The sequence below is a fragment of the Saimiri boliviensis genome, chromosome 12, assembly GCF_048565385.1.
Source record: "Saimiri boliviensis isolate mSaiBol1 chromosome 12, mSaiBol1.pri, whole genome shotgun sequence".
In the NCBI taxonomy this organism is placed as follows: Eukaryota; Metazoa; Chordata; class Mammalia; order Primates; family Cebidae; genus Saimiri; species Saimiri boliviensis.
Window position 1 is genome coordinate 86801417 of NC_133460.1, and position 284065 is coordinate 87085481.

Sequence of the window (284065 nt, forward strand, 5' to 3'; positions counted from 1 at the left end):
TGAGCTCTTGGGCCCAGGACCCATCATCTGGGGCTGTTTCAGCCCAGGCTTTCATGCCAAGCTCTGGAATAGATGTGACCAATAGCATACAGGCTTCCTTTTTTTTTTTTTTTTTTTTTTTTTTAAGGCAAAACTCAGTAAATGTTACCTATTATTATTACTAGATTTAAAAAATATCAATATGTTCATATAATAAATATGACCCACCTCATCAAATTTGAATCTAAAAGAATGGTCACATTTCTCCTTTCTCTTTAAAAAAAACTTTTCTCTTTGCTGAGCGCAGTGGCTCATGCCTGTAATCCCAGCACTTTGGGAGACTGAGGCGGACGGATCACGAGGTCCAGAGCTCGAGACCAGCCTGGCCAATACGGTGAAACCCCATCTCTATTTAAAAAATAAAAATAGACGGGCGCGGTGGCTCAAGCCTGTAATCCCAGCACTTTGGGAGGCCGAGGCGGGTGGATCACGAGGTCAAGAGATCGAGACCATCCTGGTCAACATTGTGAAACCCCGTCTCTACGAAAAATACAAAAAATTAGCTGGGCATGGTGGCGTGTGCCTGTAATCTCAGCTACTCCGGAGGCTGAGACAGGAGAATTGCCTGAACCCAGGAGGCGGAGGTTGCGGTGAGCCGAGATCGCGCCATTGCACTCCAGCCTGGGTAACGAGAGTGAAACTCTGTCTCAAAAAAAAAATAAAAAATTAAAAAAAATAATAAATAAATAAATAAAAATAAAAAATTTTTTTGTTGTTTTTGTTTTTGTACACACACACAAAAAAAACAACAAAAAAGAAAAAACAAAGTAAAAAATTTGAAGTTTAGTCTATTTTTAAACCTGTTTTATTTTATTTTAGTCATTTGTTCCTTAAATAAGTAATATGCGCACCCAGAGCAGTTCTAAAAAAGTCAAAAGGCCTGCTGCTTTTCCCAACCCCCAAGTTTCCCTCTCCACAGACACCTCTCCTACCAATTTCTTCCATGGACTTCAGGAGAGTCTATGCAATTACAGACACTGATATGTTTTTCCTTGTACAAATACAAGTTATATATTTTGGAGAGTATTCAAGTCAGTTTTTATTGAGTTGCCTAATTCTTCCCTTAAATTACTCCCAAATCTATTGAGGTGTGTATTTTCCTTTTCCTTTCCTTCCTTTGCTTGCTTTTCTTTCTTTCTTTCTTTCTTTCTCTTCCTTCCTTCCTTCCTTCCTTCCTTCCTTTCTTTTCTTTTCTTTTCTTTCTTCTCTCTCTCTCTCTTTCTTTCTTTCTCCCTTTTCTGTTTTTTTTTTTTTTTTTTTTTTTTTTTTTTGAGAAAGAGTGTCGCTCTTGTTACCCAGGCTGGAGTGCAATGGCGCAATCTCAGCTCACCACAACCTCCGCCTCCTGGGTTCAAGCAATTCTCCTGCCTCAGCCTCCTGAGTAGCTGGGACTACAGGCACGCGCCACCATGCCCAGCTAATTTTTTGTATTTTTAGTAGAGACGGGGTTTCACCACATTGACCAGGATGGTCTCGATCTCTCGACCTCGTGATCCACCCGCCTCGGCCTCCCAAAGTGCTGGGATTACAGGCTTGAGCCACCGCGCCCGGCTCTTTCTCCCTTTTCTCGCTCCCTCTCTTTCTTTCTTTTTTTTGAGACAGGGTCTCACTGTGTCGCCCAGGCTGGAGTACAGTGGCATGATCTTGGCTCACTGCAGCCTCAACCTCCTGGGCTCAAGCAATCCACCTGTGTTGGCCTCCCAAAGTGCAGAGATTACAGGCATTAGCCACCACACCTGGTGAGGTATAGTTTTCATAGAATAAAATTCATCATTTTAATGGTACAGTTTGGTCGATTTTGGCAATTGTATACTGTCATGCAACCATCATCACAATTAAGATATAAAATATTTCCATCACTCTAAAAAGTTCCCTCTTGCCCTATTACAATTCAATCCCCTCACCTAACTAGGCAACCACTGACCTGCTTTCTGACACAGTGGTTTTGCTTTTCCTAGAATTTCTTATAAATGGAATCTTATAAATTTCCTAGAATTTATTATAAATTTTTTTTTTAGAAGAACGTAGTTTGATATTTATTTAGTATAAAATGTGCACAGTGTTAACAAATACAACTTTTACAAATCTGTTTTGAAAATGTGGTAACTATTTATTTGGGTTTCATACTTTTAACTGCTTCATCCATCAATTTTTTTAAACTTCTTTGTGTCTTGTAACTGCTCAGCTCATATAGTCGTGAAGTTTAGCTCCAGTTAGCCCACTTCCACGTGGTTTGAGACAGCAGAGCCTGCCTTCCTAATGATTACTATTGTTAAGGTTCCTGTTGTCAGCTGTTCCTCCTCTCTAGTAGGGTCAACTATAAGCAGTGTCATCAAACACAGCAGATGAAGTTGCAACTGGATGAGTTCTAATATTCAAATAACATTTCTTCTTCTTTTTTTTTTTTTCTCTTTTTTTTTAATTGCATTTTAGGTTTTGGGGTACATGTGATGAACATGCAAGATTGTTGCATAGGTACACACAAGGCAGTGTGCTTTGCTGCCTTCCGTCCCCTCACCTGTATCTGTCATTTCTCCCCATGCTATCTCTTCCCACCTCCCCACGCCCCCACCCCTCCCCCATTTCCCCCCAACGGACCCCAGTGTGTAGTGCTCCCCTCCCTGTGTCCATGTGTTCTCATTGTTCAACACCCGCCTATGAGCGAGAATATACGGTGTTTGATTTTCTGCTCTTGTGTCAGTTTGCTGAGAATGATGGTTTCCAGGTTCATCCATGTCCCTACAAAGGACGTGAACTCATCGTTTTTGATGGCTGCATAATATTCCATGGTGTATATGTACCACATTTTCCCTATCCAGTCTATCATCGTTGGGCATTTGGGTTGGTTCCAGGTCTTTGCTATTGTAAACAGTGCTGCAATGAACATTCGTGTGCATGTGTCCTTATAGTAGAATGATTTATAATCCTTTGGATATATACCCAGTAATGGGATTGCTGGGTCAAATGGGATTTCTATTTTTAGGTCCTTGAGGATATAAATTTTTTTGATGTGGAGCCTCCCTCTGTCTCCCAGGCTGGAGTGCAGTGGCGCCATCTCAGCTCACTGCAACCTCCGCCTCCCAGGTTCAAGAAATTCTCCTGTCTCAGTCTCCCAAGTAGCTGGGATTACAGCTGCAGGCCACCATGCCTGGCTATTTTTGTATTTTTAGTAGAGATGGGGTTTCACTATGTTGGCCAGGCTTGTCTCAAACTCCTAACCTCAAGTGATCCACCTGCCTCAGCCTTCCAAACTACTGGGATTACAGCCGTGAGGCACTGTGACAAACGCCTTGTATTTAAACTGGTAATTACATGTATCACCCTTTAAACTGGTAATTACCTGTAAAGGCTTGAAAGATTTGATCTTTATTAAGGCAATACTACTATATAGATGATGTTGCATACTTCTATTAGAAGGAACATAATTCCTTTTTCTTTCTTTTCTTTTTTCTTTTTTGAGGTAAGGTCTCACTGTCACCCAGGCTTGGGTACAGTGGTGTGACCATGGCTTACTGTAGCCTCAACCTCCTAGGCTCAATCAATCCTCCCATCTCAGGTTCCCAAGCAGCTGGGACCACGGGCATGCACCATCACATCAAACTAATTTTTTTTTTTGAGATGGAGTTTTGCTCTTGTTACCCAGGCTGGAGTGCAATGGCACGATCTCGGCTCACCACAACCTCCGCCTCCTGGATTCAGGCAATTCTCCTGCCTCAGCCTCCCGAGTAGCTGGGACTACAGGCGTGCGCCACCATGCCCAGCTAATTTTTGTATTTTTAGTAGAGACGGGGTTTCACCATGTTGACCAGGATGGTCTCGATCTCTTGACCTCGTGATCCACCCGCCTCGGCCTCCCAAAGTGCTGGGATTACAGGAATGAGCCACAGCACCCGGCCTTGTCTCTTTCAGTAATTTTCTAGATTTATTGATATTTTCCTAGGCCCATTAATTTTTTAGGGATCATCAGCTGGTGATTGATTGATTGTTTTTTTTAGAGACAGGCTCTCCCTCTGTTGCCCAGGCTGGAATGCAATGGTGAAATCATAGCTGTAACCTTAAACACTTGGGCTGATGCAACCCTCCTGCCTCAGCCTACCCAAGTATGTGATTATAGGCACAAGCTGCTGTGTCCAGCAGAAATGATAGATTAAAACAATAATGTGGGTGTTAAGGGTGTTCATTGCTACTGGATTTGTCATGGATTCCAGGTCTTTTCAGCTGACAGAGCTAGAAAAATATATATATATAAAATATATATTTTATATATTATATATAGTATGCATATGTATTATATATTTTTATATATATTATATAGACTGAGTAACAGAGCGAGACTCTGTCTCTCTATATATACATATTGTATATATATAAATGAAATATATAGGCTGGGCATGGTGGCTCACCCCTGTAATCTCAGCACTTCGGGAGGCCGAGGCAGGAGGATCACGAGGTCAAGAGATTGAGACTATCCTGGACAACATGGTGAAATCCTGTCTCCACTATGCGGGAGGCTGAGGCAGGAGAATTGCTTGAACCCAGGAGGCGGAGGTTGCAGTGAGCCAAGATCGTGCTACTATATTCCAACCTGGCAACAGAGCAAGACTCCATCTCAAAAAAAAATTTTATATATATATATATATATCAATTATATATTTTTTATTTTTACTTTTTTTTTTTTTTAAAGATGGGGTTTCACCATGTTGGTCAGGCTGGTCTTGAACTCCCGACCTCAGGTGATCCACCCGCCTTGGCCTCCAAAGTGCTTGGATTACAGGCGTGGGCCACCATGCCCAGCCTATTTTTAATTTTTATTTGTTATTATTTTTTTAGAGATGGGGTCTCACTATGTTTCCCAGGCTGGTCTTAAATTCTTGGACTCAAGCAATTCTCCCACCTCAGCTTCCCAATGTGCTGGGATTGCAGACGTGAGCCACTGCAGTGGGGTATAATTTTTTTTAAGATAAAATATATAGTGAGTTCATAATGACATTTCCAATTTAAAATCAAGCTACAGGATTTGTACTTGAAGTCATCATTTTACACTGGTATCTCTTTTCAACCACATCAATGTTCTCAGTTCTCACTAACAGCAACATAATTATTACTTAATTTATTTCACAGTGCACAGTCTCAGAATAATAATGCCAGGCCGGGCATGGTGGCTCACGCCTGTAATGCCAGCACTTTGGGAAGCTGAGGTGGGCAGATCACTTGAGATCAGTAGTTCGAGACCAGCCTGGCCAACATGGCGAAACCCTGTCTCTATTAAAAATACAAAAATTAGCTGGGTGTAGTGGTTTATACCTGTAGTCCCAGCTACTCAGGAGTCTGAGGCAGGAGAATCACCTGAACCCAGGAGGAAAAGGTTGCAGTGAGCCAAGATGGTGCTACGGAAATCCAGCCTGGGTGACAGAGCGAGACTCTGTTCTCAAAAGCAAAAACAAAACCAAAATCAAAACCCCAATAATTACCACCAACAATATGATGACTAAAAACAATTTATGATAGTTTTGCAGTTTCTTTTTGTCCTTAGGGTATATTCAACTATGGATGTACAGTCAAATTAATGTATTTCAAAGGCATCAGAGATCATTCTTTGTGTAGTTATACCACCAATTCTATTCATAGTTATACTTGTTTGATTCAATTTTACTTTCTGTTTTGGAAGACTGCTTTTATATTTTCATGTTTTGTCAGACTTGCTGAGATATTTGCATATAATAAAATCCACCGGTTTTAAGCATATCATGCAATGAGTTTGGGCAGACATATGCAGATGCATAACCATCACCACGATCATAATTTAGTACATTTCTTCACCCCAAAATTTCCCTCGTGCCTCTTTGTGGTCAATCACCTCACCAAATCCTTGATCTCTATGTACAATTCAATAGGTTTTGGTATATTAGATTATTAATTCTTTTTTTTGAGACAGAGTCTTACTCCGTCACCCAAGCTGGAGTCCAGTGGTGTGATCACGGGTCACTGCAGCTTCGACCTCCCTGGGCTCTGGTAATCCTCCCACCTCAGTCTCCCAGGTAGCTGGGACCACGGGCATTTGCCACCAGGCCCAGCTAATTTTTGTATTTTTTGTAGAGATGGGGTTTCTACATCTGCCCAGGGCTAATCTCGAACTCCTGAGCTCAAGAGAACCACTGGCCTTGGCCTCCCAAACTGCTGGGATTATAGACGTGAGCCACCGAATCTGGCCTACTTATTAATTTAAAAAATTGTGGCAAAATATATAGAAAACATAAAATTTATCAGGCTGGGCACAGTGGCTCATGCCTGTAATCCCAGCACTTTGGGAGGCTGAGGCGGGTGGATCACGAGGTCAGAAGTTCGAGACAAGCTTGGCCAATATGGTGAAACCCTGTCTCTACTAAAAATACAAAATACAAAAAATTAGCCAGGCATGGTGATGCGTGCCTATAGTCTCAGCTACTCAGGAGGCTGAGGCAGGAGAATCGCTTGAACCCAGGAGGCAGAGGTTAGGTTGCAGTGAGCTGAGATTGCGCCACTGCACTCCAGCCTGGGCTATAGAGTGAGACTCTGTCTCAAAATAAATAAATAAATAAATAAAATTTATCATTTTAAGTGTACAATTCAGTGCATCAATTACATTCACAATGTTGTACAATCACCACTATCTAGTTTCTTTCTTTCTTTCTTTCTTTTTTGAGACAGAGTCTTGCTCTGTCACCAGGCACCAGGCTGGAGTGTAGTGGCACGATCTCAGCTCACTGCAACCTTCGCCCCCGGGGGTTCAAGCAATTCTCCTGCCTCAGCCTCCCGAGTAGCTGGGACTACAGGGGTGCACCACTACTCCCAGCTAATTTTTGTATTTTCAGTAGAGATGGGGTTTCACCATGTTGACCAGGACGATCTCGAGCTCTTGACCTCATGATATACCTGCCTGCCTCCCAAAGTGTTGGGATTACAGGCGTGAGCCACTACGCCCAGCCTCTAGTTTCTTTTTCTTTTTCGTTTTTTTGAGATGAATTCTGGCACTGTTGCCCAGGCTGGAGTACAATGGTGCAGTCTGGGCTCATTACAACCTCCGCCTCCCAGGTTCAAGCGATTCTCTTGCTTCAGCCTCCCAAGTAGCTGGAATTACAGGCACACACTACACTGGCTAATTTTTGTATTTTTAGTAGAGATGGGGTTTCACCATGTTGTTCAGGCTGGTCTTGAACTTCTAACCTCATGATCTGCTTGCTTCAGCCTATCAAAGTGCTGGGATTACAGGCATGACCCACCATGCCCAGCCTACCACTATCTAGTTTCAAAACTTTTTTTTTTTTTTTTTTTTTTTTGAGACGGAGTTTCGCTCTTGTTCCCCAGGCTGGAGTGCAATGGCGCGATCTCGGCTCACCGCAACCTCCGCCTCCTGGGTTCAGGCAATTCTCCTGCCTCAGCCTCCTGAGTAGCTGGGATTACAGGCACGTGCCACCATGCCCAGCTAATTTTTTTTTTTTGAGACGGAGTTTCGCTCTTGTTACCCAGGCTGGAGTGCAATGGCGCGATCTCGGCTCATCGCAACCTCCACCTCCTGGGCTCAGGCAATTCTCCTGCCTCAGCCTCCGGAGTAGCTGGGATTACAGGCACACGCCACCGTGCCCAGCTAATTTTTTGTATTTTAAGTAGAGACGGGGTTTCACCATGTTGACCAGGATGTCTCGATCTCTTGACCTCGTGATCCACCCGCCTTGGTCTCCCAAAGTGCTGGGATTACAGGCTTGAGCCACCACGCCCGGCCCTTAGTTTCAAAACTTTTAATTACCCCAAACAGAAACTCCATACTCATTAGGCAGTAACTCGCCATTCACCCCTCACACTAACCACTTGTAAGCTGTAGTCTACTTTCGATATCTGTGAATTTGCCTATTCTAAATAATTCATATAACTGGAATCACATAATATTTGCCCTTTTGTGTTTGACTTCTTTCACTTGGCATAATGTTTTCAAGGTTTATCCATGCTGTAGCATATATCAGAACTTTATTCATCCCTTTGTATGGCTGAGTAATATTCCATTGTGAGTATAAACCACATTTGGTTTATCCAGTCATCTGGTGATGGAGACTTGTTCTGTTTCCACTTTTTGGCTATTGTGAGCAAAAATGCTATGAATATTCACACACGAGTATCTGATTGAATCTTTGTTTTTAATTCTTTTGGTTATATACATAGGAGTGGAATTGCCAGGTCATAAGATAATTCTTTTTTTTTTTTAATTGCATTTTATGTTTGGGGGTACATGTGAAGAACATGCAAGATTGTTGCATAGGTACACACATGGCAGTGTGGTTTGCTGCCTTCCTTCCCCTCACCTGTATCTGTCATTTCTTCCCATGCTATCTCTTCCCACCTCCTCACCTCCCCGTCCCTCCCCCATTTTCCCCCAACGGACCCCAGCGTGTAGTGCTCCCCTCCCTGTGTCCATGTGTTCTCATTGTTCAACACCCACCTATGAGTGAGAACATGCGGTGTTTGATTTTCTGCTCTTGTGTCAGTTTGCTGAGAATGATGGTTTCCAGGTTCATCCATGTCCCTACAAAGGACGCAAACTCATCGTTTTTGATGGCTGCGTAATATTCCATGGTGTATATGTACCACATTTTCCCTATCCAGTCTATTGTCAATGGGCATTTGGGTTGGTTCCAGGTCTTTGCTATTGTAAACAGTGCTGCAATGAACATTCATGTGCATGTGTCCTTATAGTAGAATGATTTATAATCCTTTGGATATATACCCAGTAATGGGATTGCTGGGTCAAATGGGATTTCTATTTTTAGGTCATTGAGGAATCGCCACACTGTCTTCCACAATGGTTGAATTAATTTACACTCCCACCAACAGTGCAAAAGTGTTCCTATTTGTCCACATCCTCTCCAGCATCTGTTGTCTCCGGATTTTTTCATGATCGCCATTCTAACTGGTGTGAGATGGTATCTCAATGTGGTTTTGATCTAGGCAAAACCATTCAGTACATAGGCGTAGGCAAGGACTTCATGACCAAAATATCAAAAGCAATGGCAACAAAAGCCAAAATAGACAAATGGAACCTAATCAAACTCCACAGCTTCTGCACAGCAAAAGAAACAGTCAGTAGAGTGAATCGACAACCAACAGAATGGGAAAAAATTTTTGCAGTCTACCCATCTGACAAGGGGCTGATATCCAGAATTTACAAAGAACTAAAACAGATCTACAAGAAAAAAACAAACAAGCCCATTAAAAAATGGGCGAAGGATATGAACAGACACTTTACAAAAGAAGACATACAGGAGGCCAACAAACATGAAAAAATGCTCATCATCACTGGTCATTAGAGAAATGCAAGTTATAAGATAATTCTATATTGAGCTCTTTGGGGAACCATCAGACTGTTTTTGATAGCAGTGGCACTATTTACATTTCCACCAACAACACAAAAGGGCTCCAGTTTCTCCACATCCTTGCTAACATTTGTCATTTTCCTTTAAGAAAAAAAAAAAAAAAAAGTGGAGATGGATCCAAGATGGCCAATTAGGAGCAGCTCAGGATTGCAGTGCCCAGTGAAAGTGTGGAGGGTGAGTGGATGCTGCATTTCCAGACAGATTTTTATTGCCCACAGACAAGGAGATTCCCAGGCGGAGGAGCCCCACGGGTCGCCAGCATGGGTGGCCAGCCGGTGCAACGGGTCTCTGCACAAAAATACATGGGTCCAGGCGCCATTTTAGCTGGCGATTGGAGCTCCTGGGAGACAGAGTCACCCATTCAACTGATTAAAAAGGGACTGAAACAGGGAGCCAGGCCAGGAGATTCCTGGGCAAAAAAGTGCCACAAATCTCAGTGTGGCTGTTTCAGCCAGTGCAGTGGGTCGCCGTAGGAGAAATCACACAGATCCCAGCGCCTTCTCAACAGGCAACTGGAAAACCTGGGACACAGAGTCACCTGTTCAACTGAAAAAAATAAAAAAGTGGGGGTCTGAGGCAGGCAGCCAGGTGATCAGGCTCGGCTGGTCCAACCTCCACAAAAGAACAGCAATCTGAAACGCTCTGGATTGAAAGTTTCACAGCAAGCACTGCTGAACCTGGGGTGGTCCAGCTCTGTGGGGGAGGGGCATCTGCCATTACTGAGACAGTCCACCACTACGAGGTCATCTGCCATTGCTGAGGCAGCCTGCCATTACAGAGAGAGTCCTCTATTACAGAGGTGGGCTGCCATTGCTGAGGCAATTCTAACTATACCTGTATAAACAGGACTGCAGGGAAGTTCACATGGCAGCTGTGTGGAGCCCACAGTAGCTCAGCTAAACCTCTGTAGGCAGACTGTGACTAGGCTGCCTCCTTGCTGGGCCGGGCAGCTCTGAAAAAAGGCGGCAGTGTGACGGAAACTTATAAATAAAGCCCTAACTCCCTGGGACAGAGCACTCATAAAAAAAAAAAAAAAAAAAAAAAAAAGGCGTTTATGAGTTCTGCTACAGCAGCCTTAAACGTACCTGCCCAGCAGCTCTGAATGCACAATGGAGCTCACAGCTCAGCACTTGAGCTCCTATAAAGGACAGACTGTCTCCTCAAGCAGCTCCCTGACCCCTGTATATCCAAAGAGTCACCGCATAAAGGAGAGCTCAGACTGACATCTGGTGGATATACTTCTGGGACAAAGATAGCAGCAGAAGAAACTGGCAGCAACCCTTACTGTTCTGCAGCTGCTGCAGGTGATCCCCAGGCAAGCGGGCCCTGGAGTGGACCTTAGCAGTCCTACAGCAGAGGGGCCTGACTGTTAGAAGGAAAACTAAGAAACAGAAAGAAATAACTTCATCATCAACAAACTGGACGTCTACTCAGAGACCCAATATGAAAGTCAACAACTACAAAGATGACAAGTGGATAAATCCACAAAGATGGGAAGAAACTAGCACAAAAAGGTTGAAAACACTCGAAACCAGAACGCCTCTCCTCCTCTAAGGGATCACAGCTCCACACTAGGAAGGGAACAAAGCTGGATGGAGAATGAGTGTGATGAATTGACAGAAACAGGCTTCAGAAGGTGAGTAATAAGAAACTTCCCTGAGCTAAAAGAACATGTCCTAACCCAATGCAAAGAAACTAAGAACCTTGAAAAAAGATTTGACAAAATGCTAACAAGAATAAACAACTTAGAGAGGAATGCAAGTGAGTTAATGGAGCTGAAAAACACAACACGAGAACTTCACTAAGCATACACAAGTTTCAACAGCCGAATTGACCAAGCAGAAGGAAGGATATCAGAGGTCAAAGATCAACTCAATGAAATAAAGCTAGAAGGCAAGATTAGAGAAAAAAGTGTAAAAAGGAATGAACAAAGTGTCCAAGAAATATGGGACAATGTGAAAAGACCTAATCTACGTTTGATAGGTATACCTGAATGTGACGGAGAGAATGAATCCAAGCTGGAAAATACTCTTCAGGATATTATCCAGGAAAAGTTCCCCAACCTAGCAAGGCAGGACAACATTCAAGTCCAGGAAATACAGAGAACACCACAAAGATATTCCTCAAGAAGAGCAACCCCAAGGCACATAATCGTCAGATTCACCAGGGTTGAAATAAAGGAGAAAATGCTAAGGGCAGCCAGAAAGAAAGGTCGGGTTACCCACAAAGGGAAGCCGATCAGACCCACAGTGCATCTCTCAGCAGAAACCCTACAAGCCAGAATAGAGTGGGGGCCAATATTCAACATCCTTAAAGAAAAGGACTTTCAACCCAGAATTTCATATCCAGCCAAACTAAGCTTCATAAGTGAAGGAGAAATGAAATCCTTTATAAACAAGCAATTACTCACCACCAGGCCTACTTTACAAGAACCTTTACAAACAAGATTTCATCACCACCAGGCCTGCTTTACAAGAACTCCTGAAAGAAGTTCTAAACATAGAAAGCAACAACCAATACCAGCCACTCCAAAAACATGCCAAATGGTAAAGAGCATCGACACAATGAAGAAACTGCATCAACTAACGGGCAAAACAGCCAGCTAGCATCAAAATGGCAGGATCAAATTCACACATAACAGTATTAACCCTAAATATAAATGGGCTAAATGCACCAATCAAAAGACACAGACTGGCAAATTGTATAAAAAGCCAAAACCCATTGGTATGCTGTATCCGGGAAACCCATCTCACATGCAAGGATACACAAAGGCTCAAAATAAAGGGATGGAGGAAGATTTACCAAGCAAATGGAGAGCAAAAAAAAGCAGGAGTTGCAATTCTCATCTCTGATAAAATTGACTTTAAACCAACAAAGATCAGAAGAGACAAAGAAGGACATTACATAATGGGAAAAGGATCAATGCAACAAGAAGAGCTAACAATCCTAAATATATACACACCCAATACATGAACACTCAGATACATAATGCAAGTTCTTAATGACTTACAAAGAGACTTAGACTCCCATACAATAATAGTGGGAGACTTTAACACCCCATAGTCAATATTAGATCAATGAGACAGAAAATTAACAAGTATATCCAGGACTTGAACTCAGACCTGGATCAAGCAAACCTAATAGACATTTAAAGAACTCTCCACCCCAAATCCACAGAATATACATTCTTCTCAGCACCGCATCACACCTACTCTAAAATTGACAATATAATTGGAAGTAAATCACTCCTCAGCAAATGCAAAAGGATGGAAATCATGGGCTGGGCACGGTGGCCTACGCCTATAATCCCAGCACTTTGGGAGGCCGAGGTGGGTGGATCACAATGTCAACAGATCGAGACCATCCTGGTCAACACGGTGAAACCCCATCTCTACCAAAAATACAAAAAATTAGCTGGGCATGGTGGTGCATGCCTGTAATCTCAGCTACTCAGGAGGCTGAGGCAGGAGAATTGCCTGAACCCAGTAGGCGGAGGTTGCGGTGAGCCGAGATCGCGCCATTGCACTCCAGCCTGGGTAACAAGAGTGAAACTCCGTCTCAAAAAAAAAAAAAAAAAAAAAAAAAGAATGGAAATCATAACAAACAGTCTCTCAGACCACAGTGCAATCAAGTTAGAACTCAGAATTCAGAAACTAACTCAGAACTGCACAACTTCATGGAAACTGAACAACTAACTCTTGAATGTTGACTGGATAAACAATGAAATGAAGGCAGAAATAAAGATGTTCTTTGAAACCAATGAGAACAAAGACACAACATACCAGAATCTCTGGGACACATTTAAAGCAGTGTCTAGAGGAAAATATATAGCAATAAAGGCCCACATGAGAAGCAAGGAAAGATCTAAAATTGACACCCTATCGTCAAAATTGAAAGAGCTAGAGGAGCAAGATCAAAAAAACTCAAAACCTAGCAGAAGACAAGAAATAACTAAGATCAGAGTAGAACTAAAGGATACAGAGACACAAAAAACCCTTCAAAAAAATCAATAAATCCAGGAGCTGATTTTTCAAAAAGATCAACAAAATAGAGAGACCACTAGCCAGATTAATAAAAAAGAAAAGAGAAAATAATCAAATAGATGCAATAAAAAATGGTAAAGGGGATATCACCACAGATTCCACAAAAATACAAACCATCATCAGAGATTATTACAAATAACTCTGTGCACATAAACTAGTAAACCTGGAAGAAATGGATAAATTCCTGGACACTTGCATCCTCCCAAGCCTAAACCAGGAAGAAGTTGAAACCCTGAATAGACCAATAACAAGGGCAGAAGTTGAGGCAGCAATTAAGAGCCTACCACCCAAAAAAAGCCCAGATCCAGAAGGGTTCACAGCAGAATTCTACCAGACATACAAAGAGGAGCTGGTACCATTCCTTCTGAAACTATTCCAAGCAATCTAAAAAGAAGGAATCCTTCCCAAACTATTTTATGAGACCAGCATCATCCTGATACCAAAACCCAGCAGAGACTTAGCAAGAAAAGAAAACTTCAGGCCAATATTCATGATGAACATAGATGCAAAAATCTTCAATAAAATACTGGCAAACTGATTGCAACTGTACATCAAAAAGCTTATCCACCATGATCAAGTAGGCTTCATCCCGGGAATGCAAGGCTGGTTCAACATATGCAAGTCTATAAACGTAACTCACCACATAAACAGAACCAAAGACAAAAACCACATGATTATCTCAATTGATGCAGAGAAGGCCCTTGGCAAAATTCAACAACCCTTTATGCTAAAACCCCTCAATAAACTAGGTATTGATGGAACGTATCTCAAAATAATAAAAGCTATTTATGACAGACCAACAGCCAATATCATACTGAATGGGCAAAAACTGGAAGCATTCCCTTTGATATCTGGCACTAGACAAGGATACTCTCTCTCACCACTCCTATTCAATATAGTATTGGAAGTTCTAGCCAGAGTAATCAGGTAAGAAAAAGAAATAAAGGATATTCAAATAGGAAAGGAGGAAGTCAAATTGTCTCTACTTGCAGACGACATGATTGTATATTTAGAAGACCCCATCCTCTCAGCCCAAAATCTCCTGAAACTGATAAGCAACTTCAGCAAAGTCTCAGGATACAAGATCAATGTGCAAAAATCACAAGCATTCCTATACACGAATAACAGACTTAAAGAGAGCCAAATCAAGAATGAACTGCCATTCACAATTGCTACAAAGAGAATAAAATACCTAGGAATACAACTAACAGGGAACATAAAGGACCTCTTCAAGGAGAACTACAAACCACTGCTCAACGAAGTAAGAGGGCACAAACAGATGAAGAAACATTCCATGCTCATGGTTAGGAAGAATCAATATCATGAAAATGGCCATACCGCACAAAGTAATTTACAGATTCAATGCTATCCCCATCAAGCTACCTATGACCTTCTTCACAGAACTGGAAAAAAACACCTGAAACTTCATATGGAACCAAAAGAGAGCCTGCATAGCCAAGTCAATTCTAAGCAAAAAGAACAAAGCTGGAGGCATCACACTACTGGACTTCAAACTATACTACAAGGCTCCAGTAATCAAAACAGCATGGTACTGGTACCAAAACAGAGATATAGACCAATGGAACAGAACAGAGGCCTCGGAGGCAACACCACACATCTACAACCATCTGATCTTTGACAAACCTGACAAAAACAATCAATGGGGAAAGGATTCCCTGTTTAATAAATGGTGTTGGGAAAACTGGCTAGCCATGTGCAGAAAGCAGAAACAGGACCCCTTCCTGACACCTTACACTAAAATTAACTCCAGATGGATTAAAGACTTAAATATAAGACCTAACACCAGAAAAATCCTAGAAGAAAATCTAGGCAAAACCATTCAGGACATAGGCATAGGCAAGGACTTCATGACCAAAACACCAAAAGCATTGGCAACAAAAGCCAAAATAGACAAATGGGACCTACTCAAACTCCACAGCTTCTGCATAGCAAAAGAAACAGTCATTAGAGTGAATCAGCAACCAACAGAATGGGAAAAAAATTTTTGTAGTCTACCCATCTGACAAAGGGCTGATATCAAGAATCTACAAAGAATGAAAACACATTTACAAGAAAAAAACAAGCCCATTCAAAAGTGGGTGAAGGATATGAACAGATACTTTACAAAAGAAGACATACATGAGGCCAACAAACATATAAAAAAATGCTCATCATCACTGGTGATTAGAGAAATGCAAATCAAAACTACATTGAGATACCATCTCACACCAGTTAGAATGGCGATCATTAAAAAATTTGGAGACAACAGATGCTGGAGAGGATGTGGAGAAATAGGAGCACTTTTACACTGTTGGTGGGAGTGTAAATTAGTTCAACCATTGTGGAAGACAGTGTGGCGATTCCTCAAGGACCTAGAAATAGAGATTCCAGCCGGGCGCGGTGGCTCAAGCCTGTAATCCCAGCACTTTGGGAGGCCGAGGTGGGTGGATCACGAGGTCAAGAGATCGAGACCATCCTGGTCAACATGGTGAAACCCCGTCTCTACTAAAAATACAAAAATTAGCTGGGCATGGTGGCGTGTGCCTGTAGTCCCAGCTTTTTGGGAGGCTGAGGCAGGAGAATTGCCTGAGCCCAGGAGGCGGAGGTTGCGGTGAGCCGAGATCACGCCATTGCACTCCAGCCTGGGTAACAAGAGCGACTCCATCTCAAAAAAAAAAAAAAAAAGAAATAGAAATTCCATTTGACCCAGCAATCCCATTACGGGGTATATATACAAAGGATTATAAATCGTTCTACTATAAGGACACATGCACACGAATGTTCATTGCAGCACTGTTTACAATAGCAAAGACTTGGAACCAACCCAAATGCCCATCAATGATAGACTGGACAGGGAAAATGTGGCACATATACACCATGGAATATTATGCAGCCATCAAAAACGATGAGATTGTGTCCTTTGTAGGGACATGTATGAACCTGGAAACCATCATTCTCAGCAAACTGACACAAGAACAGAAAATCAAACACTGCATGTTCTCACTCATAGGTGTGTGTTGAACAATAACACATGGACACAGGGAGGGGAGTATCACACACTGGGGTCTGTTAGGGGGAATAGGGGAGGGACAGCAGGGGGTGGGGAGTTGGGGAGAGATAGCATGGGGAGAAATGCCAGATATAGGTGATGGGGAGGAAGGCAGCAAATCACACTGCCATGTGTGTGCCTATGCAACAATCTGGCATGTTCTTCACATGTACCCCAAAACCTAAAATGCAATTTAAAAAAATAGCTATCCTAGTAGGCATAAAGTGACCTCTCAATGTGGTTTTGATTTGCATTTCCCTAGACTAGGATATTAAGCGCATTGTACTTATTTGCTGGTTGTATATCTTCTTTGAAAAAATGTTTATTCAAGTCATTGGCCCATTTTAAAATTGGGTTGTTTGACCGTCCCTTTAATTTATCTGGTTTTTTGTTTGATTGGTTTTGTTTTTCTGAGACAGAGTCTCACTATGTCACCCAGGCTGGAGTGCAGTGGTGTGGTCTTGGCTCACTGCAACCTCTGCCTCTTGGGTTCAAGTGATTCTCATGTCTCAGCCTCCTGAGTAGCCGGGATTACAGGCGTGTGCTACCACACCTGGCTAATTTTTTGTATTTTTAGTAGAGACAGGTTTCACCATGTTGTCAAGGCTGGTCTCAAACTCCTGAGCTCAGGCAATCCTCCCACCTCAGCCTCCCAAAGTGCTAGGATTACAGGTTTAGGCAATTGCGCTTGGTCAAAGTCCATAGTTTGCATTAAAGTTCATTCTTTTTTTTTTTTTTTTTTTTTTCAGCAATGAGGTCTCACTGTGTTGCCCAGGATGGAGTGTAATGGCTATTCAGTGATCACAGCACACTGCAGTCTTGAACTCCTGAGCTCCAGCGATCTTCCTGCCTGGGTCTCTTCAGTGACTGGGAATAAAGGTATGCACCACCACCCTTGGCTTTTGGGTTCATTCTTGGTGTACATGTTATGGGTTTGGACAAGTGTATAATGACATGTATCTACCATTATAGTATGATACAGAATATTTTCACTGCCCTAAAAGTGCTCTGGGTTCCACTTATTTATCTCTTCCTTTCCCCAAACCCCTGACAACCACTGATCTTTTTACTTTTTCCATAGTTTTGCCCTCCCAGAATGTCATGTAGTTGGAATCACAGAACTATTTTCAGATTGCCTTTTTTTACTTAATAATATGCATTTAAGATTTCTTCATATTTCTTCATTGTTTAATAGTTCATATCTTTTTATTGTTGATCAATATTGCATTGTATGGATGTACTAGAGTTTATTCATCTATTGAAGGACGTCTGTGTGCAGGTTTTTGTGTGGACACAGTTTTTGGCTCATTGGGTAAATACCAAGGAGTGTGATTGCTGGATCTTATGGTAAGACTATGTTGCCTGCTGGGCGCAGTGGCTAACCCCTGTGACCCCAGCACTTTGGGAGGCCGATGGGGTGGATCATGAGGTCAAGAGATCAAGACCATCCTGGCCAACATGATGAAACCCCGTCTCTACTGAAAATACAAAAATTAGCTGGGTGTGTTGACATGCACCTGTAGTCCCAGCTACTTGGGAAGCTGAGGCAGGAGAATCACTTGAACCCGGGAGGCAGAGGTTGCAGTGAGCCAAGATCATGCCACTGCAAGCCAGCCTGGCGACAGAGTGGGACTCCGTCTGAAAAAAAGGACTATGTCTAGCTTTGTAAGAAACTGCCAAAGTGTCTTCCAAAGTAGCTGTGCCATTTTGTATTCCCACCAGCAATGAATCTTAGTTTCTACGGCTCCAATCCTCACCAGCATCTTGTGTTGTTGGTGTTTCAGATTTAACCATTCTAATAGGTGTGTAGTGGTATCCTATTGTTGTTTTAATTTGCATTTCCCTGATGACATATGATGGAGTGTATCTTTTCATATGCTTCTTTGCTATCTGTCTTCTTTGTTGAGGGTGTCTGTTAAGGTCTCTGATCTCTTTATTTTTTGAGACCAGATTTTACTATGTCGCCCAGGCTGGAGTGCAGTGGCACGACACACTGTGATACAGGAGAGAAAAAGGGTAATGCTGGGAAGGGAAGGGCATGGTTCCTTTAAATGATATGAAAGTGGGGAAGGGAAGGGCGTGGTCCCTGGTTAGCGCTCCACAATTCGGTCCTGTGCCCAGGTACCTAAGTGAGGACAGGCATTTTTGTTTTCTTGTCCAAATCTTGCATTTCCCAAGACCTCCCCTGGCCTGCCATGCCCCCAACCTGTGCCCTTAAACACCCCTCCCCCCGAGACCCTAGCAGGCAGACACACAGCTGCTGGACATACAGAGGAGCAGATTTGGTGGTAGAAGACACAGCTGGAATGAGGTGGACTTTGACCGGGGCAGTCGGAGAGTCCAGACCGCTCAGCAGCTGACCCCAGGGGACAACCTTCCCACTCCATCCCCCTTCTGGTTCCCCCATTTGCTGAGAGCTGCCTCTGCTCAGTAAAACCTTGCACTCATTCTCCGAGCCCAGGTATGATCTGATTCTTTGGGTACACCAGGGCAAGAACCCGGGATATGGAAAGCCCTCTGTCCTTGTGACAAAGTAGAGGGTCTAACTGAGCTGGTTAACACAAACTTCCTATAGACACAAAACAGAAAGAGCACACTGTAGCACATGCCCACTGGGGCTTCAGGAGCTGTCAAAATTCACCCCTAGACACTGCCATGGGTTGGAGCCCCACAGCCTGCCTATCCGTTTTCCCCAGGGGTTTGAGCAGCAGGTCACTGAAGAAGTGAGCCACAACCCCATCACACACCCTGCGAGGGAGACAGGGGAACCTTTCCTGTTTCAACTGCAGCCTCAACCTTCTGGGCTCAAGTGATCCTCCCTACTCAGCCTCCAGAGTAGCTGGGACTACAGGCCCACACCACCATGTCTAGCTGATTTTGTGTAGAGTTGAGGTCTTTTTTCCCCCCCAAGATGGCGCCTTGCTCTATTGCCCAGGCTGGAGTGCAATGGCGTGATCTTGGCTCACTGCAACCTCCAACTCCCTGGCTCAAGCAATTCTCCAGCCTCAGCCTCCCAAGTAGCTGGGATTACAGGTGTGTGCCACCACGTCTGGCTATTTATTTATTTATTTATTTATTTTGAGACATAGGTTTCATTCTTGTTCCCCAAGATTAAGTGCAATGGCACAATGATGGCTCACCGCAACCTCTGCCTCCCTGTTGATTCTCCGGCCTTAGCCTCCCGAGTAGCTGGAATTACAGGCACGCACCATCACGCCTGGCTAATTTTGCATTTTTAGTAGAGATGGAGTTTCTCCATGTTGGTCAGGCTGGTCTCGAACACCCGACCTCCGGTGATCCACCTGCCTCACCTTCCCAAAGTGCTGGGATTACAGGTGTGAGCCACCATGTCCAGCCCAAGAGACGAGGTCTTATTTCATTCCTCAGGCTGGTCTCGAACTCCAGGGTTCAAGCGATCCTCTCGCCTCAGCCTCTTAAAGTGCTGGGATTACAGACATGAGCCACTATGCCTGGTCCCTCTTTAAGAAAAACTATTTAATGATTGATGAATACAACACTATGAAAGAATTTGACTAAGTCTTTCCCATTTCATGACGTGTGAGTTTCCTAGGGCTGTTGTAACAAGGAACCACAAACCTGTGGCATAAGACGATGGCAATTTGCTCTCTCTCTGTTCTGGAGGCTGGTAGTCTGAACTCAAAGTGTCAAGTGGGCCATGCTGTCCTTAAAGCCTCTAGGAGAAGACCTTTCCTTGACTTTCTCCAGCTTTTGGTTCCAGGTATTCCTGGGTTTGTGGCAGCATAAGTCCAATCTCTGTCTCCATCTTCATTTTGAATTCTAGCGTCTCAATGACTTCACATATCTGACCCATTTTCTAATTGAGTTGTTTTGTTTGTGTTCTTATTGTTGAGTTTAAGAGTTTTTTGTTTTGTTTTGTTTTGAGACGGAGTCTCATTCTGTCACCCAGGCTGGAGCACAGTGGTGTAATCTCTGCCCACTGCAACCTCCGCCTCCCAGGTTCAAGCAATACTCCTGACTCAGCCTCCTGAGTAGCTGGGGTCACAGGCATGCGCCACCATGCCTGGCTAATTTTTTTGTATTTTTAGTAGAGATGGGGTTTCACCATGTTGGCCAGCCTGGTCTTGAACTCCTGACCTCAGTGGATTTACCCCCCTCAGCCCTGCAAAGTGCTAGGATTGCAGGCTTGAGCCACTGTGCCCAGCTTGCTTTGTTTTTTGAGATGGAGTTTCGCTCTTGTTGCCCAGGCTGGAGTGCAATGGCACAATCCCACCTCACTGCAGTCTCTACCTTCTGGGTTCAAGCGAGTCTCCTACCTCAGCCTCCCGCCTCGGCCTCCCTAGTAGCTGGGATTAGAGCCAGGCACCATCATGCCCAGCTAATTTTGTAATTTTAGTAGAGACAGGGTTTTGCCATGTTGGTCAGGCTGGTCTTAAACTCCTGATCTCAGGTGATCGACCCACCTTGGCCTCCCAAGTGGGTGGGAGCCATCATGCTTGGCCAAGAGTTCTTTGTAGGCCGTGCTCACACCTGTAATCACACTGTGCTCACAGTACTGTGGGAGGCCGAGGTGGGTGGATTGCTTGAGCTCAGGAGAGGCAGACCAGCCCCCGTCTCTACTAAAAATACAAAAGATTACTGGCTGTGGTGAAGTGTGCCTGTGGTCCCAGCTACCAAGAGGCTGAGGTGGGTGGATCACTTGAGCGTGGGAGGTCGAGGCTGCAGTGAGCCAAGATTGTGCCACTGCACTCTAGCCTGGGTGACAGAGTGAGACCCTGTCTCAATAAATAAATAAATAAAATAAAAATAAAAAATAGTTACTTAAATAACAAACCTTTGTCACATATATGTCTTTTGCAAATATTTTTCCTAGTCTGTGTGGCTTGTCAGGGAAGTGGGGAGTGGGGTGCAGGGAAGGGGATGGTGGTGAGCAGAGGGGAGGGGAAGCACCTTTTCTTTTTTTTTTTTTGGAGACGGAGTTTCGCTCATTATCCAGGCTGGAGTGCAATGGCGCGATCTCGGCTCACCGCAACCTCCGCCTCCTGGGTTCAAGCAATTCTCCTGCCTCAGCCTCCTGAGTAGCTGGGATTACAGGCACGTGCCACCATGCCCAGCTAATTTTTTTGTATTTTTAGTAGAGACGGGGTTTCACCATGTTGACCAGGATGGTCTCGATCTCTCGACCTCGTGATCCACCCGCCTCAGCCTCCCAAAGTGCTGGGATTACAGGCTTGAGCCACCGCGCCCGGCCGGAAGCACCTTTTCATTCTCTTGACAGGGAAGGAGGGAAGGAGGGAAGGAGGGAAGGAGGGAAGGAAAAGAGGGAGGGAGGGAGGGAGGGTCAGGGCAGAACCAGCCTCCTCAGCAATATAAATTTTTTATTTTAATCAAGTCCAGCTTATAAATTCTTTCATGGATTGTTGCCTTTGGTGTCATATTTAAAAGTCATCACTAGCCTGGGCATGGTGGCTCATGCTTATAGTCCCAGCACTTTGGGAGGCCAAGGCGGGTAGGGTAGATCACTTGAGGTCAGGAGTTTGAGACCAACCTGGCCAACATGATGAAACCCTATCTCTTCTAAAAGTACAAAAATTAGCTGATGTGGTGGTGGGTATCAGTAATCCCAGCTACTTGGAGGCTGAGGCAGGAGAATTGCTTGAACCCAGGAAGCAGAGGTTGCAGTGATCTGAGATCACGCCACCGCACTCCAACCTGGGTGACAAGAGCGAGACTCCATCTCAAAAAAATAAAAATAAAAATAAAATGGAAAGTCGTCACCAAACCCAAGGTCATCTAGATTTTCTCTGGCTATCTTCTAGTTTTATAGCTTTGCATTTTACATTTGTGTCTGTGATCCATTTTCATTTTGAGTTAATACTTGTGAAGGTATAAGATGTTTGTCTATGTTTTTTTTTTTTGAAGCAAGCAGAAAACATCTTTATTCTTTTCTATTGCTATCTCTTTGAACCCCTTCTGCTAAATTGTTCTTCGTTTTCCTTGGAAGAAATTTCAGGCAGATTCCCTCCATAGCTTTTCATGTCATGTCATGTTCAGTCTTACGTCTAGGTAATAAAACAGTTTAATTCAGTTCAATATACAAGCTTTAATCTCTCAGTCCATTCATCCCATCTCAGTTCTGGTTAAAACTCTGCAATGGGAAGGAGGGTGGTGGTCTCCTTGACTCTTTTACCCTCCTTCCTCATTGCTTTTGGATTCTCTGGATTCTCTGAGACTGGGGATAAGAAGGATGAATGGGAAAAATACAGACACGGAAGAGGTTTTTCCTAGCTCTCTTGGCTCCTCACGCTGCCAAGGCAGACATTCCATACTGGTTCATGCTGAGTCCTTACGAGTGATTAGAAAAGCCCCACAGATATGGCTTTTCCACCTGCAGGTCCCTGACACAGGTGACACCTCCTGCAGGTGGTCATTTACAGTTTCCTTCGTGACCTCTGACTTCTAATGGCTCATGTTTCTCAGATTATGTGGGTGTTGCTTCCTCCCTCCAGGTGGGCTTCTTATTCCACATTTTGAGGCTCCCACAGAGAGAGCCTTAGGAGTGTGGATGGTATAGAATTCTTGTTGTTGTGGAGCGAGGGGAGCAGGTTATCTTCTCTTCCACCTTTGTGGTCCTATTTTCTACATTCACTATTTTGCATGTATATGTCCAGTTGTTCATCATTTGTTGAAAAGACCATCTTTACTCCATTTTGTTGACTTCGCTCTTTTGCTAAAGATCAGTTGACCACATTATGTGGGTCTATTTCTGGGCTCTCTTTTCTGTTCTACCGATGTATTTGTCTATTCTTCCACCAATACCACACTGTCTTGATTATTATAGCTTTATAGCAAGTTTTGAAGTCAGGTAGTATCAGGCCTACAACTTTGTTCTTTTCCTTCAATATCGTGTCAACTACTCTGAGTCTTTTGCCTCTCTATGTAAACTTTAGATCTCTTTATTGAAGTTCACAAAACAACTTGCTAGAATTTTGATTGGGATTTCATTGAATCACTAGATCAAGCTGTCAAGAATTAACAGCTTTACAATATTGTGTCTTCTTATCCATGATCATGGAATATCTTTCGACTTATTCAGCTCCTTGATTTTTTTCAACAGTTTTATATTTTTCCTTGTGCATATTTTGTACATAGTTTGTTAGATTTATACCAAGTCTTTCATTTTTGGGGTGTTAATATAAATGGTATTGTGTTTTTAATTTCAAATTCCACTGGTTCATTACTGGTATGTAAAAATACAATTCACTTTATTATTAATATTATTATTATTATTTTGCATCACCACTAACCATTTTGAATTTTTAAAAAAGCCTACACTACCTCGTATTCCCAGGCAACCTCCCATCTAACTATTAACCAGGCCAGACCCTGTTTAGCTTCCAAGATCAGACAGCATTGAGCATGTTCAGGGTAGAATGGTTGTAAATGCAATTGACTTTGTATATTAGCCATGTATCCTGAAGCCTTGTTATAACTGCTTCCAGGAGGTTTTTAAATTTTGTTTTTGTTTGTCAGTGCTTTCAAATTTTCTACATAGAAAAGCATGTCATTTGCTAACAAAGACGGTTTTATTTCTTCCTTCTCAATCAGTATATTTTTTATTTTATTGTCTTGTCTTACTGTATTAGCTAGGCCTTTTGGGTATGATGTTAAGGAGTGGTGAAGGTTGGGCTTGGTGGCTCATACCTGTAATCATAGCACTTTGGGAGACTGATGCAGGAGAATTGCTTGAGCCCAGGAGTTCATGACCAGCCTGGGCAACATAGTGAGATCCCATCTCTACAAAAATACAAATAAAGAGTAAAAGGAGCTGGGTGCAGTGGCTCATGCCTGTAATCCCAGCACGTTGGGAGGCTGAGACAGGTACATCACCTGAGGTTCAAGATCAGCCTGGCCAACATGGTGAAACCCCATCTCTACTAAAAATATAAAAATTACCCAGATGTGGGGGCATATGCCTGTAATCCCACCTACTCAGAAGGCAGGAGAATCAGTTGAACCTGGGAGGTAGATTTTGCAGTGAGCCAACATCACGCCACTGCACTCCAGCCTGGGAGATAGAGCTAGACTCTGTCTCAATCAATCAATCAATCAGTCAAAGGACTAGTGAGAGTGAACATTCTTGTTTTGTTCCCAATCTTAGTGAGAAAGCTTCTAGATGTGGTCTATCTTGGTGAACAGACTGTATGGGCTTGAAGAGAATATATATACTGATGTTGTCGGATGAAGTAGTCTATAGATGTCAGTTGTATACAGTTGATTGATGGTGTTGCTGAGTTCAACTATATCACCAGTGATTTTTCTGCCCGCTAAATCTGTCCATTTCTGATAGAAGGATGTTGAACTCTCCAACTGTAGCAGTGAGTTTATCTATTTCTCCTTACAGTTATATCAGTTTTTGCCTCATAGAGTTTGATGCTGTTTTTAGGCACATACACATTAAGGATTGTTATGTCTTCTTAGAGAATTGACCCTCAACCTTGATGAGCCAGTAGTGAGAAAAATAAAAGAAGGGAGACAGAATTGACCCTTTTTCCTTTATATGATACCCCCCACTTGTTTTTTTGTTTTTTGTTTTTTGTTTTTTTTTCTGAGATGGAGTCTTGCTCTGTTCCCTAGGCCAGAGTGCAGTGGTGTGATCTCGGCTCACTGCAATCTCACTTCCCAGGTTCAAGGAATTCTCCTGTCTCAGCCTCCTGAGTAGCTGGGATTACAGGTGTGCACCACTATGCCTGGCTAATTTTTGTATTTTTAGTAGAGATGGGGTTTCACTATGTTGGTGAGGCTGGTCTCAAACTCCTGACCTCAAGGGATCCACCTGCCTTTACCTTCCAAAGTGCTGGGATTACAGGCATGAGCCACTGCGCCCAGCTGAGATGCCCCTCTGTATCCCTGATAACTTTGCTTGCCTCAAAATATGCTCTGTCTGAAAATTCATGTAGCTACTCCTGCTTTCTTTTGATTAGTGTTAACACAGTATATCTTTTTTATTCATTGACTTTTAATCTCTCTCTATATATCTTTATATTTAACATGGGCTTCCGGCCTGGGCAATATAGTGAGACCTCATCTTTATAAAAAAGTTAAAAATTAGATGAGCATGGTAGTACACACCTTTAATCCCAGCTACTTGGGAGGATGAGGTGGGAACATGATTTGAGCCTGGGAGGCAGACACTACAGTGAGCTGAGATCATGCCACTGTACTCCAGCCTGGGCAACAGAACAAGACTCTGATTCAAAATTTTAAATTTTAAGTGGGTTTCTTATAAATAGCATATAGTTATGTCTTGTTTTTTTTTTTTTTTTTTTTTTTGAGACGGAGTTTCGCTCTTGTTACCCAGGCTGGAGTGCAATGGCGCGATCTCGGCTCACCGCAACCTCTGCCTCCTGGGTTCAGGCAATTCTCCTGCCTCAGCCTCCTGAGTAGCTGGGATTACAGGCACACACCACCATGCCCAGTTGATTTTTTTGTATTTTGTTGTTGTTGTTGTTTGTTTGAGAGGAGTTTCGCTCTTGTTGCCCAGGCTGGAGTGCAATGGCACGATCTTGGCTCACTGCAACCTCCGCCTCCTGGATTCAGGCAATTCTCCTGCCTAAGCCTCCTGAGTAGCTGGGATTACAGGCACACGCCACCATGCCCAGCTAATTTTTAGTATTTTTAGTAGAGACGGGGTTTCACCATGTTGACCAGGATGGTCTCGATCTCTCGACCTTGTGATCCACCCGCCTCGGCCTCCCAAAGTGCTGGGATTACAGGCTTGAGCCACTGCGCCCGGCGATTTTTTTTATATTTTTAGTAGAGACGGGGTTTCACCATGTTGACCAGGATGGTCTCAATCTCTTGACCTTGTGATCCACCCGCCTCGGCCTCCCAAAGTGCTGGGATTACAGGCTTGAACCACCGTGCCCGGCCATTATGTCTTGTTTTTAAATTCACTCTGAGAATCTCTTTTAATTGATACATTTAGACCACTGATGTTCAAAGTGATTATCGATATAGTTAGATTAATAGCTGCCTTTTTTTTTAAACTGTTTGTGTTGTCCTTGTTCTTTGTGTCTATTTTTTTCTTCCACTTTTTTTTTTTTTGCCTTTTGTGGTTTTAAGTGAGCATTTTATATTATTCCATTTTGTCTCCTTTCTTAGCATATCAGTTATATTTTTCTTCTCTTCTCTTCCTCTTCTTCTTCTCCTTCTCCTTCTTCCTCTTCTTCTGCTGCTTCTTCTTCCACTATTTTTAGTGGTTGTCCTAGAGTTTGTAATATGCATTTACGATGAATCCAAACTCGATTTCAGATAACATACTGCTTCATTGGTAATGTGAATAACTTAATTTATAATAACAAAACAATCCGAATTCCTCCTTCCCATCACTTGTATAAATTTTGTCATTCATTTTAAATATGTATAAGCATACATAAGAATATATATGTTTATATATGTATATATCCTTATATATCGATAAGATGTATACATAAGCATACATAATCAAATATATTGTTGCTATTATTATTTTAACAAACTGTTATCGCTTACGTTAATTAAGAATAAGAAAAAGGTTGCAGTGAGCCAAGACTGCACCACTGCACTCCAGCCTGGTGACAGAGTGAGACTCTAACTCAAAAAAAAAAAAAAAAAAGAATAAGGTCATTATATCAAGTGAAAATGAGCCAGGCACAGAAAGACGAACACCACATGTTCTCACTTATTTGTGGTATAAGTGAGAACAAAACAATTGAACTCACAGACATAGAGAGTAGAAGAATGCTTACCAGAGGCTGGGAAGGGTAGTAAGGGGCTTGCTGGGGGAGGTAAGGATGGTTAATCAGTACAAAAAAATAGAATGCATGAGACCTATTATTTGATAGCACAACAGGTTGACTATAGTCAGTAATAACTTAGTTGTATTTTTTAAAATAATGTAAAAAGAGTAATTAGATTGTTAGTAACTCAAAGGATAAATGCTTGAGGGGATGGATACCCATGTTCCATGATGTGCTTATTTCACATTGCATGCTTATATCGAAACATCTCATTTCGATATAATATATAACTTACTATGTACCCATAAAAATTAAAAATTAAATTTTAAAAAGTCTTTTTTCAAGACAATGTCTCACTCTATTGGTCAAGCTGGAGTGTAATGGAGTGATCTTGACTCACTGCCACCCCTACATCCTGGGCTCAAATGATCCTCCTGCCTCAGCCTCCAACTAGCTGGGACGACAAGCAAGTGCTACCATGCCTGGCTAATTTTTGTAGAGACAGGAGTTTTGCCATGTTGGCCAGGCTGGTCTGGAACTCCTGGATTCAAGTGATCTGTCTGCCTTGGCCTCCCAAAATGTTGGAATTACAGGCGTGTGCCACCATGCCTGGCCCCCAAAAAATTTTAATTAAAAACATTATGGAAACATGCTACCCCTAAAGAAGATTTATTCAAACATGCCATTTTATGCATAGATGATATTTGAAAGGGTACAAAACTGAGGACAGCAGTGGGAGATAGTTAATTTTATCAGTTTATCTTTTATTCTTTAATTTTTTTTTTTTTTTTTTGAGACAGAGTTTTACTCGTTGCCCAGGCTGGAGTGCAATGGCATAGTCTTAGCTCACTGCAACTTCCACTTCCCGGGTTCAGGCGATTCTCCTACCTCAGCCTCCCAAGTAGCTGGGATTACAGGCACCCTCCACCATGCCTGGCTACTTTTTGCGTTTTTAGTAGAGACAGGGTTTCACCATGTTGGCCTGACTGGTATTAAACTCCTGACCTCAGATGATCTGCCTGAATAACGGCACCCAGTTTATTCTTTTTAAAAAAAAATTTTTTTTTTTTTTTGAGACAGAGTTTCGCTCTTGTTACCCAGGCTGGAGTGCAATGGCACGATCTCGGCTCACCGCAACTTCTGCCTCCTGGGTTCAGGCAATTCTCCTGCCTCAGCCTCCTGAGTAGCTGGGATTACAGGCACGTGCCACCATGCCCAGCTGATTTTTTTTGTATTTTCAGTGGAGACGTGGTTTCACCAAGTTGACCAGGATGGTCTTGATCTCTTGACCTTGTGATCCACCTGCCTTGGCCTCCCAAAGTGCTGGGATTACAGGCGTGAGCCACCATGCCTGACCTCTTTTTAAATTTTTTACATTCACTTCAATTTCATGTGTATGCGTATGTGTGTGCACATATATGTTAGTAATGGGGAAAATGCCATTTTTCCTCTCTTCCAATTAATTTCAGAAGACTTTTTGGACAAGGAAAAGATAATTTTTTTTTTTTCTTGAGATGGAGTCTTGCACTGTTGCCCGGGCTGGAGTGCAGTGGCATAATCTTGGCACACTGCAACCTCTGCCTCCCAGGTTCAAGCTATTCTCCTGCCTCAGACTCTGGAGTAGCTGGGATTACAGGTGCCTGCCACATCTGACTAATTTTTTAAATTTTTAGTGGAGACGAGTTTCACTATGTTGGCCAGGCTGGTCTCGAACGCCTGACCTGGTGGTCCACCTGCCTCAGCCTCCCAAAGTGTTGGGATTACAGGTGTGAGCCACCAAGCCCGGCAGGATAATTCTAAAGTATTCAGAAGAGACAGGTTTTTCCCAGCCATGGGAGAGGTGAGAGGCTTAGGACAGGGCTTCAGAATAAATTTTGAAGGTCATCAAAAATGGTGGAACAGACAGCTTCAAAACCCCATCTAGAGCAATGATTAAGCTGCAGAAATTGTCAGAATCAACTTTTTTTGAGCTCTGAAATCTAACAATAAGAAACCTGACAACAACCAGAGGAATTCTTTTTTTTTGAGACGGAGTTTCACTCTTGTTACCCAGGCTGGAGTGCAATGGCGCGATCTCGGCTCACCGCAACCTCCACCTCCTGGGCTCAGGCAATTCTCCTGCCTCAGCCTCCTGAGTAGCTGGGATTACAGGCACACGCCACCATGCCCAGCTAATTTTTTGTATTTTCTTAGTAGAGACGGGGTTTCACCATATTGACTAGGATGGTCTCGATCTCTCGACCTCGTGATCCACCCGCCTCGACCTCCCAAAGTGCTGGGATTACAGGCTTGAGCCACTGTGCCCGGCAAGGAATTCTTAATGACAAAAGCAGCTGCTAGATTTTGGTAAAAGAGCACTGTGAGGCTGGGCGTGATGGCTCATGCCTGTAATCTCAGCACTTTGGGAGGCCAAGGCAGGTGGATCACCTGAGGTCAGGGGTTCAAGACCAGCCTGGCCAACATGGTGAAACCCTGTCTCCACTAAAAATAAAAATAAAAGAAATTATCTGGGAGTGGTGGCAGATGCCTGTAATCCTACATACTTGGGAGGCTGAGGCAGGTGAATCACTTGAATCTGGGAGGTGGAGGTTGCAGTGAGCTGAGATTGCACCACCGTACTGCAGCCTGGGGAATAAGGTGACACTCTGTCTCACAAAAAAAAAAAAAAAAAAAAAAGAAAGAAAGAAAAGAAAAAAAAGCATTGTGGGCCAGGCTCAGTGGCTTATACCTGGAGTTCCAGCATTTTGGGAGGCTTAGATGGCAGGGTCACTTCAGGCCAGGAGTTCAAGACCAGTCTGGGAAACATAGAAAGATCCTGTCTCTACAAAAAAAAAAAAAAAAAAAAAAAAAAAAAAAAAAAAATTATCTGGGTGTAGTGGCTCATGCCTGTAGTTCCAGCTATTCAGGATGCTGAGGCAGGAGGATCACTGGAGCCGAGGTGATGGAGAGACTGCAGTGAGCCATGATCAAGCCATTGCAGCTTGGGCAACAAAGTAAGAAGATTTCTCAAAAACAAACAAAGAAAAAGAGTATTGTGGCATTTTAAGTTTACCTGCCTACCATCCTTCACTGCCCATCTTGTTGTCAGTGGGAATTGTGGCCCATGTTCCTGCGTGACTTGCTGGTGCCAGAGGAACCTTATTCTCAAAGAATTGTTCTATGTTTCTACCTGTCCAGTGGTTTTCTGTAGGATTGGCTTTGGGGCTTCTCTTTGTTTTGGAACTTTCTCAGGTCTGCAGTGGCCTCCCAGGCGATGTTTGTTGGAAATGTTTAGAAGAAAATGTACTAGCCACAATGGCCTTGGAAAAAGAGAAAAGAAAAGGCAACCAGCAGGCAGAACAAAAATGCTGGGAAAGGAAATATATAGATGAATAAGAGCTTTAACAAGCTCCTGCATATACTGGGGACTCTAGAATGCCTTATGCATGCCCAGACTTGGACACATGCTAGAAAAACCCAGAGAAGACCCTGAGTTTTCACCTCTGGCTGACCTTTAGATTTCACTCAAGCAGGAAGTTAAGGCTAAGACAGAATTGTAAATGGTCTGGCAAAGTGTTGACACTTACACAAAGCTGATCTGAAAAGATCAGGAGAGTATTTTCTTTCTTTCTTTCTTCTTCTTTCTTTTTTTTTTTTTTTTTGAGACAGAGTTGTGCACTTGTTGCCCAGGTTGGAGTGCAATGGTGCAATCTTGGCTCACCACAACCTCTGCTTCCTGGTTTCAAGCAATTCTCCTGCCTCAACCTCCTGAGTAGATGGGATTACAGGTGTACATCACCATGCCTGGCTAATTTTTTATATTTTTAGTAGAAACAGGGCTTCACCATGCTGGCCAAGCTGGTCTCAAACTCCTGACTTCAGGTGATCCACCCATCATGGCCTCCCAAAGTGCTGGTATTAGAGGCGTGAGCCATCGTGCCTGGCCTCAGGAGAGTAGTTTTCTTATTCTCTTTTTCTTTTCTCCTTCCTCCAGTTCCACCCACTTTTTGGCTTTAGATAATGAGACTAACAGCTGATTTCTCAATAGAAGCCATGGAGGCCATAACATTGTGAGATGACATATTTAAAGTGCAAAAAGAAAAAAAAAAAAACCTGTCAACCAAGAATTCTATATTCAGCAAAACTATCCTTGAAGGAGGATAACCAAAAAAAAAAAAAAAAAAAAGAAAGAAAGAAAAAAGAAGAAAAAAGGAGGAATTAAGGTGTTCCCATATAAACAAAAGCCAGAGGATTTAATTTCTAGTAAATGCTAAAAGGAATCCTTCAGGTTGAAATGAAAGGACATTAGGTAGAAACTAGAAGCCATACCAAAAACAAAACAAAAACAAAGAACACAAGTAAAGGTAGTTACAAAGGTAAATATAAAAGCCAGTATTATTGTATTTTTGGGTTGGCACTTCTGTTTTTTTCCTGTACTATTAAAAGACAGATACATAATACCATAATTATAAATCTAGGTTAATGAGGACACAATGCATAAAGATGTAATTTGCTACAAACAATAACAACATAGAGCTGCATAGGAGTAGGGTTTTGTATACCATGAAAGCTAAACTGGTATCAGTTCAAACTAGATTATTATAAATTAAAGGACTGGGCACTGTGGCTCACACCTGTAATCCCAGCACTTTGGGAGGCTGAGGCAGGCGAATCACCTGAGATCAAGAGTTTAAGACCAGCCGGGCGCGGTGGCTCAAGCCTGTAATCCCAGCACTTTGGGAGGCCGAGGCGGGTGGATCACGAGGTCAAGAGATCGAGACCATCCTGGTCAACATGGTGAAACCCCGTCTCTACTAAAAATACAAAAAATTAGCTGGGCATGGTGGCGTGTGCCTGTAATCCCAGCTACTCAGGAGGCTGAGGCAGGAGAATTGCCTGAACCCAGGAGGCGGAGGTTGCGGTGAGCCGAGATCGCGCCATTGCACTCCAGTCTGGGCAACAAGAGTGAAACTCCGTCTCAAAAAAAAAAAAAAAAAAAAAAAAAAAAAAGAGTTTAAGACCAGCCTGACCAACATGGAGAAACCCCGTCTCTACTAAAAATACAAAAATTAGCCAGGCGTGATGGCGCATACCTGTAATCCCAGCTATTTGGGAGCCTGAGGCAGGAGAATCGCTTGAACCTGGGAGGTGGAGGTTGCAGTGAGCCAAGATCGCACCATTGTACTCCAGTCTGGGCAACAAGAGCGAAACTCCCTCTCAAAAACTAACTAAATAAATAAATTTAAGATATTATTTGTAATGCCCAGGGTTACCACTAAGAAAATAACTCTAAAAAATACAGAAAAGGGGCCAGGCACAGTGGCTCACGCCTGTAATCTGCTGAGGTGGGTGGATCACCTGAGGTCAGGAGTTTGAGACCAGACTGACCAAAATGATGAAACCTCATCTCTACTAAAAATACAAAAAATTAGCTCGGTGTGGTGGCAGGTGCCTGTAATCCCAGCTATTCAGGAGGCTGAGGCAGGAGGATATATGAAGCAAAAATGAACAGAATTGAAGAGCAGAAAAGACAGTTTTACAATTATAGTTGAAGGCTTCAATACCTTACTTTCAAAAATTGAGTGAACAACAAATCAGAAGATCAATAAGGAAATATAGGACTTAAAGAATTCCCTAAACCAACCAGACTCACTAACAGACACAGAATGCTCCACCCAACAATAATAGAATACATAGTCTCAAGTGCACATGGAACATTCTCCACGACAGACCATATGTTGGGCGAGAAAGCAGGTCTTAATAAATCTAAAAAGATTTAAAGAGAAAAATTGTCTTCTCTGGTCATGGTAGTCATAGTGGAATGAAAGTAGAAATCAGTAACAGAAGGAAAACTTGGAAATGCATAAACATGTAGAAATTAAACAACATATTCTTTTTTTTTTTTTTTTTTTTTTTTGAGACCGAGTATTGCTCTGTCACCCAGGCTGGAGTGGCACAATCTTGGCTCACTGCAACCTCCATTTCTCTGGTTCAAGCAATTCCCCGGCCTCAGCCTCCCGAGTAGCTGGGATTACAAGTGCACGCCACCACACCCGGCTAATTTTTTTGTATTTTTAGTAGCGACAGGGTTTCACCATGTTGGCCAGACTGGTCTCGAACTCCTGATCTCAGGCAGTCTGCCTGCCTTGGCCTCCCAGAGTGCTGGGATTACAGACGTTGGCCACTGTGCCTGGCCTAAACAACATACTCTTAACTAATGGACTGAAAAAAAAAAATCACAGGGTTCGTGACCGGCTTGGCCAACACAGTGAAACCTCGTCTCTACTGAAAACACAAAAATTAAGCCGTGCACGATGGCTCATGCCTATAATCCCAACACTTTGGGAGGCCAAGGCGGGCAGATCACCTGAAGTCAGGAGTTCAAGACCAACCTGGACAACGTGGTGAAACCCTGTCTCTACTAAAAACACAAAAATTAGCTGGGCGTGGTGGGGGATGCCTGTAATCCCAGCTACTCAGGAGGCTGATGCAGAAGAATCACTTGAACCCAGGAGGCAGAGGTTGCAGTGAGCTGAGATTGTGCCACTGCACTCTAGCAGCAGAGCTAGACTCTCTCTCTCTCAAAAAAAAAAAAAAAAAAAAAAAAAAAAAAAAAAAAAAAATTAGCACCTGTAGTCCCAGCTACTCAGAGGTTGAGGCAGGAGAATCACTTGAACCGGGAAGGCAGAAGTCGCAGTGAGCTGAGATCACACCACTACACTCTAACCTGGATGAAAGAGCAAGACTCTCACACACACACAAAAAGAAAGAAATCACAGGAAAATTAGAAAATACTTTGAGACTTTGAAACAAATGAAACTGAAAACACCACCTACTCAAATGTAGAGGAGGCAGAATAAGTTCTGAGATGAGAGGAGATGGGAGGCAGAGGATGGGGCTAGAGAGAACTGACACTGCAGACTCACTTGTGAATACTCAAGGCAGGCTGGCAAGACAAAAAGGAGACAGCGATGTGAGGACTTTCTGTGGTTTCCGTCTAGGCTTGTCATTGTCCTCCAGCCAAACACGACAAACTGTAGTTGAACAAATTGAGTTTATTACTTACTGATTGCAGTGAGAAACAGCATGGGTTGTCTCAGTAAGAGGGTGTTAGAAAGAACCTAGTGTAAGATTTGTGCTTTGTTTGGTGATTTGGAGGTGGTAAGGAAATGGAGGTTCACTGTAGATTGGATGCTGTGAGACAATAAGGATAATTCTATGATCGGGTGCCTCAATTGATAGGGAAGACAGACTAGAGTGAGAACAAAGCTGTAATTGATAAAGAAGCAGCTGTCATATAAGCTGGAAGAGGAGATGTTTGGTATTTTGTGGGTTGCATGGTGACCTTGTCTTTGTGCTCAGACAGAATTATGAGTGATTTTGTTTTACTTTACTCTATCATGGCCTTTACGTGACTTGGTCTGATGTTTATATTCTGGGAGATTATCTATGTCTAATAGAATAATGTGGCCTAGCTTTGAGCACCAGACTAGCTTCCAACAACACCAAGGCCTAGCTGTAAGTGTCATACCAGTTCCTGCATATCGTGGGCTACTTTTTTCTTTCTTTCTTTTTTTTTTTTTTTTTTCCCAAGACGGAATTTCGCTCTTGTTACTCAGGCTGGAATGCAATGGCGCGATCTCGGCTCACCGCAACCTCCACCTCCTGGGTTCTGGTAATTCTCCTGCCTCAACCTCCTGAGTAGCTGGGATTACAGGCATGCGCCACCACGCCCAGCTAATGTTTTGTATTTTTAGTAGAGACGGGGTTTCACCATGTTGACCAGGATGGTCTCGATCTCTTAACCTTGTGATCTACCTGCCTCAGCCTCCCAAAGTGCTGGGATTACAGGCTTGAGCCACCGCGCTCGGCCTACTTTTTTTCTTTCTCAGCCACAGCTCAATTTCTTGGGCTCCTAATCAAAAAAGGTGATGATATTGGCAGTAACTGGATGGGAGTCAGGCCAGGAACAGGCAGGCCTTTGAGAGGCAGGTAAGACAGAGACAAGCCAAGCAGAACTGATTACCAACCGCCAAAGGCAAAGACAGGGCATTGTCTCTCCAGGTACTTCCAATGTCCCTTTTAGTGCCTGCATCTAGCAGTCCTGCCTGTCTGCCAGGTTCTTCTTGTGGCCTGGCTGGTGGCATGGGCAGAGGGGGTCCCCGTGGACTGATGGCAGAGCAATGGCTTTCATGCATTCATTCATCCAGACACAGTACTTACATGTGAAGTACTGAGTGGACTTTGAAGATGACTCAGATGCAGGCTTGCTCTCAAAAGCTTTGAAATGTGGTAGTTTAGACTCTGAACAACCTGATGGAGAGTTTAAATATTTTTTTTTCCTCTCTTAGGACCACATGCTCTCACTCCAACAACTCCTTAAAACAGTGTTTTCAGTCTGGGCGTGGTGGCTCATGCCTGTAATCCCAGCACTTTGGGAGGCCAAGGTGGGCAGATCACCTGAGGTCAGGAGTTCAACACCAGCCTGGCCAACATGGAGAAATCCTGTCTCTACTAAAAATACAAAATTAGCCTGGCGTGGTGGCGCATGCGTGTAATCCCAGCTACTCAGGATGTCTCAAAAAAAGAGAAAAGAGTCAAAGGTCAAAGATGACCCCAGGTTTAAACCTAGAAGTAGGACCCATGTCGTGGAAGTGTAGTCTGTGCAGTCACACAGGGCTCTGCAGTTAGCGCCCTGCACTTGGTTTGATGCTCTGCTCTTGCTATCTTGAAATTATTAATAATTTTTTAAGAGACAGGATCTCGCTCTGTGGCCTAGCTTAGAGTGCAGTGGTGAGATCATAACTCCCTGCAGCCTCTATCTCCGAGGCTCAAGTGATCTTCTCCCCTTGTCCTCCCAAGTAGCTGGGAGTACAAGCACATGCTGCTGTGGCCCAGCTTATTTTTTATTTTTATTTTTTGTAAAGACAGCTGTCTCGGCCGGGCGCGGTGGCTCAAGCCTGTAATCCCAGCACTTTGGGAGGCCAAGGCGGGTGGATCACAAGGTCGAGAGATCGAGACCAACCTGGTCAACATGGTGAAACCCCATCTCTACTAAAAATACAAAAAATAAGCTGGGCATGGTGGCGCGTGCCTGTAATCCCAGCTACTCAGGAGGCTGAGGCAGGAGAATTGCCTGAACCCAGGAGGCAGAGGTTGCGGTGAGCCGAGATCGCGCCATTGCACTCCAGCCTGGGTAACAAGAGCGAAACTCTGTCTCAAAAAAAAAAAAAAAAAAAAAAAGATAGCTGTCTCACTATGTTGCCCAGGCTGGTCCCAAGCTCCTGGTCTTAAATGATCCTCCCATCTCAGCATCCTGTAATGCTGGGATTACAGGTAGGAGCCACCATATCCAGACAAATTCTTCATAATTTTTGAGTAAGAGGCCTTATATTTTAATTTAGCACTAAATACCACAATTTTTTTAGCCAGCCCTTCCTAGGAATCTGATGGTCACCTTAATATAAACATGAAAGTCAGTAAAAGAACAGATCTGGGAAGAAGACGAGCTGGATTTCTCCACACTGAGCTGTCTGTAATTCAGGTTAGCCAGGCAGAAAAGCCCAGTGGGCAACTGGAAATATGAGCAAGCAGACAGAAGAGAGGTCAAGGTAGAAGATAGGCTGGGTGCAGTGGCTCATGCCTGCAATCCCAGTCCTTTGGGAGGCTGAGGCAGGAGGATTGCTTGAGCCCAGGAGTTTGAGACCAGCCTGGGCAACAAATTAAGACCCCCTCTCTTCAAAGAATAAAAAATTACCGGCTGGGCTTGGTGGCTCAAACCTGTAATCCCAGCACTTTGGGAGGCCGAGGCGGGTGGATCACGAGGTCAAGAGATCGAGACCATCCTGGTCAACATGATGAAACCCCGTCTCTACTAAAACTACAAAAAAATTAGCTGGGCATGGTGGTGCGTGCCTGTAATCCCAGCTACTCAGGAGGCTGAGGCAGGAGAATTGCCTGAACCCAGGAGGTGGAGGTTGCGGTGAGCCGAGACTCACTCCAGCCTGGGTGACAAAGCGAGACTCCATCTCAAAGAAAGAAAACAAAAAACAAACAAACAAAATAGCATTAAAGAGGTAGAAAGAAGGGGAAGAAAACTCTGCAAAGGCACAGCCAGAAATATGAAGAAAAAAAAACAAGACAGCAGAATACCAGGGAAATGATTAGTTTGGGAGGGAATGCAGGATCCCAGGGGAGGAAACTGGAAGCAGAGAAGTCAATTAGTGACAGAACACATGTGAAAAAAAAGACTTAAATCCAAGAAATTTCAATACGTTTATTATTACTTCTGAACATTTACTCACTATAAGGATAACTTTAAAATTCTGCCATTCAGAGACAAACTCCATTAGCATCTTGATATATTTCCTTTCAATCTTCTTTCTCTACGTGGTTTTCTTGCATATTTTTTCCCTACAAAAATTTTACAAACATTCTTTTCATGTGAATTGCCTCCACATTTTTAGTCAACAAATTTGAGACCATACTATACATACTGTCTCATATCCTGTATTTTGAAACTTAACATGATATTCAGAGGATTTCTTATGCCATTCAAACGCATTATTTCTTATAGGCAAAGCATTCCAAAATGTATGATCTCGGTTTTAAAACATCATGAAAGAAAACTTGAAAATACTTCTAAGTTTATGCCTATAATCTCACCCTCACCATCAACTGATTTCACATTTTAGTGTTTCTTTTCAACCTCAGTCTTCAGGGACATCATTGCTTTTAGATAATTGAGGTAATAGGATAGGCATGGCTTTGAATATTGTTTTTCTTTCACATTATTTTATAAACATAGTTTCATGTTTCTCTATGTTCTGATAGATGCAAACTGTTCTGTGATGTTACTTCAGTGTTTGTTGTGATGTTAGATTTGCCTGTGCTGTTAAATTCAATAATTTAATTATCCATCGGTGGGTCGTTTCCAGCTGTCTTTTTTGTTTTGTTTCGTTTTGTTTTTTTTGAGATGGAGTCTCACTATGTCACCCAGGCTGGAGTGCAGTGGCATGATCTTGGCTCACTGCAATCTCTGCCTCTCAGGTTCAAGTGATTCTCCTACCTCAGCCTCCCAAGCAGCTGGGACTACAGGCGCACACCACCACACCAGGCTGATTTTTGTATTTTTAGTAGAGACGGTGCCTCAACATGTTGGCCACGCTGATCTCAAACTCCTGGTCTCAAATGATCCACCTGTCTTGGCCTCCCAAAGTGCTGGAATTACAGATGTGAGCCACTGCACCCAGCCTTCCAGCTGTCTATTAAGTCCCACTGACTTAATATGTGACTTAAAATATGACTTTCAAATATATATATGTATATATATACACACACATATATGTATTTTTTTTTCTTTTTGAGATGGAGTGTCACCCTGTCCCCGAGGCTGGAGTGCAATGATGCTATCTTGGCTTACTGCAACATCTGCCTCCTGGGTTCAAGCGATTCTCTTGCCTCAGCCTCCCTAGTAGCTGGGACCAAAGGAGTGGGCCACCACATTCAGCTGATTTTTGTATTTTTAGTAGAGATGGGGTTTCACCAGGTTAGCCAGGCTGGTCTCAAACTCCTGACCTCAAACGATCCACCCACCTCGGCCTCCCAAAGTGTTGGGATTACAGGCGTGAGCTACCTTACTTGGCCTACAGTATACATTTTAATAATGGTGAACTAATTTGGTAGCCAAAGAAGCTGCTTTGAATATTCCAGGTTATTGGGCCATTGATGGGGAATTAAAGTAGGTTGAAATGTAATCAGTTGGTATTACTTTGTAAAGCTGATTTTCTTTTTTCCTTTTTGAAACGATTTCATTAATAGTCAAAGTATTTATTTTGCAACAGGCTACTTAGAATAAGGGAATCATTGGGCCGGGCGCGGTGGCTCAAGCCTGTAATCCCAGTACTTTGGGAGGCCGAGGCGGGTGGATCACGAGGTCAAGAGATCGAGACCATCCTGGTCAACATGGTGAAACCCCGTCTCTACTAAAAATACAAAAATTAGCTGGGCATGGTGGTGTGTGCCTGTAATCCCAGCTACTCAGGAGGCTGAGGCAGGAGAATTGCCTGAACCCAGGAGGCGGAGGTTGCGGTGAGCCAAGATCGCGCCATTGCACTCCAGCCTAGGTAACAAGAGCGAAACTCCTCCTCAAAAAAAAAAAAAAAAAAAAAAAAAAAAAAAAAAAAAAGAATAAGGGAATCATCTATTTATGTATTGCTTGTGATTGACCCTTTACTGCAAATCACAAATGCCACTAAATACAAGCATTTACAAAAGATTTACAATCCAGTCTACAATCACTGGAAAACTGCTCTACAAATCACTTCTTTTTAAAAAAGTATTTAATCATTTTTTAAATTGACAAGTAAGTTGTAGCTATTCATGGGGCAAATAGTGATGTTTTGATACATACAATGTATACTGATCTGATTGGGGCAATTAGCATCCATCTTCTGGAACATTTATGATTTCTTTGCATTGGGAACATTCAAATTTTTTTAAAAAGCTGGTTTTCAAGAGGAAGAAAACCATACATATCAATATTTTCTGTGTCTAATCAAGTACTCTTTATATATAATTAACAGTCTCAGCTGAGTGCAGTGGCTCATGCCTATAATCCTAGCACTTTGGGAGGCCAAGGTGGGAGGATTATTTGAACCAGGAGTTCAAGACTGGCCTTGACAACATAGTGAAAACCCATCTTGACCAAAAAAAAAAAAAAAAAGCCGATGTGGTGGCACGTGACTGTTATCCTAATTACTAATTACTCCAGTGAGTGGATGGCTTGATCCCAGGAGGGGGAGGTTGCAGTGAGTGGTGATTGCACCACTGCATTCCAGCCTGGGCAACAGAGCAAGACCTTGTCTCTAAGAAAAAAAAAAACTTTTTTTTTTTTTGAGATGGAGTCTGCTCTGTCATGATCTTGGTTCACTACAGCCTCCACCTCCCGGGTTCAAGTGATTTTCCTGCCTCAGCCTCCTGAGTAGCTGGGATTACAAGGCACATGCCACCATGCCCAGCTAATTTTTGTATTTTTAGTAGAGGGGTTTTCACCATGTTGGCCGGGCTGTTCTTGAACTCCTGACCTCAAGTGATCTTCCCACCTCGGCCTCCCAAAGTGCTGGCATTACAAGCGTGAGCCACCTCGCCCAAACTTCATGTTATGTTCTTGCAAAGGTTTTGGCCTTTTGAACTTAAACCACAGTCTAAGAGTCTTTGACAATAACTAATGTAATTTGTTATAGTTAGCGGAAAAACCTTTGCCCCCAAAAAATATATTTAAAACAGTTCTGTTATCTCATTTGTAAATTTTGTCTTGTAATTTAATGAACTTTACTGTCCTTATGAAATGGTAGCTTTGTGAAATAAATTTACCCAAAATCAACATGAATTTATTTATTTATTTTAGACACAGGTTCTTGCTCTGTTGCCTAGGCAGCTTGCATGGGTACAATTATGGCTCACTGCATCCTCTCCACCATCTGGGCTCAAATGATTCTCCCGCCTCAGCCCCCCAAGTAGCTGGGACTACAAGCATCCACCACTATGCCCAGTTAATTTTTAAATTTTTCGTAGAGACACGTTCTCACTATGTTACCCAGGCTGATCTCAAACTCCTGGGCTCAAGTGATCCTCCTGCCTCAGCCTCCCAAAGTGCTGGGATTACAGGTTTGAGCCACCACACTTAGCCCCCCAAAAATCAACAGTGGTGCAATCTCAGTTCACTGCAACCTCTGCCTTCCAGGTTCAAGTGATTCTCCTGCCTCAACCTCCCGAGTGGCTGGGATTACAGGCATATGCCGCTATGTCTGGCTACTTTTGTATTTTTAGTAGAGATGGGGTTTTACCATGCTGCCCAGACGGGTCTTGAACTCCCGACCTCAGGTGATCCACCCGCCTTGGCCTCCCAAAGTGCTAGGATTACAGGCATAAGCCACCTTGCCTGGCCTTTTTTTTTTTTTTTCATCTTCTCAGTCACTGATAATAGGCATCTTTCAAGCTGATCCCCACTCCAGTTTATAGGCGGTTTGATAACTGCCTGTCCTCAAAGTTGCATCTGTTATGATGGTTTAATTGTTGAGTCAGGGTCAGCGAACATTTATATTTCCTACCAACTACCTTGAAGTAAATATCTTGGGAGTTGCTGACCTGGAATGGTTGTGAGAAGGTTCCTGGCTTCTTTTTTTGTGTCACTTAACATTTATTTTAAGGTCAAAGCGGTATCTATGCACTACTTTTTCTTTGGTCTCCCAGATACCGTGAGCCCCTCTGTCCAGTCCTCCACACATCCTCTAGGTAGTTTTGCCCTAGATCAGATTTTGTCTCTTACCTCTCAGACCAAAACAGGAACACTGCGTGATTGTTTTCTGCAGTCCAGCCATCGTGGGTGCCAGCCTTGTCTCCACATAGGAGTTGAAGCTCCTTTTGTATTATATTTCCTGAAATCACCAGTAAGAGAATACGGTCTTGTCTCATCTAGGCGGGGGATGTTGAAAATGCTCAGCCTTCTGTAGAAATTCTTAAGTTCTCAACACATTTCACAAAAGTAAATGAGTGTTATTTGACATGGTTCAGATGGTGTTTTAATGGTCAACATTTGAATAAATACTTGCATTGTGATTTGTCCCTTTTAAACAGTTATAGCTGGGCCCTGCACGCCCTGCGCTTACCATGGCGGCCCCGGGCGGCGACATGAGCGGCTCCACGGACCCGGATCCGGGCCCCGGATCCAGGCCCAGGCGGCCCAAGCGACTGTGGCTGCTGCTGCTGCTGCTGCTGCGGCTTCGAACCTGTGCTGCTGCCGCCGCACCCCCGCCAGCCCCTCTGTCCCAGCTGCCAGATCCTCAGCACCCAAAGATTCACCTGTAAGGCAGAGCAGGTCCTGAGTTGTTAGCCAGTGGCCCTGAGCAATGGCACGAGGCCTGTGGTCTATCAGGTGCAGTTTAAATACACCAACAGTGACCGGCTCTTGGCCGACATCATGCTCATAGGAGTGAGATGTACTCAGGCTTCCCTATGGATTTCAGAGTCACTCTATGCCTTCGAGCTGAGCTGGGAGCACTCCATTCCTCCTGGGTGACAATGCCTTGGTTTCAACACTATCAGAATGTGACTGTTGGGCCTCCAGAAAACATTGAGGTGACCCCAGGAGAAGGATCCCTCGGTGTCAGGTTCTCCTCTCCCTTTGACATCGCTGATATCTCCACGGCCACGGCCTGTTTTTATGTGTTTGTTTGAGACAGTTATGCTCTGGTTGCCCGGGCTGGAGGGCAGTGGCGTAATCTGGGCTCACCGCAACCTCCGCCTCCCGGGTTCAAGCGATTCTCCTGCCTCAGCCTCCTGAGTAGCTGGGATTATAGGCGCATGCCACCACGCCTGGCTAATTTTTTGTACTTTTAGTAGAGACAGGGTTTCTCCATATTGGTCAGGCTCATCCCGAACTCCCGACCTCAGGTGATCCGCCGGCCTCAGCCTCCCAAAATGCTTGGATTACAGGCCTGAGCCACCGCGACTGGCCCTCCACGGTCTTTTTTGGTATTACGTCCGTTACTGGGAAAAAGCAGGAATTCAGCAGGTCAAAGGCCCTTTCAAAAGCAACTCCATTTCACTGGCTAACTTAAAACCCTTCAGTGTACTGTTTACAAGTCGAGGCACAACTGCTTTGGAACAAAAGTAATATCTTTAGACCCAGGCACTTAAGCAACACATCTTGCTAGGAAACAATGGCAGATGCCTCAGTAGGTCACCCTGATCTCCGTGGGAACAGTTTCATTCAAGCAACACATATTTTGAGTGCCCACCATGTGCCAGGTAATGTGTGCTACCTTCAAGGATGAGTGACCTAGTGAAAATGCTGGCAGGGGCCTGTCTCCTCCTGGTCCTGAAATACAGAGACCTGATTAAATACTGGTTTCATATTCCACCAAGCATCCCGTCACAGATAAAAGAGTATTTAAAGGACCCAGCTCAGCCCATCCTAGATGCCCTGGACAAGGACAGCTTACCAAAGGATGACGTGGGGGACTCTGCATCCATCATTTCGTTTCCAGAAAAGGAGCAAGAAGATATTCTCTGAACACTTGGAACCAAAGCATGAGTCTAGCCCACTGGTTTCCTGAAGAGGTTGTTGAGCCAGCGGGGCTGCTGGAGTTCTGCCTGGACTTTACAGAAAATAGTATTCTTTTTTCTGCCTCTAAAAGGCCTGTCCTTTGCCTTGTGAGAAACAGTGGGTCTCATGGGGGTGACATGTTTTTCTTTCTTAAAGAATTTTCAAAATCATACAGGTTTCCAGAATGATTGTCTGGAGATATCCCAGGAAAATTAAGGCTTTTTTTTTTTTTTTTTTTTTTTTTCCAGATGGAGTCTCACTCTGTCACCCAGGCTGGAGTGCAATGGCGCGATCTCGGCTCACTGCAACCTCTGCCTCCCGGGTTGAAGCGATTCTCCTGCCTCAGCCTCCTGAGTAGCTGGGATTACAGGCGTGTGCCACCATGCCTGGCTAATTTTGTATTTTTAGTAGAGACAGGGTTTTACCATGTTGGTCAGGCTAGTTTCAAATGGCTGACCTTGTGATCTGCCTGCCTTGGCCTCCCAAAGTGCTGGGATTACAGGCATGAGCCACCGTGCCCAGCCAAGGCTTCTCTTAAACGCTAAAAAGGCATGTAATTGCTTGTTAGCAAAGTGAATATGACACATCTCTGATACTTTTTTCATTGTTGGTTTGGCTGAGCAGTCAGAAGACCTGATTTTCTTTTTCTCAACTTTGGGAAATGAGCCAGAGCCCCTCAGGCAGGTCACACAACCTGTCCCAGCCTGTCCCAGTGAGGGACAGTGAGTGGCCCTTCACGTCCACGGTGTGGTGGCTTAAAATGTCATTAATCCTGTAAATATATTCCTAGTAATTTAAGATGTTGTTTTTAAGCTAGAAATAAAAGAATGTATAGTGCATATTTTTTTAAAAAGCTATAGCTGAATGTAACATTAAATGTTCAGTGGAATGTACAAATATATATTTTTTAATACATACAGATTTTTTTCTTTTGGATTATTTCACTGGGTTAAATTCCTAGGTGAGATACTGGGTCAAGGCATACCAGCTGGCTCTTGCTAAGTGTTACTTAAGTGTGTTTCTAAGAGGATTATATCACTTTACCTGGCCATTAGCCAGGTATGAGTTTCCCAAAGCTTTGGCTGGCATTAGGTATTTAATTTCTGCTTGGCTATTAATTGGGACCATACTATACATACAGTCTTTAATTTGCATCTCTTTAATTACTAAGAAAATTGAGTCTTAAAAATATATGTTTATTGTTTGTATTTCCTCTTAGGTGCCTACTCAATTCAAAGCAACAGACATATTTTGAGTGCCCACCATGTACCAGGTAGTGTGTGCTACCTTCAAGGGTGAGTGACCTAGTGAAAATGACCATTTGGGATAGAGTGGGGCAATCAGAATAGTATAGAAAATGTATGACTGACTGTACTCCATAGGTAGAAGCACAATACTGACAGGCAGTTTGGGCAAAGTTCTTAGATTGAAAGACAAAGAAGGAAGGGCTTGACTCTGAAATATATTAGGCTTTTGCATGGCAAGTGACTTTAGAGGTAGAGCTAGAGTTCAGGTTTGTCCAGGTGAGAAAATACTGTATGGGAAAGGGAAAGATGCATAGAGAGGTAGAGGGTTAGTGTGTAGAGTTGAGACTTGTCCATTATGGCTACAATGTGGAATCTGGGACTGAGGGATGGTGACTTTGGCTAGAAATGAATGGTCAGGACTAAACTCAGGAATTTGATCTTTGTCCTGAGGATTATTATTTTTTTATTTTTTATTTTTTATTTTTGTATTTTAGTAGAGATGGGTTTTCACTATGTTGGCCATTGGCCAGGCTAGCCTCGAAAACCTGACCTTGTGATTCACCCACCTCGGCTTCCAAAGTGCTGAGATTATAGGCATGAGCCACCTCACCCGGCCTATTTTTGTTCTTAATGAGGAGTGACATGAACCGAAGTGTTTTAGAAAGACCTTTCCGGCAGCAAATGAGGGGCAGATTTGGAGACACTGGAGTCTACACAATGAGCTTGTTTGTATCCTTAGCCATTTACGAAGGGTCGAAGATAAGACAATGAATAAGCTTTTTATGTAGTATGCATATTACCCCTTTATATGACCTACTTAAAACCACACCCGAGGTCAGAATTTCGAGACCAGCCTGGCAAAATGGTGAAACCCCATCTCTACTAAAAATACAAAAATTAACTGGGCATGGTGGCACACACCTGTAATCCCAGCTACTCGGGAGGCTGAGGCAGGAGAATCACTTGAACCCGGGAAGCGGAGATTGCAGTGAGCTGAGATTGCACCACTGCACTGCAACCTGGGCAACAGAGTGAGACTCCATCTAAAAAAAGAAAACCAACCAACCAACCAAATAAACAAACAAAAACCAAGACAAAACGTCGGCAAAATTCACGTAATATAAAATTGACCGCCTTAACTATTTTTAAGTGTACATTTCAGTAGTGCTAAGTACAGTCACATTGTTCTGCAACCAATCTCCAGATCATAACTTTTAAATTAATGTAGTTGCATTTCATTAAAAGAAGGTGAAATTTGGCCAGGTGCAGTGGCTCACAACTGTAATCCTAGCACTTTGGGAGGCTGAGGCAGGTGGATCACCTGAGGTCAGGAGATCAGGAGGCTGGGCAACATGGCAAAACCCCATCTCTATTAAAAACACAAAAATTAGCTGGGCGTGGTGGCACACACCTATATCCCAGCTACTTGGGAGGCTAAGGAAGGAGAATCACTTGAACACAGGAGGTAGAGGTTGCAGTGAGCTGAGATTGCATCACTGCACTCTAGCTTGAGTGACAGGAGGGAGACTCCATCTCAAAAAAAAAAGAAGGTGAAATTTGCACAAAGTTACTTTTTTTGTAAATAATTACTGATGCTTACTCAACTCTTTACATTGTATACTGCTTTTTATTTATTGACTTATTTATTGAGAGAGAGTCTCGCTCTGTTGGCCAGACTGGTCTTGAACTCCTGGCCTCAAGTGATCATCCTGTCTTGGCCTCCCAAAATGCTAGGATTACAGGCATGAGCCACCATGCCCAGCCAATGCTCTTTAACATATATATTTCATTTGATCCTCATACACATCCTTCTCAGGTAGTTATCTCCATTTTACAGACAAGAAAGCTAAGGCCATGAGATATTTGATAACGTCTTAGCCAAGGTTACTAGCTAGTAAGTGGCAGAGATAAAATCTGAATAGAGGCATTCTGATGACCATGCCACCTCCAGAAGAAATGACAGGACTTTGTGTCCTACAGAAGACTATAGCATGACCTCACAATTTCTAGCCTGAGAAATTAGGTAAATGGTGGCTGGGAAAAACAGCCTATTTTGGAGGTAGATAACAAATTCTGTTTGGGGTGTGTTTTGCTAAGGATACTAGAAGAACATACTGATAGAGATGTCCAACAGACAGTTGGAAATAGGGAGAGAAGTTTACATGCTAAGGATTTCATCCATTCAATCACTCATGCAACAACCCTGGGTTATGCTCAGGGTTAGGAGAATGATGAACAAAACACACATATTCTGGCTGGATGCTGTAGTCACGCCTGTAATCCCAGCACTTTGGGAAGCCGAGGTGGGCAGATAACTTTAGGCCAGGAGTTCAAGACCAGCCTGGCCAACAGGGTAAAACCCTGTCTTTACTAAAAACAAAAATCAGTCGGGCATGGTAGCACACACCTGTAGTCTCAGCTACTCAGGAGGCTGAGTTATGAGAATCACTTGAACCCAAGAGGCAGAGATTGTGGTGAGCCAAGATCAGGCCACTGCACTCCACCCTGGGCAACAGAGCAACACTCTGCCTCTAAATAAAAAAAAAAAAAAAATTTAACTAGACATAGCCCCTGCATTCATGGAGCTCAAGGACTAGTGGGAAAAACAGACATTGATCAAGAAATCACAAAAATAACTAATTGTAAACTCTCATTGATGAAAAGAAATACCATGCTATTAGAAGAGTTTACATAAAATAAGGGCACCAGGCCAAGTCCAAGGGTCAAGGAGCATTTCCTCTAGAATATAATTTTTGAAGATTTTTCTTCTTTTTTCTTTTTTTGAGATGGAGTGTCACTTTGTTGCCCAGCCTGGAGTGCAGTGACACAATCTCGGCTCACTAGCTCTGCCTGCTGGATTCAAGCAATTCTCCCTGCCTCAGCCTCCTGAGTAGCTGGACTTATAGGTAGCTGCCGTCACTCCTGGCTAATTTTTGTATTTTCAGTAGAGACAGGGTTTTGCCATGTGGAGCTGGCTGGTCTCGAACTCCTGACCTCAGGTGATCCGCCCACCTCAGCCTCCCAAAGTGCTGGGATTACAGGTGTGAGCCACCACTGCTGGCCTTTTTTTTTTTTTTTTTTTTTTTTTTTCAGTTGCACTCTGTCACCCAGGCTGGAATGCAGTGGTGTAATCACAGCTCAGTGGCACAATCACAGCTTATGGCAGCCTTGACCTCCCTGGCTCAGGCAACTCTCCCACCTCAGCCCCTGAGTAGCTGGGACCACAGGTGGGTGCCACCATGCCCAGCTAATTTTTGTACTTTTCATAGAGATGAATTTTTACCATGTTGCCCAAGCTGGTCTTAAACTGCTGGGCTCAAGCAATCCGCCCACCTCAGCCTCCCACAGTACTGGGATTATGGTGTGAGCTACGGTGCCCGGCCCCAATTTTTCTTCTTTCCCTTTTCCACATACACCTCCTCCAAGCCTCACCATTAAACCTCACAGGGAAAGACAATGTAAAATATCTTCATAGAGAAATCCAGGACTGAGTATATATTCTGCATATGCATTTGTAAACCTCCCATAATGATTCGCCGTACTATCTCCATGTGTCTAGTCCACAGTATCATTTCATTTACATTATCTGACTTGTATACTCATCACAACCTTATGAGGAAAGCAGGCAAGTATGACTATATGCATTTATTTTCTGAAGGAGAATGTGAGTCTCACAGAGGTTAAGTAACTTGCTAAAATCACATGGCTCATTGATGGGGGCACTGGGACTTGAACTTGGGTCTTGTAACACCTAGATGGCATTATTCTTGTAATATTCATTCTTTTATTCATTTGTTCATCCATCAGACATGTGTTGATCACCTTCTGATTAGATGTCAGGCTATATATGGAGTCATCAGGAACCAGTGAAGGTTTTTAAGCAGGAAAGCAGAACCGTTTTCCAGATGAGCAAACACAAAGTGGTGGTTTTCAAAGTACAGTCTGGGACCACTTACTCGACCAGAATCTCTGCAGTTGAGGCTCAGGAATCTGGTAATCAGGCAGGAATAGGAATTCTTTTCTGATTGCAATGTAGTGAAGAGGAGAAGCACCATATTAGAGAAGGAGGTGGTGCAACCAGGTAACGTGACCAGGTGAGAGGTGATGAGGTACAGAGAAAAACAGATGCACTTTTGATTCATTTAGATGGCACCAATAGGACTTCCACGACACCCTCCCAGACAGTGGCTGAGGTTCAGGAAGTAGAGCTGGGGTTCTTACCTGGATCCTCTGGCTCTAGAACTTTACTGCACATGGCCGTTTATACCCACATCTTGATTTTAATTATTTTATGTCTATGTTTCTTAGCACATTTTGCAAATCTCCACCTTATCTCGAACTGCTTGGATTTCTCCTTCACTTTCATAAAACCTAGGAAAGAAATAAGGGACAGCCAAGTAAAACTTTAGAAGTTGTAGAACATTTATTTCTTTAGGGCTGGTTACACAGGTGAGAAAGAAGTAGTTTTGATTCAGGAGATAAAACAGCAGGCCTTGGGGTGATGCGCTGGCTCTCCCCATCCTTAAACCCTAGGAGGCCTCCAGGAAACCTGAAGGCAGTAATTCCAGAATCCCAGGTGGTGACTCCATTTCCTCTCTCCACGGTTATTACTGAATGTCAGTCTGTAGCAGTTCCGGAATTCAGGAAACTGTAAAGAAACCGTAACAGCCTCAACAACCCAAACATCAACAACAACCTCAACAATAAAATTCATTAAAATTAATCTCCCGCCGGGCACGGTGGCTCAAGCCTGTAATCCCAGCACTTTGGGAGGCCGAGGCGGGTGGATCACAAGGTCGAGAGATCGAGACCATCCTGGTCAACATGGTGAAACCCCGTCTCTACTAAAGATACAAAACATTAGCTGGGCATGGTGGCGCATGCCTGTAATCCCAGCTACTCAGGAGGCTGAGACAGGAGAATTGCCTGAACCCAGGAGGCGGAGGTTGCGGTGAGCCGAGATCGCGCCATTGCACTCCAGCCTGGGTAACAAGAGCGAAACTCCGTCTCAAAAAAAAAAAAATAATAATAAAATAAAATAAAATAAAATAAAATTAGTCTCCTTCCACCCACCCACAACCGCAGACTCGAAGCTAGGAGGTTGAAGGGACTACAGGAGAAGCTCTGCGTTGCCCACGTTCATATTTCCTCATCGCGGGCCTGGGTTTCCAAGGATCTCAGGGAGCCTAGAAACTGACTCCTCCATTTCTGGATGGGAGCACCAAAGGCTAAGGACACCTCTCTCCTCACTGCTAAGCAGTTCAAGATTAAAGCCAACTGAGGCGACGGCCACGGTTGACAGTGCCAAGGGAAGACTGGCTAGTCCAGGGACCCGCGAGGCAGCAGGATGGGATGGACTTGTTGGGAAAGTGGGCGGGCGACCGCCTACGACCGGACTTGGGGTGGGGCGTGTAAAGCGCCCGGGAAGGAGGCGGGGGGGGGGGGGGGCTTGAGAATGACCAATCAGAATGCGGACTGCGGCCCAGGGGCGGGACAGAGGCGTATCCTGGTCAAGATTGGATAGTGGCGGGGCGCAGGGAGGGGTCCGCGCGCGGTCCAGGTCCGCAGCTCTGCAAGTCGGCGTTATATATCTCAGTGGCTGCGCTGGGGAGAGCTGGTTGCTCCGCCTCGCACGTGCCTGGGTCCGATGCCCTCTTCGCCTTGCCCAGGGGTTCCGTCTGTCTCGGCTCTGTTCCATCTCGCCCCGAGGTTCACTCCATCCTTGGCGCCCCAAGCCTTTCACCTAGCGCCTCCAAGCTTTGGACCTCGACGTCTGCAAAACTAGATGGTCACAGCCATGAATGTCTCACACGAAGTAAATCAGCTTCTCCAGCCCTATAACTTCGAGCTGCTCGAGGGCCTGCGGCCCTTTCTGGAGGCGTACTGGTGAGACTTGGGGAGAGGGAAAGGCCATGCCAGGGCCCTGGGGCGGGGACGCGAGGGGGTGGCATTGAATGCTTGGAATGATTTTCTTACAGAGCAAAGTTATCGGACTCCCTCATACTGGCTCCACACTACCGTTGTCCCAGGTGCAGGTAGTGTGGCACCTCAAAGAGATTAGAGCTGAAAGAAATAACGCAGTAATAAGAGGATGGGGGAGAAGAACGTGGAAAGATACAGAAGCCAAAGACCGTGTAGTGAGAACTGGTCGTGGAGGCATGAGGTTGATCTGAAGCCTTGCTAGCTGACTTCCCTGTCCTTTGTTGCTGTGTGTGCACGCGTGTGTGCACAGTGTGGGGCCTGGGGACAGCCTGCCCTTCACAGTTACCCTGTCATTCCCCAGTTGCTCCACCGTTTCTGCTGTGGAGAAGGAGACAAAGACAGGGAGCTCTTCCAAGCTTTCCCCAGGAAGAAGCTTCCTGGCCTAGCCCGAAAGTTCCCCAGAGGTTCCGTGGGCTGACTTTATGCTTCAGCCAATTTGCCATGACCCAACTAGGGAGAAGCCATTGCCACATTCTTCTTACACCACAGTCCTGGGCTGCTTCTAGGTGTGGGCCAGACACCTGTCACCCACCTCCAACCTCACTGAGAGAGCAATAATCACAGAAACCTTGGACGTAGCCCCTACCCTGTGCTAGGTACTTTGTATACATCAATACTGCCAGGAGAGATGTATTATTCCCCCTTTACAAACGAGGAAGCCAGGGCTCAGAGAGTTAAGTTGGTTTTTCCAATGTCACACAGCTAGTAAGTGGCAGAACTGGGGCTCCAACCCAGAGCACTCAGCTGGAGAGATGAGTGGGCATTTCTCTAGTCAGCACCACCCATGAGCCCATCCCCTTTGCCTTCTGCTTGCCAGGGCAACCTCATTCCCCATAGCCCTGATCTACCTGGTGCTCATCGCTGTGGGGCAGAACTACATGAAGGAACGCAAGGGCTTCAACCTGCAGGGGCCTCTCTTCCTCTGGTCCTTCTGCCTTGCAATCTTCAGGTAAGACCCTTCCCACTCCCTGCCTTTTTCTCTAGATCTTAGACTTCCATTCTATCCCTTAAAGCTTTCCAGATTGCATCAACCTCCATCCTGTCCCTAAGTCGCCCTGTAACACTCTTCCCATCTCATTCTTTCAGCTTTAGTTCCCCTCCCAGCCTCGACCCTCTTCTATTATATTATCCTGTTTTCCTTCTTTTTCAGACCCTGACGTGGTGGTCTCTGCTTTGTCCCTCTTGCGTTCATAAAGTCTGTACTCGCAACAGATTTCTCCAGCCTCTAATGTTCTCAGCTCCTAATACCCTCTCTCAAGACCCTCCAATAACTTCCCCATATTTTCTTCCCCAAACTCCTTCAGTCTTCCCCTATCCCTCTCTGCATCTCCTCCCAGGCTCCGACCCCCTCCCAAGAACCCCATTCCTTAACTTTCAATCCCATCCCCTTGCATTCCCTGATGTTTCTGTTCTAGACTACTGGTTGGCCTCATCTTCTCTAGACTACTGGTTGGCCCAGGATCTCAGGAGCGTTGACCCATCTCCCATGGACAGGTTGGGAGGCAGGAGAGCTTGGAACACAATGACTTGTCCACCCTTCCAGGGGAAAGGTGGATCGGTGCCTGGGGATGATGCTGACACCATCTTCCTTTGTCCCATTTCAGTATCATGGGGGCAGTGCGGACATGGGCCCTGATGGGGGCTGTGCTGCTTACTGGGGGCCTAAAACCAACCGTGTGCTACTCCACCTTCCTTGAACATTCCGTAGTCAAATTCTGGTCCGGGGTCTTTCTCCTCAGCAAGATCATAGAACTCGGTGAGTGGCAAGGCTTTGTCTCTCTGGTGCCTTGTGAACTGCATCCCTCCTCAGGGCCCTCCCCTCACCATCCCATGGAGAGTCCCTTTCCTACCCCTGGGTCCTAATAACATCTCTCACCCAAGTCCCTCTACAGATTCTCTGCCACAAAGACCCCCCTCTCCTCCCCTCGGAATTTCTCCCATGTCCCCGCACCCAGTGCAGGTTGTGGTCCCAGCACTGGGCAGTATGCCAGCTATGATTCTCCATCTCGCAGGAGACACAGCCTTCATCATCCTGCGTAAGCGGCCTCTCATCTTTATCCACTGGTACCACCACAGCACAGTGCTGGTGTACACAAGCTTTGGATACAAGAACAAAGTGCCTGCAGGAGGCTGGTTCATGACTGTAAACTTTGGTGTGCATGCCATCATGTACACCTATTACACTCTGAAGGCTGCCAATGTGAAGCCCCCCAAGATGCTGCCCATGCTCATCACCAGCCTGCAGATCCTGCAGATGTTTGTAGGAGCCATTGTTGGCATCCTGTCATACATCTGGAGGCAGGAGCCAGGATGCAACACCACGATGGAACACTTATTCTGGTCCTCCATCTTGTACATGACCTATTTCATTCTCTTTGCCCACTTCTTCAGACAGGCCTACATCAGGCCCAAGGTCAAAGCCAAGACAAAGAGCCAGTGAAGGGTTGGAGAGAAAAATGAAGCTCCAGGCTCTCTCTTCTCCAGGGCACTAAGAGGCTGGGCTTAGTTTTGGGAGAATGATTAGGTTGCCTTACCTGCATGGTTTCCCCAGAGGATGTGTGCCCCAAGGTGGCTGGAATTTTTGACAGACAAGAAAGGTGACCCTGGGATGGGGGTGTGGTCTGTTACTTTGATGCTTCTGTTTTTAATGTGAAGGCCAAGCAGGCCCTGGGATGGGGGGTGGGACGGAGGATATATTTCTATCCAGAAATCTTTCTTCTTCTTGCTCTATTTTTTTAAAAATCTTTCTTCTTCTTGCTCTATTTTTTTAATTGAAGATTTCAACTAAATTTTGAGAGTTTTGGGATTTGGGGGGGAAAGAGGGCCGCTGTGATGGCAGGAGGCTGCTGCCAGTGGGATGATCGGCAGGGGGGAAGCCTGAGGGTGCATGGAAGGGTGAGAGGCACACACACAGACACTGAAAGAATCCTAGGCCTGGTAGGCACTTAATAAATGTCTGTTACAGACCAGAATTTTATTGCTGTTAGAGGCCCAAGCCCCTCATAGGAACAGTGAGAAACAGGTGGAGAAAGGCGGAGTAACTTTAAAGTCATAGGCTCTCTGAAATGCAGAGCTGACACCTACAACGAAGCGTTGCAGACCAGAACTACCAGCTAGCCTCCCTGAGACCACGAGGTGGCGCCGCAGCACCGGCTGTGGCCGACGCCAGCCAGGTAGCTGGTTTCCCACGCCCCGCGCACGCACACACCTCTTTGCTCCAGGCAATCCCCGGCTGCCCGGTTCTGGACTAGAGGGGTGAGTGGGACTGAATCCCTAGAAGCCTGGACCCTCACCTCGTTCCTGTACATCCAGCTCGCCTGTAGACAGTGGGGGAGGATGAAGGGAAGAGGACTCAACCGCAACTCTGAATCATCAGGCCTTCGACAGTCCGCGCACGTTTATTTCATTTATCTTTGAAAACCAGGGAGGGGAAGCCTGGAGAAGGCGGGATGGGCCAAGGGTGAGTTGGCCCCCGGGGTGCTGGTCCCTGTTCCTGGCCTTAGTCCCAGGGGCGCGGTCTCTGTATAGGGCCCAGTCCACCCCTCAGGGCTGGGAGGGGGAAGGCCCTCTCCTGAGCCGGCCACCACCCCCACGCCAGCTGCCCAAACACCCATTTCAGACCCTGGAGCGGGGCAAGCCAGTCAAGACGACCCCAGTCCGCTAAGGCTGCGAATCGTCGCCCCCACCCTCGGGGTTGATCCACGGGCGGGGCCGCTCATACCGGCCGCTCCACGGCGTACTGGCACGGACTGAGGTTGGCGGCCGGGGGCGGCCCGTGCACCGCGGGGTAGCTGAAGGAGGCGTGCTGTTTGGCTTTGAGCCGCAGGCTGGCTAGGCTCGAGTTACAAGGGTCCCGATAGACGTAGGGGGAGGAGGCGGCGGCCGCGGCAGCGGCGGCGGCCGAGGCGTAAGGGCAGGACACAGCCCCTGAGGACACGGCAGCCGGAGCCAGCCCGGGGGGCGCCCCGCCCAGGCCCTGCAGGGCCCCGGGCCCTGGCACGGTGCCTGGGGCAGCAGCGGCGGAGGGCACCATGGAGGCGGCGATGGAGCTGGGTGGCGAGAAGACGGGCTGCGAAGCCAGAGGCCCCACGTTGACCGAGTTGAAGGCGAACGGGAAGGTCTTGGCGGCGAGCGGCGGGGCGAGCGCCTTGGGCGGCCAGTTGCCATACGAGTAGCCGGGGTACACCTCCTCGTAGGGCGGCACTAGCCCCCCAAGCGGCGCTGCGAAGCCACCCTTGCACAGCTCGGCCTGCTGGCTGCGCTCGCGCTTCCTCCACTTGGCGCGCCGGTTCTTGAACCATACCTGCGAGCGCGGGAGAAAGGCGGTCAGGGCTCGGGGCCAGGTCCCAGCGACAGGAGGGCGGGCCACCCCACCCCACCCCACCCCACCCCACCCCACCCCAACGGGGCTTCCAGCCGGGCAGTGTGGTGAATAAGAGATGAGGTGGCTGGAGACGGGGTGGGAGGGGAGCAGCGCACTGAGTCGGGGTCGGGGTCGGAGAATAGAAGGCGCGCGCGGCAGGACTGAGTCATCGGCGCCAGGGTCTGGGGGGACAGTAGGATGGGGTCGAGGAGAGGTGGAGAAGGTAAGGAGAGACGGTGTCAGGGCCGAAGAAGTGCGCGGTCTGAGTGGTAGGGAGCACTGCAAGCAGAGGCTGGAGGTTGGCAGCCAGGAGGCCGCGTGGGGCTGTGGCCGGGAGCCGGGGGCCAGCGGCCAGGGCCCCGGGCCGGGGGCAGGTGGGACGGAACTGCCGGCCTCAGGGTCTCAGGCTGCCCGTGGAGGGCCCGCGCGGGTGCGAGTCACGGATCAGTAGGGCATACCCGCACGCGGGCCTCGGTGAGGTTGGTCCACACAGCGATCTCCTCGCGCGTGCTCATGTCAGGGTAGCGGTTCCTCTGGAAGGTCGCCTCCAGCTCCTGCAGCTGCTGGCTGGTGAAGTGCGTGCGCTGCCGCCGCTGCTTCTTCTTCAACGAGCCGTCCTCGGGGGAGCCTCCAGGCAGCGAAGCTGAGGCCTTCTCCGAGTCTGGGAGCCAGGGTGGGGGCAGGTCACAGGGCGCCCAAGCCTGCACGGATTCTCCGGCTCGGCGACCTCCTGAACCACCCGCTGGCTCCCACCCGGGCTGCCCAGCCGGGGTCCCACCCGCACTGGAGATGAAGCTGTTATCTCCTCCACCCTCGGAAGGGGGCGCGCTCACCGCTGTGCTCCTGGCCCTTGCAGCCGTGCTCTGGGAGCTGGGGGTGAGGAGTACCCGCGTCTGACAGCGACAGGGCAGGGCTCCGGGCCTCCGCCTCGCTGAGCAGGCCGAACTCCATGGAGGGAGGGCTGTGGAGGCGAGAGAAGACAGACCAGGGTAGTGGGGGTAGAATCTCCAGCTTAGCTGGGTCCCAGCAGCGTTTCCCTGCCGCCTTTCTCAGCCATAAAGCTACCCCTGTGTGTGGCTCCCTAAGATAGAATCGGGAAATAGCAGCCTAAGGGGGAAGAGGTACATGCTGAGACGTTCTCTGCTTAGATATATAAACTAGGCTTTGTTTTGTTTACTGCTGGGAACTAGAACAGTGCCAGGTATACAGTTGGGGTTCAATATTTATTGAATGAAAGTGTACACTATAAGAGGGGTGCGGTGGCTCACCCCTGTAATCCCAGCACTTTGGGAGGCCGAGGCGGGTCGATCACTTGAGGTCAGGCGTTCGATACCAACCTGGCCAATGCGGCAAAACCCTGTCTCCACTAAAAATATAAAAATTAGCTGGGCAGGGTGGTGCATACTTGTAATCCCAACTACACGGGAGGGTGAGGCAGGAGAATGGCTTGGACACGGGAGGGAGAGGTTGCAGTGAGCCAAGATCAGGCCACTGCACTCCAGCCTGGGTGACAGAGCTAGACACTGTCTCAAAAAAAAAAAAAAAAAAAAAAAAATCTACACTATAGCACACCACATACCCCATACTACATCCGTAAAAACTTCCAATCCTTCTCACCTGAATGTACAAGATTACCCTATACTCATACCTGGCCCTCAGCTAGTCATACCTGAGACACAGACCAGATGTCTGTTACTCACTGTCCTTAGGATAGATTGTACTTTGAACCAGACCTGACATTTCTCCCTTAATAATAATGGTTGCTATCATTTATGTGTACTTACTGTGGGTCTTTACCTCATCTTTCTCCCCTCACAAGGATACGTCAAGTATGATCATCCTTTTTCCAGTGAGGAAACTGAGATGTGAAGGAACGTGATGAGGATCACAGAGCTTGTAAGCAGTGGGATTGAGAGCTGCACCAGGTCTGTGAGACTCCTAATGCTTTTTCCTTGTTTGCTTTTTATTTTTATTTTATTATTTTTATTTTTCTGATCCAGTCAACTCAGAATGCTTGCTTTCTCACATTGTGCTCTTTGGGGCCTTCCCTCAAGATCCCCTCAGGGACTCAGCTACAGTTCTAGCCTGGCCTTACTTGGGTCTGCTTCAGCTAGGGCAGGCACTGCTTTGGTCTGTTTTGTTTATGATTTCTTTTTTTTTTTTTTTTTTTTGAGATGGAGTCTCGCTTTGTTACCCAGGCTGGAGTTCGGTGGCATGATCTTGGCTCATTGCAGCCTCCACCTCCAGAGTTCAAGCGATTCTCCTGCCTCCACTTCCCATGTGTCACCATGCCCAGCTAATTTTTGTATTTTTAGTAGAGAAGGGGTTTCACCGTGTTGGTCAGACTGGTCTCAAACTCCTGATCTCAGGTGATCCACCCGCCTTGGCCTCCCAAAGTGCTAGGATTACAGGCATGAGCCACCACGCCCAGCCTGATTGTTCATGATTTCCGAAGAGATTTCATTTGAAAGAAGGGTAACAAGATCAAACACAAGTATGAAAGCCACTGGGTGCTTGGGCTGGACCTGCTCTCATGCCTGCACCGGCATACACTGCATCCTACCAGTGACGGCTCCGCTCATGCACAGCCTCTACCAAGCCCGCTCCAGGGTGTAGCAGGAACTTCATAAGACCACCTTCCTACTCATACTTCCTATCCCAAACCTAGCCTCACGTTGCCCAGGAGCCTCCCTGGGTCCCTGTCCAAGTTTCTCCTGCAGGGTCCCCTTTTCTGCCTGCTCTCCCAGGACCCGACTGTGAGGAGGAAGGGAAATGGGCAATATTAGGGCTCAAGACTCCGGGTGCCTCTTAGAGGAGAACAGAAGGAGGCTAGGGACAGAGAGAAGGGGTAGAGGGCTGAGTGGGAGGGGTCTCTCTGCTCCTGACACCCCCTCCCCATTAACAGGGGCTTAATGCAGGCTGCGCAGGATGGCATTAATGTGGTGGATTAGCCTAGATTGAGATGTGTGCCACTTGGCTGCTCTGGATTTATTAGGAGCCTTTCTCAGGGAGGTGCAGATGGGCAGCGGCCTGTATTTGCACATGGTAATGCCCCCTTCAACCAGCTCAGAGATAACAGCTGTGCCCCCACTCCCCACCCACCTCTCAAGCCAGGTTGGGGGTAGAACCGAGGTCAAGGCAGGAGGTTGAGAAACCGTCCCTGCTCTTTCCACAGGCAGAGGGGTCTAGCTCTTGGACCTTTTACTGGATGTGGAGAGACAGGGCTGGCGGGACCCCGGGAAGGAAGAAGAAGTCAGGCCAGGACTGGAGGTGTGCTTAGCTTACTGACTGACCCCTTCCAGGTCAGGTCAGGAGGCTTGGGGCTGGAAATCTTTGGCCAACAATGCTCTGATGGAAGACAGATGTCCCTGGGAGGGAACTATGGCAGCCTTGGCTAGTGGTTCTTCCCAAATAGCTGGGAAGATGAGGGAGGAAGGTTAGAAGTGAGAGCTGGAAAAAGGGGTGCTCTGAAGTCTCCCCTTACTTCATACCCAAGATGCCCTTGAAATGCAAATCATGCCCCTGACTTTTCTAGAGGTCATGGGAACAACAGGGAGCTGGGAAAAAAACCCAGAGAGAGGCTTACCTGTGGGAAAAGCAGCCCCACACTTGCCACCTAGCCTTCCAGTTTGCTTTGGCTCCAGACTTGCAGTTTTCCAAATTCCTCTGCTCCGCACCCCCCCAGCCCCTGCCTCCCACAAGCATTCTATACCTGCATCTTGCTTTCATTCCGTTTCAGCAGAGGGAGGCAGGGTGAGAAGGGATATGGGCCAGAGGAAAAGCCGAGGCCAGAAAGCCGAGTTCAGGCTACGTGTTCCCAGAGACAGACAGACACACGTGCAGACACACACAGGCTCCCCCAATCAGACATAATAAGCACTTGGACGTGGAGCTAGAGGCACACAAACACACACTCTCCCACACATGCGCTGCCACATCCAGGCAGACAGACATGCACCGTCACACAGTCTCCTCTCTGTGACAGGGACAGCTGCCGGGGCTGTTTTGGAGCTAGCCATTATTACCCTTCCCCCCACCCCTCCCTGGCCCCTCTGAACCTCAGCTCTCAGTCCCAGGAGCTAAGGACTCTGTGTGGGGGAGGAGGAGGCCAAGGGGGCCAGGGGAGTGTCCTGCACTGGATGGCTGCTGAGTGAGGAGAAAGCATGAGAATTCTGGAGCTGGAGGATGGGGTGGGGAGGGGGGCAGGAGGTGCCCAGGCCCCTCTCAGGAAAGTCATCTGGTATAGCCTAAAGAGATTAGGTTTGGAGTCAACAGATCTAGGTTCATATCCTGGCTCTACAACTTACTAGCTATGTGTCCTCGGCAACTTACTTTACCTCTCCAGGCATATTTCTTCATCTCTAAAAGGAAGTTTATGATCGCTTCCCTACATGCCTTCAGTATTGTTATAAGGTTTAGATAAAAACATAACATGTAAAAATGAGTAGGGATAAAACTCTACCTGAGTAATTTTTTTTTCTCACTCATCGAACAGATGTTTATTTAGCACATTCTATGAGCTGTGCATTGAGTTGGCATTGGGTGTGGAGTGGTGGCTAAGATCTTATCCCTGTGTCTGACCTTCCTTGAGTGGGTCATCATCTCCGCAGACTCCGTATCCTCTAGTGTAGTGTTTCCCTAGCGAATGAAGGTGAGTACACTGCATTGCTGAGAGATAGGTCACACATGCTGTGAACACTCTGTCCTGAGCATGGAGGACCCAGTCAGCAAGGTAACAGCAACATGGGCAGCGTACCCTAAGCTGGGAGCCACTTTAGGGATCAGAGACTGGTAAAGGAAAGAAGGAAGCCTTTAGGCTCCTGCATGGGCTAGTAACAGCAGAGAGAGGAGCCATGGCTGAGAAGGGCCCTGACAGTGAAATTGAAGAGAGAGGGAAAGAACAGTAAAGCCAGGCAGGCAATAGAGGGATGGAAGGGTGGGGGCATAGATCTCTAGCCAACTCACGTCCGGGTGGGTTGGTCAGGCAAAGGCTGGGGGCGCCAAGCTGTTGTCTGAACTGGAGACAGGCTGGCTGAAGATTAAGCTCCCCCAAACTGCTGGAGGTCAGGAAGCTAGGGAGTTGGGACTGAGGCCAGGGACTTTGCTTCACTCAGTGGATAGGGAGGAACAAGCAGTAGGTCTGGAAGCTGCAGGATTGGTTGATGCTAGTAAGAAATACCCAGGCAGGGACAGACAGAGTCAAGAGATAACAGTGATGGTGAGTTCAGCTCTAGGAGGGGGCTGCCAGCTCCACCCCAGCCTTTCTGCCACAGCCTGCTAGGGATGTGTGGCCCAGTCCCACTGGGGTCAGGGTGGCAATCCCAGGCCCAGGGAGTACAGAGGGGCTATAGGTATGCTCTGATTCTGCAGTACAGGCTGGAATAACAGGAAACCTGGTCATGCATGCAGCAAGAATGAAATATCCAGGACATAAGAAGGTAGAGAGCAGATCTTAGGCTAGGGAGGCCACAGTAGAGAGGCCATGGTTTCCAAGGGACACAACGCCATGGCAATAAGTCAGCTGTCATGTGGACCCACGTAAGTCCTGAAGCCAGAGGGGAAGACCAGGGATAGTGAGAGCCCATGATCGGTTGCAATAATGATGCCTGAGGCTGGAGGCATAATCTGGACCTCAAATGGGAGAAAGGCTTTCTCTTTCAGGGGCTAACTGGAGAAGATATAAGAGGAGCTGGAGTTGTGATGTTTTCATCTTATAAACATGAAACTGAAGTGAGGCCCTTAAGTGGACATGGTCGCATGTTCATTAGGGACGCTGAGCAGTCGGACTCTGTGGTCTGCCGAACTGCAATGTGCAAATGGGAGCAAATTGAGACACATTTGCTTACAGCCCCAAGACTCAGGTGGAGGCAGCAAAGATTTGAAGTACTCAAGTTATCAAGGGATGAATCAGGAATCAGAGAAATGACTCCACAGTCTTCCTGCTCTTCCTTGCTTCCTTCCTTCAGCAAGTGTTAGGTGTTAAGAGAGATCCCCAAGAACAGTGGTGCACAGACCCTAACTTTTAGGAGTCTGCAGTGTAGGGAGGCAAACAGGGCAGAGGAGGAAAAGATGGACTGCATGGGTCTGATTCTCAGACTGTGAAAGATCAGAGAGAGGGAAGCCCATGGAAGGTGGTACCAAGTGTTGGGGACTCAGAGAATGTAGGCACGTGACTGAATTGGGAGTTCAAGAGGCAGAGAGGGGGTATGGCCTTCTAAATAATCAGCAGTGTTGGGAATAAGCTGGCAGGTTGGGAGGGCAGTGGTGAGCCTAGGTTAGTCAGAGTCTCAGTGTAGGCCACGGGAGATCAGCAGAGAGAAATGAGTCAAACCGAGGGGGGCTTCAATGGGGGACAAGGGGTGGTGGTTCAGATTTGACAAAGTCTAGGCTAGAGTATGTCCAGCCTTTTCATCAAAAACCCTTAAGATTCACCCTGAGGCACAGCCCTGAATAAATAAAAAAAACAAAAACAAAAACAAAAAACCAGCGGGCGCTGTAACTCATGCCTGTAATCCCAGTTCTTAGGAAGACAGAGGCAGGAGGATAGCTTGAGCCCAGGAGTTCGAGACCTGCCTGGGCAATATAGCGAGACCCTGTTCTCCACACACACACAAAAAGGAAAACAAACAAACCAACCCTAAGACCAGTTAAAACCAACATCTAATAGAAAACTAGAAGCATGACCTAAAACAGCTGCCGCGAGTATGAAATTGTTTTGAAGTCGCCAGCTTTATGTTAAAAATGCAAGCAAATTTTTTCATTCTATTTCATACTATAGTCATGGAATATAAAATATTTTAATATAAAATGTTTTATTTTCATATAAAAAGAAAACTTCTTTTAATATAAAAATAAAGCACATCCCCATCCCCCAATCTTCAAGTGATATCCCCACACCAGGAAGAGGGGCCCCATTTAGCCTGTGTGTCATGCCTCTCCCACACGCTTACTGCCCTCCTCCACCCCACCCCACTATGAGAAGCAATGCACCAAGCAGTGGGTCTCACCAGAGGCTTGTAGCTAGAGGTGTGACAAAAACAGCATCTTTGTGACCTTTATTTGACAATGGTAAGCAGAATGGGTTGGGCAGGGAAGAAATAGGAAAGGAGAAACCATAAACTGAAAGGTGTGAAAAAGGCCCCAGGGCAGGACAATGGGAAAGGAGAGATAGGGTGAGTTTGGAAAGTTATTCCTCTCTGCCTTCTCCTAACTCTTACCCCACTGATGATCTTTTCCTTTTCCTCCCCATCATTCTTTTTTTTCTCTCTCTCTTTTACTGTGGGTTTTTTTAGACCTCCCCATCATTATTTTCATGAGTCCCTGGCAGTGGCCATGAACACCCTAGAAACCCCAAAGCTCAGGACCTAATGGATCCTCAGGTTAGTCTGGGAGGCATCATTTAGTGTGAACGGAGAAGAAACGATTCCGCTGGCTCCATCTTCTGTCACCACAAGTCAGCTCTAGCCTGCTGTGCCTGCCCTCCCTTCCGGAAACTAAGTCCTGGGCCCATGTTCCCAACCCTGAGCAGGAGGCAGGCAGAGATATTTGGACTGATAGACTGGCTAAGCATCTGGGGAGCTCCCCAGAGTTTTTGGACAGGGGCAGGGGTAGTGGCTAGCATCTGAAGCCCACGGTAGGGTGGTCCATCTGTCATAAAGAACCCTCCTATGACTGCATCAGGGATGTGATTAGGCTGCTCTAAGTCTCAGTCCCATTCTTCCAAACAAAGATTCTGGAGTTTGGGCATAATAGCAGTGCTTCATGTTTCTGTGGTGCTTCTCCATTTGCAAAGCACTTTCCCAGACATGATTTCATTTAACTCTCACAACTGCCCTCCATGGCAGGAGTCCCTATCCCTGTTAGACGTCTAAGAAGGCAGGATCTAAGGCTACACAGATTGAAGAGATTCAAACCACCTAATTCTGCTCTTTCCATGCCTCACTCCCCCACCCTGCAGCCATTCTTGACTCTGACATGTGCTGATCCTCCCAAGCCCTGAAGGATTCCATTTCTACTTCCTGCCTGTACCATCTCTCTGGAAATGAGCTCTGGAAGTACGTGCCCACTGTGGGCCAAAGAACGTTTTCCTATTCATCCCGAGCTTGCATCACTCCAGTTCTAAGAGGCTTCCTCATCTCCAGTTTCAAGATTTGGGGAGCAAGCAATTCTTCTGCATATGTAGGCCTTTTATTATTGCGGTAGATTTCCATCCTGTTTCACCTTCCAGAGGACTAAACTTTGAAATTTGTTCTCGCCAGCAGCCCCTGGCTCCCCATTCTGCCAACCATTCTCTGACCTGCTCTAGGCCCATGACATTCTTCCTGAGAGCCAGTGATCAGGCATGCATTCAGCTACATGGCTTTATGCAAGGGTGGGAAAAGGTTCTTTCTTTTGTTTACAATCATCTTCATTATGATAGCACCTCTTTGGCCTTTTTGGCAAAAGCACAACTTTGGGCTAAAGTCTTCAGGGACCCATCTGCAATGCTTTCCCTATTCCTTTCCTGACACAGAGCCCTTCATTTCACCTATAATTTCAGTGATTTTATGGGAGCACAGCAATGGGAGCACATACCCCTGAAAAGTGTATCAGAATGTGAAGGGTGTAACTGTGGTATGTCTTTATATTTATCAAAAGAAGGCAAAGAAAAAAAAAAGGTTGAGAATCCTAGCCAATGATAAGCAAACTCTAGAACTGAGGAATGAAATGGGAGTGTGGGGAATACGTATTGTATGTCACCCATAGGTGAAGGGTGAGAAAGGTTGAAACCACCGTTTAGATTACTCATTGTTAAATACAATGCCTTGGACTTGTCCTTGTGAAAATTCAGTCCCCAGCTGGGCTATCTTGCCCACTTATATGGACTTGTTCTCCCTACTCTGCTCTATTCAGGAAAACTGAGATCTGGTTAGAATCGGGATCAGGGCGGATGGTTACTGTATGGGCCCAGCAAAGTCAAGGCTGTATCCCAGCTGCAGGGAAAGTAAACCTGTCTGGTTGGTAGGGCTGAGACATGCTTCCCAACCAGACTTAAAGGGCCAAATAGCCCCCTGTTGGACGCCAGAGTCTGGATTCCATGAGCCTCCTTCCTACCTCCGCTCAGCCACCAGGGTGGTACTGGGACTGGTAAGGCTGAGGAAGCAAAAGGGAAACAGGTACAGGGTTTTCTTTGCTAATGGGACTGTAGTTTCTCTTCTGGCCTGGGCTCCTGCCCACTGTAGGGAAGGAGCTTCGGTCGGCTGACACTCCAGCAAGGAGTCTGAGAGGTGTCTGGTCAATTGTATTGGAATTTGAGGGCAAATGAGGCTGCCAGGGGCTTATGCCCACCTCTTTCCTGTTTTCCCATTGCCTTTTGTCACCTGTTCCTTCCTTTCCTTGTCTTGATTCCCACTAGCAGTCTCCTCATTAGCCTTCTCACCTCAAATTTGGATTCTGGAAGTACAGAATGATGCTCTGATCTATTCTGAATTGAAGGGGGCATGTGTCCCAGCGCACCTCACCCCAAGGGCGGGCTGCAGCCTTTACCCTCACTCCCTGCTTGCAGCTTCGCAGCCCAAAGGAGCTGAAACAAGTTTGCAAAGTGTGAGCTGGGATTTGAGGTGACCCACAGCAGCCGACCCCATCGCACACGCAGCAGCTGGGCAGGCGCTGCCGGGTAGATGGACGTGCCACCCAGCCAGGGACATTCTGTCCGCCACTGCCCGACGCAACGCCCGCTCCGGAGAGACCCACTTCGCTATCCCGGACATTCTGTCCGCTCCAAGCCCCGTGCACCGCGGACATTCTGTCCGATTCTGAGGCGACCCCAAGTCAGGACCCCTCTGGGCCCAGACACTCCAAGCCAGATCCACCAGATTTGCTGCCTGGTCACTCTGACCCGCATAGCGGCCATCTGACCCAGTCGCTGCCAGGCTCTCACAACACGGCTCCTATTCCAACTGTGGAGCAGCTGGGAAGAGAAGCGTGTGAGACCAGGAGCACCCCGGCTCACAGCCCCTGGAGTCTGTCTGAGCCTGGGCCGAGGGGCGTCGGGCACCGCAACTGCCCCCAAACTGGGGGCCACCGCCGGCTTCCCCGCTGGCCAGGGCCTCTGCAACTCCTTTCGCTCCCTGGCCGCCTGCCCCGTGCCCTGGGATTCCAGGGCGCTTTCTGGTAATGGTTTCCAGACTCCCTACTCCTTGCCTCGTGAAGCCCCTATATTGGCTTCGAGTCTCCGGCTTCTTTCTGGATCCTCCGAGTCTCCTCCTTCTTTATTCCCTGGTTCTTACCCTGAGTTCCCCTTTTCCCAGGTCCTGGCCGCAGGTCTGCAGTCCGCCGTCCCAGCCTCAACCCGTTCCCTCGACACCGGAGTTCAGCTGCCCCAGGTCCCGTTTTAGGGATTCCGAGGTCCAGCAATAGTTCCTTGGCCCCATGAGCCCCTCTCCGGAAAATGGTCAAACACTCACAGTGCGTCCCGCAACAGGCAGACTCCCGGCAGCGGCTGCGGCGGCGATCTAGAGGGCAGGCAGGGGCCAGGGGCCGGGCACCCGGCCGGAGTGGGGGCAGCCCCCCTGCTCCCGGGCCGCCGCTCCGCTCTGGCGCTCCCGGACTCGCGGAGGGAGTGAGCCTCACTGCGTACTGCCACCCCCAGCAGGCGCCCATTCACTTTATGGCAGACCAGGGCGCCCCCAGCCCGCCGCGGCGAGCTGCGCGCGTCAGGCCCCGCCTCTTTCCAGCTGCGCTGCCGGGGTTCCGCCCTTTCCAGCTGTGGATTTCCAGGTCCCGCCTTTGAGGGAGGGGTCTGACCGGCGAGACGCCAAGAACACCGCCCTCCGGCCAATCAGAAGCATTCCTCAGTAACTGGGCCGCGCCCCTCCCCACGTGGCACAGACCGCGCTCCGGCTAGGACGCTTTGGCAGAGCCAAGTGGGCGAGAGTAGAGTGGTCCCGATAGCCCCAGTTAAAAGGGGTTGGCTGGCGGCGAAGTGGGGCTGGGCCACTACCCCGAGCAAAGTGGATCGGCGCCAGGTGGGAAGGCGCACGGGGCCGCCGGGTCTCAGCGCTCAGACTTCTCTGCTGCTCAAGTTTCGCCGATTTTCTCCACTTGTCGCTGTCCGTCTCTCCTCCCTTTTGTCTCTGTTCCAATCCTCCTACGTCTCGCCTTTCTTTCCTCTTCTTTCTCCTCAGCCGCTTCGCTCCTGCTGTTTACCCCTCTCCCTCCTCTGCCACTTTAAACACTCATTTCTCTTCCCTTCTGTTCCTTTTTCTTCATATCTTTCCTCCTTTTCATTTCTCCCCTCTTCTCCAAGGAAGGTGACTTCGTGGAGACAGCAGGGTTTGGAATGAGACAAACCAAAGTGGTATTCCACGAACTGCACCATCACCGAGTGAACTTGGACAAGTAACTATCATCTCCCTCCCAGCACAAAACAATTAAGAGAAGGTTCCTGCTGGATCTCAGGGCTTGGGCTGGGCACTCCAAATGCATGGACCAATTGTCTTTCAGTCTGCACCGTCGTCTTGCTTGGGCTGTGCTCTCCCTCCTTTGGCAGGGCTGGTTTCCCGCTGGTGGTACCAGGTTAAGTTCTGTGGGCAAGGTGTGGTGCCTGCTGGTTAGGAATTTGCAAGGGACAGGATCGATGTCCAAGGAACATCCTGGCAGACTGTACTGTCCTACCCTGACTTTTGCCTCAATTTCCAGGCAGCAGGCTCCTTCTCTTCTCCCAGTTAGGATGTGTTGCTTGGGTGCTCCAAGAGCCTAAGCTCAGTCACACAATATGCCCCTAAGGTAAATCTGAACAGTCATGTATTGACTGTTCAGTGACTCCCATTGCCCTCAGGATAAAGGTCAAGCTCCCTTTTGTATGTATAGCTGACATACAAGACCTTCAGGACCTGACCTTGTCTTCATCTCCAATTTCCTAGTAGTTTCCTGCACACCTCTGGCCCTTCCTGTTAAAGTAACCCATCTTTATATTGTGAATTTCTACTCCTCCAATGTTCCACTCAGGCCTTGTTTTCTCTGGGAAGCCTTTTCTGAACTCTCAGGTTAGCTTCTAGCTCCCATGACCCTCTGTGTATAACCTCTATTACACCACCCACCATATTGAAGGGATCAGCTTATGTGTTGTCCACTATGAGACTAAAATTTAGGAAGGTAAGGACCATGTCTATTATTCCCAGGCATACTGTAGAATATCAATGAATATGCCACATTGAAATCTATGAGGAAGATGTTCTGCCTGGTAAGATGATGATTAGTGGTTAGGAGGGACTAGGGAATTGTCATCTCTTTCTTCCCCATCTCTGTTGGACAATCACATGCTTTTAGAATGATGAATTTCTGGTGGTATGTGGAAGTGGATATGGGTGAGCAGGAAGTTTTGGCCCACTTAGAGGATTTTCCAGTGGGCTCTCCAGGACCTCTCAATTTGAGACAGGTCCAGGACACCAATTTCCAATTTTCAAATGAGGAAAAAAATGGCTCAGAGGTAATGTGGAAAGAGGTGCTGTGATGGTATATCCTCTTTTTCTGACTCTTTTTGGGTGAAAGAGGCTAGATCAGGCATCCCCAAACTTTTTACACAGGGGGCCAGTTCACTGTCCCTCAGACCGTTGGAGGGCCGCCACATACTGTGCTCCTCTCACTGACCACCAGTGACAGAGGTGCCCCTTCCTGAAGTGCGGCGGGGGGGCTGGATAAATGGCCTCAGGGGGCTGCATGCGGCCCGCAGGCCGTAGTTTGGGGACGCCTGGGCTAGATCCTCAGCTGGACCCACTGACCAGAAGCCCAAGGTGAAGGTGTAGGGAGTTATTGAGGGGTTCTTCAGGTTTGATGCCAGGTCTGATGGGTGCTTTACAATAGAGTATTATGGCCAGGAGTGGTGGTTCACGCCTGTAATTTCAACACTTTGGGAGGCTGAGGCTGGTGGATCCCTGAGGTCAGGAGTTAAGAGACCAGCCTGTCCAACATGGTGAAACCCCATCTCTTCTAAAAATATAAAAATTAGCCCAGCGTGGTGGCAAACCCCTATAGTCCCAGCTACTTGGTAGGCTGAGGCAGGAGAATCACTTGAACCCAGGAGGCAGAGGCAGAGGTTGCAGTGAGCCAAGATTGCACCACTGCACTCCATCCTGGGCGACAGAGCAAGACTCCCTCTCTAAAACAAACAAACAAACAAACAAACAAACAAACAGAACAAAACAAAACAAAAAAGCCAAAAAACAAAAAACTAGAGCATCGTAGCATGTGGATGGTCTTTAGATGTATGGTTTTGAGACTACATTCCTATGTGGTTATGGAGCTTCCCTGGACTTGAGTTGTCCATAACTGGGAGGAAGTATGGAAAGAGTTGGTATCTTTTTTCACTGCCTCCCAGCAGTCTCCCCAGGTCTGCAGGGACACTGGGGCTCTAGTGTCTCAAACAGGCTGAGAATTACATGCTTCAGTCTGCTAGGAGAAAACCCATCCTCTTGTTCTCTTCCCACACATTCTCACTTCCGGGTAACACAGGTAATTCTAAATAGCTTAGTAACCTCTATCATCTCTTGCAAATGGAGGAGGCAGCTGGGGGCAAGAGAGTGAAAACAGGTGGGCATCCAACCCTCGGGCCCCTTAGCGTTTCTAAGGCAAACAAGAAAGACTTCTGTTTCCTATCACTGAGAATGTGGGCTAAGCAGCGTATTTAGCTTTCTGCCTGGTGGATAAGGCCTGTCCAAGGCTTGGTATCAGAGGCAGACTGGGAGTCACAGCCCGATATACTAAGGAATAAGAGGTGACAAAAGGCAGTGAAAAGAGTTGACCTAGGGATAAGGAGACCCAGGGGTTTGTCTCTCTGCTCTGCTATTTACCAGTTATGTGAACCTGGGCCCAGCCTTCCACCCTGGGGCTGTTTCCTATGATGTAAAATGAAGAGGCTTAGATATCCAGGGCTTCTGCTACTTAAATTAGATATCCATGGCTTCTGCCACTTCCCATTTTCTTTATTTCTGGATAATGGGAATGGCGCAGAAGGCGATGAAACAGAGTTGGGACGTGACAGACACAACTGTGAGAAGCCACAACGGGGAAGGTGGACGAGAGGGCGAGGAGAGGAGGGTGTGGAATGGATCACTGGACTTGTTTTCGGATGAAGGAAGCCCAGAGTTGCCTTGAAAAGGAGTGATCCCTTAAGGAGCATGGTCTTGGCCCAGGTAACTTTGATAGTACGTGGACAGGGGAATAAGGATGCCCGCTCAAGCCCTCAAAACGGACCCCGCCCCTCTCCAGCCAATTCTGGCCCGTAATGCGCAGCAGTCACTGCCAAACCGCGCACTGCAACCGAACTCTACCTAACTCCACCTCTCTAACCGCCCAGCACAGTTCCTAATTTTTTATTGGATTTTTAAACTGTCACTCAGAGAGTACTCGTATCCGTTGGTTGTCCCCGATCTACCCTTTCCCTTGTAATCTCGCCTCTTTAGGCACTACCCGCCTCCTGAAACCAATTTCCTTTATCCGATTGGATGGTTGGAATGCTACTTTTCACGGTGCAAAGCTATGATTGGCTGCATCCAGCAGGACTCGCGCAGTTACCAAGCAGCGGGCTAGACTGAGGCTAGTTACCACGTCAGTGAGCTGACAGGGGAGGTAGCCGGCTCCACTGTCCGTCCCGGCCGACTCATCCTGGCGGACTGTGCATTCCCACCCTGACTTCGGCCTCAATTTTCAGGAAACGAGCTCCTTCTCTTCTCCCATCTGCTACCAGAGTCGGGAGAGCTGCTCGGAGACGCCTCCGGGGTGCGGGCTGGACATGAACACCGGCTGCCGGTCCTGGGACTAGGCCCCGCCATTTTGGATCCGCTGACAGGTCAGCGAAGTCTCTTCCTAGAGTTCCGGTGTCATGAAGGCCTCCCTGACATCGCAATAGGGAATTAGGGGGAAGGACCCTTAAATTGGGCGAGCCAGGGTGGGTTAAGGACGCAGCGGACAGGAATAAGACGAGGGAAGGGTTGTTGTGGGAGGGAACAGGGAGGTATGCAGGGGCAAAGGTCAGGCCCTTGCCTCAGGAGGGGCGATTTCTGCTCTCATTGCTGATCCTTTGTAGGTGCCCAGATCTTCTATTTTTCCCAGGCTTGACTTAGTCTTCAGCTCCTCTTTTCCAGCGCTTTCTGCATCCTAAAGAGCCCAGTACTCAAAAGCTGAAAGCAAACCTAAGGAGCATTGTCTCTACTTTTATGGGTTTTCAGACTTCAGATATGAAAGTCTCTCCAGATTGTGTACAGCGTCTGCTTCTTTGTGACTGCCTCACTAATACAAAGGAACTGCTTCATTAATACTGGATGACGAGCTAGTGCACCTAGAATCAGATTGTCAGCAGACAGATGTGTGAAAGGCTTGAGGTTATAGCAGCACAGGAAACTGGGCTACGAGAAGGCTTCCCTCTTATTGGACAGCTCAGCTGCCAGTCTGGGTCTGTATGTAAACACTAGACTTACCTTCTGGGCCTATTTGTTTCTTTAGACACCTTTCACAGGTATTCTTTTATGGCGTATGTTTTTGTTGACATATTTTCCCCAGGTCTTCACTAAGGAGATGAGGTTTAATCATAAAGAAACCACTCTATTATGACATATTTGACTGAGAGCAGAGAATACTGGCAAAGTTTCGTACTGTTGGCCTATTATTTTTAGTGAGCAAAAAGTCATGAGAGATTTTCAGCCAATTGTAGGATAAGAGTAGCAGAGTGCTTTTAGAAAGAGTGCTTTTAGAAATAAGGAATAGTGTAGATGGTGTTTTTTAATGCACAGTGTGAAAACTTGTATGCCTTTAATTCAGGTATACAAGGCACTCTAGGCCCTGTGAAGGATACAGATGAAAAGGTCTTCTTTGGGATTGCTCAGTTAATGCACTTCTTAAAAGTAGTAGCATGTATGAGCAGTAGCCTAGCTGGAGCATGTAGTAGGTTAAGAGCAGGATCAACCTAATGCCTTTTGGTATGTAGTGGGCACTCAATAAATGTTATCTGTATCTGGGATTAGTTTCAGTATGTGATCAGGACTTGTGGCCTGCTTTTGACCCTGGCAGTCAGGAACACTTTGCACTTTTGCATGGTGAGGTAGGAACTAGGAGGATTAAAACCTCATAGTGTTAGAAGAGAAAACTATTTAGGATCTTAGAATGACTGAACTCAGTTTTTCCTGCCTTTGCCCTTATGAATTTGAAATTTCATAATTTCCCTTTGCCCTTATGAAATTGAAATTTTATGTGTGTTGGGAGAAGGGGGATGGCATTATTTATGTTTTATGTGTGTTGATTTAGAATTACTAGGATGGAAATGGTACAGGAAACTCTTTGCATTTTAACTTGCTGATCTAAGTTGTAGAATTCCTCCCCTCTCCCCACTCCCCAAAAAGTAGTTGAATATAGCAAATGAAATGACATAGCTCAGGAGGTAGCCAGATTTGATGAGCCTACCTTGCTCACTTGGACCATTGCCCTGTTGAATTGATATGCTTTGCATAACAGGCAATCTAGTCTCTGGGCCCTAGGGTGACTAGAGAGGCATCAAAAGGTTTTCTCCCTCTCTTTCTCTCTCTCTCTTTCTCTCTCTCTCTCTCTCTCTCTCTCTCTCTCTCTCTCTCTTATCCTAACTGTCATTTCTAGATAGGAATAATTTTCTAGATGGGAATAATTCCCACTCCCACCCACAAATCAGAAAATTTACCCTTCAAATGCAAGTCTTTTTTTTTTTTTTGAGACAGAGTCTTGCTCTGTCACCCAGGCTGGAGTACAGTTGGCATGATCTCAGCTCACTGCAACCTCTGCCTTCTGGGTTCAAGAGATTCTCCTGCTTTAGCCTCCCAAGTAGCTGGGATTGCAGGCATGTGCCACCATGCCCGGCGAATTTTTATATTTTTAGTAGAGACAGGGTTTCACCGAGTTAGCCAGGATGGTCTCAATTTCCTGACCTCGTGATCCACTCACCTTGGCCTCCCAAAGTGCTGGGATTACAGGTGTGAGCCACTGCACCTGGCTCAAATACAAGTCTTAAACTTGTATTTGAGCTTCTTTTTCATAGTGTTTATAGGCAGTGTGTTCCAGTCTTGACAGTGATGCTCACTGGCACAGTGGGAACTCAGGTTGTAGACACATCTCCTCAGTAGCTGGGCACCAATCCCAGTTTCAGCTCAGAGTTCTTAAAGTTCCACTACTATTTTATTTCCCTGTGTTCCAGAAGTCAGGATGACTGCCACTTTTACATAATAAGCTCATTGATAGGGTACTTAGACTGGCCACTGTGGGCAGCTAGAGAGGAAGAAGACAGATCTTGCTTTTGAGGAGACTCTATTTATAGAGTATTCACTGCAAGGATCATCCTAATCTTTGTGTGACACTTCTCATTGATTGATTACACTCTGTATCCCTGTGGCTGTGTTTGACTGATTAGAATGATTCTGTTGTTGGGTTAGTGGGGGGATTGAATTTAAGGGAGAAGGGGAGGTTAATTTTATCCTCAGGCTGGAAGAGCTATGTAAATATAATGGGCTGATGTTTAGCTGTTTTTCTGTTTTTGTATTTCATTATGTTCAACTGTAGTTGTTTAATTAAATGAAAATATTTTACTTGGTATACTCTCAGGAAAAATAAAAAAATAAAATAAAAAAGAAAATATTGAGCACTGTGCTGATTTGAACCTCAATAATAATAGAAGTAATCATAGAAATGATGATTTGTTCCAGTAGTAGTAGAAATGAAGTATGATGGCACAGTAATGATTTGCCAATTATATAAACCAGGGGTTACAATTTCACATACCTAAATACCAGGCAGGTAATGTAAATAAGTGAATTGAATTACATGGGAATGAATTTGGATTAGTGGGGACTGTGGTGTACTGGAGAACCCGTGCCTTTATTTTTTTTATCTTTAATTTTTTTTTTTTTTTTTTTTGAGACAGTGTCTTGCTCTGTAGCCCAGGCTGGAGTGCAGAGGAACAATTACAGCTCACTGCAGCCTTGACCTCTGGGATCAAGTGATCCTCTCACCTAAGCCTCTCAAGTAGCTGGGACCATGGGACCACAGATGTGTGCCACTATGCCCCGCTAATTTTTTTTTTTTTTTTTTTTTGAGACGGAGTCTCGCTCTTGTTGCCCAGGCTGAAGTATAATGGCGCGATCTCAGCTCACCGCAAACACTGCCTTCTGGGTTCAAACGATTCTTCGGCCTCAGCCTTCCGAGTAGCTCAGATTACAGGCCTCTGCCACCATACCCAGCTAATTTTTTGTATTTTTAGTAGAGACAGAATTTCACTATGTTGGTCAGGCTAGTTACGAACTCCTGACCTCAAGGCGATCCACCCACCTCCGGCCTCCCAAAGTGCTGGAATTACAGGTGTGAGCCACCGTGCCTGGCCACCTAGCTAACTTTTTATTTTTTAGTTTTTTTATTTTTTGAGGTTGAGCCTCGCATTGTTGCCCAGGCTGGAGTGCAGTGGCACATCTCTGCTCACTACAACCTCCGCCTTTCAGGTTCACGCAGTTCTTCTGCCTCAGCCTCCTGAGTAGCCAGGATTACAGGTACCCACTACCACTTTCGGCTAATTTTTGTGTTTTTAGTAGAGATAGGGTTTCTCTGTGTTGGTCAGCTTGGTCTTGAACCCCCGACCTCAGGTGATCCATCCACCTCAGCCTCCCAAAGTGCTGGGATTACAGGCGTGAGCCACTGCGCCTGGCCAATTTTTAAAATATTTTGTAGAGACAAGGTCTCACTGTGTTGCTCAGACTAGTTTTGAACTCCTGGACTCAAGCAATCCTCCCACCTTGGCCTCCCAAACTGCTGGGATGAACCAGCAGTTTGTAGGAATGAACCCCTGTGCTCAACCCATTCCCTTATTTAAAAGAACCAACTGCTCCTTTTTCAGCAGATTGTTACTGTTTTAGAATGCAGGCACAGAATGACCACTCTTTCTATTTTTCAGGAGAAATGGGAAATTTAGATCATTGTGTTTCCTAATTGTTGGAAACTAGTTAAAAATATTAAGTCTTTTTTCAGACCAATAAAAATATATCTGTGGACTGGATTCTGCCCAATGGCTACTGGATGATGACCCTTAATATACAAAATGGGCAGGCCTTATGAGACTTAATCACTGCAGTTCTCTATGCCTAATCACACAGACTCTTTTTCTTTGTCCTACTCTGCCAACTGTCACCTTTATAGCTTGGGTGCCCTGAGTGGCTAAAAGATGGAGTGAGATAGAGAAGCTTTGTTTCATTTTTCATTTCCAAGCTAGCAGAAGGGACAGCTTTGGACATATTAGTAGCTTACCTTGTAATTGGTTCTTGAGATATTCTCAGAATCTCCACAGTGGGAGGAGATGGCATGGCAGAGCTGAGGTACACGGGTCACCTGATGATCAGGTCTGGGAGGATTTTCCAGTGATGCCCTGTCACGGCACCAGCTTGTTTCCCAGTTTAACTTTTTACTTCCACCCTTTGAGTAAATTTCTTGAGCTCAGTAAGTTGTTTACTAGTTTAGTAATTTTGGGTATTCTCAGTAAAGCACAGAACCGTGGGGTGTTCCTAGGCCAGCTCTGGAAATGTTAAAAGCTCTACATTTTTAGTGTTTCTCTGGCTTTTAAAGGGACTGAGTGAACATAAACCTTAGAAGGGCCTATTACTGGTCCTTCAGCTCTCTACTACCATCTACCTTTTCGGAAAGTCCCATCAGTTTTCCTGGTTTGCACAGCTCTGTATTAGACACAAAGGCAACATGAAAAAGAAAAACTTGCGTTTTTGCCTTTGGAGAATTTATTTGCTAGTTGGATAAGGACAATTTTTTTTTTTAGATACAGTCTCTCTCTGCCACCCAAGCTGGAATACAGTGGTGTGAGATCTTGGCTCATTGTAACCTTTGCCTCTCAGGCTCAAGTGATCCTCCCATCTCAGCCACCTGAGTATCTGGGACTATAGGTACATGCCACCACACATGTCTGATATTTTCATTTTTTGTAGAGACAGGGTTTTACCATGTTGCCCGAAGTGCAGTGGTGTCATCATAGCCCGTTGCAGCTTTGATTTTTCAGTCTCAAGTGATCCTCCTGCCTTAGCCTCCCTAGTAGCTGGGACTACAGGCTTATACCACCATGTCCCACTAATTTTTTTTTTTTAATGTTCCTTAGGCTGGTCTCTGACTCCTGAGCTCAAGCAGTCCTCCTGTTTTGGCCTCCCAAAGTGCTGGGATTACAAATGAGAACTACTGCACCTGGTCAAGGACAATGTTTAAAAGTGATCAAGAGGCCGGGTACAGTGGCTCATGCCTGTAATTTTAGCACTTGGGAGGCCAGGGTGGGTGGATCACATGAGGTCAGGCGTTCAAGACCAGCCTGGCCAACATGGTGAAACCCTGCCTCTACTGAAAATACAAAAATTAACAAGATGTGGTGGTGGGCGCCTGTAATCCCAGCTACTCTGGAGGCTGAGGCAGGAGAATAACTTGAACCCTGGAGGTGGGGTTGCAGTGAGCGGAGATTGAGCCACTGTACTCCAGCTTGGGAGACGAGTGAAACTCCGTCTCAAGAAAATAAATAAAAGTGATTAAGAAAAAAAAAAAATGCTCGTGTACTAATAACAGCTATTTAGAACCAAAGACAATAAGATATATATGAAGAATTGACAGTTACATTAAAAAATTATATATTTCACAAAAATGTGAATGTGCAAATAACACTTGAGGAGATGTCAGGAAGATATTTGTGAAAAAAGAAGCATTATAATTTGGCTGGTAGGTAAATATGGGTTCTTTTTGCCTATATGAAGGTTTTTAACCTCTGGTAGAGAAGCAAATACGGAATACAGAAAAAAGATTTGCCAGTCTGGCTCAGAGTCATTGTCTTCTATGAAGTCATTTTTCATCAGGTAGATGTGTGCTGCACCACTATTGAGTCAATCTGGAGTCTTGATGTTAGTTTATTTATTTGTTCATCCGGTATTTATTGATCATTTTCTTACTATGTGTCAGGCTTTGGAGATAATAAGGTAAATAAATCATGGTCTTTCCCCCTGAGATAGAGCCCGATAGTCTCATGGTGGGAATATACCAAATAAATAACTATAAATTGGTATAAGATATGTTTATTTTCATTTTCATTTATTTATTTGAGACAGTGTCACACTGTCACCCAGGCTGGAGTGCAGTGGCAGGATCATAGCTAAGGGTAGCCTGGAACTCCTGGCCTCATGTGATCCTTCTGCCTTAGCCTCCCAAGTAGCTGGGACAACCAGTGTGTGCCACCACACCCGGCCATTTTTTAAAATTTTTGTAGAGACAGGGTCTTGCCACGTTGCCCAGGCTGATCTTGAACTTCTAGGGCCAACTGATGCTCCTGCCATGGCCTCCCAAAGTGCTGGGATTACAGACATCAGCCACTGTGCTTGGCCAAGATATGTTTAAATACAGATAAGTACAAAGTGCTGTGGGTGGCTAGGCATGGTAGCTTACGCCTGTAATCCCAGCACTTTGGGAGGCCGACGCAGGCAGATCACTTGAGATCAGGAATTGAGACCAGGAGTTTGAGACCAGCCTGGCCAACATGGTGAAACCCTGACTCTACTAAAAATACTCTACTAAAAAAGTAGAAAAAGGGGCCAGGCACAGTGGCTTATGCCTGTAATCCAAGCACTTTGGGAGGCCGCAGCGGGCAGAGTTCGAGACCGGGCGTGGTGGTACATGCCGGTAATCCTACCTACTCAGGATGCTAAGGCAGGAGAATCGCTTGAACCCGGGAGGCAGAGGTTTCAGTGAGCTGAGATTGCACAATTTCACTCCATCCTGGAGAACAAGAGCGAATCTCAGTCTCAAAAAAAAAAAAAAAAAAAGAAAAGAAAAAGAAATAAATAAGTGGTGGTAAGCTCGTTCTTAGAACCACTGAGATATTGTGACTCCCTCATTGACTTTTGGATGGAATGAGTAAGGGTTTATCAGGTGGACAAAAATGAGAAAATACATTTAGAATACATCGTGTGCAAAGGCAAAGTGGCAGCAAAGACCATGACTTTAAATAGTAGGAATGTCAGGGTATGGGAGGTAGCTCACGCCTGTAATCCCACCACATAGGGCGGCCAAGGCAGGCAGAATTGCTTTGAGCTCAAAAATTTAAGACCAGCCTGGGCAACATGGCAAAACCTTGTCTCTCTAAAAAATTAACCAGGCATGGTGGCTCACCCCTGTAGTTCCAGCTACCTGGTAGGCTGAGGCAGGAGGATCACTTGAGCCCAGGAAGTAGATGTTGCAGTGAGCCAATATTGTACCTGTACTCCAGCCTGGTTGACAGAATGAGACCCTGTCTCAAAAAAAAAAAAGGAACTTTTCAGAGTCTTTTATTTTATTATTATTATTTCTTGAGATGGCATCTTGCTCTGTTGCCCAGGCTGGAGAGCAGTGGTATAATCTTGGCTTACTGCAGCCTCCACCTCCTGGGTTCAGGCAATCTTTCTGCCTCAGCCTCCCAAGTAGCTGTGATTACAGGTGCCCACCACCACTCCTGGCTAATTTTTGTATTTTTAGTAGAGTGGGGATTTTATCCTGCTGGCCAGGCTGGTCTCAAACTCCTGACCTCAATTGATCTGCCCACCTTGGCATCCCAAAGTGCTGGGATTATAAGTGTGAGCTACCATGGCCAGCCAAGGGTCTATTTTATACAGAGAATGCATATAGCATATATGGGGCACCAATGGCTGCCACTCAGCTTGAAAAACATCACCAAAACTGAGGCTTGCATGTATGCCCTTCCCTGTTTGTTCCCCCACGCTCCCGCCCCTTGCCACTATTCTCAATTTGTTTGTGAGCTTCTCTAGGGTGTAGTCCTAGAAGTGGAATTGCTGAAATACAGGATATGAAGTGCTTTAATTTTGTAAGATAATGCCAAATTATTATTCAAATTCACATTAATTTAGATACATACCACCCTCTTGGTCTGCATTTTTTACCAACTTAAAAACATTTCTTTTTTTGAGACAGAGTCTTACTCTTTTGCCCAGGCTGGAGTACAGTGGCATGATCATGGCTCACTGCAGCCTTGACCTCCTAGGCTCAAGTGATCCTCCCATTTTAGCTTCACAAGTGGCTGGGACCAGGCACCTACCACTGTACCCTACTGATTTTTAAATTTTTTGTAGAGATGGGGTTTTGCCATGTTGCCCAGACTGTTCTCAAACTCCTGGGCTCAAGTGACCCTCCTGCCTTGGCCTCCCAAAATGCTGAATTACAGGCATGAATGCCTGGCCTTTTAAGTATTGTCAGATTTAAAGTGTTTTACTGTTTCAGGAGTGTAAAAAAGTGGTATGTCATTATAATCTTATTTTGTTATTTTCCTGATTATTGAAGCCAACAATATTTTCATGTATTTATTTGCTGTTTATGTTTTCTATTCTGTGAAATGCCTATTCTGTTTATGTTTGTTGCCAATTTGGGGGAGAGATTATATGTCTAGTTCTTATAGTTTTGGGGCAGTTGCTGTATGCTCTGGATATTACTCCTTTATTAGTTATATGTGCTACAAATATTTTCTCCCAGTTTTTGCCTTATCTTTTTCTTCCTTTTTTTATGGTGTCTTTTGAACAGACATTTTAAATTTTAACGTGGCTGAATTAACCACTTTTTTTCAGAGGTTTCGCTTTTTGTTTCCTGTTTAGGTACTTCTCCCTTGGAATTTGAGTCCAACCTGGGCAACATACCAAGAACCTATCTCTAAAAAATAAATAAATAAATAAACAAGAAAATATTCTCATATATTAGCTTCTAAGAGATTTAAAGTTTTGTTTTTCATATTTAAATAATCTGAGTTATATTTTTGGTGTTCCATTAAATAAGAATACAATTTATTGTTTCTTTTTCTCGTGCTTTTGTTTAGATTGTTTAGATCTAGACAGAGGTGCCAAGTGATACAGTGACTCCTCTTTGGATCCTGTTGAGGTAACTGGGATGCCACAGAGCACTAGGGGAATGTTCTAGGCCCAGCTTTAAGTGGACAGTGCTTTCAAGGGTACATGTTACTCGGTGTCTCTGGGCCAGTGACTTGGCTGGCTAAGGGTGTTAATTGACATGTATTTAGTTGTTCTCGCTCTCCTTTTTTTCTGTTAATTTTTCATTTTTGTGACCTGTGATAAGGGATTTCTCAGCTATTGGCTATGAGGCAGTAGGTGGTTCATCAGTTTTCCATCTGAAGCTGAAGGGTACAATCTGTTGGAGATTCCCTGAGTGAGGAGACATACACTCAGAGATCTAGAAGGATATTAGGCAGCTCTGCATAGTACTTGAAAATAATTCCTCTTCATTCCCTAGATGTTTCTTTTTTTTTTTTTTCTTTTTTATAATGATTTTTTTGCTCAGATCTTTGCTATCTTAGATAGTGGTTAGTTCTTTTCTAAAGAGCTTATTTGTTTTTAGTAAATCAGTTAATTAAAATTTAAAAATAGTTAATAGGTAATAAATGTTTGTGACACAAAATTCAAAAGGTAAAAAAGAATATACAGAGAAAAGTTAGTCTTCCTTTCACTTCTATCCCCAGTCACTCAGTTCCCTAGTCATCCAGTTTCTTTCCCTGGAGGCAGCAACCTCTTAGCAGTTTCTTGTTAAGTCCTTTCAGAGACCTAGCGCAGGAAGGGGAAATAGTAGGAGAGATTTAATCTTTTCTCTTCTGATACTTTTAAATCATTTTTGAATTTATCTTCTATTTCTAAGTTCTCCTCCTCAGAAGAAGAAGAGAGCATTGTTGTACATTCATATCATTGAACTTTCTGAGAAGAGAACATTGTTGTGTTCCTAGAGGATTTGGAAAGCAGATAGTCTTCTGAGACTAACCTAGTTCTTTAAATTGTCATTAATATAAATCTTGTGTTGGATGCCCTTGTGGACTGGGGAGGTGTTGTGGGTGTCGACAAATTATTATTATTATTATTGTTATTATTTTGAGACGGAGTCTTGCCCTGTTGCCCAGGCTGGAGTGCAGTGGTGCGATCTCAGCTCACTGCAACCTCTGCCTCCTGGGTTCAAGTGATTCTTCTGCCTCAGCCTCCCGAGTAGCTGGAATTACAGGTGTGTGTGCCAGCACATCTAGCTAATTTTTATATTTTTAGTAGAGATGGGGTTTGACCATGTTGGTTAGGCTAGTCTTGAGCTTCTGACCTTTTGATCTGCCCTCCTTGGCCTCCCAAAGTGTTGGGATTACAGGCATAAGCCATCATTCCCAGACTATTGTTTTTTTTTTTTTTGGACACAGTCTCATTCTGTTGCCCAAGGTGGAGTGCAGTGGTGAGAACACGGGTCACTGCAGCCTCAACCTACCAGCCTCAGGCAGTCCTCCCACCTCAGCCTCCCTAGCAGCTGGGACTACAGGTGTGCACTACCACAAATGGCTATTTTTTGTATTTTTTATAGGGACAGGGTTCGCCATGTTGTCCAGGCTGGTCTCAAACTACTGGGCTCAAATGATCCACCCACCTTGGCCTTCCAAAGTGTTGGGATTACAGGTGTGAGCCATCGTGCCTGGCCCCTGGGCAAAATTTTACCCAGTTTCTTTTTCCTTTATCATGATGGTTTTCATGCTTTTCACTTTTTGGGGGCCTCATCTTATGCAAAATATACAAATGGAGCTACTTGCTGGGAAAATTTCTTTATATCTCTGGCTGTGTCTCAGTTTTCCTATCTGTTCCACTAAACTGTATAAATGCCTCAAGGGCAGAAATTATATACCTCTTATCATTATTAATGTTTAATTATATTGTTAGTACAGTAATAAGTTCTCTTTGTAAAATAAAATTTTTATTTATTTATTGAGGCAGAGTCTCGCTCTGTTGCCCAGGCTAGAGTGCAGTGGTACGATCTCAGCTCACTGCAACCTCTACCTCCCGGGTTCAAGAGATTCTCCTGCCTCAGCCTCCCAAGTAGTTGGGATTACAGGTGCCTGCCACCATGCCCAGCTAATTTTTGTATTTGTAGTAGAGATGGGATTTCATTGTGTTGGCCAATCTGGTCTTGAACTCCTGACCTCATGATCCACCTGCCTCGGCTTCCCGAAGTGCTGGGATTACAAGTGTGAGCCACTGCGCTCAGCCTATTTATTATTTATTTATTTATTTTTTTGAGATGGAGTCTCTGTTGTCCAGGCTGGAGTACAGTGGTGTGATCTCAGCTCTCTTTAACCTCCACCTCCCAGGTTCAAGCAATTTTTCTGCCTCAGCAACCCAAGTAGGTGGGATTATAGCTACTCCGGTTGCTGTAATTAATTACAGGAGCCCTGTATTCCCAGCTACAAAAACACTCGGCTAATTTTTATATTTTTAGTAGAGATGGGGTTTCATCGTATTGGCCAGGCTGGTCTCAACCTCAAGTGATTTACAGACTTTGGCCTCCTTGAAGTGCTGGGATTACAGGCGTAAGCCACCATGCCTGACCTCCTTGTAAAAAATTAAAGCATTACAGATCCACCTGGGCAACAAAGTGAGACCCCCATCTCTACAAAAAGTACAAAAATTAGTTGGGTGTGGTGGTGTGCGCCTGAAGTCCCTGCTATTCAGGAGGCTAATGCAGGGAGGGTTGCTTGAGCCCAAGAATTCACCCCTGCAGTGAGGCATGTCAGTGCCATGGGACTCCAACCTGGGTGACAGAGGGAGACCTTGTCTCAAAACAAAAAAAAAACCAAGGCCGAACTTGGTGGCTCACGCCTGTAATCCCAGCATTTTGGGAGGCAACAGTGGGTGGATCTCAAGGTTGGAGTTCGAGACCAGCCTGACCAAATGGTGAAACCTCGTCTCTGCTAAAAATACAAAAATTAGCTGGGTGTGGTGGCTTGTACTTATAATCCTAGTTACTCAGGAAGCTGAGGCAGGAGAATCGCTTGAACCCAGGAGGTAGAGTTTGCAGTGAGCTGAGATCGCGCCATTGCACTCCAGCCTGGGCGACAAAGCGCGACCCTGTCTCAGACCAAAACAAAACAAAAACAACACATGTATACACACACACACACACACACACACACACACACACACAACCAAAAGACAAAACCATTACAGATAAGGCTCAAGTATCCTCTGACTGCACCCTGATTTCACAGCACCTTCTCTAGAAGTAATTATGGTTATAAGTTTGGCTACATCAGCCCAGACCTTTTATATTTACATATCATATTAGTGCTTTCTTGCTGTAAGTTAACATGAGTTTTCAGAACTTTTAAAAGGTCTTGTCACTGCCACTGTCCAATTTTCTGGAGCTGACTGGGCAGATTGGATACAGTCATATATTTGTGTGTGTGTGTGTGTGTGTGTGTGTGTGTGTGTGTGTGTGTATTTAAAGATAGTGTCTTGCTCTGTGACGCAGGCTGGAGTGCAGCGGCTGGATCATAGCTCACTGCAGCCTTGAACTCCTGAGCTCAAATGATCCTCCTGTCTCAACCTCCCTAGTAAGTAGGACTACAGGTGTATGCCACCATGCCTAACTAATTTTTTAGTTTTTTTTTTTTTTTTTTTTTTGTAAAGACTCAGTCTCACTGTTTGCCTAGGCCGATCTCAATTCCTGGGCTCAGCTGATTCTCCTGCCTTGGAGTCCCAAAGTGCTGGGATTATAAGTGCGAGCCACTTCACCTGGCTCAGATGCAGCCTTTAGGTTGACATTACAACTGTGATTCCAAACCAATGCTATTCTTCCAGCAACCTTTATTCTTTTCTTTAACTTGAATCTTCACTGTTACTTTATTGAGTAGATAAAAAAGAACAAAGAGACTGTTATATTTTTATGTATATCACATATATGTGTGTGTGTGTATGTGTATGTGTGTGTGTGTGTATATATATATATATATATATATAATATTTAGGAGAGAGAGAGAGTCTCATTATGCTGCCCAGGCTGGTCTCAAACTCCTGGGCTCAAGAGATCCTTCTGTCTCGTCCTCTCAAAGTGCTAGGATTCTAGGCATGAGCTACCACACCTGGCCAGAAATATTGTTTATAACAAGCTGACACTATAGTTGAATCTGTGTACTTAAAGGTATCATAGGACTTTGGGAACAATTGACTTTGAAGAATTTGACATGCTTCCTGAAGATTGTTGAGGTGTCTTTGAGAAATTTTCTGGACTGATTCTTTTTGAGTTGTATCTTAAACTACCCTGAACTTCCAAAGACCCCCTAGGAGAGCCAGATAGTTGGATTCATAACATAATATAGACCGTCTCATTTTAGCATTACAAATTTTATGAGTATGGAAAATCTTGGTGCTGAAAAGTTAAATCACAATTCTAACCTTATCAGATACTGATTTTTAAGCATGAGTATGCTCTGGGTAACCAAATATTAACCAGCACACTATTCTGTTAACTGTTTTGGTAGGTTTGCCAGGATGGTGGATAAGAATATTTACATCATTCAAGGGGAGATTAACATTGTGGTTGGGGCCATCAAACGAAATGCCCGATGGAGCACCCATACGCCACTGGTAAGTGGGAAATGGATAAATAGACTGGTCACTAAGTTTTCGTAGGGGATCTGTTGCATGGTTAAAAGAGTAATCAAATTCCCAGTAATAATGAGAATAGTAGGATTTCAGAGTTGTTCTTAATATCTTGTTTTTTGTTTTATCCCAACTAGCATCAGATATATAGGCTGTCTTTTTTTCTCTGGGACCCAAAAGACGACACAATTTTTCTTCTGGATATTTTTGTAAACAGATTAAGCTAATACTGTGCTTAGGACCTCTTTACTATGTCAGAAAGATTTCTTATTTTCTGACTCTTTAGGGCTGTCATAAGCTATCAAATTTATTTAAATCAGGGTAGTTATTGATACATAGAACATGACTTAGTGATGGTACTCCTTCTTGGGAGTTCAGCAAACTTCCATATACGGAGTAGGCCATATCTTACCAATCAGATGAGTAAGAAACTTACCTGTTATACAGTTGGCTTTCTTTGTTATGTATGTATGTTTGAGGATTTTATTTGTAGAATTGGGTAAGACGATTTTTGGCGCAGTTGTAAAAACAAGTTTCGAAATTGCCAACTTGGGAGTTTATATGAACATATTTGGTAAGTGCGTTTGGAAATTTCTCAAGTTCTTTGATAAAAATGTATTGGTTTAGAAGTGAGAATGGCATCAGGAATATCTTTGAAATGAATACGTATGATCACATAATGAGTATTAAAAAAGGAGAGAAGACAGAGTAATACACATATAAAGAATCTGGCAATCCGTAGTAGCTTGAGTGCTATGGTGATGATATAGATTAGCACTTAAGGATTCACTATTTTGGATAAGTCCAGAGTATCTCTATGAAATAAGAGATTAGGGAACAGAAAAATATGAACTATGGCTAATTTTCTTTTCCTCAGAAGGAAAACTTACAGAATTTTCTGATTAGATTCAGAGAAAGAGCTTTTGATCTGTCCTTTATTATCCTTTTCCTCTTTTGGCCCAAGAATGACTTACTTTTAATCTACGTGTTCTACAGGATGAAGAACGGGATCCTCTGCTGCATAGTTTTGGTCATCTAAAGGAGGTTTTGAACAACATAACAGGTAAGTCTCCACATATATGTGGAGTACCAGGCCTGGTAAAAAAATATGTGTTTGATTTATTGCAAGGATGGATAGACAGGCATGGTGGCTCATGCCTGTAGTCCCAGCACTTTGGGAGGCTGAGGCTGGCAGATCACGAGGTCAAAAGATCGAGACTACCCTGGCCAATATGGAGAAATCCCGTTGCTACTAAAATACAAAAAATTAGCTGGGCATGGTGTTGCATGCCTGTAGTCCCAGCTACTTAGGAGGCTGAGGCAGGGGAATTGCTTGAATCCAGGAGGTGGAGATTACAGTGAGTTGGGATCATGTCACTGCACTCTAGCCTGGCGATAGAGGGAGACTCTGTCTTAAAAAAAAAAAAGACGGACAAACGTTTTTCTGTAAAAGACTTTATAGTAAAGGCCGGGCGCGGTGGCTCACGCCTGTAATCCTAGCACTTTCGGGGGCCGAGGTGGGTGGATCACCTGAGGTCAGGAGTTCAAGACCATCCTGGCCATGATGGTGAAACCCCATCTTTATTTAAAAAACAAAAAAGACTTTATAGTAAATAACTTAGACTTTGTGGGCCATATATAACTGCGCAACTACTTTACTCTGCCTTTGTAGCTCAAAAGCAGCCATAGATAATACATAAATGAATGAGCAATATGTATTTTTTTTTTCTTTTCTTTTCTTTTTTTAACTAGAGACAGGGTCTTGTTATGTTCCCCAGGCTGGTTTCAAATGCCTGAACTCATGCAGTCCTCCTGTCTTGGCCTCCCAGAGTGTTGGGATTCCAGGCTTGAGCCACTGTGCCTGGCCTATATTTTCTTTCCCTTTTTTTTGGAGACTGAGTCTTGCTGTGTTGCCTAGGCTGGAATACAGTGGCATGAACTTAGCTCACTGCAACCTCTGCCTCCTGAGTTCAAGCAATTCTCCTGCTTTAGCTTTTCGAGTAGCAGGAATTACAGGTGCACACCACCATGCCCACCTAAGTTTTGTATTTTTAGTAGAGATTGGGTTTCACTATGTTGGCTAGACTGGTCTCAAACTCCTGACCTCAGGTGATCCATCCGCCTTGGCCTCTTAAAGTGCTGGGATTACAGGCATGAACCACTGCACCTGGCCTATGTTTTCTTTGAAAAAAAGAATCTGCAAGCCAGATTTGGCCCATGGGTGCAATTTTCCAACCCCAGGTTTATTGCATTGCTTTCAGTCTTCATAATCTTTCAATCTTCATGTATTACAGAGTCGTTTGTCCCTTTGTTTGTCCCATTTTCCTAATCATGATAAGCTTATGTAATATATTCATATGTTTAAAATTTTCAAAGCCATTTTCACATTTATTACCTTATTGAACTTTTATACAACCCTGTGAGAGAGGGATGACAGTTATTGTCCCCTTTTTAATGAAAGAATTTGAAGCCCAGTGGAGTTTAAAGTGATTTAGCTTAGGTCACACTAATCTTAAAAGGTAGAGTTAAAACTAGAATTCAGGCCTCTGATGCCTGGTTTGGGGCTCTTTCTTCTGCTCTATATTGCTTCTGTACATGTGATTAGAGGAGAATATATACATTTAGTGCCTTATATTGTGTGTGTGTGTGTGTGTGTGTGTGTGTGTGTATGTGTGTGTATGTATATATATAAAATACACACATACACACACATACACACACACACACTGGCGGGGAAGGAGGAAAGTGTCAAAACCAAGGGGATGTAGATACAGACTGAAAGGGAGAGCCTCAGAGCTATGTTCCTTTGTTGACCGTAAAGGGCTCCTGCAGTGTGTAACACTGGAATGCTTTTTACTAGTGACATATGTCAGACTATCATTGGATAGTGTTTAGGTTTCTGCAAATTAAACAAACAAGCAAGAAAATTTCTTCTTTTCATTAGAAATCTGGGGGAAGATCTGGAGAAAAATTCTTTTTTACTTTGCTAAACATGGGCTGAAGTTATCTAAGGGTTTCCTACATATTTTCTTTCATTCTTTTTTTTGAGACAGCGTCTCTCTCTGTTGCTCAGGCCGGAGTGCGGTGGTGTGATCTTGGCTCACTGCAACCTCTGTCTCCCAGGTTTAAGTGATTTTCACATCTCGGCCTCATGAGTAGCTGGGATTACAGATGTGCACCACCACACCCAGCTAATTTTTGTGTTTTTACTAGAGACGGAGTTTCACCATGTTGGCCAGGCTGGTCTAAAATGCCTGACCTCAGATGATCCATTCGCCTTGGCCTTCCAAAGTGCTAGGATTACAGATGTGAACTATCGCACCCAGCCCATATTTTCTTTTTGTGCAGTGGTGCGATCTTGGCTCACTGCAACATCTGCCTCTCAGGTTTGAGGGATTCTTCTGCCTCAGCCTCCCAAATAGCTGGTACAGTCATGCACCACCGCTCCTGGCTAATTTTTGTATTTTTAGTAGAGATGGGGTTTCACCATGTTGGCCAGGCTGGTCTCGAACTCCTGACCTCAAATGATCCACCCATGTTGGCCTGCCAACCATATGTTCTTTAAAGGAGCAAATTTCACTCAATTGAAACAGCTTTGGAAATGTTAGCCAAGAAGGATCAAGTATAGAGGAGGCAATTGTTAACTAGTTAGCTGGGCTAATTCTGCTACTAGGTGACATGTTCTTATTTTACAGCCTGTACTTATGGGTAATGGCTGCTTTAGAATGTTGGCTACTTGCACAGATTTTTTTTTTTTTAATTTTGCAGATAAAGCTTACATATCCTAATTAGAAAGTAAAGATAATGAATGGAGATTTACAGTTCTTTTTGTTTGATTTTGAATTCAGAGTACTATCTTCTTAAGAGATATTAAGAGGATCAAACAAGTTAATATAATAGGAAACACTTGGTAAACATCTTATACACAGTTATTGATTGTTATAAGTGGCCGGGAATACCCTAAAATGACTGAGCTCACGCTGGAGTAGCCTTGTAGGCCTATTGGGCACTCTGCAAACCTTGAGGAGCTAAGGTCGTTCTGCTATCCCGACAGAGCCACATTTCCTGTCTCCCATCAAATCCAGATCCCCTGCTTATTTTCTTCAGTCTAACATGTCCCAAGATTTTACCTCAGAGACCATACTTGTGGTGAGTGATGCAGTCTAGGAATTGTAGACTATTTAAGAGCTATCCAAGTTGAATCTGCCGCCTGATTTTCTTAGGTCCTTGGATTAGAAATCCAGCCAGATTATCTGCTCTTGGAACTAGTAAAACCAGAGTGTTTAGGAGCCAGTTCTGTCACTGGTAGTAGGAACATTGCTGGGTGTTGCTAAGCTTTCCCCTGGAGTGAGAAGGAAGGTAGTAGTGTTTTCCAAGGCCAACAGCTGTGGCATATGTTGAAATGGTGCCTGCCAAGGTTGCTACATTGTTCTTAGGTTTTAGTATATTACCTGCCTGAGAAAATGATAGAGTGGACCTAAAATAGAGCATTTCATGGTCTTCACACTGCTTCTGACCCCACACACAGTGCTGGTTCCCAGGAGCAGGTTTATGGATCAGCTGTCCCTGTGGTCCTGGACTCTGCAACCCATGACTAATTCTTGTTTCTTTTACAGAAACAAACAGATTTTTCTGATTGGCAGTGTCAGGAGGACTGCTTTCCTGGAAGCTTATTAATGGTAGAAGGCTGGGAAAGGGTTTTGAACTTGGAGAGAAAACTGAAGGGAATGTGCTTGTGTTATATGACCACCTAAGGTATACCTCTTTGATTGGAGGAGGGATAGCAGGAATTCTAGGCTTCTACACAGTTTAACTCATGAAACTGACTTGGACATGGTCCTTTTTTTCAAAGACTTTCTGTTTGCATTTTTCTAGGCTTTCTGCTGGCTTAGTTGGTAAGACTATCACTGATGGAAATGGGTGGTTCATTGGACGTTGTCAGTAAACCAAAATGATTTTGTTTTATTTTCTTGTAGAAAGAATCTTTAGAATATGTTAAGTACTACCTACACTACTTCTCCAGGAATATTATCTGATTATTGTGAAGGAAATAAGTCCTTTTCTCCAGTAAGGTTAGCTAAGTGCATACTAGTTATTCTCACAGATGTATGTCGTTGGACCACATTTACAGTCAGTATTTGCCCAAACTATATGATGACTACATGTTCTATAGCATTTAAAGTAATAAGATATTTTAATAATACCAAATTTGAAAAGAGGATTGCTCTCAGAAGAAAAAGGATGTCCAACAGCAAAGTTTGCATATTGTTACTTTGGATGAAGCCTTAGCTTACCACCGGTGAGAGAGACTTGACTGCTCTCCCTCATTTGGCCTTGATGTCCTCTCAGGACTCCTTTTAGATTATTCTGAAGGAGTTAAAACAGTTGTGTGGTTCCCAGGGGCTGGGAGGGGGTATGGAGAGTGACTGCAGGTGGGTACAGGGTTTCTTTTTGGGGTGATGAAAATGTTTTAGAAATCGATAGTAGTGATGCTTGCATAGTTTTGTGAATATACAAGAAATCACTGAATTGTATACTTGAATAATATCTCAATTTGTAAAGGAGGCAAATGGAGGTGTCAGAAGTGATGAATTTGCCAGTTTTTTCTCAGGGCTCAGAGCTATGAAGGCAAGTCTCTATAGTCACTGTTGTGCTTTGGACCCATTGCCCAGCAAAGGCAGCATAAGGCACTGTTCAGCTTCTGGCCCAGTTTGTCCTTTTATGTCTCTCTCATTAACTCAAGGAAGCACATGGCTTTTATATTTAAATTTATTCAAACTGTAATCTTTGACATTTGAGTTAGCTTTTAGTACAGTTTTGCATTTATAGTAATATATATTATGTATTTTCTCTATCCCCAAAGAATCTGTTTTAATCTTTTCCGGATGCAAATTTCAGGCTGTCTTGTCCCATCTCCCCTCTCTTGCTGTCTTTCCCCTCCCCCCACGGAGTGTGTTTGATCAGGTGTGGCAGGAATATCCACTGTCAAGCTGCGCCCTTTATATTAGTCAATATTATCCTTCTCCCCCCTCCCTGTCTGTCTGCCCCTTTGGGCTTTCCCAGTTGATTTATAATTTTGGAATTCTCATCGGAGTCTGTAATACAGTTTGTTCATTATTTAACCAAAACCTGTTTAATGAGCAGAGAGAGGCAATGTAAATGTTAGGCATGTTGCAGTGATGTACCTTTGTGCTTCTCAAAGCGGGTGGGTAGTTAACTCTGTGCTGCCTGCAGGGCTGGGGTATCCTGGCCTTAGGGGCAGAAGGGGTACTGCCTCTCTCTTACATCTGCCCAAGCTCTGCCATGGGTTTAGAGTCCAAAGACGCATTTCCTTTTATCCTTCTAGGAATCTTTTGGGGCTCTTGCATATTGGAGTTATCTTCAGTCTCACAGCCAGACCTTGTGGTAGGGTCTGTGGCATGGGATGGGGCATGGAAGGGAAAGTGAACTATCAGGATACTTGATATTGCTCTTGGTTTTGGGTCTGACAAAAGTAGATAGTTTATAGGAATGCTTCTAGCCAGTATGGTCTATGGTCTTTCATCTCTTTGTTCCCAGACTAGATAAGTCCTTGCAAGCTTAGTTTTCTTCATCCAGTGTAGCTTTATGGAAAGGGCTATAGTCAGTTGTGATTTGTGGTGTTTGGTTGTGGTCATTGGCCTCCAGATGTAGTCTGTCTTTGTCCTTGGTCTTTAAACTTAGATCATTACAAAGAGATTCTTTTCCAGAAAATTTTTGGTTTAAAGCAAAAGTATTACAACCAGGCTAGGTGCAGTGACCCATATCTGTAATCTAGCACTTTGGATGGCCAAGACAGCAGGATTGCTTGAGGCTAGGAGTTCGAGACCAGCCTGGGCAGCAACATACCAAGACCGCCCCCCGCCACATCTCTACAAAAATAAAAATAAAAGTAATTAGTTGGGCATGGTGGCATACAACTATAATTCCAGCTACTTAGGCTGAGGTGGGAGGCTCACTTGAGCCTAGGAGTTCAGTGTAACAGTGAGCCATGATTGCACCACTGCACTCTAGCCTGGGTGACAGAGTGAGACCTTATCTCAAAGAAAGAAAGAGAGAGAGAGAGAGAGAGAGGAGAGAGGGAGGGACAACCAAAGGTTGCAGCGAGCCACAATTGCACCACTACACTCCAGCCTGGGTGACAGAGTGAGACCCTATCTTAAAGAAAGAAAAAGAGAGACAGAGACAGAGAGAGAGAGAGAGGGACAGACAACCAAAATCATCTCTTATGGGATCATCTTTTAATGACTTTAAAGCCTTCAGGGTCAGGGCTTGAAGAAGACGTCTTAGGGTGTGCATGTGACTGTGTGCGTGTCGGGGGTGTGGTGGCAAGGAGTTTGCCTTTGGAGATTTAGTCCCGGGCCTTTTTTTTTTCTCTGAGGACCTAATATGCAGTTTTGGTTATCAGGATTGGGGGTTCTCAGTGTAAGACTAAGGTGGTCTTGAGGCTCATTATAGGTACGTATATTAACTATAACGTTGTTCTAGCTTCTTAGACTTTTTCTTTTGGGGGCTCCCCAAGATTTGGATGCCTTCAGGGCCTAGGTTATTGAGTTGCTTCTAATCAATATTTATTGACTGTCTACTATGTGCCAGGCATTTTTCTTAGGTACTTAGGAAATGGGTCTATAATAGTAAACAGTCAGCCAGACTTCCTGCCCTCATAGCCACTGGTTTGACAAGACTAATGACTCAAGCTGATCATTCCAAAGCTAACCTTTTTTAGCCTCTACTTTATGCTATATGGTCCCTATTAGGCCTGGAATGGATGACAGTGAGTGAGAGCAATCTATTGCCATCTTTTTTTATTCCTGTTCTTTCCTTAAGGAACAAGCCAAAGAAATAAGCAAAAACAATAGCTTATATTTGCTTGTCTGGCTTTTGCATGTAAAGCTGTTACGGCCAGAGTTTAGATATTCCCAAAGTCATTGGTGGGTTGCATAGCATAATTCTGGGGGATAGGATATTTCTTTACAGAGCTTACTGGGACAGCAAGTTATGGTGTGCTTGAGTTTAGAAGGGAGAAGCAGGTGCCAGGAGAAAGTGGATGTGTCAGGAGTTTATTTAAATGTAGTTTATCCTGGACAAACACACCTGTAGGGTACTGTCTGTCTCAAGCTTTGTGAATTCAGATTCTGAGCTAGGACGTTTGAGTCCGTCTAACCTCCAGAGGTTTGCAGAGAACATTTAAACAGAGTCTGGAAGCCACCCTGGGAGGAACTATGACTTAACATCTGTCTAGCCTGGGCCTCTTAGAAGTAAGCCACTTAGATAGAAAAGAAACTATTTGAGAATGCCTCCTACCTCAAGTTTAATCTGTTTCATTTGGAAAATGAGGAGGTGTAGAGAAAAGAAATTTTAGTAGTCATTGTTAGGGAAAAGACTGAATAAGAAATAAGAGTATATATATGGGCTGGGCCACACCTGTAATCCCAGCACTTTAGGAGGCTGAGGGAGGTGGATCACTTGAAGTCAGGAGTTTGAGGCCAGCCTGGCCAATATGGTGAAACCCTGTCTCTACTAAAAATACAAAAAATTAGCCAGGTGTGGTGGCACATGCCTGTAGTCCCAGCTACTCAGGAGGCTGAAGCAGAAGAATTGCTTGAACCTAGGTGGTGGAGGTTGCAGTGAGCTGAAATGGTGCCACTGCATTCCAGCCTGGGTGGCAGAGCGAGTTTCTGTCTCAAAAAAAAAAGAGTATGTTATATGAAAATAATTTGCTGGAGTCCTGTTGATTAAATGCATACTTTTTTCCTACAGAGGTCTATAGTTTAGGGAGTAAGTAATATATTATTATTAATCAGCATGAGAAGAAGGTTGAATGAGTAATTAGCTTTGTCCCACTTGGAATTGAGCTTGTGAATTGTTCAAGGCATAAGTAGAAACTAAAAGAACCAAATGTGATAAAATTTGGCCAACAAATTTTGTGAAGGGCTGAGTGTTAGGAAAGGCAACAGGCACACTTAAAAGTATTCATTTCTTGCGCCCTGTTTTACTTTCTTGGTTTATAATATAAGACTATATTAGTTGGAAGGTCGTTGAGTAATACATTAGACTGTGACTTGAATTTGAGTCAGACTGGCTTTGGCACCTTAGAATCTTGGTAACTTGGGTGGTCACAGACATGTGAACATTTCAGCACAGAGTAAATAAAGGTACTGTGATTCTTTTTTTCCTCCAGGACTATTCATATTAATAGGGTGGCTCCAAGAGGCCTACATTTTGATGACTTGACTTTGCCATTTCTTTTTACTGGAGACTTCCCCAAATGATTTGTTAATTCTCTTCACTTGACACTTCTAAACCAAGAAGTTCTTCCAGACATTTGTTTGTACTCAAGATTAGAAAATGAAGACTCTTGAGAAGAAACAGCTCTGCATAATCTGACTTCTCATGGCTTCAGCTCTCACTTTTTCTCTTCTTCATACCCAGGCATACTTAGCCGTCAGAACTAGTTTGCTGGCTGGTGGGAGGGCACATTTTCTACTGCATGTATCAGAAAAAGAGTTGTGAAAAAAGAGGAAAGAGCATTCTTAATAGTTGAGCTCTCAAAAGGAGAAACCTAATTTCTTGTAGCAAAGGTTAGGGGGCAGTATAACTGTGTGGGCTCTGGTGGGTATCAGAGTTGCTGGTGGTGGTATTGCCTTTGTCCTCTTTAGCACAGCTACCTCTTAAGGCCTCAGACTTCTGAGTATATGCCCAACTTACCATGACAGCAGTCAGATAAGTAAAAAGAGAGAAAGCCAGCTGCTGTTTTGTTTCGAACAAGGAGGCAGGCAGAGTTCCTTCCTGCTTTTCCACCCATTCAAACTCAGGACAAATGCCAAAAGGGTTTCAGAAGAAGCCAAATGCTTGAAATCCAATGTGTTATTTTGATTAGGAGAGATAATGAAGAGTTTGTGTCGGCCTTGTCACCCTCTGACTACCTCTCTATGTTCATAGATGCTTAGTTGATCACACTAGTTTCTGAAGTGATAGTGGATATGTTTATGGAAAGGGTGAGTGAATTTGTCTTTTCTCTCCTGGCATCTGTTAGAAAATAGAGTTGGCTATAGAGCAAAATGGAGATAGGATCATTTCAGTTCAGATCACTTCATTAAGAAAGAGTGATAGATGGAGAACAATGACTACTTTAGGCTTTCAGTTTTGCTCTAGGAAACCAGTAGATAATTTGTTCCTCACCAGTTTAGGGGTCTTTATTCCTTTTCTTTGTTCTTTGAAGATCCTAAAGAACTTAGATGGACAAGCACTTCTGGCTATCTGTTGGCTAGCTTCTCATGGCATGTCTCTTCTGTAACATCAGCATTCTGTTACCACTGTTAGCACTGTAGGTCGAGTTGTGAAGGGCTGCCACATGTGCACGGATCACAACTGACCTTTTCTTGTTCCACGCTTATTGAGCAATTACTTGCCAGTTTGTGGAACTCACATTATTGTCTTGCATTTCTGGCCCAGTGTGAAGTGGGGCATCCAGGAAGTGGCCTAATAGAATGTACATCAGAGGACAATAAATTGGCATATGATTTGGTGGAAAGGCAGGGTCAGATGTAGTGTGGGAGCTGGGGTTTTTCTGCAGTCAGCCATGCAGCTTGCTTCCAGGTGTCCTGGAAGCAGCTTGGGAACTAGAGGATAAGGGTAGTTGAGGACATTCATTGGGGAAGAAAAGGATCAAAAGTACTTTGGTGTTATCTGGGATTGGCCCTGAATTTTTAAAAAAATTCTCTAACATTAGAGGGAAAAATGAGATTTCCCTGACACTGACAGGGACTTTTCCACTGATTATTATTTGTTTTCAAGTACAGTGAGTTATTGTCAGGAAAAATCTAAAATTTGAGAGACCCTTGATAAGAGGATGTAGAATAAGAAAGCCTCATTCCAAATTAGTTTTTGAACTTAAGAAAACTGATACCGAATTGATTAAATGAAGTGAGAGCTGAGATGGTATTACAACTGCCCTACTATGGGCTAAAGTGGTGTTTTTCCGACTGTAGGTTGCTTTCCATTAGTGAATTATATCACTGTAATGGGTTGCATGGCATTTTTCTCTCCGATTTTCTATGGTAAAAAATTTTAAACTTAACAAAAATTGAAAGAATAATGATCACCCATATTCCAAACTTAAGAGTCAAAATTACTAACATTTAGGTATTTTTGCTTTATCCATATATGTGTATGTATCATTTTTTCATGATCCATTTGAAAATAAATTGCTAACATGTTGACATTTCACCCCTAAATACTTCAGCTTGCATCTTAAATAAGGACATTCTGCTACATAATCATAATACCATTATCACAACTAAGAAACAACCATAATTTTCCAATACTAGTTAATATCCACTTCATACTAAACATTTTCCATTTGTTCCCAAACTTTTCTAGCCATAGTTGGTTTTACAAACCAAAACAGAAGCAAAATTCTCATTTCATTAGGTACTTATGTCTTTTTAGACTTACTAATTTACTTTAGAGATGGAGTCTCACTATGTCACCTAGGGTGGAGTGCAGTGGCACAATCATAGCTCACAGCAGCTCAAGTGATCCTCAGGCTTTGGCCTCCTGAAGAGCTGGAACTACAGGCTAAACCTGCCTAATTTTTTTTTTTTTTTTTTTGAGACGGAGTTTCGGTCTCGTTACCCAGGCTGGAGTGCAATGGCGTGATCTCGGCTCACCGCAACCTCCGCCTCCTGGGCTCAGGCAATTCTCCTGCCTCAGCCTCCTAAGTAGCTGGGATTACAGGCACGCACCACCATGCCCAGCTAACTTTTTGTATTTTTAGTAGAGACGGGGTTTCACCTTGTTGACCAGGATGGTCTCGATCTCTCAACCTCGTGATCCACCCGCCTCGGCCTCCCAAAGTGCTGGGATTACAGGCTTGAGCCACCACGCCCTGCCAAAACCTGCCTAATTTTTAAAACTCTGTAGAGATGGGATCTTGCTATATTTCCCAGGCTGTTCTCAAGCTCCTGGCCTCAAGTAGTCCTCCCACCTTAGCCTCCCAGAGTGTTGAGATTACAGGTGTGAACCACACCACACCTGGCCCTAGGCTTTTAAAAGACGATTTTCTCCGTTTTTTTTTTTTTTTTTTTCCCTCTCTTGCATTGGCTTTTTGAGAATTCCAGCCCATTTATGTTTAGAATGTTCTACATTCTGGGTTTGTCTGTGACCTTGTGGTATCATTTAACTTGTTCCTCTTTCCCATAGGTTATATACTAAAAGGATTAAAGGGTTGATTAGATTTAGGTTAAATATTTTTAGCAGGAGTATTTTATAGATGATACTATGTAATTCATATTATTATTATCATCATTATCATCATTATTTTTGGAGACAGAGTCCTGCTCTGTCACCTAGGCTGGAATGCAGCGGTGTGATCTCGGCTCACCACAACCTTCATTCACCTCCTGGGCTCAAGTGATCCTCCTACCCTCAGCCTTCCAAGTAGCTGGGACTACAGGTGTATGCCATCATGCCCAGCTAATTTTTTGTATTCTTTGTAGAGATGGAGTCTTGCCACGTTGCCCAGGCCTGTCTCAAACTCCTGGGCTCAAGTGACCCAGCCACCTCAGCCTCCCAAAGTACTGGGATTACAGGTGTGAACCATTGTGCCTGGCCTTATTTCATATTATATCACCACAGGAGGCACATCCTGTCAGGTTGTCCTGCAGTTGTTGATTTTAAAAGTTTTGTTACTTGCTTCTGATGGTGACTGCCAAATCTCCTGATTGTGAAATATGTTAATTTTTCTTTTTGTAATTTTAAGCAATATGTGAAGTAATATTTTGTACCTTGTAAATATCCTGTCCTCTAATATAATATCCATTTACCTAATGGTCATCAACTGATTGTTTGACTGAATCATTTATTTCACGGGTGACAGAATGATTTTTCTAATTCTGTCATTCTTTCTACATTTATTAGGTAGCATTCTCTGTAAAGAATTGCTTTCCTGGCCGGGTGCGGTGGCTCAAGCCTGTAATCCCAGCACTTTGGGAGGCCGAGGTGGGTGGATCACGAGGTCAAGAGATCGAGACCATCCTGGTCAACAAGGTGAAACCCCATCTCTACTAAAAATACAGAAAGCTAGCCGGGCATGGTGGTGTGTGCCTGTAATCCGAGCTACTCAGGAGGCTGAGACAGGAGAATTGCCTGAACCCAGCAGGCGTAGGTTGCGGTGAGCCAAGATTGCGCCATTGCACTCCAGCCTGGGTAACAAGAGTGAAACTCCGTCTCAAAAAAAAAAAAGAATTGCTTTCCCTCATCAATTGGAGGATAACCAGTTTTTTTCTAAAAAGGCAGGATAAATGCTTAATTCATTCCCTTTAATTGTCAGTTTTCAGATTCAGAAGTGAGTGCTGATAATGATCAGTAGTGGTGGCAAATGTGGGTCCACCCTTTCCTGGGGTCTTGTGAATATTGTTCAGTGTTTTACAATTAATTACAGACTTTTAAAAAAATTATTAGTTTTGGTGCTCAAATTGTTTCAAGTTTGGCCACAGTGAGCATCCTTTTCAAACTGGTTCCTTTGTCATTTGGCATGACCTCTTTGAGCACTTCCAGCTTTCTGGTACAGTCAACCAGCACGAAGGGAAAAGAAAGAATAGAATAGAAATTAGCAGTATATCTGGCCAGCCACGGTGGCTCACACCTGTAATCCCAGCACTTTGGGTGGCCGAGGCAGATGCATAATGAGGTCAAGAGTTTGAGACCACCCTGGTCAACATGGTGAAACGCTGTTTCTACTAAACATACAAAATTAGCTGGATGGGGTGGCACATACCTGTAAGCCTAGCTACTCAGGAGGCTGAGGCAGGATAATTGCTTGAACTGGGAAGGCAGATGTTTCAGTGAGCCGAGATAGTGTCACTGCACTCCAGCCTGGTGACAGAGCAAGACTCTGTTCCCCACAAAAGAGAAAAAAATGTAAAAAAGGAAATTATCAGTGTATCATACATAATAAGAAGGGTGAGTATTGTTTTTTGAAACTTTTGTTTCAGTTAGAAACCTTTATTTTCTGGGTTGCAGTGTAAGCTGTACTTTTTTCTATCCATTATGATCAAAAAAGTTCGAAAGCCCTGGTAGAAAGTTTGTGATTTACTCCTGTTCTAACACTGGTTTGAATTTGTCTGTCTGCAATGTTATTTCATGGGCAAGGAATCAAGGAGGTTGTTGAGTCAGGGTGCCCTTCTCACCATTTTCCTGACATTCTTTGAAGGACTCTGTGAGGCACCTTAGCCCTTTTGACTTTTGGGAATGAGTGGATTCTTCATTCCTATCAACTTTGCTTTCAGTGAGACAGTTCTATTTAGATGGTTGTTTCTGGATGAATCAGCTTTTGCCAGGCAGAGATTAATTTGAGCCTATTTGAGTCGTTATAATCCTGGAGAATATTACAGTAAGTATTCTTCCCCCAAGGAAATAAGAATTGTGGAAGTAATTATGACTGATTAGTCACTTTGCACTTTATACCTTATCTCTTTTATGTGATGCTATACAGATTGTTTAACTATATCATGTTAGATGTGGCCACCCTTTTGAATCATTTTGGTGGGCTGAAGGAATTATTTGTCCTGGAAAGACTCCAAAAGAGCATCTTCTCCAGGAACTTTTCTCTTAGTGGAAATTCAACAAATATTTCTTGATTACTTACTATGTGCCAGAAGCGGAACTAAGTTCTAGGGACCTAGTTTTCAAGGAGACTGACACAGTTCCTGTTCTCATAGTTTATGGTCTAGTGGGCTGGTGATTTGAGAAGCTCTGGAATTTGAGTGGACAACTGGGCACTAGTTTGAAGTCTGCCAGTTTCCACATGTGACCTCAGGAAATTGTTGTATGCTTTGGTTTGCTGAAAGAGGTTCTAGGATGGTCAAAAAAAACTAGCATTGGTGTTGTCCACATTGTCCATCCCACCCCCACCCTCTGCCCTAGTCCTGACTGCCTGGCAGTGACCCTGGAACTTCTGTACATGGCAGCTTCGTTAGCTGCTTTTAGGGCCTTGAATGTCCTAGACTTGCTTAGTCTGTTAAAAAATTTTTTTCACTAATAATGTGTTCTATGGTATGATTAGTCTCTTTATATTGGCCTTTGTTTAATCAGTCTGTGCATCTCAGAACTGAACTGACTGCAGTTGTACCATAGGATAAGTTATCAATGGCTGATTGTCTTTTCTAATAAAATGCAACTTTGCCTTTGAGTCCTCTTTGGCTTGGCTTTTGACACAATTTTTAGGTTTATTGAAGTCTAGAGGTGCAAAACAAATATTTTTTGTTTGTTTTTGAGACAATTTTTTGACACAATTCTTAGGATATTGAAGTCTAGAGGTGCAAAACAAATATTTTTTGTTTGTTTGTTGTCTCGCTCTGTTGCCCAGGCTGGAGTGCAATGGCATGATCTCTGCTCACTACAACCTCCGCCTCCTGGGCTCAAGTAATTTTCCTTCCTCAGCCTCCTGAGTAGCTGGGGTTACAGGTGCCCACCATCACGCCCAGCTAATTTTTGTATTTTTAGCAGAGATGGGGTTTCACCGTGTTGGCCAGGATGATCTCAAACTCCTGACCTCAGATGATCTGCCTGCCTCAGCCTCCCAAAAGTGCTGAGATCACAGGTGTGAGCTACTGCGCCCAGCCAAATACAAAGATTTTAGTAGCTGTTTACCTAAGGTGTTAAAAGAGTGAGGAAAGCTCTTTTCTCCAGCCAGGATCTAATAGTCCCAGTTCACACATAACATAAGTGTTTTTTGGTAGTAGCCTACTACCTTTAGCCCAAGGGTCTCATGTGAGAAAAGTAGTACCAAAGCCCTTGTAACTTTGGACAGGATTTGGCTTCACAATCAATAGAACATTTCATCATATATTGTCTTTTGAATCCCAGAGAAAGCACCTAGAAGTAGCCCTTGGGAGCATTGGGACCTCAAAGAGACTGTCCCCTTGTTTAGGAATAGTATTCCTAGGATTTTCAAGGGTAGAAAGAGGTGTAGAGGCAGTGAAACAGTTTTTTTTTTTTTGAGACAGAGTTTCGCTCTTGTTACCCAGGCTGGAGTGCAATGGCGCGATCTCGGCTCACCGCAACCTCCGTCTCCTGGGTTCAGGCAATTCTCCTGCCTCAACCTCCTGAGTAGCTGGAATTACAGGCACGCGCCACCATGCCCAGCTAATTTCTTGTATTTTTAGTAGAGACGGGGTTTCACCATGTTGACCCGGATGGTCTCGATCTCTCGACCTCGTGATCCACCCGCCTCGGCCTCCCAAAGTGCTGGGATTACAGGCTTGAGCCACCGTGCCCGGCTGAAACAGTTAACAGTGGTTAAGATCTTTCTAAAAGAGAAAGTTGGACAAAGGTATTCCACAAAAAGACCTGTGATCTGTCATTTGCTTGAATGGCTTATTGTGTTCTGAATTTAAAGTGCAGTACTTTTTCCTTTGCCTCTTTTTTTCTGGGATGAATCTATATCCAAGTTATATTATTATTATTATTTTTTTTGCATTTTAGGTTTTGGGGTACATGTGAAGAACATGCAAGATTGTTGCATATAGGTACACACATGGCAGTGTGATTTGCTGCCTTCCTCCCCATCACCTATATCTGGCATTTCTCCCCATGCTATCTCTCCCCAACTCCCCACCCCCCCGCTGTCCCTCCCCTATTCCCCCTAACAGACCCCAGTGTGTGGTGCTCCCCTCCCTGTGTCCATATGTTCTCATTGTTCATCACCCGCCTATGAGTGAGAGCATGCGGTGTTTGATTTTCTGTTCTTGTGTCAGTTTGCTGAGAATGATGGTTTCCAGGTTCATCCATGTCCCTACAAAGGACACGAACTCATCGTTTTTGATGGCTGCATAATATTCCATGGTGTGTATGTGCCACACTTTCGCTGTCCAGTCTATCATCGATGGGCATTTGGGTTGGTTCCAAGTCTTTGCAATTGTAAACTGTGCTGCAGTGAACATTCGTGTGCATGTGTCCTTATAGTAGAACGATTTATAATTCTTTGTGTATATACTCAGTAATGGGATTGCTGGGTCAAATGGAATTTCTATTTCTAGGTCCTTGAGGAACCACCACACTGTCTTTCACAGTGGTTGAACTAATTTACACTGCCACCAACAGTGTTAAAAGTGTTCCTATTTCTCCACATCCTCTCCAGCATCTGTTATCTCCAGATTTTTTTTTTTTTTTTTTTGAGACCGAGTTTCGCTCTTGTTACCCAGGCTGGAGTGCAATGGCGCGATCTCGGCTCACCGCAACCTCCGCCTCCTGGGTTCAGGCAATTCTCCTGCCTCAGCCTCCTGAGTAGCTGGGATTACAGGCACGTGCCACCATGCCCAGCTAATTTTTTGTATTGTTAGTAGAGACGGGGTTTCACCATGTTGACCAGGATGGTCTCGATCTCTTGACCTTGTGATCCACCCGCCTCGGCCTCCCAAAGTGCTGGGATTACAGGCTTGAGCCACCGCGCCCGGCCAATCTCCAGATTTTTTAATGATCGCCATTCTAACTGGTATGAGATGGTATCTCAGTGTAGTTTTGATTTGCATTTCTCTAATGACCAGTGATGATGAGCATTTTTTCATATGTTTGTTGGCCTCATGTATGTCTTCTTTTGTAAAGTGTCTGTTCATATCCTTCGCCCACTTTTGAATGGGCTTGTTTGTTTTTTTCTTGTAAATCTGTTTTCGTTCTTTGTAAATTCTGGATATCAGCCCTTTGTCAGATGGGTAAACTGCAAAATTTTTTTCCCATTCTGTTGGTTGCTGATTCACTCTAATGACTGTTTCTTTTGCCATGCAGAAGCTGTGAATTTGATTAGGTCCCATTTGTCTGTCAAGTTATATTATTAATACTTACTATAGCTAAATACTTTCTGTGACCAGGGCCTATTGACTCTGACAGGATCTTGGTTTCCTCTGGCCAAGGAAAAGAAGTTCTTGGTTCAGCCCACCTGCACGGAAGTGTTGTAGGGAAAGTGGTCAAGGGAAAATGGACCTCGGTTCTCAGACTCCAAATAGGTCTCATTAATCCTCCCAAGTGAGCCAAAACTGCACCTTAATCAGCTTCATAGTTTCATTTCAGGGGTTTTAAAGGATGTTTTTGGCCTGGGCGTGGTGGCTCAGGCCTGTAATCCCAGCACTTCAGGAGGCCGAGGCAGGTGGATCACCGGAGGTCAGGAGTTTGCAACAGCCTGGCCAACATAGTGAAACCTTGTCTCTACTAAAAATACAAAAATTAGCCTGGTGTGGTGGTGGGCATCTGTAATCCAGCTACTCGGGAGGCTGAGGCAGGAGAATCACTTGAACTCGGGAGGCAGGGATTGTGGTGAGCTGAGATTGCGCCATTGCACTCCAGCCTGGACGACAGAGACCCTGTCTCAAAAAAAAAAAAAAAAAAGTTTCTGTTCCCAGGATTCTATAAGGAAGAAAATGAACAGTATTTGCCTTTAGTAGAACTCCTTTTTATTTAGGGAATGGGAGATGGTGCCAGCGTCCTAAGTAAGCCTGGGTAGGCTGTAGGCTCAGTAGTCAACAAAATGGTTTTTTTGCATGTAGTAAAGGAAGGTAGAGAATGGGAAATATTTTTGTTGGTAGTAGTCTTCTTCCAAAAGCACCAAAGGGAAGGAAAAAGTTGGCTACCAGAGGTTGTTTTACTGCTATTTAGAATGTGAGTTCATCCTTATTTCCCTTTTACCTAATTGGCATCAGGACATTTAATCAAAGGAATAGATGGTGAATTTTCTTGAACTTTTATTTTCAAATAATTTCAAACTTACAAAAAAGTTGCAAGAATAATGCAGAAATCTCCCATCTATCCTTTTGCTACTTTACTATTGTTTCTCTCTCTCTCTCTCTCTCTCTCTCTCTCACATACACAAACACACATGCGCGCACACACACGTATGTATGTATGTATGTATGTATAGACATAAAAGTATTTTTCAGCTGGGCACAGTGGCTCATGTCTATAATTCCAGCACTTTGGAAGGCCAAGATGAGAGGATCACTTGAGCCCAGGAATTTGAGATCAGCTTGGGCAACATGAAGAAGACTCCATGTCTATAAAAAATTAAAAAGTAAGCCTCCAGCTACTGGGGATGCTGAGGTAAGAGGATCACTTAAACCTGAGAGGTCAATGCTGCAGTAAGCTGTGATCACGCCACTGCATTCCACCATGGGTGACAGAGTTAGATCCTATCTCAAAAAAAGAAAAATACATAAATAAATAAATTTTTTAAAATTATTTGAGAGGTTATTTATATCATGCCCCTTTTTTTTTTCGAGAAAGAATCTCACTCTGTCACACAGGCTCAAGTGCAATGGCGCAATTTCAGCTCACTGCAACCTTCACCTCCCAGGTTCAACAGATTCTCCCTGCCTTAGCATCTCAAGTAGCTGGGATTACAGGCGCCTGCCACCATGCCCTGCTAATTTTGGTATTTTTAGTAGAGATGGGGTTTTCCCATGTTGGCCAGGCTGGTCTTGAAATCCTGACCTCAGGTGATCTGCCTGCCTTGGCCTCCCAAAGTGCTGGGATTACAGGCGTGAGCCACCGTGCCTGGTCCGTCATGACCTTTTATCCCTTAATACTTACTTTCGTGTGTATTTCCTAAGAACAAGGATATTCTCTTACTAATTTAAGTACAGTTATCAAATTCAAGAAATTTAACATTGATACAATAATTTACTAATCATATTCCAATTTTGTCAATGAACTTTTGTTGTTTGTTTTCTCTCCTTCAGCGAAGAATCACAAATTACATTTAGTTGTCACGTTTCTTTAGTCTTCTTTAATCTGGGACAGTTGTTTAGCCTCTCTTTATCCTTCATGACATTAGCATTAAAAATTTTTTTTTTTTTAATTTTTTCAGCCAGTGGTTTATGCCCATGGTTCTAGCACTTTGGTAGGCCAAGGCAGGAGGGTCTTTTGTGGCCAGGAGTTTGAGACCAGCCTTGCCAACATAGTGAGAATTCATTGCTTCAAAAAACAAACGAACAAAAAAATTAGCTGAACATGGTGCCCTGTGCCTGTAGTCCCACCTACTCAGGAGGCTGAGGTGGGAAGATTGCTTAAGCCCAGGAGTTTGAGGCTGTAGTGAGCTGTGATTGTGCCACTGCACTCCAGCCTGGGTGATTAAGAAAACAAACAAACAAACAAACAAAAAAACATTAAAAAAAAAAAAAAACCGACTTTTTTTTTTTCTAGAGTTATGGAGTTATGTGTAACTCTGTAACTGCTCGCAGAGTCCAGTGTTGGGGTCGTAGCTTACTGCAACCTAGAACTCCTAGCCTCAACTGGTCCTCCTGCCTTGGTCTTCCAAAGTGGTAGAATTATAGGCATGAGACACCATAGGCATGAGCCACCACAGTCAACTGACACTGACATTTTTTTAAATAACTAAAGACCAGTTCATCTCTGTGTTCTTTCTTTTTTAAAAAATTGATCCGTAATAATTGTACTTATTTATTGGTTGCATTTGATATTTTTATACATGCATACAATGTGTAATGATCACATCAGAGTATTTAGGATATCCATCACCTCAAACATTTGTCATTTCTTTGTGTTGGGAACATTTCAAATCTTCTCTTATAGCTATGTGGAAATACACAGCAAATTATTGTTAATTGTAGTCACCCTCATTTCTTTCTTTCTTTCAAGAATATTTCTCATTTTGGGTTTGTCTGATGTGTCCTCATGATTAGATTCAGGTGGTGTGTGTCTGGCATGAATCTATAATGCATACCGCTATTGATATAGTGTCCTTTTCAGGTTATTGCAACTGCACGTGCTATTCATTGGTGATACTAATTTTAATCATTTGGTCAAGTGTTAATCTAACTTACTTACTATATAGATGGTATTTCCCTTTGCAACTAATAAGCAATCTGTAGGGAAACACTTGAAGATACTGTTCCTCTTTAAACTTTCCCTCTAAGACCTAACATACACTGATAATTCTTGCCTGAACCAATTTCTGGTTGCACTAGTGGTGAAATTGGAGTGGTTGCTTAAAAATATTTGTACTTAGGTGGACACAAACTGTCTGTCTAGCTTGCTTCTGTTTGTTTCTCTTCCTATTAGAAACATAATTGTGTACCCTAAAGATCTACGTTTTTTAATGTCTAAATCTAGTAACTAAAAAGAGTTGAAAATTGGGAAAAGGTTTGGCTCAATGAGGCTTGACTCGGAGCTTGGTAATTTCCTAGAATGTGACCACATCACCCAGTGGAATTTGTTATCCACTCAACGAACAGCATAAATGCTTTTTCTTTAAGCCAGACTGACAACAGCCCTGTGAAGTAGATTCTTTCTTTCTTTTTTTTTTTTTTTTAATTTACTCCCTCTTTTAATAAGTGGGATTTCCTATGAATGCATCATTATATTTCAGCTTTTATTCTCAAATATATTTTAATAACTTGATTCATCTTATTAAGACTTCCACTTAAGCTTTAACAAAATCCATAAACTTTGGAAATGCCCATTATCCAGGAGTGTTAAGAGAAAAAGGTTAGAAGAAATATTTTCCTATTCTCCTTTTCTGTCATTCTTTTCTTTCCTTCCCTCTTATTTTTATGCATTTTTCCTTGTGCCTTTCCTTTCATTCCTTTGAAGCATGATTAGGATGCACGACTCAGCCGCCAAAAACTGAGAGAAAAAGTAGTATTGCTTCTTAAGATTCAGGTTTTTACTGTTATTACTGCGGAGAAAAGGCCAGTGATATGATAATTATGACCATTACTAATGAATGCCTTATAAGCTATCAGTTGTGTTTTGTTGAGGGTAACTTCGCCTCAAAAAAATGGCTTATGCCTGTAATCACCAGCACTCTGGGAGGCTGAGGCGAGAGGATTGCTTCAGTTCAGGAATTTGAAACCAGCCTAACTAGTGAGTCCTCATCTCTACTAAATTAAAAAAAAAAAAGTTAGCCAGGCATGGTGATGCACACCAGTAGTCCCAGCTGTTTGAGAGGCCGAGGCAGGAGGATCTCTTGAGCCCCAGAGATCAAGGCTGCAGTGAGTAATAATGGCACCACTCCCTCTAGCCTGGGTGAAAGAGGAGTCCTTGTCTTAAAAGAGAGAGAGAGAGAGAGAGAGAGAGAGAGAGAGAGAGAAGTACGTAGAGACAGAAAAGAAAACAACTAGAGAGTCAGAAAGAGGAAAGGGACAGAAGTAAAGAACTTGGGGATGGGGAAGCAAGGGTAGGAGAGAAGGACCAAGAATACAGAACTACTAAAATTGGAAAATGGGAGTCAGCGCTAACATTTACCTTTACCCAGTCCAGTGTATGGGTTTTCCCCTTTGAGTAGAGTATGCCATGGGATAGGATGAGATGGGGTGAATGAAGTTGTCCATCTTGACTCCTTGGATTTGTCTACCTAGAACTGAAGGATTTACCCTGTAATGTTACTTGATAGCCTGATCCTAGTGGGTTGGGTTGGAAGAGGCTATTAAATGATGTTTTTTGGCTTGCTAGCATTAACAGTTATTTTTAACCTCCCATTTCAGTCTCTTCATTGTTCAGGTTCCTCCACTGGCTACCATGAGAGCAGTTAAAATTAGCAACTATATAAAATGAAGTAGCTCTTGTCTCCCCAGTCACTTCCAAAATAAACAGGGAGTAATACTGTCCATATTTTGTCTCACTTTACTCTGAAGGCTAGCAATAGAGGAAGCATGGATTAGTGTGTAGTGATTTCTAGGCTCTGCCCTCTGGACAGATTCCCCTCTGAGTGCTCCAGTTGAGTGACAGGAGCATGTGGCAGGAGTGCAGCTGGAAGTATATCATCGGCAGATTTGGGTTGGGTAAATATAGCAGGAGCAGGATGTCAGTGTGGGAGATGGATTGTTCTGGGAAAGGAAGTGTTGTCTTTCGTCTGAGAAACAATTTCCTGCACTTCTGGGACTTTTTCTTTTTTTTTTTTTTTTTTCCAGGACAGAGCAGAAGTTGGCAGGGAATGGGTACACTTGCTAAATTCTATCCCTGGGTGTTCGTGTGTTTCTACAATTGAAGTTGGGAGTAGTAGGGATCAGATCTGTTTCAGCAGTTAGGAAATGGACCCAATAAATTATTAGCAGTTAGGAAATGGACCCAATAAATTATCATATCCATGCCTTATATTTCACTTTTTGAAGTTTTAAATTAAAGCACATATCTGTACTTTTTGAAGTTTTAAATTAAAGCACTCTTTTTAAAAAGTAGCTGTTCTTTTAGCGAAATAGGTTGAGAGACAAAAATAATTACATAAAGAAAATCAGCTCTATTGCAAGTCAGACATGAGGCACCAGCTGGCAGGAAACAGCTGCGATATTTCTGGGGGCTAGACTCTTCCACACCAGTACTTAACTCTTCAAGTGAAACTCTTCAAGTGATCTTTGTTATCTGAGCTACTTAAGATAGCTACCTACTTACCAACTATCTGCATAAAAAACTAAATCTACTAAATTATGTGATATTTTATAATTGATTAGAACTTTATAGTTTTTCATTATAGCCTTTTAATTTTAGAATCTATAAAGCACATGACTTATAATCTATAAATTATATTTATATAATTATATTATAACTTAGACTCTAAAATATATATAATCTATCATGGATTATTTCTGTGAGCATATTATATTTATAGAAAAGTTGTAAGTTACCATCTATCCCATGCCCAGTTTCCCCTATTAACATCTTTTTTTTTTTTTTTTTTTTGAGACAGAGTTTCACTCTTGTTACCCAGGCTGGAGTGCAATGGCGCCATCTTGGCTCACCGCAACCTCCGCCTCCTGGGTTCAGGCAATTCTACTGCCTCAGCCTCCTGTGTAGCTGGGATTACAGGCACGCGCCACCATGCCCAGCTAATGTTTTGTATTTTTAGTAGAGACGGGGTTTCACCAAGTTAACCAGGGTGGTCTCGATCTCTTGACCTCATGATCCGCCCGCCTCGGCCTCCAGGAGTGCTGGGATTACAGGCGTGAGCCACCGCGCCCAGCTCCCCTATTAACGTCTTATATTAGTATGACACATTTGTCACAATTAATAAACAAATATTGATTCATCATTATTAAAGTCCATACTTTATTCAGATTTCATTAGGTTTTTACCTAATGGGCTTTTTCTGTTCAAAGATTCCATCTAGGATACCACATTACATTTAGTCGTCATCTTGTTAGGTTCCACTTGGCTGTGATGGTTTGCCTCTATTCTTTCCAAGTTTCACAAAAACCCACAAAGTAGACTGTGCCTTTATTAGTATCCTCCTTTTGCAGATAAAACTTAGGTTCTAGAAAGATTAAGTAACACGTTCAAGGTCATACAGTAAAAGCTTCTTTTAAAGTGTGATTATGGGCCAGGCATGGTAGCTGACGCCTGTAATCCAAGCAGTTTGGAGGCCAAGGGGGAGCGGATCACCTGAGGTCGGGAGTTCAAGACCAGCCTGACCAACATGGTGAACCCCCGTCTTTAAAAAAAAATTTTTTTTTATTAAAAAAATAAATAAATGAAGTGTGATTATGATTTGGAAAAAGGCAGTGACGTTATTTGCTTTTCATGTGAATAAAGGCAGACCTATAGCTAACCTTCAGGTGGGCCATTTGCAGAGGAGGAACAAGAGACAGAGGTGAATCTAGCTGTTCCTGAACTCTTCTGTCTTACTGGAGACAAATTAATTTTACTATTTTAATCACAATTAAAATCACAATTTGAGGCAAACCCCTTTCTCTTTGATGCTGTTATGTCTACCAAAGGAACTGATGGCAGAAAATTCTGAATTAGTCTTGTTCTCTGGCAACAGACTTCAGGCTGCTTACTGGTCCCTGTTGTTGGATACTACGTTCAATAGGAAGGTCTACTGAGAGCATAACATGCAGACAAACACCACCAGCCTATTTCCAGCACGTGTGGAGGTAACTGGGAGTAGGGATGTGAGTTTTTAAATTCCAGTGTCTAATTGGGCAGGCTGAAGTTCTGGCTTGGAGTTAGGAGATTCACTGAACTGCAGTGCTAAGAGATAGAAAAATTAAAAATTCAATAAGACATGGCAATTACTGACTCTGAATCTTCTGTCCAGAGGGATGAGTAAAGGGGAGAGGTGAGAGGAGGTAAAGTAGCATGTTACTAATGATCCTAGATACTATTAAAAGATTATCACAAGGTGGTGGAAACTATTGAGGAAACAAACCATCAGATCTTAAGGGAAGGAGTCACTCATCTTGCCTAGAGAAGTAATAGTAAAGATTGTACGTGGATCCTAAAGGGTAACTTTCAAAGTACTTCAACTTAAGCTGACATAGGGTAAGCAGTTTATTGATACCATTAACAACCACTTGTTAGTAGAGTGATTTTAATTAGTGAGAAAGGGGATGATTCTCTGTTTATGCTTTTATTGTATATAGCTATGAGCATAGAAGCTGGTTTGGGACCCTTTGGTGACTATTGCCCTCTTTGGTAAACTCTGAGGCCTGGGAGGTCCTGGCTTCCACAAAAGGAAGCTGTGGAAATAGCAATGAGAAAGAGCTCTAGAAATATTGCAAATATTGTGTATCTTCATGGCATCATGGAGTGGGTTTAGGAAGGGGGAGAAAGTATAAACCACCAATTATAGAAGTTTTTAAGGGCTTAGGTGACTGAGGCCTTCTGCTAGGAGGCTGGGAGGTTGTTGGTGATAGCAAAGATGTAAAAGGTATTGAATACTAGAGGATTCACCTCATACTCTGAAAATGCTTTTGCCTCAACAATTTGAAAGAGAAATGTGAAAGACAAAGTGGCAATATGAAGAATGACTATTCACAGTGCTTCTACCAGTAAGTCTTGTCTGTTGGCAAATTTTAACCTGTAAGTAGGGGAAGAATGTGGGAGGATATCTTATTCAGAATGCAAAATAGGAGACAGTGAAGTACCTGTGTTTCTAAAGAACTCTGAATTGATCTGTGATGGAAGAGGAGGAGATTGCTTACTGTGGTCTTATATAATATGAAATCTTCATAAAGTCTCAATAGATATAAGTCTCTAAGGAGGGGTTTGTAGCAGCTAAAGAAGCTAAGGTTCAGTGAGCTTCCAGTGGGAATGCAGAGATTCCCACTGACATTTCTGCTTTGGGGCAACCAGTTTTGGTGAGTGGAAAGCAACCAGGTATACTTCACTTTTGCAAGAATTCAAAGTGACCCTATAGTCTCTACAAAGACTATAGAAGGGGGCTGGGCATGGTGGCTCATACCTGTAATCCCAGCACGTTGGGAGGCCAAGGCAGGCAGATCACAAGGTCAGGAGTTTGAGACCAGCCTGATCAACATGGTGAAACCCTGTCTCTACTAAAAATACAAAAATTAGCTGGGTATGGTGATGTGCGCCTGTAATCCCAGGTACTCAGGAGGCTGAGGCAGGAGAATTGCTTGAGCTGGGGAGGTGGAGGTTGCAGTGAGCTGAGGTCGCACCATTGTACTCTAGCCTGGGCAACAGAGTAAGACTCTGTCTCAAAACAAAACAAAACAAAACAAAACAAAAAAAACCAACGAGAGAAGAGACACGACAGGCTTTAATTGGAAATCATGGTTTCTTGAAAGGGAAGCACATATCCTGTTAAAGCACTTTAGAAAACAAAGTCAAATTAGAGATAAGAGGATCTTTACTTGCATTTCCAAGAGCTTTTTTAAAAAATTGAGGTTAAATGCATGTAACATAAAGTTAACCATTTTAAAGTGAACAATAGTGGCATTTAGTACATTCACAGCGTACTCAATCTAATTCCAAAACATTTTCATCACCCCAAAAGGAAATCTTGTACCCATTAAGCACTTGCTGCATACCTTCCCTTCTCCTCCAGCCCCTGGTAGCCATCCATTTCCATTCTGTTTCTATAAATTTACCTATTCTGAATATTTCATATAAAGGGAATCATAAAATATGTGACCTTTTATGTCTGGCTTCTTTCTTTTAGCATAACGTTTTTGAAGTTCATCCATGGTGTAGCATGAATCAGCACTTCATTTCTTTTTAGGACTGAGTAATATTCCGTGTGTGTGTATACTACAATTTGTTCATTCATTTGTTAATGGACATTTGGACCATTTCTACCTTTTGGCAATTATGAACAGTGCTGCTAGGGACATGTGTTTACATGTATTTGAGTTCCTGTTTTCAATTCCTTTGGATATATACCTAGGAGTGGATTTGCTAGGTTATATGGTAATTCTATGTTTAACTTTTTGAGTAACTGCCAGTTTTCTATAGCAGCTCAACCATACTACATTCCCACCAAGAATGCATGAGAGTTCCAATTTTTCCACATCCTTACCAACACTTGTTATTTTTGTTTGTTTATTACAGCTTCAAAAGCTTTTGAGACTATATAGGACTTTGATGGTAAAGCTCCTTTCAGTTCTTTTGGATCTTCTGGCATACTTCTCTCCTGAAATAACTGGATGGCTTTTCTGGGCCAAATAAAGTATTGAGGTTTTAGCTTTTATACTAAAGGATGACTTTCTTCCAAAATTTGCAGTAAACAGCAATCACAGATCATACAGGTTGCCTAAACAGCGTCGAATTCTGACTTGCCAAAAAAAGAGTGTCAGTTACACTTTGGGTCTTGGAGGTAGATGGTGATATTTCTGGTTTCATCTACCATCAGAATCCTGGACCAGGCAATAGGCTAGGTCTTGCTGACTATACAGGAAGCTCAGTTTGCTTACAGATTACCAGCTTATCTTCCTGCTTGCGGAATAACCTTCTAGGGAGGGAGTTAACTCCAATTCCTTATAAGCGACTGACTCTTTTTAAGGTGCTGTATAAACTGAATTTGGATGTTACTTTGCCACTACTTATAATGATATTATATACAGATATTAAAATGCTGATGTTCCCATCTCCTTACTCTGTGGCTGGGTCATTTCTTCTTATTTTGATGTCGTCTACATCAAATTATTGAGTTCCTAAGTGTTCTCTTCTTACCCCTCCCTTTTTTTTTTCTTTTTTTGAGACAGTGTCTCGCTCTGTCACCAGGCTGGGGTGCAGTGGCACGATCCTGGCTCACTGCAACTTCTGTTTTCTGGTTTTAAGCAATTCTCCTGCCTCAGCCTCCCGAGTAGCTGGGACTACAGGCACGTACCACCACACCCGGCTAATTTTTTGTGCTTTAAGTAGAGACGGGGTTTCACCATGTTGGCCAGGATGGTCTTGATTTCTTGACCTTGTGATCCACCCACCTTGGCCTTCCAAAGTGCTGGGATTACAGGCGTGAGCCACCGCGCCCAGCCCTGACCCTTCTCTTTTTTAGTCCCTCAGTTTCTTCTTCTTGCGTCTATATATTTTGTGATTTGTCTAATAGTAGTCACTGTGATCAATGTTTCAGTTTATTTTTCTTTTGTGAAAATTAGTTTCTTGTGAAAGGTGAAAATTAGTTTCTTGTGAAAGGAGAAAACTGGTGCAGAAATCTAGGACACTGGAACTTCTAGCTCTCTCTTTTTTCCGGAATTGTAGCTTTCCGACCATTTTTTCCTTGACTATTTTCTCAAGTTTATATGTTGAGTGGTAGATGTTTCTAACTTTTAGAAAAAAATAAAAATTTGTTTTGCTACTTAATATGTTTGCTGTATTTCCTTGAAATACTATGAATCAGGATACATGTTAGTGTTTATTGCTGCTATTGGTTGCTTTAAAAAAAAAGATTGAACCCATTTTCAAAGTAAACAGAAAATTGTAGCCTCTGATTACTTTCCTCCTCTCCCCACCACAATATACATTGATGTGGGGTTTGCAAATTCATCCTAACCATTTGATCAAAGTCAGGCTTTGAACAAGGCTTTATAGTCAGGTGTGGTGAGTGACAGGTATGTCTGGATTTGGTCTTGAGAGATTTGGGGATGTAAAAGCATGAAGGTTTTTTTTTCCTTTCTTTCTTTCTCTTCTCCTAATGTACTGTGGTCTATAATAGGTTGAGTTGTAACATTCATTAAACCACTCCTCACATTCCCTGTTTTCAAAGCTTATCAGGATGACTTTGATTTAGTTATTTGGAACCAAAAAGGCAGTTTGTGGAGCCTGGTCTGGAGCTGTGTAGCAGCAATATATCAGAGATCAGACTTAGGTCCCAGTGGGATTATTCCTCGGGATTTATTTGCCTGGAAGTACACACAGGAGCCAAATGGTATGTATGGAAAGCTTTGCTGGAATGCAAATTGGACATATTTTGTTGGGACCTGTAGGGGATTTTCACTGCTTCATAATTTTTCAAAGGTTTGTTATACATCAGACAGTCACTGCCTCTTCTTTAAATCTTTAAATCCCCCCTCTTTTTCCTGTTGTAAAGGTCAGATTTTTTTTGACAACTGTGTGCAGGAACAAGATTTGCTAAATCCCTTCATTTTTATTCATGCAAATATCGGAATTCAGTGAGCATCAGTTATCCCAGCATTTAGAGGTAAGGAAAACTCAGGGAGAATCTTGTGAATCTCAGCTTAGTGCTGGGCATATATCTCTCAGGATAAATTTGCTGCCTCAACTTTAACTCCTTGACTGCTCTGATGTGAGACAACACCCTTACAGTGGCTGCCTTGTATGTGAAACCTACCCTTAACTAACCCCCATTTATGGCTGTAGGATATGTAATATAATTACTGGGATGGGGACTGTGTTGGACTCTTCTGATGGGGCCTTTTGGACTGTGACAAGCCTTAGATTAGTGTTGGAAGAGAAGGATGGTTCATTCCCTCCAGTGGAGCCCCTTCTTTAGGCATATTTAGCTTTTAATGGTATCGAAGGCAATAACCACTTTTAATTTGCAGATGATTCTTTCTCACCTAGTAGATGAAATCATGATATCAAATGGTACATTTCCCCATCAAACTTGCTTAGTTTGATGTTATGTTATTATGTCATCTATTGCTGGTTAACAAATTACCCCAGCAAATTGCCTCTCCTACCTGTCTGTTGCTGGATAACAAATGACCCCCAAAATGTGGCAGCTTAAAATTAAAAAAAAAAAAAAAAAATTCGGTTTCTTTTCTTTTTCTTTCTTTTCTTTTCTTTTCTTTTTTTTTTTTTTGAGGTGAGATCTCACTGTGTTGCACAGGCTGGTCTCAAACTCCTGGGCTCAAGTGATCCTCTCACCTTGGCCTTCCAAAGTGGTGCTGGGGTTATAGGCATGAGCCACTGCACCTGGCCTATTTCACACAGTTTCTAAGAGTCAGGAATCTGGGAACTGCTTAGTGAGTGGTTCTGGCTTAGGGTCTCTCAAGATGTCAGCCAGGGCAGCAGTCATTTGAAGGTCTGGGCTGGAAGATCCATTTCTAAGTTCATTCATGTGATTGTTGGCCAGAGGTCTCAGTTCCTCACAATGTGGGCCTCGAAATAGGACTGCTTACAACATGGAAATTAGCTTCTCCCTAGGTGAATGATCCAAGAGGGACAGCAGAAGCCACATTGTCTTTTCTGACCCAACCTCAGAAGTAATATACCATCACTCCTGCTGTATTATATTAGTCACATAGACCAGCCCAGATACACAAAGATGTAATTGGGAACATCACTGGGAGTCATCTTGGAGGCTGGCCTTGCAGGAAGTTAAATGGAAATTTCTGGGTGTTCAATGGGACTTAAAGATTGATTTTTTTTTTTTAATCTGAAAAATTCTGTTCTCCTCATTCAGCCCTCACTCCCTGTGTTCTCCCAAACCTTTATGTCTCTGAAATTGTACAGTGTGTATATGGCAGATATGTACGCGAATACTGCTTTAACATGTTAATCTCATTATCTTCCATTGCTATCTCAGCCATAACCACTAATAGAAACTTTCCGTTTTTCTAAAACAAGTAAGTAAGCCTGATCGATTTACCTCCTCGACCCCCTTTTGGGAGGCTAAGGCAAGAGGATCACTTGAATCCAGGTATTTGAGACTAGCCTGAGCAACATAGTGAGAAAAGCATGCTGTTTTTCTCAACAAACCACGTTGTCTCAAAACAAACAAAAATTCCCGAGCATCTTTGGCTTCCTAGGAAATAGCCTAAGGCTATAAATAAACTCTGGCCTCATATTCCTGTTGTCATTGACTGGCCTAGTAGAGAATTCATAACTAGGAATATCATTCGGATGATTTTTTGATTTAGGCTTTATAGAATCAGAGAGGTTCTAAAATTGTGTTTAACTAACTCTATAGAAGACTAGAAATAAAAGTAACAAAGCATGCAAACAAGAACAAAACCTTCGTACCATAAAATCACTATTTAGGCCTGGTGTGCTGGCTCATGCCTATAATTCCAGCGCTTTGAGAGGCCTAGATGGGAGGATTGCTTGAGCACAGGAGTTCAAGACCAGCTTGGGCTACATAGTGGGATGCCATCTCTACAAAAAGAAATTTAAGTTAGTTGGGCATGGTAGCAAGTGCCCGTAGTCCCAGCTACTCGGAGGCTGTGACAGGAGGATTGCTTGAGCCCAGGTGGTCAAGGCTGCAAGTGAGCCATAATCATGCCACTGCATTCCAGCCTGGGCAACAGAGTAAGACCATCTCAAAAAAAACACAAAAATCACTATTTACCTTTTCTAACCCTTATCATTATGTAAACATAATGTAATAGTTTAATCAGTATGTCATATTATTTTTTGTTCCTTTTATTCATTTAGCATCATTTTAAAAAATATATTTTAATAGTCACTCTAGAACCTTGCTGAAACTGGCTTAGGATACTGTTCAGTGGGACCAGAAGTTCTTTTTTTTTTTTTTGAGACGGAGTTTCGCTCTTGTTACCCAGGCTGGAGTGCAATGGCGCGATCTCGGCTCACCGCAACCTCCGCCTCCTGGGTTCAAGCAATTCTCCTGCCTCAGCCTCCTGAGTAGCTGGGATTACAGGCAAGCGCCACCATGCCCAGCTAATTTTTTGTATTTTTAGTAGAGACGGGGTTTCACCATGTTGACCAGGATGGTCTCGATCTCTCGACCTCGTGATCCACCCGCCTCGGCCTCCCAAAGTGCTGGGATTACAGGCTTGAGCCACCGCGCCCGGCGGGGCCAGAAGTTCTTAGCATGATTTCATACAGAATTTTCCATGCCTTTACCTATATATTTATCATCTTTAATGACAATATAAAAATACATGGAACCAGAATGCCATAGATTAACTATCCTTTTAAAAATTTTGATTCATTATATGTAGTACAACCTTATCTCTATATTGATAACATTGTTTTTCTTTTTTTATATTTTTAAATTTTAATTTCATTTAAATTTTCAGACAGGGTCTCTGTTGCCCAGGCTGGAGTACAGTAGTACGGTCAAGGCTCACTACAGACTTGACTTCTGGGCTTAGGCGATCCTCCATCTTAGCCTCCCTGAGTAGCTGGGACTACAGATATGCACCACCACGTCTGGCTGATTTTTATATATTAATATTTTTTAGAGATAGGTTTTTGCCATCTTGCCCAGACTGGTCTTGAGCTCCTGGGCTAAAGCAATCCACCCACCTCAGCCTCCCAAAGTGTTGTGATTACAGGCATGAGCCACTGCACCCAGCATGCTTTTCTTTTTAATTATTTTCTCAAAGCAATAGTCCCTTTAGTAGAGTGGGTATGGTAGCTATGCTACATCCTATACTGAGTTTTCTAACTTCTCTTTAATTTTGCTAGTTTAATTGACAAGGCAATGCTTATATAATTTGTTTCACATTTCTTTAATTACTACTATTTTCTCAAGTGTTTTACTGTTTGGAGTTTTTCCTACTGAATTATCTGTTCTTATCTCTTGCCCACTTATTTGACACAAGTTGGATAGGATTTGTATCAGATTTGTATCAGAACCTTTCACATGTATGAGGTTCTTTCATATCTGGATAGTGCTTTTTTAATTGCCAGTCCCTCTTTTTTTTTTCCTTTACTATGAGCTATTCACTGCTTGTTTGTTTGTTTGAAATAATACCCAGACTGGTCTGAGACTATGGACTATTTCAAACCTAGATAGGTGGGGTTATTTTTTATCCTTACAGAGAAGTACATAGGAATTAACTAGTTTATTTGCAACTGAAGTGTAGAAACAAGAGGTCCTGGCTGAACTTTTGGCATGGAGTGTGCATGGGAGCAGTGTGTGTGTGGAGAGCAGACTATCCAAGTTACAAGGAGGGAAGATGAGGACAAGGCTGACACCAGACCTAAAAATACCTTTGTACTTTGAAATAGGAATTAGGTCACTTTTATTGTCTTCCCCAGACTTTTTACTGGTTGGCCATGGAGAAAAGGCAGTAGGACTTTTAGAGAAAATGTTACTGTTTTCAGCTCTCAGAAAAGTGGGAAGTGCTGATACTGGTCAGCTCTTCCTCTGGTTTTCTCAATTCTGTTAGACTGAGGTGACCAAATGGAAAGTGTAGGAGTGGAGACTTGATATTTGGCTTCCAAAGTAAGAAGTGGAATTCCGAACAGTGAAAGGCCTTGCCTGTATCCCTTTGCTGTGGCACCATGCCTTGGACAGATGGACAGGGAGCTAGTTACCCAGCATCTGTCATTCACCTTACCATTGACAAAGGTTCTCTTTTACCTTTATCATGGGCTGCTGTGTCCAGTCATTCTAATCGGGCTCTCTGCAGAGGGGCCCAGATGCCTAGAAGTTTTTCTGTGGTCCTAGTTTCTAGTATTCTCTTTGGGCTTTCCATTTTCTTCTCTAAAATAAGAAAATTCTGGAATGCCTAGGACAAACAAACAGAAAAGAAAAAAAAAATTAAAAATGATAAAGGAACAAAAAAATAAGAAAATTGGACCAAACAATCTCTTATGTATGGTATACATATGTATTTGTTAATTAAAGACCGGGTCTTGCTCTGGATGCCCAGGCTGGAGCGAGTGGCACAATCATGTAATAGTTTACTGCAGCCTTGAACTGCTGGGTTCAAGCAGTTCTGCCTCAGCCTCTCCAGTAGCTGGGCTACAGGTGTGTGCCATTATTCTCTAATACTTTATTTTTTCATAGTTTTAGAGATGGGGGGGGGTCTCACTATGTTGCCCAGGCTGGCCTTGAACACCTGCCTCAAGTGTTCTCAGCTTGCTCTCCCAGAGTGCTGGGATTACAGGCATGAGCTACTGTGCCTGGCCCAAATGATCTCTAAGTACCTAAAGTCCTAAGATTTTTTTGGAGTTTGATGTCTTCCCTCACAAGTTTGGAAATACTTTCAGAGGAATTCTATTCCATATGAATGTCATTACAATTTTAATGAAAACTTTGATGTTATAATATTATAGAAGATATTTTAAAGAAGTAAATATACACAATCTTCTGTGCATTTTGGGATAGTCTAACTTTGCCGGGCACAATGGCTCATGCCTGTAATCCTAGCGCTTTGGGAGGCTGAAGTGGGTGGATCACCTGAGGTCAGGAGTTCAAGACCAGTCTGGCCATCATGGTGAAACCCCATCTTTAAAAAAAAAAAAAGAGAGAGAGAGAGATAGTCTAACTTTACAATTTTCCATTGTCTTTCTATTGTCCAGTTAAGTCAGTTTTCAGATAAACTCTGCTGCAGACTTGTTACGTAAGCTTCTATTGGGCATTTAGTTTCAAATGACTGTTTCAAAAATCTTTGTATTTCTTTAAATTTTCAATAATTCTTAAAGTAATACTGCATGAATATCAAAAGAACCTCTTCTATTTTCATTTAAAAATTTTAATCATTGGCTGGCGCGGTGGCTCCCGCCTATAATCCCAGCACTTTGGGAGGCCAAGGCGGGCAGATCACCTGAAGTCAGGAGTTCAAGACTAGCCTGACCAACATGGTGAAACCTTGTCTTAAAATTAAAAAAAATTTTTTTTAATCATTAAAATATATTACAGTGAGCCAGGCACAGTGGCTCACGCCTTTAATTCCAGCACTTTGGAAGGCCGAGGTGGGTGGATCACCTGAGGTCAGGAGTTCAAGACTAGCCTTGCTAACACGGTGAAACCCCGTCTCTACTAAAAATACAAAAAATTAGCTGGGCCTGGTGGCACGCACCTGTAGTCCCAGCTACTCAGGATGCTGAAGTGGGAGAATTGCTTGAACCTGGCAGGTGGAGGTTGCAGTGAACCAAGATCGTGCCACTGCACTACAGCCTGGGTGATAGAGTGAGACTCCATCTCAAAAAAAAAAAAAAAAAAAATCTATATATATCTATATATATCTATATATATCTATATATCTATATCTATATCTGTGTGTGTGTGTGTGTGTGTGTGTGTGTGTGTGTGTATTATAGTGTCTCTATATTAATTCATCTGAAGATGCATCAGTGTATAGTCATGTGCTGCATAACAACATTTCAGTCAACAGTGAGCCCCATACATGATAGTGGACCCATAAGATTATGATGGAGGTAAAAAATTCCTATCACAACTAAAAAAAAAATTCCTACCATTTAGTGATATTGTAGCCATCATAATGTCATAGTGTAACATATCACTAATGTGGATGTGGTGATGCAGTTGTAAACAAACCCAGGCTGGCAGTCATATAAAAGCATAGCACATATAATTATATACAGAACAAAATACTTGATAATAAATGACCATTACTAGTTTATATATTTAATATATATCATTGTTTTAGAGTATACTCCTACTCCTTATCAAGAAAAAGAGTTAACTGTAAAATGGCTTCAGGCAGGTCTTTCAGGAGGTATTCCAGAAAGCATTATTATCATGGGAGACAACAGCTTCATGGGTATTATTGCCCTGAAGACCTTCCAGTGGGACAACCTGTGGAGGTGGAAACCAGTGATACTGATGATCCTGACCCTCTGTAGGCCTAGGCCAATGTGCATGTTTGTGGCTTAGTTTTTAACAAAAAAGTTTTAAAAAGTAAAAAAAATTTAAACCAGAAGAAACCTTGTATAATAAAGATAAAAGAAAATGTTTTATACAGCTGTAGTATGTATGTTTTAAGCTAAGTATTATTATAAGAGTCGAAAAACTTAAAAAAATTTAAACGTTATGAGGGAAATTATGGTAAGATAAGGTTAATTAATGAAGAAAGAGAAACCTTTTTAAAACTAAATTTAGTAGAGCATAAGCATAGTGTTTATAAAGTTTGCAGCAGCATACAGCGGTGTCCTAGGACTTCACATTTATTCACTAACTCACTGACTTATCCAAAACAACTTTTTTTTTTTTTTTTGAGACAGAGTCTAACTCTGTTGCCCAGGCGAGAGTGCAGTGGTGCGAACTCGGCTCACTGCAACCTCAGCCTCCCGGTTCAAGTAATTCTTCTGCCTCAGCCTCCCGAGTAGCTGGGACTACAGGTGCCCACCACCAAGCCTGGCTAATTTTTTGTATTTTTAGTAGAGACGGGATTTCACTGTGTTATCTAGGATGGTCTCAATATCCTGCCTCAGCCTCCCAAAGTGTTGGGATTACAGGCGTAAGCCACCATGCCTGGCCCATTTTGTATCTTTTATACAGTATTTTTACTTTACTTTTTCTGTGTTTGGATATACAAATACCATTGTGTTAAACTTGCTTACAGTGTATAGTATTCAATACAGTAACAGGCTATACAGGTTTGTAGCCTAGGAGTAGGCTGTACCATATAGCCTAGATATGTAATAGACTATCCCATGTAGGTTTGAGTAAGCATACTCTATGATTTTTACACAACAATGAAATCACCTAACAATACATTTCTTAGAATGTATCTCTGTCTTTAAGCAATGAATGCATATCAGTTAAGTCTGTAAGGTAAGCTGGAGGATGTGGAATAGCAGACACCAATATTTACCCTCTGCATCGTCTCCTACTCCCAAAAGGCAGCTTCTTTCATCTCTTTTAGTAGATTCTTTTGGAATTTACTTCCATATTTCTAATTAACAAGTGTGTATTGCTGCTGCTTAGTTTTTCAGATTAAAGGATAGAGCTCCACTCATTTGTTTTGTTTCTCTGTCAATATTTACAAGAGTCAAGTTATCTTAGAACTGGAAGAGACTTTAGATCTTCCAGAGAATCAAACAAAAAATGTCAAGGGCTTTTAGCAGATAACTTAAATGAAAAGAATAGGGAGTAGTATGGACTGTGGCATACTAGAATGCTATCCCATCTAAGGACATTGAATTCAGTTTTTAACTCTGCACGTATCAGACAGTTGCAATATATGGACCTTGTTTGGATAGCGATTTATAACAACAATCTTTAAAAGTTTATGGCAGTTATAGAAATTGAATAACTGCAAATTGAGGACTAAAATTTTTATATTAAAGCGGTATTGCTCTTTTAGATGTGATGGTAATGATACTAAGGTTAAAGAGGTATGAAATGATATGATAGGCAAGATTTGCCTCAAAACAATATGGGAGTAGAAGGGAATAATCAAAAAACAAGATAAGCCCTGAGTTGCTAGTTATTCAGTCTGGGTTCAGGATATGTGGGATTTTGCTAATCTATTTACATAATAATTTACACGTATATAATTTTGAAAATTTTCATAACCGTTTTTTAAAAGACTTATATGGGTAAAACCTAGTCTCCAGGAAGACGAATATTAGAATGAGGAGAAAAGGAATCCAGATTAGGCGAGAACAAAGGTAGTTCTATTAGCTATACTGATTAAGGGTTGCCCCAGAACCTTACTAGTATATTCTGTTTAATTAATAGATATTTGTTATTATACATATTTATTTGTTTGGTATATTCTGTTAAGTTTATTTGTATACTCAAATAATTTTTTTTTTTTTTTTTTTTTTTTTTTAGATGAAGTCTTGCTCTGTCACCCAGGCTGGAGTGCAATGGTGCTATCTCAGCTCACTGCAACCTCAGCCTCCTGGGTTCAAGAGATTCTCCTGCCTCAGCCTCCTGAGTAGCTGAGACTACAGGCACATGCCACCACGCCTGGTTAATTTTTTTGTATTTTTAGTAGAGACAGGGTTTCCCCATGTTAGCCAGGATGGTCTCGATCTGCTGACCTCGTGATCCGCCTACCTCGGCCTCCCAAAGTGCTGGGATTGCAGGAGTGAGCCACCATGCCTGGTCATTGCTTATATTCTTAAGTAGTGATAATAACGTTCATTCCAAAATATGGTTTCAGTTCTCAATAAACTCATTTATTGCTATTTTTTTTAAAAAAGCATAGCATAATACTAAGCAAAACATATGTATGGACCAGCCCAAATTTGTAAGCTGGCCTTCAGTTCATGATTCTTGAGTCTGTTCTCACCAGCTTGTTTTACAGAAGAAACTAAAACATAAACCAAGGTCATATCGCTTATCAGGGGTAAAGCTAGAACTCAGGTCTCCTGATTCCCTATTCATTGCTGCTGCTTATGAAAACAAAACAAAACAAAACAAAACTTAAATAAGAAAGAAGGGTTATGGTTTTGCCTGGCAATTATCTCCTGTTATCTAACCTTGACTCTTTGTTTTTAGAACATAGACTTGAGATTTGGCTTCTCTCTTTTTGTAAGATTATAGGGATAAGAAATTCATCCTTAAAGTTCTGGTAGAAATCCAGGTCTAGGGATGGTTCTATTTCTTTGAACGATAAAGAAGTATAGGCTGGACACAGTGGCTCACACCCGTAATCCCAGCACTTTGGGAGGCCAAGGCTGACAGATCATTTGAGGCTAGAAGTTCAAGACCAGCCTGGCCAATTTAGTGAAATCCTGTCTCTACTAAAAATATAACCTGGTGGCATGTGCCTGTAATCCCAGCTACTTGGGAGGCTGAGGCATGAGAATCATTTGAACCTGGGAGGCAGAGGTTGCAGTGAGTCTAGATCATGCCATTGTACTCTAGCCTGAGCAACAGAGTGAGACTGTCTCAAAAAAAAAAAAAAGAAAAGAAAAGGTAATTGTAGAGTTCAGGCAAGTTATAAGCATAAAACCTAAGATGAGGCAGGACTGGTAAAATGAACCCCTTGGTTCTATTTGGTCCCCAAGTGACATTTCACTGCCACTAAAAATTGCTGTTGTGTGTGGGCTTTTAACATTTATTTTTAAAATTTAACTCTTTTCTCTAAGTCCAAGCACTAAGCAAGCAGCATAGATGTACAGGCTTGCCAACTATGGGGGATGTGTTGCTAAGTAGCTGTGACAGAGCCTTTGTAAGATGCTTTGCTATAGAGTTATTACTAGATTTTTTTTTTTTTTTGAGACGGAGTTTCGCTCTTGTTACCCCAGCTGGAGTGCAATGGCGCGATCTCGGCTCACCGCAACCTCTGCCTCCCGGGTTCAGGCAATTCTCCTGCCTCAGCCTCCTGAGTAGCTGGGATTACAGGCACACGCCACCATGCCCAGCTAATTTTTTTGTATTTTTAGTAGAGACGGGGTTTCACCATGTTGACCAGGATGGTCTCGATCTCTTGACCTCGTGATCCACCCGCCTCGGCCTCCCAAAGTGCTGGTATTAGGCGTGAGCCACCACGCCCGGCTGAGTTATTACTAGATTTTGCTCTCAGGTCAAATTGGGAAATAAGGATTTGCGCAGTCTTATTTTATGTATGTTTGGTTAGCATGCTTAATTTAAAAGCCTAATAAACCTGAGCTGACTTTTGAAAAACCATTTCGGTACTAGCCAAGATTCACACAGCAAACATCAGTTGAGGAGAGAAGACTTTTAGAAAGCACCAGAAGAAATTAGAATGACTCTTATAGGTAGATTTGAATAGTCTTTCTACCATTCTAGCTTATTCTCTTCTTTTCTTTTTCACCTTTCTCTACTACTCCTGTTTGTTAATGTATTTTTCCACTCAGACCAAATGGAAGCAGAAGAGAAAGAAATGATCTTACTGAATTCCTTAGGGCATAGAATTTGAGTCCTTCTGGACCTTTTTTTTTTTTTTTTTTTGAGACGGAGTTTCGCTCTTGTTACCCAGGCTGGAGTGCAATGGCACGATCTCGGCTCACTGCAACCTCCGCCTCCTGGGTTCAGGCAATTCTCCTGCCTCAGCCTCCTGAGTAGCTGGGATTACAGGCACGCGCCACCACGCCCAGCTAGTTTTTTTTTTGTATTTTTAGTAGAGACGGGGTTTCACCATGTTGACCAGGATGGTCTCGATCTCTCGACCTCGTGATCCACCCTCCTTGGCCTCCCAAAGTGCTGGGATTGCAGGCTTGAGCCACCGCGCCCGGCTGGACCTTTTCTTAACCCCTTTGAAGCATACCCTGTTTTCCTAAAGAACTTGAAAATTTTATAAACTAATCACTCATTAAGTGGTACAAAACTGAGGCCTTGTATGTATTTTTTTCCTTTCACAGATAAAAAGTTGCTAGAACAATACTTATCACTTTGAAATTGATGCAGGTATCTGGAATTAAAGAGTTGAAACTAGTCAGTTTTTTTGTTTGTTTTTGAGATGAAGTCTAGCTCTGTCACCTAGGCTGGAGGGCAGCAGCACAATCCCAGCTCACTGCAACCACCGCCTCCTGGGTTCAAATGATTCCCCTGCCTCAGTCTCCTGAGTAGCTGGAATTACAGGCACCCACCTCCATGCACAGCTAATTTTTGTATTTTTGGTAGAGACAGGATTTCACCGTGTTGGCCATGCTGGTCTTGAACTTCTGAACTCATGATCCGCCCTCCTTGGCCTCCCAAAGTGCTGGGATTACAAGTGTGAGCCACCATGCCTGGCCAAAACGAGTAGTTTTTAAAATGTATGCTAGATGTTGACTAGTAAAGGTTTTGCTGTTATCTATGCCTACGTAATGTTCTAGACTAGATGACAAGTAGAGTCCACACCTGAGTGTTGATTTTGACTTAAACAATTCATGTAGAAAGTTAAAGCTATTGGCTAAAATTAATTGTGAGTTTATCTCTATATTTATAGATCTAGCCACATAATTTAGCATCATATTATATAATGGCATTGATTCTATTTTTAGAAAAGTGTGTCTTTTAGCTAGAATATGTACTCTTTGTAGTCAGGGACCATGCCTTCTAAATCTTTTAGAGATTAATAAATACTCACTTGTGTATTTAGTATTTGGGCATTTCTTTATTGTCTGTATTCAGTTTAGGTGGTAATAATTATTGTGTGTTAGGAACTTTGTATCATCTCATTTAGTTCTCCCAAGGATATTTCAGGATAATATTATACCCATTGTATAGAAGAGGAAATAGAAGTTCTACAAAGTGAAGAACTTTTATAAGGTCACATACTTAGTAAGTCGCAGAACTGGGACTCTAAACCTAGGCCTGTTTCACTGATTATAGCTCCTACTCTTACCTCTACATCAAGATCCCTTGAGAGTTTTGGAATTGTCGTTAGAAGTCTTGACAAACTATTCTCAGCCTCATTTTTTGTAAATATGAAACTTACTTGTTCTGTTGTTCCAGAAAAGCTCTTAATGTTTTTGGGTTTTTTTTTTTTTTTTTTTTTTTTTTTGAGACAGAGTCTCACTCCGTCACCAGGCGCCAGGGTGGAGTGTAGTGGCACGACTTTGACTCACTGCAACCTCCACCTCCCGGGTTCAAGCAATTGTCCTGCCTCAGCCTCCTGAGTAGCTGGGACTACAGGCAAGTGCCACCACACCCAGCTAATTTTTTTGTATTTTTACTAGAGACAGGGTTTCACCATGTTGGCCAGGATGGTCTTGGTCTCTTGACCTTGTGATCCTCCTGCCTCGGCCTCCCAAAGTGCTGGGATTACACATGGGAGCCACTGTGCCCAGCAAAAGCTCTTAATGTTTAAATCAGGATCATAGACTCCTGTCCCCCTCTTCTAAGACCTTAGACTAATAGGTGCAATATAACATAGTGGTTAAGAGTGTGTATCAGTTCTAAAGCCATGCAGACTAGTTTTGAATACTGGCCTCACCTTGATGACTTTGGGCAGGTTGCTTAACCTTTTTGCACTTCAAGTGCTTATCTATAAAATGAGGACGATATGGAATACTACTCAGCAATAAGAAGGAACTGTTGATACATTCAATAACTTGGGTGGATCTCAAAGTCATTCTGCTGAGTGAATGATTCCAGTTATATAGCACTCTGGAAAAGGCCAAACTGTGGTGACAAGGAACATGCATAATTGCCAGGGGTTGGAAGTGGGAAAAGGAGTAACTTAAGCATATCCTAAGAGTGACAGAAAAAAAAAAAAAAAAAAAGTGGGAAAAGGGTGTGACTACCATAGGTTAGTATGAGGTGACTTTTGAGATGAAACTGTTCTGTATCCTCATTGTGGTAGTGGTTACATGAGTCAGTACATGTGTTAAAACTCGTAGATAATATATTCCTCCACAGAATCCATTTACTATCCATTAATTTTCTTAAATAAATGCAAAAATGGGGCAGTAACAAAACCTACAGATACCTGTATACTACCTACTATATAGTACATAATGACTAAATGATTGTTTTTATTGTCATTTTATCATTGTTATTAAAAGTATAATATTAAATATGGTGACATTCATTGGAAGTAAGATAGAATAAACTTTCATGCCATCTGCATGGGTATGGTCAGTTAATGTGAGAAAAATGAGTAACTGAGTCAGATGGAGTATGTTTTCACATGATTTGGCAAGAGATCTGAGGTTTTCTGGATGGTGGAGAAGGATTAGGCCTAGTATTTCTGGAGTATCTTGAAACTGGCTTCTTGTCTGGCTGCATATACAGTTCCCTTGATAGTATTCTTCAACAAAATAGCTTTGGTCTTGGAAGCCGCAGCTCCTTTTACTGGCCTCAGATTAGATCTGAAATTTGGACTAAACAAACTGCTCAAAGAAGGAGCTGGAAGTAGTTTTCATACTTGGAAGATGGTAGCTGTTCCATATAACAGCTGTGGCTTCCAGAGCCATTTCTTCCTGCCAGCCATAGTCTCTGGATTAGACAGTGATAGCAGTAAGGCAAGCATTATTCCAGAGCTAAAAAAAAAAAAAAAAAAAAAAAAAAAAAGGTTGCAGTGGCATTGTAGTTATACTAGCAGTGAAAAAGAGGTTCTAAAATGAAACCATGACCTTTTCATCAAGTGGGGTGGTGATTTTCTACAGGAACTCACAATCTGAATCAAAACAAGTTAAATAAATGGTAAAAAGGAATCTGACCTTAGGATGCTTGCTGTGTTAATTGACACTTGTCTGTATATTCACTTTTAGCTAATGACACCAGAATTCAGGAAGCAGAGGGAAAGAGGGAATGTTTGTGGTTCCTGGTACAGGTCATTGGTTTAGGAATGACTTAATTTTTCCTAATTCTTTACAACAGTGACACTAAATTTCAGGCAAAATGCTGTCATTCAGTTTGCTACTTTTATAGCTTGTTGTATTGTACATATGTGACGAAGTTATTGATTGCTGTGAAGAACATAACTTTTTTGTGGCTTTGAGTAGACAATGCTAAATTGACTAGCCTATTGTTTTATTTTGGTTTTGTTTTTTGGTTCCCTGTTAGTTATGCTACAAGTAATTAGGACAGTGGTTTGAAATATAAGAGGATCAGTATTTTCAAAAATCATCATATAGTACTTGGTTACATAACTCTGAATAGACTAAAAAATAAAAGGGTGAATTATATCTCAATAAAGGGGTGAATTATATCTCAATAAAGCTGTTACCAACAAAACAGAAATGCCATATCAAAAAAAAAAATACTGATCTATGACCTTCCAATGGAAGGAATTAAACTTAACTTTTCAAAATGGTGCATTGGCACTAGGCAAGGTCCTGAGTTTATCCCAAAATTATGGATTTAGACTATTTAATGACTTTTCTGAAGAGTTCTTAGAATTCATCTGCTAAGCAAATAAGCATTCATGTAGTTATGATGTAGTCATCGTCAATTTCACAAGGGAGGAGGATAAGGATCATCACTAAGACTAAAACAATGATTCTGAACTGGGTGATTTTGCCCCCCAGAGGATATCTGGCAATATCTGGAGACATTTTGGTTGTCACAACTCGGGTATGCTATTGGTATCTAGTGGATCAAGGCCAGGAGGGATGCTGCTGAACATCCTACAATGCATAGGACAGCCCTCATGGTAAAGAGTTATGTGGCCAGGCACGATAGTTCACACCTGTAATCACAGCACTTTGGGAGGTTGAGGCGAGCAAATCATGAGGTCAAGAGATCGAGACCATCCTGGCTAACACAGTGAAACTCCGTCTCTATTAAAAATACAAAAAATTAGCCGGGCGTGGTGGCACGTGCCTGTAGTCCCAGCTACTCAGGAGGCTGAGGCAGGAGAATCACTTGAACCTGGGAGATGGAGGTTGTAGTGAGCCCAGATTGCACCACTCTAGCCTGTGCAACAGAGCGAGACTATCTCAAAAAAAAAAAAAAAAATTATGTGTCCCAAACTGTCATTAGTGCCAAGGTTGAGAAACTTTTGTACAAAATGTACATCTATGTTTTCTTTTAAGAGTTTTAGCTTTTACATTGAGATCTTTCATCCATTTTGAACTAATTTTTTTTTTTTTTGAGACAGAGTCTCTCTCTGTCCCCCAGCCTGGAGTGCAGTGGCGCAATTTCAGCTCACTGCAACCTCCGCCTCCCAAGTTCAAGCAATTCTCCTGCCTTAGCCTTCTGAGTAGCTGGGATTACAGGCGCATGCCACCAGGCCTGGCTAATTTTTGTATTTTAGGTAGAGACGGGGTTTCACTGTGTTGGCCAGGCTGGTCTTGAACTCCTGAACAAGTGATCCACCCACCTCAGCCTCCCAAAGTGCTGTGATTACAGGTGTGAGCCACCGTGCCCGGCCTTAATTTTTGTATATGATATGAGGCAGGGCTCCAGTTAATTCTTTTACATGTGGATATCTAGTCCCACCAACATTTGTTGAAAAGACTATTCTCCATTGCATGGTCTTGGCACCTTTGTCAAAATCAATTGACTGTAAATGGCCCTGGTATAAAATGTCTAATGTCTGTACAGATTTCTTCTAGAAAAAGCCTTACACAGCCTCCCTGAGGTCTTGGGAAATCTTGATGACTTTTTACTGCTATAGCTACCTAAAGAATAATTCAAGTTGTTTCCATATGATTACTGCTACACCTGAGTGAGAACAGCTTAAGGATTAAGGTGTCTGTAAGCCTTTTCCTGTCATTCAGGCAGCTCACACTGTGCAGCCTTAGTTCTCCAGGCTAAGGCATGGCATTAAAGTTGTGAAGGACTCCAAAAATTTAATCCAACTTTCTACCAAGTACTCTAAATTATCTAAAATATTATTGTTGTTTTATGAGCAATCTCAGTATACAAAGCAAGTACCCTCTCAGTAGTTACCTTTTCAAAAATTTCCTCAGCTATTTTTATCTGAATGTTTTATAGACATGATGTTTAATTATCAAGCCAAAGAGGTAGAGTTGGTCTATTTTTTTTTGTCATTTTACAGATACAGAAACTGAGGCTTAGAGAAGCTTATTTGCTGTAGTCATACCAGGACTGGGATTTGAATCCAGGTCTTTTTGACTCCAAAGCCTTTGCCTTTAGAAAGCACATAATGAATTATATGTGAAGTCTTCATCTTCACATATAATTAAGTTCTTCTAATAGAAATAAAATAACTGCAAAAATATATCCAAACAGAAAAATGGTACATAAGGTTTAAGTTTAAGCCAATATATACTTAAGAGGAAAATCTAAACTATATTTAAGATTCATTGGCCTTTTATAATCTATATTCGGACTTAGAAAGGGGATGTGGACTGTTCTCTGAATACTTATTTGCTTTATAGCTAAAGAGGTCCTCACAGTCATGGGCCTCATCCTACAGAATTTTGAAAACAAAATTACAGCATGCAAAGACCTTGAATGCCATATGTGGTTCTGATTGCAGCATCTAAGAAAGACACATACTTTTTAAATCTGAGAAAATTTCAGAGAGTGACAAAATAAAATACCTTCTGGTCTTGGAATATTAGGATTTAGGAACGTAATCTTCAAAGTGAAATTAGGTAAAAGGGGTGGGACATGGTGGCTCATGACTGTAATCCCTGTACTTTGGGAGGCCAAGGTAGGTGGATCACTCGAGGTCAGCAGTTCAAGACTAGCCTGGTCAACATGGTGATAACCCATCTCTACTAAATGGGGCATGGTGGCTAATCTCTACTAAATGGTGATAACCCATCTCTGCTAAATGGGGCATGGTGGCTCCTGCCTGTAATCCTAGTACTTTGGGAGGTCAAGGTAGGTGGATCACTTGAGGTCAGCAGTTCAAGACTAGCCTGGCCAACATGGTGATGACCCATCTCTACTAAATATACAAAAAAATTAGGTGGGTGTGGTGATATGTGCCTGTAACCCCAGCTACCCAGGAGGCTGAGACAGAAGAATTGCTTCAACCTGGGAGGCAGAAGTTGCAGTGAGCCAAGATCATACCACTCCACTCCAGCCTGAGTGACAGAGTGAGACTCTGTCCCAAAAATAAAAGAAACTAGGTAAAAGGAAAAGTTCTTCCTTATGTTGTAGTAAGTAAATTTTTTAAATTGTATACAAGCCAGGTGTGGTGGTGCAAGCCTGTAGTCCCAGCTACTCGGAAGGCTGAGACAGGAGGATTGCTTGAGCTCAGGAGTTCAGGACCAGTCTGGGCTACATAGCAAGACCCCCATCTCTAAAAAAAAAATAAGAGTAAAAAATTAGGTGGGTGTGGTGACACATACCAAAATAAAAATTCTATATAAGACATTGGTTCGGCCGGGCGCGGTGGCTCAAGCCTGTAATCCCAGCACTTTGGGAGGCCGAGGCGGGTGGATCACGAGGTCGAGAGATCGAGACCATCCTGGTCAACATGGTGAAACCCCGTCTCTACTAAAAATACAAAAAATTAGCTGGGCATGGTGGCGTGTGCCTGTAATCCCAGCTACTCAGGAGGCTGAGGCAGGAGAATTGCCTGAACCCAGGAGGCGGAGGTTGCGGTGAGCCGAGATCGCGCCATTGCACTCCAGCCTGGGTAACAAGAGTGAAACTCCGTCTCAAAAAAAAAAAAAAAAAAAAAAAAAAAAAGACATTGGTTCAAGAAGCATTGAGATCAGGCATTCTGATCTGGGATCCAGGAATGGGCTTCAGGAGATTAATGAACCTCCTGAAATTATATGCAGATTTGTGTGTGTGTATGTGTGTGTTTACTTGGTCACCTCAGTGAAATATTAAGAGATAGCATTCTACTTCTAATTCTGGGCAAATCTCTCCCCTAGCTATAGAAATTAGAGTTCTGGCCAGGTGCGGTGGCTCATGCCTGTGATCCCAGCACTTTGGGAGGCCAAGGTAGGCAGATGGCCTGAGGTCAGGAGTTCAAGACCAGCCTGGCCAAGTCAACATAGTGAAACCCCATCAATACTAAAAATACAAAAATTAGTTGGGCATGGTGGCATGCACCTGTAATCCCAGCTACTTGGGAGGCGAGGCAGGAGAATCACTTGAACCTAAGAGGCAGAGGTTGCAGTGAGCCAAAATCATGCCACTGTACCACAGCCTAGGCAATAAAGCAAGACTCCAAAAAACAAAAAAAAAGAAAAAGAAAAAGAAATTGGAGTCCTTTCACTGTGTTTCTCTACTAAAGAGTCATTTCAATAAATTTTTTTTTTTTTTTTTTTTTTTTTTTTTTTGAGACAGAGTTTCGCTCCTGTTACCCAGGCTGGAGTGCAGAGTGCAATGGCACGATCTCGGCTCACCGCAACCTCCGCCTCCTGGGTTCAGGCAATTCTCCTGCCTCAGCCTCCTGAGTAGCTGGGATTATAGGCACGCACCACCATGCCCAGCTAATTTTTTGTATTTTTAGTAGAGATGGGGTTTCACCATGTTGACCATGATGGTCTCGATCTCTTGACCTCGTGATCCACCCGCCTCAGCCTCCCAAAGTGCTGGGATTACAGGCTTGAGCCACCGCGCCCGGCTAATAAATTTTTATTAAATGTCTTTTATATGCCAGACACTTGTGGGTGCTTTGTGTAATACAAATATAATCATATTAAATGCGTGTGAGGTACTGTTCTGGAGAAGTGAAGGGTAAAAGGAGAATGATGGAGATAGGATGATAGGTTTGGAGGAAAGCAAGGATGTCCAGTCGGAAAGAACAATTAATAGATAGATTGGAATCATATTCTGGATGGCCTTAAATACCAACTGAGCAAGGTTACTATGTATGTATAGTTAAAAAATACCTAAGAAGAAGTCCAAAGACTTGAGATGTAGACTGGGCTTTCTCATAATTACGTGTGTTACCCTTAGGTAAGTGATTTTACCTCTTTTGACCTCAACTGCATTTTACAGACACACATAAACACAAATGAGATGGGAAATGGGCTGGGTGAGTGTCTGTTTCCTTACAGCTCTAAATTCTGTTATTCCCCTTAATTCAGTTTTAATAGAAGTGGGAAATCATTCATTGACGATTTCTGAGCATGGGCATTCTCATCAATAGAATTACTGCTGTTTCACTACCTGGTTGTTCCTATTTATTAATGCTGCTCCTTCCACCTTTATGTAATTGCTCTGGAAGGGACTGTCTCTTTGTTTTGTGTGTGTGTGGTTTTTTTTGGGGGGGTGGGGGCGGGGACGGAGTTCCACTCTTGCTGCCCAGGCAGGAGTGCAGTGGCACAGTCTTTGCTCACTGCATCCTTCACCTCCCAGGTTCAAGTGATTCTCTGGCCTCAGACTCCTGAGCAGCTGAGATCCTGGGATTACAGCTGCCTGCCATCAAGCTCAGCTAATTTTTGTATTTTTAGTAGAGACAGGGTTTTGCCATGTTGGCCAGGCTGGTCTTGAACTCCTGAGCTCAGGTGATCTGCCCGCCTCGGCCTCCCAAAGTGCTGGGATTACAGGCATGAGCCACCATGCCCAGCCAGGACTGTCTCTTTAGATAGTTCTTGATGTGGCCAAGTAATTGGCCATTATTATTAGCTTATATTATTGAGAACATGGGGATGGCCAGGTATCTATTCTTGAGTTAGATCTGAAGCTGGTCTTGTTTCCTCTTGTTATCAGTCACTGACCTGTGAACTGGACCATGTGTCCAGAGTGTGGGCAGCAGGTAAGTGCTGACATTTTGATGGCCACATCGTATTTCAGGGATCTATGAGGTGGTATGTAATGACCATGGAAAGCCTGCCAAGAATCTCCTTGCCATGGACAAATGGGAGAAGCTACTAAATTTAGCTGACATTAAGCTGTAAATTATTTGAAAGGTGGAAAAGGATTCTATTCAGAGACTATCTAGAATTTCCATTTACTAATTAGGCCTTGTGCTGTAGAGCTTTCGTCCCAGGAAAAGTATTGCTTTCTCTCTTCCTCTTTCCCCACACTTTTGTTCCTGTTACAGTGGGAGGATGATTTTCAGCTCTCTTATTGCAACATGGACTTCAGTGCATGCTGCTATTAGATGCCAAGGGCCTCAGGATGATAAAATCAGAGGATTCTGATTCTGCTATTTAAAAATTAGAATATGAGGTTAGTTTGCATTTCTTAGCTAGAGAATGATAGAGAATACATGAAATACAGTAAACATTTGTTTTTGAAAGGAATAGTTATGGTGATACTCACAAATCACCAACCTTGGCAAAAAAAAAAAGAAGTCCCTGTAAGAACCTGTATAAATCCATAAAAAAAAAAAAAGCAAGGCCAGGCGCAGTGGCTCAAACCTGTCATCCCAGCACTTTGGGAGGCCAAGGCGGGTGGATCACGAGGTCAAGAGATCGAGACCATCCTGGTCAACATTGTGAAACCCCATCTCTACTAAAAATGCAAAACATTTTGCGGTGAGCCGAGATCATGCCATTGCACTCCAGCCTGGGTAACAAGAGTGAAACTCTGTCTCAAAAAAAAAAAAAAAAAAAAAAAAAAAAAAGCAGATTTCCCAGTAGAAAAATGGGAGAAAGACTTGAACAGACACTTACAATATAGGATACATAAATAATTAGTAAACATAAGAAAAAGTGCTCAATTTCATTAGTCATTAGAGAACTTCAAAACCACAATAGAATACTGCTACACATAGAGCATAATATTCTGCTAAAATTAAAAAGACACACACTATCAAGCAATAGCAAGGATGCGGAGTTACTCAGACTTTCATACCCTAAGAGTAAATAGGGTAAATTGGAAAGCTGGCTGCATCTACAAGAATTGATTTGCCAGCAATTACATTTCTAGGGATATGCCCAGTAGGTAATCATACGTATGTTCACCAAAAGATGTTTAGAAGAATGTGTACAGCCGGGCGCGGTGGCTCAAGCCTGTAATCCCAGCACTTTGGGAGGCCGAGGCAGGTGGATCACGAGGTCAGGAGATCGAGACCATCCTGGTCAACGTGGTGAAACCCCGTCTCTACTAAAAATACAAAAAATTAGCTGGGCATGGTGGCGCGTGCCTGTAATCCCAGCTACTCGGAAGGCTGAGGCAGGAGAATTGCCTGAACCCAGGAGGCGGAGGTTGCGGTGAGCCAAGATCGTGCCATTGCACTCCAGCCTGGGTAACAAGAGCGAAACTCCGTCTCAAAAAAAAAAAAAAAAAAAAAAAAAAAAAAAAAGAATGTGTACAGCAGTGTTGTTCATAGAAGCCAAAAAAAGACGAAACTACCCAAATGTCCATCAGAAATAAAAGGATAAGCAAAATGTGGTGTATTCTCATAGTGTAATAGTATACATAAATGAGAATTAGTGAACTACAATATATTGCAACACAGATGAATTTCTCCAACATAATAATGAGTGAAAGAAGCCAAGCACAAAGGAACTTCTACTTCATGATATCATTTATATAAAGTCCAGGCAGAGAAAATCAGTAATTTAAGAAGCTAGAATGATGATTATCTTTGGAGAGATTGCAACTGGAAGAAGTCATGACTGAGATTTCTGGGACCTAATAGTATTGTGTCTTGATCTGGGTGCTAACTACATGGGTGGTTAAGTTTGCAAAATTCATTGAGTTATGCACTTACGGTGTTATGTACTTTTTTTAAAAAGGAGGAGGGAGGTCTTAAATTTGCACAACTGAGTAATCAGCTAGGCCCACTCACTAGGTGAACACTTTACTGCTACAAATCAGCCTTAGAGCAGGAATCAAACTCATGTCTCAGAAAAGTTATTAATTAAGCTTGTCTTGGGACTTCCTTCAGAGTCACTCTTGAATACTTGAAATAGTAAATGTTAAAACTGTGGATGCAAGGGTGTATATTATTTTAGTCATTAGCTCTAGTAAGATGGCCTTTGGGGAAATGAGTATAAGATCATGAAAATGAAATGGCAAGAAGGAGGTCTACTATTTCCCCTGTAATACTGATTTTTTGGTCTCTGTCAGGGTCAGTCCTCAGAAGCTGTAAATGTGAAGCTTGTTATTTTTCTTTAGTAAGCTGAGTTTGTGGTTTTTTAAAGCTTCACTGTTCTTATTGGTAAGTGAGATATTGCCTGTTCACCTTCCGTAGCTGATGAGTGGATTCTTGTGCACTATTATTTGTTGAGATAAGTCTGGTTTGGGATTTTGTTTTCATTTTTGTCTTTTAAAATTTTTGGTCTTCCTATTTAATGATTTTTGTGTGTCCTTGTTTATGGATCTGGAATTTAATTCATTATTAGTTGCAGAATGAAAGGCAAGATTTTGTTTTACTGTTCTTCTGAATTTTCTCCCCATTCTAGATCTGTTGGCATAAAATTTTAATGAGAAGCTAATTTAGTGATGCTGAATTAGTCCTAGAAATTGCTTTCAATTTTAGTGTTAATATATTGTTTCTGGCTTATAGAAAAATGTCATTTTTTGGTTCTTTGTTTTCATTTTATAATTTAGGTAAAATACAACCAACTATATTTTAAACATATATAGGCCTTATCTTTTCTGTTGGGCTTGAAGAGTTGTGCTGGTTAATGTGGAACTGGAAAGAGGCCATGTGGATAGTTACGGGATTTAGGTGGATTTGTAGTTGGTAGAAGTGGTGAATTGGAAAAGTGATAGGGTACATGTGTTTCTCATTCAAGGCAAGTCTATTCTTACTGTTTGATGTCAGAGTAAAAAGTGTCAGTAGCTGGGAAAGGCAAAAGAATCTTGACAGAGTAGGAATAGTTTTGCCTCTTCTTCTATTGACCAAAAGGAGGTTATATTTTCAAACTAGCTTCCTGAGATGAAATTGAAGCTGTACATCTGCCTTGCCTATTCTTGTTTGTCCTGATTTTGGTTTTTCAGATTATTCCTATTAAACATCATATGCTGTATTAGCACTAAATATTTTAGAGTCTGCTATACCTGTATTGGTTGAGATTTCTATTAGTATGTGTTAGATCTCTTTTAGGTCATTTCTACCGCTGGCATATACACCTGTATTCCAATGAGTATAGGCACTAAGGGTTTTTCTTGGCACTAAGAAAACCTTGCAGCAGCATTAACCTAAGAGAGATTTGGGGTTTTACATGTTAACTGTGGGAGGTTGATCAGTTTGTGGCCTGTACACCAAGACTGTTCTTTATCACCCCCAAGCCACATTTGCAGCAGGGATTGAGGAAGGGGTTGATTTTTCTATTTATTAGAGGTGACATGAGCAGTGGGGCAGTGGCAAAGAGGCCATGTTGCTCTTGCTAAATATACATCCCTGACAGTTGGATAATAGGTTCCAGGAAGTTCAGTGGAAAATTAAAACAAAGCAACATTTATAGCTGATTGAACTTGAAAAGCCATTTTGGTGTTGAATGGCAAATATGTGGACTTCAGCATTCCTGGAGCCTGATGCATCCCGCTGGATGGCCCTGTTCCTGTGTACATGATGGCCTGGGGACTCAGCAGTGTGCAGGGTACTCTCCTTTAGAGGGTGCTTTGAAGAAAGGAAGTTTGCTGCCACTTACAGAAGTCCCCTTTCCATAGAGTGCTATAACACAAGTACCCCATGTCCAGGGAACATCTTTCCTCTGTTGGTTTCAGGACTTATTTATTAAAAGGGCAGGAATGTCTGGCAAGAAGCAGAGGAGCTCTTAAGTACTATAAATACTTCTGGTCACTCTGCATTAGGGGTGCACGTTTAAGCAGATTGCTGTGGTGTATACACATGATCTTAGCATGATGACACTTCTGCTTAATGTCCTTAGTTGTTCTGGGGCCACCACTGGCGTGAGCCTTAAAAAAACCTGACTCAGCTCTGAAGAAAGGGCTTTAGAGTCTATATGTAGAGTAGTTAATTTTCTTAGAACTAAGAGAGAAGCTGCAGGGGGTGGGAAGGAAAAGTGAAGTAATGGTACAGGAAATGTAGGTGAAGAGAGAATTGAGCCTTTTGTATCTATCAAGAAAAGTTGCTGCACATTCCTGTCTTTTTCTCCAGGATGGTCTTATGCTACTGCTTCTCTGTATTTGTCTTGTCAGAAGCAAGGCTAGGGTGTCTGATGGGAACTTACGAACCTTGGTTTGATAAGGGTGATGAGAAAACCTCTGTCATTTGACCTTATCAGTCCCTTGGTGACTTCATGTAAACCAGCTTGGCTCTCAGGAAAACATAAATTCTGGCTATGGGCCTAATTTCTTCTGTTCCCACTCAAGTGTACTGCCTTTGCTAGCTGTAGAATCAACTGTTCCTTTGCCCCATGAACTCCCCCAAAGTTGAACTACTCCAGTGGAACTGAAGGTTGGTTCCCTACCATGTCAGGGCATTTGCCCGACAAATAAGAATTTTTCATCTTATAACTGAAAAACAGAGACCCAGCTATAACAATTCCCTCAGCTCCTCCTTTACTTCATGAAGAGCTTGAGTGGGCCCCACTTTTAAATATGTCTTCTATAAGTATGGTGTACTGTTTACAAACTTAGAAAATGTTAAATCTCTCTCTGCCCTACTCTGCTGTGGGGTTGAGGGATAATGCACTTAATGGGTCTCTTCTCTTCTGCTTAGCTGTAGCCACGGCAGCTCTGTGTGTAGGTTGATTGGCAAGCATTTATAAACTGGATAAACTGGCACCCAGCCCTCAGTTCACTTATTTTAATGCTACTAAAGTTTAGTTTTCAATTCAGTAACCTTTGTTAGTAGGGGCCTAACCATTCTAGTTAGCAGTTCCATGATTCTACATTGCAAAGGAATGCCAGCAGCTGACCTGCTGTTGTCTATGCAGGTTAAAAGATAGTTGGAGTAAACGCCTACTTTTGGTGTTCCCAGTCTATGAAACTGCTGCAGGTAGAAACAACTGTTTGTTTGGGTTTCATTAGCGGATACAGCTCTGCCCATGAGACACAGCTCCTTGTGTTTGCCTCAGGTACCTGTAAAGTCACAGAGGAGGAAACAGGTTTTCCAGTGAATTGAGTTTAATTGTGGCCTGTTGCTTTCTCTGTGTCTCATACTGGCATCACGAGTTTCCTTTCTGAGCCAGCTAAATTTAAGCTGTACCTTGTCCTGTGGAAATCTGAGGCTTGGCTGGGCTCATCTTGCTGGTCTCCAAATGGTGAAATGGGGGCTAAGGTGTATGGAAATGCTGGTTCCTGTGGTGTCTTATAGGTACAGTACTTTCTAGCGTGTGCTCACTTTGGCAGGGCCAAGAAAGTATTTCTGAATGAGAACTCCAGAGGCCTAGTGCAGATATAGCATATTGTAGGTGCTAATGAAGAGGAATTGTGCTGCTGAGCAAAGGAAAGCTTTTGTGACTTGAAAGCACATTCTGTGTATCATGGAAGCCGGGTTATTTTTCCAGCTTTAGGCAAGTGGCGCTAACTACAAGTTTCATGTTCTTCTGAGTACATACGAGTCGGTACTGCAGTCAGTATACTTCTCCTGAAATAAGAAAGTGATTTATGAGGTGTGGGCCCTCTCGTGAAAGAAAACAAAACCGGCCGCTGTGTGGGCCTGTAAAATTCCTGTGCCATCTCAGTGGTGTGGGTTACAGGAGGAGAAGATGGAGAGGGCTAGCTGGCCCTCCCTTGCTGGGGCTCAGCTGCCCCAAATACTTGTGATATTGCAGGTTATTTATGAGCTCGTCTGGACTGGGATTCACTACCCCACACCCTAGTAGGTGAAGATTTGCAGGCAGAATGTAGAAGCCCTCATTAATCTTCTTGGTCTTGTTGAGAATTTCTTGCCAGCCTGAGCTTCTGTTGGAGAATGAACTGGCTTTTCCACCGATCTGCAATGGCTTAGATTAATATTAATCCCTTTAATGCTGCAGTTCATGATATAGTCATTAGGTGACTTGGAACTAATCCTGTCCACCTAACTAGTGTGATTTATTAAATACACATGGAGATCGAGTCTGAATACAGCTAGGCAGAATCAGCAGCAAATAAATACCTCTGTGTATCTGTATTAATGCTGGTTGATTGGGACACAATTGCAGGCTGGGCTGGGGAGAAACAAGGGCAAAAGGAGGCTGAGCTCTCTTAATCAACAGTATTTGCCCACCTCTACCCTTTAATTTAGGTGGCAGAAACTATAGTAACAGTTTTAGGAGCAGTGATGAGAGTGTATGTCAGAAACAGGGATTCTAAGTAATCCAGTTCTATGCATGTGAAGTCAAAGAAGAGGAAAAAAAATATGCATTTGAAAAAATTTAAAGACAAATCCTTTAAACATATCAATTTTTTTTTTTTTTTTAGACAGGGTTGTGCTCTTCTGCCTAGGCTGGAGTGCAGTGGTGTGAACATGGCTTACTGCAGCCTCGATCTCCTGGGCTCAAGTGATCTTCCTGTCTCGGTCTCCCAAGTAGCTGGACCACAGGTGCACACCACCACACCTAGCTAATTTTTAAATTTTTTTGTAGAGACAGGGGTCTTTCCACGTTGCCCAGGCTGGTCTTACACTCCAGGGCTCAAGCAGTCCTCCTCCCTAGGCCTCCCAAAGTGCTGGGATTACTGGTATGAGCCACTGCCCAGCAACCTATCAATTATTTCAATGACTTTCCTCCTATACTTTCTTCCTTTAGGTTTTAAGAGTAACTGTTCAAATGGAACTTTCTCTGCAACTTAACTTCTTTAGCTTCCTTGAAATTCTTAATCAGTAGACACTGTAGGCCAGGCACTGGTGTCACTATTCTATTTCTTCTCTGTGTTTCAAGGCTTGAATTTTTCTTTTTGAAATGGGTAAGGAGGTGAAGTAGCCATGCCTGCCATATAACAGTTCTCTGATATCCTTGCCCAAGTTAGCAGCAGCATAATTTCTTTGGTAAATAATTGAGGTTTATCATTTTCCTTTCTCAAACCCCCTTTTCTTCCCCTTCTTTGCTCTTTCAGCAGAGATGGCATTAATATGAAAAACATCTACCTAGCTGGCTTCGTTTAATCAGGCAAGTCTGACATTTGTGAAACCTCTCATTAACATTTTCCCCAAAGAGCACAAAATGGCCTCCCCTCCAAATACAGCCACCTCAAAGTTTAGGCTGCTTTCCATCACCATTGGCAGGCTGTTCTCAGAAATGTTACTTCTCTAAACTCACACACTCCTGGCCAACAGCCACTGGTCACATATGGGGGGACCTTCTGTTCAGGTGCTGCCCTATTCCTTGTAAACATTGCTTATTACCAATTTTCCTGAAAATGGCGAGAAGTCTTTGATAGGAATACTGAAGTATAGGTTCCTTCAGTACTTGCATGGGACCTTTCTCAAGCAATTCAGAAACATCAGTTGAGCACTGCTATGTTCATGGTCCTCTACTTCAGGGGTCCCCAGCGCCCTGAACTGGGCCACACAGCAGGAGATAAGTGGTGGGCAAGCGACCATTACTGCCTGAGCTCTGCCTCCTGTCAGATAAGCCGTAGCATTAGATTCTCATAGGAGCGGGAACCCTATTATGAACTGCACACGTGAGGGATCTAAGTTACCTGCTCCTTATGATAATCTAACAAACACTGTAGACCATCAGTTCCCCGACCTTTTCAGCACCAGGGACTAGTTTCATGAAAGACACTTTTTCCACAGACAGTGAGGTGGGGGACAAGGGAGGTGTTTCCAAATGAAACTGTTCCACCTCAGATCATCAGACATTAGATTCTCTCATAAGGAGCACACAATCTAGATTCCTCGCATCCCTTGCACACGCAGTTCACAATAGGGTTTATGCTCCTATGAGAATCTAATGTTGTTGCTAATCTGACTGGAGGCAGAATTTAGGTGGTAATGTTCGCTCTCCTGCTGCACAACTCCTGCTATGCAGCCTGGTTCCTGATGGGACACAGACTGGTAGTTGTCCACAGCTTGGGGATTGAAGACCCCTGCCGTAGGTAACAGACAAGCAAAGACACCTTGCCCCTTTTCAGGAGCTTGCAGACTACAATTTAGCTATTCCATAAACTAGAATATGCTACACTAAATCAACAGAACTCTATAGAAATTCTAAGAAGGAAGAAATTCATTCTGATGCAAGAAATCAAGGATAGCTGTCTAACTCTGTTGAAGTTGAGCAGTGAGAGAGCCAGGCCTAGACTTTTGAGAAGTCTGTACTTTGACAGACTTTTGCTGCCATCAAAGCAGGGAGGGACCTTGTATACCCCGAGCCAATGGATAAAAACGAACCTAGAATAGGGACCTTGACACATCATGGTGGCAATAGTACTTCCTACTTTTACTCCAAAGGGCAATGGTAATCCTCTTACCAATTCATCATATCAAGATGAGGACAGTAGTCTTTTGTCATTTACTTTTCTGTTTAGATCGTACTCTTGAGATCATACTCACCCCCATTTCTTTCCCTCTACTTCTTTTTTTTTTTTTTTTTTTTTTTTTTTGCTCTGTCACCCAAGCTGGAATACAGTGGTGCATTCTCAGCTCACTATAACCTCTGCCTCCTGGGTTCAAGCAATTCTCCTGCCTCAGCCTCCCAAGTAGCTAGGATTAAAAGCTTGTGCCACCACACCTGGCTAATTTTTGTAATTTTAGTAGAGATGGGCTTTCACCATCTTGGTCAGGCTGGTCTTGAACTTCTGACTTCAGGTGATCTGTCTGCTTCAGCCTCCCAAAGTGTTGGGATTACAGGCGTGAGCCACTGCACCTGGTCTTCCCTCTACTTTTTTACCCCTCTAGTTTTTAGCTGAGTACAGTTTAGGTAAGGCCGTGGGTTGCTTATACTTCCTGGTAATTTCAGTTGTTCTCTTCCTTTTACCTGTTCTTCTCCATCTCATCACAATGTTAGTGTCTACTCAACAAGAATTAGGAACAGAATCACCATTTAGGTCTTCAGTGAGCAGATATAAAACTGTGGAACAGTTAACAAGTAGAATACTTGGCATGCCTGACAATCAGAAATCATGGTCATTGAATTTCAGAGCCATATAGCCATTTCCATTTCTATCCTTTTAGATGGATAGACAGATAGACTAACTAATAAATTAAGACCCAGAAAATTTGAAGTTTGGTGATGGTCATACAAGCTAGTGTAGTCTATAGTCTGTATGCAAGACTTTGGGTTATTCTTCTTTGTATGTCCAATGGCTAGTATAGTTCCAGGCCCACAGAAAGTACAAGATAATAGTCATTGAAGGAAAGGATGAGGGATTTGAATCCAGGAAGACCAGTATTGTTTCAGTATTCCTATAAATGCCATTTTTAATGATTATTTTAAATTCTCTAATAATGGGAGATTATGCTAAACAATCATTTTTAGCTATTCATGAACAACAAAGCAGTGCTCATATTATGTTTTGGGAAGTGAGTTTTACGAAAACTTAGTGATAATAGTTTTCAGACTCTGTGATTTAGGCTGCCCAGTGCCCCTTTTTTCTAACTAGCTTCTTAAAAACATTAAAAATAAGTCCGGGCGTAGTGGCTCACACCTGTAATCCAAGCACTTTGGAGGCCAAGACGGGCGGATCACCTGAGGTTGGGAGTTCAAGACCAGCCTGACCAACACGGTGAAACCCCGTCTTTAAAAAATAAATAAATAAAAATTAAAAATTAAAAAAATATATTAAAAATAACATTCAGTAATATTATAAGCCAGGCACAGTGGCATGTGTTGGTATTCCCAGCTACTCCAGCGGCTGAGGTGGGAGAATTGCTTGAGCCCAGGAGTCCAAGTCTAGCCTGGGCAACATAGTGAAACCCTATATCTAAAGAATAATAGTTGCCCATGTCTACATAGACTATTATGTAAATTTAGGAAGATACAAAAAAGTTTAAAGAGGCTGAGCATGGTGGCTCACACCTGTAATCCCGGCACTTTGGGAGTCCAAGGCAGTTGGATTACCTGAGGTCAAGAGCTCAAGACCAGCCTATCCAACATGGTAAAACCCCATCTCTACTAAAAATAGAAAAACTAACTGGGCATGGTGGTGGGTACCTGTAATCCCAGCTACTCTGGAGGCTGAGGCAGGAGAATCACTTGAACCTAGGAGGCAGAGGTTGCAGAGGCCATAATCGCCCCACTGCACTCCAGCCTGGGCGACAAGAGCAAGACTCCATCTTAAAAAAAAAAAGTTTAAAGAGATGAGAACAAAAACCATCCGTAATCCAATCACCTAGAGATAACTATTATTTTAACTTCTTTTAGTGCACGCAAACACAATATCACACTTAGCAAAACTGGAATTATATTCTATACATTTTGGCCTCTTTGTTCTTTTATTACGTTATGGGCATTTCCCCACATCATTACACATTCTTAGAAAATAAGATCTAATGATATTACTCACTGTATGAATGTTACTGAATTTATTTAAGGAGCTTCCTGTTGTTGGTTATTTATTTATTTTATATATATATACATATATATATATATATATATATATATATTTAAAGATGGGATTTCACCATGACGGCCAGGCTGGTCTTGAACTCCTGACCTCAGGTGATCCACCCACCTTGGCCTCCCAAAGTGCTAGGATTACAGGCATGAGCCACTGCGCCTGGCATTTATTTATTTATTTTAAGATAGTGTCTCACTTTATTGCCTAGGCTAGAAGGCAGTGGCACAGCTCACTGCACCCTCAACCTTCTGGGCTCAAGTGATTCTCCTGCCTTAGCCCCCACAAGTAGCTGGCACTACAGGTACGTATCACCACACCCGGCTAATTTTTGTATTTTTTTTGTAGAGACGGGGTTTTGCCATGTTGCTCAGGCTGGTCTTGAACTCCTAGGCTCAAGCTATCCACCTATCTTGGCCTCCCAAAGTGCTAGGATTATAGACATGAGTCACCACACCCAGCGGTTATTTAGATTATTCTCAATCTTCCAATAGTAAAAGCAATATAGTATAAATATCTTCATATGTAATTTTTTGCTTATCACTCTTAAGGACCCCTATAATAAATTCCTTATATTTTTATTTCTCTTTAAGCAATATATTACATAGTTTTAAAAAGTCAAATTGTGCTGCAAAGTCCAACTTCTCCCCCTTCAAGATCCCCTCCCTAAACTCTTTTAGCTTTTATTCTGTTGTTTTCTATTTCTAAATAATATGCTGATACTGTATTTTTAAATAGGATTTTTACATTTTAAGCATTATCTATTGACTTTCTGCCCCTAGATGTCGATATAGCACATTTGCAATACTCCCTCACCCATATTCTCCTTTCCTCTGTCCTCCTAGTATAATTATCACCCTATTTGGTTAAACCAGTACTCATTCTTTACATAATGAAGACCTTAAAGCTGGGCACAGTGGCTTATGCCTGTAATACCAGTACTTTGGGAGGCCAAGACAGGAGGATTGCTTGAGACCAGAAGTTCAAGACCAGCGTGAGTAACAAAGTAGGACCCCTGTCTCTAAAAAATGATTTTAAGTATTATTCATTTGAATTCAATATTCAAATTTTTCCCTCCTTTTGAAAATATGCTTAGTTTTCTGTTCCTATTACTGTTTCTTCTCAAATTCTACAACAGTTTCAAAAACTGAATATTATTTTTCCACATGGTCGAACACACAGCTCTCTTCTCTTCCATTTTTATCTCTTCCTAGAAACTCCTCAGAGCATCCCATTCTCTTCTTCCATTCTGTATTGGTTACTGTCTAGACCTCAGGCACAGCTGTCCTTCTGAAACTTCCCTTCACTTTTCTCTAGATATCCTTTTTCTTAGTTATGCTATGTCCATTTCTTTTTCTTTTCTGAGATGGAGTTTTACTCATGTAAAGTTTTACTCGCCCAGGCTGGAGTGCAGTGGTGTAATCTCTGCTCACTGCAATCTCTGTCTCCCAAGTTTAAGCAGTTTCCCTGCCTCAGACCCCCAAGTAGCTGGGATTACAGGCATCCACCACCGTGCCCAGCTAATTATTGTACTTTCAGTAGAGACAGTTTTCATTTTGTTTGGCCAGCCTGGTCTCGAACTCCTGCCCTCAGGTAATCTACCTACCGTGGCCTCCCAAAGTGCTGGGATTATAGGGGTGAACCACCACACCTGGCCCATTTCTTTCTTGATTTATTGTCTCATGTTTTTTTTGTTTGTTTGTTTTTGTTTTTAAGAAAAAGTCATCATGTATCCAGTGAGCGTCTAGGAAAGGACACCTGGAATGTATGTTTTTTTAGACATTGTGTATGTGAAGCTATCTTTTTATTCTATACTGACACTAATTGAAGGTTTAACTGGGTATAGAATTCTAGTTTGGAAATCATTTTCCTTCAGAATTTGATAGCTCTGCTTTTTTTGTCTTCTGATTTCTAGTGTTGATCTTGAGTAGTCTGATGCCATATTGAATCTCAGTCCTTTATATTTAAACTGGAGTTTTTACAGTCTCTTTATCCCCAGTGTTCTGAGACATTTGATGTGGTTCTCTTTTAGTTATTCTGTTAGGTTCTTATCTAGGGTACTTTTGATCTGCAAAATCATATTATTTGATTTTGGGAAATGATCTCATGTGAGTTCCTCAATAATTTTCCCCTCCTTTATTTTTTCTGTTTTCTCAGTTAGTCCCCCTGTTTTCTGTTCCATGTCTCACCTTCTACCTGGTGCCTCCATTTCAGAAGCTTGTTTCTTATTGGTACTTCCTTCTAAAGGCACTTGTTATTCAGCCTTTTCTGCTCTGCTTGTATTTCCTTTTCTTCTGCTAAGAATCTGTTAATGAATCTACACTTGATGTTAGCCAAAAGGCTGAGAAGCAATCTGTTAATGAATTGCAGACAGTTTTCCTCTCACCTCAAGGTCATTTTATTCTATATATTTTAGTTTTTATATTTATTTTATTTTATTGAGATGGAGTCTCACTCTGTCGCCCAGGCTGGAGTGCAGTGGTACAATGTTGGCTCACTACAACCTCCACCTCCCAGGTTCAAGTGATTCTCATGCATCAGACTCTCAAGTAGCTGGGATTACAAGCGTGCACCACCACACCGAGCTAATTTTTGTATTTTTAGTAGAGACGGGTTTCACCATGTTGGCCATGCTGATCTTGAACTCCTTACCTCAAGTGATCCACTCGCCTCGGCCTCCTAAAGTGCTGGGATTACAGGCATGAACCACCGTGCCCAGCCTATATTTAATTCTTAAACACTCTGAGCACCTTGTACTTCTTCATATACTTAAAATTAGTGTTAAAGTTATAACTTAGAATTAGTCACAATTATAATTATTAATTATGTGATCCGTTGCCTAATGTCTTTCCCACTACATAGGAAACTCCATGAGGACAAGGAGTGTGTTGCATTGTTCCCCATCATGTATCTATTATGTAGCCTGGTGACTGGCACAAAGTTGGTACTCATAAGTATTAATTAGCATCTTTCTTTAATCAATATAATTTATTCTATCAAGTAGACTGAAATAGGAATTTAACTTTTTCCACCTAATAATTATTACATTTATTGAATACTCTTTATCATATATACTACATATTTTCCTACCTATTCTTTTGCCAGTAGTATATTGATTTATTTGTTATAGGATTGTAAGACATTTTAAAATGATACTACAGACTTCCTTCAATTAGTTTTTTGTTTGTTTTTGTTTTAAGACAGAGTCTCGCTCTGCTACCCAGGCTGGAGTGCAATGGCACAGTCTGAGCTCACTGCAACCTTTGCCTCCTGGGCTCAAGCAATACTTCTGTCTCAGCCTACCAAGTAGCTGGGACCACAGGTGTATGCCACCACACCTGGCCAATTTTTTGTGGTTTTTTTTTGTAGAGATGAGGTTTTGCCATGTTGCCCAAGTTGGTCTTAAACTCCTGAGCTCAAGTGATTCATCTGCCTTGGCCTCCCAAAGTGCCAGGATTACAAATATGAGTGAGCCACTGCGCTCAGCCTGTTTGTTTTTGAGACAAGGTCTTGCTCTGTCACCCAGGCTGGAGTACAGTGGCTTAGTCACAGCTCATTGCAGCTTCAACTTCCCGGGCTCAAGCAATCTTCCCAACTCAGCCTCCAGAGTAGCTAGGACTACAGCCCTGCAACACCGTGCCCAGCTAATTTTTTGTAATTTTTGTAAAGACAAGGTTTCACCATATTGACCTAGCTGGTCTGGAACTCCTGGGTTTAAGCAATCCACCACCTCAGCTTCCCACAGTGCTGGGTTATAGGCACAAGCCAGCATGCCTGGCCTCATAAGTTATTTGAAAAAATATTCTGGCTATCTTCATCTGGTTCTGCTTTCACATGAAGTACAGAGTCACTTATTCAAGTTCTTTTTGAAAGTCCCATTAGGATTTTGATTCAAAAATGTAAATTCATATGGAGAGAATTGACTTCTTTATAACATATTTGACCTCCCCAACCGGGAACATGTTAGGGCTTCTCCATTTAGTCAAGACTTCTCCATTTAGTCAAGGTCTTCTCCATTTAGTCAAGACCTTGATAAAGTCTGTAAATTCTTCTTTCCCCAGTTTATGTCCATTTCTTGTTAGGGTTATTGCTAAGTATTTGTAATGTCCAATTGCTAAACGAGATGGGATTTCTCCCCACTATAAATTCCTTTTATCTCACCTAAAATTGGGTTTTTCTGTATTCCTGTAATACAGTTTACGTTACATGCCCATGGCAAAATACTAGTGGTAGTAGTTCTCATTACATGTGGTGGCTCATGCCTGTAATTCTAGCACTTTGGAAGGCCAAGGCAGGAGGATCTCTTGAGTCCAGGAGTTCGAGACCAGCTTGGGCAACATAGTGAGACTTTATCTCTACCAAAAAAAAAAAAAAGCTAAGCATGGTAGTGCATGCCTGTAGTCCCAGCTTCCCAAGTTAGCTTCATTTTTAATAAGAGCCAGCTGTTTCAACAAGAACCTCTTGAACCCAGGAAGCAGAGGTTGCAGTGAGCCGAGATCACACCACTGTACTCCAGCCCGGGTGACAGAGCAAGACTCTGTCTCGAAATAATAATAATAATAATAATAATAATAATAATAAGAAGAAGAAGAAGAAGAAGAAGAAGAACGAGCTTTTTCTTTTTTTTTTTTTTTTTGAGATGGAGTTTCGCTCTTGTTACCCAGGCTGGAGTGCAATGGCGCGATCTCAGCTCACCGCAACCTCCGCCTCCTGGGTTCAGGCAATTCTCCTGCCTCAGCCTCCTGAATAGCTGGGATTACAGGCACGCACCACCATGCCCAGCTAATTTTTTGTATTTTTAGTAGAGATGGGGTTTCACCATGTTGACCAGGATGGTCTCGATCTCTCGACCTCGTGATCCACCCGCCTCGGCCTCCCAAAGTGCTGGGATTACAGGCTTGAGCCACCGCGCCCGGCCTAGAACCAGCTTTTTCAATGATCTATTACTACATAACAAACCACTGCTGAACTTTGTGGCTTAAAACAACAACCATTTTATTATAGCTCACAATTTTGTGGGTTGTCTAGGGCCCAGGTGAACACCTCTTCTAATAGTCTCTCCTGTGGTTGCAGTCAGCTGCAGCTGTGGTTTGGACATCTGGCACCATGTGGCTTCCTTTGACATGATATCTCAGTCTCCAGGGCTTTTCCTCATGACCTTGTTCTCCTTCAGGGTAGCTTAGACTGTGTACATGGCAGTTTAAGATCTCCAAAATGGGGGAGAAAGAAAAGAAGCTTCAAAGCTTTTTTAGTGCCTGGGCATGGAAGTCCCAGGTTGTCATTTTCTCTGCATATTATTTGTCAAAGCAGCCACTGACGAGATTCAAGGGGAGCAGACACGAGCTCCACCTCTTGATTGGAGGAGGAACATGTGAGGGGTGGCATTGTAAGGAACTGCCTTTGGAGATTAACTGCCATAATGGCATTTGTTCATTGGTCCTTGTCTTCTTCCTTTTTTTCTTTTATTCCAGGTAGCTACCCTAGACTTTAATGTAGACTAAGTTCTTAAAAGCGTGTTTTAGCCAGTCAAATTTCAGTACCAAATAACTATATTCATTGTCATAAGCAGGAATCTGGTTGAAGTGGGTAGCAAGGGAAGACTTTTTTTTTTTAACGTTTCCGTCTTCCCCTTTGTTTTCCTGGCTGAGGTTTAACTTTTATGGACAGAAATACAGAGTTCACTTGAGCATGAAATACCAGACAAGGCACAGGTGTAAATTGGCCTTGTTCTCCTGAATCCCGCCTGCCTACTTTCCAGGAAGGCTAGCCAACCCCTCTTTCCCCCAGCATAAATCCAATCCCTTCCCTCATTATGGTTTATCATAAGAAACCTCTCTTATACTGGTGCAAGTAGGAAAAAGAGAGTATTATTCCTTTTCTTTTTTCACGTAATACATTTTCCTACCCTGAGTTTGCTAACCTCTGGCTTAAATACGCATCAAGCAAAGATGTATAGTCTTTTTCCCTTCCTCTCCCTCCCCTTAGTCTGAAGGAAAGCAGCAGGTGATGGAATGTATAAAGGATGGGGGCAGGGCTGGAGTCTTTTCTCACACACTATGGATGTTGCTCAACAGAATGGGTGTGAAATTTAGTCAGAGCCACAGCATGTGTTTCAATTTTCCAGGGAATTTCCTCTTCCTAACTGTAGGTTTAACCCTTTCTTCTGTGTAGGGAATGCCAGGGGCTACCCAAGAAATATGAAATGAGTTATTTGTAAGAAGGAGAAAATGCCAGGCTTTTACCAAGCTTCTTTGGGATCTAGGATCTCCAACTTATTTCTTGCTAAATGATTGTGGAAAAAGATGTAGTCTTTGGAGTTTGATAGACCTGGTTTCATATCCCATCTCTACCATTGGGTGGTCTTGGGCAGTCATTGGTGGCAGTTGCTGATCTTTTTTTTTTTATCATTTGAGGAGTTTTGCTCTGTCACCCAGGCTGGAGTGCAGTGGCACGATCTCGGCTCACTGCAACATCCACCTTCCAGATTCAAGCGATTCTCCTGCCTCAGCTTCCCGACAACTGGGATTACAAGCGCCCACCACCATGCCAGGCTAATTTTTGTGTTTTAGTAGAGATAGGGTTTCACCATGTTGGCCACGCTGGTCTCAAACTCTTGACCTCAAGTGACCTGTCACCTTGGCCTCCGAGAGTGCTGGGATTACAGGCGTGAGCCACTGCTCCTGGCTGATCTTTTTGAATCTCCATTTTTTCATCTGCAAAATGAATATAAAAACTCACCTTATAGTATTCTTGTGAGAATCACATGAGCTGACGTGTGCAGGGTACCTAGTACAATGCATACGTCATCCACAGTATGCACTCAGTATATGATTGTTTTCTTCTCTGGTCTTTACCTCTGGATTCTTAGGCTTTCTACTCTTCTTTTATGCCATGCCATATTGGGTGTTTGCCATGGTAGCAGCTTTTCACTAAAGTTTATTGCCTTTCTCCCTGAATCTAATTCCCTAAGGGTTAGGGGGAGTAGTTATTTCACAGGATAGGCAGAATTCTTCTTGGGATCCTCATTAAGCTAAAGGACAAGTCTCTATAACAATGCTGAGAGGGGCCAGGCATTGTGGCTAACACCTGTAATCCCAGCACTTTGGGAGGCCAAGTCCAGCTGATTACCTGAGGTCAGGAGTTCAAGACCAGCCTGGCCAACATGGTGAAATCCTGTGTCTACTAAAAATGTAAAAAATAGCTGGGTGTGGTGGTATGCGCCTGTAATTCCAGCTACTCGTAAGGCTGAGGCAGGAGAATTGCTTGAACTCAGGAGTTGGAGGTTGCAGTGAGCTCAGATCGCGCCACTGCACTCCAGCTTGGGTGACAGAGCAAGACTCCGTCTCAAAAAAAAAAAAAAAAAAAATGCTGAGAAGGACTGTAGGACTTGCCTTTCCCATTTCATTCTGGAGGCCCCTGAACTTGTAAGTGTTTTTTTGTTTGTTTGTTTTAAGACAGAGTCTCACTCTGTCACCCAGGCTGGAGTGCAGTGGCACAATCTCAGCTCACTGCAGCCTCTGCCTCCCGGGTTCAAGCAATTCTCGTGCCTCAGCCTCCCGACTAGGTGGGATTACAGGCACATGCCACCGTGCCCGGCTAATTTTTTTATTTTTAGTAGAGATGGGGTTTTGCCATGTTGGCCAGGCTGGTCTTGAACTCCTGACCTCAAGTGATCCATTTGCCTCAGCCTCCCAAAGTGCTAGGATTACAGGCATGAGCCACCATGACTGGCCTATACTTTTGAGTTTTAAAATCATGTAGTGTTGGAGCTAAAATGAAATGCAGAGGTCATCTGGTCTATTTTATAGGGAAATTACCGTGGCTCAGAAAAGGTCATGTCATGCAAGGCCTCATAACAGAGTAGTGGCAGCTCTGGAACTAAATGTTTGTCTTACTTGTCTATTACTGTGGTTTTACTTAGGGTTTTTTTTTTTTTTTTTTTTCTGTTTTTCGGAGTGATAATCGATTGTATGGATATATAAGGAGAAAAGGTAGAGAGATTAGAGAAGGGCTTTCATCTGTGACAAAGCCTAACTACCATCTGCTCAAGAGCATTTGAGCCACCAGAGGCCCCCTTCCTTAAGTTGAAGATGTTCACTTATCTGCTTTAAATGTACCAGGTCACAGCATATACACTATTATGTAGCTATGTCCTGTAAAAGTCCCTAATCGGCATCCATTAGATGAGCCGAATTCTACTGGCCAAGCCTTAACCTCTCAGGGGGCTGGCACCAAATAAGGAGGCAGGAGTAGGGTTTCAAACACCTGTTTCAGCTTTTTAAGTGTCCAGTTCAGGCCACTGTGCTCTGGCAGCAGAGATCCTCATGATGTGCCTTCTTCTCTCCTGCCAAATCCTCAACTTAAAGAACCTAGGCCCTTCGGGGAGGAAAATATAGAGCTGGCGGGGAGGGGAGGGGTATACAGCAATATTGAAAACTGTTTCTTTTAAAGTTCAACGCACATCTACCCTGTGGCTGAGCACTGTCACTCTTAGGTATGTAATCAAGAGAAACAAGCATGTTCGCAAAAAGACTTGTATAGGAATGTATATAGCAGTAATAGTCAAAAACTGGAAGCAACTCAAATATCCTTCAGTAAGACAATGGATACATTCTTTAGGAGTGAAGGACTTACAGAGGATTCTCTTGCGGCCCTCCTCTCTTTCTAGGAATCATTCTTGTTTCTATTATTTCTTTCTGGATTTTTCTGAATTTGGTTATGTTTTAAATGCCATGTAGTGGAATATCCATTATTTGTAAGTTGATTGAGCATAAAGTATTTTTTTATAAAGTGATCATCCATCACAAGGAGGCATGTGGCTGTAAAAAACATTAACTCTGCACTCTGTGCTGGAATGCAACTTTACCAGAATAATGGAGCTTTTGTATTAAGTGTGCAGTTGGGATAAAACAAGAGACAGACAGACAGACAGTGTTGGGGAAACAGGTGTTGGCTGGGCCCAGCTTCTGTTTCATGTTTTGTGAAGTTGTTTTCCAACCCTTTCAGGATTGCTCCTCCAGATTCAGCTGTCTTAAAGGTTCTATCAGCACCCTTCAGAGCAAATAAGGTGTGACTTTTCAGGGTACTGCTCCTCCCATAAACTTTATTTGTTTACTGTCCAGCTCACAGACATGCCTAGAGACAGCAGTGGCAAGCAATTAGAGTACTTGTCCTAGCTCCATCTATTTTTGATGCCTTTGTTTTCCCCATCAGTAAAATAGGAAATATCCCTTACCATAAAGTTCTTGATGATAAGGGCTAGCCACCCTTTAGCATGAGGGTGGATAAAGCAGCATAAAGACTTCTTAATCTGGCTGGGCATGATGGCTCATGCCCATAATCCCAGCACTTTGGGAGTCCAATGCAGGAGGATCACTTGAGCCCAGGAGTTTGAAACCAGCCTGGGCAATATAGCAACACTTCATCTCTATAAAGAAAAAAATTTTTTTAATCAGTCAAGCATGGTGGCACATGCCTGTAGGTCCCAGCTACTCGGGAGGCTGAGGTGGAAGGATCGCTTATGAGGTTGCAGTGAGCCAAGATCTCGCCACTGTACTCCAGCTCGGGTGACAGAGCGAGACCGTGTCTCAAAAAAAAAGACCCCTTAGTTTTGGTGTCGCTAATAATTTATGATATGCTGCTGTTATAACTATTTCCAGCTCTTGAGAAAAAGTGAATAAGTAAGGTACTATACAATGAAGAGATAGGGAAAGTTGACTTAGCAGTTCTGTGATTGAGATGGGGGATTCTCTGATTTTCTCCAGGAGCTTTGACTATTATCTCTTCAGGCTTTTTCATCACCTGTAGACTTGGCTGATGTCAGTTCAGAATTTAGTTCTTTTTAATGTCCTCTTTGTCTCCTTCAGGGCCACTAGAGAAGACCTAACATGATGATAATTGATAATAAACCTATAATTGTCTTGTCTTCTTGCTGCTGTTGAACAATGAAATTTTTTTACTAGACTATGAAAGGAATTTGGATTGAAAAAACTGCTCCAAGTGTAATGACTCCATAAAGCTGGGGCGAATTGTTCTGTTGTCAAGTACACCAACAGAAGTTTTTAATTTCTCCTGGGCTTTCAAATTGCCTGCTTAAGTTGGAGCTTGGTCTTATACAGTGCATGCAGAAGACAACAAAGCAGAGTGAAAGGCCACAGTAGCTCTGGTTTGTCTGTATGTTATAACTGAATTGTTTTCCTTTCAATATGTGCCAATATCCTCTAGAAAGAAGAGAACAAGTATTTAGGGTTGATATGCTTCAAACTTGTGCTCTCAGTAAGACAGATGGATCAGTCTGTCCTTGGGCCTCTGAGATATGATTGAGGTCAGTCCCTGGGGGCCTCATTTATCCCTGCCAGCCTTGTTAAAGGGGCCTCACTCTCCCTGTTTGGATTAGGAGGGAACCTAGGTAAACCCGATACTTAATTTGTATGGCAGTACTACAGTCAATAACTAACAATGTTTAGCCACTGGTTAGGAGAAGGAGAAGTGCAGAAGAAACTTTAATTTAGGATGGTTGAGTTTTAAATTTGTATTTGTCATCCAAGTCATGCAGGTAACATATCTAGTAGTAAACTTATACAATAGGCCAGGCATGGTGGCTTACACCTATAATCCCAGCACTTTGGGAGGCTGAAGCAGGAGGATCGTTTGAGGTTAGGAGTTCAAGACCAGCCTAGACAACATGGCAAGACCTCCTATCTACAAAATATTTTAAAAATTAGCTGGGCGTGGTGGCACATGCTGGTAGGCTTAGCCACTCAGGAGTCTGAGGCAGAAGGATTGCTTTTGACCCTACAAGTTTGAGTTTGCGGTGAGCTATAATGGCACTATTGCATTCCAGCCTGAGCTACAGAACAAGACTCTGTCTTAAAAAAAACAAACAAAAACCCCCTGTACCGTAGCATGGTGTAATACTGCAGAGTATAATACAGTGGCTTTGGAGTCACAATAGACCTGGATTCAAATTTTATCTCTTCCACTTATTGTGTGTCCTTGGGTAAGTCACTTAACCTCTTAGAGCCTTGATGTCCTTATCTGTAAAGTGAGGACAGTAACACTATTTCCCAGAGTTATTGGGAGGATAAAATAATCTATATATGGTAATTATGTATAATAATATAATGTAGCTGGCTGGGCATGGTGGCTCATGCCTGTAATCCCATCACTTTGGGAAGCTGAGGCAGGCAGATCACCTCAGGTCAGGAGTTCAAAACCAGCCTGGCCAACATGGCAAAACCCCATCTCTACTACAAATACAAAAATTAGCAGAATGTAGTGGCATGCACCTGTAATCCCAGCTAATCAGCAGGCTGAGGCAGGAGAATCGCTTGAACCCAGGAGCCAGAGGTTTCAGTGAGCTGAAATCACACCATTGCACTCCAACCTGGGTGACAAGAGCAAAACTTCATCTCAAAATAATAATAATAATAATAATAATAATAATATAATGTAGCTGTTGCTGATGCCTGAGGCAAATTAAGGTTGTTGTTCTGGCAATAAAATGGGATTCTTGTAAGGGTGGTAGATAGCAGCTCCTTAGCGGCAAGTTAACCTGGCTATTTAGCAGGAATGCCCAAAGTAGGAAACTCATTCCTCTTCCAATCAGGATTCATACATCATATTGGACAAAATCATACAGTAAACTATTTTCCCATGTGTGTGCAACCTTTAAGTGCTTGTCTTATCTTTTGAAAGTGGAGGCTAAATCTAACCTCAGGCAGACTAGGATAGCCTCACTCAGCAAGGAGACAATGGCAAAAATGACGATTTCAGGAGCAGAGATTTACTGAAAGCAGCCTGCTGTGGGATACATATGCTGTTAGGATTTTAATCCTGAAAAAATACATTCTCTTCCTATCCTCTCTCTAAGTAGAGGTTGAGCTGCTGTAGGGATAGAGATGGGGGCAAGGTCCTGACAAAGGTGTTCAAGCCAGAGAGCATATATAGATGGCAAAAACAATTTTCTGTCTTGGTCATCTTGAACCTTTTTGCACCAAATATCTAGGAAGAAGGAGTTCTTATGTAATCTCTGGGTTAGGTTGGGGCCTCATGAACATGATGTTCCACAAAGTACTTATCAATGACAGTTTAGGAGAAAATATAAAATTATGATTTCTAATCCCTGGGGTTTTCAGGCTTTAAGTGTAACCCCAAGGTACATACATTCAGGAATTGCTTGTGTTTAATCAGAGAGTTAAGGTTTAGGGTTTTGATTCATAAAAACAGATTGGGGCTGGGCACGGTGTCTCATGCCTATAGTCCCATCAATTTGAGGGCCAAGGCAGGTGGATTGCTTGAGCCCAGGAGTTTGACCAGCCTGGGCCACGCACGGTGGCTCATGCCTATAATCCCAGCACTTTGGGAGGCCGAGGTGGGTAGATCACAAGGTCTGGAGATTGAGACCATCCTTCATTCATCCATTCATCCACCATTCATCCACAGAGAAACCCCGTCTCTACTAAAAACACAAAAAATTAGTCAGGCGTGGTAGTGCACACCTGTAGTCCCAGCTACTCGGAAGGCTGAGGCAGGAGAATTGCTTGGACCTGGGAGGCCGAGGTTGCAGTGAGCCGAGATTGCACCACTGCATTCCAGCCTGGGCTGCAGAGTGCGACTCTGCCTCAAAAACAAACAAACAAACAAACAAACAAACAACAACAAAAAAAACCAGCCTGGGCAAGAGAGAGAGAGAGAGAGAGAGAGAGAGAGAAGTAAAACAGGTTGGCCCTTGAGGGATTGATCAGCCTGAAAAGTGAACACTTTCCTAAGGATTTGTTTTGTTGTTGTTTGTTATTTTAGACAGGGCCTCACTCTGTTGCCCAGACTGGCATACGGAGGTGCCATCATGGCTCACTGCAGCCATGACATCCTGTGCTTAAGCGATCCAGCCCCCATTTCAGCCTCCCTAGTAGCTGGGACTACAGGTGTATGCCACCACACATGGCTTATTTTTTTCTTTTTCTTTTCTTTTCTTTTTTTTTTTTTTTTTTTTTTGAGGCGGAGTTTCGCTCTTATTACCCAGGCTGGGGTGCAATGGCGTGATCTCGGCTCACCGCAACCTCCGCCTCCTGGGTTCAGGCAATTCTCCTGCCTCAGCCTCCTGAGTAGCTGGGATTACAGGCACGCGCCACCATGCCCAGCTAATGTTTTGTATTTTTAGTAGAGACGGGGTTTCACCATGTTGACCAGGATGGTCTCGATCTCTTGACCTCGTGATCCACCCGCCTCGGCCTCCCAAAGTGCTGGGATTACAGGCTTGAGCCACCGCGCCCGGCTTCTTTTCTTTTTTTGAGACAGATTCTGACTCTGTCACCCAGGCTAGAGTACAGTGGCATGATCTCGGCTCACTGCAACCTCTGCCTCCTGGGTTCAAGTGATTCTCCTGCCTCAACCTCCCAAATAGCTGGGATTACAGGTGTCTGCCACCAAGCCTGGCTAATTTTTGTATTTTTAGTAGAGACAGGGTTTCACTATGTTGGCCAGGCTGGTCTCGAACTCCTGACCTCAGGTAATCCGTGGGCTTCAGCCTCCCAAAGTGCTGGGATTGAGCCACCACACCTGGCCTTCCCATGTACTTTAAATCATCTCTAGATTACTTATAATGCCTAACTCAATGTAAATACTATGTAAATCATTATACCATATTTAGGGAATAATGATAAGGAAAAAACTAACTTTGTAGATGTTCAGTACAGATGCAACCATTCATTTATTTTTTTCTGAATATTTTTGATCCATGGTTGATTGTATACACTGATGTTGGATCCACAGATACAGAGGGTCAACTGTAATTTGCCTTTTTTGTTTGTTTTTGAAACAAAGTCTTTCTCTGTCACCCAGGCTGGAGTACAAATGGTACGATCTCAGCTCACTGTAATCTCTGCCTCCCAGGCTCAAGCGATTCTCATGTCTCAGCTACCAGAGTAGCTGGGATTACAGGCGCGCACCACCATGCTCAACTAATTTTTATATTTTTTTGTAGAGACAGGATTTCACCATGTTGTCCAGGCTGGTTGGTATCTTAACTCCTGACCTCAAGTGATCTGCCCACCTTGGCCTCCCAAAGTGCTGGGATGACAGGTGTAAGCCACCACCCCCAGCCTAATTTGCCATTTTTAATGTAAGTGGCTGGTACCATTATCTTTTACTGCTGGCCCTAAGTGAACCTGTGATTCCTCCTTTTACCTGGATGCAGCAATGATTAAGCCATAATCATACATTGTCTCTTAAAAATAATGTCAAAGATAATAACCCCTTAAGGCTAAAAGCATCCTGAGAAGCTGAGAATTTGTTTGATAAAAGGAAACAGATCTGAGGAACTGTAGTGTGGTAGCTGAGAAAAGAGCCATTTCAAGATCTTAGACAAACAAACAGCACTTGCCTTCCTTCCAGGCTAGACTGTCTGCATTTGTGTGCATTTATTCCCAAATGGTACTTTGCATTTAGAATCATAAGTTTTAGGGACCTAAAGGGGCTTTAAAGAATCTAGTTAAATTACTATTACCACCACCACCTTCCCCAGGAAATCCCAATGGATGAGGAAACTATATGGCCCAGAGAAGTGAAGTGTTTTTGCCCAAGGTCACACAGTTAATGACAGAACCAGAATTGGGCCTAGTGCATTTCTTTATTTCATATACCCTGTTGTATAGGGCAGGGTTGCAAAGGCCTGCCTGGGTTTGACCCTTAAGCCCAGGCTAGAGGAAATATAGCTATGGGACCTGTCTTTTGACAGTGTTTTCTGGAATCAGTTCCTGAAACCAGTCTAAATTCCCACCTGTCCATTCACAGGTGTGGAAAACTTTGAAGCTGATAAACAAAGGTACGAGAGTTGTGGCAGTTATTCCAGAGGCTTCTGGCTTTGCCAAAGTTTAGCTTTGATCATTCTTTGGACTACTACCCCTCCCTTTTTTTTTCTTCTTTTTTAAACAGGGTTTCACTCTGTTACTCAGGCTAGAGTGCAGTGGTACAATCAGGGCTCACCTCAGTTCCCCAAGTAGCCAGGACCACAAGTGCACACCACCATGCCTGGCTAATTTTTTCATATTTTGTACAGATGAAGTCTCACTGTGTTGCCCTGGCTGGTGTCGAACTACTGGGCACAAGGGATTCTCCTGCTTCAGACTCCCAAAGTGCTGGGATTACCATTCTTGATATCCTCTAGTGACCAAAAAGAACACAGCTCCTTCCTACTGAGCTTACCGTACATCAGAAATTTTTGTAGACCACTGTCAGTCTTAACTTTTGCAAGAAGTATATTCCTGGGTTATACAGCATAGTCAGAAAAGTAGCATATGAGACCTAACGCTTTCTCCTAAAATGGACTGTACAGATATAGACACAAAAGCCTAAAACCAAAAAGCTTTTGTTGTCTGTCTCTGGATACGGAAATGTTAGAGGGGTAAATGAACTAGATTTCCTTTTTTATCATGCTGTGATTTATTAGTCTGTTATACATGATCCATCTTGTGAATGATGGCATTCTGTCTTCAGGAACATGGGCCAATATTTGCAGGGTAAAGAACAAGCATGGGAGCAGGCTGGTGACCCTCTAGAAAGCAAGAAGAGAGAAGTAGGCTCTGAGGGCAAAAAGGTCGAGACAGGCATTTCTGAAGCCAAATGGTGTTGAAATAACATACTGCAGGCCTTTTTCCTTGTCAGCGTAATCCAATTGAGAATGCCCAACTGCCCCTGATAAGAGTCACTCAGGAGTGAAGAGCTTCGCTACCAGGGAAAGCAGCTTATGTGTGCATTTTGGCTCAGGAATGTGCCAGCCCAATGCTGGCTAAATGAGAAAAGGCTGCTGCGGCCTGGAGAACACAGCCTCCTGGGAGGATGGTGGCTGTTCCCTTGTAGCTTAGGAGAGTGTTCTGTTTTGTCCAAGGGCAGTGCTTCAGGCCACATATTGAGACCCTTGACATAGATTATCAGAGAGGGTAGCAGCTCTGACATGAGAAGAGAAAACAATGTCAAGATTCAACCTCCTTTTGGACAGGTCACCTCATCATTTGAGAAGACAGGAGAATTGGGGGACATCTGCAGATTCTCAGACTGACATTGGGCCAAATTGACACTTTTGTTTTAATGTTATAATATGGGGAGTGAAGCACCCTGCCCAGTCGTATTGAACGCAGTATGAACAGAACACCACCAAGACATCTCCAAAGGGCTTCACTTTGCTTTGGGTTGAAGTGGCTCACGAGCCTCTCCAGAAATGATTTAATAATTCTTATTGTAATTTGTTACTGATGGTCCAGAAATTGTACCTGGATTTGATTCTAGAAGGATTTCAAGTGTTCCTTCTCCCCTAAGGGGTTAGATTTCTCCTCCTTGTACCCTTTTCCCCCCAGATGACTGGTTTATCTTAGAACATGGACTAGTCACCTTCAGAGCACCCCCTACCTAATCTGCACTCTGTGTTTACTGGACTGTTTGTGCCTTGATGTTGACAGCCTTCCAGGGCGGGAATTTTGGCGGCTTGGCTGAGGTGTCGGATGTCTCCTTGGTTGTGAAATTGTTCAGCCTGCTTACTATGAACAGAATCATGGCACTTTTCTCCTGAAGGACTCAGGCAATTCTTCTCACTCTTCTGGAGAAGATCCAAACAATTGAATCCCAGTCCCCAGCCAAGCTGAACTGGGAGATAGGACACCAGAAACCTTTCTGCTCTAGCCTTGTAGGAAGCAGTAAAGTCGGATGGCTATGAGCAGAGCTTTTGGAGTCAGATGGACCTGGATTTGATTCCCAGTTCCAACACTAGCTAATTGTATGATCTTAGCTGGTGGGGACATCTCCTTATCCTTTCTAAGCCTCATTTTCATCTTCAAAGTGGGGATAATTATGAAGAGTGAAGGTACGTAAAGTGCATAGCACATGGCATGGCACAGGTAATAAATGTCAGTTGCTGCTGTTACTGTTAACTCTTCTAAAATGAGGATGAGTACTTTAATAATTTATTTTAAAAAGGAAGCCCGTCTTTCTGTGACACCTTGGAGAAAGCTGGAGCCCTCAGAAATTAAAAGTGCCATCCCAAATTGCACGGTAAATAACAGCCACTTGTTATCTCAATATTTATCCTTAACTTGAATTCCTTTTATGGTTTATGAGTCAAAGGTAGAATTTTTTTTTTTGGTATTTACTTAAATCTTAAGAAACGAACTAGTATACAATATAGGGAACACTGGACTGCTATGACTCTAGAGCTAAAAACTAGAACAATGTCTTAGTTATATTTATTTCACACTTTATTCCATGCATTGTACCAAGTGTTTACATGCATCAAATGAGATAGTGTGTGTAAATTGCTTAATACCATGCCTGGCACATAGTATATGCTCAATGAATGTTAGTTGCTATTATTACTTACTTTAAATGTAGTTTGTTTAAATTATCTAATACCCATTTTATAAATAATAAAATTAGAGACCTAGAACATTTAAGTAACTTATAGCTATTAAGTTGCAGAACTGGGATTTGAATCCTCCTCAAAAGCCCATGATTTTACCTAGTGCCTTCAACTTCTAGTCCTGGTTCTAACGCTAACTTCTACAAATTACTTAACTTCCCTAAATCTCAGTTATCTCAATATAAATTATTTTAAGGCCCTATTTTAGCTGTAATATCCTAGGATTTGGGGGATTTTCCTGAATGATCAGTCAAAAATTATGACTTATTTTTCTAGGGTACCATTTAATCTCTGAGTAACAGTTCCCTAGAAAACTGATGCAGTCTACAAACTTCTTCTTAGTACACAGAGATATATACAGAAATTGAAAGTATTTAAAAATGTTTATAACAGTGTGACAGTAGTTACATGTATGTTGATTCTAGTAATAAAAAATTGGACTTTATGTTTTTTAAATTTTTCTTGTAATTCATTGTATTTTATTAAATTATGGGTCTGCAGTGAATTGACATAAAGAAAAAAAAAACTGGCTCTTCACCACAGATAATTTGACAAGCACTGTTCTAGAGGACTATCTGAACATCTCACCAGGATTACAAATTCAGATTTGTTTTAAAATTACATGTTTACAAAAAGGTACCCCTTAAATCAGAAATATCCTTACTAATGGCTGGACATGGTGGCTCATGCCTATAATCCCAGCACTTTGGGAAACTGAGGCAGGTGGATCACCTGAGGTCAGGAGTGGAGTTCGAGACCAGCCTGGACAACATGAAGAAACCTTGTCTCTACTAAAAATACAAAAATTAGCTGGGCATGGTGGTACACACCTGTAATCCCAACTACCTGGGAGGCTGAGACAGGAGAATTACTTGAACCCGGAGGCAGAGGTTGTAATGTGCCACTGCACTCCAGCCTGGGCAACAGAGCAAGACTCCATCTCAAATAAATACATACATACATACACACATACATACATACATACATACATACATACATACATACCCAACTTTACTTGTGATGATCCACTAGGAGTTTAACTTCCCCTCAACAGTTGAAACTAGAGAGCAAAACTCTTTGGGGAAAGTTAACTTTGTATTTCATGATTCTCTTTTTTCGAAGGTGTAGGGAAGTGACATGATAATGAAGGTTCCTGGTGGGCTTATTGAAAAGCTTAGCCCTTCTAGTTTTTCATCAGTAGGTTTTTTTGTTTTTTTTTTTGAGATGGAGTTTCGCTCTTGTTACCCAGGCTGAAGTGCAGTGGCACGATCTCGGCTCACCGCAACCTCCGCCTCCTGGGTTCAGGCAATTCTCCTGCCTCAGCCTCCTGAGTAGCTCAGATTACAGGCATGTGCCACCATGCCCAGCTACTTTTTGTATTTTTAGTAGAGACAGGGTTTCACCGTGTTGACCAGGATGGTCTTGATCTCTTGACCTCGTGATCCACCCGCCTCGGCCTCCCAAAGTGCTGGGATTACAGGCTTGAGCCACCACGCTCAGCTTCATCAGTAGGTTTCTATAAAGTACTGGCTTACAAAATGGAAGTGCTGGAATGAACATATCTTAGCAGTCATAGATTACAAATAACATTTTTTTTTTCCCCCTGAAACAGAGTCCCTCTTGTCACCAAGTCTGGAGGGCAGTGGTGCAATCTCGGCTCATTGCAGCCTCTACCTCCCAGGTTCAAGCCATTCTCATGCCTTAGCCACCAAAGTAGCTGGGATTACAGGCATGTGCCACCACACCAGGCTCATATTTTTGTCTTTTTAATAGAGACACGGTTTCACTCTGATGGCCAGGCTGGTCTCAAACTCCTGACCTCAAGTGATTCACCCGCCTGGGCCTCCCAAAGGGCTGGAATTATAGGTGTGAGCCACTGCGGCCTGCCGATTTCAACTATCTAATTTGACAGATGCAGGTCTTGGGTATCATATGTCTGGCTGTTGATAGGAGTGAGACTGCTGATCCCTAGTCCATTGACTGGATTGTATGCTGTGTGAGGGTTACACATAGAGCCTCCAGAGAGTCCTCCATGATATTTTGTCCTGGCATCTCTATGGTATCACTCCTGCCTCTGCCAAGGCTTTCAATGCCATATTGAGTTCTTCATCTTAAGAGGCAGAAGACTGGCAAATCAAATCTAGCAATATATAAAAAGAATCATAGACCAAGACTAAGTGAGGTTTATGCCAGGAATGCAAGGCTGATGCAATATCTGAAAATCATCCAGTCTTTCATGTTAACATTCTAAAGAAGAAAAACCAGGCCTGTCCCAGTGGCTTATGCCTATAATCCCAGCACTTAGGGAGGCCAAGGAGGGTGAGTCACTTAAGCCCAGGAGTTCAAGACAAGCCTGGTCAGCATGGCAAAACCTCATCTCCGCAAAAATTACTGGGTGTGGTGGCACACCTATAGTCCCAGCTACTCAGGATGCTGAAGATCGCTTGAGTCCTGGAGGTCAAGGCTGCAGTAAGCCATGATCACAACACTGCACTCCAGCATGGGTGACAGAGTGAAACCTTGTCTCAAATAAATAAATAAATAAATAAAAGAGAAACTACACAATCATATCAATTGACCGAAAAAAGGCATTTAATAACATATAACATCCATTCACGATAATGAACATCTACAAAAAACTTATGGCTAACATCATACTTTACAGTGAAACACTGAATGTATTCACCCTAAAATTAACAACAAGGTAAGATGTCTACTTTTATAGTACTGAAAGTCCTAGCTGGTAAAAATAAAACAAGAAAAGGAAATAAATGGCATATAAATTGGAAAGGAAGAAATAAAATTGCCCATATTTGCAGATAGCATAATTACATATATGTATATACATATATATCACAGTTTACACACACATATATATAAAATCATGTTATCTGCATTATATACACCCCAAGGAATCAACCAACAAACTCCTAGAACTAATAAGTGACTTTAGTAAGGTTACGGGACACAAGGTTACAGCACACAAAAATCAATCTCATTTTTGTATACTAACAATGAACATACAGAAACTGAAATTTACACACAATACCATTTACAAATACTCCAAATGAAATTAAATACTTAGGTATAAATCTAACTAAACATATATGAAATCTGTATGCTAAAAACTACAATACAGTGATGAGAGAAACCAAGATCTGAATAATGGAGAGACTTACCATGTTCATGAATTGGTTAGCATAACATAGCAAAGATGTCATGTTTCCCAAATTGATCTATAGGCTCAGTGCAGTTCCTTTCAAATTTCCAGCAAGGCAAGTTTATCTTAAATTCAAATGGAAAGGCAAAGGAATTGGAACACTGAATGGTGCTGGGGGAAAAAAATTGAAGTTAGAGGAATCATACCACTGTTATTAAGACTTAGTATAGGCCAGGCGCAGTGGCTCACACCTGTAATCCCAGAACCTTGGGAGGCCAAGGCAGACAGATCACCTGAGGTCAGTAGTTCGAGACTAGCCTGGCCAACATGACGAAACCCCATCACTACTGAAAATACAAAAATTAGGTGAAGTGGCATGTGCCTGTAATCCCAGCTACTGGGGAGGCTGAGGCACAAGAATCGCTTGAACCCAGGAGGCGGAGGTTGTAGTGAGCCGAGTTGATGCCACTGCATTCCAGTCTAGGCGACAGAATGTGACACCATCTCAAAGACCTAGTATATATCTCTAATAATTAACACAGTGTGGTGTTGATTAGATACATAAGAAAACAGAACAGAGAACCCAGAAGAGACTCACACAAGTATGGCCAATTTATTTTTAATCTTAATTTTTATTTTTTTGAATAGGATCTTGCTTTGTCACCCAGGCTAGAGTGCAGTGGTATGATCACAGCTCACTGCAGCCTTAGCCTCCCAGGCTCAAGCAATCCTCCCACCTCCACCTCCTGAGTAGCTGGGACTACAGGCATGTGCCATCATGCCTGGTTAATTTTTTTTTTTTTTTTTTAAGATAGGATCTTGCTCTATCACCCAGGCTGGAGTGCAGTGGCACAATCTCAGCTCCCCATAACCTCTAACTCCTGCGTTCAAGCTATTCTTCCACCTCAGACTCCCCCAGTAGCTGGGACTACAGGTGTGTACCACCATGCTCTGCTAATTTTTGTATTTTTTGGTAGAGATGGGGTTTCACCATGTTTGCCAGGCTGGCCTCCTGACCAACCCGGTGATCCACCCACCTCAGCCTCCTAAAGTGCCGAAATTATAGGCATGTAAAACTTTGTTGTTGTTGTTGTTGTTGTTGTTGTTGTTGTTGTTTCAATTATTTTCTATAGAGACAGTCTCACTATGTTGCCCAGGCTGGTCTCGAACTCCTAGACTCAAGGGATCCACCCACCTCGGTCTCCCAAAGTGTTGGCACCAGTGCCCGACCTGGTCAATTTATTTCTCACCAAGGTGCAAAGACAACTTAATGTGACATGCTGGAAACAGTAGGACATTCTTAGGCAAAGAAAAAAGGAGCCTCAGTCTAAACCTCACTCCTTATACAAAAATTAACTTAAAATAGATCATAGGTGAAAAAACATAAATCTGTAAACCTTTTAGGAGAAAACGGTGGGGGGGTGGGTGGAAATCTTTGTGACCTGGAATTAGGCAGAGTCAATTTAGACATTAAACCAAAACACGACTGGGGGTGGTGGCTCACGCCTGTAATCCCTGCACTTTGGGAGGCCGAGGCAGGCGAATTTCCTGAGCTCAGGAGTTCAAGACCAGCCTGGGCAACACGGTGAAACCCTGTCTCTTTAAAAAAAAAATATATATATATATATATATATATATATGCATACACACACACAATAAGATATAATATAAATAAAATTTTAAAAAAACAAAACACAGTCCATAAAATATCAGTAATTTGGACTTCATCAAGAGTAAAAATTTCTGTTCTATGAAAGATGTTAAGAGAGTGAAAAAATAAGCTTAAGACTGGGAGAAAATACTTATAAATAATTGTGTATCACTACTGAAGGACTTGAATTCAGAATAAAGAAGTCTCCAAATGCAATAGTAAGAAAACAATTTAGTTTAATAATGGATAAAAGACTTGAACAGACATGTCACCCAAAAGAATATACAGATGGCAAAAAGTACATGAAAAGATGTTCAACATAATTAGTCATTAGAGAAATGCAAATTTAAACCACATGGTGATACTATTGCCTACATACTTGAATCACTTCGGTAAAAACACTGTCAAGTCCTGAAGAGGATGTGGAGAAACTAAAATTCTTATTGCTAGTGGGAATATAAAATGATACAGTGACATTGGAAAAGAGTTTGACAGTAAAGCTAAACGTACCTTTACCCTTTGACCCAGAAATCCTACCCCTAGGTACTTACCCTAGGGAAGTGGAAACCTATCTTCACGCAAATGCTGATACATGAATGTTTATAGCAACTACATTCATAATTGTCCCAAACTGGAGATCCCACATGTCCTTCAACCAGTGGATGGATAAAGAAACTTTGTTACATACGGCAGTGAATACTACTCAGCAGTGAAAAAGAACAAGCTTTGATATATGCAATAGCTTGGACAAATTTCAAAGGCACCATTTATTTTATTTATTTATTTTTTGAGACGGAGTTTCGCTTTCGTTAGCCAGGCTGGAGTGCAATGGCGCAATCTCGGCTCACCGCAACCTCTGCCTCCTGGGTTCAGGCAATTCTCCTGCCTCAGCCTCCTGAGTAGCTGGGATTACAGGCATGTGCCACCATGCCCAGCTACTTTTTTGTATTTTTAGTAGAGACGGGGTTTCACCATGTTGACCAGGATGGTCTCGATCTCTTGACCTCGTGATCCACTTGCCTCGGCCTCCCAAAGTGCTGGGATTACAGGCTTGAGCCACCGCGCCTGGCCTCAAAGGCACCATTTTGAATGAAGGAAGCCAATCTGAAAATTGCCTGTAAAATTACATGCTGTATAGAGTCATTCATTTAAAAAAAAGAATTTTACCAAATTAATAAAAAGAGGCTGAATGCACATTGCCCTAGAAGTAGGGACCCCAGATGTAAAACTGCCCTATTCTTTCACATGAAGGAAGATGTGAAGCAAGTATAGCTAAATGAAAACACAGAAAATCTGTTCCTGTCCTGATTCTCAAAGACTTTTTCCTCTAGACTTTTATATGTCAAATACACCACATATGACCACTTTTAAGATAATAGAACAAATTGTACATAATTCATGTTCCTAAGGCAGCAAGACTAGATGACTTTAAATTTTTATATGCTTTTTAAAAGTAGTTATGTATTTCAGTTTTTCCGTATACTTTAAATTCCTTGTATCTCAACCCTCCACCACCATCACTGCTACACACACACACACACACACGTTCTTCTCTAGGTTTTTTCTGTAAATTTTACATCTCTAGGTGGGGGAGTGGGGAAGAGCAGCAGGTTTTTTACAGCTGATATGATCACTGTACAGACAGGCTTGGAAAATGTTACCCAATCTGCCAATTAATTAAAGCATTAATCTGAGGAGCAGCCGTGCCCAGGGAATGTTTACTCAGGAAGGGGGTGGGGGTGGTAGGAATTGAGTAGGCAGCTCCCTACATTTGCATGAAAATGAAGGTACTTAGGAAACCCTGCTTCCTTTTGTCTCTAAAGGTGGGGCAGCCTAGATCACATCCCTAAACATTTTTAGTCTCTTTAGGAAGCATTTTAGGGAGCTGGTCTCTCTGAAAGATGAAAGCACAGCAGAATCTAGAAAAACAAATTAAATCCTGGCCAGAGTAGGGTAGGGAGCACGTAGAGTGTAGTAAGTAGTCTTTGACCTGGAATGGAATCTTCTAAATTCAGGAGTAAAATTTCATCTATTCAGGTAGAACAGATGAAGGGGTTTTACAAGTTTTGGAACCATATAGGCGTTTTACAAGTTTTGGAACCATATAGCCATATAGGCTGGATCCAAATCCCGGCTCTGCATATTAGTTGTGTGATTTGGGGCCAATCATGTATCTTATCTGAGCCTTTTCTCATCTGTAAAATAAAGATTATCAATTGCCCATTCATCTCAGAGCAGTTACTCTAGGCAGGAAACAGGCTAGAAAATGGTTTGGAACTTTAGAAAAAATAACTATTGGGTACTGTATTTAGTACCTGGGAGACAAATCTGTACAACAAAGCCCTGTTACATGAGTTCACCTGTATAACAAACCTGCACATGTATGCCTGGACCTAAAATAAAAGTTAAAAAATAATAAATAGCCGGGCGCGGTGGCTCAAGGCTGTAATCCCGGCACTTTGGGAGGCCGAGGCAGGTGGATCATGAGGCCGAGAGATGAAGACCATCCTGGTCAACATGGTGAAACCCCGTCTCTACTAAAAATACAAAAAATTAGCTGGGCATGGTGGCACATGCCTGTAATCCCAGCTACTCAGGAGGCTGAGGCAGGAGAATTGCCTGAACCCAGGAGGCGGAGGTTGTGGTGAGCCGAGATCGCACCATTGCATTCCAGCCTGGGTAACAAGAGCAAAACTCTGTCAAAAATAAATAAATAAATAAATAAAAATAATAAATAAATAAATAAATAAATAAATAAATAAAATGTATTATAGCCTAAAAAAAAATTTTTTTTAAGAGGGCGGATGTCAACTGGGATACACAGCACAAACTAGAAAAAAAAAAAAGATGACAAAACTCAGAGGATTGGAAATCAACTTTGCCAAGATTTGGATGGTTCTGTCATAGTTATTATAATAAGCAGACTGAACTGAATCACCTAATTTATTTTAAACTAATTATAAAACAATGAAAATGAAGTTCAAAAAGGTGTAAGTGATGGTTTTATTGGCAAATTTATAGGGGTAGTGTATGAAGTCACTTCCAAGAACAGATGTAGTTGCTTTCCTTACAACTGAAAGCTTCAATTACTACATTTAAACTTTAACATTATATCTACATGTGAAGAACATCTACATGTGAAGCTTTCATTTCAGGTCTGGAGCAGCTGTAAAATGAAAGTTACCACTCCATTCTAGTCCTTGGATATCAGTATATTCCCCTTCACCTTCCACCTTGCAAAAAAAAAAAAAAAAAAAAGATTGGGAACTTTTTTTTTTTCTAAGATTACAGACTGCCTCCACTCCATGACTGGGAGACTGCTCAGACTTTTGTTCTTGTTAAACTAGTTTTTCAGCAAGGGACTATAAACCTCAAGGTTTCCTCTCAGCCTCCTGGAATATGCTGCACTCTTCTCTAAGAGAAGTGACCCTGACTATAACAGCAAAGAACATAAAGACAGAAGCCCACTCTGGGACCTAAGGATTATGTTGGCTTTACCAAAGTTGAGGTCACCTATTTATATCACAGGGGGAGGGAGGGTGGTGGAATGGGCATGAAAACTTGACTCACAATATTTGATGATATTGAAGAATTATTCATTTGTTAAAATTGTGATAAAATACATATAATGCAAAATTTACCATTTTAACCATTTGTTAACTTTTTAAGTATGATAATGTGGGGCGGGCATGGTAACTCACGCTTGTAATCTCAGCACTTCGGGAGGCCAAGGTGGGTACATTGCTTGAGCTCAGGAGTTCAAGACCAACCTGGGCAACATGGTGAAACCCCATCTCTACTAAAAATACAAAATTAGCCAGGCATGGTGGCAGACACCTGTAGTCCCAGCTACTGAGGAGGCTGAGGGGCTTGAGGTGGAGATGGAGGTTTGCAGTAAGTGGAGATCATGCCACTGCACTCCAGAGCAGGAAATCTATCTCAAAAAAAAAAAAAAAAAAAAAGAAAAAAGATAACATTGTGCTTTTTTTTTTTTAAGATTCCTAATCTTTTAGATCTACGTACTGAAACTTTACAGATAAAATGATGCAGTGTCTGGGATTTGATTCCAGGTAATCTAGAGGGAAGAAGATCACCCAGCAACAAAGACTTTTAGCCTTATGGCACAAACAAGAAGGACCTTTCTCCAGGGTTTAGCTTTTTGTTAGATGGTATCTCTTCATTTCTGTTTATTTTCCTGCAGAACTCTCTGAGATTGAGCCCAATGTATTCCTTCGTCCTTTTCTGGAAGTGATTCGCTCTGAAGACACCACTGGCCCTATCACTGGACTGGCGCTCACCTCTGTCAACAAGTTCCTGTCCTATGCACTTATAGGTAAGAGCTCAGGCTTTGTTGCATGACCACCGTACTTCATTTCCCATCTCTCCCAGGGTTATGTTGGCTCTACCAAAGTTGAGGTTACCTATTTATATAGTGGGAAATTTTTCTCATCCATCTCTTTTCTTGTAGAAGAGAAATAGGATTGTTATTGGTTACTGATCATGCTAGCTGACTCACGTTTTTCAGGTGGGAAGGGCAGGAGAAAAGCTTTCCTTGGTACTTTGGCTTCTCTATGCTTTGGGAGGAGTTAAGGGTGTGGTACCTTATCCTTTGAGATTTGGTTAGGTTTATTTTTAAAGTTATTTTTTCAGACATAATGCATGCATTATGTTTGTAAGAAGACAAACAAGAGGTGATGAAAAGAAAAGTTAATGTCCCTCCTGTATCTTTCTCAATGCTCCTCCTCTTCCTTTAGGCAAATAGTGTTAACAGCCTGGTTTGAATCTTTGTTTTTCTGTGTGTTTATAAATGAAGTACCATCCCTTTTTAAAATGAAATAAAAATAGGATTATGTGCTAGATATTTTCTTTTTTCACTTAATTGTATTAAGTGAAATACTATTATATTACATAATATAGTCATCTGATTTATTCTTTTATATTGTAGAAAATATATATAAAACTTGCCATTTCCATCTTTTCTTTTTTTTTTTTTTTCCCTGAGATGGAATTTCACTTTACTTGCCCAGTCTGGAGTGCAATGGTGCGATCTCAGCTCACCGCAGCCTCCACCTCCTGGATTTAAGTGATTATCCTGCCTCAGCCTCCTGAGTAGCTGGGCTTACAGGCATGTGCTACCACCCCCGGCTAATTTTGCATTTGTAGTAGAGACGAGGTTTCTCCGCATTGGTCAGGCCAGTCTCGAACTCCCGACCTTAGGCCTGCCTCAGCCTCCCAAAGTGCTGGGATTACAGGCATGAGCCACCACGCCCAGCTGCCATTTCCATGATTTTAAGTTTACAATTCATTGGCATTAATTGCATTCACAATGTTGTGTAACCATCACCACCATCTATTTTCCAAACGTTTTTATTACCCCAAATAGAAACTTAACATAATAGGGAGTTAACATTAAGCAATAACTCCCCATTTCCCTCTTCCCTCAGCCCCTTGTATGATTTATTTTAGTGGCTGTATAATTTCCATAGGGTAATATAGATATAACACAATTCATGTGCTTATTAATATTTAATATTTAGATTGTTTCCTATTGAAGTCATAAATAATGCTGATATAAGCATCCTTGATCACATGTCCTTATTTACTCATTTTACTCATGTATGAAAGATCTCTGACCTTGGGATTCCTGGATTAAAGACCATGTGCATATTGCATTTTTATAACTATTACCAGGTTGCTTCCCCAAAAGGTTACATCATTTACATTTCCACCAGCAATAATTGAGAATTTCCACTTTCCCACCCTGTCATCAGCATTGAATATTATTATTTTTATTTATTTGTGCCAACTTGGTAGGTAAAAAGTGGGGTTTTTTTGTTTTGTTTTGTTTCTTTTTTTTTTTTTTTTTTTTTTTGCGATGGAGTTTCGCTCTTGTTACCCAGGCTGGAGTGCAATGGCACGATCTCGGCTCACCGCAACCTCCGCCTCCTGGGTTCAGGCAATTCTCCTGCCTCAGCCTCCTGAGTAGCTGGGATTATAGGCATGCGCCACCATGCCCAGCTAATTTTTTGTATTTTTAGTAGAGACGGGGTTTCACCATATTGACCAGGATGGTCTCGATCTCTTGACCTCGTGATCCACCCGCCTCGGCCTCCCAAAGTGCTGGGATTACAGGCTTGAGCCACCATGCCCGGCCTTGTTTTGTTTTGTTTGAGACTGGGTCTTGCTCTGTTGCACCCCGGCTGGAGTGTAGTGGCACAATCACAGCTTACTGCAGCCTTGACCTTCAGGCTCAGGTGATCCTCCCACCCCGACCTCCCAAGTAGCTGGGAATATAGGCAGACACCACCACACCCAGCTAGTTTTTGTACTTTTAGTAAAAATGGAGTTTCACCATGTTGCCTAGGCTGGTCTTGAACTCCTGAGCTCAAGTAATCCACTGCCTTAGCATCTCAAAGTACTGGGATTACAGGCATGAGCCATTGCACCTAGCCTTTTGTTGTTTTAATTTCTTGCAGTTGAAACATTTGAATTTCCTCTCCTTCACTTATTTTTTTTTCATTATTGTACTTTAAGTTCAGGGGTACATGCGCAGATCTTGCAAGATTGTTGCATAGGTACACACGTGCCATGGTGGTTTGCTGTCTCCATCCCCGCCCCGCCCCCCACCACCTACATCAGGCATCCTTCCCCACCCTCCATTGTCCCTCCCCTAGCTCCCACCCCACTTATTTTTTTTTTTTTTAGTTGTTTGTTTTTGTTTTTCATGTCAATTTGTAGGAGTTCTTTGTATAGTAGGAATATTAACCCATTGCCTACCATTAGCATTACAAATATTTGCTCCTAATCTAGGCCAAATATTTCCCCTAACCTATAGGTTATCTCTAAATTTGTTTATGGTATATTTCTTTGGATTCCTTTTTTAGTTGGTCTTGACACTCAATTCAGGAATTCATATTCCCCAATTGGCAGCCCATGTACAAGGATGAAGAACATAGAAAACAGGCAACTGTCTTTGTTTCTTAAGTAGGGAGACAAGAAAAGATTAGGCTCAGGCTTTAGCTAACCAGAAAAAGAAATAGTCTTCAATTCAGGGCAAGAAAACCCTTTATCTATTCTAGAAATGTTGGATTTGCTTAGCTGATGCATTCATTCCTGCATTCCTGAGCAGGAATCCTGGGTACCAGCTAGCTTCTGAACAGGTGCGTCAGCCTCTCCGACACCCTAGTCCTAGCTTCATACTTTTCCTAAACAAAATCAGGCCCAGCCACTTCCAGCCTTGTGCTGAGCACCACCTGCAGGTCATCTCTCTTCACAGCCTCCAGTGGCTGCCCCTGCTGTGCCTTTTCCCTCTGCTGTCTTGTTGGTGTTACTCTCTCCCCTTCCTGGACTTGGCAGTCAGGCTGGTCATTGGAGACCTGAGACCAGCTGGTCATTGGAGTTTCCTGTGGTGGGAAAGGAGAATGCTGGAGGTGGTGATTGCAGTGAGCATGAGAAAAAGAGCAGGAAGGAGTGTATGACAGCCAAAAAAGCAAAAGAGATGGGTTTGGCAGATTTCCCTCAAGGTGGCTCCAGAGTAGCCAGAAGAGGAGGACATGTTAAAGAAGGGTTTAGGCTGTTCTTCTGGAAGAAAACTCCCACCTCTTGATTCTATGATCCAAGGTTTCAGAGATTATTTTAGATCCTCCTTTAAGGACTGGCCTTTCGTTTGCCCCCATACAGCAGCCAGACCAGAATTTTTGTAACACTGATTTCATGGCTTGCTAGCAAGCCTTGCCTATGGTTCTAAAGACCTGTCACTCTTGTCTGCCTTTTTATTTTTATTTTTATTTATTTATTTATTTTTTTGAGACGGAGTTTCGCTCTTGTTTCCCAGGCTGGAGTGCAATGGCGCGATCTCGGCTCACCGCAGCCTCTGCCTCCTGGGTTCAGGCAATTCTCCTGCCTCAGCCTCCTGAGTAGCTGGGATTACAGGCACGCGCCACCATGCCTAGCTAATTTTTGTATTTTTAGTAGAGACAGGGTTTCACTATGTTGACCAGGACGGTCTCGATCTCTTGACCTCGTGATCCACCCGCCTCAGCCTCCCAAAGTGCTGGGATTACAGGCTTGAGCCACCGCGCCCGGCTTATTTTTATTTTTTATAGAATTTTTTTTTTTTTTTTTTGAGACAGAGTCTCACTCTGTTGCCCAGGCTGGAGTGCAGTGGCATGATCTTGGCTCACTGGAACCTCCATTTCCTGAGTTGAATCAATTCTCATGCCTCAGCCTCCCAAGTTGCTTGGACTACAGGCATGCACCACCATGCCCAGCTAATTTTTGTATTTGTAGTAGAGATGGGGTCTCGCTGTGTTGGCCAGTCTGGTCTCAAACTCCTGAGCTCAGGCAATCTGCCCACCTCGGCCTTACAAAATGCTAAGATTACAGATGTGAGCCACTGTGCCCAGCCCTTACCTGCGTTTTTAGAAAATTAACTTTGCTACTTCATTCAACCTCAGGGGACAAGAGCTACAAAGAGATCAGTAGAGCATAAACCACCTTAACCAAGTCTCTCTGAACCTATTCTGGTTGGGGGATGGAAGGAGTGCCTGATTCAAAATAATAAGTTACAAGACACCTTAATGAGAGAGATTGCTGAAAGAGAGGAAGAAATGGACCCCCAGGAGCCTTGTGAGATGGGAACAAGGCTACTATTCACTTAGCTCTGAAATGCTACACAACACTGAAAAGGACCTGGGTTTCCTATGTGGGCCCTGGTGGCCTGGGTGGGGACTGTCAGGCAAGGCTATGAGATAGAGACTAGGGCAAGGGCCTTGAGAATATGGGATTTGTGTGTGTGCTGATTGGGAGAAATGTGGAGGGTTGGTATGATAGCAGGAGCTGGGTCATTCCATTTTACTATATGTCATGAAACTGGCTTTATTCTGTGTGACCTCTAACTACTCACAGAGCTGAGTAGAAGGATGCTGTAAATAGGACAAAGAAAAGTCTTGATATGGTGTCAGATGCTAATGAGGACAGAATAAAAAGAGGAAAACATTCATAATTAGTAAGTCTTCTGGCTTATCATTGCAAGATAAATGTTTGGGGGCCAGGCATGGTGGCTCACACCTGTAATCCCAGCACTTTGGAAGGCCCAGGCAGGTGGATCACTTGATCCCAGGAGCTCAAGACCAGCCTGGACAACATGGGGAAACCCCATCTATATAAAAAATACAAAAATTCACCTGATGTGTTAGCACACACCTGTAGTCCCAGGTACTGAGGAGGCTGAGGTAGGAGGATCACTTGAGGTCGAGGCTGCAGTGAGCCATGATCACACCACTGCACTCCAGCTTGGGTGATAGAGCAAGACCCTGTCTTAAAAAAAAAAAAGTTTGTGTTCTTAGCCATCTCCTGAGTTTTAGGCTCAGGAACTCCTTCATTTCAGGTACCGGGAAAAAGAATGGGCTGGGCACGGTGGCCCACGCCTGTAATCCCAACACTTTGGGAGGCCAAGGTAGGTGGATCACCTGAGCTCAGGGATTCAAGACCAGTCTGGCCAATGTGGTGAAACCCTGTCTCTACTAAAAATACAAAAATTAGCTGGATATAGTGTCAGGCAACTGTAATCCCAGCTACTGGGGAGGCAGGAGAATTGCTTGAACCTAGGAGGCGGAGGTTGCAGCGAGCCAAGATGGTGCCACTGCACTCCATCTAGCCTGGGTGTCAGAGTGAGACTCTGTCTCAAAAAAAAAAGAAAAAGAAAAACTATGTTATAATCCCTGCTACTAGAATTAGGAGGTGTTCCAGCATTACTCCATGCCACCTCTGGAGCAACTTTCTCTGTTACTCACAAAGCTTTATCATATGCCTGCCCTTTCCCCTTACTTAGGCTCCCCTTTTAGAACTAAAGAGCCCTGGAAAGGGTCCTTCAGAGCAGCAGACCTAGGGCAGGAACTCAGCAGGACCCTTGTAGACCTTGATGGTGACAACTTACTTGGCTACTCCTCCTGGCTGTTTAACACATGAATGGGAGCTGAGCTCCCCTCTTAGTAGCGTTTGTGTTCATTTCCAGCATGGTGCTCCTTGTCTGACCTCCACTTCTCCCCACTTATTCTGTACAGCTGAAATCTTCCCTCCTGCCTACTCCCCAGCTAGCCAGCCTCCAGTCCTGTTTAGTTTATCTCTTTTTCTCTCCTAGTGCCTGTTTAGTTAAGCTGGAAACAGGATTCTTGCTCATCGTCATATTACTTTAAATAAGAATAAAACTAAAGAAGGGGTCTTTGGGCCCCAGGCACACCTGTAATTCCAGCACTTTGGGAGGCTAAGGCAGGCAGATCACTTGAGTTTGGGAGTTGGAGACCAGCCTGACCAACGTGGAGAAACCTCATCTCTACTAAAAATACAAAATTAGCCCTGTGTGGTGGTGCATGCCTGTAATCCCAGCTACTCGGGAGGCTGAGGCAGGAAAATTGCTTGAACCTGTGAAGCAGAGGTTGTGGTGAGCCAAGATCGTGCCACTGCACTCCATCTTGGACGACAGAACAAGATTGTGTCTCAATAAAAATAAATAAATAACCAATTGGGAGAAGTTCAGATGCAGTCATGTCTGAGGCATAGGGGATATGAACAGTTACCCTGCTTGGTGTCTTCAAGCCAGGACTAAGAGGAGAGGAGAAAGAGCCAGGCTACTGGCTGCCCTTTCATTCTAGAGACCAGGCCTGGCAGAAGTTTCCTAGGTTTCTTAAATTTTCACGCCTTTCCCCAGGCTAGTTGAGCGTAGTGGCAGGTGCCTGTAATCCCAGCTACTTGGGAGGCTGAAGCAGAGAATTGCTTAAACCAGGAGGCAGAGGTTGCAGTGAGCCGAGATCACGCCATTGCCCTCCAGCCTGGGTGACAAAGCCAGCGAGACTCTGTCTCAAAAAAAAAAAGAAAAGAAAAAAGAAAAGCCCATTAACAGGAAAAATTCTCATGTAGCTTAAGGAGCCACAGGTTAGGGAACTGGAGAGGAAACACTCTCAAAGCGGTCCCTAGACAGGCTGCCTTACCTTTTCTCTCTCTCTTCTCCACATCATTTAATCTTTCCTTTTTCACTGGAGTAGATCCCACCCATGAAGGCACCGCAGAAGGCATGGAGAACATGGCAGATGCTGTCACCCATGCTCGTTTTGTTGGCACAGATCCTGCCAGCGATGAAGTTGTCCTGATGAAAATCCTTCAGGTAAGCGAGAGGGAAATAGAAATTAGGCTAATGGCCAGGAACTGGTGCCATGGGCTCTATCTACTTATTCTGATCACAGCATGAAGCTGTGTTTTGACTCCACTGAGGCTTAGGGGGACTACTTTGTTTCCAAATAAGCAACTGGGTACCCAAAGTGAAAGCTTTTCCTAAGGAAAATCATTAAAAGCTTTATATGAAGTGGTATCAAATACCAGAAGCCTTAAATACACTTGTACCTCTGGCAGACTGTGTTTGTGCCATCCATCTGTTGGGCTCATGGACTAGGGCTAGAATGAGTTGTGAACTATGTCAGGGTCATAAAAAGTGAAGAAACAGTTCTCAAGACAAGACCCTCTCTACCAAGCTGAGGTGAGGTCAGCATTCTTGCTAACCCCTCTCTCTTATCCCCAAGTACCTCTCAGGACCTTGTTTATCACAGTAATTCCTTTTTCTTCTTGATAGGTTCTACGGACTCTGCTGCTAACCCCAGTGGGTGCCCACCTAACCAATGAATCTGTGTGTGAGATTATGCAGTCCTGCTTCCGGATCTGCTTTGAAATGAGGCTCAGTGGTAGGTGCTTGGATATTAGCACCTTCACCATTCCTGGGGCCAGTGTCTGAGTATGAATACCAGAGGGCTGTCTCTGAACCCCAGAAAGATGGAAAATTCAGGACTCCGTCATCTGTCTAATGGAACCATAGGGGTCTAGAAGTCTCTACTTGACTGTTGTGAAGCTAGAATAGAGACCTCAGCCCATTATACCAGGGCAGGAGTTGGGATGGATCCCCAGACTGACTTAGCCCAGGCACCAAATCACCCTCTCTTGGGGTTTCTGGGATTGACATCAGCCTGCAACCCCTCAGAACACGTCAATCCCTCCCCTTTTATCCCTGACTCAGTAGTGCCACCTAGTGGGCCAGTGAAGTTATGCCTGCCAGGCTGAGCTGGAGCTGGTTTTAATAAGTTTGGCATAATCCTTGGTAAACAAGGTTTGGAGGGGAGTCTGCTCTGAGAACCCTCTTGATAATAGCACAGCAAGTAATGACACCTGTGTTATTTGTTTTTGCCTGTGCAGAGTTATTGAGAAAATCCGCAGAGCACACTCTCGTAGACATGGTGCAGCTGCTCTTCACAAGGTAAACCTGCTGCTGTTTGCTTCAGCCCGGCTGCCCAGGCCTCTTGAGTCTGCCTGCTTCCACACAGCCACGTCAGGGACCTGGCCAACCCCATAGCCACATCACAGGCCACTGGGATTATGAAAGGGGGGTAGCTCTCTGGGTCCAGGGTTACTGAGCAAGGGAGAAGCAAGAGAGAGCTGATTTGGCCTCAGGGGGAGGGAGAGGGTTATTTAATCTAGGCGAGCAGACCTCATTCTGCTTCGAAAATTTGTGTCTGTTTCTGTGCAGGTAGCAGCTGGGAAAGGGAACCCAGAGAGGAAGCCAAATCAAGGGAGCCTGATTTCTGTGGGAGAGGGCTAAGGTTAGGGTGACCAGCAGTTGTGATTTGCCTGGGACTGTCCTGATTTCGGCACTAAAAGTTCTGCATCCTGGCAAACCCCGTCAGTCCCAGGCAAACCAAGACGGTTGGTTACCCCCAAGTAAGGCCCTCAGCCTAGGGCCTAGGAGGCCTTTTTATACTACACCTAACTACTTGCTTCCTGCACCTCCTTTCAACAGACTCACTTAAAGAAGAGTCGAGGCAATGGCCTTAAACCGTCCCTTGGGATTTCTTTTTGCTTTCAAATCTGTAGATAATAATCTTTATTATCTATAGACTAGACTGCCTTTAGACCCTGCTGCAAAGAATTTTTGGCTCCTCAGGCTCAGATTTACTGTTTTCAAAACTTCAACCTGCCTGTTAATTCTTCCCTTTTGCCCAGTCTCCTAGGGTTTTGATAGACTTCCCTCTCCCCATCTCTTGGCAGCAGTATTTGCCAATTGAATATAAGCAGGAAGGAATCAGTTTCGGAATAAAAAGAGCCTCTACACTCCAAGGGCACTTACTCACCTCACTGTCACAACTACCTCCTTTTGTCCATGTCACACATCCCCCGATTCCTGTGGCTCTTTGATGAAGCTCTGAAAAGGGTGAAATTAGTCTGCTTCTCTTTTGTAGCTTTTTCTAAGACACAGGGCATGCTCTGGCTCAGAGTACGTTTGGTTTGTGGCTGTCATGAAAGGGGACATTTGTCATTATCCCTGATGACAGTCAATGGATTCTCTATCTTATAGGTTACCTCAGTTTAAAGAAGAACCCAAGAACTATGTGGGGACCAACATGAAGAAGGTATGATTGAGACCTGATCTGCCGTCCCTCATCCAAACCTTAATCTCCCAACTTCAGTGCCTTGGGGTAACGTTGCTTAGCAAAGATATGCTTTTGCCTAGACAGGTCTGCTTGGAATCTAGAAGTAGCTCTGACTCCTTTAGAGAGAAATGTATTCTCTCCCAGATAAGTCCCTTCCCCAGCCTTTCCACTCTGGCCTACCTTTGAACCACCGCATAAGCTGGTGAGTCGGTTCTTCATGGAAACTGCGTGATACCCATCAGTCTTGGCTAAAAATGTATGTTGACAAAGATGAAAGTCCTGCCATCCCCTCAGTACTGCCATCCCCTTATCAGCAAGTAGAAGGCCTAGAGAGGCTATGTCCCAAATCTTACCTCACTGCTAAATTAGACTGGGCTGCTCATGCTTGTGCTAGTCTGTATTGAAGCAATTAGTCAAGCCTGACTCCAGACATTTAAGAACCAAAGGGTTCTTAAACTGCTAGGAGAAGAATGGTGGGCAGGAGAATGGCTTCTTTCTATCTTGAACTGAAGCCCTGGACTTCACAGGCCTCTGATGAGGATTCCACTTGCAGCCCTAAAAGGTTCTACTTATGGAGATGACCCTTAGCTGTGTGGTGCATGCACCTGACCTTTCCCTCTCCCCTGCCATCCATCCCAATTCCTGCCCTGTGCCCTGTTGGTGTGTGTCTGAGTTTATTTCACTTTGTTTAAATCGTGCGTTTGCCTGTCTTTCGCAGATATCTCCATGTCTCCTCAGCAAACTGGAGCTAAGTAGTGGGGAGCAGACCAAAGCCCTGAACCAGTTAGAGAGGGTACTACTCTTTAAGAACCTCAAGGTCTCTCTCCCTCTCTCTCCCTTCCTCTTTTTATTTCTTTAAATGTTTATTTTTTATATGTAACACCTGGGTCCCATTTCCATTGTGTAGCGCACAACTTACCCCTCCCTAGTAACACAGCACGGCTTTGGAAGAGTTGCACGTGATTGTAGCTTTGCAGTGCTGGGAATTCTCCTAGGGCATCTGGTTGCCTAGAGACAGGAGAAGGAAGCCTTGAACATCACAAACTTAGCCTAGAGAGCCTGGGGTCTGCTGTTATCCTGTGAGGAGGCTTAAGATCTACCATTTCTAGGGAAACTGTAAGGGATCTTCAAACAAGAACCTTCCCTCTTCTAGCTTTTCCTTGTCTCAGAGCTGGCACAGAGAGATTAAGCACAGTCCTCAGCACTATCTGGATACCTGGACTGGATTTGGAGGGAAAGGGTAGTCCATCTGGTTGGGATCTTTTTTTTTTCTCTTGGTTACCATTAAAGGGGTCATTCCAAGGATTAGAACTCTAGCTTGATGGAAAGAAGCCAGGTGCCAGGATAACCCAGGACACAGAATACTTTGGGATCTGCAAAGATGCCCTTTGTCCTCTAAAAGTCAAGGTGTAGGGGAGCTTAGGGGAGGGGTCCAAGCTAAAGATTACGCTAATCTGCCTATACCTGCCTTAGGAAGAAAGGGGAAAGAAGGAGGTGTGGGCTGTCTGGGCTATCTATCACAAGAGTGTGCATGCTAAAGGTGTGGTTGTGGATATACAGGTCATTGAAAATAAAAAACTCTCTATGTGTGCACCTAGCTAGATAGTCCATTGGCCCGTGTTCTCTTTGAACGCATTGTGTCATTTCATTTATGTGCTTGCATAGTCTCAAGCTGCAGCTCTCATTAGTGGCTATCCAGCATGTTGCCATGATTATTAACCTGGGACCTGCTCCTTTTTTGTAAAGCTTACACTGTCCTTTGGAATACAGAGTCATACAGATAAGGTGGTGTAGAGTTCCATGAATACCTACTGCCCACCCCACACCTTCGGACTTTAGGAGAGGGAGAACAGCCATACGTTTTAAGGGGCTGAGGCATTTGTGAGAACTGGCAGCCTCTTGGCCCCTGCTCCAGCCAGGAGGCTGAGAACACTCATTGAAATGACCAGGTTGGAGCAAGCTTTGCAGAAGATAGAGAAGGAAATGTGAAAAGCTGATCCTCATATGGGACAGAATCTAAATGACTGACTGGCTTCTCCGTGGAAGTAGGTTTGCCTGGGGTCCTTGAAACGTGGGAGCCTCCTAGAGAGAAAGGCTACCTGATAAAAGTAGATCCAGTTCTTAGTACTTTTGGGAGCTCAGCGATAACTGCCAATAGAGCCAGGAGGTCCCTCATTGATCTCTTGGCTTCTTGCCCTACTGCATGTTTGGCAGACTCTTCTCCCAAACATTTTTTACCATGAACTTAATCCAGTTGAGCTCCAGTGGTTCCTGGAGAGAGGATCACTTTGCTTCCTGCTTAGCCATGGTGCTCAGTACGCCTGAAGATCAATTCTAGGCATATGACTGCAGGCATTTTGGAGATGGAGTATCTGGAAATATAAATTCAATGTGAGGCTGTTGCTATGTTTCTAAGAGCTGGGGGAAGAAAGGGCTCAGCTCTTCAGCCTCTTCTTTATTGGAAGGAGCTATGACTAGGAATGGAAGAATTATGTGGTTTCTAAGCAAAGAATCAAAGGTTACCCAGGTCCCGAGAGCATGGGGGAGCTTGAGGAAGGGAGTCTATCCCTAACTATCAAAAGGAATTGAACAGGCCATGGATAATATGGGTATATTCAGCCTTTAGGAAGAAGCAGAGAGAAAAGTGCTGCAACTCTCTCAATCATTCTAATGGTTCCTGAAAGAGCATTGCCATTACCCAATCCAGGAATGGTCTATCGGTCTAGGAATAGTTTAGAACGACTCTGTAGAGGGACTGAGTTAAAACCCCAACTGAGAAAACATCAGGGCTTAGAAAACAAAATGGTCCTAAACAAAGTAACTTTGACCTTAGAATACAGAGAATAAATAAAAACAGATTTTAGCATAGTCAACAGGTGATGGAGATTGTCCCTTGCCACTGAAAGGAAGCTATAGGAAGAACAGAAATACAGCAAGAGGGAAGTAGAAGAGAGCAAAGAGTCAAGGAATTAGTGGCCTTACCATCTGACAACATAAAACTGCATCTGGAAAGACCAATAGTGAAAGGGACAGGTGGTCTCATTGTTATAACAAAATTGGGAGTAGCAGAGAGCGCAGCAGCAGCATGACATGACCTTCTATCCTGGACTCCACAAAGAAACTGGGAGGCCACTCCTTCCTTAACTCCAAGGAATGAGCTTTTGACTAGTCTGATACAGAAATTCCAGAGAGGGCTGGGCATGGTGGGTCACACCTGTAATCCTAATACTTTCGGAGGCTGAGGTGGGCAGACCATGAGATCAGGAGTTTGAGACCATCCTGGCCAACATGGTGAAACCCCATCTCTACTAAAAATATAAGAATTAGCTGGGCGTGGTGGCATGTGCCTGTAATCCTACTCAGGAGGCTGAGGCAGAAGAATCGCTTGAACCAGGGAGCCAGAGGTTGCAGTGAGCCAAGATTGCACCATTGCACTCCAGCCTGATGACAGAGCAAGACTCTGTCTCAAAAAAAAAAAAAAAAAAAAAAAGAAAGAAATTACAGACAATAAGAGATATGTTAGCTGGGTATAGTGGCTCGCACCTGTAATCCCAATACTTTGGGAGCCCAAGGCAGGCAGGTCACCTAAGGTCAGGAGTTCAAGACCAGCCTGGCCAACATGGTGAAATCCTGTCTCTACTAAAAATACAAAATTTAGCCAGGCATGGTGGTATATACCTGTAATCACAGCTACTTGGGAGGCTGAGGCAGGAGAATCGCTTGAACCCAGGAGGTGGAGGTTGCAGTGAGCCAAGATTGTGCCACTGCACTCCAGCCTGGGTGACAGAGCTAGACTCCATCTCACACACAAAAAAGAGATGTTTATGGTTTAGGCCCAGTCCACACAGCAATAAGAAAGCTAGGACAGGAAAGAATAGGCTCTCATAGTTGGATAAAACTACAAGTAGGAGGCTGCTCTACAAGCTAGTTGAGGAGGAAAGCCGGGAGACCTGTAGATCTGAGTGTCTGGGCAAAGGAGACCCTGCTCTTACCCTTTCTGCAAGAGGGTCATGCATCATCCACAGGACTCAGGATTTCCTGCTTAATGTAACACTTAGGACCCAGGGAAGCAGACTGATAAGTGTGAGGGCTGGCCCTACCAATGAATAGCCCCAAAACAGAATGTCACTTTCCACATGGAGGCTGCCATGCCAACTTGTGAAGTGGTAAATGTAGAAGCCAGGTTAGAAGAGTAGGAATGTGAACTGATGGTCTAAAGTCCTACTTTAGCACAGATATGGGGTAGGCTTGTTTTCTAGAGACCAGTAGGACTAAGTGAAGGGAGATTTATAGGGATAGAGTCTTAGTTTGAATATCAGTGCTAATGGGGTATGATATTTCCAGCTGAAGATGAGAGCAGGAGGCATGAGTGATTCATCCAAGTGGAAGAAACAGAAGAGATCCCCTCGGCCCCCACGCCATATGACCAAAGTTACACCAGGTTCAGAGCTGCCCACTTCCAATGGAACCACCTTATCATCTAACCTCACTGGTGAGTGCCCTGGACTGCTTCCTCTGATTAGACAGAAGAAGAACTCCTTTCTCTCTGAGGGCTTTTGAAATTGAAGACCAACCAACTGAGGGGCTTTGGTTTTTGTGCTGAGAACAAAAAGGGAAACTCCAGGTCAAATCAGACTGTGACCATTCAGCAACTCTGCAGTGTCTTAAGGTTGTTCTCCTTTCAGAGGGACTCTTAACAACTTTAGAGAACAATATCTGAAAAGATAAGCATGTAATCTGGGAAATGGAGCCCCTGGTACCATGGAGGTTGTGTTTTGTTTTGCCCACAGCCTCTCTCTTCTCCTTCAAGCTTCACATACTTTTCTTGGCAGGTGGCATGCCCTTCATTGATGTGCCCACTCCCATCTCCTCTGCAAGTTCAGAAGCTGCCTCAGCAGTGGTCAGTCCTTCTACAGACAGTGGCCTGGAATTCTCCTCCCAAACCACCTCCAAGGAAGACCTTACCGATCTAGAGCAACCTGGCTCTCCAGTGTACAGCACAGCTACAGAGCCTGGAAGCAGTGAGCTAGGTGTTCCCGAGCAGCCTGACCCCCAGGTATGGCTTTGATTTTTAAATGTTCCTCTTCAATATTCTACTGTGGGAATTGGCTTGATCCTTTGGATCCTTTATGCAGGACTTGGGTCAAAAGAAGCTGGGGGTAGCTTCAAAAGAAGCTCTGATCTTTCCTATTTCCCAGAATTGGCTGTGCTGCCTAGAAAACCCACAGCATGACTCACTGTGAGAGGTAGCTCATGAGATTGATCAAGTTATGCATACAGGTAGTACTTGACAAAAGGGATGGAGGTGGCCATTGCTTTTTCTGGAAGGTAATGATTGAAATCCTAAGCCTGTGAGAGCCTCTGTGTCTCTAAGGTTCTAGTCGCTGTAAGTCAGTGAAGCCTCAGAAGATGTTTTTCTGAGTCCTTCATCATACTACTGCTTGAGCCATCTTGCAGTGATTCATAAACCACTGATCTGGCCCTACATCTGTAACCCACTAGAGACAGCTTGGAAGATGGGTACTTCAGGGGAGTAAGTTCCAAGTTGCTCTTGCCTCACTCATCCTTCTTCCCATATCTCCCTGCTACTGGTCATAGCAGGAAGGGACCCATGTGGAAAAGTCCCAGTCAGCATCCGTGGAGTCCATCCCTGAAGTGTTAGAGGAATGCACATCCCCTGCCGACCACTCCGACTCTGCCTCTGTCCATGACATGGATTACGTCAATCCCCGGGGTGTGCGCTTTACACAGTCCTCCCAGAAAGAAGGTGGGTACTCTGGCAGGCTCTGCCTGTTCACCTCCCCAGTTCTACCCACTAAGCTGCCTGAGCCTAGACCATCTTAGACCAAGATACTGGACTACTGCCTGTTGGCCCAAGTTCTAGGCTATTTTCTAGTCAGGAAACGGAGTGAAGCCATAAGACTGTTGGCATGGATGGAGCCCTTCACTAACTTATACTGTAGGGAGGAAGTTTGATGGGCGATAGAAAGCAAGAAGGAAGAATAAAAAGCTTAGGACTTTTGGCTGGGCGCGGTAGCTCACTCCTATAATCCCAGCACTTTGGAAGGTCAAGGTGGGTGGATCACAAGATCAAGAGATTGAGACCATCCAGGCTAACACAGTGAAACTCCATCTGTACTAAAAATACAAAATATTAGCCAGTCGTGTTGGCATGTACCTGTAGTCCCAGCTACTCAGGAGGCTGAGGCAGGAGAATCACTTGAACCCGGGAGGTGGAGGTTGCAGTGAGCTGAGATCACAGCCTAGGTGACAGAGCGAGACTCTGTCTCCAGAAAAAAAGAAAAGCTTAGGACTTTTAACAGAAAGGTAGGATCATCAATTCTGATTTCATCCAGAAGTAGACTAGTCTTAACCTCCCCAGAGGAAAAAAAAAAAAATTTTTTTTTTTTTTTTTGTGGTTGTTGCCCAGGCTGAAGTGCTGCTGCTCACAGCTCACTGCAGCCTCAACTTTCTGGGTTCAAACAATCCTCCCAACTCAGCCTCCCAAGTAGTTTAGACTATAAGCATGCATCACTGCACTTGGCTACTTTTTAAAAATCTTTTGTAAAAGATAAAATAAATAAATCAAAATCTTTTGTAGAGATGGGGTCTCTCTGTGTTGCCCGGGCTGGTCCCAAACTCCTGGCCTCAAACAATCCTCCCACCTCAGCCTCCCAAAGCACTAGGATTACAGGCATAAGCCATCACGCCCAGCCCTTTTCCTCGAAGGGATCATTTACCTAAAATTACCTTGTGTAATGCAGAGCAGGCTAGCCAAAGCCAGCAGATTAGTTGTTTTATAGCAGTCTCACTCTCCTCATGGCCTTCCCCAGGCACAGCTTTGGTCCCCTATGGTCTTCCCTGCATCCGTGAGCTCTTCCGGTTCCTCATCTCCCTCACCAATCCACACGACCGCCATAACTCAGAGGTTATGATTCACATGGGACTGCATTTGCTGACAGTGGCCCTTGAGTCAGCCCCTGTAGCCCAGTGCCAGACCCTCTTGGGCCTCATCAAGGATGAGATGTGCCGCCACTTATTCCAGGTAAGACAAGATTACCAGAGGGGCTCAGAGCCTCTCTCAAGGGCCAGGGGAACACAGTGAGGTTTGGCTGATTATGCAAAGAGTATAGGACCTAGGAGAGCATCTCCCTCCCAGTCGGCCAATAGTTTTAGTAAGAGGGTTCCAGTAATTCCCCAGGGACTCTGGCAGCCAGAGAGAAATATGAGAATGGCTAGATGTAGAGTTTCCTGGGAGTACTGGACCTCCCAATGACACTTTCACCTAATTTGCCTCTCCTGTCTCTCTTGGTTGAGCTATAAGTCAGCTTCAGAAACCTCACGGCCAGGCTGGGTATGGTGGCTCACACCTGTAATCCCAGCTCTTTGGAAGGCCAAGGCAGGTGGATCACTTGAGGTCAGGAGGTCTAGACCAGCCTCACCAACATGGTGAAACCCAGTCTCTACTGAAAATAGAAAAATCAGCTGTGCATGGTGGCATGTGCCTATAATCCCAGCTACTCAGGAGGCTGAGGCAGGAGAATTGCTTGAACCCAGGAGACAGAGGTTGCAGTGAGCTGAGATCATGCCACTGCTCTCCAGTGTGGGTGACAGTGAGACTCCATCTCAAAAAAAAAAAATTAAATAAATAACAAAACTTATCGCCTACCCTACTCTGATCTCCAGCTACTCAGCATAGAGCGACTGAACCTTTATGCAGCTTCACTGCGAGTATGCTTCCTACTGTTTGAGAGCATGCGAGAGCACCTCAAGTTCCAAATGGAGGTGAGTTTCTTGACCTGGGAAGAAAATGGGGAAAAAAAAAATAGGGCGATATATGGCATCTTCAGTGGGGCTAGCTCTGTCATGCTGCAGGGGTAGAATTTAGGGGCTTCCTGTAGGAGAGTGCTTTTGGCCTTCAGCTTTCGGTTCAATCAACTGGCCTCTTTTGTGGAAAAGTTAAAAGGAGACCAGAGGAAACGGGCTGACCCCAAATATGAGAACTGGCAGGTAACCTCACCATGAATAAGGCAAGTAAGTCAAGCCAGCATTGTCATTAAGTTGCAAAAAGGAACTCTAAATAGGACCAGGTCATGTTCACATAGAAGGCACAAAAAGGGCAAGAGGCAACTTGTCTGGGACCAGGTGTGGTAGAGGCAGGCCTTATCCTTCAACATGGAGGCCAAAGAGGAGGATGTATTTAGGGGATGGAATACCTTTGGGTGTCTCTTAATACATGCCTCTTGGCTGGGCTTCTGCATCCTGTTTAATGTTCTTCTAATTTTTTTCTCTTCCTATCTTGAATCCTTTCCCAACCCAAATGGGAATTACTGGGTTATTGCCAGATGTACATCAAAAAGCTTATGGAGATTATCACTGTGGAGAACCCTAAAATGCCTTACGAGATGAAGGAGATGGCACTGGAGGCCATTGTGCAGCTCTGGCGCATCCCCAGCTTTGTTACAGAGCTCTACATCAACTACGATTGTGACTACTACTGTTCCAACCTCTTTGAGGACCTCACCAAGCTGCTGTCCAAGGTGCTGAGCACTATAACTGGCCTCTGGAAAGAAGGCTTTATAAAGGAAATCTCGCTGGTGGTGGTGAGGATGCTACCTACAGAGAGCAGAACACTTGAGAGCTGGGAAACGGAAAGAAGAAAAGCATTTTCTAAGGGCAATGTACAAGTTAAAAGAGATTTTGGAAATTTTAGATAATGATCAGTTAAAGTGTAAAGTGTTCTCCTAACTGCGAATCTAATGGATCTGTTTACTTTCCAGAATGCCTTCCCTGTGTCTGGTCAACTCTATACAACACACCTACTATCTCTTGATGCCCTGTTGACAGTGATTGACAGCACTGAGGCCCACTGCCAGGCCAAAGTCCTCAACAGCCTCTCCCAGCAGGAAAAAAAGGAAACAGCCAGACCAAGCTGTGAGGCAGTAGAAGACACCCGAGAAGCTAGCAATAGTGAGAAGCATTTCTTTCTTTGAGGAACCCACGATACTATGCTTATCCCTTCCCTGCTCTCTGAGTCCTTTCTCATGTCCTTATATCACTTAACCCTGGGAAGCTCCCAATTCTGTTTCTGGAGTTTGGCCATTTGAATCATAGGCCAGTCAGGCAGATTAGCAGAACTCATGAACTGCTCCCTTTTTCCTCCTCCCCACTTTGGTTTTTTTTTTACAGAACTATTATTTCTTAGCCGGGCGCGGTGGCTCAAGCCTGTAATCCCAGCACTTTGGGAGGCCGAGGCGGGTGGATCACGAGGTCGAGAGATCGAGACCATCCTGGTCAACATGGTGAAACCCCGTCTCTACTAAAAATACAAAAAATTAGCTGGGCATGGTGGCTCGTGCCTGTAATCCCAGCTACTTAGGAGGCTGAGGCAGGAGAATTGCCTGAACCCAGGAGGCGGAGGTTGCGGTGAGCCGAGATCGCGCCATTGCACTCCAGCCTGGGTAACAAGAGCGAGACTCAGTCTCAAAAAAAAAAAAAAAAAAGCCGAGATCGCGCCATTGCACTCCAGCCTGGGTAACAAGAGCGAGACTCAGTCTCAAAAAAAAAAAAAAAAAAAAAAAAAAAAAGAACTATTATTTCTTGATGGCAAGAGAAGAGAATAGAGATTAAAGAATATAGCATTTCTGTCTCCGAAAGCTCCAGGCCCCACCGTCTCTCATCCCCAATATCTGCCTCTACTCTAATTAGCCTTCTTTAGCTCCCCCTTGAAATTTGAGGTTGCAGAAAATCAGGGAAAATGACTGGGTAATCTCTTCATTAAATTAGAGTCTCTAATGCTTGGCTGGGACAGGGAATACTTGTTTTGGCTTGGGTTTGTCCTGGTCATGGCTGGCACCCTGTGTGGGAGCATGCAGGTCTTCTGGGCTTGGGATTTAACCTTTCCTGCAGCTCTGCTTGCCTTCATACCCCATAAGTCTTCCTGTATCTTCTTCTTTCTTACCAGCTGAGAGAGCAGCCAGCGACGGGAAAGCTGTAGGCGTAGTCCCAGACATCCCAGGCCTGCATCTGCCAGGTGGAGGGCGGCTGCCACCAGAACATGGGAAACCAGGATGCAGTGATCTGGAGGAAGCTGGTGACTCTGGGGGTGGGTACTGGGTGTTCATGACCCTCAACTCCCTCACCTGGAAGGCCTGGTGGAGAGCAGAGGGAGGGAGCAGACACCTAGGATTGTAACTAAGCAAGCCTTGGTAGATTGCCATGCCTTCAGACTCAGAGAGAGGAAAGCAAACGTATGGACCCTCAGTTGATAGGACTTCCAGGGAAGTGGAAGACTGGTGAGAACAAGAACATTTCTGCCGGGCGCGGTGGCTCAAGCCTGTAATCCCAGCACTTTGGGAGGCCGAGGCGGGTGGATCACGAGGTCAAGAGATCGAGACCATCCTGGTCAACAAGGTGAAACCCCGTCTCTACTAAAAATACAAAAAACTAGCTGGGCATGGTGGCGCGTGCCTGTAATCCCAGCTACTTAGGAGGCTGAGGCAGGAGAATTGCCTGAGCCCAGGAGGCGGAGGTTGCGGTGAGCCAAGATCACGCCATTGCACTCCAGCCTGGGTAACAAGAACGAAACTCCGTCTCAAAAAAAAAAAAAAAAAAACACATTTCTGAGGCTCCTCCTTGAAACTGGGGAGTATATTGGTGACCTTCCCAAAGTCCTTATCTGGGTAAAAGAGCTCTTACAGGCTTTTCCCTTCTCTTCTTCCTATTCCTAGCTGACAAAAAGTTTGCCCGGAAGCCACCTCGATTTTCCTGTCTCCTGCCAGATCCACGGGAACTAATTGAAATTAAAAACAAAAAGAAGGTACATACGTATATTTCCCAGTGTCCGTCCACCTCTGTCTGGTTATCCAATATAGGGTTTCCATCTTGGAGGATGAAGATGAGGCAGAGTCAAGCACCTCATTGTACAGCTTCCTGAGGCTAGTCTTTGAGCTTGTTGGGACTTCAGCCACCCCCATTTGATGCCCTTCCCTTACTCCTAAGCTATGTAGTTGAGCATACCCTATGTATGCCCTTGGGAAAATGCTATACCAATTGAGAGCCAAGTGTCACTGGTAGCAATGACAGGAGCCTTGGGAGTTGGTGTCCTGTGGGTCATCGAAGGTTACTGGTCATCTCCAGCTCTAGCATGATGATTGGCAATAAAGGGGAATTGACATTTATTCTGGTGCTTTAGTAGGGTTCAAATAACTGTTTGTACTTTGAGTTTCTTAACACAAAGAAAACCTAACCCTTTCTGGTCAGGTGCAGTGGCTCACACCTGTAATCCCAACACTTGGACGCCTATAATCCCAGCACTTTGGGAGGTCAAGGCAGGTGGATCACCTGAGGTCAGGAGTTTGAGACCAGCCTGGCCAAGATGGTGAAACCCCGTCTCTACTAAAAATACAAAAATTAGCTGGGCATGTGGTGCATACCTGTAATCCCAGCTACTAGGTAGACTGAGGCAGGAGAATCACTCGAACCCAGAGGCAGAGGTTGCAATGAGCTGAGATAGTGCCACTGCACTGCAGCCTGGGTGACGGAGTAAGACTCCGTCCCAAGAAAAGAAAAGCTGACCCTTTCTTTCTGTGATTGCCAGCTTAAATAACTTTGGTTCATGTGTGCTCTTGATTGCATGACCGTGACTGGACATACAGAAAGTTGAGTTGCCTCCACAATTAGTCCACTTTGTCCTTCAAACCCAGGGCATTAAGCTAGACAATCAAAGAATCCAAGCCAGGCTAAAAGCAAGAAGCTTGCTGTCAACAAATGTCAGTGATGATATAAAACTGGAGAGAAGAATTATCCAGTCTCTTTCGTCTACTTTTCTCCTAGTCCTAAGTTAGAGGAGAGGAACTATTTTATGTATCTTGAGCACTCAGGAAGGAGTAAAAAGGAGCTCATAAACCAATTCAATTCGACATGAAGATGGGAGAAAGCTAAGGCCACTATGATCTAGCCTTAGTTCTGGAGTCACTAAGAACCGCATCCTAGGAGCTTTTTAGGTGACCAGCTGTGGGTGGGCTCTGGTGGACTCCAGGTTGCTTATCTGATTTAGTGGCAAAGCAGCTTCTATACCTGTAGTTTGTCTCCTGCAGCTGCTAATCACTGGCACAGAGCAGTTCAATCAGAAACCAAAGAAGGGGATTCAGTTTCTGCAAGAGAAAGGCCTCCTCACCATTCCAATGGACAACACAGAGATTGCTCAGTGGCTCCGAGAGAACCCTCGGCTGGACAAGAAAATGATTGGCGAGTTTGTGAGTGACCGCAAAAATATTGACCTGTTGGAGAGCTTTGTGAGGTGAGGAAGCTGTAAGAAATGTGGGATATAGTCAGGTATGGTGCCTTAGAGCACTTTGGGAGGCTGAAGCAGGCAGATCACTCAAGCTCAGGAGTTCAAGACCAGCCTGGGCAACATGGTGAAACCCTGTCTTTACAAAAAATACAAAAATTAGCCGGGCATGGTGGCACAAACCTGTAGTCCCAGCTGTTCGGGAGGCTGAGGTGGGAGAATCATTTGAGTCTGGGAGTTCGAGGCTGCAGTGAGCTGTGATCACGGCACTGCACTCCAGTCTGGGTAATAGAGTGAGACATTGGTTCAGAGAAAAAGAAAGAAAAGTGGGACATGGTTAGTGATCATTTGAAAGGGACAGAACATCCCTACCTCAAAGCAGTCTCTGTAAGTTTATTCTGGAGACCCAGGTTGATGTTCTTCCTCTTCCCATCATTTATATCTGTTGGACCTGAAAGGGACTCCAACGAGATAGTTTGGGGAGCCTCTCTATTCTCTATGGAGTGCATGGCAAAGGGGTAGAGCAGGTTCCAGCGGGTGAGGGTTCTAGGCAAGAGTCTGTGGATGTAAAAAGTGTTAAGGCTAGGGGTTGTGTTAAGGATGAACAGGAGATACTGCCCCTTTGCTAGAGACCTCAGCCTTCTCTCTTCCAGTAAGAGCAGGTTAGGAGGACAGTGACTAAAAGAGCCCGACATGTGCAGCTTACACATTTTTAGCCTCTTCATCTTTTCTTTCCCTATAGCACCTTTAGTTTTCAGGGTCTGAGACTAGATGAAGCTCTCCGCCTCTACCTGGAAGCCTTCCGTTTGCCTGGGGAAGCACCAGTCATCCAGAGGTTGCTGGAGGCGTTCACAGAGCGTTGGATGGTGAGTTTGAGTGTTGGGCTGAGCCCAGGATCCAAGGTCAGTTTGACTGAGGGCTGAAGAATCCAGCTACTGTCTTTTTTTGTTTTTTTGTTTTTTGTTTTTTGTGTTGTTGTTTTTTTTTTTTGAGACAGAGTCTCGCTCTGTCACCCAGGCTGGAGTGCAGTAGCACAATCTTGGCTCCCTGCAACCTCCACCTCCCATGTTCAAATGTTTCTCCTGCCTCAGCCTCCTGAGTAACTGGGATTTCAGGTGCCTGCCACCAAGCCTAGCTAATTTTTGTATTTTTTAGTAGAGACAGGGTTTTGCCATGTTGGTCAGGCTGGTCTCAAACTTCTGACCTCAGGTGATCTACCCGCCTCAGCCTCCCAGAGTGCTGGGATTACAGGCATGAACCATCGTGCCCAAGCTGCTGTCTCTTAAAAAGGCAGAGAGCAACATCAGTGACCTTTCCACAAAGAGATCAGCTTCTCTTAAGGAGTTGACAAGAGGCTGGCTGCTTTCTGGATGGCACCTTCCCTCTGTACTGGCACTGACCAGTGGGTTGGTAGCGAGGGTTTAATTGGCCAGAGAAGGGCATTGACACAGGTGGGATCTTTGCTTTTTCAGAATTGTAATGGCTCCCCATTTGCCAATAGCGATGCCTGCTTTTCCCTGGCCTATGCTGTCATCATGCTTAATACTGACCAGCACAACCATAATGTTCGTAAACAGAATGCACCCATGACCCTGGAGGTAAGCTTGGGTCCCACTCAAGGCAAAGAAGACCCAGAACAGCTTTGGAGGTAGCAGGAAGGACATAGGATTTCCAGTGGGCACAATGGAGGGAGTTCTGTCCAAGGGAATCAGGAAGGGCTGACAAACCTAGAAAAGGGACTGGGGTGGGGAAGTGGGTTTTTTCACTTACTTTTTCCTAAGTCGTATCTACTAAAAACCCAAGAGTTACTTGGGTAGGGCTTCAGTATTGACACAAGGGGAAAAAACTTAAATCCGGCCCATCTCTAGGAGTTTCGCAAAAATCTAAAAGGTGTGAATGGAGGCAAGGACTTTGAGCAAGACATCCTGGAGGACATGTACCATGCCATCAAGTGAGTATACATAGAAAATAGCCTAGTATCTCTGTTAAGAAGAAGCACATTGCTTCCTTTCCCAGTTTTTAGAGTCATGTCAGACTGCAGTGACTCACGTGCCCTGGATTTAGCCTCAGGACTTAGTTGGGCAGCCCCCTCTCTGCCAACTCCTTTCTTCCTTAAAGAAGCCTGAACAATATTGGGACTCTAGTACTCTAAGCCAGGGTCCAAAGTACTGCTCTTAAGTAGGATATCATGGCCCCATTTTCTGAACTTAAGACAGGTATGTTTTCCTGTCTAGCTCACAAGATGCATTCTCTCTCTGGTAGAGAACCCAAGGTGGGCACTGGAGCATGAGGCCCAGGTTACGTGTCAGAAATGGGCCACTTAGTTCTTTACCGTAAATCAGAAAAAGTAGAGTTGTTCATCTTGTCATACCAAGTAAGAATGTGAGATTTTACTACAGAACTAAGGCCTCACTTAGAGGTAGGCTTTTGAGATTATGGGACACTTCCTTTCTTTCTCCCTGCTCCCACTGGAGGATGGGAAGCAGACCAGTGAGCTGCAGTTCTGATGGCTGCCCTCTCACAGTGGAGAGTGCTAGTATGGATGAACTCCTAGTCCTGATTTGGAACCAGTCAGGTTCAAAGCAGTGCAACTGCTCCTTCCTTACCTTCTGACAGGAATGAGGAGATTGTAATGCCTGAGGAGCAGACAGGCTTGGTTCGGGAGAACTATGTTTGGAATGTGCTGCTTCACCGAGGTGCCACCCCTGAGGGCATATTCCTGCGTGTGCCTACTGCCAGCTATGATCTTGACCTCTTCACCATGACCTGGGGTCCCACTATTGCTGCTCTCTCTTATGTCTTTGACAAAAGCCTTGAAGAGACAATCATCCAGAAAGCTATCTCAGGCTTCAGGTAGCCCAGCTTTGGCCTTGGTCTTCACCTCTCCCCACCTCTCTGAGCTAACATGGTTTTCTCCATGCCTCTCTGACTCCTCCTCTTATTTTCCTTAGAATGGGGATACCCTGAGTTTTTGGAGGGAGGCTGAAGCTTGGGTAAGCTCAGTCTTAAACAGAAACAAGATTAACAGGTTTCTTCCTGGGACTGACTGGGGAGGCGCCCCATGAAAGCTCAGGGACTTGGAAGGGCTGCTTGGCCTTCCAGTGACTCTGTTTCTGGGATGGGGGTAACGTTACAGGAAATGCGCCATGATCTCCGCCCACTATGGCCTCAGCGATGTGTTTGACAATCTCATCATCTCTCTATGCAAATTCACAGCTCTCAGCAGTGAGGTAAGCAGGTGCAGGAACCACATACTTGGAGCTCCAAAGGAGGACCTCTCTTTTAGCCATGGATCTACCCTTAGCAGTAGACCTGGTTGCCTTTAGTATCTTCCCTCACTGCCCCCACTTAAATATACCAGAGCTTAGGCCATTTCTGTCTTGCACACCCTGGGATAAAACTAGTGTTACTTCATGTAATGGGGATGGGAAAGGAGATGCAGGAATGGGGAAGGCCTTAACTAGGTTAACCCTTCCCACCAGTATTATGGGGGATTGAAACAGAGCCAACAAAAGGACCCTGAGGGAACCATGATAGGCAGAAACCTAAGAGATTTTCCTTCCTAGACATTAGTTCAGCCTTAAGTCTCTTCTCATCCTCTTTTCTAGTCTGTTGAGAACCTACCCAGTGTATTTGGAAGCAACCCTAAAGCCCATATTGCAGCCAAGACAGTGTTCCATTTGGCCCATCGTCATGGTGACATCCTGCGGGAGGGCTGGAAAAATATCATGGAGGCCATGCTGCAGCTCTTCCGAGCCCAACTACTGCCCAAGGCTATGGTAGAGGTAATTCTTAGTAGGAGACTAGTGAGCGGCAACACCGTATGCTATCTGTATGTAGAAGTAAATGGTTGAGAGTAACACTGGGCCTGATGCCTGCCACAGCTCACCAGGAATGCCTCAAATGTAAGACCACAGATCTTGGGGAGTAGCTGTAAAAGAAAGCCAGTAGATGCTGTTGCAAGTCACCAATTGGCACAACAGTGTAGGGGCAGAGTATCTCAGGAGGAAATCAAGAGAACTTTGGTGGGTGGAGGCAGGGGCACAAAGGCAAAGGACATAAGGAAAGAAATCATTTTGACTTACTTTTCTAGGTAGAAGATTTTGTGGATCCCAATGGCAAGATCTCTCTACAGCGGGAAGAGACACCATCAAATCGGTAAGAGCAGACCAGAGGCTGAGGGGCTTGGGGAGGGAGAGTAGAACTTTTGGGCTCACCAGGTCATGTGCCCTTTTTCTACAGAGGAGAGTCAACAGTGCTGAGCTTTGTGAGCTGGCTAACACTGAGTGGTCCTGAGCAGTCTGGCGTGCGGGGCCCATCCACTGAAAACCAAGAGGCGAAGAGAGTGGCCTTAGAGTGTATAAAGGTAACTGCCCATCCACCCCTGGTGAGAAAGCCTAGACACCTTCCTATTAGACAATGCTACCCAGTGAACTGAAGAATAAAGTCATCCAGGGTTTGTAACCAGGGCTGACTCTGCCCTCTCTCCCTGGCTCTTGGGGATGTTCTGTTCCCTTCAGTCCTTGTCAAAGACCCCCCTCTCTCTTTTGCTCTCTCTAGCAATGTGACCCAGAAAAAATGATCACAGAAAGCAAGTTCCTCCAGCTGGAGTCATTACAGGAGCTCATGAAGGTACAGGATGAAGAAAGAAAAAAAAGATGGAAGAACTAGCTGAGTCTGGGAGGGGAGACAGGGACAGTGGTTGGCTTCTTTTCCATGCCTGCTTTCCTGCTGCTGTTCCTCTTCAGGCTCTGGTCTCAGTGACGCCAGATGAAGAGACATATGATGAGGAAGATGCTGCTTTCTGCCTAGAGATGCTGCTAAGGATTGTGTTGGAGAACAGGTAAGAGAAGGCAGATGAGGGCTGGGCTTGTGCCAAAGGGATGGAAGCCACCTTGCTGAGTGGGCTCTGGGGAACTGTAGGCAGTAGGGGAGAAACTTACTCATCATACCCGTCTACTTAGGTATAATACCAATGAGTCCTGAAACACCTAGGGGGCCGCTCTGAATGAGACTGTCTTCATTCCTTTATGTCCACACAGGGACCGTGTGGGCTGTGTGTGGCAGACCGTTCGAGACCATCTATACCACCTCTGTGTTCAGGCACAAGATTTCTGCTTCCTTGTGGAGCGGGCAGTGGTGGGGTTGCTACGCCTGGCCATTCGGCTGCTCCGGAGAGAAGAGATCAGTGGTCAGGTAAGCAGAATGTATCTCGGAGAGTGGCCAGGTATATAAGGGATTAAGGCCATGGTGTCAATTATGGATATGGCTTGAGACAGAGAGTGCATTTGGTGCCCCATAGCATGAACCCAGTGACCAACCACAGGGCTGGTCCAATCTAACAGGTGGCATTGGGAGTGAGTGCTCTGCAGCCTCAGCCTTCGGAGTGGCTTGGATTACAGGTGCACACCACCATACCCTGCTAATTTTTTGTATTTTTAGTAGAGACAGGGTTTTACCATGTTGGCCAAGCTGGTCTGGAAGTCCTGACCTCAAATGATCCGCCTACCTCAGCCTCCCACAGTGCTGAGATTATAGGTGTGAGTCACCGCGCCTGGCCCAAGTGAGGCAGAAGAATCACTTGAACCCAAGAGGCGGAAGTTGCAGTGAGCTGAGATCCCTGCACTCCATCTGTCTCAAAAAAGAAAAAAAAGAATCACTCTGGTATTAAGACTTACCATAGGCGGGGGGGGCGTGGTGGCTCACACATGCAATCTCAGCACTTTGGGAGGCCAAGGTGGGCGGATCACCTGAGGTCAGGAGTTCAAGACCCAGCCTGACCAACATGGAGAAACCCCGTCTCTACTAAAAATATAACAATTAGCTGGGCATGGTGGCATATGCCTGTAATCCCAGCTACTTGGGAGGCTGAGGCAGGAGTATTGCTTGAACCTGGGAGGCGGAGGTTGTGGTGAGCCAAGATCGCACCATTGCATGCCAGTCTAGGTGTCAAGAGCAAAACTCCATCTTAAAAAAAAAAAAAAGACATACTGTATAGCTACAGTAGTCAAGATTATGTGATATGGATGGAGGGATAGACACAGATCAATGGAAAAGAATAGAGAGCCCAGAAATAAACTCAACACAAATGTGTTCAGTGGATTTTTTAACCAATATGTAAAAACAATTCAGTGTCGGAGGAATCGCCTTTTCAGTAAGTGGTGGAGTGATTGAAATCCACAGGAGGAAAAACAAATGAACCTTGACATAAACTCATGCCTTACAGAAAAATTAACTCAAATGGATCATAGATCTAAATGTAAAGCTTTAAAAACTTTAGGAACAGGAGAAAATCCTCAGGATCTAGAGCTAAGCAAAGAATTTTTAGCACGTTTGACAGTCCCATGGATCTGTCTCTTGCTTCAACACTGTCCAGATGAACAGATCCAAGGGGACTCTCTTTAAAAAAAATAATAATTTTTAGAATTGACATTAAAAGCACAATCTAGAAAAGGAAAAATTGATAAGTTGGACTACATTAATATTTTTTAGCCGGGTGCGGTGGCTCAAGCCTGTAATCCCAGCACTTTGGGAGGCTGAGGCAGGTGGATCACGAGGTCGAGAGATCGAGACCATCCTGGTCAACATGGTGAAACCCCGTCTCTACTAAAAATACAAAAAACTAGCTGGGCGTGGTGGTGCGTGCCTGTAATCCCAGCTACTCAGGAGGCTGAGGCAGGAGAATTGCCTGAACCCAGGAGGCGGAGGTTGCGGTGAGCCGAGATCGCGCCATTGCACTCCAGCCTGGGTAACAAGCGCGAAACTCCGTCTCAAAAAAAAAAAAAAAAAAAAAAAAGAAAATATTTTTTAAAATTTGTTCTATGAGAGCCTATGTGAAGAGGATGAAAAGACAAACTATAGACAAGGAACAAATATTTGCAAATCACATATTTGAAGAAAGGTTAGTATCTATAATATAAAATTCTCAAAACACAACAGTCCAAATAGAAAAAAAATCCAATTAATAGAAAATGAACAAAACATAGGAACAGACATTTTGCCAAAGAATATGTATAGATGGCAAATAAGCACATGAAATAAAGATCAGAATCATTAACCATCGGAGTACTGCAAACTAAAACCACAATGAGGCCAAGTGCAGTGGCTCACACCTATAATCCCAGCACTTTGGGAGGCCAAGGCAGGCAGATCACCTGTCTCTACCAAAAAATACAAAAATTAGCTGGGTGTGGTGGCGCGTGCTTATAGTTCCACCTACTGGGGAGGCTGAGCTGAGAGTATTACTTGAACCCAGGAGGCAGAGGTTGCAGTGAACTGAGATTGCGCCACTGCACTTCAGCCTGGGTGACAGAGTGATACTCTGTCTCAAAAAAATAAAACCACAATGAGACATCACTACCCCCTTTTCAGAATGGCTAAAATAAAAAGTAGTGACAATACCAAATGCTGAAAGGATGCAGAGAAACTGGATCGTTCATACACTGCTGGGTGGAAATGTAAAATGTACAGCTACTCTGCTGGCAGTTACTTATAAAATGAAAAACATAATTACCATTCAACTCAGCACCTGCACTCTTAGGCATTTATCCCAGAAAAGTGAAAGCTTACTTTCCCATAAACACTTGTACATTAATGTTTATAGAAGCTTTAGTTGTAGTACCCAAAAACTGGAATTGGCCCAGATGACTTTCAATAGGTGAATAAACTGTAGTACATACATACAATGGAATACTCTTCAGCAATCTAAAGCAACCAGGGGACTATGCTGAGTGAAAGAAAAGTCAATCTCAAAAGGTTATACTATATAATTCCACTTAAAATATTTTTGAAATGACAGAATTTTAGAATTTGAAGACAGGCTGGGCACGGTAGCTCACACCTGTAATCCCAGCACTTTGGGAAGCCAAGGCCAGTGAATCACTTGTGGTCAGGAGTTCAAGACCAGCCTGGCCAACATGGTGAAACCTCATCTCTACTAAAAATATAAAAATTAGCCAGGTGTGAGCCGGGCACGGTGGCTCAAGCCTGTAATCCCAGCACTTTGGGAGGCCGAGGCGGGTGGATCATGAGGTCAAGAGATCGAGACCATCCTGGTCAACATGGTGAAACCCCATCTCTACTAAAAAAATACAAAAAATTAGCTGGGTATGGTGGCGCGTGCCTGTAGTCCCAGCTACTCAGGAGGCTGAGGCAGGAGAATTGCCTGAACCCAGGAGGCGGAGGTTGCGGTGAGCCGAGATCGCGCCATTGCACTCCAGCCTGGGTAACAAGAGCAAAACTCCGTATCAAAAAAAAAAAAAAAATTATCCAGGTGTGGTGGCTGCCATCTGTAATCCTAGCTACTTGGGAGGCTGAGGCAGGAGAATCACTTGAACACGGGAAACAGAGGTTGCAGTGAGCCAAGATCCCACCTGTGTTCCAGCCTGCATGATGAGACTCTGTCTCAAAAAAAAAAAAAATTTTGAAGACAGATTGCTAAAGGTTAGGGATGAGGGCAGGAAGAAGAGGTAGGTGTAGTTATAAAAGGGTAACATGAGCTGAGCATGGTGACACATGCCTGTAGTTCCAGCTACTCAGGAGGCCGAGGCAGGAGGATCACTTGTGCCAGGAGTTTGAGGCTGCAATGAGCTATGATCACACCACTCTAGCCTGGGTGACAGAGCAAAACCTGTCTCTAAAAAAAGAAAAAGGTAACATGAGGAATACTGTTGTGTTGGAACTGTTCAGTGTGTTGTTTTGTGGTGGATACACAAATCTACACAGGTAGTAAAATTGTGTAGAAATTAATACATAAATGCAAGTAACACAGGAAATTTGAATAAGATCAGATAGTATCTTGATTATGATATTGCACTATAGTTTTGCATAATGTGACCATTGGGATAAACTGGGCAAAGTGTATAAGGGACCTTTTTGTATTATTTATTTACAACTGCATATGAACCTATAATTTTCTCAATAAAAATTTCTATTTGAGGCTGGGTGTAGTGGCTCATGCCTATACTTTCAGCACTTCAGGAGGCCGAGACAGGAAGATCACTTGAGCCTGGGAGTTCAAGACGAGCCTGGGAGTTCAAGACCAGCCTGGGCAACATAGTGAGACTCTGTCTCTCCAAAAAAGAAAAAATTAGCCAGGTGTGGTCACACGCACCTGTAGTCCCAGCTACTTCAGAGACTGAGGCAGGAGGATCACTTGAGTCCAGGAGTTTCAGGTTGCAGCGAGCTGTGATTGTGCCACTGTGCTCTAGCCTGGGAAACAGAGCAAGACCCCATCTCAAATTAATATAACATATTTCTATTTGAAAAAAAAAAAAAGACCAGAAGCAGTGTCCTAAATTGAGTTCTAGCCAAACTCTCTTCACTGGCCTAAGGAGACTGGTGGGGAAGAAAACTAGACAGGAAGCTGTGTGCCCACTCCCTGCTTCTTACCCCAACCCCACTCCAGGTGCTGCTCTCCCTGCGCATTTTGCTACTGATGAAGCCCAGTGTGCTATCCCGAGTCAGCCACCAGGTTGCATATGGGCTCCATGAACTCCTGAAGACCAATGCAGCCAACATCCACTCAGGCGATGACTGGGCCACCCTCTTCACGCTGCTGGAGTGTATCGGCTCAGGTGTGAAGCCTCCCGCGGCTCTGCAGGCCACAGCCAGGGGAGATGCACCTGATGCTGGTAAGCTCTTTCCCAGAGAGACTCAGGCTGGCAGATAAACAGTTATGCTTCAGGAATTGGGACAGGAAAACAAAACACAGGTTACTGCATTCAGCAGATTAAACACCCCTGGCTTCTGCCATCTGCTTCCAGAGCTTCCAGTGCCCATAAGTTAAATAGCATGAGCGCAAATAAGCAATGCAGAAGGCTATGAAGCCAGGCTTTCTACTCTCCTGAGGACTGTTTTTCCAGAAACAGAAACTACCCCATCCCCACCCTGACTCTGCCCTTCTCCCTGCCTGCTCTAGGGGCCCAATCAGACAGTGAGCTCCCATCCTACCATCAAAATGATGTGAGTCTGGATCGCGGGTACACTTCCGACTCAGAGGTCTACACTGACCATGGCAGGCCTGGCAAGATACACCGATCAGCCACAGATGCTGATGTGGTCAACAGTGGTTGGTTAATGGTGAGTGACAATATGGGCAGCAATTGAGTCTTCCCCCTTTGACCGCTGGGAGGAATTCCTGGTCTTCTGCAAGGAAATCCACATAAGGGCCAAGCCTGGGTCCCCAGCTCCTCTGTGTACTTTACAGGTCGGGAAGGATGACATTGATAACTCCAAGCCAGGGCCCAGCCGTCCAGGCCCTTCACCCCTGATCAATCAATACAGCCTAACAGTGGGACTGGACTTGGGGCCACACGACACTAAGTCTCTGCTTAAGTGTGTGGAATCACTGTCCTTCATCGTGCGTGATGCTGCCCACATCACACCTGACAACTTTGAGCTCTGTGTCAAGACTCTCCGGATCTTTGTGGAGGCCAGTCTGAATGGCGGTGGGTCAGCTGATTAGGGGGCAGCTGGGGAGTAGCCATGCAGTTATGCAGGGGAGAGGAGGAGGGAAGAAAGGCAGGGTATCTATGCCTATAGACTCGGAAATGTGACCCGAGTGTGGCTCTGCTCAGGATGCAAGTCCCAAGAGAAACGTAGCAAGAGTCACAAATATGACAGCAAAGGGAACCGCTTCAAGAAGAAATCCAAAGAGGGCTCAGTGCTTCGCCGGCCTCGAACCTCCAGCCAACATGCCTCTCGGGGCGGGCAGAGTGATGATGATGAAGACGAAGGCGTGCCTGCCAGCTACCATACGGTGTCTTTACAGGTCAGTCAGGACGTAAGTATGGCACCCTTTACTTCCTCTCCTCTCTTGCACCTGATACCGGGAGCCTGGGGGTGGCCAGGGAAAGCTAGGGCTGCAGGGAAGGGCCCATGTGTGCCAGCCCAGGCCCTGGACCACCGCCTTTACAATATTCCCCTTACCCGAAACCACCTGTAAGTCTTTATTTGCTTAAACTTATTTTTAAACTAAGGTTTACTTATTTTTTGAGTAGGTTCAAAATATATAAAAGGGCCGGGTGCAGTGGCTCACACCTGTAATCCCAGCACTTTGGGAGGCTGAGGAGGGTGGATCACGAGGTCAAGAGATCGAGACCATCCTGGTCAACCTGGTGAAACCCTCTCTCTACTAAAAATACAAAAAATTAGCTGGGCATGGTGGCGTGCGCCTGTAGTCCCAGCTACTCGGGAGGCTGAGGCAGGAGAATTGCTTGAACCCAGGAGGCGGAGGTTGCGGTGAGCCGAGATCGCACCATTGCACTCCAGCCTGGGTAACAAGAGCGAAACTCGGTCTCAAAAAAAAAAAAAAAAAAAAAAAGGGTAAATTGATAAAATTACATTTCCAATCCATTCCTGTCCCCAGCCGCTGAGTTCCCCTCACTAGAGGCAGTCGCCAATCACCAGTTTCTTGTCTATCCTTTCTGAGTTCCTCTGTGTCTGTTCAAAGGCATATAAAATTAATTCTGTGAGCAGACTTTATATCACTAAATTGATGGAGAACCAATTGCCTTAAATACAATAACCATAGAAGAATTCAAAGGTAAAAATGTATTAAATCTGGCCAGACACTACTGCCCATCAAAGCCTCTGAGCCTGAGATTTTGTTTTAAAAATGAGATTAACAGCCAGGTATGGTGGCTCACACCTGTAACTCCAGCATTTGGGGAGGCTGAGGCGGGAGGATCACTTAAGGCCAGGAGTTCAAGGCCAACCTGGGAAAAATAGTGAGACCCTGTCTCTACAAAAATAAAAATACAAAAATTATCCGGGCATGGTGGCGCACATCGTAGTCCCAGCTACTGGGACAGCTAAGTAGATGGGAGGGTTTCTTGAGCCTGAGAGATCCAGGAGGCAGTGAGTCATGATGGTGCCATGTACTCCAGTTTTGCACAGAGCAAGACTGTCTCAAAAAATAAAATAAGGCCAGGCGCAGTGGCTCACACCTGGAATCTCAGCACTTTGGGAGGCCGAGGCGGGTGAACCACAAGGTCAAGAGATCGAGACCATCCTGGCCAACATGGTGAAATCCCATTTCTACTAAAAATACAAAAATTAGCCAGGTATGGTGGTGTGCGCCTGTAGTCCAAGCCACTTGGGAGGCTGAGGCAGGAGAATCGCTTGAACCCAGGAGGTGGAGGTTGCAGTGAGCCAAGATTGCATCACTACATTCCAGCCTGGTGACAGAGCAAGACTCTGTCTCAAAAAAAAAAAAAAGAAAGAAAAGAAAAGAGAAGAAAAGAAAAGAAAAATTGGGCCAAGCATGGTATAATCACACCTGTAATCCCAAAACTTTGGGAGGACTATCACTTGATTCCAGAAGTTCAAGATCAGCCTGGGCAACACAGCAAAACCCCATCTCTACAAAAATACAAAAAAATACCTGGGCATGGCAGCACACACCTGTAGTTCCTGCTACTCACAAGGCTGAGGTGAGAGGATCACCTGAGCCCAGGAGTTTGAGGCTGCAGTGAGCCATGATTGTGCCACTGCACTCCAGCCTGAGTGACAGAGAAAGACCCTGCCTCAAAAAATAAATCTGAATTAACAGCATAAGGCTTTCTCTGTCAGCAGGTGTGAAACAGAATTGAAAAGAAAGTATCTTTCTCACTGTAAGTCAGGATTGTGAAATACTCAGTCCACACACCTCCTGAGACTTTCTCTCTCATGAGTAATCCCTGACTTGGAGAGTCCTTTGCAAGGACTGGAGCAACCAGGAAGTCAAGTCAAGGGAAAAAGTAGTGAGGGGGTGAGGTATGGCATGATTGGTGCTAGAGACCCCTTGAGGACTCAGGGACAGTGAGTGGGGAGGGGGAAAGGGATCCACCAGACCTAACCCACTCACGTCTTGTCCCCTCCTGTGATCCTAGTTGCTAGACCTGATGCACACCCTGCACACGCGAGCAGCCTCTATTTACAGCTCATGGGCAGAGGAGCAACGCCACCTGGAGACAGGTGGCCAGAAGATCGAAGCTGATTCTCGCACCCTCTGGGCCCACTGCTGGTGCCCTTTACTGCAGGGTAAACCAGGAGGGGCAGAGGTAGGGAGTTTGGGGAGCACCAGGATCAAGAGGCCTGAAGGATTCTGACCCTGCTCTCGTTCTCAGGTATTGCCTGCTTGTGCTGCGATGCCCGGCGCCAGGTCCGGATGCAGGCACTGACCTATCTGCAGCGAGCACTACTTGTACATGATCTACAAAAGCTAGATGCCCTGGAATGGGAGTCCTGTTTTAACAAGGTAGGGCTTCCTACTGGTCTTAAGATAAAGTTCAAACCCTAAGAAAAGGAAAGCCAGGCAGCCTGAAGAGCCCCTAATATGAGTCCTCAGCCTGCATCATACCTTCCCTTCTGCTCTATGCTCATCCACCCAGTTCCTGGCTTCTTGGGGCAAGGCTGCCAGCCGACCCTGATAGGGAGACATGGCACATTTACCCCCACCAGGTGCTGTTTCCTCTACTTACCAAGCTCTTGGAGAATATCAGCCCTGCAGATGTGGGCGGGATGGAGGAGACTCGGATGAGGGCTTCCACACTGCTGTCTAAGGTACTGCTCACCACCCTCTCCCATGCCTGCCTTTTCCCAAGGGGGGAAGCCAGGGCTTCTGGCAGGACCTAGAGATGCAGTGTAGGGGCTCACGACCCCCAGCCGTGGACACTAAGCAGGACCTGAGAGGATTCTGGACCTAATCTCTAAGATTCTCATGCAAGATAGGACAGGCTTAGCCACCCAGCCTCAGAGAGGGGTCCAGGGGCTCCTACAGACCCCCTCGGCTGAAGGGGGCTGGTGGGCCATAGGTCTTCCTGCAGCACCTGTCTCCACTGTTGTCGCTGTCTACCTTTGCGGCCCTCTGGCTCACCATCTTGGACTTCATGGACAAGTACATGCATGCAGGCTCCAGCGACTTACTGGTAGGTTCTACCTCAGCTCTACTGCCTGCCTCCTGTCCCACCTGCTGGAAGGACTTACCCTTTCCCCCTTGGTAGCTGCCTCCCTTCACCATACTCCCCCATGCCCTCTTTCCTATGCTCATGGCCCCACTGCCACCTGCAGTCAGAGGCGATCCCTGAGTCTCTGAAGAACATGCTCCTGGTGATGGACACAGCGGAGATTTTCCACAGTGCAGATGCGCGAGGAGGTGGCCCCTCAGCCCTCTGGGAGATCACCTGGGAGCGCATTGACTGTTTTCTGCCTCACCTACGAGATGAACTCTTCAAGCAGACTGTCATCCAGGGTAGGGGGCTCAGCCCAGCTTTATCAAAAAGAATCCCCTGGCTGGGCACAATGGCTCACACCTGTAATCCCAGCATTTGGGAGGCCGAGGTGGGTGGATCACTGGAGGGCAGGAGTTCAAGACCAACATGCTGAAACTCCATCTCTACTAAAAATACAAAAATTAGCCAGGTGTGGTGGTGAATGCTTGTAATCCCAGCTACACAGGAGGCTGAGGCAGCAGAACTGCTTTAACCCGGGAGGCAGAGGTTGCAGTGAGCTGAGAGCACGCCGCTGCACTCCAGCCTGGGTGACAGAGTGAGACTTGGTCTAAAAAAAAAAGGCCAGGCACAGTGGCTCACGCCTGTAGTAATCCCAGCACTTTGGGAGGCTGAGGCAGGCAGATCACAAGGTCAGGAGTTTGTGATCAGCCTGGCCAATATGGTGAAACCGTATCTCTACTAAAAATACAAAAAAAAATGGCCTAGTGTGGTGGTACGCACCTGTAATCCCAGCTACTCAGGAGGCCGAGGCAGGAGAATCGCTTGAACCCAGGAGGTAGAAGTTGTAGTGAGCTGAGATGGCACCACTGTACTCCATCCAGCCTGAGTGACGGAGCAAGACTCTGTCTCAAAAAGAAAGTCCCCAAAGCTGAATTCATCATCTGTGCCCCAGGTGGGTGGAAAAGCTGTTGGGTAGCTAGGTCTCTGCTGGAAAGAAAGCACTAAGAGGTGCCATCTCAATTCTCTACCCTCTCCAGACCCCATGCCCATGGAGCCTCATGGACAAAAGCCTCTGGTGTCAGCCCACCTGACTTCTGCTGCTGGCGACACCAGGACACCTGGCCATTCACCTCCCCCTGCAGAGATTCCATCTGAGCTGGGAGCCTGTGGTGAGTCTCTCTAGACTAGCCTGACAGGCACTGGGTAGCAAGCAGGGGGCCTAAGAGGAGGCCCAAGGGGGCATGGGAATGTGCTGAGCAGGGGCTGTGAGCCGAGGGAAGGAGGCCACCAGAGAGTCCTGTTGCCACTCTTCCCATAGGGAAATGGCAGGACCATAAGCTGTGAGGAGTTAGCTGCTTGCCATCTTCAGGCTTAGGAGAAGGCTGGGTCAGGGACTTGGAATGAATTTGCAGAGGTTACCTTTCAGAGATTCTAGTAGAGAGTAACCTGGCGTCCAGGCACAGCGGCTCACACCTGTAATCCCAGCACTTTGGGAGGCCAAGGCCGACAGATCACCTGAGGTCAGGAGTTTTGAGACCAGCCTGGCCTACATGGTAAAACCCTGTCTCTATCAAAAAATGCAAAAATTTGCTGGGCGTGGTGGTGCACACCTGTAATCCCAGCTACTAGTGAGGCAGAGGTGGGAGGATCACTTGAACTTGGGAGGCAGAGATTGCAGTGAACTGAGTTTGTGCCACTGCACTCCAGCCTGGGCAACAGAGCAAGACCCTAGCTCAAAAAAAGAAAAAAGTAGCTTGGCAAAGGAGGTTAGAAGGTGGATATAAGGTAGCTGAACATGGGCTGGGCGCGCTGGCTCACGCCTGTAATCCCAGCACTTTGGGAGGCCGAGGCTGGCAGATCACGAGGTCAAGAGATAAAGACCATCCTGGCCAACATGGTAAAACCCCTCTCTACTAAAAATACAAAAAAATTAGCTGGGTGTGGTAGTGTGCGCCTGTAATCCCAGCTACTCAGGAGGCTGAGGCAGGAGAATCACTGGAACCCAGGAGGCGGAGGTTGCAGTGAGCTGAGATCGCGCCACTGTACTCCAACCTGGCAACAGAGCAAGACCCCATCTCAAACAAAAAAGGTAGCTGAACACTGAAATGAGTTCTGAGGGGAGACTCCCAGCTTTTTAGCCTGGCGGGGTAGGGGCATGTTGCTGACAGGAAAGTAGAGAAACAGATTCTGTAAGCAGCCAGCCGAGCAATGTGAGTTGTCTTATGCCAACAAGGGAATCTGACTGTAGCCACCTTGCTTTTCTACAGACTTTGAGAAGCCTGAGGGCCCCCGAGCCGCCAACAGCAGCTCCCCAGGATCACCTGTGGCCTCAAGCCCCAGCAGGCTGAGCCCCACCCCTGATGGGCCTCCAGCCCTGGCTCAGCCCCCTCTCATCCTGCAGCCCTTGGCCTCCCCATTGCAGGTGGGCGTGCCACCCATGACTCTACCCATCATCCTCAACCCTGCGCTCATCGAGGCCACCTCACCAGTGCCCCTCCTGGCCACATCCCGCCCCACAGATCCCATACCCACCTCTGAGGTCAACTAAGGCAGGTCACTCAGAGATCAGGACCAGTGCTTCCCACCAGGCTTTCCTTGGACCCTGTGGGCCACAGGCTCTTCAGGTCGAGTCAGAGCTGCTGTCGCTGCCACTTGGATGGGGACCTGAAAAAGAGAACTTTGATAGCCCCAGCTAAGACCCCCCAATCAGCTGTGGGACCTTTTTCCTCCTCTGTGGTCCATTCCTGGAGGTTCAGCCTGAGAGTGCACTTAGCTGTCATCTGCAGCCTCTGCCTCCAGCCCAGCAGCTCTGGGGAGGCATTCATGTGCTGGCCCTGCAGTGCCTACCCACCGTCAGGAATTGAGAACCAAGCCCAACCACTCTGCACTTTGTTCCCACTCCCATTAGCCCTGGGCCACCTCCTCCAGTTCTTCCACTTTTACCAAGTAGTTGGTCAGTTTGGAGAGTTGACTGGTGCCATGGAGGGTAGACAGGTGGGGGGACTGCCCACAGGAGCATGTACATATGGAAAAACAGAGCAACAATGGACTTTTTATGATGTAATAAATGTCTTAGTACCAGCATCATTGCCTCTCCCTCCAGTTTCCTTCTTGAGCTTGTGGGTCAGGGCACCATGTTATCTGGATGCTCAGGGCTTGGGCTTGCTGTGAGCAGAGGTAATTTGAGGCTGAGCCTACCTAACACTGCCTCCCCCACCCCACCAGATGCTAGGCCTGGGGTCAGGATTCCTTCACTGCTGCTGACCCTACCCTGCCACAAGGTGCACCCTTGTCATCACAGGTGTGACCAGTGGCTTGGGCAGTTGTCATCATCTTCCCTAACTGTCCAAGGGGAGATACATGAGACAACCTGGCGTGGGTGAGAGGGAAGAGGAGTCTGGGCTTAGTTGTAGTTACTCAGAAGTCTCCTCTTCTCTCAACTGCATCTCACCGTCCAAGAGCACAAAATAGCTCTTGGGGTTTCAGATGAGCCCAAGAGCTCGAGGCTGCAGTGAGCTATGACTGTGCCACTGCCCTTGAGCCCCCTCTGTCACACACACTGGAGTGCAGTGGCACAGTCATAGTTCACTGCAGCCTCGACCTTTTAAGCTCAAGCAGTCCTCTCATATCAGCCTCCCAAGTGTGAGACTAAAAAAAAAAAAAAATTAGCCAGCTGTGGGATAATTCCAGCACTTTGGGAAGCCAAGGTGGGCAGATCATGAGGTCAGGAGATCGAGACCATCCTGGCTAACTAACATGGTGAAACCCCATCGCTACTAAAAATACAAAAAAATTAGCTGGGTGTGGTAGGGCATGCCTGTAATCCCAGCTACTCAGGAAGCTGAGGAGGGAGAATCGCTTGAACCTGGGAGGTGAAGGTTGTAATGAGCCTAGATCACGCCACTGCACTTCAGCAAGACAAGGTCTTGCTCTAACAGAGCAAGACAAGGTCTCAAAAAAAAAAAAAAAAAAAGCAACGCCAGGCACAGTGGCTCATGCCTGTAATCCAAGCACTTTGGAGGCCAAGGCGGGTGGATCACCTGAGGTCAGGAGTTCAAGACAAGCCTGACCAACATGGTGAAACCCCATCTTTAAAAAAAAAAAAAAAAAAAAAAAATCTCCAGTGTGATGTCCTTTTGTATGTGATTGACTGATAGCTGGCAGCCCCTATGTAGCTTCTGGATGGGGCTGGTCACCAAGGCAGAATTAAAGGGTTGGGACTTTCAGCCTCAGCCCCCAACCTCCCGGGAGGGAAGAGGGACTGAAGGTTAAGTTGATCACCAATGTTCAATGGTTTAATCAGCCATGCCTATGTATGGTTCCCTAAGAACCCAAAAGGGCAGGGTTTGGAGAGCTTCGAGATAGCGGAACACATGGAGGCTTACAGGAAGGTCAATAAGTGCATCCTCGTGCCCAGTGGGTGGTGTACCACAACTCCACGGGGACATCAGCTCCCAGGCTCTGGACCCTTTCCGACCTTGCCCTATGTATGTCTTCATGGCTGGTTGTTTGTATCCTTTATAATATTCCCTTTAGTAAACTGGTAAGTGTGTTCCCTGGAGTATTGTGAGCTGCTCTAGCAAACTAGTTAAACCCAAACCCAAGAAGGGGGTCACGTGAAGCCCGATTTATAGCTGGTCAGTAAGAAATAAAGGAAAAACCACCTGGGATTTACAATTGGCATCAGAAGTGGAGGCAGTGACTGGGCACCATGGTACATGCCTATAATCCCAGAACTTCTATGGTGATTGAGGCGAGGCAGAAGGATCTCTCGAGGCCAGGAGTTCAAGACCAGCCTGGGCAACATGGCCAGACCCCATCTCTATTTTTTTTTTAAAGGCATTTTTTAAAAAGAAGAGTGCAGTCTCAGGGAATGAGCCCTCAATCTATGGGACCTGGCACTATCTCCAATTAGATAGCGTCAGAATCGAATTGGAGGCCACCCAGCTGGCATCCACTGTAGAGCTGATTGCTTGCCTGGTGTGTGGGGGTTTCCCACACACACATTTGGTCACAGAAGTCTTTGTTGTTGATTGGTTTTGATTGAAAAAATAGAAACACTTTGAATGTGTTTTCCCCTCTCAGGGTGGGATGCAAAATGCTGGGTATTAAGCTTTCCCAAGTGAATCATCTGCATGATCTTGGCTTCCTCCTCCACAGTGGTACCTTCCCTCCCCTGGGGCACAGAGAACAGTGCAGCCCTATTGTCCTTCCAGCTGGCCTCCATCACAAAGAGTTAAGGGCACTCACCCCCTGCACGGGTCCCAGCTGGCAGTATGACCCTCTGGCACCTGGGCTTCCCTTTGCTCAGCATGTCCACATGGCTGGGCATCTGGACCTCTGCAATGCCTCCCTCAGTGTTGAAAAAGGCACCGCAGAAGTGGGAACAGCTTGCTGTGGAAAAATACTGATATGAAACCAGAAGCTCCTAGGCTAATTTCTCCCTCTTCCCTTTCTTATTCCTCAAGTTCAGGCCATGCCTAGTTTGCACACTAACCATAGGCCTTGACAAAACCTGCCCCTGGGAAAATAAAGGAGGGGTAGAAAAGTCTGTGTGTATGCAGAAAAGCCTGGATCTACAGCCAGCTAGACACTGGGACGTTTGGCCTCAACTATGGTGTCTCTTCTCCCATCTGAGCCCCACAAGCTCTGCCTGTGGAAGTTTCCATGTGTTTCCCTTTGGGAGAAACAGTGTTGACTGCTGCAAATAAGTCTGAAGGCCACCCTGTGAATAAAGAAATAGGATAGTTCTAATGTCCATTATAAGACTGGTCTCAAAAATTAAGGAAAGAAGCAGGAATGGGGAGGGGGTGGCACGTGGTGGCTCACACCTGTAATCCTGGTACTTTGGGAGCCTGAGGCAGGAGGATTGCTTGCCCAGGAGTTCAAGACCATACACCTGTGGTCCTAGCTACTCAGGAGGCTGAGGCAAGAGGATTGCTTGAGCCTAGGAGGTTGAGGCTGCAGTGAGCTATGATGGTGCCATTGCACTTCCAGCCTGGCATCAGAGCAAGACTGTCTCAAAAAAAAAAAAAAAAAAAAAAAGGGCGAGAGCAATTGCAAACTAGCCCTCTTCCTGCTGGGTAGCAAAGAAAAACATTTGCTGGAAGTTGCATTCTGTTATTAAAAGAGTAGCTGAGGCTAGGTGCAGTCGCTCACACCTGTAATCCTAGTACTTGGCTGAGACGGGAGGATCACTTGAGGCCAGGAGTTCAAGACCAGCCTAGGCAACATAGTGAAACTTCATCTCTATGTTTTAAAAGATTTCAAAAATAAATTTTTAAAAATAGAAGAGCAGTTGATATGTGCATGATTTGTGTTGTAGACAATGTTGCCTCTCAGAAAGCAGAGGAAGCCTTAATTCTGACCAACAAAGAAGAATGGCTTGGTGATGTGGAAGTAACCAAACCTTGGGGGAAAGTAATAGCATAGTCTGGAGGGAAATGCTGGTCTTAATGACATCTCCCAGCAGAAATCCTGGATAGCAGTTTTTTGGGGTTTTTTTTTGAGACAAGAGTTTCGCTCTTGTTGCCCAGACTGGAGTGCAATGGCGTGATCTCAGCTCACTGCAACCTCCACCTCCTGGGTTCAAGTGATTCTCCTGCCTCAGCCTCCCAAGTACCTGGAATTATAGGCACCCACTACCATGCCCAGCTAATTTTTTGTGTTTTTAGTAGAGATGGGGTTTTACCATGTTGGCCAGGCTGGTCTTGAACTCCTGACCTCAGGCAATCTGCCTGCCTCAGCCTCCCAAAGTGCTGGGATTACAGGCGTAAGCCACCATGCCTGGCATGTTTTTGTATTTTTAGTAGAGATGGGGTTTCACCATGTTGGCCAGGCTGGTCTCAAACTCCTGGCCTCAAGTAACCCACCCACCAGGGCCTCCCAAAGTGCTGGGATTGATTACAGGTGTGAACCACCACATCCAGCTGTTTTGAGACCGGGTCTCCCCGTCACTCAGGCTAGAGTGTAGTGGCACAATCACAGCTCACTGCAGCCTTGACCTCCCAGGCTTAAGTGATCCTCCCACCTCAACCTTCAAACAACATTTTAGAAGTATTTTCTCCTCTTACAGATGAGGCTAAAGGCTCAGAGGCCAAGTCACGGAATTTAGGAAGCTGGGAATCAATCCCAAATCAGTGTCACTCTAAACCTCTTTCTTTGCTGTGACACTTCTTCCATTCAGAAATAGTGATGGTGAGGCCAGGTGCGGTGACTCATGCCTATAATCCCAGCAGTTTCAGAGACTCAGCCAAGCGGATCACCTGAGGTCAGGAGTTTGACACCAGCCTGGCCAACATGACAAAACCCTGTCTCTACTAAAAATATAAAAATTAGCCAGGCATGGTGGTGGGCACCTGTAATCCCAGCTATTCAGGAGGCTGAGGCAGGAGAATTGCTTGAACCCAGGAGGCGAGGTTACAGTGAGCCAAAATCGCGCCATTGCACTCCAGCCTAGGCGGCAGTGGGAGACTGTCTCAAAAAAAAAAAAAAAAAAAAAAAAATTTAAGGTACTGGTGGTGGTATAGAAACCGTCCAAAGCTAAACACATTTTCTGTAGCTTCTTGTGAAATAAAAGGCTAGGCATTTGAGGAAACAGGTTATTACCTAGTGAGCTCAGTGTTTAGCAGGAGTTTATAAAAACTGGAAACACATGCCTACAGCCAAAAAAAAAAAAAAAATGAATTTTCTGCACACATAATGATATGAGGAAGAACAAAATATAGAATGAGCTACAGTGGACGTTCCTCCCTACCCTACCCACAAACAGAAAAAAATACTAGAAGCAACAAAAGTTGTGGTTATTGGAGCCACAGGCATTTACTTTTGCTAAGGGCTCACTGGTTGGAAAACAAGCCGCTGTGAATGAGCAAAGCTAATGGCTCCGTTGAGAAGCAGCTCTAGATAGGGTACATAGCTGCTAACCCCCACCTTGAAATATGCTTCACTCTGCTTCTAAGACACTGGTTTTTCCTGGTTATCCTCCGCCTACTGGCCGTGCCTTTTTCAATTTCCTTTGTTGACTCTTTCTCATCTCCAAAGCTTCGGAACATAGAATGCCCTAGGGTTCGCCCAATCCTTCAGTCCTCAAATCCTTGATGTCATCCACTGTCACAGTGTTAAATACCATCCATTCCACTGACTTTATGCCCAACTCCCAAATGTCCACGCCCAGCCCAAGCCCTCCTCAACTCCAGACTCAGATGCACCTGCCCTCAATATCTTCACCTGCGTGACTCCCAGATCTCTCAAATATAACAAATTTAAAAGGAAGAATTCGGCCAGGCACAGTGGCTTACGCCTGCAATTCCAGCACTTTGGGAGGCTAAGGTGGGTGGATCATATCTGAGGTCAGGAGTTCGAGACCAGCCTGGCCAACATGGTGAAAAACCCTGTCTCTACTAAAAATACAAAAATTAGCTGGCCATGGTGGTGGGCACCTGTAATCCCACTACTCAGGAGCCTAAGGTAGGAGAATCACTTGAAATCAAAAGGCGGGCCGGGTGTGGTGCCTCATGCCTGTAATCCCAGCACTTTGGGAGGCTGAGACATGTGGATCATGAGGCGAGGAGATCAAGACCAGCCTGGCTAACACGGTCAAACCCCGTCTCTACTAAAAATACAAAACAAAACAAAATAGCTGGGCGTGGTGGCACGCACCTGTAGTCCCAGCTACTCGGGAGGATGAGGCAGAAAAATCGCTTGAACCCAGGAGGTGGAGGTTGTGGTGAGCCAAAATTAAGCCACTGTGTTGGGAGCATGTTGAGGAGCAGGCCCTAATCCTGGCATAAACAGGCCTCGAAGATACTGGTCATAAACAGGGTATCTATAGCACTGTGACATCCTCGTGATGGCAGTGATGCACACTGCTAGAGGCTGTTGGTTTACTGAAGTGAGGGAAAGACATACCTGACCTGCCCTTAGGCAGAAGACGCTCAGGGTGCTTCTGAACCATAAACAGTAGTATGAACGACATGTGCCTTAACATGTTCCAGCTGCAGTAGATAAGCGGGCCAGAGCCAGTTTCTTGCCAGTAGTAAAGAATACTTTGCTCCCTGCGAAGAATGCTTTCAGTTAAATGATGAACATCGCTTGCTGTCAATAAATGTGTAGGTCAAACTGTGTTCGGGGCTCTCAGCTGGGAATGCTGAGGGCCCTGTTGTCCCACACCTCTTGGCACTCTATCTCTGTGTCTGTTTCTTAATTCCTTCAGCACCGCCTGGGTTGGGGTCTCATGACCAAGCTGGTCTCGGTACCACTGCACTCCAGCCTGGGCAACAGAGCAAGACTCTGTCTCAAAAAAATAAAAAATAAAAAAAAGAAACCAGAAGGCGGAGGTTGCAGTGCCGAGATCGCGTCACTGCACTCCAGCCTGGGCAATAAGAGCAAAACTCCGTCTCAAAATAAATAAGCAAATAAAAATAAAATAAGTAAACGGAAAAATTCTTGATTACCCCTACAAATCCGCTCCTCTCTGTGTTCCCCCACATCACTAAAGGACAATTCCATTCTTTTTTGTGCAAACAAATCCCTTTTCTCACATCCTACATCTAATCCTCAGCAAGTCTTATTGCTTCTATCTTTAAATCTATCTAGATATGTGACTACTTCCCACCACCCTCATCATCCACTAGCACCCAAGCCTCAGCCGCCATCTATTGGACTACTAGTCTCCCTCCTTCCTCCTAGCTCCTTGCTTTTCATAGTCTTTACACAGCAGCCAAAGAAATCCTTTTTTGTTTGTTTGAGACGGTCTCGCTCTGTTGCCCAGGCTAGAGTACAGCGGTGCAATCTCGGCTCACTGCAATCTTTACCTCCTGGGCTCAGGCATTTCTCTGACCCCAGACTCCTGAGTAGCTGGGAATACAGGTGCATGCCACCACGCCAGGCTAATCTTTGCATTTTTTGTAGAGAAGGGGTTTCACCATGTTACCCAGGCTGGTCTTGAACTCATGGGCTCAAGCCATCCGCCTGCCTCGGCCTCCCAAAGTCCTGGAATTACAGACATGAGCCACTGCACCCAGCCCAAATGGATCCTTTTAAGACACATCATAGCCCAGCCTGGGCAACAAAGCAAGACCCTATCTCTAAATTAATTAATTAATAATCTTTAAAAATTAAAAAATTAGGCAGGGCACGGTGGCTCAACACACCTGTAATCCCAGCAATTTGGGAGGCCGAGATGGGTGGATCACTTGAGGTCAGGAGTTCAAGACCAGCCTGGCCAACATGGTGAAACCCCGTCTCTACTAAAATATTTAAAAAATTAGCTGGGCGTGGTAGTACCTACCTGTAATCCCAGCTACTTTGGAGGCTGAGGCCGGAGAATCGCTTGAACCCAGGAGGCGGAGGTTTCAGTGAGCCGAGATCATGCCACTGCACTTCAGCCTGGGTGACAGAGTGAGACTCCCTCTCAAAATAAATAAATAAAAATAAAAATAATTAGGTGGGGTGCGGTGGCTCGCACCTGTAATCCCAACACTTTGGGAGGCCAATGTGGGCAGAGATCACTTGAGCCCAGGAGTTTGAGACCAGCCTGGGCAACATGGTGAAACCCGTCTCTACAAAAAAATGCAAAAATTAGCTGGGCATAGTGGTAGGTGTCTGTAGTCCTAGCTACTCAGGAGGCTAAGGTGGAAGGATCGTTTGAACCCAGGAGTTTGAGGCTGCAGTGAGCTATGATCATGCCACTACATACCAGTCTGAGTAACAGTGAGAGCCTCTCTCAAAAAAAAAAAAAAAAAAAAGACACATCACACAATTTTCACTCCGCTGCTCAAAACTCTCTAATGGCTTTCCATCTTGTTCAGAACAAAACCCGAAGTTACTACTTTATTCCACCTACTAACCTTCTTGCTGTTCCTCAAATATGCCACAAACTTGTATCAGAGCTTGGCCCTACTGCTGCCTCCACCTGGAGTGCTCTTCCTCCAGATACTCGCCATGACTCACTCCCTCACTTTTTTAAAGTCATTGTTTAATTGTTACCTCATCAGAGAGTCCTGCTTTGACTGATATCTAGAAAATGCTCCTTGCCAATCTCTATCCCTTTACCTACTTAATTTTTCTCTGTAGCACTTCTTACCAACTGATATATATCTGAGTTTCGTCTGCAAGCAGGGGTGTTGTTTAACAGAATAGGCTCTCACTATTTATTGATAAATGAATGGAATTAGTTTGTGGTGCATCTGCTCTCGGCTAAGCATCATGCTAGGGCTGGGTGCAGAAACAGATGATGATTAGGATGAAAATTAGTAGAACATGCAATGAAGAGGTTTCTTTTCTCTTTTCTTTTTTTTTCTTTTTTCTTTTCTTTCTTTTTTTTTTTAGATGAGTCTTACTCTGTTTTCCAGGCTGGAGTGCAATGGCTTGATATCGGCTCATTGCTACCTCTGCCTCCCAGATTCAAGCGATTCTCCTGCTCTAGCCTCCCTAGTAGCTGGGACAGGTGCCCACCACCTCATCCAGCTAATTTTTGTACTTGTCGTAGAGATGGGATTTCACCATGTTGGCCAGGCTGGTCTCTAACTCCTGACCTCAAGTGATCCACCCACCCTGGCCCCCCAAAGTGCTGGGATTACAGGTGTGAGCCACGGAGCCAAGCCTAATGAAGAGGTTTCTTAAGCCCAGATAGGTGACGCTCTACCAAATTACCAACTTTTTTTTTTTTTTTTTTCCCTAATATGAAGTCTCACTCTGTCAGCCCAGGCTGGAGTGCAGTGCTACCATCTCAGCTCACTACAATCTCTACCTCCTAGGTTCAGGAGATTCTTCTTTCTCAGCCTCCTGAGTAGCTGGGATTACAGTTGGCTAGGATGGTCTTAATCTCTTGACCTCATGATCCGCCCACCTCAGCCTCTCAAAGTGCTGGGATTACAGGCATGAGCTACCATGCCTGGCCACAAATGACAAACTACTTTGAGTTAGTTTAAATCTCCAGGCGAACATGCATTAGGAATTGTTGAATCTGACAAAGGGGGGACATAGGGGTTCATTATACTATTCTCTCCACTCTTCTTTGAGACAGCGTCTGTCACCCAGGTTGGATGGAGTGCAGTGGCATGAACATGGCTCACAGCAGCCTCAACTTCCTGGGCTCAAGCAGTCCTCCCACCTTAGCCTCCTGAGTAGCTGGGACTACAGGCATTCACTATTACATCTGGCTAACTTTTCTGATTTTTAGTAGAGACAGGGTCTCCCTATGTTGCCCAGGCTGGTCTTAAACTCCTAAGCTCAAAGGATCTGCCTGCCTCCCACTCCCAAAGTGAAAATATTTACATGTTTGAAATGTTCTCTAATAAAGGTCTTCTTTTTTAATCTTTAGGTAAATCACAGCCCAGTGTCTTGTAACTAAAATAGCTCAACCCTTAGGGGTTCTTTTAGAGCTGTTACGGAGACTTGAAGAATCCGTGCTGATTTTAGTGGCAATTTTGTGAGCACTTGGAAAGGACAGATGTGATCAATGGTAACCAGCACAGGGTCACTAAGCTAGTGTATACCAAGCTGAATTTACTCCATTTAAAATTTTATTTTTAAGCTTCTATTTATTTATTTATAGACTTAGTTTTGAGACTGGCTAATTTTTGTATTTTTTGAGATGGGGTTTCACCATGTTGCCAAGGCTGGCCTTGAACTCCTGGGCTCATGCAATCCACCAGCCTTGACTTCCCAAAGTGCTGGGATTACAGGTGTGAGCCACCATGCCTGGCCTTATTCCATTTTAATTTAGTCCTGAGAACAAATCCTGATGTGTGTGATGAATTATATTGTTTGCTGAGAGCAACAGCAAGGAAAACCCAGCTGGCCCCCAAAGCAAAAAAATTGCTCAGGGCATTCTAAAACAGTAAACAATACGAATATGTCTCACACCAGATAAACTAGTTCTTTGAAGTCAAGATATATGACTCTGCCTCCATTGTTCCCTCATAAAGAATGCTTTCTAGTGTATCTTTAACCTATAGTGAACATACACTAGCTGCCTGGTTAGTATACCTTTAATCTATGAAAGAACACAGAGTATCTGCTTGTTAAACTTACCACCAGAATCCAAAGAACAAGTATGTGGGTCAGAATCCGCTCTGGGCTCTCAGCTGGGAATGCTGTCAGCCCTCTGAGCCCACCTTTGCACTCTATCTCTGTGTCTGTTTCTTAATTCCTTCAGCACTGCCTGGGTTGGGGTCTTCATGACTGAGCTGGTCTCAGCAAGTGGCTCCCCAAATGTGGGGCTCAAACCTGGGAAGAAGGGTCACCTGAGTGATGGAGAAAGGAGAAGCTAATCTATGCTGAAGGACATCCAAGAACTCTTTGAACGAAATCTCCCAGGTAAATTAGGGGGAGCTTGGAAGCATCAAGGTAACAACGGGACAAGGTTCAAGTAAACGGCAAGCTTACCTCAGTTTGCTTCAGCATTTACTTAGAAGAGGGGGAGTTAAAGTTAGTACCGGCCGATTCACAGAGCTTTTCGATGCCATAGAGAAATACTGTCCTTGGTTCCCTGAGCAGGGAACTATGGACGTAGAAGAATGGGAAAAAGTGGGTTCTACTCTTAAAAAGTATACAAAGAGCCGGGCACGGTGGCTCAAGCCTGTAATCCCAGCACTTTGGGAGGCCGAGGCGGGTGGATCACAAGGTCAGGAGATCGAGACCATCCTGGCCAATATGGTGAAACCCCATATCTACTAAAAACACAAAAATTAGCTGGGCATGGTGGCGCATGCCTGTAATCCCAGCTACTCGGGAGGCTGAGGCAGGAGAATTGAACCCAGAAGGCGGAGGTTGCAGTGAGCCGAGATCGCGCCATTGCACTCCAGCCTGGTGCCTGGCGATGGAGCAAGACTCTCTCAAAAAAAAGTATACAAAGAAAGAACTCAGGATATTCCCATTCCAATATGGTCAGTTTGGGCAATGGTGCATTTGCCCTAGAACTTTTTCAAATGGATCATGAGGAGGAAGATTCAGAGGGAGGAGAATGTTAGAATTTGAAGAAGGAAATAGAAGACAGTTCAGATCAGAAAAGTGAAAAATCGGGTGAGGAAAAGGAAAGAGTATGTCCGTCTGCTCCTCCCCAGTATTTTACCGAAGAATGACCAGATCTGCCTGATATTCCCCTGATGGAAGACTTAGAAGTTGTTTCAAAAACAAAACTTGCCACTCCGGTGGCTGTATAAGCCTTCTACAGCAGTAATTGGGTCTATTCAGGCTGCAATTCAACAAGTTCAACAAGCTCATAAAGACAGAGATTTAGAGGCATGGCAGTTTCCTGTTATACTGCATCCTCAAAAGCAGCAAGGACAGTTTCAGGTAGTATTTGAGCCTTTTCCATTTAAACTCCTAAAGGAATGTAAACAAGCAATTAGCCAATATGGCCAGTGGATCTCCGTTTCTTATGGGACTGTTTAGAAATGTGGCCACCTCTCATAGATTAATTCCTGTTGATTGGGACACCTTAACTCGAGCTTGCTTGTCTCCTCAAGTTTTACAATTTAAAACCTGGTGGGCTGACGAGGCTAATATTCAAGCTAATATAAATGCTAATGCTTAACCTCCGATTAATATTACTATAGAGCAGCTCACAGAAATTAGTGCCTGGGCTCAATTATACCATCAAGCAACCATAGATGATGAGGCCATAGAGCAGATGTTAAAAGTGTGTTTAAGAGCTTGGGAAAAGATTACATCAGGAGGTAAAAAGTTTCCATCCTTTAGTACAGTAAGACAAGGACCAAAGGAGCTGTATGCAGATTTTATAGCTAGATGACAAGAAGCAGTAAGAAAGGCAATCGCAGATACAGAAGCTCAGGACCTAAGTGTTGTGCCTGCTAGCATTCAGTAATGCTAACATAGAATGTCAGGCTGCTATATGGCGGCTTAAAGGAAAGGCTCATTTGATGGAGTATATTAAAGCTTGTGAGGGCATTGGAGGAAACTTACATAAAGGCTACTTTATAGCGCAGGCGATGGCAGGATTACAGGTAAACAAAGGGGCTGCTGCATTTCCCGGAGCTTGTTTTAATTGTGGGAAAAGGGGACACACAAAAAAGGACTGCAGACAAAATCTAAGAGCAGGACCTCAGCCAAGGGTGAAAACAAAAAATGCTGAACCAGGCATTTGCCCTAAATGTAAAAAAGAAAAACACTGGGCTAATCAATGTAATTCACAATTTGACAAGGAAGGGAATCTGATTTTGGGAAATGGGATGAGGGCCCTTCCTGGGCTCTGATTCCAACCGGGGTCTATCCTGCTCAAGTTACTCTGTCATCCCTGTAACCATGCTTGTCCCCCACCACCACCAGAAGTGCAACAGCAGACTTAGACAACACTCAGAAATTAAGCATTTTATCTGGGGAGCCTCCACAAAAAATACCAACTGGAGTTTGTGGACCTTTGCCTTCAGGGACAGTAGGTTAGCTTTTAGGGAGATCTAGCCTTAATACTCAAGGGTTAAAAGTTCATCCTGGAGTTATTCATAGTGATTTTACAGAGGTTCCATTCCTTGGAGTGCTGAGCCTGGAGAACTCATATACCTTACACAAAATCAGGTCAAAGTCAAGATAAAAGAATCAGACGATTTGGAAGCACAAATAAACAGGGCAAAGCAGTGTGTTGGGTAAATCAAATTACGAAAAAACACCCAACATGTTAAGTCACTCTTCAAGGTAAGAAATTTAAAGGTTTAGTTGATACTGGCGCAGATGTTTCAATTACTGTATTTCTCTCCAGCACTGGCCCTCTTCATGGCCTGTGCAAAATGCTCAGTTTAATGTAGTTGGAGTGAGGCAGGCCTCAGACGGATATCAAAGCAGTCTTACCTTGCCATGTGAAGGGCCTGAAGGAAAGCCTGGAACGATTCAGCCTATTGCAACTCAGATTCCTATTAACTTGTGAGGAAGAGTCTTATTGCAGCACTGGGGAGCCAAAGTCTTAAAACCTGAACAATCATATAGTTCCCAAAGTCAACAAACGATGCAGGACATGGGCTATGTGCCTAGGATGGGACTAGGAAAAAATTCACAGGGTTTAAAGGAAACTCCAGAAGTAAAAGGACAAAATTCTCGACATGGTTTAGGATATCATTTTTAACGGCAGCCATTGTTAAGCCTTCAGAATCAATAGCTTTAAAATGGTTAAATAATAAACCAATTTGGATAGAACAATGGCCGCTTACAAAGGAAAAACTGGAGGCTTCAGAAAACTTAGTTGCTAGCCGGGCGCAGTGGCTCAAGCCTGTAATCCCAGCACTTTGGGAGGCCGAGGCAGGTGGATCACGAGGTCAAGAGATCGAGACCATCCTGGTCAACATGGTGAAACCCCATCTCTACTGAAAAAAAAATACAAAAAAGTAGCTGGGCATGGTGGCACATGCCTGTAATCCCAGCTACTCAGGAGGCTGAGGCAGGAGAATTGCCTGAACCCAAGAGGTGGAGGTTGCGGTGAGCCAAGATCGTGCCATTGCCCTCCAGCCTGGGTAACAAGAGTGAAACTCCGTCTCAAAAAAAAAAAAAAAGAAAAAAAAAAGAAAACTTAGTTGCTGAACAATTAGAAAAGGGACATATAGCTCCCACATTTTCACCATGGAACGTTCCTGTTTTTGTAATAAAAAAATCTGGAAAATGGAGAATATTAACATCTTAGAGCAATTAATGCAGCTCTATAACCAATGAGAGCCCTGCAACCTGGGCTACTTTAACCCACTATGATTCCAAAAAATTCGCCATTAATTGTTATTGATTTGAAGGACTGTTTCTTTACAATTCCCTTGGCAGAAAAGGACTGTGAGAGATTTATATTCACTATGAGAGGGGAGACCCCCTCCCCATCTCCCTTCTTGCAGGCCTCCACCTCCTCCCACCTGGATGGGAAGGAGGGTAAAAAGAGATAAAATAACAAAGAGCTTGAAGCCGGGCACGGTGGCTCAAGCCTGTAATCCCAGCACTTTGGGAGGCTGAGGCGGGTGGATCACAAGGTCAAGAGATCAAGACCATCCTGGTCAACATGGTGAAACCCCGTCTCTACTAAAAAAAAAAATACAAAAAATTAGCTGGGCATGGTGGCGTGTGCCTGTAATCCCAGCTACTCAGGAGGCTGAGGCAGGAGAATTGCCTGAACCCAGGAGGCGGAGGTTGCGGTGAGCCGAGATCACGCCATTGCACGCCATTGCACTCCAGCCTGGGCAACAAGAGCGAAACTCCGTCTCAAAAAAAAAAAAAAGAGGCCGGGCGCGGTGGCTCAAGCCTGTAATCCCAGCACTTTGGGAGGCCGAGGCGGGTGGATCACGAGGTCGAGAGATCGAGACCATCCTGGTCAACGTGGTGAAACCCCGTCTCTACTAAAAATACAAAAAATTACCTGGGCATGGTGGCGCGTGCCTGTAATCCCAGCTACTCAGGAGGCTGAGGCAGGAGAATTGCCTGAACCCAGGAGGCGGAGGTTGCGGTGAGCCAAGATCGCGCCATTGCACTCCAGCCTGGGTAACAAGAGCGACACTCTGTCTCAAAAAAAAAGAAAGAAAGAAAAATAGCAAAGAGCTTGAATCCGTGGTCAGGCAACTTGCTGACACCACTGACCAGGCCACAATGGAGGGCTGGCAAGATAACTCCCTTTTCAGTTTCCAGCATCTCTGCTATCTATAAGCCTTGAAAGTGTTGCAAAGGATGTTATCACTACTGGCCAGACCCTAGCATTGGGTCATGTCCTCCATATTTACATGGTGAAGACCCCCTCCTGGAAATACCTCTGCCGACTAATGATTTACTGCTTTTGTCTTGTCTCTGTAAGCCCCCTCCCCTGCCTATTCCCTCGCATGCCACATATGAACTAGCAAATCAATGACGCCAAAGACTGTGAGGTCAATTGTCCAGCCAATGGACCATGACACAGGTTCACCTCAGTTTCTCCTTTAGAGTTATAAGCCTACAAAAATGGAAAGAAGCTGCTTTTCAGGGAGCTCAGTCATTAAGGCATTAGCCTGACGCAGCTCCCAGCCAAAGAAAAAGCCACTTTCTTTCTCAGTTCAGTGTTTGAGAGGTTTTGTCCGCTGCCAGTCCTGCTACAACTATCCCGTCTATAAATAATCAAAAACCTGCTAAAAAATATAATTGGCAAGTGCTTCCCCAAGAGATGTTAAACAATCCCACAATTTGTCAAACTTACATGGGCCAAGCTATTGAGCCCACCAGGAAGAAATTTCCTCAGTGTTATATTATTCATTATATGGATGATATTCTTTGTACTGCACCAAATAGAGAACTACTTATAAAATGCTATGACCATATGAAAGGATCCACTCAATATGCTGGGTTAATAAAAGCTCCAGATAAAATTCAAACTACAACTCCTTATTTGTATTTGGGCACATTGGTAGAAGATACTACCATAATACCTCAAAAGGTATCCATCAAGAGGGATAATTTAAAAACTCTAAATGATTTCCAAAAGTTACTTGGAGATATCAGTTGGATATGACCTACTTTAGGCATCCCAACTTATGCTGTGAGTAATTTGTTTTCTATTCTTCGAGGAGAGTCCAGTCTAAATAGTCCTCTAGAGTTAACTAAGGAACCTTAAATGGAATTTCAGTAATTGAAGAAAAAATTTGTAAGGCTCAAGTAAATAGAACTGATCCTGATGAGCCTTTAGAATTGTTAATTTTTCCTACTCAACACTCTCCTACAGAAGTTATCATTCAAAACCAGGACTTGGTGGAGTGGCTGTTTTCGCCTCAGAACAGCACTCACTCTTCTTACTCTACATTTGGATCAAATTGCAACTTTGATTAGAATTGGGATGTCTCCAGTTGTAAAATTACATGGATTTGATCCCAAAAGAATAATAGTATCTCTTACAAAAATTCAAATTCAGCAAGCCTTTATTAATAGTGCAACCTGGCAAATCTATTTGGCAAATTTTGTGGGCACTTTAGATAATCATTATCCAAAAAACAAAAATTTTCATTTTTTTTTTTTAAATTGGCCAATTGGATTTTACCCAAAATCACTACATTGAATCCCACTGAAAACACAGAAAATGTTTTTACAGATGGATCGAGTAATGGTAAAGCTTCTTATTCAGGATCTGAAAGCAAAGTTATTCAAACTCCTTGTACATCAGCTCAAAAGGCAGAGTTGGCAGCTGTCATTCAGGTATTATCAAATTTCAAAAAAACCTGTTAATGTAATTTCTAATTCTGCATAAGTTGTATACTCAGTTGATTGTGCTCAACTGCGTTTTAATACAGATGATCAATGCCGGGTGTGGTGGCTCACGCCTGTAATCCCAGCACTTTGGGAGGCCGAGGCAGGTGGATCACGAGGTCAAGAGATCGAGACCATCCTGGTCAACATGGTGAAACCTCGTCTCTACTAAAAATGCAAAAAATTAGCTGGGCATGGTGGCATGTGCCTGTAATCCCAGCTACTCAGGAGGCTGAGGCAGGAGAATTGCCTGAACCCAGGAGGCGGAGGTTGCGGTGAGCCGAGATCGCGTCATTGCACTCCAGCCTGGGTAACAAGAGTGAAACTCCGTCTCAAAAAAAAAAAAAAAAAAAAAAAAAAAAAAAAACAGATGATCAACTTATGAAACTATTTACTCAATTACAAACAGAAGAAATAGAATGCATCCTTTTTACATTACTGACATTAGAGGTCACAATATTCTTCCAGGGGCTCTAACAGCAAGCAATCAGTTTGCAGATCAGCTAGTGGCTGCAGTCTTATCTGATGCTCAACATTTTCACACACTGACTCATGTAAACGCCGCAGGACTGAGAAGCCGATGTAATTTAACCTGGAAAGAAGCTAAAAGGATTATTTAAACCTGTTCAACTTGTCAGTCAATTCTCCCTCCAGTTCAAGAGGCGTAAACCCTCAGGGGTTAGAACCAAATAGTTTATGACAGATAGATGTTACGTGTTTGATCTTTTGGAAAGTTAGCATATGTACCTGTTTGTATAGAAACTTTCTCTCATTTTGTTTGGGCAACAGTGTCAAACTGGTGAATCATCAGCTTGTGTCAAACGACATCTAATACAGTGTGTTTTGCTAATACAGTGTTTTGCTGTTATGGGTATTCCGTCTTCCATAAAAACTGATAACACCCCAGGATATGCTAGTCATTCCTTAGCAGCATTTTTTAAACAATGAAACATTACTCATATTACAGGTATCCCATATAACTCTCAGGGGACTGGCTATTGTCTCACGGATGACCCTTTCCCTTAAACAGCAACTGCAGAAACAGAAAGGGGGAAACAGTGAATACAGAACCCCACAAATGCAACATAACTTGGCATTACTAACTTAATTTTTTTTTTAAGTTTGCCAAGGGGATGACAAATAACAGCAGCTGAACAATACCTGAATAAACAATCCAAAGAAGAGAACTTACGGCAGTTAATCTGGTGGTGACACCCATTAACAAAAAGTTGGGGGAAAAGGCAATGTAATAACATGGGGTAGTGTTTCTTGTTTTTGCTTGTGTTTCTCCAAGTCCAAATCAACAGCTGGTGTGGGTACCATCCAGATACTTAAAGCCTTATCATAAGCCAGATACAAAAGAAGAGGTTTGCATTCTGGGAGGAACCAGAGGACCCCCCCTGACGCCCCGTCATGGAAATGGCAAGACTAACACTGAGACAAGTACTGCTCCCACAAGGGGAGCATGCCAAATATCACCACCGACTTGGGGTCAGATTAAGAAGTTTCACAGATGGCTGAGGAAAACCTGAAAAAAGCAGAACAGCCTGTTACTATGAGTAACTTGATGGTAGTGATGACGGCAGTTATCACCATTGCAGTGAGTATTCCTAGAGTAGGGGCAGAAGTGGGAGGAAATTTCACATATTGGGCATACATTCCTTTCCCTCCTTTATTGCGACATATGACTTGACTAGATCCCGCAAGTTAGAAGATGTATATACTAATAATAGCTCATGGATGCTGGAATCTATAGATAATTGGGGCTCATCTCACCTTCAAGAGGATAGAACAGTTATGAATATCTCCTTGGGATTTGAGCATCTACTTATTTGCTTGGGAAAAGCCAACAGTTGCCTACTTCCCAGCCATCAGTCTTGGCTGACGATAGTGCTTGAGTGTAATCACTCTGTGGCACAATTACATATGCTTTCTGGCCTTAGTATTTATTACAATGATTATGTTCCTGTAGTCAAAGTTTACCACCGTCAAAAACCTATCTGTAAAGTGGATTGGATGTGGTCAGAAAAAAATGAAGGTATTTTCTTGGGAAGACCGTATCACAGGGCCGGCAGAGATGCTGCATAATGATTCATGTGGAGTCATTATTGACTGGTCCCCTAAAGAGGCATTTATGAGGCCCACCTCTCAGTCTGTAGGTTATGGTCACCCTGCATCTAAACAAAATGATCAGAGGGTAGAAACTATAAGAAGTACAGCAAAAGTTCCTATTATTTGGGCATAATGGTGGCATAGTGGAACCTCAGCTTCAAATGATACGGCCATTTGCAGAAGCCAAACATAAGGAGTTACGGAAAATATTAATGGCCCTGAAAAAGGTAAAGATTTGGGAAGGAAAATACACTAAGCCAACCCAGTATAATTTTAATTACATGTCGGAATTGGTTCACAATTATACAGTCTGGATATAGAGTTGCATCGGCCCCCTCTTTCCTGCTTGTGATGGGCAATTTAAAACTTGATCTCCCTAATAATCATGTGACATGTCAAGAATGTAGATTGTTTTCTTGTGTGAATTCTTTGTTGTATAATACTGATTATTCCATTTTAGTGGTAAGAGCCCAAGAAGGAGTCATGGATACCTGTGAAGTTTTCCCATCCTTGGGAGGCCACTCCTTCTGTGCCTATTACTACTGAAATTCTTCAAAAGACCTTGAGGCACTCTTGGCGTTTCATTGCTACTCTGATCTTAATCATTATGGGACTGACTGGTGTTACAGCTACTGCTGTGGTAGCCGGAGCCGGAGTTGCTTTACATTCAACAGTGCAAACAGCAGACCAGCAGACTATGTAAATATATGGCAGAAAATTCTACTCTGCTGTGGCATTCTCAAACTAAAATAGATAAGAACATAGCTAATCAGATTAATGACCTCCAACAAACTGTCATATGGTTGGGAGATTGAGTAATCAGTTTAGAATACAGAGTGCAACTGAAATGTGATTGGAATACTTCTGATTTCTGTGTCACTCCTCACCTTTATAATGAGTCAGAACATGAATGGGAAAGAGTTAAAAGACAGTTAAAGGATCAACTAGAAATTTATCTTTGGATATTGTGAAACTGAAGGAACAAGTTTTTCAAGCCTCTCAAGCACATTTGACTTTAATTCCAGGAGCTGAAGTACTTGAAAGAGCTGCTGATGGAATAGCAGCCTTGAACCCTGCGACTTGAGTAAAAGCACTTGGAGGATCTATGGTTGCTGTTATGATTGCATTATTAATTTGTCTTCTTTCTCTGTGTGGTCTGCAGATGCAGATCCCAAATCCTCTAAGAAATAGCTCACCGAGATAAAGCTGTGTTTGCTTACCTAGCTTTGCAGAAAAACAGAGAGGAACATGCTGAGAACAAATCCTGATGTGTGAGATAAATTATATTGTTTGCTGAGAGCAACAACAAGGAAAATCCGGCTGGCTTCCAAAGCAGAAAACTGCTCAGGACATTCTAAAACAGTAAACAATGTGAGTATGTCTCACACCAGATGAACTAGTTCTTTGAACTCAGGATATGTAACTCTGCCTCCGTTGTTCCCTCGCAAAGAATGCTTTCTAGTGCATCTTTAGCCTATAGTGAGCATACACTAGCTGCCTTTAATCTATGAAAGAACACAGAGTATCCGCTTGTTAAACTTATCACTAGAATGCAAAGAATAAAAACATGGGTCAGAGTCTGCTCTGGGCTCTCAGCTGGGAATGCTGTCAGCCCTCTGAGCCCACCTTTGCACTCTATCTCTGTGTCTGTTTCTTAATTCCTTCAGCACCGCCTGGGTTAGGGTCTCCATGACCAAGCTGGTCTCAGCAATTTAGGGTTAGACATCTGACTTATCAGTAAAGGTAATATTTACCTCCTAAGGTTACTGGGAGGGAGAATGAGAACTTCCACTGAAGAACCCAAACCTAGTACCTGGGACACTCTATTTGCAGGCAAGATGAAGGAGGGCTTCACAGGCTTCCATTCTGCTGTGGCACTCTCAAATTAAAACAGATCAGAACATAGCTAATCAGATTAATGACCTCCAACAAACTGTCGTATGGTTGGGAGATTGAGTAATCAGTTTATAGGGAAATAATAGGAAACAGCCCAAATCAAGAAACATAGTAGTGGCTCTTTACTTAGTGCCAGTGCAGGCCTGTGATTCTGTTGTCTGGGCAAGTTGCAGGGAAGACCCTAGATAGTCTATGTTCTACCACAAGCCTAAGGAAGGACTCCAGGCGTGGAGATTACTTACGGTACTTCCTAAGAAGAAACACCACTGACCAGAGAGAGGTCCATCTACGTACTCAGTGCTTAGTGAATTCCTGTCCTGACCTTGCTGCCTCTAGAAGTGTTCAGGTGGAAATTGGGAGGTATATAAGAGGCAAATTGGCAGGACACAGTGGCTCACGTCTGTGAGCCAAAATAGGACCACTTCAGTCCAGGAGTTTAAGACCAGCCTGGGCAACATAGTGAGATCCGTCTCTACTAAAAATTTTTAAAATTCACCAGGTGTGATGGTGTGTACCTGTAGTCCCAGCTACTCAGGAGGGTGAGAGGATCGCTGGACCCTGGAGTTCAAGGTTGCAGTGAGCCATGATCAGGCCACTGTACTCCAGCCTGGGTGACAGAGCAAGACCCTGTGTCAAAAATATAAATAAATAAATAAATAAATAAATAAAATAAATAGGCTGTGCGTGGTGGCTCACGACTGTAATCCCAGCATTTTGGAAGGTGAAGGCAAGCAGATCACCTGAGGTCTGAGTTCAAGACCAGCCTGGCCAAGCTGGTGAAACCCCCCAACTCTACTAAAAATATGTAAATTAGCCAGGCATGGTGGCTGGTGGCCACTCGGGAGACTGCGGCAGGAGAATGATTTGAACCCGGGAGGCGGAGGTTGCAGTGAGCCGAGACTGCCTCACTGCACTCCAGCCTGACACTGAAACAAGAGGCAATTTCCCACAGCAGTGGAAGTTTGAGCTGTGTAAACTCTGGATGCCTTTTCAGTTCTAATAATCCAGATCTCCGTGCTGAATAAACATTCATTTCCCTTCTGCGCAGAGCTCCTGAGTTGCGGCCCTTTGGGAACCTGCCACTTTTTAAAATGTCCAAGGTCGGGACTGTCTCTCCGGGAGTCCTGAGGCTGATGAAACCAAGCGAGAGAGGGGCCCGGGCCGTTCGGAGTCTCCTCAAGGCCCCTGGGAGGCCACCAGAGGGCACCCGGGACCGACTGCAAGAGCAACTTCCTTCCTCTTCCGCTAACTTCCCGGCAGCGAGCCGCTCCGGGCAGGGGCTGCCGGCTTCCCCCTGGAGTTCCCCAGTTTCAGAGAAAGCCAAGCTTCAGGCGCAGCGAACGCTGAGCAGGAGCGGAAGCTCCGGCTCGGGGTGGCGCTGGGTCAGCGGGTGCCTTCTCGGGGGTCCCCGGCCGAGCTTGCGCCCGGTTGCCAGTCACCCGCTCCTCGCCCGGAGTGAGCCCGTCCCCTCCCGGCACGCCCGAGTCGCTCCGGGTTGGCTGCGCCAGCTCAGAGTTAAACTTTCAGCCAATAAAAAAGGGCATGGGGCGTGACGCACGGAAACGTCACGGGAATTCCCCCTCGGGGGGTTCGAGAAGGGGCTTTCCCGGCCCCAAGCCCTGCTGGCTGGCGAGGTGTCGTGGCCGGTCCCAGGTGGGTCGGGCGCGGAGAGAAGCCGGAACCGGAGCTGCCGCCGCCACGGTGAGTGGCTGGGTTCAGACCCCTGGGTGGCCGGGACAAGAGAAGAGCGGGAAGAGGGCCTTTAGTGGACAGCGCCGGGGCTGGAGAGCAGCAGCTGCACACACCCAGAGAGGGCGCACAGGCAACTACACTCGGATCCACGTCGACATCCTCGTACAAAGACACGCGGACCCGTACGTACACCTGCACCTGGGCCGGCGCACACACATGCACTCGGAGACGCGCCCGCCGGTGCACCGGTGCCTGCACCCACACCCTCCACGCACAAACTCAAGATACGCTCACCCGTGCCTGTACATCAAGACAGGCGCTGACCCGCACCCACACTGAGAAGCTCGGGACTCACCTCTGTACACACATGCTCACTTGCATACTCATGTTGACGCCATGCACACACAACATACACCCAAGCACTACAGCTGACACACGCTCATATTGGGTGGGGAACGTGCAGAAGTTTCCCTGTCACCTGCGCGCCCAGAGCCAGTGCGGTGTGGGACCAGCAGCTGTTGTGAGGTTTGGGAGAGAAAAGAGGAGCCTATCCCAAGGAGGAGACACTTTTCCTGCGGCTCCAGAATCGCGTTTCGGGGCAGAACCCCAGGCCTCCCACGGGAGAGCCCCCGCCTACAGGCAGTTCGAAGAGGCGGCCGTGCGCCCTCAGGAATGTCCCCCCAAAAGCCCCCGGGGTTTATCAGCCGTGGCCTCCCTCATGACAGAAAATCCCAAGGTTGCTCCAGACCAGGGGAGGGGAGCGGGAAGCTGACTTGGCCCCAGACTGCCAGCCTCCCCAGGCTGTGAAGGACCCTCCTGTTCCCTGCCCTGGAGGGAGGAGGGGGCTTAACCCCCACAGGAGCTTCCCTGATTCTCCTCGTCCTCTGCCCGCAGCTCTTCGGCGGGCACCAACTGACTGGCGAAGACCTCCAGCCCCTCCCGTCGCGAGGGCGGGGCCAGTTGCGTCATTTCCAGGCCCGCCCCCTCCGGCCCCGCCTCCCCCTGGTATTTTCGGGACTTTCCTAAGCTGCTCTAACTTTCCTGCCCCTTCCCCGGCCAAGCCCAACTCCGGATTTCGCTCTCCACCGGATCTCACCCGCCACACCCGGACAGGCGGCTGGAGGAGATCGGACCCTCCCCCAAATCTGGGCCCCCATCTTCCGCCCATCCCCACTGTAGATCTGACCCCCTCCCCTCCACCACTCCTCCCAACTTTAGGCTGGCGCCTAAAATTCTGGGAAGCAGAACCTGGCCGGAGCCACTAGACAGAGCCAGGCCTAGCCCAGAGACATGGAGAGTTGCTACAACCCAGTGAGTCACGCCGCCTGGCCCCGACCTGGCCGGCGGCCCCCACTGTCTGTCCACCTGTCTACTGGAACCCCCTCTGCTGCCTTACACCTGCATGCTCACAGATGCTCTTAGCCTGCCAGTCTGTCCATCTGTCTGCAACTCTGCTTCCAAAAGGAGCTTTCTCTTATGCCTCAGGAGGAGGGGGAGTGACCACTGAGGACTTTTGGAGATGGGAGGTGGGGGGATGAGGCACTGAGAGTCAGATGCCACCCCCAGTCTCTCTACAAACCAGGGTCTGGATGGTATTATTGAATATGATGATTTCAAATTGAACTCCTCCATTGTGGAACCCAAGGAGCCAGCCCCAGAGACAGGTCAGTAAGTCCACTAACCTCCTCTAGTCCTAAAGGGAGGGGGAAGGAGAGCATGTGCCCTCTGCCTGGGGGAGAGGCTTGGAGATTGTAGCTCAGCAAGGTCTCTCTGTCCCCAGCTGATGGCCCCTACCTGGTGATCGTGGAACAGCCTAAGCAGGTGAGTGAGCAAAAGGGAGGGTGTGGAATGCTTTCAGCTTTGGGGACAAATGGGGTAGTTGTAGCTGGCTGCAAGCAGTGACCATCTAATTCCCTGTGGCCTCCTTGGACAAGGACATGGAGGGGTCCTTGTCCAAGGAGGCCACAGGGGATTAGATGGTCACTGCTGCTGATCACAGAGATGTGGTTGTAGGTCAGGGCAGATACTACCAGGCACTGTGGTCACTGCTGGCCAGGTTATGGCTGGCTGGTGGAGGGGGGGGGGGTCTTCCCTGATCACAATGTCACTCTGCCCTTGGACCTTCAGAGAGGCTTCCGATTTCGATATGGCTGTGAAGGCCCCTCCCATGGAGGGCTGCCCGGTGCCTCCAGTGAGAAGGGCCGGAAGACCTATCCCACTGTCAAGGTGAGCCAGAATGGTGCTGGAGGGTGGGCTAAGTGGACAGCACACCCAAGACCATGACTGACAGTCCCCGCCCCTCCTAGATCTGTAACTACGAGGGACCAGCCAAGATCGAGGTGGATCTGGTAACACACAGTGACCCACCTCGTGCTCATGCCCACAGTCTGGTGGGCAAGCAGTGCTCGGAGCTGGGGGTCTGCGCCGTTTCTGTAGGGCCCAAGGACATGACTGCCCAGTAAGTGCCCTCTACCCCTGACCCCCAGCGGTATGCCCCATCATTGCCTGCCAGTCCTAGGCCCCAGCCCACCTCTGTGAGCTTAGCATCTTACCAAGGGGAGAGCCTTAGGTTGGTCCCCAAACCCAAGGGCTCAAGTAAAATCTACAATGGCTTCCTTGAGGAAGGAGGCTGAGCTGAGCCCTGGCAATGGGGAAGATGCCTCGGGAAGGAAAAGCTGCATGGGCCAAGGCCTCTGATTCCCCCTTCTCAGATTTAACAACTTAGGTGTCCTGCATGTGACCAAGAAGAACATGATGGAGATTATGATACAAAAACTTCAGAGGCAGCGGCTCCGCTCCAGGCCCCAGGGCCTTACAGGTATGGGTGCAGGCAGGTCATGGGAGGTGCTCATGGAAGGAGCAGGGAGAGAGAAGCCCAGGTGTCACACATGTGCCCACTGCCCAGAGGCTGAACGGCGGGAGCTGGAGCAGGAGGCCAAAGAACTGAAGAAGGTCATGGATCTGAGTATCGTCCGGCTGCGCTTCTCTGCCTTCCTTCGAGCCAGTGACGGCTCCTTCTCTCTGCCCCTGAAGCCAGTCATCTCCCAGCCCATCCATGACAGCAGTGAGTATTCTGACTGCCTAGGGTGCCAGGCCTGGTGGCAGAGGTAGCATGAGGGGTGACCTCAAGCTGTGGAGACAAATAGGCCTGGGTTTCAGAACCTGGCCCTGTCACGTATAAGCTGAGTGATCTTGAGCAAGTCATTTTTCCCCCTGAAGCTTCTTTCTTTAGTAAATGCATACATTGGGTGGTTCCTGCAGCTCCTGGGGTTGCTGAGATAAGGAATACAAAGCACTCAGCTCCTTAAATGTGGCCATGGCTTTGGCATCATCTCAGCTAATCCATATCCCACCCCATAGAGTCTCCAGGGGCATCAAACCTGAAGATTTCTCGAATGGACAAAACAGCAGGCTCTGTGCGGGGTGGAGATGAAGTTTACCTGCTTTGTGACAAGGTGCAGAAAGGTGAGACTGGAGCCCAGGCCGGGCGCCAAGGACATCCAGTGTACAACTGAGGCCAGGGAAGCTCTTGGGTAAATGGCCCCAGAGATTCGCACCAGGAGCTGCGGCCAAGCCTCCATTTTCCTTGTAGATGACATTGAGGTTCGGTTCTATGAGGATGATGAGAATGGATGGCAGGCCTTTGGCGACTTCTCTCCCACAGATGTGCACAAACAGGTACCCAGGGCTAGGGCCCCGGCTGGGGGCTGAATTAGGCTAAGGACTCACCGACACCCTGTGTCTCCCTGCACCCCCCAGTATGCCATTGTGTTCCGGACACCCCCCTATCACAAGATGAAGATTGAGCGGCCTGTAACCGTGTTCCTGCAACTGAAGCGCAAGCGAGGAGGGGACGTGTCTGATTCCAAACAGTTCACCTATTACCCGCTGGTGGAAGGTGGAGCTGGGCTGAGTACCCCAGGGGGATGGCGGGGGGCCAGGCTGGGCTAGAAGAGGGTCGAGATACGGGAATGCATGAGCCAAGTAAAGAGTGCGAAGGTTCCCAGGGGGTGCTTCCTAGGAACCAGCCTGAGGGTTCTTCTGGGAAGGGCCCCTGAGGCATGACACAATAATTGGGCTTAATCTCATTTTCCTCTGTGCCCAGACAAGGAAGAGGTGCAGCGGAAGCGGAGGAAGGCCTTGCCCACCTTCTCCCAGCCCTTTGGGGGCGGCTCCCACATGGGTGGAGGCTCTGGGGGCTCGGCCGGGGGCTATGGAGGAGCTGGAGGAGGAGGTAAGGGAGTGCTGATGGAGGGAGGGGTAAAGGTAAGAGAAGCTGTGGAGGAAAAAAGTCTGGGAGAGAAGGGGCTCAGTGGCTTATGCCTGTAATCCCAGCACTTTGGGAGGCTGAGGCAGGTGGATTACCTGAGGTCAGGAGTTTGAGACCAGCCTGGCCAACATGGTGAAACCCTAGCTCTACTAAAAATACAAAAATTAGCCGGACATGGTGGCAGACACCTGTAATCCCAGCCACTCAGGAGGTTGAGGTAGGAAAATTGCTTGAACCCAGGAGGCAGAGGTTGCAGAGAGCCGAGATTGCTGCACTCCAGCCTGGACAACAAGAGCAAAACTCGGTCTCAAAAAAAAAAAAAAAAGAAAAAAGAAAACCAAAGGCCCGGCTCAGTGGCTCATGCCTGTAATCTCAGCACTTTGGCACTTTGGGAGGCCTAGGAGGGCGGATTACCTGAGGTTGAGAGTTTGAAAGCAGCCTGACCAACATAAAGAAATCCCATCTCTACTAAAATTACAAAATTAGCCACGTGTGGTGGTACATGCCTGTAATCCAAGCTGCTCGGGAGGCTGAGGCAGGAGAATCACTTGAACCTAGGAGGTGAAGGTTGCAGTGAGCCGAGATGGCTCCACTGCACTCCAGCTTGGGCAACAAGAGCAAAAATCTGTCTCCAAAAAAAAAAAATCTCCTGGCTGGTGCCCCCTTCCCACAGTCTGCCTGTACCCACAGGTGGCAGCCTTGGCTTCTTCCCCTCCTCGCTGGCCTACAACCCCTACCAGTCCGGCGCAGCCCCCATGGGCTGCTACCCTGGTGGCGGGGGTGGGGCACAGATGGCCGCTTCGGTACCCGGCAAGGACTCTAGGGAGGAAGCCCCAGAGCCGAAGGCCCCCTCTGGGACCTCCCAGTGCGAGCCGCAGGCCCCAGAGATGCTGCAGCGAGGTATGGCCTCCGGGGCACAGGTGGTTGGGATGCCCAGGACTGAGAACCCAGCCCTGACCCGTGCCCTATGTCGCCCCCAGCCCGAGAGTACAACGCGCGCTTGTTCAGCCTGGCGCAGCGCAGTGCCCAGGCCCTACTTGACTATGGCGTCACCGCGGATGCGCGCGCGCTGCTGGCGGGACAGCGCCACCTGCTGACGGCGCAAGACGAGAACGGAGACACGTAGGCAACCGAGAGGGCCAGGCAACTCAGTGCTGGGTGGGGGCAGGAAAGGGACGTGCACGGAACCGGGCCCTGCAGTTTCAAGTCCGGCCTCGCTGTTCACCAGCTCTGTTCAAGGTGCTTGATCTCTCCAAACTTCAGTTTTCTCGACCGTGCTAGGGGTACAATAATAGCCCTACCTACCTCAAAAGGTGAGGAGAAACTTTAAGTGCAGACACAGGGATGCCCTGGGCCACGTGCTGGGTTGCACGGGCCCCAGCGAGGGAGACTGTGGGGGCCATGGGACTTTGAGAGAGAAGGATGCTCTGAGTGGCTAGGCCAGACTCTCTCGCTCCCCAACCCCCAGGCCGCTGCACCTGGCCATCATCCACGAGCAGACCAGTGTCATTGAGCAGATAGCCCACGTCATCTACCACGCCCAGCACCTCGGCGTCGTCAACCTCACCAACCACCTGCACCAGGTGCAGGGGCGCCCACTGAGGAGGTGGGAGGGGTTGGAAGGCAGGTGGGTCTCGGGCCTGGCTCACCCCTCCCTCTTTCATCCCAGACGCCCCTACACCTGGCGGTGATCACCGGGCAGACGAGGGTGGTGAGCTTTCTGCTGCAGGTGGGTGCAGACCCAGCACTGCTGGATCGGCATGGAGACTCGGCCATGCACCTGGCGCTGCGGGCGGGCGCTGGTGCCTCCGAGCTGCTGCGTGCACTGCTTCGGAGTGGAGCTCCCGCTTTGCCCCAGCTGTTGCACATGCCTGACTTTGAGGGTGAGCTCCCCATCTCACCTGACTAGGGGACAGGTGGGGACTAGGGAAGGTATCTGGCGAGTGTCCAAAGTGGACTATGAGGTGCCGAGGTTGAATGGTCAGGGCTGGTCTGGGGGCTGCCTTAGGGGGTCACAGCTGCAGGCTGAGCGTCCCACCTCCCTAGGACTGTATCCAGTGCACCTGGCAGTCCGAGCCCGAAGCCCCGAGTGCTTGGATCTGCTGGTGGACAGCGGGGCTGAAGTGGAGGCCACAGAGCGTCAGGGGGGCCGAACAGCCTTGCATCTGGCCACAGAGATGGAGGAGCTGGGGTTGGTCACCCATCTGGTCACCAAGGTGGGACTGAGGATTGTGGGAGGAGTGAGGCCAAGGGTGGTGGAGGGATCAAAGATGGTAATGAGGCATGTGGGGGGGTGGCTGGGAGACTGTGCTGTGGTGTCAACCCTCACTGCTCACACCCCCAGCTCCGGGCCAATGTGAACGCTCGCACCTTTGCGGGAAACACACCCCTGCACCTGGCAGCTGGACTGGGGTCCCCGACCCTCACTCGCCTCCTTCTGAAAGCTGGTCAGTCTCACCCTCAGGGGCACTGGAACAGGGTAGGGGGAAGGGAAAGAGGCGCTTCCCAGTCCCCCCACTTTGCAGTCCTTAATGTGGGCTCCCACCATACCTCCTGACGACGGCCTCCCTCTCCCAGGTGCTGACATTCATGCTGAGAACGAGGAGCCCCTGTGCCCACTGCCCTCACCCCCTACCTCTGATAGCGACTCGGACTCTGAGGTGCCTGAGAAGGACACCCGAAGCAGCTTCCGGGGCCACACGCCTCTTGACCTCACTCGCAGCACCAAGGTGAGACCAGCCTGGAGCTAGACGTGCTCTGACAGGGTCCAGAGGATCTGGACTTAAAGACACGGGCTTAAGGATGGGGCGGGAGGTAGTCAGAGGTGCGGCTGTCTCCCCAGGTGAAGACCTTGCTGCTCAATGCCGCTCAGAACACCCTGGAGCCGCCTCTGACCCCACCCAGCCCCACAGGTGAGGATCGTCAAGCATCCCCAGCCTGACTCCTCATGGAGGTCTGTTCTCCTTCAGGATCTCTGAAGATGGCCTCCCTTTCTCTACCCTGGCCGCATCCATCACCCCTCATGGCCCTGTCTGTCTGCTTACCTTGAGAGAAAGGCAGTGTTCAGGTGTGCATGTCCCAACACAACTCCAGAGGTAACCAACATTTCTCTATGTGTGTCCCCCTCAGGGCCAGGGCTGTCACTTAGTGACACAGCCCTGCAGAACCTGGAGCAGCTGCTAGATGGGCCAGAAGCCCAAGGCAGCTGGGCAGAACTGGCAGAGCGGCTGGGTCTGCGCAGCCTGGTGGACACGTACCGACAGACGGCCTCACCCAGCGGCAGCCTCCTGCGCAGCTACGAGGTGGGTGCCCTGCGCCCTGCCCACCCCCCCCCACCAGCTTCCTTTTGGATCTCAGAAGTCAGATGCCTCCTTGTCCCCAGGGCTTCCAAGCACACACCCTAACCATGACTCAGATCTCATCCCTCTGCCTTCTCAGCTTGCTGGTGGGGACCTGGCAGGCCTGCAGGACGCCCTGTCTGACATGGGCCTAGAAGAGGGAGTGAGGCTGCTGAGAGATCCAGAGACCCGAGACAAGCTGCCCAGCACAGGTAAAGAGGCCTTCCTGGAAGGTGGATCTGGGCCTGGAGGCCTGAAGCCCTGACCCCATTTTCTCCCAGCAGAGATGAAGGAAGACAGTGCGTACGGGAGCCAGTCAGTGGAGCAGGAGGCAGAGAAGCTGGGCCCACCTCCTGAGCCACCAGGAGGGCTCTGCCACGGGCACCCCCAGCCTCAGGTGCACTGACCTGCAGCCCGCCCCCAGCCACCTTCCCAGACCCCCTGTACAGCGTCCCCACCTGTGTCAAATCTTATTTAACACCCCACACCCACCCTCAGTTGGGACAAATAAAGGATTCTCATGGGAAAGGGAGGACCCCTCCTCCTTCCCAACTTAGTGGCAGCCCCTGATGTGATTCTTGTCCCTGGAACCAGCTACCCACCCTGCCCACACACCAGGCATGGTGAGAAGAGAAGGAGGAGGCCCAGCCAGCAAGTCCAGAGCAGTTTTAATGGGGGTGGAGGCTGTACAAAGGGCAGGGCCCACTGAAGCGGGGAAAGCCAGGCCGTGCTGCCCCTGGCCCAGGTATGGGGCCTTGGCATGGACGCCCTTCCTCCACCTCAGCAAGAGAGAGGGTGAGCCCTTGGGGAGGAAGGAGGGGAAACCAGCTCAGCCCCAAATCCTGGCCTCTGTCCAAGCCAGGCCCCAGGATGGAGGGGACTGCTGGTGTCAGGGTGGGGGTGGTCTCAGCAGAAAGCAGAAATGGCGTCAGGCCTCTCCCACACACAAAAAAAGCATCAAAAGTTCAGGGGCACTAGCCCCTCCCATCCCCGCCCACCCTGTACGAAAAAGTGCAAAACATTATCACAAAAAGGGGCTCTCGGAGGCGCCCCTAGCCTAGGCTCCTGAGGCCCAGGCCCCAGCCCTGCCCTGCCCCGGACACCGCGTCCGGCGCGGTTGGGCCCTAGGCCGGGAGGCCCTCGTGGGTGGCCCGAGGCCGGCCCGGGCTCAGGCAGGGCCATGTCATCCTGCAGGTGCCCAGCAGGCACCCCCCACCCGGACCCTCATCTCAGGGCTTCCGCCGCCCACTGCCTGCCCCTGGCCGAGGCTCTGAGCTGTGACGCTGAGCCCGGGGCTGGCTGGAGGGTTTGGGCTGCAGGGAGGGACTGGAGTGAGAAGGAGGGAGTCCGTCCTCCATGCTGCCGGCTTGGGCCAGTGCTGCCTCCACTACATCCAGCTCCTCGCTGCCTGCCTTCAGCTTGACCCGAAGCAGTGCTGCGTAGGTGCCGTAGCGGGATTTCTAGGCAGAGGGGCAGGGGCCATGAGAGCCTGTTCTTCGCCCTCTGCCCACCCCACCATCTGGAACTGGGAGGGCTGCCAGCAGGGTAGGAGATGACAGGGTCCCACCCAGGACTGAAATGGTCCCCTGCAGGCTGGTGCCCTCTCTGGCCTCTCTCGGGACCATCGTCTGTAACCGAATGTGTCTGGAGCCTTTACTAGAGCTGGAGAAATGGAGCGCTTGGCACACACGCCTCACCTCAGACCCCAGTGGGTGTGGAGTGTTATCCTTTTTACACAGAGGAGGAAACTGAGGCTCAGATTAAGCAACCTGCCCAAGGACCGCCGCCCGTTCCACTCTTAAGAGTCCATGCCCTTCACCCTAGTATGGCCTGCGTGTGTGGACAGAGGTGCAGGCTGGGAGGCTCACCTCAAACTCCAGGTAGGCCTCCTTCTGCCGCTGCTCTTCAGCCTCCTTGCCCCGGCCCTTCTTGCCCAGCTGGGTGGCCCGATGCTCCCGAAGCTCGCTTGCCATGGCCTTCAGCTTGGCCTCGTGGGTCCGCACCTGCTCCTCCTAGTGGCCAGGGGGAGGCATGGTCAGGGTCACTGCCCTAGACGGTGCCTCCGGGCAGATTTTTTAAAAGATGCCCCTTCCATCTTTGGACGAACAAAACACTCTGTCTGGGTTCCCAGCTGGCAAATGGAACCGAGTGGGGGCTGGATCTCACTCCTTTGGCCAGCATCCTAGTGCAAGGAACATCTCCATGATCATATACAGCAGCCTTGGGTGCAGTGGGCCTGAGGCTAATCCCCTAACCCCACTGGCACCAGGTGGATCGAGCTGGGGCTACCTGGGAGAGGCGGGTGGCAGCACTGGGTAGGAGAGGGCGGCTGAACTTCTTTTGGGAGCTCACAGCAGCTGGGAATGGGGGTGCAGAGAACATAGCGGCCACCACGTTGATGCGGGTGATCCAGGACTGCATCTGCTCCAGGCTCCTGGGGAGACAGCACAGCCCCTTGGGACCTGGGCCCAGGGTTTCTGTCCCAGGATGCCAGTCCTGGCTCAGGTGTAGCCTGAGAAGGAATGAAGAAATCCAGGGACAGGGAGGGGAGCAGGATGGGAGCTGGGGGAAGGGGTCCGGGATGAGCAGGAAGAGGGCACTCACGGGGCCTGGAAGAGGAAGACCCGCCAGTCGGCTGTGCGCAGGTAGAAGACGTGGGGCCTCTTGCTGTAGTCACTGGCACGAGTGGCCAGGGCATGGTGGATGCTGATGGCATTCTTGAGCTCTGCCTCTGAAAGGGCCTTCCCAGGCTTGTACTCCTCCTGCAGGGGTGCCCATCTTGTCTTGGCCCCAAATGCAGCCTGGTCTAGCCCCTCCTATTCCTACCCACCACCACCTCGACCCACTAGCCAACTCAGTCCCAGCCCCGGCCCCCTGGTCTGGCCCCACACCTTCTGCAGGTAGAGGATCATGCCTTTGAGGATCCCGTGGAAGCTCTTCCAGCCCCGCTTGCCTCGAGGTGCTGCAGGGAGAGAAGACAGGTCAGGGGGCCCTGGAACAGGCCCACTCCCATCCATCCCCCAGAGCCCCTTACTGGGCCACATACTCTTCCTGCAGTCAGGGTCTGCGTGCACCTTTCGCACCAGGGCCCCGTGCTTGTAGACAGCAGCCCCGGGCTCGGGAGTCAGATCCAGGAAAGGGCTGGAGCCACTGCCGCTGCCCGCGCTAATCCGCTTGATGACCTTGGGGTTGGGGTCGGCCAACTCAGACAGAGAGCGTCTCAGCTCCTCCTCGTCTCTGCAGGTGTGATCACCTCAGAGGGGGCTGGCCGTGGAGCCACGACCCCCTCTTCAGTTCAGGCCTCTGCCCATCCTGGAAAGCTTCCCCAAAGTGTGTGGCTTGGGGGGGCTCAACCTGAGGGTCCTGCCACATCTCCTGCTTCAGATCAGGCCTCCCCGACATGTAGCTGTGCCCCCTCAGAGCAGGGCACTTCGAGACAGCATGTATCTTCCCTCAGAGCGCCCCAGCCTAGAGTCACCACTGTCCCTACCTCCCAGGAATAGGCCAGCACGATACTCTTCATGCTGCACACCTGCGGCCCTCACACTCCTCTCCGCCAGGACAGCCCCGGGGCCGCCTCTGCTGGCTCAACCACATCCAGCCCCGGGCTTTGCTCATGGCTTGTGGCTAAGTGGTCGCAGATGGAAGTAGCTTCCTAGTGCCCCCTCCCAATCCCATATATCCTGTTCTACAGGCTCGGTCAGATGCAAAATCAGATTCTATCTTGTCACTCCCTTGCTCAAGAATCTGCGATAGCTCCCTGTTGCCTCCCATATGGAGCTTTCACTGCATCTCCCCCAACACTGTTTTTCTCCAGCTCAGCCAGGCCTGCTTCCATTGGTCCTCCACCCCACACTCATTTCAGCTGCCACGCCTTTGCCTCATCCCAAATTCCAACTTCCCCCTTTCTCTTCCCAAATGCTGCCCCAAATTCATGACCTGCCTCAGTCTCAACCCTCCAGAAGCTTTCCCCAATCCCCCCTGGCACCCTAATCCTGAGGTGCACCTCCCTGGAGATCTCCAATGACTGGGAACTCCCAGTTAACTGGGCAGTGAGGGAGTCTCAGTGGATACCGGCAAATATGAGTGATCTATGCATCATGAAGACAGGGGCTCTACCCTCAGACTGGGGGCCCCAAGGCCCAACTGAATTTCTTCCCTTAGACTAGACTCTTCCAAGACTTACTATGAGTCTCTCTGTTTCTATTGGGGGCTGCCAAGAACAGACAGCATGGTTACTTGTTTTGTTCTATGACATCTGGGCTCCCTAGGGCCTGAGAGGGCCTCTTGTGCTACTGGTCAGGGCCCTGCTTCCAGAGGCCTCTGCTTTCTCACCATGGTTGCCAGGGGACCCCCCCTCTTTGATGTTTCAGCACCTCTCCTCCCACCCCAACCCACTTGTCATAACAACCCAGCTAGAGACAAGATACAGAACCCCAACTCCAGGCAGACATCTCCAAAGAAGGAAGTGAGACAGCCTCACTGCCTCTCATGGCCTCTCACTTCCCTCCTCTGCCCCCCAAGGGCTCCCCACAGCTCTCTCGGCCTCCCCAGGCAGCCCCTTCCCCATGCCCCACCCTAGCCCCACCACGCAGCCCCGGGACTCACATGGCCCACTGCAGCTTCTCATTCTTGATGGAGCTGTACAAGGCCTGGGGAGTGGGGGGAACAAATCAGGGGATATGGGTCAGTACCCCAGTGTCAGAGCTTAGAGCCTTTCCCTCTAACTTGGGAGATGAGCCAGAATGAAGGGGAAAGGGCAGCAAGATATAGTGACCAAGAACACAGGCTCCGGAATGGAGACCCAGGCCCAGCTGCACCACCTGAGCTGCATGACTTTGGGCAAGTATCCATGGAGAGGAACAAACGTAGTAACGTGGGCACAGGCAGTTAGCACAGGGCATCCCGGCACAAGGCTGACGCACAGTAAATGGTTGTTGCTATTATTATCTTTATTGTTGTTAAGGGGCTGTCCTGCTCAGATCCTGGGCAGGAGAAGCACAGCCCTGGAGGGAATGGGGAAAAGCAGCCCAAGAATTTCCCGTTCCCCGAACCATGCACTCTGGCCTGTTTCCACAGGATGAGCCCACACATAGTATATGGGGAAACTGAGGCCCCAAGATAGGGGACTAGCCCTCTCAGCACCTTTCTTCACAAACAGAGAACACACTGTCATGGCCCCCACCACCAGACAAGCTGAGGCCTCCCCCTAACCCTGACAGCCACATCAAGCCAAATGTCAGGGTGGTCCAGTGTCCTGCCCACACGCACACTTTGTCACCAGGGAGTGAACACTCATCTAAATGCAGTAGTGGCCGGGCGCAGTGGCTCACACCTATTATCCTAGCACTTTGGGAGGCCAAGGTGGGTGGATCACCTGAGGTCAGGAGTTCAAGACCAGCCTGGCCATCATGATGAAACCCCATCTTAAAAAAAAATAAATAAAATAAATGCAGTAGTTTTAGCTTCCAATCCCTGCACAGCCCAAACTCTGTGCGATGTGAACCAGCCACTTTCCCTCTGTGCAGTTGGCCTGAGGACATTTGGGGGTCCTGGAGTGGTCAGAAAAGAGAATAGGCTCCAGCAGTGGCATAGGTAATCCCTCTTCCCTAGAATGGCCTGGAACATGGGTCCACGCCAGCACCTCCAGCTGTGGGGGTACTTCCGTCAGCCCGTCCGTGAGTGGGTGTGTCCCCAGCATGTGCATGTTGGGCTAAGTGTGTGGCGTGTGATGCTGCCTGCATGTGAGCTGGGTGCAGCGGTGACGTCGGCACCTTCCCTGTGATGGGACACAGCCTCCCCTTCACTCCTCCCAACAAACCACAATCTGACTCTCTCACTGCCCACAGCCATGCTCAGCCACAAAGCAAACCAGGCATCCCACCTGGGCACCCTGTTTACAACTCGTTCGGGGATGGGTGTACCCCACAGCCTCCAACCCTCCTCCCACCGCCCCCAGCACAACCAAAGCAAATCAACACATAGACCTTCCAGCACACACCCAGCCGAAACCCAGCATGGCTCAGACCCTCAACCCTTACTCCCCAACTGTCTGGCCAGAGGCTGAAGTGGCCACCAAGATCCAACCTGCAATCCTTGCCTCCAGACTTCCAGTTCATTCCCTGCCCTGTCTCAGGACCCCCTTCAGCCACCACCACACCTCCTTCGAAGGCCCTGAACCCCATCGGTGGGCCCCAAGTCATATTCAATCTAGAAAACGCTCTTAGGTTTGTAAGGCCCACCTTGATCTCAGGGTCGTGCCCTCCCTGCTCCCCAGCCTGTGCCCACCTCTAGCTGCCCATGACCTCTCTCCCTATCAGGCTTCGCCCTCGGTTCGCGCCGCCCTCGGTGCCTCCCTCAAGCCGCCCCCTCCGTCGGCCCCCAGCCTGGCGTGGGCCGCGGCCCCAACGCCCTCACCGCCTTTTTCTTCTTGCGGTTCTGCAGGCGGCTGACCACCAGGTCGGTGTAGAGTACGGGCTTGAGGCTGCGCGAGCGCTGCGGCCAGCCGTAGCACAGGGTCTCCGCGCCGCGGTGGGTGCGCCCGTAGCGCACGGAGCACAGCGAGCGCGAGCGCAGCCGCCCGGCGCTGCTGTGGATGCTGTTGACGCCGATCATGCTGGCCCGGCCGGCGCGCCGAGGCCCCCGGCCATGCCCCCGCCCGCCCTCGGCCCCCGGGCCGCCCGGACGGCCCGCGGACCGCTCCCCCGACAGCCAGCGCGAGCGGCGCGGCCCGGCCCGAGCCGGCCCGGCTTTCACGGACGCACGGAGTGCGCGGCGGCGGCGGCGGCGCTGTCTGCTCTGCGTCTCGGCGAGAGCGGGAGGGGGGCGCCGACGGGAAGGGGAGGGCGAGGGCTGGGGGAGGGGATCGCATGAAATGGAGGCTCCCGACCGCGAACGGGGCCCTCCCCACGCGGCCACGGGGAGGAGCCTGGGGAGGCCAGCGTGGGTGGCAGCTCCAGGGAGGCTGGGAGCGCCGGGCGCCGCTAGGCCTGGGGCTGTGACGTTGGGCAGACCCGGCAGGGTCTGGAACTCCCTTCTGGCTCGTCTGGGTTGGGGTGGTAGAAGGGGAGAGGTCGGACTGCCTCCCCGCGGCCCTTTTCCACTGAACCAGGCGCCTGGAGGGAGGATGGAGGCAGCCAAGGAACAGCCCTGGCCTCATCCAGCTCACCCGCAGATACCCCCATATATAGATCCTAACTCACATAACACACCCCGGTTCAGACATACACCCCAACCAACCATACATACCAGTTCATAGTCACCCCAACTCAGAGACACTACCCATTCAGATGGCCACTTCAAAACTTACAATCTTTAGCTCACAAACATACACCCCCTACTCACAGGCATATGGCATACCTCAGACACGGCCAATTCGAAGATGTACACCCCACCACACATAAACACCCAGCCTACACCCCAACTCAGACACACGCTCTAAATCGTAAGCCCTAAAGCACAAACACGAAGCCACACAAACCCTTGATTCACCATGCCGGGGCACACAGATACAACTGAACTCAAGCACACACCCCGCTCACCATGGACGTTCCCGCTCAGATACACCCCAACTCAGTAGCACAACACCCCAGGGTCACAGACACGCCCTGGGACACACCTGTGCTGTTACACGTATGTAGTGGCACAGATTCACCTTTGTCCAAGCCTGGGGGTTTCTTCTAGTGAGTCCAAGCCTCTCTGGATAAACTACCACCGGATCAGGGAGAAGACGGAACCCACAGGACAAGCCACCCCTTGTCCTCCCATCGGCCCAGTCCCTGTGGTATCTGGGCCCTCGGATGCAAGCCATGGAGCTGGTTCCTGGGAGCATGGCCTGCTCACAAGGGAGCCACAAAGGAGTTTCCAGCACCATCTTTGCGCTAACTCAAGTCAGACCTTAGAAAAGTAGTCCCTCTCAGGCCCCTCTCCCTGCGGGTCCCTCCAGTGCGGCAACACCAGGAGGGTCTTTCTGGCTGTCCACACTGCGGGGGAGCAGTGTGGTGTGTTCCCCACCCAATCCCGGGCCCGTGCAGGGACCCCCGCACCTCCCGCTTTCCACCTCAGCTCACACTGGAGGAGGTGAATTGACGAAGGTAAATACAGGGGGCCGTGTCGCTTGCTCGCGTGTTTTCCCGAGCCGGGTCCCCTCCCCCACCACACCAGCCGCGACAGCACGTGTGTGCGCATGTTCCGGGAGAGCCTGCGCGTGGGGCCAGGGAAGGGGGCGGTCCCCAGGCTGAGTCACTAGAGCCCAGGCTTCCTCGGCAGGAGCCCGGGGCGACAAGCCACAGCCCTGCCCTCCCTCCGACTCCGGACTCTGTCGCCAACTGGGTATTCCATCCTTCCCCTCCAGCAACTTCTACCCTGCCCCGCCCCCACCTTGAGCAGCTCCCTGGGGAAGTCGCCGCCATCGTTGAGGCCCTCCAAGTTCCCGATGAAGTCCCCGCAGGTCATGCGCTTCCCGATGTTCTAAGGGAGGGAACAGACACCTGTGAGTTTGAAGGGCCCTCGGCCTCCCAGGTGCTGCATGTCTAACCAGGGGTTTTTCGGGCTCCTGCCCGCGCGCCCCCCAACTCACGTGGCCGTGGAGATCGGTGTTGAGCAGCATGAGCGCACAGGTCAGCGTGTGGGCGCCGTCTAGAGGAGAGCTGACTTTTAGCCTTGGCTGCCTCCCCGGGACCCTTCCCACAGTCATCTCTCTCAACCTCCCAGTTCATGCCCACCCACTTTGGCTGGCAACCACACCCTCCTACCTACTGAACCCCGTTAGTGAACCCTCCCCAGAAAGAGCTCCTCTTCCAGCAGATCCCTCGGCAAGGACCTCTTCCTCTTCTCAGGACCCGTCCCTGGCTCCCTCAAGAACTGAGGGCTGCCCCACTACTGCTCCCTTGCCTCTAAGCCTGGACCACAAGGAAGTGAACCGCAGCGCAGTCCTGTAGACCATCGCAGCCAAACAGAATCCCCACTGCAGCCAAGCACTGGCCTGTACAGGTATACACACTCCTGTCTCTTCACAACACATTCAACCCTAGCAAAATGCCTGCCCACATGTATAGTTCCACATCCATGCAGCCACGCCAGCACTGTCTGCGCGATGCAAGTTCACATGCCTGCACACACGTACATCCATTCCCTGTGCATATGCACACACAGTGCCCAGCCCATTTTGCCTCTATGGCCAGCTAAGGACACCCCTGTTCTCGGAATTCCTCACCCTCTGAGGACAGGGCTTCAGGATTGCACTGGAAGTATCGCTGGGAGAAGTGGGCCAGCACGCGTTCTCGTTCCTGGGTCTCACCCATTAAGGCCAGCTCCTTCAGAAACACCCTGGGGAAGGGGCAAGAGAAGGTTGCCTAGTACTAGGAGTTTCTGGCCTGTCTCTGGGGTGACAGGTGGCTTTGTGAGTAGAGCAGCTGGGGTAGGAAGGGGAGGAGAGAAGGAGGATGAGGGTATGCCCCCTGACCCTTCACCCATCACCCCTACCCAAGGTCACTTTACCAGGCAGCTCTGGCCCTTGGCCATCCCCAGCCAGCTTGGGAAGAGTGATGTCAGGGCAGCTTGGGGCAAACAGAGGGGCTCAGAGGAGGCCTCCTGAGGCCCTAACACGAAGCCTGGAGAGTGGGGGCTGTCCTTCAAGGGGTCAATACCCACCTGAGAGCTTGGTCCAGAGTCATGCCCGTGAAGACAAAGAACTTGAGGTACTCCCCAGCCACCAGTTTGCTGAAATCATTGCTGTGGGCAGGAGAGAGAGACAGATAGGGTCTCAGGGGGAAGTGCAAGGGGTCAGGTGGGGATTACCTAGTGACCTGGGGCATTCGATGCAGAGCTGCCTTCAGGATACATTCCCTCTGCCCCCATCCCCAGTCCCAGCTTTGTGGCTTTACTTCTTGCCCAGGTGCCGGGCTACATCAGCCTTTCTGAAGCCGTCTAGTCGGTACAGCCTCTTGGCCAGGCGCTGTGCAGCCTCCAGGTCCGCTTTCTGCCCATTGGACAAGGTGTCTGTGCTTCCCAGGGCCAGCCGCTCTGTGCTGTCCAGCTCTGAGTCTGAGTCAGACACCAGCTGGTTCAGGGGTGGTTCACTGCCGGGGTAGAACACCAGCTCAGGCTGGGGCAGGGTCTTTAGGGGCCATCCAGACCCTCCTTCTGCCTCCACGCCCAGAAGATGGAAAACAGCAGGAGTGGAGGGACATAGGGGAAACATTCCTCTTTTTTCCAGGGAAGGAGATTAGATTCTCTCCATCAGCCTACTCCATCATTACCAACTCTCTATGGAAGTCCTGCCTCAAGTCTAACCCATATGCATCTTGCTACTGTGGGAGTTCTGGCTGCTTAGCTCCCAGGGGCCTACATTTGCTATAAGTTAGATTCTCTGTCCCCACCCTGGCCATTCACAGAACATAGTCCTTTGTCTCTGAGACTATGGACAAAGATGGAATAGATAGGCTGCCATGGAGGAACTGTGGAGGGCCAGGGAAAGATTTGAGAGCAGCAGTGACACTGCTCCCAAAGCTTTCCCCCGCCTGCCTTTTAGGAAGAGGAGCCTCTCCTTGGTGCTCCCCCTCTACCCACACGGAAGCAGGCTCTGGAGTTAGGGGGCAAAGGGTCAGGGTGCATACCCTCATGCCTTTCTCTCCTCCCATTCCTACCCCAGCTGCTCTACTCGCAAAGCCACCTGTCACCCCAGAGACAGAGGCCGGAAACTCCTGGTTGCTAGGCAACCCTGTCTCCCTGGCCACCCCCTCCTGTTGCCATGGCTTCCATGACTGAGAGGGTAGCTGGCAGAGGGGAGAGCAGAAAGGTTAGACTGTGAAAGGACTTCCTGGAGCTGGGCGAGAGATGCCTGACTGGGCAGGGGCAGCACGGGAGGCAACACGGAGGCAGGGGCAACACGGGCAGTGGGAGAGCTTGGTGGCTGCGTCTTTGGTGAAGCCTCCAGGCTGGGTGGAGGTAAGGTTATAAGAATTCCGAACAGGCTAAAAACTCTGTCAAGGGAAGAAAGGGTCCTCCAGGAAAGCAAGAAGGGTGTTCTCCGGGGATCCTTCAGTGCTGAATCATGCTTTCTCAAGCCACCAGACTTGAGACCAAGAGGGGTGCTCTGAGGGACTCCCCCTCACAGCTAATGGCAGTCATCCTCCAAATGGGAAAATAAGATCTGCATCCCCTAACCACCCTACTCAGGGGTCAATATTATAAACTAATCTTCACATTCAGGATCTGTCCCTTACAGCAACTGTTTCTGGAGCCCTGGGGGCCTCAAGTCTGAGAGACAAAAGGAATTACTTACCTGCCAAGGGGTGCTGCCCCCAGCCCAAGGCTGTCCTCTGAGTGGCAGGGACTAGGGGGCTCCCTCCCTGGGGCCAGCTTGGCTCTGGCCTCTGCCTCCTCATCCTCCCCTCTCTGTGTCCAAGGACCATCAGCAGCAGAGCTGGTACCAGAATCTGGTTCAACAGGGGCAAGTGGAGCAGGAGCTGGTGGGTCGGGCCGGGGGGCAGGGGGTTGGGGAGGCAGCTCAAAGGTGAAAAAGGGGCTCTGGGTTGGGCCAGGTGAGGCCAGGGCCTCCAGCGAGGCGAGGCTGGTATAGGAGGTGCCTTTGGCCCGGTGTGACTCCAGGATGGCTTCAAACACACAACTGAAAGAGTCAGGCCCATCAGCCGAGGGGCTGGTCCCAGGTAGAAAGGGCACAGGCGACTTGAGAGGCATCCGGCTCCCTGGCCTGCAGGGGCAGGGAGAATCTCTGATTAGGGGCCCAGATCACAGGGCTTGGGCAGGATTTCACTGAACTCTCACACTGTCTCTGCTAAGGGATTATCATCCCCTTTTCACTGGCTTCAGCCCACTAATAAAAAAGAGCCTTTAGGGTAGGGGGGCTAAGCTATTCAGTGCCCCCTGGGGCCCACCAGCCCTACCAGTCCTCAGCACCCAGTCCCCTCCCCTCTGCCTCCCTCCCTGCTAATCTCCCTTTCTCCTCCTTTTCCCTGATCCGCTTCCCTCCTGCCATCCCATTTCTATTTCTGGCAACATCTTAGGAGAAGATGAGGCTCCAAGCGACACTGGGGTGTGAGACGGAAAGGAATGTCCCCACACTCCCCACTCTCCCACCAGGATCCAGGATCCAGGATCCAGACTGATACACTTGTGTTCCTGGGCTTGACTGTGGCCTCTGGCCTCTCACTCTGCTCTGCCCCCTGCTCTGCTAGAACCCCTGGCCTCTTGGCTGCCCACATCCCCAGTGTTCTGCCAGATCTCAGGCCTCTGTCTAGAATCTCCTGCTACACACGCTGCCCCATCAGCCCCACCCCCATCTCTATCCCAGGCCCTTTAACCCCAGCTCTGCCTGTGGACCAGTGGGAAGGAGTAAGCCACTTTCCTCTCCCACTCCCCCACTCACCGGGCACCTTCAGAGGCCTCAAACACCTCGTCGTCCACATCTTCTTCCCCGCCTGCCTCATCCTCGTCCTCATCCTCATTGCCACTGCCGAGGCTGGGATGAGGGCCAGGGCATGGGCTGGGCCGGGGGGCAGGTGGGTGGGCAGTGCCTGGTGGGCCCTCAGAGCTGGGCTGACTTTCGATGGCTGAGTCAGCCTCCTCCCGCTCAGCCAGCACCTCATCGATGTCAGTCTCGCGGTAGCACCTCAGGGGCACCGTGTCCAGGTCTGTCTCAGAGTACTTGGCCGCTCGCCCCACAGCTACCCCAGAGCCCTGCCCTGAGCCCACCCCAGGTGGAGATGGGAGGGCCTGCTCTGGGGGCTTAGCACCTGTAGTATGTACATAGGCATCCAGGTCAGGAGGTTAGCCACGTCAGCTCCCTGTCCTAATCCCGTTCTAGGAGCTCTGCCCACTGCCTCATATTGGCAGCAAGTTCTCTCACTGTCTCATCACCATTCCTCCTGCTACAAACTTAGCTTGTTCCTGGTGCCAGTGGAGCTCATTTTAAATCAAGTTCTTGTCAAATGGCTTTGAGGAGCCAGGGGAGCCAGCCTTTTTCTTTTCTTTTTTTATTAATTTTTTTTTTTGAGACAGGGTCTCACTGTGTCACCCACGCTGAAGTGCAGTGGCGCAATCATAACTTACTGCAGCCTTGACCTGCTGGACTCAAGGGATTGTCCCATCCAACCTCCCCAGTAGCTGGGACTATAGATGCATACCACTACCTCCAGCTAATTAAATTTTTTGTAGAGTCTTGCTTTGTTTTCGCAGGCTGGTCTTGGACTTCTGGCTTCAAGTAATCCTCCTGCTTCAGCTTCTTAAAATGCTGGGATCACTGAGACTGATGAGCCTCTTTTCTACTCCCTGGAATGCTCCCCAATATCCTGCCATCCCACCCTCCATTTTTCAGCTTCCTCCTGGTGCCCCACCCATTCCCTATCCTCCAGCCTCCTATGACAGCACAAATGGAAAGAATGAGGCCTGGGGAGGCACTGGCTGGCTCAAGAGCCAATTCCAAGGATTGGCGGAAGTTTGAAGGAGTGCTCCCTACCAAGCCCCTGCCACTGTGTGGAAGGCCCTGCCCTGTTCTCCTTGCCTCAGTCCCAGGCCTTACCTGAGCTGGGGGGGTCCAAGGAGCCATAGAAGAATTCCCATTTGGCTCGAGCGATTCTCTGGGCATGAGAGGAAACTTCCCGGGGGGAGGACCAGGTATCCCCCTGAGCCAAGGAGGGAAACACAGGCACCCAGAGATAAAGCCAGACGTACAAGGATGCAAGAATATGGGACAGAAACAGAAATTAAAACATTCAGGGACAGAGATGGAGGTGCAGAAACACAGAGACAAACAGAGGGCAAGAAAGAGGCAGATTTAGGACAGATTAAAGGATTCAGAGTGACCAGCAGACAAGTCCGTTTCTGACAGGGGGCCAAAACTTGGCCCTTCACTGGGGGCTGGGGGAGCCCAGGGGAAGGTGCATACCTGGTTCAGGAATCCAGTGTCAGCAGGTCCTCTGAAGAGTGTGGCCAGGCGCTCAGGGGGGCCCCCCAGCCCATTGGGGAGAGAAGAGTAAAGCCCATCTGCTCCAACCTGGGGTGGGGCTGGTGGCCCATGTATAAGGTTCCGGCTGCCAGGTAGGGTCGAGCCTCCTCTGGCTGGGAGTGGGTCTGATGTGGATGCTTCCAGCCGTAACTTCCGGTTGGAGCCAGGCCCAAGGGCTGGGGTGGGCCTGGGAGGAGAAACCCCACCCAGATCCCAGCTCCGACTCAAGCCCCCGGGAGCAGGTAGCCCATTCAGTGGCCTCACACTGGCCTTCTCCACAAAGCGGAAGATGACCACAGAGCTCTGGGCCCCGGGTGGGGGCTGCCCAGTGGGTGATGAGGGTGCCCAGGGTGAGGGAGCAATATGGGGTGAGGGGGGGCCACGCAGAGGGGTACAGGGTGCTGTCACACGTCCCAGTTCCCGGCCTCGAGGACCTGGACCTGCCACTCGCCGTAGCAAGGAGCCTGTGCTGCCATACATGCTGGCTGGGGGACTCTGGGGCACCGGGCCTTCGGGGAGCCAGCGGCGTGGGCATCGTGGTGGGGAGATGGCACAGTCGCCTTCCGAGCAGAAGCGCATGGCACCCTGGGCCATGCTGGGGCCGGGGGTCAGGCTGGGGGGGCAGGGATGGCGAGGCCAGGCGGGGAGTAAGGGGGCTGCATGCTCTTCAGGCAGGCCTGTAAGAGAGGAAGGGGAGCATGGGGTGAACTGCCAAGTAGTTAGATCGACAGGACAGCAGAGATAGGGAAGGGAAAGTTGGCTGCAACCTCTGAGTACCAGGGACCTAGCTCACCCTGGGAATATGGGCTCAATGATCCCACACCTGGGGTCTACTTCCACAGAGGCCTGAGGAGAAAAGAGTTATACACCCAGTGGGCCCCTGGCTCCTTTCCTTCTGCCTGGGGCCCTGAGCATGACCCTAGGAGAGAGGAAGCAACTTCAGAAGTTGAGTGGGCCTGGAGTTTTTCTGGTACTTTGGAGCTACTGCTGGTATGGGGGAAGTTGGTACCCCACCCTCTGGAGCAAGGGTGTCAGCCAGCTGTCACCACCATACAGCCCTGTGACCCCTATAGTCTTTCTTATGGAGGCCCCTCGCTCAGGGAAGGGAAACTCAGGCCTTCTGGAAGGAGAGGGAAGAAGACCAGGGGTTATATAGGGATGCTGAAGGGCTGAGAGACACAGCATGGAGGTAGGGAGAAAGGCCTGAGCAGAGGCTCCTAACCCTGATACATGTATACAGAATGGGAAAGGGACATTCTTTTTTTTTTTTTTTTTTTTTTTTTTTTGAGGTGGAGTTTCGCCCCTGCTGCCCAGGCTGGAGTACAATGGCTATATTTTAGCTTACTGTAACCTCCACCTCCCAGGTTGAAGTGATTATCCTGCCTTGGCCTCCTTAATAGCTGGGATTACAGGTACCCACCACCACACCTGACTAATTTTTGTATTTCTGGCAGAGATGGAGTTTCACCATGTTGTTCAGGCTGGTTTCAAACTCTTGACCTCAGGGGATTCCCTCGTCTCGGCCTCCCAAAGTGTTGGGATTACAGGCGTGAGCCACCACACCCAGTCAGGGACATCCTTTTCTCCATACAGGTACAGACAGGCACACACATACACACACACATGCATACACATACACATAAGGACAACTATATCAGTACACAGTTAAACACATTCATAGGTAACACCCTCTGGCGCACACACAGACACAGACACACACACACTGCTCAAAGACACACCCTCATGCACTCTCATAGTCATAACAAATATGTGTGTAATGGAAAGGCACATGCTTGTTTTACACACACACCATCATCAAACAGGAACACACAAAGAGGTACCCAAATATATATATATATAGGCTGTTAGTCTCCAGTGCACACAGAGATCCAAGTGTATCAAACACTCAGAGACCTACTGCTCACAGTCACATACACATACAGATGTATACTTACACACTCAAGCAGGGACACACACCCTCCCCTCCCCCCACTAGTCACTGGGGTCTCTTGAGGGGAACCTGCACCATATTCCTCATCTTCCTCTCCCCCCAGGGGTATGATGGATCCTGTCTGGGCCAGGAGAGACCATAACCGGGTAAGGGGGCCTTTGGTGGCAGTGCAGGGGAGGGGCAGAGGTCAGGAGCAGCAACCCTGCCAGGCAGGTTCCGGAAGCTCAATGGGGTCCCAGCGCATACCCAGTGCAGCCCCAACTCAACGCCACCTCAGTACTCACCGCTGCTCGCCCAGAGCTGAGACCGAGGAGAGACAGAGGAGAGGCTGGGCCCAGCTCAGCTGTGAAGGAAGCGCGGCTCCCGCTTGCTCCAGGCCCGCCCGCCTCTCAGTCCCTCCCCCTACCCCCTACGCACTGCACAGGCAACGCTAATCCCCCCCCAGCCCCCGCCCTCTCCCAGGGCCCGGAGCCCCGGAGGCTGCCAGCCCCCCTTGTCGCTAGGTCCCTGCTGGGCTCTCCCGCCAACCTAAGACCCGCCCCAGACCAGGAGGAGGACGCATGAAACCCTTGGTTCTATTCCCCAGACCCTCACGTGCCCCACCCCACTGTGTCCACGTCTCTCTCGCCCACCGCCCCTTGAGCCACACGTAAGGCCCGGCTGCACACGCGTGTCCCACCCCAGACCCCACGCGTGTCCCTAGGAGGCTGCCACATGACCTGTTACATGCCACACGCGCTCCCGCCCCCACGAGCACGCGGCCGCGCCAAGCACACGGTATGGGTGTAGACTGGACCCGCCCCCTAAATCCAGGAGACCATCACCTATGGAAAGGAGATCTAGGGAACACCGTCTTGAACCCGCCAGGGGTTTTGAGTCTCGGACCCAGGAGACCCAACCCTAACCACCCTCCCAGGATGCCGCAGGGGAATGTTAAATCAGACTTCAGGAAGAACTTCCTTGCTGCCTGAGTTAGGTGTCGTCACGCCTGCCTAGGTGTAAGAGTTTAGACGGGATGACCTCAGGACTGGAATACGTGAGGGACAGGCAACCCTTGTGCCCTTGGCCAGGGTAGAAGGGGGCCCTGCTATTTTAAGAAAGCGCCGCTCGAGTTACTATGGCAACTACTTTCCCTGGGAGGGCCAGGGCGGGCAGATGGTGACCTCGGAAGGAAGAAGGGGTCTGTTAGGGCAGTCAGGGGGCGCGAGGACGTGAGAGGCGGGGGCGCGCGGGGCTCACCGCGGGGAGGGGCGGCGCGGACTCCGCGTGGTGCTGAAGGGGACAGCGCCAGATTTGTCGAACTGCGCAGGCGCAGAGGTGCGAACAAAGAGGGGAGGGGGACGAGGCGCGCGGCCGGAGGTGATGCGTGCTCTCACGTGGCTCTTTCTTTGCAGGGGTCTGTCCTCCCAGCTATCCCCTCTCCAAGCAGGCTGAGGAAGAGGTAGCAAGCCCTCACCTAACTTGACCCCCTTCTGGTCCTTCCCCGCTGCTAGCTTCTCCCTTCTCGCTGCCTTGCGGGGTGGGGGAACGTGGAATTCTGGGAAAACCAGATGTCTGGATTCTCTATTCCCGTCTGGCTGGATTCTGGACAAGGCGTTTCCTCTCCAGGGCCTCTGTTTCCCTATCTTTAAAATGGAGTGATAACATAGACCTGTCCACCTTTCAGAGGTGCCCGAAGCCCTGACGAAATGACAGCTGAGAAGCAGTTTTCGTTGTGATGAACCACTGAATCGGTTGCAGCGAAGGAGCGCCAGACCGTCAGCGGTGCAGTGGCCCTCGCATCCTTCACATTCCCCCACACCCATCCCGTGGATGATGGGGGAAGGCACTACTCCTGGGGTTCCCGTAGCGGATCCTGGGACTGAGACGTGGGGACGCGGTGAGAGGCAGCCCAGAAGCTGAGTCCAGAGGTCTGGGGCGTGACTGCCCCAGGGCGGACCTAGCCCCAGACCCTACAACTAAACCGAAGGCCAGCCAAGAAACACAACCCCTGGCGGGCTGGGCTGAGCTCTCATTCTTCTCAGGACTCTGGACCTTTGGAGAAAATGAAAGGGACCCAGCTGGAAATAATATTCCTTCTTCGCGCCCCCTACGTCTCTCTCCCGCGGCGGAAACGCAGCCCAAACTGTTCCGAAGTGGAAGAGGCTGGATAGCTCTTCACAATTAACCAGGAATGAGAAGTTTGAGCAGGTTTACTTGATGAAAGAAAAATTATAGCCTTGTCCATTCATTCATTATTTCAACAATTACTTATTGAACACCTGCTACGTGGCAGACAGTAAGAGCCTGGATAGTTTCTCCCCGTTTTTCAAAGTCGCTAAACGCGACTAGAGGGCAGAGGCGAGGTCTGTAACCTAGGAGTCCTGGCTCCGCCCCCTCCGCCTTTGGCCTTGCCTGCTCCTCCTCCCGTCACCACTTCGCTCAGAGGCGGCTACTGGCCCAAGAGGACGACAGAAGCCAGTCAGTCTCTGATGCCCACCGCATTCTGCAGCTTCGGGCCTGAAACCCTGTAGCCGAGAAGGCGAGGTCTAATGTTACACCACCGGTCTGTTCCGCCTCCGTTTCGAGGTCCATCCGAAAAGCTTTCAGATCGGATCCTCGGTAAGACGGCACTCGATTGAATCGGTCTGTCTCTACAGGCCAAGGAGGCGGGTTTGGCGCGGCCACTCCAAGGCCAAACCGAGGAAAGCTTACTGCGCACGCGCAATAGACAGCCGAAGGAGCCACCGATGGAGCCGTCCGGAGGGGAGCAAGAGCCCGGAGCCGTCAGGTACCGAGCACCGGAGGGGCCGAAAGAGGGAAGAGGAACCTGAGAGAGGGGAGCCGAGCCGGGGCTGGGGCTGGGGGCCGCTCTTGGGAGCTTGGGTGTAGGGGCATAACGGAGGCGGACTCGCAGGTAATAGTGGCCCCGGGACGCCAGTGCCAACGCCCCTTTACTCTCAGGCTCCTGGACCTGCCCTGGGAAGACGTGCTGCTCCCTCACGTCCTGAACCGGGTACCGCTGCGCCAGCTGCTCCGGCTGCAGCGCGTTAGCCGGGCCTTCCGGGCACTGGTACAGCTTCACCTGGCCGGGCTGCGTCGCTTCGACGCCGCGCAGGTGAGCCGGGGGCTGAAGCTCCGCCCCTGCCTGGGTTCCGCCCCGCCTCTAGGCCAGCCCCCTGCCCCACTGTATGCCCTTCCTGACCCTCTTAGGCCACCGGAGCTGCCCGGGAAGGGATCCACGCAGCAGGGAGTACTCCCAAAGGGCGAATACTGGTAGCGACTCAGGGAATGTGGGGGTCTCTCCTGGGAGAACAGGCAGCTGCCAGGAAAGAACTCAGGGGCGCATAGGCGGCTGAGGAGTGCGGGACGGGCTGAGAGTTGGGGTGCCTCCCCGCCCGCAGGTGGGTCCACAGATCCCACGGGCCGCATTGGCCCGACTGCTGCGGGACGCCGAGGGGCTGCAGGAGCTGGCGCTGGCGCCGTGTCACGAATGGCTGTCAGACGAGGATCTGGTGCCGGTGCTGGCGCGGAACCCGCAGCTGCGGAGTGTGGCGCTGGCCGGCTGCGGGCAACTGAGTCGCCGGGCGCTTGGGGCGCTGGCCGAGGGCTGCCCACGCCTGCAGCGCCTGTCGCTCGCGCACTGTGACTGGGTGGACGGGCTGGCGCTGCGCGGCCTCGCCGACCGCTGCCCGGCCCTGGAGGAGCTGGACCTCACCGCCTGCCGCCAGCTCAAGGACGAGGCCATCGTGTACCTAGCGCAGAGGCGCGGCGCTGGCCTCCGCAGCCTCTCGCTGGCCGTCAACGCCAACGTGGGGGACGCCGCGGTTCAGGAGTTGGCTCGGAACTGCCCAGAACTCCAGCACCTTGACCTCACCGGCTGCCTCCGCGTCGGAAGCGACGGTGTCAGGTGCCTGGGCCTGGTGGGGCGGTAGGGTGGGAGGAAGGCAGTCACTTAGCCTCTGAAGGTATGGGGTGGGCTGTAGTTGTTAAAAGGACGGACTGAGGGTTCTGAATCTTCCTGCAAACCACGGAACCCCCATTCTGAACAGAAAACACCTCTAGGATTGCCTTCCGGACCCCATTAGGCCAGAGAGCCCATAGTTTTAAAACTTTTTTGAACCAGTATTTACACATTGGGAGATTTCACATAGAAAGTCGACTTCTGACTTTTCTTCAACGAGGGGGAAACCTTGCAATCCTAGGCGGAGCTGAGGGGCAGGTTCCTCCCTTAAATGAGACAGGAAGTCTCCGCCTCCCTTGAAGCCAATCCAGGAGCCTCCCTTGTGCAGGGACGGAAAAAGTATGCCCCTGCCCCGAGCTGGACGGAGACCGGGATTTTGCTGGAGCTAGTCCGAGGCTGAGTGAGCCCGGGCCCCTATCATACCCCACTAAGGATGTGGTGGCCTCTTGCCGCTAGCCTCACCCCGCTCCTCCCTCAGGACTTTGGCCGAGTATTGCCCGGCGCTGCGCTCGCTGCGAGTGCGGCACTGCCACCATGTGGCCGAGTCCAGCCTGAGCCGCTTGCGGAAACGCGGCGTCGACATCGACGTGGAGCCGCCGCTGCACCAGGCCCTGGTGCTGCTGCAGGATATGGCGGGCTTCGCACCTTTTGTCAACCTGCAGGTCTGACCCTGCCAATCGGAGCACAGCTGGACTGTGTGGCTGGGGCCTGACACTGAGCGGTAGGGAAACTGAACTGTGGGGACCTCTGGTGAGAGGCCAGTGCCCTGCCCCACCCTGGAGCTTCCAATAAAGAGCTTTTTACCCCCTTTTGCCTGGTGCTGCCCTGTTGAAGATAGAGGATTCAAGGTTTGGGAGGGAAGGTCAGACAGGCCTAGTGTCCCAGTCCTGAGGCAGAAATGACCAGAATGCACTCACAGCTTCCTTGGGCCACCTTTACTGAGCCCATGGAGGCAGCTCTGAGAATAGGTTAACACTATGGAGCAAAGAAGTAGAGAATGGGGACAGGAGTTAGGGGGCCCCTGTGTAGGGCTGTAGGGCTCCTGCATCCCTCTGGGATCTGAGCCTAGAAGGCTCGGGCAGAGTCCGGCGAGTGCCTCAATGGAAGCGGTACTTTCTGGCCGGCTTGAGGTTGATGTATGTAGCCTTCATCTCCTCGGCCTCAGGGTTCCGCACATCTTTGAATCGCTCCCCTTTGGTGCTGACTATCTGGTTGTCGATGTATCGGATCAGCTTCTTGGGGGCCTGTCAGGCAATCCGGCAGTGAGCGGCAGAAGCCAGGAGCCAGTCCTACCCATTCCACATCCCCAGCAACCCCAACTCTCACCTCCTTGGGAGCCATGGGCCGGTGAATCTTCTGATCCTCTGCACTATCCACCATCATGTACCTGCCAAAAACTGGCTGGCTGAAGCTCCTGTCACCGTGGGAAGACCCTCTAGGGCACAGCCCAGCCTAGCCCAGCCCAGACTCACTTCTGCAGGATGAAGGACTTCAGCTCATCCTTTTGGGGACCTCTGAGGCGTCTAGGCAGGTCCTGCAGAGAGGGGAGGCCTGGTCTAGGCCCAAGGGCACCAGCAGGGGAAACAGAGGGGGATAGGTAGGGGTCGGGGCTTAACACGGAGGTGGAGTGTAGCCGAGGCTACATGGTGGGGGGTGCTGGGAGAAGATACCTGGTTGGAGCCATCCCAGGCTGCAGGCCCCTCTTCCTTCCCCTCTACCAGCATCTGCACAGCTTCTTCCAAGTCCCCCCGAGCTTTGGCCAGCACCCACTGGGCCTGTTCCACCGAACAGGTAGGGAACACCTCCAGGAGTACATCCACCCCTGGCAGAAGCTCCTCCTCAGCACCAGTTGCCTAAGGGTACAAACATTAACAAAAGGCAATACTCCCCCTTGCCAGCCCCCTGGGTCCCTCATTGCTAACCTCCTCTACCAGTACCTCATCTTGGGTGTCCCCAGCAGCAGCAGCAGCAGCAGCAGAAGACCTGGTCTCTTCTTTGAGCATTTCCGGCCGCTGCAGAGGCTCTGGGGAGATGGGCACCTGACCTTGGACACCAGAGCTCTGCGGTTGTAGGTTCTCTTAAAGAGGCAGAGAGAGCATCAGGTTTGTCAGTGCTCTGGGGAGTAGGGAATTGGGAGGGGTTATGAATCACCCAGGTGCCTACAGCCCCAGACTCACCTTTGTTCCTGGCATCACTCAGCTGCCCTGAGAGCTTCTGCATCATGTCCCCTATTGTGCCCCTGAAAACATAAGGGTGGTGAGAGAAGACAACTCTGCCCACCCCATAATCAACCAGCCCCTTCCTCCTCCTGGCCCCAGGCAGAACCTACCTGGGGATGTGGGCAAAGCCAGGCACATAGGCCTCCATCATCTCAGTGAAGGCCTCCATATCGAAGTTCTCCTCTGATGGGCCTGAGGGCCCCAGGTCCTCCAGGACCCCGAGCACATAGGAGAAGATGACTTCATCCAAACCACTGCAGGAAGGGGCCAGGACAAGCCCTGGGTAGGACACTGGATACCTCCAGCATCCCCACCTGTCCTGAAACTTCAGCCTTCAGCTTCATGGGGTTCATGAGCTAGACCTTAATCCTTGAGGCCAAAAAGTGTAACCCCCTCCCCCAGACCTATGGTTTCCCATCTGCCCAACAAAGGTAACAGGGACAGGATGAGCGGGAAGGCCTCTCAGGAAATCGTCATCAGCCCTCCCGCCATCTTTCCATCAGCCAGGACTCATAGTACTACCGGGCAGCTCCAGCTCTGGCACTGACGTGAACCTTCCGGGGAAGCTGTCTCTACCTGAGGTCGGCCTCCGGGAGGTGCGTCTGGACAAAGGCAAGGAGGGCTGCACTGACGATCCTCTCCAGCTCCATGCTCTCCCTTCTTCTGAAGGGACACAGACAGACAGGATGGCCAGGCCCTCTTTTGTCTGTACTCACCCACTGGACCTGGGGGCAGCAGCTCCTCCCTCCTGGCCTGCTGTGGAACCATCTGTTGAGGCTGCCCTCTCTGTTCTCCCAAGCAGAACCATGCCCCCTCCCCGGCCCATCTCTTACCTCCTCCAGCCTGACAGGATAGGGTACTGTCTCTGGAGACAGCCTCTTAGAGGAGTGCGCCCCACTTCTCCCCATCCCCCTACCCCATTCCCTAGCAGCAGCCCCAGACCTTCTGGCAAGGTCTTGAGGTCACATGCCTCCTGGCTCAGGAATCCCACAATTGAGGGGGCCCCTTAGCCTCCAACCACAAGGAGCCCCATTGTCCAGCCCCTCAAGGAGCGGCCTCGTGACCAAGCACAGCCCTTCCCCCACCCAGAACAGCCCACCCACCCTCTGCACAAAGGGGCTTTTCTGGCTCTGGGGCCCAGATAGAAGGGGAAGCCTTTTATGGATTCTTTTCTCTCCCTAGTCTCTGCCCTTCCTGCAGCCTGGGGCTATCTGTAGAACACTTTCCATCCTCCTCCCCACGGCCTGCCGAGCCCACAGATCCGGCCCTTTCCCAGCTCTCCAGCCTCCCCAGTCCTTCCTGGCTGGCTCGCTCCTGCACCACCTTGCTGTCCCTCAGACTTGCTGAGCTTCCTCCTGTCTCTACCCACATGCTCCTGACTCCCAAACAGACTTTTGGAAGTCAAAATGATGTAGATGGGGATGGAACATGTCAACAAGCATGTACTGTGCACCTACCCAGGGCAGGCATTTTGTGTCCTGCAGACATCCAAGGCTTGTCCAGACACTCTTCAGGGCTCCACTCAAATGTTACCTCATCAGAGAGCCCTTCCCTGACTAACCTACAGCAAAGAAGTCTTCTCTATGCCCCTAACCCTACATAGCACTTACTACCGTTAGCATTATTTTTGTTCATGCCCTAGCACCTAGAAAAATGCCCACACTAGGTAGGTGCTCAATACATACTTGTTGACATGTTCCATCCCCATGTACATACTTCTGACTCCCAAAGGTCTGTTTGGGAGCATAGCCTTGATTTTGCCCTCTTTCACCCCTATCTGCTGCACCCAGTCTACCACCAAGTCCGTCAGTTCTACTCCCTTCTTATCCGAATTCTATCCACTTCTCCCTATCTCAAGTCTGGCTTCTGCTCCAATATCTCCACCAAAATTTCTTTCTTTTTTTTTTCTTTTTAAAGATGAGGTTTCACTGTGTTGGTCAGGCTGGTCTTGAACTCCTGACCTCAGGTGATCCACCCGCCTCGGCCTCCAAAGTGCTTGGATTACAGGTGTGAGCCACTGCACCTGGCCGACAATTTCTTTTTTTCTTTTTTTCTTTTTTTTTTTTTTGAGACAGGGTCTGGCTCTGCCACCCAGGCTGGAATGCAGTGGCATGATATGAGCTCACTGCAACCTCCATCTCCCCAGCTCAAGCCATCCTTCTACCTTAGCTTCTGGAGTAGCTGGGACTACAGACCCTCACCACCATGCCCTGCTAGTTTTTTGTTTGTTTGTTTGTTTGTTTGTTTTTTGTATTTTTAGTAAAGACGTGGTTTTGTCATGTTTTGAGTTCTGGGTTCAAGACCCAGGCTGGTCTCAAACTTCTGGGCTCAAAGCGATCTACCCACGTTGGCCTCCCAAAGTGCTGGGATTACAGGCATGAGTCACTGTGCCCAGCCCCAAAATTTCCAGGTTTTGGTCTAATCAAATTGAACCATATGAGCTTGCCAATTTTGTCTTTTTTTTTTTTTTTTTTTTTTTTTTTTTGAGACAGAGTTTTGTTCTTGTGACCCAGGCTGGAGTACAATGGTGATCTCGGCTCACCGCAACCTCTGCCTCCTGGGTTCAGGCAATTCTCCTGCCTCAGCCTCCTGAGTAGCTGGGATTACAGGCACGTGCCACCATGCCCAGCTAATTTTTTGTATTTTTAGTAGAGATGGGGTTTCACCATGTTGACCAGGATGGTCTCGATCTCTTGACCTCGTGATCCACCCGCCTCAGCCTCCCAAAGTGCTGGGATTACAGGCTTGAGCCACCGCACCTGGCTTGTCTTTTTTTTTTTTTTTTTTTTTTGAGACGGAGTCTCACTGTGTTGCCCATGCTGAAGTGCAGTGGCGCAATCTCAGCTCACTGCAACCTCTGCCGCCCGGGTATAAGCAATTCTCTGCCTCAGCCTCTGAAGTAGCTGGGACTACAAGTGCCTGCTGCCACACCCGGCTAGTTTTTGTATTTTTAGTAGAGACGGGCTTTCACCATTTTGGCCAGGCTAGTCTTGAACTCCTAACCTTGTGATCCATCCACCTCAGCCTCCCAAAGTGCTGGAATTACAGGTGTGAGCCACCACACCCAGCCCTTTTGTCTAGTTTTGATCTACAAAAAAAGAGGGGGCAATTTCTCATGATTTCACCTTTATTTGCCCTTTCAGCAGCACCAACTTTGGTTTCTGAGACATCATTCTCTCCTAGTATCCTTCTACCTCTCTGGCCATTTCTTCGAAGCCTCTTTCTCTGTCCCCTTCTCTGTCGCCCTGTAAATGTGGGAGTTCCTCATGTGCAAGGCTTCTGCTCCTCCTCACTGCAGCACTTGTTTTCTCTGGAAGATCTCATCTGGGCCCACATCTTTATGTATCAACACCATGTCATCAATTCCCAAATGTCCAGTCCTCTAGTCCAGTCTCCTCTGAGCTATAAACTTGGACATCTATCTCCCTAACACTACCATGTGGATGTTTTACAGGCATCTCATGCTTAGCATGTCCCAAACTGACATTCTGTCAAGGTGTTTTACTCCTCCACGGTCATCCTCAGTAAATCCATGTCCAGGCAACTGGCTGTTCCTGCCACAAATCTGTGAATTATCCTTGACACCATCCTACCCCTTGCTTTCCTTCATCCAGTCAGTTGCCAAGCCCTAATCATGATCTCTTGCCACATCTACTCTCCATCTCTGCTCTCACCCTTCTTCATCTCTTTGCTGCAAGATCTTCTTAACCCTTCTCCGCACTCCATCTTTCCCCCAACAACCTATTCTCCACACCAGAGTCAAGTGATCGTTACAATAGTCACATCTTCTTCTGCTTAAAATCTATCAGTGGCTCACGCCTGTAATCCTAGCACTTTGGGAAGCTGAGGCACACGGATCACCTGCGGCCTGGAGTTCAAGACAAGCCTGGCCAATATGGAGAAAGCCTGTCTCTACTAAGAATACAAAAAGTAGCCAGGCATGGTGGCGCATGCCTGTAATCCCGGCTGAGGCAGGAGAATCACTTAAACCTGGGAGGCAGAGGTTGCAGTGAACTGAGATCACGCCATATACACTCTAGCCTGGGCAACAAGAGCGAAATTCCATCTCAAAAAAAAAAACAACTATCAGTGCCTTCCCACCACCCTTCAGGGAAGTCCAGAATCTTTTCATGGCTTTCCACTGCAGGCCTTACCCTATCTATATCTCTCTCCAGCTTCACCATGCACTACACCTTGCTGGATCATTTCCCTCCCTCTACCTTGGCTTCCTTTTTTTTTTTTTTTTTTTGAGACAGACTCTCACCCTGTCACCCAGGCTGGAGTGCAGTGGAGCAGTCTCAGCTCATGCAATCTCTGCCTCCTGGGTTCAACTGATTCTCTTGCCTCAGCCTCCTGAGTAGCTGGGATTACAGGCATGTGCCACCATGCCTGGCTAATTTTCATATTTCTAGTAAAGACCATGTTGGCCAGGCGGGTCTCCTGACCTCAGAAGATCCACCCCACCTAGGGCTCCTAAAGTGTTGGGATTATAGGCGTGACACCATGCCCTGCCCCACCCTGGCTTTCTTGCAGTTTGCCAATACTCAAGCTCTTTCATGGCAAGGTAGTGTGCCCTGTGAGCCTTCTACTCTATCATCTGAGTGAAACAATGAGCTGGCATTTGGACCTACAGGTCTGAAGCCATTCATTATCACCCACATGCTCCTGACACCCAAACAGACTTTTGGGAGTCAAAAGCATGTAGATGGGAATGTAACATGTCAACAAGTATGTATTGAGCACCTACCCAGTGTGAGCATTTTTCTAGGTGCTAGGGCTTCACAAACTGTTTCCTCTGCCAGGGCACCCTTCCGCCTCCACCCCTTCACTTACTGTCACTCTCTCTGATCTTTTGGGTCTCATTTTAAAATTCCCTTCCTGGCCGGGCACAGTGGCTAGCTATAATCCCAGCACTTTGGGAGGCTGAGGCGGGTGGATCACGAGGTCAGAAGATCAAGAGTATCCTGGCCAACATGGTGAAACTCCATCTCTACTAAAATACAAAAAATTAGCTGGGCATGGTGGCACGTGCCTGTAGTCGCAGCTGCTGAGGCAGGAGAATCGCTGGAACCTGGGAGGTGGAGGTTGCAGTAAGCTGAGATCAGGCCATTGCACTACAGCCTGGGTAACAGAGTGAAACTCTGTCCAAAATAAAATTCCCTTCCTTAGCTGGGCAGGGTGCCTCATGCTTGTAATTCCAGCACTTTGGGAGGCTGAGGCAGGTAGATTGTTTGTGCTCAGGAGTTTAAGACCAGCCTGGGCAACACAGCAAGACCCCATCTTATATATATATATATATATATATATATATTTTGCTCTCAGAAAACAACAACAACAACAACAGAGAGTCCGTTTCGCACGCAGCAAAACCCTGTCTCTACTAAAAATACAAAAATTAGCCAGGCATGGTGGCATGTGCCTGTAATCCCAGCTACTGGGGGGCTCAGGCAGAAGAATTGCTTGAACTTGGGAGGCGGAGCTTGCAATGAGCTGAGATCATCCCACTGCACTCCTGCCTGGGCAACACAGCAAGACTACGTCTCAAAAAATAATAATAATTCCCTTCCTCAAGGGACACCACCCCTGACTTTCTAGAACTTGTATGGTCCCTGCCATACTACACTCTCTATACAGGCTACATGTTTTCTGAGTAGCAGCAACTTTCACAGCCATAATTATTATTTGGACAATGTTTAATGTTTCTTCCAGTTGTCTCATGAAGCAGGGACTCCACACCGGGCTGACATTCACTAATGTATACTCAGCATGTCTTATGAAGTGCACACTCAATAAACAGTTACACCCCAATTTACAGAAGAAGAAATGGAAGTTCAATGTGTTTAATGACTTGCCTAGAGTCATCTGGCTTGACTGTGGTAGTCAGCTTTAAATCCAGGTTACCTAGGTCAGTATCTATTCTAGGGGCTACTCTGGGGAAGGGAGGATATCAAGACTTAGAAGCGGGCTGGGTTGGAGCTACCATCTATGCTCACAGTTGCCTGGTCCCCTGAGTGGTAACAGAGTTGCTCATAGCACAGGGTTCACTTTGGAAAGCAGGACTGAGAAGCCCCAGCTTACCAGCGGGATGCATACCCCCTGCTCCAGAGCCCTCACCATGGACCCTGGGGAAGAGCGGAATGGCTCAGCTCAGATCCCATCATGCAGCTCCCTCAAGGGGGGAGCCCCCTCCAGGGACCTACCTTGACCCTGGGTTACATCACCCTGGAATTCTGGGGCTGTCAGTTGCCTGGCAGCCTCTGCTGGGACAAAGGCCCATGGCTGCTGCATGAAAGCCCAGTTTCTGTTTCTTTTTCTTTTTTTTTTTTGAGATGGAGTTGCCCTCTTGTCGCCCAGGCTGGAGTGCAATGGTATGAACCTGAGAGGTTCAAGCGATTCTCCTGCCTCAGCCTCCCAAATACCTGGGATTTTAGGCGCCAGCCAGCACACCCAGCTAATTTTTGTATTTTTAGTAGAGACAGGGTTTCACCATTTGGCCAGGCTGGTCTCGAACTCCTGACCTCAGGTGATCTGCCTGCCTCAGCCTCCCAAAGTACTGGGATTACACTTGTGAGCCACTGTGCCAGGAAAGCCCAGTTTGTTTGTTTTGAGACGGAGTTTCACTTCTGTTGCCCAGGCTGGAGTGCAATGGCACGATCTCAGCTCACCGCAACCTCTGCCTCCCGAGTTCAAGCAATTCTCCTACCTCAGCCTCCTGAGTAGCTGGGATTACAGGCATGCGCCACCACGCCTGGCTAATTTTGTATTTTTAGTAGAGACAGGAGTTCTCCATGTTGGTCAGGCTGGTCTTGAATTCCTGACCTCAGGTGATCTGCCCACCTCGGCCTCCCAAAGTGTTGGTATTACAGGCATGAACCACCGCACTAGGCCTGAAAGCCTAGTTTCTAGGGAAGAAGCTTCTCAGGGATGTCTAATGCTTCTGGGTTTTTAACGAAGGCCAGGGGACCAGGGAATTATTAGGAAACTCTTCACTGTCCCCAAATAAAAAGACTTGCCCTAAGCTTTTCTCTAGTTTGCCTTCCAAGGGAACATCCTCCCTCCCTCCATCTGTTCTTGGTCTACCCAAACTTCACCCAGCCTTCTAAGCTCTCTTTCACCTTTCCATCCCCCGCAGCCTTCCTCAGCACATCCTTCCTGCTCAGGGGCTCCTAATACTTCTCCCCACATAGCCTCTGAGTTGGGTAAGATCTGGTCTACCAGACTAGTTTCCTAAGTAGCACCCAGCCTTCTCCAGGGTGAGAACATGATTTCCATGAGGCATTTCAAATTCCAGCTGTAACACTACTTCTTGGGGCCCCGAATTAGGGATCATTGGTTGATGGTGTCTATGAAATGTGACTATCATCCTGTCATGAGTCCTGCCTAAATACCTCTGATGATGGTAATACTAGCAATTATTGCCTCTGTTTACCAGGCATTGTTCTAAGCACTTTTTTTTTTTTTTTTTTTGAGATGAAGTCTTGCACCGTCACCCAGGCTAGAGTGCAGTGGCATGATCCTGGCTCACTGCAACCTCCACTTCCCAGGTTCACCTGATTCTCTTGCCTCAGCCTCCCGAGTAGGTGGGATTACAGGCATCTGCCACCATGCCCGGCTAATTTTTTGTATTTTTAGTAGAGACGGGGTTTCACTATGTTGGGCAGACTGGTTTCAAACTCCTGACCTCATGTGTGCTGGGATTACAGGCGTGAGCCACTGCACCAGACCTCTAAACACTTTTACATGTATTTTTTTTTTTTTTTTTTTTTTTTGAGACGGAGTTTCGCTCTTGTTACCCAGGCTGGAGTGCAATGGCACGATCTCGGCTCACCGCAACCTCCGCCTCCTGGGTTCAAGCAATTCTCCTGCCTCAGCCTCCTGAGTAGCTGGGATTACAGGCATGCACCACCATGCCCAGCTAATGTTTTTTGTATTTTTAGTAGAGACGGGGTTTCACCATGTTGACCAGGATGGTCTCGATCTCTCGACCTCATGATCCGCCCGCCTCAGCCTCCCAAAGTGCTGGGATTACAGGCTTGAGCCACCGCGCCCGGCTCACTTTTACATGTATTAACTTACCTAATCCATACAGTAACTCTAAAATGTAGATACTATTTCCCCCATTTTACCTGAAAGGAAATGAAGGCACTGTGTGGTTAAGTAACTTTCCCAAGGTCACAGGGCAAGTTAATGGCAGATTTACACCCAGGCCATCTGGTTCCAGAACACTCACTTGTTTTTTTGTTTTTTGTTTTTGAGACAAGAGTCTTACTCTGTCGCCTAGGCTGGAGTGCAGTGGCGTGATCTCGGCCCACTGCAACCTCTGCCCCCCAGGTTCAAGCAATTGTCCTGCCTCAGCGCCCCCAGTAGCTGGGACTACAGGCGCCAAGAATCCTCACTGTTAACCACCACACTGCATCACCTCTCGTGATGCAAACTGTGTGGCCCCATCCTATATTTTGAATCTCCTCACCTGCCTGGCTGGCCATATTGCCAACTTCAGAATCCTTGCTCACATCATTCTCCCAGCTCAGAGTAGCTTTCCCTCTGTCTCTCCAAATCTCATTCTGCAAGACTCACTTCCTTTCTGCAGCCAATCCTAACTGCCCTATACTCACTGCTCCCATCTGGCCTGGGAGCGTCCCAAGAGCAGCACAGGCCTGGACCCTCCAGATGCTAGATAGAGACCCTGTGGACAAATTTAAGTGAGACTGGGGTAAGAAGTACTATGTTGCTCCCTTGGGGTGGGGAGGTGCTTAAAGTGGAAGGAAAGCAGGCCATATGGGAGGAGGAATCCTGGGAGCCAGCGTGAAAGGAGTCCTAGCGAACTTCTGAGGGAGGCAGCAAGGGGTCTGCCACGGAGGTCTTCACTGCTTCTCCCAGCCCCTGTGAAGCCCGGTTCCTGAGGCTCTGCACCCATAACACAGGCTCCAGAGGATATCATTGTCCCCTGATTCCCAAGTCAGGCCTTAGAGGCACCAAGGGCATTGAGGGGAACAAGGGATCCCTGCATCCAAAGTCAGGCGGGAGCACAAACAGGGAAGGCAAGCACAGGAAGTGGGACCGCGATGATGGCCGACCCCTGAAGCCGCAGCTCCCTAAACCCGCTAGCAGAACACCCGTAAGCATCCAGAAGAGTGGGCCCGAGAGCATGGGGTTGCGGCCGTGGCCTTGGAGGACATATGACGAGGGAGGCCTGAGGAAACTGGAAGTGCCTTGATACAGGCCACGGCGAGAATCAGAGATGGGGGTCCGGCGGGCCCCAGGGGGGTACCGTGGGGGAACACACAGGACGGGTACCCTGGGTCAGCGCTCTCCGCGACTCTCCTAGCCCTGGGCCGGGGGCAGGAGGGGAAATCACCTGCTCCGTTGGGCGCCGCCGGCGACTTGTCCCGCGCGGTGAAGCTCTCATCCCCCAGCCCCGCCAACGAGATCAAAGGCGGGGCCCAGAGCGGTTCCCATCCAGAGGCGCCGCGGCGGCCATTTTTGAGAAGGGAAAATTGCCCACAACAGGGCGGGGATTCCTCGCTAATTCTCAAACGTCCCAGGGCTATGGACGGGATCCCGCGGCGGCCAGTTTTGCCGCGTGTAGGGAGGAGTAAGGCGTGAAGGTCTCGCGAGTGGGTGGAGTCGAAGTGGGTAGGGCTGCAGCCCCGCCTTGTTCCTTCTTATCCACCAGAGACCTGAAATCTCTTTTTCTTTCCTTCCCTCTCTCTTTCCTTCTTTTCTCTTCTTTTCTCTTTTTCTTTCTTTCCTCCTTTTTTCTTTCCGTCTTTCTTTTCCTTTCTTCTCTTTTCTATCTTTTTTTTTTTCCTTGCTGTTACAGCCCCAGGCTGGAGTGCAGATTTACAAGCGAATATGGCTCGTTGCACCCTCGAGCCCCTGGGTTCAAGTGATTCTCCCACCTCAGTCTCCAGGGTAGCTGGGACCACAAGCGTGCGCCACCACGCCTAATTTTTTTTTTTTTTTTTTTTTTAAGAAACGGGGTTTTTACCACGTGGCCGAGGCTGATCTCTTAGCTGCTGACTTCCCCACCCTCTGTTCCTTTTGCATTCCCTTAACAACAATGTCTCCCCTCAGATTGGGGTGGGCTACAGGTTAGGGTCTTCGGAGGTTGGAGCCTGAGATTTTGGACATAGTCTGAGAGAAGTGGGGTGGTAGCAGGTGCCAAGGTGAGGATCCACCTGAGCCCTGGTCATGGACAGCCTACAGACCATGCCTGCCTCCCCAACCCCCACCCCGGGGCCTTCGTGCCGTGCCCGTGTTGACAGGGCTGCCTGCCTAGGACAGGACAGCTGAACTCCAGGGTCCAACAAGACCTCAGCTTCCTCTTTCTGTTCCTGCTGCCACAGATTCCCGGTGCTGCCCTGTGGGGAAGCCCCAAGCCCTCCCTTCTTGGGAACCCTGAAATGGGTCACAAGGGGAAGAGTCCCCTTCAAGGATAAACTTTCCCATCCTCATCAGCAGGCACGAGCCCATTTCAGTGCTAGTTCCCTTGTAGGGTGCTGGGAACCCGGAAGCTGTCCCTGCCCTCAGGGAGCCCACAGTGCAAAAAAGAAGTCCCATCTTTCCTGTCCCCTAGGGACTGAGGCAGTGCCAAGATATTGTGCTGCAGTGGCTCACACCTGTAATTCCAGCACTTTGCAAGGCTGAGGTGGGAGGATCACTTGAGCCCAGGAACTTGAGACCAGCTTGAGCAACATGGTGAAACCTCCTCTCTACAAAAAATAAAAATAATTGGGCCAGGTACGGTGGATCACAACTGTAATCCCAGAACTTTGGGAGGCCAACCGAGGTTGGCGGATCACAAGGTCAAGAGATCAAGATCATCCTGGCCAACATGGTGAAACCCCATCTCTACTAAAAATACAAAAAATTAGCTGGGTGTGGTGGTGCACACCTATAGTCCCAGCTACTTTGGAGGCTAAGGCAGGAGAATTGCTTGAACCTGGGAGGCAGAGTTTGCAGTGAGCCAAGATCGCACCACTGCACTCCAAGCTGGTGATAGAACAAGAATCTGTCTCAAAAAAATAAATAAATAAATAAATAATCTAGGCATGGTGATGCACGCCAGTAGTCCCAGCTACTCCAGAGGTGGAGATGGGAAGATCATTTGAGCCCCAGAGGTCAAGGCTGCAGCAAACCATGATTGTGCTACTGCACTCCAGCCTGAGTGACAAAGCAAGACCCTGTCTCAAAAAAAAAAAAAAAAAAAAAAAAAGATACTATGGAGAAAATGGGATGACTGCTTATTTCTTTCTCTTCCGCCTCTGGTCCTCACAACAACAGGCTTCTTCCTCCTCTGGCCTCAGAGACAGCAAGATGTTGGCTCCTTGGGGGAGGTAGCAGGGAAGGGAGGGGCACGTTTAGCGTTGCTTTGCCCATAAAAACACTGCCACTCCAGCCTGGTGATACTAGGGTTAATGATGGGTGGGGTGACAGCCACTTTGAACTCTGGCCCGGCAGGTCCCTGGGAAGGGGGTGACGGGCAGCTCATCAGCCCCACGCCTGTATGAGTCCTCTAGAGACCAGCCATCCCTTTCCTCCCCCATCCCCTTTCCTGCTTCCCCCTGTCCATTGCACAATACTGATGACTCTTCTCTCCCTACCACCCTCCATTCCCGGAACTTTCAAGTTTCCTCAGCAGAGCTGCCCGAGTTCTGGCCCAAGACCCCTGCAGCCATTTCTGACTGTGTGCCTTCCCCTCTCCCCTATCCCCCATTTGTTGTTTGGCAGTTGCCTGTGACTAGGTATCAGAAAGAACTTCCTGGGCTTTCACGGGAGGATGATGGAAAAGACTCTTAGGGGAAGTCCCTCCTTTCCCAACTCAGACTCAGGGGAGTCCCAGCTCTGTGCAGCAGGAGTCGAGTTCGGTGGGGGGGAGGGGGGTCGAGGCCAGAAGGTGGGCTGAGGAGAGGGAGCCCCACGGACTCAAGGACATACACACTGTAAGGCAGGGGCTCCCGGGATCCCTGCCCTGCTCGGGATTCTGAAGCTGGTGGGACCTTCAGCTCCTGACTTTCTTTCTCCTCAGGTCTCAGTCTCTCCCTCCTCAAAATGGGAACAGACTCCCCCACCTGCCCTTTGGGTGGTGCCTGAAGCCGCACAGAGCCAAAGGAGACAGAGGGATGCCTCTTCCCCGTCATTCCTTCCAGTGAATTTTGCAGCTGGTGTTTGGGTGCCTGGATCGCCTTAGCCGGTGGGAAGAGCTAAACCTACGCTGAAGCTTCCCCTAGCACCTCCATTCCCCATCATCCTGCTTCAAAATGAGAAAGTGGGCTTGAATTTGGCATAAAGGGCAGATTTTTCAGGCAGAGTAGAGAGAGAACCCAGCGGGCTGGTCTCAAGGGGTGGGAGGAACCCAGTTAGAGACCAAGGTGAGGAAGGGGAGTCTTCAAAGAATGGCGGGGGCGGGGTCCCGCTCTGGCTTGAGGTCAGAAAGGGCTCTCTGGGCAGGGTTCCTGGCCCTCCCACACCTTCCTCCTTTCTCAGAAGAGCCAGCATGGGGCGGGGGCGGGAGGCGGCTGGGGCGGGGTGTGGGGGCCCTATTTAAGGAGCACCAGCTGAGAACATCGTTGCAGATCCAGCCCCAGGAGCGCGAGAGAGGAGGTTTCGGGGGTAAGTGGCGACCCCTTTCTCTGGATTCAAGCAGGGGTCGGGGTGGGGTGCCCCTGAGGCGCGGGCTTGGCTTTCCCTCTCCGGGATAGGCGGCAGCTCTGCCCTGTGAGTGAGGGGAGCACCCAGCCTTCAACTGAACTCTCCAGAAAATGAAAGTGTGCTTCAGGGAACTCTTTCTCCACTCCTCTAGCCCAGCTAACTCAAACCGCTGTTCGAGGTTTTGGGGAGATTTCTGGGGAGCTAGGATTCCTGGGCTGGGCTCCTATCTTTGAGATCCGTATCTTGGGGATTCCCTTTAGCTCAGAAGGCCCCTGGGTTCGCAGAGAGATGCCCTTCTCCATGTACGTGTTCTGACTCTCTCTCCAGCCCCCTCACCCCTTCAGCCCCACATCAGGCCCCTCCAGGAACGCATCTGGGCAGGAAGGACAGGACTGTGTATGCAGTACCCAGGCCTGGGGACGAATCCCTGCCATGGCCCTGAGCCCCCTTTCCTCATAACCTGCTCCAATTCCTATTGGAACGTATGGAACTCTTGTCCCTTTCCTTAGCTGTGGGCCCCCATTTTCAGCCCCAAACTCAGACTCCCTGGAATAGATTATCTTGGTATCACAGATTCCTTATGTGACCCATCCTGGGCCTCAACTTACTCATCCTGGGAACTGGAGAAAATTCACAGAACAGAGCATGGGAGGGCAGTGTCCAGGCCGAAAGAGCTTTGGCCACCTGGCACTGAGAACTGAATTCCATAGGCTGTGAGCTCTCGCGAATGCCCTATGGACTCAGTTCTGGTGCCCGGTGGTGCTGTACCATCCATACCAAGGCTGTGGTTCTGGTTCCCAACTTCCCAGCCAGGTGCTCCTGCAGGCCCACTTCCTATCCACTGGCAGAACCTTTACATAACTTTCACCCGGCCTACTCTTCTGCTCACAGATGTCAGGGGCTCTCCCAAATCTCTTTACCCTGCTGCAAATTCTTCCATATTATGGCCTCCGCTTAGCTCTGAAGTCTGATCTTCCATCACCTCCTGCTCATAACCTGCCACCAGTGAACCCCTGCTGCTCCAGCTCCATGCTTCCCTCCTCGGTGCTTCTGGGAACACCTCTTGCCCGTCACTGTCTGTTGGAATCCTAGACAGTCTTCAAAGCCTCCCTCAGATGTCCAGATGCCTCTTCTTTTTTCTTTTCCTTTTTTTTTTTTTTTTGAGACGGAGTTTCGCTCGTCACCCAGGCTGGAGTGCAGTGGCGCGATCTCGGCTCACCGCAACCTCCGCCTCCTGGGTTCAGGCAATTCTCCTGCCTCAGCCTCCTGAGTAGCTGGAATTACAGGCATGTGCCACCATGCCCAGCTAATTTTTTGTATTTTTAGTAGAGACGGGGTTTCACCATGTTGACCAGGATGGTCTTGATCTCTCGACCTGGTGATCCACCCGCCTCGGCCTCCCAAAGTGCTGGGATTACAGGCTTGAGCCACCGCGCCCGGCTTTTTTTTTTTTTTTTTTTGAGACAAAGTCTCGCTCTGTTGCCCAGGCTAGAGTGCAATTGCACAATCTCGGCTCACTGCTACCTCTGCCTCCAAAGTTTAAGTGATTCTCCTGCCTCAGCCTCCAAGAGTAGCTGAGACTACAGGCGAGCACCACCATGCCCGGCTAATTTTTGTTTTTTGAGAGGGAGTCCTGCTCTGTTGCCCAGGCTGGAGTGCAGTGGCACCATCTTGGCTCACTGCAACCTCTGCCTCCTGGGTTCAAGCTATTCTCCTGTCTCAGCCTCTTGAGTAGCTGGGATTCTAGGCACAGACCACCATGCCTGGCTAATTTTTTATTTTTAGTAGAGATGAAGTTTTACCATGTTGGCCAGGCTGGTCTTGAATTCCTGACCTCAGGTGATCCACCTTCCTTGGCCTCCCAAAGTGCTGAGATTACAGGCATGAGCCACTGTGCCTGGCCTAGTTTTTGTATTTTAGTATAGATGGGGTTTCACCATGTTGGCCAGGCTGGTCTCAAATCCACTCACCTCAGCCTGCCAAAATACTGGGATTACAGGTGTGAGCCGCCACGCCCAGCCAGATGCCTTTTCCAAGAAGCCTCTCTCAACTCTCCAACAGTGGATGTGATCTCTTACAAATCCTCCACACCCCTCTCTGTGAACCCTGTAGGGTCTAGTCCAGTGTCCAGCATGTAATAGCTGTTCAATAAATACCCCTTGCATTTTTGTTGAGTGTGTCTCATGTATGAAGAGGCAGTTTGACCTATGGGTTAAGACTGCAATTAGTTAGCCAGGCATGATGGCTGTGTCCTGAAATGGGAGGATCGCTTGAGCCTGGGAGGCAGAGGTGGCAGTGAGCCAAGATCATACCACCCCACTCCAGTCTGGGCCACAGAACAAGACCTTGTCTTTCCCTAAAAAAAATTTAAAAAATTACCATCAAATTTCCCAGGGACATTCTTGGGGTATAGTCTTGGGTAAGTTATTAACCTCAGTGGCCCTCAGTTTTCTCATCTGCAAATGGGAACAATAATTACATCCATGGGATATAATTATATCCACATCAAGGTTTTGTGAAGATTAAACTAAATGCTTTGACCGTTTCTGTTCAGGGCTTTAGCCCAGTGCCTGGCACAGATCAAGTTCTCATAAGTATGAGGTTCTTACGATTCTTATTTTACTCCCTTGAGTAGAATGTGAGCCAGACAAAAGTAAGGTCATTTTGGGGTGGAGGAGGGCTTGAAATTTGTCAGTCAGGGCTTATTGAGTAGCGGGCTCCTGAAAAAATGGATTGGGTGACAGGTGAGGCTGGGGCGTGAACCCAGGAGGTGAAGGTTGCAGTGAGCCAAGATGATGCCACTGCACTCCAGCCTGAGCAACAAGAAAGACTCCCTCTCAAAAAAAACAAAAACAGACTGGGTGCGGTGGCTCAAGCCTGTAATCCCAGCACTTTGGGAGGCCGAGGCGGGTGGATCACGAGGTCGAGAGATCGAGATCATCCTGGTCAACATGGTGAAACCCTGTCTCTACTAAAAATACAAAACATTAGCTGGGCATGGTGGCACGTGCCTGTAATCCCAGCTACCAGGAGGCTGAGGCAGGAAAATTGCCTGAACCCGGGAGGCGGAGGTTGCGGTGAGCCGAGATCGCGCCATTGTACTCCAGCCTGGGTAACAAGAGCGAAACTCCGTCTCAAAAAAAAAACAAAAACAAAAACAAAAATTAGCCATGCGTGTTGGCACACACCTGTAGTCCCAACTACTAGGGGAAGCTGAGGCAGGAGAAGGAGGCCATCAGGTCAGGGCTTGGTGTCCCAGCCCCTGCTGGGAGCTGAGAGTCCTGGATTCCTGCCTACAGTGTGAGCTCGGCTGACACTCTTTCTCGATGGCTCTGGTTTCCCAGCATAATGTAAACTGAAGAGATCAAACCAGATGAACAGCAAGGTCCCAGGCAGTCCAGATGTTTTATGAGTTCTGAGCTTCTGAGTTAACTTCAAAGGAAAGATCAAACAAGGAAGCATCTGTGCTCCCTCCAGGGCTCAAGTCAACAGGGCCTGGAGTGAAATGGGATGCTGGACTCAGTGAGTAGCAGCACCTCCTTCAAAAAGCCTGCAGTCAGGGCCCTTCTTCATCACTGGGGCCGGGGTTAGGGGTAAACTGTGTGCAATCCAGGGGTACTTCCAGGGAATGCCCAGGAAGGAATGGCTAAGAGAATGCAGACCCCCAGAGATGGGGGACATTGAGAGACTTCAAGACCCAAGAGGACAAGACTCAAGAAACTTCAAGACCCATGACTTCTGGACCCAAGAGAACAGAGAGGGAAGTGAATACACAGCATACCTTATGCCGGAGTGGGACTCATTTATTTGAAACCTGCATTGTTTCAAAAAAGGATTTGAGAATGCTTACCAGCATGCACACAATTCTCCAACATTAAAAAGTAAAATCTGGCTGGGTAAGCCCAGCACCTTGGGAGGCTGAGGTGGGCAGTCACCTGAGGTCAGGAGTTCGAGACCAGCCTGGCCAACATGGTGAAACCCCATCTCTACTAAAAATACAAATACAAAAATTCACAGCTGTGGTGGCAGGTGCCTGTAATCCCAGCTACTTGGGAGGCTGAGGCAAGAGAATTGCTTGAACACGAGAGGCGGAGGTTGTAGTGAGCCAAGATCACACCACTGCACTCCAGTTTGGGCAACAGAATGAGGCTCCATCTCAAAAAAAAAAAAAAAGTAAAATCAAAGCCAGGTACAGGGCTTGTATTCCCAGCTACTCAGGAGCCTGAGGCAGGACTGCTTGAGCCCAAGAGTGCGAGGCTGCAGGGAGCAGTAATTGCACCACTGCACTCGAGTCTGGGCGACAGAGCAAGTCCCTGTCTTAAAATAAATAAATAATAAATAAATTATTTTGAAAAGGTAAATAGATACTGCCTAATGCTAGCACTATGTAAAAAAGAGATTTAAAAAATAAGCTCACTGGCCAGGCGCAGTGACTCACGACTGTAATCCCAGCACTTTGGGAGACCAAAGTGAGTGGGTCGCATGAGTCCAGGATTTCCTTTGAGACCAGCCTGGGCAACACGGCGAAACCCTGTCTCTACTAAAAATATAAAAATTTAGCTGGGTGTGATGGCACATGCCTGTAGTCCCAGTTGCTAGGGAAGCTGAGGTGGAGGATCGATTAAGCCCAAAAGGTCAAGACGGCAGTGAGCCATGATTCTGTCACTGCACTCCAGCCCTGGGCAACAGAGCAAGACCCTGTCTCAAGGGGATTAAAAAAACCAAAAAACAAAAAAACAAAAAAGCAAAAAACAAAAACGCTCATTGGCTGAGTACGGGTACCAAGACTCATACCTGTTATCCCAGTGCCTTAGGGGGCTGAAGCGGGAGGGTCTTTTAAGACCAGCCTGTGTAACATCTCCCAGACCCTGTCTCTACAAAAAAATTAAAAACAATGCTGGGCACAGTGGCTCATACCTGTAATCCCAGCACTTTGGGAGGCCAAGTCGGGCAGATCACTTGAAGTCAGGAACTCAAGACCAGCCTCACCAACATGGTGAAACCCCATCTCTACTAAAAATATAAAGACTAGCTGGGCATGGTAGCATGCACCTGTAATCCCTGCTACTAGGGAGGCTGAGGCAGGAGAATGACTGCAGAGGTTGCAGTGAGCCGAGTTCGTGCCATTGCACTCCAGCCTGGTGACAGAGCTACACTCTGTCTCCAACAACAACAAAATATATATAAATCAGCCAGTCATGGTGGTGCACACCTATAATCCCAGCTACTAGGAAGTTTGCGGCATGAGAATTGTTTCAGGCTGGGAGGTGGAGGTTGCAGTGAGCCAAGACCGTACCACTGCACTCCTGCCTGGGCAACTCTGGCAGACTCTGTCTCAAAAAAACAGGCCAGACTCTGCGAGCCGTGGTGGCTCACGCCTGTAACCCCAGCACTTTGGGAGGCTGAGGCGGGTGGATCACGAGGTCAAGAGATCGAGACCATCCTGGTCAAAATGGTGAAACCCCGTCTCTACTAAAAATACAAAAAATTAGCTGGGCATGGTGGCGCGTGCCTGTAATCCTAGCTACTCAGGAGGCTGAGGCAGGAGAATTGCCTGAACCCAGGAGGCGGAGGTTGCGGTGAGCCGATATCATGCCATTGCACTCCAGTCTGGGTAACAAGAGCGAAACTCAGTCTCAAAAAAAAAAAAAAAAAAAAAAAACAGGCCAGATTCAGTGGCTCACACTTGTAATCCAGCACCTTGGGAGGCCAAGATGGGCAGATCACTGGAGATCAGGTGTTCAAAACCAGCCTGGCCAACATGGTGAAGCCCCATCTCTACTGAAAATATAAAAATTAGCCCAGCGTGGTGGCAGGAACCTGTAATCCCAGCTACTTGGGAGGCTAAGGTGGGAGAATTGCTTGAAGACAGGAGGCAGAGGTTGCAGTGAACCAAGATGGCACCACTGAACTCCAGCCTGGGCAAGAGAGTAAGACTCCATGTCAATAAAATATGTAAGTAAATAAATAAATTAGCTGGGCATGGTGGTACACACCTGTGATCCCAGCTATTCAGGAGTCTGAGGTGGGAGGATCACTTGAGCCCAAGAAGTTGAGGCTGCAGAGCTATATTACATCACTGCATTCTAGCCTGGGCAGCAGAGCAAGACCCAGTCTTTTTTTTTTTTTTTTTTTTTTTTTTTTTTTTTTTTTTTTTTAAGAGACTGGGTCTTGGAAAAAAAAAAAAAAAGGCCAGGCAAGGCCAGGCACAGTGGCTCATGCCTGTAATCCCAGCACTTTGGGAGGCCGAGGCGGGTGGATCACAAGGTCAGGAGTTTGAGACCAGCAACGTGGTAAAATCCCATCTCTACTAAAAATATAAATATTAGCCAAGTGTAGTGGTGCACACCTGTAATCCTAGCTACTAGCAGGCTGAGGCTGGAGAATCACTTGAACCTGGGAGGTGGAGGGTGCAGTGAGCAAAGATGGCACCACTGCACTCCAGCCTGGGCAACAGGGTGAGACCCTGTCTCAAAAACAAACAAAAATGTACTACATATCTATATCACTATGTCACTGATGTTATTTATTTATTTAGAGAGATTACAGTTGTCCAGGCTATGTTGTCCAGGCTTGGCCTCCTGGCTAAAGGGGTCCTCCCACCTCAGCCTCACAGTAGCTGGGGTACATGTGAGCACCTCCGTGCTTGGTATCTATTTATTTTTACAGTGAAAGATAAGAAAGGGCTGGGGTGTGATCTTATCCCCATGGCTGAGCATAATCTATAGTTCTTATTTAAATCTTGTTACTTGTTCTAGTAATGTCCTTTGTAACGGGTTTTATTTTGGTCCAGGATCCAATCCAGGATTATGCATTGTATTTCGTTTTCATGTCTTTTTAGCATCCTTTGAATCTGAAACAGTTTCTCAAGTTTCCATAGTTGTTTTTTTTTGAGACAGGGTCTCACTTTGTCACTCAGGCTGGAGTGCAGTGGCATGACCACAGCTCACTGCAGCTTGTACCTGCCAGGCTCAAGCAATCCTCCCACCTCAGCCTCCTGAATAGCCAGGACCACAGGTGCACACCACTGTGCCTGGCTAATTTTTTCATCTTTTGTAGAGATGAGGTTTTTCTGTGCTGTCCAGGCTCTCCTTGAACTCTGGGGTTCAGGTGATCCACCCACCTAGGCCTCCCAAAGTGATGGGATTACAGGTTTAAGCCACCTCGCTGGGCCTGTGTAGACTTTTTTAACAATACAGACAAGTGGAATCATCTCTCCATTGAGGTTTATCTGAGGTTTCCTCATTACTATGCATTACTGCTGAACTGATAATTGTGTTTTTTCATTTTAATGTATTAGAAAGTTTATGATGTTGATTTGTCCCCTTTAATGATAATGTTAACTTGTTTCATCCTGCTGACCACAGCTGGAATCATCCCAAAACCCATAGCAGGGGAGTTCCCACAAGGGTGTGCCCCGAACATTTTCCAGATGGGGCCTGTTGGGATTCCAAAGAAAGTAGCACTTAGCACTAAATAAACATCAGGGTGATCAGTCCAAAGCATTTATTTATTTATTTATTTATTTATTTATTTATTTAATTTAGACAGGGTTTTGCTCGCTGTGTTGCCAAAGTTGGAGTGCAGTGACACAATCATAGCTCACTGCAGCCTCAATCTCTTGGGCTCAAGCAATCCTTCCACCTCAGTCTCCCAAGTAGCTGAGACTACAGGCATACACCCCCATGCCCAACCATTTTTTTTTTTTTTTAAGTAGAGAGAGGTCTTGCTATGTTGCCCAGGCTAGTCTCAAACTACTGAGCTCATGCCATCCTCCTGCCTCAGCCTCCCAAAGTACTAGGATCACAAATGTGAGCTGCCGTGCTTGGGCAGTCCAAAGTATTTATTAGGGGAACCTTACATACAGAGTGCTGCAGCAATCCTCACGACAGACAGTAAGAGAAAAGGGGTGATCCCCCTAGGTATAGCCAAGCAAAGCAGTCAGGGGATAGAGTTTACCTGAGAGTTTAAGGCATTTGGCTCAGGGCTGGGGCCCGTTTCTTTCAGTGTTTTGGTTAACAACCTAGATACCTTTATCAGTTCCAGGGAATGTTCAAGACCCCAGTGTGTGTTCAAGCCTTCAGGGTAAAACATGGGTCACAGAGTGGTCAAAGCACTCTGTGATTTTTGAGTCAAGGCTCAGAAATAGGGGATAGACACTGGGGGACCCTACAGCTTTGATAACTTAATTAAGGTGGTTTACATCAGTTTTCCCTATTACACTACTAGCTTACTCATTTTCACTTTGTAATTAATAAATATCTTATTGGAACATATTTTGAAACTAAGTAAATATTCTGTTTTTATTCAAATTTGTAGCCATTAGTTTTATTATCTATGAGTGATACTGAATCAATTTAGTATCATCTGAATCAATTATTACTATGATGGCTGGGAATGGCAATTTTCTAATTTTATTATTCCTTCTACTGTTAGGATTAGTTTTTCCTTCATATTTATTTATTTAGTAATTATTAGTATGGACTTGTGGATTCTTATTTTTTCAATGAGTTATGATGAATTACTATCATTATTTGTTTTGATGCTTAAATTGTCCCTGACTTGGCCAGTGGAAGTCCCTTGAAGCTGGCGTCTTTGTCCTTTCGACATTTTTGAGCAGTCCTTTATTTTTTTGGAATAAGTTGTTCTAGGCTCATCATGTACCTTCACTGCCCCAGACTTAGAATCAGCCATTTTCCCAAGGACTCTGGTTCCTTTTAGTTGAGAATGGAATTTAGAACTAAAGACCTGGATTTTGGTTGTTCTTGTTGCTACTACCCGTCATTGTTCAGTGATTCAATTTCCATCTTGAAGACCTTACATTCCACAATTTAACACTTGTATATGTGAACAAAGATACATATTCAAGGACATTTATTTTTCTCATCACCCTTACTGCTTCCAAATAAAACAAAGTCATTGCTTCTATTTCCTGTATTACAGACACGTGTTGCTTAATGATGGGGATACATTCTTAGAAATGCATCATTAGGCCGTTTTGCCATTGTCTGAAGATTCTAGAGCGTACTTACACAAACCTAGATGGTATAGCCACCTACACACCTAGGCCATATGGTAGAGCCTATTGCTCCTAAGCCACAAATCTGTACAGCATGAGGCTGTACTGAATACTGAAGACAACTGTAACATAATGGTAAGTATTTGTGTATATAAACATAGAAAAGGTACAGTAAAAATACAGCATTACAGTCTTAGGGGACCACCATCATATATGTGCTCTGTCGTCAACCGAACCATCATTACAGGGTGCCTGACTATACTTCAAAGCCTTCTAACTACTAACTGCCTCCCATTTCCATGACCCCTTATAGTCTCTTTTCACACAGCAGCCAGAATAATAATAATTTTTAAATCTAATAACATTACTCCTATGCTTATAACCCTCCACCCATTAAGAATAAAATGCAAAATTCTTGGGGCCAGGAGTGGTGGCTCACACCTGTAATCCCAGCACTTTGGGAGGCTGAGGTGGTTGGAGCAGGAGGTCAGGAGTTCAAGACCAGTCTGACCAAAAACTCCGTCTTTACTAAAAATACAATTAGCCAGGCATGGTAGTGCGTGCCTATAATCCCAGCTACTTGGGAGGCTGAGGCAGAAGAATCGCTTGAATTCAGGAGGCAGATGTTGCTGTGAGCTGAAATTGCACCATTGTACTCCAAATGGTGACAAAGTGAGACTCTGTCTCAAAAAAATTTTTTTAAAATTCCAAAATTCTTAATACTACTTCATGGCACCACAGGATCTGGTTCACCTCTTCCCACATGAGCTTGGTCACAGGACAAAGACACTTAGCCACAGTGGTCATACCTGGTTTTCTCAAATGACTTGCAAAGGTCTTTATCGTGGCTACACTCAGGTCACCTCTTTGGAGAAGCCTTCTCAATCCCATTTAAACCAGTACCGATCAAGTATCACTATTTGATACTATATCACATACCTATTTGCTTGTCAGTCTCTCCTCCTCTGTTACACCTCTAATGTAAGCTCCAAGAGGGCAGAAACTTATTTGGTTTTGTGCTGTAGCCCCAGTACCTAGAATTCTGACTGGCATTTTGTGGGCCCTCAATGCTTGTCGAGTGAATGAAGATCACTTTCACTCCGTAGTGCTTCTGCACCCACCATGACCTCTGCCTGGCTTTCCCCTCACCCTTCTCTGCATGGTTAGCTTTGCATTCTTAAGATCTCAACTTAAATATCACCTCCTCAGAGAAGCCATCCCTGATTACCTTATTCTAAAGGAAGTTCTGACACTTATTTTTTAAATCAAAAATAAAGACCAGCACAGCGGCTCACACCTGTAATCCCAGCACTTTGGGAAGCCAAGGCGGTGGATGACGAGGACAGGAATTTGAGACCAGCCTGGCCAACATGGTGAAACCCCATCTCTACTAAAAATACAAAGATTAGCCTGGCGTGGTGGTGGATGCCTGTAATCCTAGCTACTTGGGAGGCTGAGGCAGGAGAATTGCTTGAACCTGAGAGGCAGAGGTTGCAGTCAGCCAAGATCGCACCATTGCACTCCAGAAGCCTGGGTGACAAGAGTCAAGCTCAGTCTAAGTATATATATACATATACACACACACACACACACACACATACATATATGTATAAATACTATGTGCATAGAAAAATGGATTGGACCCCAGTGATCATTAAGGGGTGAGGAAAATCAGAAAAGACTTTAACTTCCTGTGTCACATATTTCTGTATTGCAAACTTTTTTTTTTTAGACTAAGTCTTGCTCTGTCACCCAGGCTGGAGTGTAGTGGTGCCATCTTGGCTCACTACAACCTCCCCCTCTCGTGTTCAAGCCATTCTTCTGCCTCAGCCTCCCAAGTGGCTGGGGCTACAGGTGCGTGCCACCATGCCTGGCTAATTTTTGTATTTTTCTTTTTTTTCTTTTTAGCAGACGGGGTTTCACCATATTGGTCAGGCTCATCTTGAATTCCTGACCTCGGGATCCGCCTGCCTCAGCCTCCCAAAGCGCTGGGATTACAGGTGTGAGCCACTGCGCCTGCCAGTGTTTGTTTTATACATAGTTTGCTGGCTGGGTGCAAATGCCATGTAATCCCAGCATTTAAGGAGGCCAAGGTGGGCAGATCACTTGAGGCCAGGAGTTCAACACCACCCTGGCCATCATGGCGAAACCCCATCTCTACTAAAAATACAACAATTAGATGGGCGTGGTGGCACACACCTGTTAATTCCAGCTACTTAGAAGGTTGAGGCAGGAGAATCGCTTGAACCAGGAGGCAGAGGTTGCAGTGAGCTGAGATCATGCCACTGTACTGCAGCCTGGGCAACAGAGTGAGACTCTGCTTCCCAAAAAAAAAAAAAAAAAAAAGACACTAAGCAAATTTGGCTCTGAGCTCCTTGGAAACCAGGGGCCAAAAGAAAAATATGATCAGTAATGAGATCCTTATTGCTTAAAAGATAAATGCAAACCATTGATTAGGAGAAACACCTTTTCCAAGGGCTGAGATTTGAGAGAACTTATCCAAGAAGCTCATAAATAGAGTAGTGCCCAATCAGCTGACCTACAACTAAATAACTCACCTGCGTATACCCAGGTAACTCTTGGTCAGCTACAAATGGAAGTTCAGTAAAAGCAATTCCACAAGGGGCCAAATTTCTACAGCTGGGCCTCAGATCTGGCTAGATTCTGCTTAAAATTGGCTACGTGGCCTAACACTTCAGCAAACTCCTAGAATATTGCAAACCTCAGCCTATTAAGAATTAACAATTAAGGCCAGGTGCAGTGGCTCACGCCTGTAATCCCAGCACTTTGGGAGGCTGAGGCGGGCAGACCACGAGGTCAAGAGATTGAGACCATCCTGGCCAATATGGTGAAACCCCCGTCTCTACTAAAAATACAAAAAAATTAGCTGGGCGTGGTGGCGTGTGCCTATAGTCCCAGCTACCCGGGAGGCTGAGGCAGGAGAATTGCTTGAACCCGGGAGGCGGAGGTTGCAGTGAGCCGAGATCATGCCAT

At 46.2% G+C, this 284065-nt stretch overlaps 7 protein-coding genes and 1 pseudogene across 25 annotated transcripts; 5 read left to right on the top strand and 3 right to left on the bottom strand.

Annotated features, from left to right (window-relative positions):
- The first annotated feature begins 41941 nt into the window (after positions 1-41941).
- On the top strand, positions 41942-43367 carry LOC101046883 (interferon gamma receptor 2 pseudogene; annotated as a pseudogene).
- A 6824-nt stretch (positions 43368-50191) lies between these two features.
- ELOVL3 (ELOVL fatty acid elongase 3) lies at positions 50192-53580 on the top strand. Its single transcript, XM_010333142.3, has 4 exons — positions 50192-50512; positions 51426-51557; positions 52213-52364; positions 52621-53580. The coding sequence occupies exons 1-4, from the start codon at positions 50412-50414 to the stop codon at positions 53046-53048; spliced, it is 813 nt and encodes a 270-aa protein (XP_010331444.1). The 5' UTR covers positions 50192-50411; the 3' UTR covers positions 53049-53580.
- Positions 53555-65769, bottom strand: PITX3 (paired like homeodomain 3). Of its 2 annotated transcripts, none has more exons than XM_039464952.2 (4): positions 65417-65769; positions 55805-55932; positions 55430-55632; positions 53555-54911 (listed from the first exon to the last, which is right to left on the bottom strand). In XM_039464952.2, exons 2-4 carry the CDS (start codon positions 55920-55922, stop codon positions 54324-54326), a joined length of 909 nt encoding a protein of 302 aa, XP_039320886.1. In that variant the 5' UTR covers positions 55923-55932; positions 65417-65769; the 3' UTR covers positions 53555-54323. The 2 variants fall into 2 exon arrangements, with proteins under 2 accessions (XP_039320886.1, XP_039320885.1); XM_039464951.2 differs by having other exon boundaries at positions 65240-65769.
- Positions 65770-69528: 3759 nt separating this feature from the next.
- Positions 69529-207904, top strand: GBF1 (golgi brefeldin A resistant guanine nucleotide exchange factor 1). Of its 10 annotated transcripts, none has more exons than XM_039464953.2 (41): positions 69529-69798; positions 83314-83419; positions 84431-84497; positions 169327-169458; positions 176168-176286; positions 176749-176857; positions 177363-177423; positions 178519-178573; positions 179313-179411; positions 182939-183086; positions 183427-183650; positions 184193-184361; positions 185428-185639; positions 186281-186379; positions 186940-187134; positions 187375-187564; positions 188559-188699; positions 189325-189413; positions 190693-190895; positions 191629-191752; positions 192359-192484; positions 192755-192837; positions 193503-193739; positions 194023-194116; positions 194495-194671; positions 194980-195044; positions 195129-195252; positions 195447-195518; positions 195635-195729; positions 195929-196082; positions 200293-200518; positions 200806-200966; positions 201094-201334; positions 201464-201669; positions 203759-203909; positions 203996-204126; positions 204330-204431; positions 204683-204796; positions 204939-205119; positions 205858-205989; positions 207088-207904. In XM_039464953.2, exons 2-41 carry the CDS (start codon positions 83324-83326, stop codon positions 207366-207368), a joined length of 5685 nt encoding a protein of 1894 aa, XP_039320887.1. In that variant the 5' UTR covers positions 69529-69798; positions 83314-83323; the 3' UTR covers positions 207369-207904. The 10 variants fall into 10 exon arrangements, with proteins under 10 accessions (XP_039320887.1, XP_039320889.1, XP_039320888.1 ...); XM_039464955.2 differs by having other exon boundaries at positions 201464-201657; XM_039464954.2 differs by having other exon boundaries at positions 184196-184361.
- A 21705-nt stretch (positions 207905-229609) lies between these two features.
- On the top strand, positions 229610-237875 carry NFKB2 (nuclear factor kappa B subunit 2). Of its 5 annotated transcripts, none has more exons than XM_010333141.3 (24): positions 229610-229720; positions 230606-230716; positions 230930-231022; positions 231294-231375; positions 231492-231532; positions 231839-231937; positions 232018-232169; positions 232423-232529; positions 232617-232775; positions 233072-233176; positions 233304-233389; positions 233471-233609; positions 233817-233945; positions 234672-234881; positions 234962-235103; positions 235450-235564; positions 235651-235864; positions 236028-236197; positions 236326-236428; positions 236559-236710; positions 236824-236893; positions 237111-237283; positions 237420-237531; positions 237604-237875. In XM_010333141.3, exons 3-24 carry the CDS (start codon positions 231002-231004, stop codon positions 237723-237725), a joined length of 2703 nt encoding a protein of 900 aa, XP_010331443.1. In that variant the 5' UTR covers positions 229610-229720; positions 230606-230716; positions 230930-231001; the 3' UTR covers positions 237726-237875. The 5 variants fall into 5 exon arrangements, with proteins under 5 accessions (XP_010331443.1, XP_010331442.1, XP_074238894.1 ...); XM_074382793.1 differs by lacking the exon at positions 229610-229720 and adding an exon at positions 229741-229893; XM_010333140.3 differs by lacking the exon at positions 230606-230716.
- Positions 237876-237970: 95 nt separating this feature from the next.
- On the bottom strand, positions 237971-253990 carry PSD (pleckstrin and Sec7 domain containing). Of its 2 annotated transcripts, XM_003922254.4 has the most exons (17): positions 253521-253971; positions 251226-251962; positions 250860-250962; positions 249708-250074; positions 248604-249032; positions 247204-247398; positions 246971-247051; positions 246534-246646; positions 245898-245956; positions 245699-245788; positions 241928-241971; positions 240366-240556; positions 240211-240281; positions 239924-240081; positions 239609-239753; positions 239188-239331; positions 237971-238779 (listed from the first exon to the last, which is right to left on the bottom strand). In XM_003922254.4, exons 2-17 carry the CDS (start codon positions 251877-251879, stop codon positions 238549-238551), a joined length of 3075 nt encoding a protein of 1024 aa, XP_003922303.3. In that variant the 5' UTR covers positions 251880-251962; positions 253521-253971; the 3' UTR covers positions 237971-238548. The 2 variants fall into 2 exon arrangements, 1 of the variants encoding a protein (XP_003922303.3); XR_012512929.1 differs by lacking the exons at positions 237971-238779; positions 239188-239331; positions 240366-240556 and having other exon boundaries at positions 239663-239753; positions 253521-253990.
- A 586-nt stretch (positions 253991-254576) lies between these two features.
- Positions 254577-257987, top strand: FBXL15 (F-box and leucine rich repeat protein 15). 3 transcript variants are annotated; one of them, XM_039465161.2, is made up of 5 exons: positions 254577-255781; positions 255876-256006; positions 256180-256333; positions 256620-257125; positions 257658-257987. In XM_039465161.2, the coding sequence occupies exons 2-5, from the start codon at positions 255966-255968 to the stop codon at positions 257845-257847; spliced, it is 891 nt and encodes a 296-aa protein (XP_039321095.1). In that variant the 5' UTR covers positions 254577-255781; positions 255876-255965; the 3' UTR covers positions 257848-257987. The 3 variants fall into 3 exon arrangements, with proteins under 3 accessions (XP_039321095.1, XP_039321094.1, XP_010331438.1); XM_010333136.3 differs by having other exon boundaries at positions 254579-254677; positions 254903-256006; XM_039465160.2 differs by having other exon boundaries at positions 254577-256006.
- A 112-nt stretch (positions 257988-258099) lies between these two features.
- CUEDC2 (CUE domain containing 2) lies at positions 258100-268923 on the bottom strand. Of its 2 annotated transcripts, none has more exons than XM_074382796.1 (9): positions 268757-268923; positions 259975-260058; positions 259509-259652; positions 259357-259418; positions 259117-259256; positions 258850-259032; positions 258652-258713; positions 258506-258566; positions 258100-258423 (listed from the first exon to the last, which is right to left on the bottom strand). In XM_074382796.1, the coding sequence occupies exons 2-9, from the start codon at positions 260046-260048 to the stop codon at positions 258277-258279; spliced, it is 873 nt and encodes a 290-aa protein (XP_074238897.1). In that variant the 5' UTR covers positions 260049-260058; positions 268757-268923; the 3' UTR covers positions 258100-258276. The 2 variants fall into 2 exon arrangements, with proteins under 2 accessions (XP_074238897.1, XP_074238896.1); XM_074382795.1 differs by having other exon boundaries at positions 259975-260061; positions 268757-268922.
- Positions 268924-284065: the final 15142 nt, after the last annotated feature.

What these genes read in the sequence shown, in the direction of transcription:
- ELOVL3 (XM_010333142.3), top strand. Translation starts at nt 50,412, where the DNA reads ATGGTCACAGCCATGAATGTCTCACACGAAGTAAATCAGCTTCTCCAG. An exon ending in CCCTTTCTGGAGGCGTACTG is followed by an intron (nt 50,513 to 51,425) that starts GTGAGACTTGGG and finishes TCTGCTTGCCAG; the next exon opens with GGCAACCTCATTCCCCATAG. An exon ending in CAGCAAGATCATAGAACTCG is followed by an intron (nt 52,365 to 52,620) that starts GTGAGTGGCAAG and finishes TCCATCTCGCAG; the next exon opens with GAGACACAGCCTTCATCATC.
- PITX3 (XM_039464952.2), bottom strand. Translation starts at nt 55,922, where the DNA reads ATGGAGTTCGGCCTGCTCAGCGAGGCGGAGGCCCGGAGCCCTGCCCTG. An exon ending in CAAGGGCCAGGAGCACAGCG is followed by an intron (nt 55,633 to 55,804) that starts GTGAGCGCGCCC and finishes CCTGGCTCCCAG; the next exon opens with ACTCGGAGAAGGCCTCAGCT. An exon ending in TCACCGAGGCCCGCGTGCGG is followed by an intron (nt 54,912 to 55,429) that starts GTATGCCCTACT and finishes CCGCGCTCGCAG; the next exon opens with GTATGGTTCAAGAACCGGCG.
- GBF1 (XM_039464953.2), top strand. Translation starts at nt 83,324, where the DNA reads ATGGTGGATAAGAATATTTACATCATTCAAGGGGAGATTAACATTGTG. An exon ending in CTGTTGGAGAGCTTTGTGAG is followed by an intron (nt 190,896 to 191,628) that starts GTGAGGAAGCTG and finishes CTTTCCCTATAG; the next exon opens with CACCTTTAGTTTTCAGGGTC. An exon ending in ATGCACCCATGACCCTGGAG is followed by an intron (nt 192,485 to 192,754) that starts GTAAGCTTGGGT and finishes GCCCATCTCTAG; the next exon opens with GAGTTTCGCAAAAATCTAAA.
- NFKB2 (XM_010333141.3), top strand. Translation starts at nt 231,002, where the DNA reads ATGGAGAGTTGCTACAACCCA. An exon ending in CCCAGAGATGCTGCAGCGAG is followed by an intron (nt 234,882 to 234,961) that starts GTATGGCCTCCG and finishes TGTCGCCCCCAG; the next exon opens with CCCGAGAGTACAACGCGCGC. An exon ending in GCACATGCCTGACTTTGAGG is followed by an intron (nt 235,865 to 236,027) that starts GTGAGCTCCCCA and finishes CCACCTCCCTAG; the next exon opens with GACTGTATCCAGTGCACCTG.
- PSD (XM_003922254.4), bottom strand. Translation starts at nt 251,879, where the DNA reads ATGGCCCAGGGTGCCATGCGCTTCTGCTCGGAAGGCGACTGTGCCATC. An exon ending in GGGGCAGCACCCCTTGGCAG is followed by an intron (nt 247,399 to 248,603) that starts GTAAGTAATTCC and finishes CTACCCCGGCAG; the next exon opens with TGAACCACCCCTGAACCAGC. An exon ending in GTCTTCCTCTTCCAGGCCCC is followed by an intron (nt 239,754 to 239,923) that starts GTGAGTGCCCTC and finishes CTGTCTCCCCAG; the next exon opens with GAGCCTGGAGCAGATGCAGT.
- FBXL15 (XM_039465160.2), top strand. Translation starts at nt 255,966, where the DNA reads ATGGAGCCGTCCGGAGGGGAGCAAGAGCCCGGAGCCGTCAG. An exon ending in CAAGAGCCCGGAGCCGTCAG is followed by an intron (nt 256,007 to 256,179) that starts GTACCGAGCACC and finishes CTTTACTCTCAG; the next exon opens with GCTCCTGGACCTGCCCTGGG. An exon ending in GTCGCTTCGACGCCGCGCAG is followed by an intron (nt 256,334 to 256,619) that starts GTGAGCCGGGGG and finishes CCCCGCCCGCAG; the next exon opens with GTGGGTCCACAGATCCCACG.
- CUEDC2 (XM_074382796.1), bottom strand. Translation starts at nt 260,048, where the DNA reads ATGGAGCTGGAGAGGATCGTCAGTGCAGCCCTCCTTGCCTTTGTCCAG. An exon ending in CTGGGGACACCCAAGATGAG is followed by an intron (nt 259,033 to 259,116) that starts GTACTGGTAGAG and finishes TTGTACCCTTAG; the next exon opens with GCAACTGGTGCTGAGGAGGA. An exon ending in AAGTCCTTCATCCTGCAGAA is followed by an intron (nt 258,567 to 258,651) that starts GTGAGTCTGGGC and finishes AGTTTTTGGCAG; the next exon opens with GTACATGATGGTGGATAGTG.